General features: G+C 44.4%; 2 protein-coding genes and 1 long non-coding RNA gene across 7 annotated transcripts; 1 reads left to right on the forward strand and 2 right to left on the reverse strand.

Moving 5' to 3' along the window:
* Positions 1-61,397: 61,397 nt before the first annotated feature.
* Positions 61,398-71,340, reverse strand: LOC143773629 (acrosin-like). The gene is made up of 5 exons (XM_077261025.1): positions 71,187-71,340; positions 66,455-66,653; positions 63,936-64,201; positions 61,760-61,905; positions 61,398-61,658 (listed from the first exon to the last, which is right to left on the reverse strand). Exons 1-5 carry the CDS (start codon positions 71,269-71,271, stop codon positions 61,473-61,475), a joined length of 882 nt encoding a protein of 293 aa, XP_077117140.1. The 5' UTR covers positions 71,272-71,340; the 3' UTR covers positions 61,398-61,472.
* A 19,711-nt stretch (positions 71,341-91,051) lies between these two features.
* Positions 91,052-107,303, forward strand: LOC143775857 (uncharacterized). The gene is made up of 3 exons (XR_013215720.1): positions 91,052-91,087; positions 103,894-103,961; positions 107,125-107,303. It is a non-coding gene; the product is annotated as an uncharacterized LOC143775857 (long non-coding RNA).
* Positions 102,809-242,926, reverse strand: IL15RA (interleukin 15 receptor subunit alpha). 5 transcript variants are annotated; one of them, XM_077264479.1, is made up of 9 exons: positions 242,588-242,926; positions 204,006-204,091; positions 188,883-189,077; positions 187,741-187,800; positions 184,728-184,934; positions 173,852-174,028; positions 117,997-118,041; positions 117,843-117,915; positions 102,809-104,963 (listed from the first exon to the last, which is right to left on the reverse strand). In XM_077264479.1, exons 3-9 carry the CDS (start codon positions 189,040-189,042, stop codon positions 104,846-104,848), a joined length of 840 nt encoding a protein of 279 aa, XP_077120594.1. In that variant the 5' UTR covers positions 189,043-189,077; positions 204,006-204,091; positions 242,588-242,926; the 3' UTR covers positions 102,809-104,845. The 5 variants fall into 5 exon arrangements, with proteins under 5 accessions (XP_077120594.1, XP_077120592.1, XP_077120591.1 ...); XM_077264477.1 differs by lacking the exon at positions 204,006-204,091 and having other exon boundaries at positions 117,843-117,912; XM_077264476.1 differs by lacking the exon at positions 204,006-204,091 and having other exon boundaries at positions 104,250-104,963.
* Positions 242,927-257,622: the final 14,696 nt, after the last annotated feature.

Here is a 257,622-nt window from a genome sequence, read left to right on the forward strand (position 1 = left end):
TCCACGAGAGCTTCCAGCTACAGAGAGTCACATTGCAAATAGCTGGACAAAAATAGCATTAACTAGAAACAAAATTCAACTTAGCTGAACAGGATCTTGAGGCAGGAGAATGCAACAGAATGCTACTGATACATTGTTGGCCGGCATCGGACCAGCAGCCAAGCAGCCTTAAATAGGAAACTCCCCTAATGGGTGTCAACAGGTGATCAAGGATAGAAGAAGGCAAATAAGTGGCACTACCATAGAACACCACCGGGGGAGCCCACAAACAGAATTCACAACAGCCACCAAAAAGACCTGGCCACCAAGTCTCTAGTACCAAATATTCCAGGATGACCAGCCAACACAGAAGAATGGACCTCGGAGATGACTCTACTGGTCCAATCATCCGGGACAAACAGTCTTTCTGGTGGACAACGATCCGGTTTATCCACCTGAAACTCCTGCAATGCACGTCGCAAGTCTGGGGATACGGCGGACAATATTACCCCATCCCTAAGGATACCAGTAGGCCCAGAGTCTCCAGGAGAGTCAGGCACAAAACTCCTGGAAAGAGCATCTGCCTTCACATTCTTTGAACCTGGCAGGTATGAAACCACGAAATTAAAACGAGAAAAAAACGACCAATGAGCCTGTCTAGGATTCAAACGCCTGGCAGACTCAAGGTAAATAAGATTCTTGTGATCAGTCAAGACCACCACACGATGTTTAGCACCCTCAAGCCAATGACGCCACTCCTCAAATGCCCACTTCATGGCCAAAAGCTCCCGATTACCCACATCATAATTGCGCTCGGCGGGCGAGAATTTTCTAGAGAAGAATGCACATGGCTTCATCACCGAGCCATTAGAACTTCTCTGTGACAAAACTGCCCCCGCTCCAATCTCGGAAGCATCAACCTCAACCTGAAAAGGAAGTGAAACATCTGGTTGACACAACACAGGAGCAGAAGAAAACCGGCGCTTAAGTTCCTGAAAGGCCTCCACGGCCGCAGGAGACCAATCAGCAACATCAGCACCCTTTTTAGTCAAATCAGTCAAAGGTATAACAATACTGGAAAAATTAACAATGAACCGACGATAAAAATTAGCAAACCCCAAGAACTTCTGAAGGCTCTTAACAGATGTAGGTTGTGTCCAGTCACAAATAGCCTGAACCTTGACGGGATCCATCTCAATAGTAGAAGGAGAAAAAATGTACCCCAAAAAAGAAATCTTCTGGACTCCGAAGAGACACTTTGAGCCCTTCACAAACAGAGAATTGGCCCGCAGAACCTGAAACACCTTCCTGACCTGTAGAACATGAGACTCCCAGTCATCAGAAAACACCAAAATATCATCCAAATACACAATCATAAACTTATCCAGATATTCACGGAAAATATTGTGCATAAAGGACTGAAAGACTGACGGAGCATTGGAGAGTCCAAAAGGCATTACCAAATACTCAAAATGGCCCTCAGGCGTATTAAATGCGGTTTTCCACTCATCACCCTGTTTTATCCGCACCAGATTATACGCACCGCGAAGATCTATCTTAGTGAACCACCTAGCCCCCTTAATGCGAGCAAACAAATCAGTTAATAATGGCAATGGATACTGATATTTGACTGTAATCTTATTCAGAAGGCGATAATCTATACAAGGCCTCAGGGAACCATCTTTTTTTGCCACGAAAAAAAAAACCTGCTCCCAGAGGGGACGAAGATGGACGAATATGTCCCTTTTCCAAGGACTCCTTAATATAATTCCGCATAGCAGTATGCTCTGGCAGTGACAGATTAAATAAACGACCCTTAGGGAACTTACTGCCAGGAATCAATTCTATAGCACAGTCACACTCTCTATGAGGAGGGAGCGAATTGAGCTTAGGCTCCTCAAAAACATCCCTATAGTCAGACAAAAACGCAGGGATCTCAGAAGGAGTAGATGAAGCGATTGAAATCGGAGGTGCATCATCATGAACCCCCTGACATCCCCAGCTTAACACAGACATTGTTTTCCAGTCCAGGACAGGATTATGAGTTTGTAACCATGGCAGACCAAGCACTAGTACATCATGTAAATTATACAGTACAAGGAAGCGAATCACCTCCTGATGAACGGGAGTCATGCGCATGGTCACTTGTGTCCAGTACTGCGATTTATTCATAGCCAATGGTGTAGAGTCAATTCCCTTCAGAGGAATAGGAACTTCCAGAGGCTCCAGACTAAAACCGCAGCGTTTAGCAAATGACCAATCCATAAGACTCAGGGCAGCGCCCGAATCCACATAGGCATCGACGGAAATGGAAGACAGTGAAAAAATCAGAGTCACAGACAAAATGAACTTAGGCTGCAGAGTACCAATGGCAAAAGATTTATCAACCCTTTTTGTGCGTTTAGAGCATGCTGATATAACATGAGCTGAATCACCACAATAAAAACACAATCCATTTTTCCGCCTATAATTTTGCCGTTCACTTCTGGACTGAATTCTATCACATTGCATAGTCTCAGGTGCCTGTTCAGAAGACACCGCCAACTGGTGCACGGGTTTGCGCTCCCGTAAACGCCGATCAATCTGAATGGCCATAGCCATAGACTCATTCAGACCTGTAGGCGTAGGGAACCCCACCATAATATCCTTAATGGCCTCAGAAAGACCATTTCTGAAGTTTGCAGCCAGGGCGCACTCATTCCACTGAGTAAGCACCGACCATTTCCGAAATTTTTGACAATATATTTCCGCTTCATCATGCCCCTGAGAGAGGGCTAATAAAGCCTTTTCAGCCTGAATCTCCAGGTTAGGTTCCTCATAGAGCAATCCCAATGCCAGAAAAAACGCATCCACACTGAGCAATGCAGGATCCCCTGGTGCCAATGCAAATGCCCAATTCTGAGGGTCGCCCCGCAGGAAAGATATTACAATCTTGACCTGTTGAGCAGGGTCTCCAGAGGAGCGAGATTTTAAAGAAAGAAACAATTTACAATTGTTCCTGAAATTCAGGAAGGTAGATCTATCTCCAGAAAAGAACTCTGGAATAGGAATTCTAGGTTCAGACATGGGAGTGTGAACAACAAAATCCTGTATGTTTTGAACTTTTGCCGCGAGATTACTCAGGCTGGAAGCCAAACTCTGGACATCCATGTTAAACAGCTAAGATCAGAGCCATTCAAGGGTTAAGAGGAGGTAAGAAGCAGCTAGACAGCAATTAAGGGCTAGGCAGCAAAACTCTGAAGGGAAGAAAGAAAAAAAAAAAAATTTCCCTTAAACACTTCTTTTTCTCCTGCTTCAGCCCAAACAATTAACACTTTGTCGGCCGGCTATACTGTCATGAATCCCCAATGGCTGGGGATAGCACAGGACAAGCAAAGTACAAATAAATAACGGACAAGCTCTAGGGTGATGGAACCTGGGCTGACCGCTGCCCTACGCCTGACAAACGCAACTAGAGATAGCCAGGGAGCGTGCCTACGTTGGTTCTAGACGCCACGCACCAGCCTAAGAGCTAACTAGTACTGCAGAGAAAATAAAGACCTCACTTGCCTCCAGAGGAATGAACCCCAAAAGATATAGTTGCCCCCTCACATGTATTGACGGTGAAATGAGAGGAAGGCACACACATAGAGATGATATATATAGTTTTAGCAAATTGAGGCCCGCTGTAAACTAGAAAGCAGAACGATACAAAAGGGGACTGAGCGGTCAGCAAAAAACCCTAATCAAAAAAAAACATCCTGAGATTACAAGAACCCATGTGCCAACTCATGGCACATGGGGAGAACCTCAGTCCACTAGAGCTACCAGCTAGCATAGAGACATAATAAGCAAGCTGGACAAAAAACCAAACAACTGAAAATCAGCACTTAGCTTATCCTGAAAGATCTGGGAGCAGGTAGGCAGGAACCAAACAGAGCACATCTGAATACATTGATAGCCGGCAAGGGAATGACAGAAAGGCCAGGTAAAATAGGAAACACCCAGCCTCTGATGGACAGGTGGAAACCAAAGGCCGCAACCCACCAAAGTCACCCAGTACCAGCAGTAACCACCAGAGGGAGCCCACAAACAGAATCCACAACAGTTTCCCCTTTCTTTTGCAATTCGGGGTTTCATCGCCGTTTTTCTTCTGGTCAGGCGGAGTCTTCGGATTGTCCTGGAGTAGATGCTGTGGTGGATCGGTTGTATCGGATTTGGGAACAAGTGGTGGACAATTTGAATTTGTCCCAGGAGAGGACTCAGCGGTTTGCTAACCGCCAGCGTCGGGTTGGTCCTCGCCTTCGTGTTGGGGACTTGGTGTGGTTGTCTTCCCGTTTTGTCCCAATGAGGGTTTCTTCTCCTAAATTTAAGCCTCGGTTCATCGGTCCCTATAGGATTTTGGAGATTATTAACCCTGTTTCCTTTCGTTTGGACCTCCCGGCGTCTTTCGCTATCCATAATGTGTTCCATCGGTCGTTGTTGCGGAGATACGAGGTGCCGGTGGTTCCTTCTGCTGAGCCTCCTGCTTCTGTGCTGGTTGAGGGTGAATTGGAGTACGTTATAGAGAAGATCTTGGACTCCCGTATTTCCAGGCGGAGACTCCAGTATCTGGTTAAATGGAAGGGCTATGGTCAGGAAGATAATTCTTGGGTAACTGCCTCTGATGTTCATGCCTCGGATTTGGTTCGTGCCTTTCATAGGGCTCATCCAGGTCGCCCTGGCGGTTCTTGTGAGGGTTCGGTGCCCCCTCCTTAAGGGGGGGGTACTGTTGTGATCCGCTTTTTGGGCTCCCCTAGTGGTGGCTGGTGGTACTGGAGACTTGTGTGTTCTTTTCTGCCTCAGCTCACCTGCTTCCATCAGTTTTGGGAGTTCCCTATTTAGCCTTGCTCTCCAGTCACTTCCTTGCCGGTCATCATTGTAACCTGAGTCTTTCAGTTGCATGTTCCTGCTACCAGTCTGCTGATCAGCTAAGTGGCCTCTTGTCCTTTTTGTTTTGTATTTTTTGTCCAGTTTACAGTTTGTCATTTCCTGTTACTGGAAGCTCTTGTGGACTGAAATTGCCACTCCTGTGTCATGAGTTGACACAGGAGTCTTAAAGTATTTTCAGGATGGGTTTTTGAAAGGGTTTTTCAGCTGACCGTGAAGTCCTCTTTTGTATCCTTCCTCTATCTAGTAAGTGGACCTCGCTTTGCTAAATCTACCTTCATACTGTGTATGTCTTTTCCTCTGAACTCACCGTTAATATATGTGGGGGCTACTATCATCTTTGGGGAATTTCACTAGAGGTAAGCCAGGTCTGTTCCTTCCTCTTCCAGGCGTAGTTAGTTCTCCGGCTGGCGCATGGCATCTAGGCAGCTGTAGGAATGCTTCCTGGCTACTGTTAGTTGTGTGGTAGATTTAGGTCACGGTCAGCTTGAGTTTCCATCACCCGAGGGCTAGTCTGTTATTTTGTGTTTCTGATGTTCCCATGCCATTGGGGAATCATGACAAATAGCCCCACATGATGCTCAATGCTGTATAATGGCCACACATGATGCACCATACTGTATATTGGCCACACAGTGCTCCATACTGTATAATAGCTCCACATGATGCTCCATACTGTATAATGGCCACACATGATGCTTCATACTGTATAATGGCCACACATTATGCTACATACAGTATAATGGCCACATATGATGCTCCATACTGTATAATGGCCACACATTATGCTCCATACTGTATAATGGCCACACATGATGCTCCATACTGTATAATTGCCCCACATGATGCTCAATGCTGTATAATGGCCACACATGATGCTTCATACTGTATAATGGCCACACAGTGCTCCATACTGTATAATAGCTCCACATGATGCTCCATACTGTATAATGGCCACACATGATGCTTCATACTGTATAATGGCCACACATTATGCTACATACAGTATAATGGCCACATATGATGCTCCATACTGTATAATGGCCACACATGATGCTCCATACTGTATAATGGCCACACATGATGCTCCATACTGTATAATAGCCCCACATGATGCTCAATGCTGTATAATGGCCACACATGATGCTTCATACTGTATAATGGCCACACAGTGCTCCATACTGTATAATAGCTCCACATGATGCTCCATACTGTATAATGGTCACACATGATGCTTCATACTGTATAATGGCCACACATTATGCTACATACAGTATAATGGCCACATATGATGCTCCATACTGTATAATGGCCACACATGATGCTCCTTACTGTATAATGGCCACACGATGCTACATACTGTATAATGGCCACACATGATGCTACATACTGTATGATGGCCACATAGTGCTCCATACTGTAGAATGGCCTCACATGATGCTACATGCAGTATGATGGTCACATAGTGCTCCATACTGTATAATGGCTACACATGTGTTGTGAATTCCGCTCTTGGGCTCCCTCCGGTGGTTGTAAGTGGCATTTTTGTGAATTCTGTTCTTGGGCTCCCTCCTGTGGTTTTGAGTGGTATGGCTGCTTCTGGGATTTAGCATCAGCAGCTGTTTTCACTGATCGTCTTTCTGGCTCGGCTATATTAGTCTGGCCTCTTCTCTCATTCAATGCCAGTTATCAATTGTTCCAGCCTGGAGTCACGGCTCTTTGGATTTCCCTGACACTCTGACCAGTTCAGCAAAGCTAAGTCCTTGCTTGTCCTTTTGCAGTTCACTTGTTGTGGACTTTGTTGTTTAGCACTTTCTATGTTTTGCTCATTTGTCCAGCTTATCAGTATGAACCTATTCCGCTAAGCTGGAAGCTCTGGGCAGCAGATTTTTGCATTTCTCTGCGGTGGACTTTTTCTAGTTTTTATTACTGACCGCACAGTGTTCTGTCCTGTACTAATTCTATCTAGCTAGAAGTGGCCTCCTTTGCTAAACCTTGTTTCATACTACGTATGTCATTTCCTTCTCCTCTCACAGTCATTATTTGTGGGGGGCTGTCCTATCCTTTGGGGATTTTCTCTGAGGCAAGATAGCTTTCCTGTTTCTACCTTTAGGGGTAGCTAGTTCTCCGGCTGTGACGAGGTGTCCAGGGAGTGACAGGAACATCCCACGGCTACTGCTAGTGTCTGTGTTAAGATCAGGAACTGCGGTCTGTATAGTTACCACCTGCTCAGAGCTAGTCGCATGTCGCTCCTACATCACCAGACCATAACAGTACAACTGGCCAAAAATGAGCTGAATGCATCTCAAAAGAAGGAAAAGAAAAAGAGTTCTGAGCCATTTTTTTTCCTTAGTCTGTTTTGTCTTTTTCCTTCCTCTTAATCTCTGGGTGATTCAGGATTTGGATGCGGGCATGGATGTTCAGGGGTTGTTTTCTCGTGTGGATCAGCTTGCTGCAAGAGTACAGAGTATCCAAGATTATGTTGTTCAGACTCCGGCCTTAGAGCCTAGAATTCCTACTCCAGATTTGTTTTACGGGGATAGATCTAAGTTTTTGAACTTTAAAAATAACTGCAAATTGTTTTTTGCTCTGAAACCCCATTCGTCTGGTGACCCCATTCAGCAAGTTAAAATAGTTATTTCTCTGCTGCGTGGTGGCCCTCAGGACTGGGCATTCTCCCTTGAGTCAGGGGATCCGGCATTGCTTAATGTAGATGCATTTTTTCAATCGCTCGGATTATTGTATGACGAACCTAACTCTGTAGAGCATGCTGAGAAAACACTTTTGGCCCTGTGTCAGGGTCAGGAAGCGGCAGAATTATACTGCCAGAAATTTAGAAAATGATCTGTGCTCACTAAATGGAATGAGGATGCTCTGGCAGCAATTTTCAGAAAGGGTCTTTCTGAAGCCCTTAAAGATGTTATGGTGGGGTTCCCCACGCCTGTTGGTTTGAGCGAATCTATGTCTCTGGCCATTCAGATTGATCGGCGCCTGCGCGAACGCAAAGTGGTGCACCATATGGCAGCGTCCTCTGAGCAGAGACCTGAGCCTATGCAATGTGATAGGATTTTGACTAGAGCGGAACAGAGGGGATACAGACGTCAGAATGGGCTGTGTTTTTACTGTGGTGATTCTGCTCACGCTATTTCTGATTGCCCTAAGCGTATTAAGAGGGTCGCTAGATCTGTTACCATTAGTACTGTACAGCCTAAGTTTCTCCTGTCTGTGACCCTGATTTGCTCATTGTCATCTTTTTCTGTCATGGCATTTGTGGATTCAGGCGCTGCTCTGAATTTAATGGACTTAGAATTCGCCAGGCGCTGTGGCTTTTCTTTGCAGCCTTTGCAGAGTCCTATTCCCTTGAGGGGTATTGATGCTACACCGTTGGCCAAGAATAAACCTCAGTATTGGACAGCTGACTATGTGCATGGCTCCAGCACATCAGGAAGATTGCCGTTTTCTGGTGTTGCATAATTTACATCATGTTGTTGTACTGGGTTTTCCATGGTTACAGGTGCACAATCCTGTGCTGGATTGGAAATCGATGTCTGTGACTAGTTGGGGTTGTCAGGGGGTACATAGTGACGTTCCTTTGATGTCAATTTCCTCTTCCCCCTCTTCTGATGTTCCTGAATTTTTGTCAGATTTCCAGGATGTATTCGATGAGCCCAAGTCCAGTTCCCTTCCTCCACATAGGGACTGTGATTGTGCTATTGACTTGATTCCTGGCTGTAAGTTCCCTAAGGGCCGACTTTTCAATCTGTCTGTGCCAGAGCATGCCGCTATGCGGAGCTATGTCAAGGAGTCTTTAGAGAAGGGGCATATTCAGCCGTCTTCGTCACCATTGGGAGCGGGATTCTTTTTTGTTGCCAAGAAGGATGGCTCCTTGAGACCCTGTATTGATTATCGCCTTCTTAATAAAATCACGGTCAAATTCCAATACCCTTTACCTTTGCTCTCTGATTTGTTTGCTCGGATTAAGGGGGCTAGTTGGTTTACCAAGATTGACCTTCGAGGGGCATATAATCTTGTTCGTATTAAACAGGGTGACGAATGGAAAACTGCATTTAATACGCCCGAAGGCCATTTTGAATACCTGGTGATGCCTTTCGGGCTTTCTAATGCTCCTTCTGTATTTCAGTCCTTTATGCATGATATTTTCCGCAATTATCTTGATAAATTCTTGATTGTGTATTTGGATGATATTTTGATTTTTTCCAATGATTGGGAGTCTCATGTGAAGCAAGTCAGGATGGTATTCCAGATCCTTCGTGATAATGCTCTATTTGTGAAGGGGTCTAAGTGCCTATTTGGAGTTCAGAAGGTCTCTTTTTTGGGGTTTATTTTTTCTCCTTCATCTATAGAAATGGATCCTGTTAAGGTCCAAGCCATTCATGACTGGATTCAACCCACATCTGTGAAGAGCCTTCAGAAATTTTTGGGCTTTGCTAATTTTTATCGCCGTTTCATTGCCAACTTCTCTAGTGTGGTTAAACCCCTGACCGATTTGACAAAGAAAGGCGCTGATGTGACAAATTGGTCCTCTGCGGCTGTTGAGGCCTTTCAGGAGCTTAAACGCCAATTTACTTCTGCCCCTGTCTTGCGTCAGCCGGATGTTTCTCTTCCTTTTCAGGTTGAGGTTGACGCTTCTGAGATTGGGGCAGCGGCCGTTTTGTCACAGAGGAATTCTGATGGTTCCTTGATGAAGCCATGTGCCTTCTTTTCCCGAAAGTTTTCTTCTGCGGAACGCAATTATGATGTCGGCAAAGGGGAGTTGTTGGCTATGAAGTGGGCATTTGAGGAGTGGTGACATTGGCTTGAGGGAGCCAAGCACCGCATTGTGGTCTTGACCAATCATAAGAATCTGATTTACCTCGAGTCGGCCAAGCGGCTGAACCCTAGACAGGCTCGGTGGTCCCTGTTTTTCTCCCGTTTTGACTTTGTGTTCTCATATCTTCCGGGATCTAAGAATGTTAAGGCGGATGCTGTTATGATCCTTAGTGGCTGAGGATCACGAATAGACCAGCAAGTGAATAAACTAAGGACAAGCTCTAGGGAGATGGTAACTGGACTGATCGCAAATCTGAACCTATCCAACACAACTAGAGGTAGCCGGTGAACGTGCCTAAAAAATTCCTGGACGTCTCGAGCCAGCCTGAGGAACTAGCTACCCCTAAAGAGAAAGAAAGACCTCGCTTGCCTCCAGAGAAATAATCCCCAAAGATATAGAAGCCCCCAACAAATATTAACGGTGAAGTAAGAAGAAGGCACATACGTAGGGATGAAATCAGATTCAGCAAAAGAGGCCCGCTAATACTAGAAAGCAGAAAATAGAGCAGGGGTCTATGCGATCAATAAAAAACCCTTACAAAATATCCATCCTGAGATTTCAAGAACCCACGCACCAACTAATGGTGTGTGGGGAGAAACTCAGTCCACTAGAGCATCCAGCAAGCGAGGGAATCACATTTTAGCAAGCTGGACAAGAAAACATGATAAACACTGCTGATCAAAAAATGAGCAAACAAAACTTAGCTTGTCCTGGATGGACTGGGAGCAAGGTAGTCAGAAGGAATCTGAGTAGCACTGATTACATCGACAGCCGGCAACAAGTGAAAGTAAAACAGAGCTATATAGGAACCTCCCAGAGGATAACGAACCAGCTGATAGCCAGAGACCAGCAGGATAACAAACAAAGCCACCAGGGGGAGCCCAAAGCAAAAGTCACAACATACCACAAGTGACCACAAGAGGGAGCCCGAAAACAGAGTTCACAACAGTACCCCTTCCTTAAGGAGGGGTCACCGAACCCTCATGAAAACCCCCAGGGTGATCAGGATGAGCCACATGGAAGGCACGAACCAAATCGGCCGCATGAACATCAGAGGCGACAACCCAAGAATTATCCTCCTGACCATAGCCCTTCCACTTGACCAAATACTGGAGCCTCCGTCTAGAAACACGAGAATCCAAGATCTTCTCCACCACGTATTCCAATTCTCCCTCAACCAGCACCGGGGCAGGAGGCTCAACCGGAGGAACCACAGGTACCACATACCTCCGCAACAACGAGCGATGGAACACATTATGAATAGCAAATGATGCCGGGAGGTCCAGACGGAATGACACAGGGCCAAGGACTTCCAGAATCTTATAAGGACCGATAAACCGAGGCTTGAACTTAGGAGAGGAGACCTTCATAGGAACGAAGCGAGAAGACAACCACACCAAGTCCCCAACGCGAAGTCGGGGACCCACACAGCGACGGCGGTTGGCAAAGAGCTGAGCCTTCTCTTGTGACAACTTCAAATTGTCCACCACATGATTCCAAATCTGATGCAACCTATCCACCACAACATCCACTCCAGGACAGTCAGAAGGCTCCACCTGACCCGAGGAAAAACGAGGATGAAACCCCGAATTACAAAAAAAAGGAGAAACCAAAGTAGCAGAACTAGCCCGATTATTAAGGGCAAACTCGGCCAACGGTAAAAAAGTAACCCAGTCGTCCTGGTCAGCAGAAACAAAACATCTTAAATAAGTCTCCAAGGTCTGATTAGTTCGCTCGGTTTGGCCATTCGTCTGAGGATGGAAGGCCGACAAAAAAGACAATTCAATGCCCAACTTAGCACAAAAGGTCCGCCAAAATCTAGACACAAACTGGGATCCTCTGTCAGAAACAATGTTCTCAGGAATCCCGTGCAAACGAACCACATTTTGAAAAAACAGTGGAACCAACTCGGAGGAGGAAGGCAACTTAGGCAAGGGCACCAAATGGACCATCTTAGAAAAACGATCACACACCACCCAGATGACAGACATTCTCTGAGAGACAGGGAGATCTGAAATAAAATCCATGGAAATGTGCGTCCAAGGCCTCTTCGGGACAGGCAAAGGTAACAGCAAACCACTGGCACGAGAACAGCAAGGCTTCGCCCGAGCACAAATTCCACAAGACTGCACAAAGGAACGCACATCCCGCGACAAGGAAGGCCACCAAAAAGACCTGGCCACCAAGTCTCTGGTACCAAATATTCCAGGATGGCCCGCCAACACCGAAGAATGAACCTCGGAGATGACTCTGTTGGTCCATCATAGGAACCTTCATAGGAACATGACGAGAGGATAACCAGACCAAATCCCCCACACGAAGGCGAGGACCAACACACCGACGGCGGTTAGCAAAACGCTGAGCCTTTTCCTGAGACAACATCAAATTGTCTACCACATGAGTCCAAATCTGCTGTAACCTGTCCATCACGGAATCTACACCAGGACAATCAGAAGACTCAACCTGCCCTGAAGAAAAACGAGGATGGAAACCAAAATTACAAAAGAAAGGCGAAACCAAAGTAGCCGAACTGGCCCGATTATTAAGGGCAAACTCGGCCAACGGCAAGAAAGCCACCCAATCATCCTGATCAGCAGACACAAAGCATCTCAAATAGGTTTCCAAGGTTTGATTAGTTCGCTCAGTTTGGCCATTTGTCTGAGGATGGAACGCCGAAGAAAAAGACAAATTAATGCCCATCTTAGCACAAAAGGCCCGCCAAAACCTGGAAACAAACTGGGAACCTCTGTCAGACACAATATTCTCCAGAATGCCATGCAAACGAACCACATGCTGAAAAAACAATGGAACCAAATCAGAGGAGGAAGGCAATTTAGGCAAAGGCACCAAATGGACCATTTTAGAGAACCGGTCACAAACCACCCAGATAACAGACATCCTCTGGGACACAGGAAGGTCCGAAATAAAATCCATGGAAATATGCGTCCAAGGCCTCTCCGGGACAGGCAAAGGCAAAAGCAACCCACTAGGGCGCAAGGCTTAGCCCGGGCACAAGTCCCACAGGACTGCACAAAAGAACGCACATCCCGCGACAAGGAAGGCCACCAAAAGGACCTAGCAACCAAATCTCTGGTACCAAAAATCCCAGAATGACCGGCCAACACAGAACAATGGACCTCAGAAATTACCTTACTTGTCCATCTATCAGGAACAAACAGCTTCCCCACAGGACAGCGGTCAGGTTTATCAGCCTGAAATTCCTGAAGCGCCTGCCGCAAATCAGGGGAGATGGCAGACAGAATCACCCCTTCCCTAAGAATGCCAACCGGCTCAAGGACTCCAGGAGAATCAGGCAAAAAACTCCTAGAGAGGGCATCCTGTTGTGAACTGTTTTCGGGCTCCCTCTTGTGGTCACTTGTGGTATGGTGTGACTTTTGCTTTGGGCTCCCCCTGGTGGCTTTGTCTGTTATCCTGCTGGTCTCTGGCTATCAGCTGGTTCGTTATCCTCTGGGAGGTTCCTATATAGCTCTGTTTTACTTTCACTTGTTGCCGGCTGTCGATGTAATCAGTGCTACTCAGATTCCTTCTGACTACCTTGCTCCCAGTCCATCCAGGACAAGCTAAGTTTTGTTTGCTCATTTTTTGATCAGCAGTGTTTATCATGTTTTCTTGTCCAGCTTGCTAAAATGTGATTCCCTCGCTTGCTGGATGCTCTAGTGGACTGAGTTTCTCCCCACACACCATTAGTTGGTGCGTGGGTTCTTGAAATCTCAGGATGGATATTTTGTAAGGGTTTTTTATTGATCGCATAGACCCCTGCTCTATTTTCTGCTTTCTAGTATTAGCGGGCCTCTTTTGCTGAATCTGATTTCATCCCTACGTATGTGCCTTCTTCTTACTTCACCGTTAATATTTGTTGGGGGCTTCTATATCTTTGGGGATTATTTCTCTGGAGGCAAGCGAGGTCTTTCTTTCTCTTTAGGGGTAGCTAGTTCCTCAGGCTGGCTCGAGACGTCCAGGAATTTTTTAGGCACGTTCACCGGCTACCTCTAGTTGTGTTGGATAGGTTCAGATTTGCGATCAGTCCAGTTACCATCTCCCTAGAGCTTGTCCTTAGTTTATTCACTTGCTGGTCTATTCGTGATCCTCAGCCACTAAGGATCATAACAGTACAGCCGGCCCATAAAGTGTTAATTGCATGGCAGAAGCAGGAGAAAAGAAGCCTTGAGAAATTTTTTATTTTTTTTTTGCCGTGTGTCTAGCTGCTGTGGCTAGCTTCTCTCCTCCTCTTAATCTTGGTGTGGCTCTGAGTTCAGCTGCTGACATGGATGTCCAGAGCTTGGCTTCCAGTCTGGATCATCTTGCTGCTAGGGTTCAAAGTATTCAGGATTTTGTTGTTCACAGTCCTATGTCAGAGCCTAGAATACCTATTCCGGAGTTGTTTTCTGGAGATAGATCTAGTTTCCTGAATTTTAGGAACAATTGTAAGTTGTTTCTTTCTTTGAAACCTCGTTCCTCTGGTGATGCCGTTCAGCAAGTTAAGATTATCATTTCCATTTTGCGTGGTGACCCCCAAGATTGGGCCTTCGCATTGGCGCCAGGGGATCCTGCATTGCTTAGTGTAGATGCGTTTTTTCTAGCCCTTGGATTGCTCTATGAGGAACCTAATCTTGAGAACCAGGCTGAAAAAACGTTATTGGCCCTCTCGCAGGGGCAAGATGAAGCAGAGGTGTACTGCCAGAAATTTCGGAAATGGTCGGTGCTTACTCAGTGGAATGAGTGTGCCTTGGCTGCAAATTTCAGAGAAGGTCTTTCTGAAGCCATTAAGAATGTCATGGTGGGGTTCCCTACGCCTGCAGGTCTGAATGAGTCAATGACTCTGGCCATTCAGATAGATCGGCGTTTGCGGGAGCGCAAACCTGTGCACCATTTGGCGGTGTCTTCTGAACAGACACCTGAATCTATGCAATGTGACAGAATTCTAACCAGAAGTGAACGGCAAAATTATAGACGGCAAAATGGGTTGTGCTTTTACTGTGGTGACTCAGCTCATGTTATCTCAGCATGCTCTAAACGCAAAAAAAGGTTGATAAATCTGTCACCATTGGTACTTTACAGCCTAAGTTCATTTTGTCTGTTACCCTGATTTGTTCCCTGTCATCTTACCCGGTTAATGCTTTTGTAGATTCAGGTGCCGCTCTGAGTCTGATGGATTGGTCATTTGCCAGGCGCTGTGGTTTTGATTTGGAGCCTTTAAAATTCCCTATTCCACTAAGGGGAATTGATTCTACACCATTGGCTACGAATAGACCTCAGTACTGGACACAAGTGACCATGTGCATGACTCCTGTTCATCAGGAGGTGATTCGCTTTCTTGTACTGCATAATTTGCATGATGTCGTCGTGTTGGGTCTACCATGGTTGCAGACTCATAATCCAGTCCTGGATTGGAAAGCTATGTCGGTGTCAAGTTGGGGTTGTCAGGGAATTCATGGTGACGCTCCTGTGGTGTCAATTGCTTCGTCCACTCCTTCTGAAGTCCCTACGTTTTTGTCAGACTACCAGGATGTATTTGAGGAGCCCAAACTCAATTCTCTACCTCCTCATAGGGACTGTGATTGTGCTATAAATTTGATTCCTGGTAGTAAATTTCCTAAGGGACGACTTTTCAATTTATCTGTGCCGGAGCATGCTGCCATGCGGAGTTATATAAAGGAGTCTTTAGAGAGGGGACATATTCGCCCGTCCTCATCCCCTCTTGGTGCAGGATTCTTTTTTGTGGCTAAAAAGGATGGTTCCCTGAGACCCTGTATTGATTATCGCCTTTTGAATAAAATCACGGTCAAATTTCAGTATCCTTTGCCATTGTTAACTGATTTGTTTGCTCGCATTAGGGGGTCTAGTTGGTTCACCAAGATAGATCTTCGTGGTGCGTATAACCTTGTGCGTATAAAACAGGGTGATGAATGGAAAACTGCATTTAATACGCCTGAAGGCCATTTTGAGTACTTGGTGATGCCTTTTGGACTTTCTAATGCTCCTTCAGTCTTTCAGTCCTTTATGCATGACATCTTTCGTGAATATCTGGATAAGTTTATGATTGTGTATCTGGATGATATTCTGTTTTTTTCGGATGATTGGGAGTCTCATGTTAAGCAGGTCAGGATGGTCTTTCAGGTCCTACGTGACAATGCTTTATTTGTGAAGGGCTCAAAATGTCTTTTTGGAGTCCAGAAGATTTCTTTTTTGGGTTTCATTTTTTCTCCTTCTACTATTGAGATGGACCCAGTCAAGGTTCAGGCTATTCATGACAGGACGCAGCCTACATCTGTTAAGTCTTCAGAAGTTCTTGGGTTTTGCTAATTTTTACCGTCGCTTCATAGCTAATTTTTCTGGCGTTGTTAAGCCTTTGACGGATTTGACCAAGAAGGGTTCTGATGTGACTAATTGGTCTTCTGCGGCTGTGGAGGCCTTTCGGGAGCTGAAGCGTCGGTTTTCTTCGGCTCCGGTCTTATGTCAGCCAGATGTCTCACTTCCCTTCCAGGTGGAGGTTGATGCTTCCGAGATTGGAGCGGGGGCTGTTTTGTCGCAGAGAAGCCCCGATGGCTCTGTGATGAAGCCATGTGCTTTCTTTTCAAGAAAGTTTTCGCCTGCCGAGCGGAATTATGATGTCGGTAATCGGGAGCTGTTGGCTATGAAGTGGGCATTTGAGGAGTGGCGACATTGGCTCGAGGGAGCTAAACATCGTGTGGTGGTCTTGACTGACCACAAGAATTTGATTTATCTCGAGTCGGCCAAGCGGCTGAATCCCAGACAGGCTCGTTGGTCGTTGTTTTTCTCTCGTTTTGATTTCATGGTCTCGTACCTGCCGGGTTTGAAGAATGTGAAGGCTGATGCTCTTTCTAGGAGTTTTGTGCCTGACTCTCCTGGAGATTCAGAGCCGGCTGGTATCCTTAGAGAAGGGGTGATTTTGTCTGCCATCTCCCCAGATTTGCGACGTGTGCTGCAAGAGTTTCAGGCGGATAGACCTGACCGCTGTCCACCGGAGAGACTGTTTGTGGCATTTTTGTGAATTCTGTTCTTGGGCTCCCTCCTGTGGTTTTGAGTGGTATGGCTGCTTCTGGGATTTAGCATCAGCAGCTGTTTTCACTGATCGTCTTTCTGGCTCGGCTATATTAGTCTGGCCTGTTCTCTCATTCAATGCCAGTTGTCAATTGTTCCAGCCTGGAGTCACGGCTCTTTGGATTTCCCTGACACTATGACCAGTTCAGCAAAGCTAAGTCCTTGCTTGTCCTTTTGCAGTTCACTTGTTGTGGACTTTGTTGTTTAGCACTTTCTATGTTTTGCTCATTTGTCCAGCTTATCAGTATGAACCTATTCCGCTAAGCTGGAAGCTCTGGGCAGCAGAGTTTGCCCTCCACACCTTTAGTCAGGTGTGGAGATTTTTGCATTTCTCTGCGGTGGACTTTTTCTAGTTTTTATTACTGACCGCACAGTGTTCTGTCCTGTACTAATTCTATCTAGCTAGAAGTGGCCTCCTTTGCTAAATCTTGTTTCATACTACGTATGTAATTTCCTTCTCCTCTCACAGTCATTATTTGTGGGGGGCTGTCCTATCCTTTGGGGATTTTCTCTGAGGCAAGATAGCTTTCCTGTTTCTACCTTTAGGGGTAGCTAGTTCTCCGGCTGTGACGAGGTGTCCAGGGAGTGACAGGAACATTCCACGGCTACTGCTAGTGTCTGTGTTAAGATCAGGAACTGCGGTCTGTATAGTTACCACCTGCTCAGAGCTAGTCGCATGTCGCTCCTACATCACCAGACCATAACACACATGATGCTCCATACTGTATAATGGCCACACATTATGCTTCATACTGTATAATGGCCACACATGATGCTCCATATTGTATAATGGCCACACATGATGCTACATACTGTATGATGGCCACACATGATGCTCCATACTGTATAATGGCCACACATTATGCTCCATACTGTATGATGGCCCCACATAATACTATATACTGTATAATGGCCACACATGATACTGCATACAGTATAATGGCCGCACATAGTTACTCCTACACTTGCGGCTCCACTCCGTACACCTCATACACACACACGACTCTGCTCCGTACACCTCATACACACATGGCTCCACTCCGTACACCTCATACACACAGCTCCGCTTCGTACACCTCATACACACACATGGCTCTGCTCCGTACACCTCATACACACACGTGGCTTCACTCCGTACACCTCATACACACACACGGCTCCACTCCGTACACCTCATACGCACACTGCTCCGCTCCGTACACCTCATACCCACACACGGCTCTGCTCCATAGACCTCATACACACACAGCTCCGCTCCGTACACCTCATACACACACACAGCTCCGCTCTGTACACCTCATACACACACACGGCTCCGCTCTGTACACACACAGCTCCGCTCCATACACCTCATACGCACACGGCTCCGCTCCATACACCTCATACACACACTACTCCGCTACGTACACCTCATACACACACGGCTCCGCTCCATACACCTCATACACACACGGCTCCGCTCCGTACACCTCATACACACACAGCTCCGCTCCGTACACCTCATACACACACACGGCTCTGCCCCGTACACCTCATACACACACACGGCTCTGCTCTACACCTCATACACACACACGGCTCCGCTCCGTACACCTCATACACACAGCTCCGCTCCGTACACCTCATACACACACGGCTCCGCTCTGTACACCTCGTACACACACACACGGCTCTGCTACATCCACACTGTAAACAACTCCTGACCCCACATATAAGTCGTCTAACACCATGACAGCACAGCAGAGTCCTGCAATACACGGAGGCCCCTGATCATGTGACTCCTGACTCCTCCCCTCCTGTGACCTCATCACAGGTCCTGTGCGCACAGAGCAGTGGCAGCCATACATGTGATGTGTGGCATGTGTGGCTCTGCGGGTGGAGGGATGCAGCTCTGCAGTGCTGGATCACGGGGCACTCTCAAATCGGGACTCCCTAGCGGGATACGTGAGGGTTGGGAGGTGTGGTACTGGATCGCGGCTCTGAATCTCCCCAGTTCGGGGAAACCGGCTTCTTTTTTAACAAGCGGTTCCATCAAACTGGGGAGAATCGGCTGAATCCCACCCCTGAGAGCAAGCTTCAGTGACTCACTGTGACTGAGAGGCCCTCCCCCTCCCTCCTCTCTTCCTGGTCCAGCGTCTGGTACCCGTCACCTCACCGCAGACCGCAGCAGTGACAGCCGGCTGGACAGCAGCATAATATATGCTAGCAGGTGAGGAGGGGGGCCCGTTTAACTGTCATATCACATGTGTGCAGCAGAGCAGTTACAGAGGTTGAACAGGCGGTATGTCCACCCATGCTAGGGGCACAGGTAGTGAGTAATCCACCCATGGGGCCCGCATCCATGCTAAACATCACTAGGTCAAAGGACCAGGTCGCAGTGGGGAACCGGCCCCCAAGACCAGTGGAAAACTACAAGGCTCAGCTAGCCAGCCAGAGGCTGTGGTATCTGTATCAGCCACAGCCACACACATTAGCTGAAAAGGCAGCCACTTATGATTAAGGGGACCTGAAAGATGTCGCCCTACAAGATCCAGGGCTGCAAGCTTGGGACACTGTGTGTGAAGTCGCAGGGCAGGAGAGGTGGGAACCAGCACAGTGAGACAGCCAGGAAAAGAACATTAGAGAGGAGTCCTGGAAAAGTGTACCCCAAATCATCTGGGGGTTGGCTGTGAAGCGATGGCCGGGGGACCACCACGGTGCAGGAAGACTACTGTACACAAGATGAGGTGCAAACAACAAAGGGTAGATTTATTGGAAAGCAAGGAATGAAGCGGATGAGGAAGATGCAAACAGGGGTATACAATGGCAAAAGACAATTTACAAGAGTTATAAACGTTATCTTTCCTGTAAAATAGCACGGTGCTCCAACTATTACAGACTCAAAATATGTCTAACCAGCAAATGTAAACAATAAACAGGTGATGATGCTACTCTACGTATAACCTCCCTGGCCTTTACCAAGCAGGCCACACGGCTCCTGTGTACTGACTATTGAAGCCTACACTAGGCCCTAACAGGAGCACCCAACAGGAACAAACTCACAGTGATGTTGGAGAATCACATCCAGTCCCAGGGGGGCCCCCAGCAGTCTAATATGGTGGTGCGCACAGCTTTCTGTCAGCTCTGTGAAACGTGATCTTGTCCTTCTGTATCCTAGGGATGCTCCTGGAAACTGTAAATCCCTTTCTCTGTATCTTCGTGGCTTCACAAACTAGGACAGAACAGCCACCTTTGCTGTACCCGGAAAAGTCTTGCAAATTTCACCAGTACACTCCGTCCCAGGCTGTGGGACCTTTCTTGTAGCAAACAGCACAAAGTTCTCTCTGTAGCAGCTTCAGCTCACACACACAGTCCAGGCTCAACTCCTCCCCTTATCCTAGGGCCGTTCATCTTCACAGTCTATAGCAGGGGGAAGCAGAACATTCCATCACACCAGACAAGGGGGTGCTGTCTCTTAAAGTGGCAGCGTGTTACTGTCCATAACAGCACCACCCTCTTACATGCCTCCCTTCTTAATGATGGTTGTCCTCGGCCATCACAGCATCAAGGTCGAAGAGTAATGAAGGAACGTGCAATGCGGAGACAGCACCTATAGAGGAGGCAACAAAGTTGGAAAAACAGACAGAGCACACTGTTCTACATATTGCACTGGTGGAACCCCTGCATTAGACCTCAGGGATCTCTGAAGCTCTTGGCTGTCAGGCAAGGCTTGACTATCTTCCAGAGGAACACTTGTTGCAGGAGACATTGTGAGCTCTTGTCTGGTGTCGTCCTCGCATGGCGGTACTGGTACATCCATGGGAGTACCGTCTCTGTGCGGCTGAGGACCCCCTACTGTGTCAGGGACGGTCCACCACTCATCATCGATTTCACCATCAGGCATGACAGATTCAGGAAGTGGAGTAGCGCCTTCAGGCGACAATGGCATAAAACAGACCTCAGACAGGCAAGGCCGCAGCATATTTCTGTGAAGTACTCTAGGGGCGGATGCCCCAGTCTCAGTCTGTACCTTGTAGACAGGGCCGTTAGCATACACTCGCTCGATAACTTTGTACGGCTGTACTTCCCATCTCTCACTTAGTTTTCCCTTGGGGTGTTTCTCTCTGACTAATACTCAGTCTCCAGGTTGGAGTGGTAACTCTTGAGTCGGTTTACGGCCTGTATGCTCTTTTTCTTGCAGCTGCTGACCCGCCAACTGCCGTATCGTTTGTAGTCGTTGCCGATGCTCTTTCACCCATGAAGTGACCGTTCGCTCCATCAGCTCCTCTGGCTGTTCCAAATTCAGCTCAATGATCTCCCGTCCAGCTCTTCCAAACAGCAGTAGATAGGGGGTAGAACCCATGGTGGAGTGGACCCGATTGTTGTAGGTCCAGACCAACTCTGGCAGGTAGTCTGGCCAACACGCCTTCTTATCCTCCTCCAACGTTTTCAGCATTTGAAGTAAGGTTCTGTTGAAGCGTTCACATGCTCTGTTGCCTTGAGGATGGTAAGGGGTGGTACAGGACCGCTCCATGCCATACATACGATACAGTTCTTCCATCACCTTGCCTTGGAAACAAGCGCCTTGGACAGAGTGGATGCGCTGTAGGCACCCATACACCCGGATGAAGTCTTGACAGATGGCTCGTGCCGCCGACTCTGCAGTCTGATCTCTAGTCGGGGTAACTACTGCGAACTTGGAGAAATGATCAGTCATCACCAAACAGTACTATAGCCCCTGGGCCGAGTGTCCCACGAGGAGATAGTCGATCATCAAGACTTCTAGCGGTTCCTTAGTTTGTATGGTGTGGATGGGTGCTCACTGTTCGGTACTCTTAATGAGGTTGCATACTCGACATTGCCAGCAAACCTCTTCCACCACAGACTCCAACCGGGGGCAATACACATATCGCTGTAACCATTAGTAGGTCTTTGTGGGCCCGAAGTGAGCTCCAAATTCGTGGGCTTCTCTAGCTACTTCTTGAGCCATTCTTCCTGGGATGACCACCTGCCACCTTACTTCCATATCTTTTGGCTGTTGTCTCTTGCGATATAACACTGATTCTCGCACTTCCAGTTTTCCCACTGGTGTAAGATACTCTTCATTTCAGCGTCCAGATCATCTCTCTCTTGTTTGCCAGGCTTCTGCTTCTGAGTTACCCACCATTTCATCTGTCTCAGCCCTTCATCTTCATCCTGAACATGTCCCCATTCCTCATTGGTTCTCCCCAGGGACCGGGGTAGTGCGCAGGCCTCCCTTCTTGACTGGGCCGCAACCACTGGGGGCTTGAACTTACAAAAATCTGGGGTCTCCTCCTCTTCGAGTTGTTCATCGAGATCCCCCGCTGGAGTCTCCACAGTCACTCTTGACAGCCCATCAGCATTTGCGTTTTCGGTAGCAGAGTGATAACAGATGGTGAAGTCAAACTTGGCTAGGCGAGCCACCCATCATTGTTCTAAGGCCCCCAATTTAGCATTCTCAAGGTGAGCCAGGGGATTATTGTCTGTTCGAACTTGAACCTTGGTACCTGTCAGGAAGCCTGCAAACTTTTCTGTCATGGCCCACACCAGGGCCAGGAGCTCTAACCGGAAGGAGCTGTAATTGTGAGGGTTTCTTTCGCTGTCTCGCAGGGACCTGCTAGCATACCCGATGACTCTCTCATGTCCATCCTGTATCTGAGAAAGCACTGCACCGAGGCCATGAAGGCTACCATCTGTGTACAACAGGAATGGTTGATCGAAGTCTGCGTAGGCCAAAATATCGGGGCTGAGGTAAGGGCATTCTTTATAGCCTGGAAGACCTCGTCTTGTCCCTGTGCCCAGTGGATACGCTGGGTCTTTGGCACTCCAGCGGTCCCCCTCAACAACTCATTAAGAGGACCCGCCACCTTTGCAAAGTCTTTAACAAACTGGCGGTAGTACCCAGCGAGTCCCAGGAAGGCCTGGAGTTCTCTCACTGTTCGAGGGACTGGCCACTTCTGGATAGAAGCCACTTTTTTTGGCAAGGGTAGAACTCCATCTTGTGACACTATGTGGCCCAGGTACTCGATCTCGCTCTTGAAGAGGTGGCACTTCTTTGGCTCCACCTTCAGGTTATGAGCCCGCAGTCTTCCAAGTACCTGTCCAAGCCGGGCAAGGTGTTCTTCGAATGAGGCCCAAAACACAATGATGTCATCCAGATAGATCAGGGTATCCTCAAAATTTAAGTCTCCCAAACACTTTTCCATCAGCCGTTTAAATGTGCCTGGAGCATTGGAGAGCCCGAAGGGCATCCGGTTAAACTCGAACAGCCCCATAGGGAGGATGAAGGCGGTTTTCTCTGCCACGGCTACTTGCCAGTATCCGCTTGCTAGGTCCAGGGTGGAGAAGTACTTGGCTTTCCCCAACGCTGTCAAGGATTCCTCGATGCGGGGCAACGGATACGAGTCTCGAACAGTGCAGGCATTGAGTTTCCTGTAATCTACACAGAACCGGATGGTCCCATCCTTTTTCTTGACGAGCACCACCGGGGCTGCCCAAGGGCTCTGACTACTCTGCACCACTCCTGAATCCAGCATCTGCCTCAGTAGTGTTTTCACCTCTTGATACATCTTGGGCGGGATCTGCCGATATCGTTCTCGAATTGGACGAGCTTCCCCAGTCAGTATCTCATGCGTGATGGCTTCAGTACAGCCAAAATCTTCAGCGTGACGGGTGAATGCGGCCTGATTTTCCCACAGCGTAGTTTCTATTGCTTGCAAACGCTCAGGGCCCAGAGTCTTCACATCCACTTCCATTTGATCAAGGATGACCCGTCCACTCCACTCCGGGGATGGTGTCTCTTCGTCCCCTGCAGCAAGTGCTAGGGTCCACCCCACACCTTCTTTCGGTGATAAAGACATCTCCTTCTGACTCACCACTTCACTCTTATGTAGGTACACCATGGCCAGATCTGTCCTTCGTGGCAAGGTGACCTCCCCGGGGCCCACATTCAAAGCTCTTATAGGGACATGTCCTCGCTGGACCACAGCTATCGTACAAGCTATCATGACTTCTTGGTCCACTCCTCCGCCTACCACAGGCTGAACAACCACTTCCAACCCGTCAAGGTTGCGGTGAGTCCCCACTGGAAGGTATACTATAGTTTCTCGCTCGGGAGGTAGGATTACAGGTTCTTTGCCAGGGGCCCTGATGACCCCTACTGTCTGATAAGGTGGCACACTCTTCTGCGTCCCACAGACACGGATCAGTCGTTGAAGGGCTTCTTGAGTAGGCTTATGTGTAGTAGCCTTCTTCCAATATCCAGGTCCCCGTTTGGTAAACATAATCTGATCGAGTTCACGTAGGATATTCATTCCCAGTACTACAGGCACATCTTCCTTGATAGGCTCAGGGACTAGCAGGATCCCTTTTCTCCCAACTTCTTGCCCACAGATTCGAATATTCATCCACACAACCCCTGTGACCGGGATCGGTTGTTGGTTGGCAGTAAACAACCAGATCAATGTCTCTTTTTCTGGCTTGGCCAGGTCCTGGAAATGCTGCTTGAAATACGCTTCTGGCATCATTGTCACTTGTGACCCGGTATCTATCAGGCAATCCACTAGAACTCCTTCGAATTCAGCATGTAGAATTGGGCTCCCAGCAATCAAGTGTTTGTTATGTGTTATGATTTTCCCAATGGCAGGGAAATCAAAATAACAACGGACTAGCTCTCGGGTGATGGGAACTAAAGTGACCGTGACCTGAACCTGACACGACACTGGAAGTAGCCGGGGAGTGTTTCCTACGATGCCCTAGACACCACGCGCCAGCCGGAGATCTAACTACCCCTATCAGAGGAATATACAGGCCTGCCTTACCTCCAGAGATGAACCCCAAAAGGAGATAGCAGCCCCCCACAGATATTGACGGTGAGTCAAGAGGAAAAGACATACGTAGGATGAACAGCAGATTTAGCACAGTGAGGTCCGCTTACTAGATAGCAGAAGTACAGGAAAGAGTCACTTCACGGTCAACTTCAAAACACTACTCAAAAACACCATCCTGAAATTACTTTAAAACTCCAGTGACAACTCATGCCACTGGAGTGGCAATTCCAGTCCACGAGAGCTTCCAGCTACAGAGAGTCACATTGCAAATAGCTGGACAAAAATAGAATAAACTAGAAACAAAATTCAACTTAGCTGAACAGGATCTTGAGGCAGGAGAATGCAACAGAATGCTACTGATACATTGTTGGCCGGCATCAGACCAGCAGCCAAGCAGCCTTAAATAGGAAACTCCCCTAATGGGTGTCAACAGGTGATCAAGGATAGAAGAAGGCAAATAAGTGGCACTACCATAAAACACCACCGGGGGAGCCCACAAACAGAATTCACAACAGTACCCCCCCCTTAAGGAGGGGGCACCGAACCCTCACCAGAACCACCAGGGCGATCTGGATGAGCACTATGAAATGCACGAACCAAATCAGGAGCATGAACATCAGATGCTGTCACCCAAGAATTATCCTCCTGACCATAGCCTTTCCACTTAACCAGATACTGAAGTTTCCGTCTGGAAACACGGGAGTCCAAGATCTTTTCCACCACATACTCCAACTCACCCTCAACCAGCACAGGAGCAGGAGGATCAGCAGACGGAATAACCGGCACCTCATACCTCCGCAACAATGACCGATGAAAAACATTATGAATAGTAAAAGATGCTGGGAGGTCCAAACGAAAGGACACAGGATTGAGAACCTCCAGAATCCTATAAGGGCCGATAAACCGAGGCTTAAACTTAGGAGACGAGACCTTCATAGGAACAAATCGAGAAGACAACCAAACCAGGTCCCCAACACAAAGACGAGGACCGACACGCCGATGACGATTAGTGAACTGTTGAGTCTTCTCCTGGGACAACTTCAGATTGTCCACAACCTGTCCCCAAATCTGATGCATTCTATCAACCACAGCATCTACTCCAGGACAATCCGAAGACTCCAATTGACCGGACGAAAAGCGAGGGTGAAACCCTGAATTACAAAAAAATGGAGAACCCAAAGTGGCAGAACTGGCCCGATTGTTAAGGGCAAACTCTGCCAATGGCAAAAAATCAAGCCAATCGTCTTGATCAGCGGACACAAAACACCTCAAGTAAGTCTCCAAGGTCTGATTAGTACGCTCAGTCTGGCCATTAGTCTGAGGATGGAATGCAGACGAAAAAGACAAGTCGATGCCCATCCTGGCACAGAACGCCCGCCAAAATCTAGACACAAACTGAGTACCCCTGTCAGACACTATATTCTCAGGAATACCATGCAAACGCACAACATTCTGAAAAAATAGAGGGACCAGCTCAGAGGAGGAGGGCAATTTGGGCAAAGGTACCAAGTGAACCATCTTGGAAAAACGGTCACACACCACCCAGATGACGGACATCCTACGAGAAACAGGAAGGTCAGAAATAAAGTCCATAGAGATGTGCGTCCAAGGCCTCTTAGGAATAGGCAAGGGCAACAACAACCCGCTGGCCCGGGAACAGCAGGGCTTAGCCCGAGCACAAACATCACAAGACTGCACAAAAATACGTACATCTCGAGACAAGGAAGGCCACCAGAAGGACCTAGACACCAGATCCCTGGTGCCAAAAATTCCAGGATGACCTGCCAATGCGGAAGAGTGAACCTCCGAAATAACTCTACTGGTCCAGTCATCAGGGACAAACAATCTACCAGGCGGACAGCGATCAGGCCTATCCACCTGAAACTCCTGCAAAGAGCGCCGCAGGTCTGGGGAGACAGCTGACAATATCACCCCATCCTTCAGGATGCCAGTAGGTTCGGAATCACCAGGCGAGTCAGGCTCAAAACTCCTAGAGAGGGCATCCGCCCTCACATTCTTAGACCCAGGCAGATATGAAACCACAAAGTTAAATCGAGAGAAAAACAACGACCAGCGCGCCTGTCTAGGATTCAGACGCCTGGCTGACTCAAGATAAATTAGATTTTTGTGGTCAGTCAAGACCACCACCTGGTGTCTAGCACCCTCAAGCCAATGACGCCACTCCTCAAATGCCCACTTCATGGCCAAGAGCTCCCGATTTCCAACATCATAATTTCGCTCAGCGGGCGAAAACTTTCGAGAGAAAAACGCACATGGTCTCATCACTGAGCAGTCAGGACCTTTCTGCGACAAAACTGCACCTGCTCCGATCTCGGAAGCATCTACTTCAACCTGGAACGGGAGCGAAACATCAGGCTGGCGCAACACAGGAGCAGAAGAAAAGCGGCGCTTAAGCTCCCGAAAGGCCTCCACAGCCGCAGAGGACCAATTAGCAACATCAGCACCCTTCTTGGTCAAATCAGTCAAAGGTTTAGCAATGGCAGAAAAACCCGCTATGAATCGGCGATAGAAATTAGCAAATCCCAAGAATTTCTGAAGACTCTTTAGAGAAGTAGGTTGTACCCAATCACAAATAGCCTGAACCTTAACAGGGTCCATCTCCATAGATGAAGGGGAAAAAATATATCCCAAAAAGGAAATTCTCTGAACCCCAAAAATACACTTTGAGCCCTTCACAAATAGAGAATTAGCTCGTAAAACCTGAAAAACTCTCCTGACCTGTTGAACATGAGATTCCCAGTCCTCCGAAAAAATCAAAATATCATCCAAATACACAATCATAAATTTATCCAGATATTCACGGAAAATATCGTGCATAAAGGACTGAAAAACGGAAGGGGCATTCGCGAGACCGAAAGGCATTACCAAATACTCAAAATGGCCTTCAGGCGTATTAAATGCGGTCTTCCACTCATCCCCCTGCTTAATCCGCACCAAATTATACGCACCACGTAGATCGATCTTAGTGAACCACTTCGCCCCCTTTATGCGAGCAAAAAGATCAGTCAGTAAAGGTAACGGATACTGGTATTTAACTGTAATCTTATTCAGAAGTCGATAGTCGATACAAGGTGTCAATGAACCATCCTTTTTACCCACAAAGAAAAACCCTGCCCCCAGTGGAGACAAAGAGGGGCGAATATGACCCTTTTCCAAAGATTCTCTGATATACTCCCGCATAGCAGTATGTTCAGGTACAGACAAATTAAACAAGCGACCCTTAGGAAATTTACTACCGGGAATCAAATCAATAGCGCAGTCACACTCTCTGTGAGGAGGGAGAGAATCAGTTTTAGGCTCCTGAAAGACATCATAAAAATCTGACAGAAATGCTGGGATCTCAGAGGGAGTTGATGAAGAAATGGGAACCAAAGGTGCATCCCCATGAATCCCCTGACATCCCCAGCTCAGCACAGACATTGATCTCCAGTCCAAGACTGGATTATGAATTTGTAACCATGGTAATCCCAGTACTAATACGTCATGTAGATTATATAACACAAGGAAACGAATAATCTCCTGATGGTCTGGGGACAGATGCATAGTCACTTGTGTCCAATATTGTGGTTTATTGCTAGCCAAAGGTGTAGAATCAATACCCTTTAAGGGAATAGAAACCTCCAGAGGCTCTAAATCAAACCCACAACGCTTGGCAAAGGACCAATCCATGAGACTCAGAGCGGCGCCAGAATCCACATAAGCATCCACAGTAACAGATGATAAAGTACAAATCAATGTCACGGACAAAAGAAATTTAGACTGCAAGGTACCCATAGAAAAAGATTTATCAACCTTTTTATCAACCTTCTTTATGCGTTTAGAGCATGCTGATATAACATGAGCTGGATCTCCACAATAGAAGCACAACCCATTTTTGCGCCTGTAATTCTGTCGTTCGCCTCTAGACAATACACTATCGCATTGCATATGCTCTGGTGCCTTTTCAGAGGTCACCGCCAAATGATGCACAGGTTTTTGCTCAGAAGATACCGCCATATGGTGCACAGGTTTTTGCTCAGAAGATACCGCCATATGGTGCACAGGTTTTTGCTCAGAAGATACCGCCATATGGTGCACAGGTTTTTGCTCAAAAGATACCGCCATATGGTGCACAGATTTTTGCTCAGAAGATACCGCCATATGGTGCACAGATTTGCGCTCCCGTAAACGCCGATCAATCTGGATAGCCAATTTCATGGCATCATTCAGACCTGTAGGCACAGGGAACCCCACCATGACATCCTTCACGGCATCAGAGAGACCTTCTCTGAAATTAGCTGCTAGAGCGCACTCATTCCATTTAGTAAGCACCGACCATTTACGAAATTTTTGGCAGTATATCTCAGCTTCATCTTGCCCTTGAGAAAGAGCTATCAAGGCTTTCTCAGCCAAAATCTCTAAATTAGGTTCTTCATAAAGCAACCCCAAAGCCAGAAAAAACGCATCTACATTTAATAACGCAGGATCCCCTGGCGACAATGCAAATGCCCAACTTTGTGGGTCACCCCGCAATAGAGAAATAACAATTTTAACCTGTTGCGCAGGATCATCAGCAGAGTGAGATTTCAGAGACAAAAACAATTTACAATTCTCTCTGAAATTCAAAAAACGGGATCTGTCTCCGGTAAAAAATTCAGGCATAGGGATCTTAGGTTCAGACATTGGAGCACGTATAACAAAATCTTGCAAATTCTGGACCTTTGTAGCCAGGTTATTCAGACCTGCAACCAAACTCTGTGGATCCATGATTCAAACAGGTGTAACCAAAGCCATTCAGAGATTAAGAGGAGAGGAAAAAAAAAAGGCTGAAGACTGCAGTTTAAGCAAGGAGTACAAATAAGCACTAAGGTGCACTTTCCAAACACAGAAGGAAAAAAAACCTTTTCATATCCTTTCCTGCTTTAGTGCATAGTTTTAACACATGTGGCCGGCCAAACTGTTATGATTTTCCCAATGGCAGGGAAATCAAAATAACAACGGACTAGCTCTCGGGTGATGGGAACTAAAGTGACCGTGACCTGAACCTGACACGACACTGGAAGTAGCCGGGGAGTGTTTCCTACGATGCCCTAGACACCACGCGCCAGCCGGAGATCTAACTACCCCTATCAGAGGAATATACAGGCCTGCCTTACCTCCAGAGATGAACCCCAAAAGGAGATAGCAGCCCCCCACAGATATTGACGGTGAGTCAAGAGGAAAAGACATACGTAGGATGAACAGCAGATTTAGCACAGTGAGGTCCGCTTACTAGATAGCAGAAGTACAGGAAAGAGTCACTTCACGGTCAACTTCAAAACACTACTCAAAAACACCATCCTGAAATTACTTTAAAACTCCAGTGACAACTCATGCCACTGGAGTGGCAATTCCAGTCCACGAGAGCTTCCAGCTACAGAGAGTCACATTGCAAATAGCTGGACAAAAATAGAATAAACTAGAAACAAAATTCAACTTAGCTGAACAGGATCTTGAGGCAGGAGAATGCAACAGAATGCTACTGATACATTGTTGGCCGGCATCAGACCAGCAGCCAAGCAGCCTTAAATAGGAAACTCCCCTAATGGGTGTCAACAGGTGATCAAGGATAGAAGAAGGCAAATAAGTGGCACTACCATAAAACACCACCGGGGGAGCCCACAAACAGAATTCACAACAGTTATGATATGGAGCGGCCTCTCTTCTTGCCTCCCCCACAGAGTGCCGCACTACTGCGGGGGTTGGTAGTTTAACGTCGGCTTCCGCTGGCCTTGAGTATAGTTCCGACAGTCTCTGGCAAGGTGCCCCCGTACGCCACATTCCCAGCATTGGATGCCTCCTGCTCGCCGGGATGTACCTCGAGCCTGTCCTCGTGCCTCCGATGCCTGATGGGAGGGGGCTTGCTCCCACTGACCCCTTATCGGTCGGGCTGAAGAATAGTTGCATGAGTACGGTAGGTCAGACTGTTGTAGTTCCCCCACTCTTCGCTCCATCTGGGTCAGTTTCTCTTGCACGTTGACAAGGGACCGCTGCAAGTCCTGCACCACCTGGACCAGCACCTCCTGATGGTTTGGGTCCCCTCTGGTATTGGCGCCCTGGACACGCATCACCCCAGACGCATAGCTCTCTTCTTTACTTCGGGCCACTGTTTCCGCCAGGATTTGACGAAACGTAAGCGCCGGATCTGCCCGGACCCGTTCTGACAGTGCTTTCCTCAAGGATGTGCTGTGCAGTCCCAGAATTAATTGCTCCCGGAGTATCCGCTCTTTAGAGCCCATGCCGCCAAATCCATCTGCCTCCTTTCTCTGCACCTCTGCTAACACTTCTTGCAGTGCTGTTGGATACTGAGAAATTCCTTCTTCCGGCTGCAGCCTAGAGAAAAATTTGGCGCGAAGGTGTCCGGCGCTAGCAGTCTCGCCGTAGATCCCTTCCAGGAACTTCACTAGCTCCTTCAGGGTACTGCGGGTGAGTTCTGTTTGTAGGCAGACGTTTCTACGGGCTTCTCCCTCTAGGGCAGTTAACGCAATGTCTGCTTGAAGGTCTGGGCTGATGTTATAAATCTTCAGAGTGCCACCCAGTCGGACAGTGGCATATTCTTGCCATCAAACTTTGGTAGCACACTAAATATGGTGCCCATAGGGAGTGTCCTTGCAGGAATTCCACCAATGCCCACAGCATCTCCATTAACATTAGCATTCCCGCCATTGCTGTCTGCTGCCTCCATCTTGGTGACAGTACCCTGCTCGCAGCACCACTTGAAGCGATGGCCGGGGGACCACCACGGTGCAGGAAGACTACTGTACACACTATGAGGTGCAAACAACAAAGGGTAGATTTATTGGAAGGCAAGGAATGAAGTGGATGAGCAAGATGCAAACAGGGGTATACAATGGCAAAAGACAATTTACAAGAGTTATAAACGTTATCTTTCCTGTAAAATAGCACGGTGTTCAAACTATTACAAACTCAAAATATGTCTAACCAGCAAATGTAAACAATAAACAGGTGATGATGCTACTCTACGTATAACCTCCCTGGCCTTTACTAAGCAGGCCTCACGGCTGCCGTGTACTGACTACTGAAGCCTACACTAGGCCCTAACAGGTGCACCAAACATGAACAAACTAACGGTGATGTTGGAGAATCAGCTCCAGTCCCAGGGCGCCCCCAGCAGTCTAATATGGTGGTTTGCACGGCTTTCTGTCAGCTCTGTGAAACGTGGTCTTCTGCTTGCTTCTGGGTCCTAGGGATGCTCCTGGAAACTGTAAATCCCTTTCTCTGTATCTTCGTGGCTTTACAAACTAGCACAGAACAGCCACCTTTGCTGTACCCAGAAAAGTCTTGCAAATTTCACAAGTACACTCTGTCCCAGGTTGTGGGACCTTTCTTGTAGCAAACAGCACAAAGTTCTCTCTGTAGCAGCTTCAGCTCACACACACAGTTCATGCTCAACTCCTCCCCTTATTCTAGGGCAGTTCATCTTCACAGTCTATAGCAGGGGGAAGCAGAACATTCCATCACACCAAACAAGGGGGTGCTGTCTCTTAATGTGGCAGCGTGTTACTGTCCATAACAGCACCACCCTTTACAGCTGGACCACAGAACCCGAGGACACAGCGCACGGCTGGAGACAGTAATCTACAGAACTGTGAGTAAAGCATTGAAAACTGCACCCAGCTGTGTCCTCTGAATTATTCCTGCGCCACTTGCCCTGCACTACAACTACCACAACAACAATCATCACAATTGACACCATCACTGCCCTTGGGTCTAGCTCTACCCATGGAGAGCTGTACCAACTGCCCCAGTGGACCAGAACCGCAGCGACCATGGGTGGTGTCATGAACAATTCCCCTTTAAACTTTATTAGTTTCAATTTTCCTTTTATTGGATGCCTAGGGCCATGGACCGGGTCACCGCTGCCGTGACACATTCCCTTTAACAACTGTCAGACCCATCCCGAGTACCCCAAGGCCTTGGCGGGCGCTCCAGAAGCCCGCATAGAGTTTGCTAAAAACACATGAAGGACTCACAGAATATGAGAAATAAGATTCTCTAGTCTGATGAGATGAAGATAGACTTTTTTAGTAATAATTCTAAGCGGTATGTGTGGAGAAAACCAGGCACTGCTCATCATCTTCCCAACACAATCCCAACAGTGAAACATGGTGGTGGCAGCATCATGCTATGGGGGTGTTTTTCAGCTGCAGGGACAGGACAGCTCATTGTCATTGAAGGAAACTTGAATGCGGCCAAGTACAGAGATATCCTGAAAACCTCTTACAGAGTGCTCTGGATCTCAGACTTGGCCGAATGTTCACCTTCCAACAGACAATGACCCTAAGTACACAGCTAAAATAACAAAGGAGTGGCTTCAGAACTACTCTGTGATCATTCTTGACTGGCCCAGCCAGAGCCCTGACCTAAACCCAATTGAGCATCTCTGGCTCTGGAGAGATCTGAAAATGGCTGTCCGCCAATGTTCACCATCCAACCTGACGGAACTGGAGAGGATCTGCAAGGAAGAATGGCAGAGGATCCCCAAATCCAGGTTTGAAAAACTTGTTGCCTCATTCCCAAGAAGACTCACGGCTGTACTAGCTCAAAAATGTGTTTCTACTCAATACTGAGCAAAGGGTCTGAATGCTTATGGCCATGTGATATTTCAGTTTTTCTTTTTTAATAAATTTGCAAAAATTACTGCATTTGTTTTTTTTTTCTGTCAAGATGGGGTGCAGATTGTACATTAATGAGAAGAAAATGAACTTTTTTTGAATTTACCAAATGGCTGCAATGAAACAAAGAGTGAAAAATTTAAAGGGGTCTGAATACTTTCCGTACCCGCTGTAACTAAAATCCGATGGTCCACATGCAAAATTTTGACCTGTCCACCCCCCTTCCTCTCGCATGTTGGTCAGATGTACGGGCCCTTGTAGTGTTCAAAATTCTATAAGGACATACAAGTTGCACATCCTTCCCCATTATGTAGTAATGTCCCCCAAGTTGGGCTCTTTCCTTAGTGATCCCCAAAAGGAAGAAGCCATCGCGAAACGTGCGTCGGGCGCCATCTGCAGCCAGGTCATGTATACTTTCTTTTTTAGAACCTTGTCTCATTATTATTACTCAGTGGTTGAATAGCACTATGCACTTTAAATCCATGTACTGCATTGACTAAACCTTGGTAATAATATTATATACAATAGCATTCAGTAGCAATAAACACTGTAATAATCCTTAGCCTGCAGATCCATTTTGTGTTTACCCATTGATTAACTTAAAAAAAAAAGTATGTTATTTAATGTTTATAAAGATTTATGTATTTCGTTAATTTATTTGGCATTTGCTTCCTGTGTGATTGTAGGTTTAGATTCTATTGTGGAAGTGCCATGAATAGCTAGGCCTATTTTTGTGTTTATTTTGGATTAGTAATGGATGGGCCTCCCATCAGCCGACGCCAGTGACCAGGGGTAAACTTTTTATCTCCACTGTGGGCTCACAATGTCATTTCAAAAGAAGCAGTGTTTGCCATCTGTCATCTGTATGAAACATACTGTGTTCGGGGGGCCAAACTCGAACAGTAAGGCTATGTGTGCACGTTGCAGATTTCTTGTGGAATTTTCTGCTCGGTTTCTGCATCTCTTGGCAGAAAATGCAGTGGAAATTCCGCGCGGTTTTCGTGTGGTTTTTATGCGTTTTTTATGCAGTTTTTCATGCGGTTTTGTATACGTTTTTGCAAGCTAAATAAAGATATATTATAAAAAAAATTCTGATGTAATTTCCTTGTTCAACCTCTTCAGTCAGATACCCTCAATAATATTAAATAAAGACACACCCACACATACACACCAGTCTATGTAGGAGCATTAACATAATTAACCTACAGTACAGACTAAAAGTTTGGACACACCTTCTCATTTAAAGATTTTTCTGTATTTTCATGACTATGAAAATAGTACATTCACACTGAAGGCATCAAAACTATGAATTAACACATGTGGAATTATATACTTAACAAAAAAGGGTGAAAAAAATGAAATAATGTCTTATATTCTAGGTTCTTCAAAGTAGCCACCTTTTGCTTTGATGACTGCTTTGCACACTCTTGGCGTTCTCTTGATGAGCTTCAAGAGGTAGTCACTGGGAATGGTCTTCCAACAATCTTGAAGGAGTTCCCAGAGATGCTTAGCACTTGTTGGCCCTTTTGCCTTCACTCTGCGGTCCAGCTCACCCCAAACCATCTCGATTGGATTCAGGTCTGGTGAATGTGGAGGCCAGGTCATCTGACGTAGCACCTCATCACTCTCCTTCTTGGTCAAATAGCCCTTACACAGCCTGGAGGTGTGCTTGGGGTCATTGTTCTGTTGAAAAATAAATGATGGTCCAACTAAACGCAAACCTGATGGAATAGCATGCCGCTGCAAGATGCTGTGGTAGCCATGCTGGTTCAGTATGCCTTCAATTTTGAATAAATCCCCAATAGTGTCACCAGCAAAGCACCCCCACACCATCACACCTCCTCCTCCATGCTTCATGGTGGGAACCAGACATGTAGAGTCCATCCGTTCACCTTTTCTGTGTCGCACAAAGACATGATGGTTGGAACCAAAGATCTCAAATTTGGACTCATCAGACCAAAGCACAGATTTCCACTGGTCTAATGTCCATTCCTTGTGTTCTTTAGCCCAAAAAAGTATCTTCTGCTTGTTTCCTGTCCTTAGCAGTGGTTTCCTAGCAGCTATTTTTCCATGAAGGCCTGCTGCACAAAGTCTCCTCTTAACAGTTGTTGTAGAGATGTGTCTGCTGCTAGAACTCTGTGTGGCATTGACCTGGTCTCTAATATGAGCTGCTGTTATATTGCGATTTCTGAGGCTGGTGACTCGGATAAACTTATCCTCAGAAGCAGAGGTGACTCTTGGTCTTCCTTTCCTGGGGCGGTCCTCATGTGAGCCAGTTTCTTTGTAGCGCTTGATAGTTTTTGCCACTGCACTTGGATACACTTTCAAAGTTTTCCCAATTTTTCGACTGACCGACCTTTATTTCTTAATCCCTTAATCCCATATGACGTACTATCCCGTCAAGGTGACCTGGGACTTAATTCCCAGTGACGGGATAGTACGCCATAGCAATCGGCCGCGCTCACGGGGGGAGCGCGGCCGATCGCGGCCGGGTGTCAGCTGCCTATCGCAGCTGATATCCGGCACTATGTGCCAGGAGCGGTCACGGACCGCCCCCGGCACATTAAGCCCCGGCACACCGCGATCAAACATGATCGCGGTGTACCGGCGGTACAGGGAAGCATCGCGCAGGGAGGGGGCTCCCTGCGGGCTTTCCTGAGACGATTGGTACAAGGGAATGTACTCACCTTGTACCGAGCGTCTCCTCCCTGCAGGCCCCGGATCCAAAATGGCCGCGGGGCTGCATCCGGGTCCTGCAGGGAGTACTTCCGGGTGCCGTGCAGGCGCTGGTAAGCCTGCGGCGATGTGAGTGAGATCGCCGATCTGATAGAGTGCTATGCAAACTATCAGATCGGCGATCTGTGATGTCCCCCCCGGGACAAAGTAAAAAAGTTTAAAAAAAAAATCCCACATGTGTAAAAAAAAATTAAAAAAAATTTCCTAAATAAAGAAGAAAAAAAAATATTATTCCCATAAATACATTTCTTTATCTAAAAAAAACAAACAAACAATAAAAGTACACATATTTAGTATCGCCGCGTCCGTAACGACCCAACCTATAAAACTGTCCCACTAGTTAACCCCTTCAGTGAACACCGTAAGAAAAAAAAAAACGAGCCAAAAAACAACGCTTTATTATCATACCGCCAAACAAAAAGTGAAATAACACGCGATCAAAAAGACGGATATAAATAACCATGGTACCGCTGAAAACGTCATCTTGTCCCGCAAAAAACGAGCTGCCATATAGTATCATAACCAAAAAAATAAAAAAGTTATAGTCCTCAGAATAAAGCGATGCCAAAATAATTATTTCTTTCTATAAAATAGCTTTTATCGTATAAAAGCGCCAAAACATAAAAAAATGATATAAATGAGATATCGCTGTAATCGTACTGACCCGACGAATAAAACTGCTTTATCAATTTTACCAAACGTGGAACGGTATAAACGCCTCTCCCAAAAGAAATTCATGAATAGCTGGTTTTTGGTCATTCTGCCTCACAAAAATCGGAATAAAAAGTGATCAAAAACTGTAACATGTACGAAAATGTTACCAATAAATACATCAACTCGTCCCGCAAAAAACAAGACCTCACATGACTCTGTGGACCAAAATACGGAAAGATTATAGGTCTCAAAATGTGGAGACGCAAAAACTTTTTCGCTATAAAAAGCGTCTCATAGTGTGTGACGGCTGCCAATCATAAAAATCCGATATAAAAAAACGCTATAAAAGTAAATCAAACCCCCCTTCATCACCCCCTTAGTTAGGGAAAAATAATAAAATTAAAAAAATGTATTTATTTCCATTTTCCCATTAGGGCTAGCGCTAGTCAGGGGTGTGTCAGGGTTAGGGGTGTGGTTAGGGTTACCGTTGGGATTAGGGTTAGGGGTGTGTTTGGATTAGGGTTTCAGGTAGAATTGGGGTGTTTCCACTGTTCAGGCACATCAGGGGCTCTCCAAACGCGACATGGCGTCCGATCTCAATTCCAGACAATTCTGCGTTGAAAAAGTAAAACAGGGCTCCTTCCCTTCCGAGCTCTCCCGTGCACCCAAACAGGGGTTTACCCCAACATATGGGGCATCAGCGTACTCGGGACAAATTGGACAACAACTTTTGGGGTCCAAGTTCTCTTGTTATCTCTGGGAAAATAAAAATTTGGGGGGCTAAAAATCATTTTTGTGGGAAAAAAAGGATTTTTCACGGCACTGCGTTGTAAACTGTAGTGAAACACTTGGGGGTGTTCTCACAACACATCTAGATAAGTTCCTTGGGAGGTCTAGTTTCCAATATGGGGTCACTTATGGGGGGTTTATACTGTTTGGGTACATCAGGGGCTCTGCAAATGCAACATGACGCCTGCAGACCAATCCATATAAGTCTGCATTCCAAATGGCGCTCCTTCCCTTCCGAGCTCTGCCATGCGCCCAAACAGTGGTTCCCCCCCCACATATGGGGTATCAGCGTACTCAGGACAAATTGGACAACAACTTTTGTGGTCCAATTTATCCTGTTACCCTTGTGAAAATACAAAACTGGGGGCTAAAAATCATTTTTCTGAAAAAAAAAAGAATTTTTTTTTCACGGCTCTGCGTTATAAACTGTAGTGAAACACTTGGGGGTTCAAAGCTCTCAAAACACATCTAGATAAGTTCCTCTGGAGGTCTAGTTTCCAATATGGGGTCACTTGTGGGGGGGTTGTACTGTTTGGGTACATCAGGGGCTCTGCAAATGCAACGTGACGCCTGCAGACCAATCCATCTAAGTCTGCATTCCAAATGGCGCTCCTTCCCTTCCGAGCTCTGCCATGCGCCCAAACAGTGGTTCCCCCCCACATATGGGGTATCAGCGTACTCAGGACAAATTGGACAACAACTTTTGGAGGCCAATTTATCCTGTTACCCTTGTGAAAATACAAAACTGGGGGCTAAAAATCATTTTTCTGAAAAAAAAAAAAAGAATTTTTATTTTCACGGCTCTGCGTTATAAACTGTAGTGAAACACTTGGGGGTTCAAAGCTCTCAAAACACATCAAGATAAGTTCCTTAGGGGGTCTACTTTCCAAAATGGTGTCACTTGTGGGGGGTTTTAATGTTTAGGCACATCAGGGGCTCTCCAAACGCGACATGGTGTCCCATCTCAATTCCAGTCAATTTTGCATTGAAAAGTCAAATGGCGCTCCTTCCCTTCCGAGCTCTGCTATGCGCCCAAACAGTGGTTTACCCCCACATATGGGGTATCGTTGTACTCAGGACAAATTGCACAACAGCTTTTGTGGTCTAATTTCTTCTCTTACCCTTGGGAAAATAAAAAATTGGGGGCAAAAAGATAATTTTTGTGAAAAAATATGATTTTGTATTTTTACGGCTCTGCATTATAAACTTCTGTGAAGCACTTGTTGGGTCAAAGTGCTCACCACACATCTAGATAAGTTCCTTAAGGGGTCTACTTTCCAAAATGGTGTCACTTGTGGGTGGTTTCAATGTTTAGGCACATCAGGGGCTCTCCAAACGCAACATGGCGTCCCATCTCAATTCCAGTCAATTTTGCATTGAAAAGTCAAATGGCGCTCCTTCGCTTCCGAGCTCTGTCATGTGCCCAAAAAGTGGTTTACCCCCACATATGGGGTATCGGCGTACTCACGACAAATTGTACAACATCTTTTGGGGTCCATTTTCTCCTGTTACCCTTGGTAAAATAAAACAAATTGGAGCTGAAGTAAATTTTGTGTGAAAAAAAGTTAAATGTTCATTTTTATTTAAACATTCCAAAAATTCCCGTGAAACACCTGAAGGGTTAATAAACTTCTTGAATGTGATTTTGAGCACCTTGAGGGTTGCAGTTTTTAGAATGGTGTCACACTTGGGTATTTTCTATCATATAGACCCCTCAAAATGACTTCAAATGAGATGTGGTCCCTAAAAAAAAATGGTGTTGTAAAAATAAGAAATTGCTGGTCAACTTTTAACCCTTATAACTCCCTAACAAAAAAAAATTTTGGTTCCAAAATTGTGCTGATGTAAAGTAGACATGTGGGAAATGTTACTTATTAAGTATTTTGCGTGACGTATCTCTGTGATTTAAGGGCATACAAATTCAAAGTTGGAAAATTGTGAAATTTTTAAAATTTTTGCCAAATTTCCATTTTTTTCACAAATAAACACAAGTTATATCGAATAAATTTTACGACTAACATGAAGTACAATATCTCATGAGAAAACAGTGTCAGAATCGCTAAGATCCGTTAAAGCGTTCCAGAGTTATAACCTCATAAAAGGACAGTGGTCAGAATTGTAAAAATTGGCCCGGTCATTAACGTGCAAACCACCCTCGGGGCTTAAGGGGTTAAAGTAATGATGGCCACTCGTTTTTCTTTACTTAGCTGCTTGCCATAATACAAATTCTAACAGTCTATTCAGTAGGACTATCAGCTGTGTATCCACCATACTTCTGCACAACACAACTGATGGTCCCAACCCCATTTATAAGACAAGAAATCCCACTTATTAAACCTGACAGGGCACACCTGTGAAGTGAAATTCGTTCGCGGTAACTACCTCTTGAAGCTCATCAAGAGAATGCCAAGAGTGTGCAAAGCAGTCATCAAAGCAAAAGGTGGCTACTTTGAAGAACCTAGAATATAAGACATAATTTCAGTTGTTTCACACTTTTTTGTTAAGTATATAATTCCACATGTGTTAATTCATAGTTTTGATGCCTTCAGTGTGAATGAACAATTTTCATAGTCATGAAAATACAGAAAAATCTTTAAATGAGGTGTGTCCAAACTTTTGGTCTGTACTGTACATATGCTGTAACAAAACAGCAACGGTTATTAGGCTACATCCCCACGGTCACTAATCGGCAGCGCTTTGAACGCAGCACATGTCCACTCCGTCCAAAGTGCTATCGGCTTTTGAACGCAGGTGATTCCGCATGTGTTCATTGAACCATGCGGAATCACCCCGTCCAATACATTGGAAGGGTGATATTTATCTTACAGAGACTGAGCGTCTTCGCAAGAGAAATAGACATGCTGCAGTCGAGAAAGATGCGCCGCATGTCCGTCTCCACAGGGAAGCGCCAGTGCACGCATGGTGGACATTGGATTTCTTGAAATACCATCCACTATGCTGTAACATCTGGCTCCTGCGGGTGTATACAGCGTCCAACCCGCAGCTTTTACTGACTGTGGGAACATACTCTCAGAAATCTGTGTGAAATGCAATATCTGTTTATTTAAAAAAAAAAAATTAAAATTGCGTGGGCTCCTACGTAATTTTAATAACCAGCAGAGGGAAAGTCGACGGCTGAGGGCTGATGTTAATATTCTGGGAAGGAGCCAATAAAGGTTCCCAGGCTATTAATATCAGTTCACAGCTGTTTGCTTAGCCTTTACTGGCTAGTTTACACTGGAACCCCAGAAAAAAATTGAAATGGGGTCGCCCTATAAAATCGAACCAGCAAAGGCTAGGCAGATAGCAGCTGCAGGCTTATATTAATAGCCTGGGAAGGGGTCATGGATTTTGACACCCCCCAGGCTAAAAACATCAGCTCTCAGCTGCCGCAGAAATGGCGCATATAATAAATGCACCAATTCCCAGCACTTAGCCTCGCTCTTCCCACTTGCCCTGTAGCGGTGGCAAGTGGGGTAATATTTGTGGGGTTGATGTCACCTTTGTATTGTCAGGTGACATCAAGCCCACAGGCTAGTAATGGAGAGGCGTCTATAAGACACCTATCCATTACTAATCCTATAGTTATATGGTAAAAAAGACACAGCCAGAATAAAGTCCTTTATTTGAAATAATCACAGACTCCTTTATTGAATCTTAATTAACCATTCTTACTGGACGCCTAATCCCCGTCGCACTCGTCTCCTGCAACAAAAATAAAATAATAAACCAACATATAATACTGCCTGTCCGATGTAGTCCATTTAATACCGAGTGTCCCAAGGCGATCTCACGTGTAGAACAGTCACATCGGGACATGTGACCACTCTACCCGGCCTCCGACGATACACTGACAGGAGATAATAGCTCCCACAGTGTATCACTGAGCTGCCATGAGACTTCACCAGAGTTCATTAGTTCTGGTGCTCTCACGGCACTACCGCTGTGTGAGAAGTTTCTGATGCAACTGCAGCGCCCCAGAGTCCTGGTCGTTGCAGTACTGTGGCTCCGCCACTAAGGGGAGCTATGGTGCGTCTGATGGCACTGAAGGAGTTCATCTGATCAGGTATCACAGACACCAATACATTTCACAGTCGGGCCTCCGGGGGGAGCTAAGGGTTCTATTCACTAGGCCACTCCCCACCATAGTGGGTAAACTGGGGGTCAGGCAGGAAGTTAGATCAGAAAGCTGACTGGGTTGGAACCAGGCAACACCTTGTGGCAGAGGGTGTTGTGGGGGAAGATACAGTAGGGTCTCTGTCAGGGGTGGGATCCTGACAGAGGCTTGGCAACTTGAATGAACGTAACGGGACCGTGCCTGCTCAGCATAGCGGCGGTGCCCAAGGAAGGATCAGAAGCGAGATAGATTGTGCTGAGTGAGAAACGAGATCAAGCGATAGGAGAATACCAGTAGGGGTCGTGCTGTAAGACCGAAGCAACACCCTGCTGAGGCGCACTACCGGTGGCCGGAACGCCGAGAGGGTATTTCAACATCCAGCTTCAAGCAATACTCTAAACAGCGGCAGGGCAGTCAGTCTAAGGCGGGCTGTCTCACTTATATCACCTATGCAGTCTTGGGGGGCAACTTGTGGAGAGGGGCGACTCTAGGGTCCCGGAAGAGCTCCGAGCCTACCCGTCAAACGGGTGCCGTCCCAACCAGAACACCAGGGAGGGACGGAGGATTAGCAGAACATCATCTAATCAAGTTGTGAGGGAACTTAAGAAACAGACACAACAGTTGTGGGGACTTTCTGTAAGCACAGCAGGGAAGGACCGCAACACATAGCGCTAGAAGGAAGGCACAGATTTCCACCTGCTAAGAGAACTCTGGAGGTGCCATTGGACCGGCCGGACTTGCGTAGCCTGGTTATCCGGATTCCAGACTGAGGACCCAGAAATCTTCAGTAAAGAGGTAAAGAGACTGCAACCTGGTGTCCTCGTTATTTACTGCATCGCACCACTACAGCCTCACCACCACCTTCACCCGTCATATCTATCACTGTGCGCCCCTCGGCAGGGTCACGGACTGGGCCTAGCCACCGTGACAACCCCAGAGCAGAGACTCAGAGGCCCGGTACCGGGTACCCCTCGGCCCTGCGGCGGTGGGAGCGCTACAACTTGGCGTCACGAACAGGATTTACTTAAGCCTGAAGAATCAGGTCATGTGTGCCTTGGGACTGTGATTTGTTGTGCTTGGACTGTACTTTATTACAAAGATTGTGCTGTGCCATTTACCGCCAAAATCCGCCGCCATTATAGCGCTGAGGAGAGCGCAGGAGAAGAAGAGGGGCGTGGAGTGGGCGTAGGCAAGCTGGAGAGCGCGAACAACAATGGCCGCCCAGTCTAAATATTTCTGTGTCCTGAGGACGTGTCCGTCAACAGCTGAGGTCCGCCTCCTGATCCTGTTTGGAGGGTGGAGTCCATGTAGACGGGGCCGCCCACGAAAGAGACCGCGGGAAGAGGACACTGGAGAAGGAGAAAAGATGGCGACACCGGGAACACCGCGTGGGACTGACCCGATCCAGCCTGAGGCTGCGCCACTCGACACAGCCCCAGATGCGCCAACGTTGCGGGGACTGACCCTCATGGAGCCACCGATGGGCCGACCCCCCTTGCCACCGTCTGAGGAGTGTGTAGCTGCAGCCGAGGCCCGCCGGATAGCACGCCGCTTGGAGGCTGATGCCCGCGTGCTTGCTCGGCTGGGCCAGCCCACGGAGGTCCGTTTGTCTCCGGTGTCCCCTGCTCCTCCCAACCCGGCCGCGGCTGAAAGTGCGCTTCAGACGCAGGGCCTGAAGATCATGCCAGAGGCCGAACACCTGCGGCGTTTGGTGGCTGCATGGCGAGACCGACCACAACCGGCAACCCAGATTGATCTGACCAACGTCGCAGAGGTCCCATCGTCCCACTGGGGTGTAGTGGTCTCCTTCAACCCCCGACATGGAAGAGGGGTTATACAGGAGATCGGGGAGCCGCTACAAGTCCACGTGGACCGGGAGGAGGTAGAGCCCTGCGGAGGAGGATTCGCTCGCGACCTGGAGCCAGGTGATGCTGTAACCTACACCAGGTGGAGGAGGGCAACAGGCGAGGCTGGCTGGATGGCGCGGGGCGTCCAGCGGTGCGTCGCGCTCCAGGCCGCCGCTGAAACATCCGAAGATGAACCTCCTGTTGTAAAGGCAATGGAACCTGTCCCTGCGGAGCAGCGGGGAACCCGGATCCACCATGTACCTTGGGGGCGTGCCGGATCATCAGTGAAAAGAGCATCGCGGCGAGGGATCCTGTCATTGCTGGGACCAGAACCGCTTCCTGGATCGGCAGCACGACCCGTTGGTCTGGTGAGGCCCGGAAGGAAACCACCTTCTTCCCCGAAAAATGAGTGAGCATGAATGCTTTATATATGTAAATAGTTGCTGTTCTATTATTTTGCTGCTAAAACCCGTCCAGGGTTAACTTTTAAAGGGATTCCTTTTGTTGACCCGGGATCCCTATTGTTGTGTTTGTTTTTCTAAGTTTTTGCACAAGTTTCCAGAACTGCCGCAATCATGAACAGTGCATGATACAAACTTTTTGTAAATAGTTTGCACCTTATTAAAGGTGCTCTCTACTGGTTTTACTTCAAAAAGGACTCTTTGTGAAGATACCACACTGGAACCTTTGCTGAGTACGGACTGGTAGCTTGAGAAGATATGCTACCTCATAGAGACTTGGTTCCCTCTTAAAGGGAATGTTCATTTGTTGCACTTAAATGGTAACATTGCTTTAAAGGCTAAGAGATAGCAATAATGTTTGATGAAAGAAAGTGATGATAATGTTTATATGAGAAAGTTATATGTATCCAACTAGTTAATTGTAAAGAAATGCTGATGATGTTCCCTGAAAGAAAGTGAAAGCTAGAAGAAGGATGCAGTGGGCCCGTAGGGGTAGACGTGGTGTCCAGCATGCATGTTAGTGAGAAAGATAATGAGAAGGTTTAATGTTATGTAAAGAAAATGGTTGATAATGTTGATAGACAATGAGGATAGAAGGTAAACCCTGAGTCCTCATAGGAGTCATGTAGAGATGGCTCAGTGCTCTTAAACTGAAAGTAATGTTATGCTCTATACTGTGTATAGTAGTTGAAAAGGCAGTAGGCCCGGGCTGAACGGGGCGGTCCTGCATAGAAAGGAGAGGCAGTAGGTCTGGTGCCGTTAGGACAGGCGGTCCTGCAGATTTAAAGAAGGAGAATGAAAAAGTTAAATTGCCTTATAATGTGATTATAAGAAGGTCTTTAGTGGATTCAGAGTGTATGTCCTTAAAGGCAATGTTAAATTATTGTTCAACAATTTTGCACTTAGTAGAATACCCGGTTGGGTAAAAGGAAAGTTATTTGTAGCATGTTGCTATGACATTTAACCATGTTTGTAACGTTCAAGTGTCCTCACCTCCCATAAAGGGAAGCTCTGTTTAAGTATACTTATTGTTATTGCACTCAACAAAACTGTATGTCTTTTTGCTAACTTGTATTGTTGTTTTCTTCTCAGTCCCGGAGTACTGTGTTTAACCAGGGGGGAGTGCAGCGCCCCAGAGTCCTGGTCGTTGCAGTACTGTGGCTCCGCCACTAAGGGGAGCTATGGTGCGTCTGATGGCACTGAAGGAGTTCATCTGATCAGGTATCACAGACACCAATACATTTCACAGTCGGGCCTCCGGGGGGAGCTAAGGGTTCTATTCACTAGGCCACTCCCCACCATAGTGGGTAAACTGGGGGTCAGGCAGGAAGTTAGATCAGAAAGCTGACTGGGTTGGAACCAGGCAACACCTTGTGGCAGAGGGTGTTGTGGGGGAAGATACAGTAGGGTCTCTGTCAGGGGTGGGATCCTGACAGAGGCTTGGCAACTTGAACGAACGTAACGGGACCGTGCCTGCTCAGCATAGCGGCGGTGCCCAAGGAAGGATCAGAAGCGAGATAGATTGTGCTGAGTGAGAAGCGAGATCAAGCGATAGGAGAATACCAGTAGGGGTCGTGCTGTAAGACCGAAGCAACACCCTGCTGAGGCGCACTACCGGTGGCCGGAACGCCGAGAGGGTATTTCAACATCCAGCTTCAAGCAATACTCTAAACAGCGGCAGGGCAGTCAGTCTAAGGCGGGCTGTCTCACTTATATCACCTATGCAGTCTTGGGGGGCAACTTGTGGAGAGGGGCGACTCTAGGGTCCCGGAAGAGCTCCGAGCCTACCCGTCAAACGCGTGCCGTCCCAACCAGAACACCAGGGAGGGACGGAGGATTAGCAGAACATCATCTAATCGAGTTGTGAGGGAACTTAAGAAACAGACACAACAGTTGTGGGGACTTTCTGTAAGCACAGCAGGGAAGGACCGCAACACATAGCGCTAGAAGGAAGGCACAGATTTCCACCTGCTAAGAGAACTCTGGAGGTGCCATTGGACCGGCCGGACTTGCGTAGCCTGGTTATCCGGATTCCGGACTGAGGACCCAGAAATCTTCAGTAAAGAGGTAAAGAGACTGCAACCTGGTGTCCTCGTTATTTACTGCATCGCACCACTACAGCCTCACCACCACCTTCACCCGTCATATCTATCACTGTGCGCCCCTCGGCAGGGTCACGGACTGGGCCTAGCCACCGTGACAACCCCAGAGCAGAGACTCAGAGGCCCGGTACCGGGTACCCCTCGGCCCTGCGGCGGTGGGAGCGCTACAACTTGGCGTCACGAACAGGATTTACTTAAGCCTGAAGAATCAGGTCATGTGTGCCTTGGGACTGTGATTTGTTGTGCTTGGACTGTACTTTATTACAAAGATTGTGCTGTGCCATTTACCGCCAAAATCCGCCGCCATTATAGCGCTGAGGAGAGCGCAGGAGAAGAAGAGGGGCGTGGAGTGGGCGTAGGCAAGCTGGAGAGCGCGAACAACAATGGCCGCCCAGTCTAAATATTTCTGTGTCCTGAGGACGTGTCCGTCAACAGCTGAGGTCCGCCTCCTGATCCTGTTTGGAGGGTGGAGTCCATGTAGACGGGGCCGCCCACGAAAGAGACCGCGGGAAGAGGACACTGGAGAAGGAGAAAAGATGGCGACACCGGGAACACCGCGTGGGACTGACCCGATCCAGCCTGAGGCTGCGCCACTCGACACAGCCCCAGATGCGCCAACGTTGCGGGGACTGACCCTCATGGAGCCACCGATGGGCCGACCCCCCTTGCCACCGTCTGAGGAGTGTGTAGCTGCAGCCGAGGCCCGCCGGATAGCACGCCGCTTGGAGGCTGATGCCCGCGTGCTTGCTCGGCTGGGCCAGCCCACGGAGGTCCGTTTGTCTCCGGTGTCCCCTGTTCCTCCCAACCCGGCCGCGGCTGAAAGTGCGCTTCAGACGCAGGGCCTGAAGATCATGCCAGAGGCCGAACACCTGCGGCGTTTGGTGGCTGCATGGCGAGACCGACCACAACCGGCAACCCAGATTGATCTGACCAACGTCGCAGAGGTCCCATCGTCCCACTGGGGTGTAGTGGTCTCCTTCAACCCCCGACATGGAAGAGGGGTTATACAGGAGATCGGGGAGCCGCTACAAGTCCACGTGGACCGGGAGGAGGTAGAGCCCTGCGGAGGAGGATTCGCTCGCGACCTGGAGCCAGGTGATGCTGTAACCTACACCAGGTGGAGGAGGGCAACAGGCGAGGCTGGCTGGATGGCGCGGGGCGTCCAGCGGTGCGTCGCGCTCCAGGCCGCCGCTGAAACATCCGAAGATGAACCTCCTGTTGTAAAGGCAATGGAACCTGTCCCTGCGGAGCAGCGGGGAACCCGGATCCACCATGTACCTTGGGGGCGTGCCGGATCATCAGTGAAAAGAGCATCGCGGCGAGGGATCCTGTCATTGCTGGGACCAGAACCGCTTCCTGGATCGGCAGCACGACCCGTTGGTCTGGTGAGGCCCGGAAGGAAACCACCTTCTTCCCCGAAAAATGAGTGAGCATGAATGCTTTATATATGTAAATAGTTGCTGTTCTATTATTTTGCTGCTAAAACCCGTCCAGGGTTAACTTTTAAAGGGATTCCTTTTGTTGACCCGGGATCCCTATTGTTGTGTTTGTTTTTCTAAGTTTTTGCACAAGTTTCCAGAACTGCCGCAATCATGAACAGTGCATGATACAAACTTTTTGTAAATAGTTTGCACCTTATTAAAGGTGCTCTCTACTGGTTTTACTTCAAAAAGGACTCTTTGTGAAGATACCACACTGGAACCTTTGCTGAGTACGGACTGGTAGCTTGAGAAGATATGCTACCTCATAGAGACTTGGTTCCCTCTTAAAGGGAATGTTCATTTGTTGCACTTAAATGGTAACATTGCTTTAAAGGCTAAGAGATAGCAATAATGTTTGATGAAAGAAAGTGATGATAATGTTTATATGAGAAAGTTATATGTATCCAACTAGTTAATTGTAAAGAAATGCTGATGATGTTCCCTGAAAGAAAGTGAAAGCTAGAAGAAGGATGCAGTGGGCCCGTAGGGGTAGACGTGGTGTCCAGCATGCATGTTAGTGAGAAAGATAATGAGAAGGTTTAATGTTATGTAAAGAAAATGGTTGATAATGTTGATAGACAATGAGGATAGAAGGTAAACCCTGAGTCCTCATAGGAGTCATGTAGAGATGGCTCAGTGCTCTTAAACTGAAAGTAATGTTATGCTCTATACTGTGTATAGTAGTTGAAAAGGCAGTAGGCCCGGGCTGAACGGGGCGGTCCTGCATAGAAAGGAGAGGCAGTAGGTCTGGTGCCGTTAGGACAGGCGGTCCTGCAGATTTAAAGAAGGAGAATGAAAAAGTTAAATTGCCTTATAATGTGATTATAAGAAGGTCTTTAGTGGATTCAGAGTGTATGTCCTTAAAGGCAATGTTAAATTATTGTTCAACAATTTTGCACTTAGTAGAATACCCGGTTGGGTAAAAGGAAAGTTATTTGTAGCATGTTGCTATGACATTTAACCATGTTTGTAACGTTCAAGTGTCCTCACCTCCCATAAAGGGAAGCTCTGTTTAAGTATACTTATTGTTATTGCACTCAACAAAACTGTATGTCTTTTTGCTAACTTGTATTGTTGTTTTCTTCTCAGTCCCGGAGTACTGTGTTTAACCAGGGGGGAGTGCAGCGCCCCAGAGTCCTGGTCGTTGCAGTACTGTGGCTCCGCCACTAAGGGGAGCTATGGTGCGTCTGATGGCACTGAAGGAGTTCATCTGATCAGGTATCACAGACACCAATACATTTCACAGTCGGGCCTCCGGGGGGAGCTAAGGGTTCTATTCACTAGGCCACTCCCCACCATAGTGGGTAAACTGGGGGTCAGGCAGGAAGTTAGATCAGAAAGCTGACTGGGTTGGAACCAGGCAACACCTTGTGGCAGAGGGTGTTGTGGGGGAAGATACAGTAGGGTCTCTGTCAGGGGTGGGATCCTGACAGAGGCTTGGCAACTTGAACGAACGTAACGGGACCGTGCCTGCTCAGCATAGCGGCGGTGCCCAAGGAAGGATCAGAAGCGAGATAGATTGTGCTGAGTGAGAAGCGAGATCAAGCGATAGGAGAATACCAGTAGGGGTCGTGCTGTAAGACCGAAGCAACACCCTGCTGAGGCGCACTACCGGTGGCCGGAACGCCGAGAGGGTATTTCAACATCCAGCTTCAAGCAATACTCTAAACAGCGGCAGGGCAGTCAGTCTAAGGCGGGCTGTCTCACTTATATCACCTATGCAGTCTTGGGGGGCAACTTGTGGAGAGGGGCGACTCTAGGGTCCCGGAAGAGCTCCGAGCCTACCCGTCAAACGCGTGCCGTCCCAACCAGAACACCAGGGAGGGACGGAGGATTAGCAGAACATCATCTAATCGAGTTGTGAGGGAACTTAAGAAACAGACACAACAGTTGTGGGGACTTTCTGTAAGCACAGCAGGGAAGGACCGCAACACATAGCGCTAGAAGGAAGGCACAGATTTCCACCTGCTAAGAGAACTCTGGAGGTGCCATTGGACCGGCCGGACTTGCGTAGCCTGGTTATCCGGATTCCGGACTGAGGACCCAGAAATCTTCAGTAAAGAGGTAAAGAGACTGCAACCTGGTGTCCTCGTTATTTACTGCATCGCACCACTACAGCCTCACCACCACCTTCACCCGTCATATCTATCACTGTGCGCCCCTCGGCAGGGTCACGGACTGGGCCTAGCCACCGTGACAACCCCAGAGCAGAGACTCAGAGGCCCGGTACCGGGTACCCCTCGGCCCTGCGGCGGTGGGAGCGCTACAACTTGGCGTCACGAACAGGATTTACTTAAGCCTGAAGAATCAGGTCATGTGTGCCTTGGGACTGTGATTTGTTGTGCTTGGACTGTACTTTATTACAAAGATTGTGCTGTGCCATTTACCGCCAAAATCCGCCGCCATTATAGCGCTGAGGAGAGCGCAGGAGAAGAAGAGGGGCGTGGAGTGGGCGTAGGCAAGCTGGAGAGTGCGAACAACAATGGCCGCCCAGTCTAAATATTTCTGTGTCCTGAGGATGTGTCCGTCAACAGCTGAGGTCCGCCTCCTGATCCTGTTTGGAGGGTGGAGTCCATGTAGACGGGGCCGCCCACGAAAGAGACCGCGGGAAGAGGACACTGGAGAAGGAGAAAAGATGGCGACACCGGGAACACCGCGTGGGACTGACCCGATCCAGCCTGAGGCTGCGCCACTCGACACAGCCCCAGATGCGCCAACGTTGCGGGGACTGACCCTCATGGAGCCACCGATGGGCCGACCCCCCTTGCCACCGTCTGAGGAGTGTGTAGCTGCAGCCGAGGCCCGCCGGATAGCACGCCGCTTGGAGGCTGATGCCCGCATGCTTGCTCGGCTGGGCCAGCCCACGGAGGTCCGTTTGTCTCCGGTGTCCCCTGCTCCTCCCAACCCGGCCGCGGCTGAAAGTGCGCTTCAGACGCAGGGCCTGAAGATCATGCCAGAGGCCGAACACCTGCGGCGTTTGGTGGCTGCATGGCGAGACCGACCACAACCGGCAACCCAGATTGATCTGACCAACGTCGCAGAGGTCCCATCGTCCCACTGGGGTGTAGTGGTCTCCTTCAACCCCCGACATGGAAGAGGGGTTATACAGGAGATCGGGGAGCCGCTACAAGTCCACGTGGACCGGGAGGAGGTAGAGCCCTGCGGAGGAGGATTCGCTCGCGACCTGGAGCCAGGTGATGCTGTAACCTACACCAGGTGGAGGAGGGCAACAGGCGAGGCTGGCTGGATGGCGCGGGGCGTCCAGCGGTGCGTCGCGCTCCAGGCCGCCGCTGAAACATCCGAAGATGAACCTCCTGTTGTAAAGGCAATGGAACCTGTCCCTGCGGAGCAGCGGGGAACCCGGATCCACCATGTACCTTGGGGGCGTGCCGGATCATCAGTGAAAAGAGCATCGCGGCGAGGGATCCTGTCATTGCTGGGACCAGAACCGCTTCCTGGATCGGCAGCACGACCCGTTGGTCTGGTGAGGCCCGGAAGGAAACCACCTTCTTCCCCGAAAAATGAGTGAGCATGAATGCTTTATATATGTAAATAGTTGCTGTTCTATTATTTTGCTGCTAAAACCCGTCCAGGGTTAACTTTTAAAGGGATTCCTTTTGTTGACCCGGGATCCCTATTGTTGTGTTTGTTTTTCTAAGTTTTTGCACAAGTTTCCAGAACTGCCGCAATCATGAACAGTGCATGATACAAACTTTTTGTAAATAGTTTGCACCTTATTAAAGGTGCTCTCTACTGGTTTTACTTCAAAAAGGACTCTTTGTGAAGATACCACACTGGAACCTTTGCTGAGTACGGACTGGTAGCTTGAGAAGATATGCTACCTCATAGAGACTTGGTTCCCTCTTAAAGGGAATGTTCATTTGTTGCACTTAAATGGTAACATTGCTTTAAAGGCTAAGAGATAGCAATAATGTTTGATGAAAGAAAGTGATGATAATGTTTATATGAGAAAGTTATATGTATCCAACTAGTTAATTGTAAAGAAATGCTGATGATGTTCCCTGAAAGAAAGTGAAAGCTAGAAGAAGGATGCAGTGGGCCCGTAGGGGTAGACGTGGTGTCCAGCATGCATGTTAGTGAGAAAGATAATGAGAAGGTTTAATGTTATGTAAAGAAAATGGTTGATAATGTTGATAGACAATGAGGATAGAAGGTAAACCCTGAGTCCTCATAGGAGTCATGTAGAGATGGCTCAGTGCTCTTAAACTGAAAGTAATGTTATGCTCTATACTGTGTATAGTAGTTGAAAAGGCAGTAGGCCCGGGCTGAACGGGGCGGTCCTGCATAGAAAGGAGAGGCAGTAGGTCTGGTGCCGTTAGGACAGGCGGTCCTGCAGATTTAAAGAAGGAGAATGAAAAAGTTAAATTGCCTTATAATGTGATTATAAGAAGGTCTTTAGTGGATTCAGAGTGTATGTCCTTAAAGGCAATGTTAAATTATTGTTCAACAATTTTGCACTTAGTAGAATACCCAGTTGGGTAAAAGGAAAGTTATTTGTAGCATGTTGCTATGACATTTAACCATGTTTGTAACGTTCAAGTGTCCTCACCTCCCATAAAGGGAAGCTCTGTTTAAGTATACTTATTGTTATTGCACTCAACAAAACTGTATGTCTTTTTGCTAACTTGTATTGTTGTTTTCTTCTCAGTCCCGGAGTACTGTGTTTAACCAGGGGGGAGTGCAGCGCCCCAGAGTCCTGGTCGTTGCAGTACTGTGGCTCCGCCACTAAGGGGAGCTATGGTGCGTCTGATGGCACTGAAGGAGTTCATCTGATCAGGTATCACAGACACCAATACATTTCACAGTCGGGCCTCCGGGGGGAGCTAAGGGTTCTATTCACTAGGCCACTCCCCACCATAGTGGGTAAACTGGGGGTCAGGCAGGAAGTTAGATCAGAAAGCTGACTGGGTTGGAACCAGGCAACACCTTGTGGCAGAGGGTGTTGTGGGGGAAGATACAGTAGGGTCTCTGTCAGGGGTGGGATCCTGACAGAGGCTTGGCAACTTGAACGAACGTAACGGGACCGTGCCTGCTCAGCATAGCGGCGGTGCCCAAGGAAGGATCAGAAGCGAGATAGATTGTGCTGAGTGAGAAGCGAGATCAAGCGATAGGAGAATACCAGTAGGGGTCGTGCTGTAAGACCGAAGCAACACCCTGCTGAGGCGCACTACCGGTGGCCGGAACGCCGAGAGGGTATTTCAACATCCAGCTTCAAGCAATACTCTAAACAGCGGCAGGGCAGTCAGTCTAAGGCGGGCTGTCTCACTTATATCACCTATGCAGTCTTGGGGGGCAACTTGTGGAGAGGGGCGACTCTAGGGTCCCGGAAGAGCTCCGAGCCTACCCGTCAAACGCGTGCCGTCCCAACCAGAACACCAGGGAGGGACGGAGGATTAGCAGAACATCATCTAATCGAGTTGTGAGGGAACTTAAGAAACAGACACAACAGTTGTGGGGACTTTCTGTAAGCACAGCAGGGAAGGACCGCAACACATAGCGCTAGAAGGAAGGCACAGATTTCCACCTGCTAAGAGAACTCTGGAGGTGCCATTGGACCGGCCGGACTTGCGTAGCCTGGTTATCCGGATTCCGGACTGAGGACCCAGAAATCTTCAGTAAAGAGGTAAAGAGACTGCAACCTGGTGTCCTCGTTATTTACTGCATCGCACCACTACAGCCTCACCACCACCTTCACCCGTCATATCTATCACTGTGCGCCCCTCGGCAGGGTCACGGACTGGGCCTAGCCACCGTGACAACCCCAGAGCAGAGACTCAGAGGCCCGGTACCGGGTACCCCTCGGCCCTGCGGCGGTGGGAGCGCTACAACTTGGCGTCACGAACAGGATTTACTTAAGCCTGAAGAATCAGGTCATGTGTGCCTTGGGACTGTGATTTGTTGTGCTTGGACTGTACTTTATTACAAAGATTGTGCTGTGCCATTTACCGCCAAAATCCGCCGCCATTATAGCGCTGAGGAGAGCGCAGGAGAAGAAGAGGGGCGTGGAGTGGGCGTAGGCAAGCTGGAGAGCGCGAACAACAATGGCCGCCCAGTCTAAATATTTCTGTGTCCTGAGGACGTGTCCGTCAACAGCTGAGGTCCGCCTCCTGATCCTGTTTGGAGGGTGGAGTCCATGTAGACGGGGCCGCCCACGAAAGAGACCGCGGGAAGAGGACACTGGAGAAGGAGAAAAGATGGCGACACCGGGAACACCGCGTGGGACTGACCCGATCCAGCCTGAGGCTGCGCCACTCGACACAGCCCCAGATGCGCCAACGTTGCGGGGACTGACCCTCATGGAGCCACCGATGGGCCGACCCCCCTTGCCACCGTCTGAGGAGTGTGTAGCTGCAGCCGAGGCCCGCCGGATAGCACGCCGCTTGGAGGCTGATGCCCGCGTGCTTGCTCGGCTGGGCCAGCCCACGGAGGTCCGTTTGTCTCCGGTGTCCCCTGTTCCTCCCAACCCGGCCGCGGCTGAAAGTGCGCTTCAGACGCAGGGCCTGAAGATCATGCCAGAGGCCGAACACCTGCGGCGTTTGGTGGCTGCATGGCGAGACCGACCACAACCGGCAACCCAGATTGATCTGACCAACGTCGCAGAGGTCCCATCGTCCCACTGGGGTGTAGTGGTCTCCTTCAACCCCCGACATGGAAGAGGGGTTATACAGGAGATCGGGGAGCCGCTACAAGTCCACGTGGACCGGGAGGAGGTAGAGCCCTGCGGAGGAGGATTCGCTCGCGACCTGGAGCCAGGTGATGCTGTAACCTACACCAGGTGGAGGAGGGCAACAGGCGAGGCTGGCTGGATGGCGCGGGGCGTCCAGCGGTGCGTCGCGCTCCAGGCCGCCGCTGAAACATCCGAAGATGAACCTCCTGTTGTAAAGGCAATGGAACCTGTCCCTGCGGAGCAGCGGGGAACCCGGATCCACCATGTACCTTGGGGGCGTGCCGGATCATCAGTGAAAAGAGCATCGCGGCGAGGGATCCTGTCATTGCTGGGACCAGAACCGCTTCCTGGATCGGCAGCACGACCCGTTGGTCTGGTGAGGCCCGGAAGGAAACCACCTTCTTCCCCGAAAAATGAGTGAGCATGAATGCTTTATATATGTAAATAGTTGCTGTTCTATTATTTTGCTGCTAAAACCCGTCCAGGGTTAACTTTTAAAGGGATTCCTTTTGTTGACCCGGGATCCCTATTGTTGTGTTTGTTTTTCTAAGTTTTTGCACAAGTTTCCAGAACTGCCGCAATCATGAACAGTGCATGATACAAACTTTTTGTAAATAGTTTGCACCTTATTAAAGGTGCTCTCTACTGGTTTTACTTCAAAAAGGACTCTTTGTGAAGATACCACACTGGAACCTTTGCTGAGTACGGACTGGTAGCTTGAGAAGATATGCTACCTCATAGAGACTTGGTTCCCTCTTAAAGGGAATGTTCATTTGTTGCACTTAAATGGTAACATTGCTTTAAAGGCTAAGAGATAGCAATAATGTTTGATGAAAGAAAGTGATGATAATGTTTATATGAGAAAGTTATATGTATCCAACTAGTTAATTGTAAAGAAATGCTGATGATGTTCCCTGAAAGAAAGTGAAAGCTAGAAGAAGGATGCAGTGGGCCCGTAGGGGTAGACGTGGTGTCCAGCATGCATGTTAGTGAGAAAGATAATGAGAAGGTTTAATGTTATGTAAAGAAAATGGTTGATAATGTTGATAGACAATGAGGATAGAAGGTAAACCCTGAGTCCTCATAGGAGTCATGTAGAGATGGCTCAGTGCTCTTAAACTGAAAGTAATGTTATGCTCTATACTGTGTATAGTAGTTGAAAAGGCAGTAGGCCCGGGCTGAACGGGGCGGTCCTGCATAGAAAGGAGAGGCAGTAGGTCTGGTGCCGTTAGGACAGGCGGTCCTGCAGATTTAAAGAAGGAGAATGAAAAAGTTAAATTGCCTTATAATGTGATTATAAGAAGGTCTTTAGTGGATTCAGAGTGTATGTCCTTAAAGGCAATGTTAAATTATTGTTCAACAATTTTGCACTTAGTAGAATACCCGGTTGGGTAAAAGGAAAGTTATTTGTAGCATGTTGCTATGACATTTAACCATGTTTGTAACGTTCAAGTGTCCTCACCTCCCATAAAGGGAAGCTCTGTTTAAGTATACTTATTGTTATTGCACTCAACAAAACTGTATGTCTTTTTGCTAACTTGTATTGTTGTTTTCTTCTCAGTCCCGGAGTACTGTGTTTAACCAGGGGGGAGTGCAGCGCCCCAGAGTCCTGGTCGTTGCAGTACTGTGGCTCCGCCACTAAGGGGAGCTATGGTGCGTCTGATGGCACTGAAGGAGTTCATCTGATCAGGTATCACAGACACCAATACATTTCACAGTCGGGCCTCCGGGGGGAGCTAAGGGTTCTATTCACTAGGCCACTCCCCACCATAGTGGGTAAACTGGGGGTCAGGCAGGAAGTTAGATCAGAAAGCTGACTGGGTTGGAACCAGGCAACACCTTGTGGCAGAGGGTGTTGTGGGGGAAGATACAGTAGGGTCTCTGTCAGGGGTGGGATCCTGACAGAGGCTTGGCAACTTGAACGAACGTAACGGGACCGTGCCTGCTCAGCATAGCGGCGGTGCCCAAGGAAGGATCAGAAGCGAGATAGATTGTGCTGAGTGAGAAGCGAGATCAAGCGATAGGAGAATACCAGTAGGGGTCGTGCTGTAAGACCGAAGCAACACCCTGCTGAGGCGCACTACCGGTGGCCGGAACGCCGAGAGGGTATTTCAACATCCAGCTTCAAGCAATACTCTAAACAGCGGCAGGGCAGTCAGTCTAAGGCGGGCTGTCTCACTTATATCACCTATGCAGTCTTGGGGGGCAACTTGTGGAGAGGGGCGACTCTAGGGTCCCGGAAGAGCTCCGAGCCTACCCGTCAAACGCGTGCCGTCCCAACCAGAACACCAGGGAGGGACGGAGGATTAGCAGAACATCATCTAATCGAGTTGTGAGGGAACTTAAGAAACAGACACAACAGTTGTGGGGACTTTCTGTAAGCACAGCAGGGAAGGACCGCAACACATAGCGCTAGAAGGAAGGCACAGATTTCCACCTGCTAAGAGAACTCTGGAGGTGCCATTGGACCGGCCGGACTTGCGTAGCCTGGTTATCCGGATTCCGGACTGAGGACCCAGAAATCTTCAGTAAAGAGGTAAAGAGACTGCAACCTGGTGTCCTCGTTATTTACTGCATCGCACCACTACAGCCTCACCACCACCTTCACCCGTCATATCTATCACTGTGCGCCCCTCGGCAGGGTCACGGACTGGGCCTAGCCACCGTGACAACCCCAGAGCAGAGACTCAGAGGCCCGGTACCGGGTACCCCTCGGCCCTGCGGCGGTGGGAGCGCTACAACTTGGCGTCACGAACAGGATTTACTTAAGCCTGAAGAATCAGGTCATGTGTGCCTTGGGACTGTGATTTGTTGTGCTTGGACTGTACTTTATTACAAAGATTGTGCTGTGCCATTTACCGCCAAAATCCGCCGCCATTATAGCGCTGAGGAGAGCGCAGGAGAAGAAGAGGGGCGTGGAGTGGGCGTAGGCAAGCTGGAGAGTGCGAACAACAATGGCCGCCCAGTCTAAATATTTCTGTGTCCTGAGGATGTGTCCGTCAACAGCTGAGGTCCGCCTCCTGATCCTGTTTGGAGGGTGGAGTCCATGTAGACGGGGCCGCCCACGAAAGAGACCGCGGGAAGAGGACACTGGAGAAGGAGAAAAGATGGCGACACCGGGAACACCGCGTGGGACTGACCCGATCCAGCCTGAGGCTGCGCCACTCGACACAGCCCCAGATGCGCCAACGTTGCGGGGACTGACCCTCATGGAGCCACCGATGGGCCGACCCCCCTTGCCACCGTCTGAGGAGTGTGTAGCTGCAGCCGAGGCCCGCCGGATAGCACGCCGCTTGGAGGCTGATGCCCGCATGCTTGCTCGGCTGGGCCAGCCCACGGAGGTCCGTTTGTCTCCGGTGTCCCCTGCTCCTCCCAACCCGGCCGCGGCTGAAAGTGCGCTTCAGACGCAGGGCCTGAAGATCATGCCAGAGGCCGAACACCTGCGGCGTTTGGTGGCTGCATGGCGAGACCGACCACAACCGGCAACCCAGATTGATCTGACCAACGTCGCAGAGGTCCCATCGTCCCACTGGGGTGTAGTGGTCTCCTTCAACCCCCGACATGGAAGAGGGGTTATACAGGAGATCGGGGAGCCGCTACAAGTCCACGTGGACCGGGAGGAGGTAGAGCCCTGCGGAGGAGGATTCGCTCGCGACCTGGAGCCAGGTGATGCTGTAACCTACACCAGGTGGAGGAGGGCAACAGGCGAGGCTGGCTGGATGGCGCGGGGCGTCCAGCGGTGCGTCGCGCTCCAGGCCGCCGCTGAAACATCCGAAGATGAACCTCCTGTTGTAAAGGCAATGGAACCTGTCCCTGCGGAGCAGCGGGGAACCCGGATCCACCATGTACCTTGGGGGCGTGCCGGATCATCAGTGAAAAGAGCATCGCGGCGAGGGATCCTGTCATTGCTGGGACCAGAACCGCTTCCTGGATCGGCAGCACGACCCGTTGGTCTGGTGAGGCCCGGAAGGAAACCACCTTCTTCCCCGAAAAATGAGTGAGCATGAATGCTTTATATATGTAAATAGTTGCTGTTCTATTATTTTGCTGCTAAAACCCGTCCAGGGTTAACTTTTAAAGGGATTCCTTTTGTTGACCCGGGATCCCTATTGTTGTGTTTGTTTTTCTAAGTTTTTGCACAAGTTTCCAGAACTGCCGCAATCATGAACAGTGCATGATACAAACTTTTTGTAAATAGTTTGCACCTTATTAAAGGTGCTCTCTACTGGTTTTACTTCAAAAAGGACTCTTTGTGAAGATACCACACTGGAACCTTTGCTGAGTACGGACTGGTAGCTTGAGAAGATATGCTACCTCATAGAGACTTGGTTCCCTCTTAAAGGGAATGTTCATTTGTTGCACTTAAATGGTAACATTGCTTTAAAGGCTAAGAGATAGCAATAATGTTTGATGAAAGAAAGTGATGATAATGTTTATATGAGAAAGTTATATGTATCCAACTAGTTAATTGTAAAGAAATGCTGATGATGTTCCCTGAAAGAAAGTGAAAGCTAGAAGAAGGATGCAGTGGGCCCGTAGGGGTAGACGTGGTGTCCAGCATGCATGTTAGTGAGAAAGATAATGAGAAGGTTTAATGTTATGTAAAGAAAATGGTTGATAATGTTGATAGACAATGAGGATAGAAGGTAAACCCTGAGTCCTCATAGGAGTCATGTAGAGATGGCTCAGTGCTCTTAAACTGAAAGTAATGTTATGCTCTATACTGTGTATAGTAGTTGAAAAGGCAGTAGGCCCGGGCTGAACGGGGCGGTCCTGCATAGAAAGGAGAGGCAGTAGGTCTGGTGCCGTTAGGACAGGCGGTCCTGCAGATTTAAAGAAGGAGAATGAAAAAGTTAAATTGCCTTATAATGTGATTATAAGAAGGTCTTTAGTGGATTCAGAGTGTATGTCCTTAAAGGCAATGTTAAATTATTGTTCAACAATTTTGCACTTAGTAGAATACCCAGTTGGGTAAAAGGAAAGTTATTTGTAGCATGTTGCTATGACATTTAACCATGTTTGTAACGTTCAAGTGTCCTCACCTCCCATAAAGGGAAGCTCTGTTTAAGTATACTTATTGTTATTGCACTCAACAAAACTGTATGTCTTTTTGCTAACTTGTATTGTTGTTTTCTTCTCAGTCCCGGAGTACTGTGTTTAACCAGGGGGGAGTGCAGCGCCCCAGAGTCCTGGTCGTTGCAGTACTGTGGCTCCGCCACTAAGGGGAGCTATGGTGCGTCTGATGGCACTGAAGGAGTTCATCTGATCAGGTATCACAGACACCAATACATTTCACAGTCGGGCCTCCGGGGGGAGCTAAGGGTTCTATTCACTAGGCCACTCCCCACCATAGTGGGTAAACTGGGGGTCAGGCAGGAAGTTAGATCAGAAAGCTGACTGGGTTGGAACCAGGCAACACCTTGTGGCAGAGGGTGTTGTGGGGGAAGATACAGTAGGGTCTCTGTCAGGGGTGGGATCCTGACAGAGGCTTGGCAACTTGAACGAACGTAACGGGACCGTGCCTGCTCAGCATAGCGGCGGTGCCCAAGGAAGGATCAGAAGCGAGATAGATTGTGCTGAGTGAGAAGCGAGATCAAGCGATAGGAGAATACCAGTAGGGGTCGTGCTGTAAGACCGAAGCAACACCCTGCTGAGGCGCACTACCGGTGGCCGGAACGCCGAGAGGGTATTTCAACATCCAGCTTCAAGCAATACTCTAAACAGCGGCAGGGCAGTCAGTCTAAGGCGGGCTGTCTCACTTATATCACCTATGCAGTCTTGGGGGGCAACTTGTGGAGAGGGGCGACTCTAGGGTCCCGGAAGAGCTCCGAGCCTACCCGTCAAACGCGTGCCGTCCCAACCAGAACACCAGGGAGGGACGGAGGATTAGCAGAACATCATCTAATCGAGTTGTGAGGGAACTTAAGAAACAGACACAACAGTTGTGGGGACTTTCTGTAAGCACAGCAGGGAAGGACCGCAACACATAGCGCTAGAAGGAAGGCACAGATTTCCACCTGCTAAGAGAACTCTGGAGGTGCCATTGGACCGGCCGGACTTGCGTAGCCTGGTTATCCGGATTCCGGACTGAGGACCCAGAAATCTTCAGTAAAGAGGTAAAGAGACTGCAACCTGGTGTCCTCGTTATTTACTGCATCGCACCACTACAGCCTCACCACCACCTTCACCCGTCATATCTATCACTGTGCGCCCCTCGGCAGGGTCACGGACTGGGCCTAGCCACCATGACAACCCCAGAGCAGAGACTCAGAGGCCCGGTACCGGGTACCCCTCGGCCCTGCGGCGGTGGGGGCGCTACACAACGCTGCCGTAAGTGAGAGCACCGGAGCTGATCAGCTAATGAATTCTCACGGCGGCTCAGTGATGCGCTACATGAGTGATTACCTCCTGTCTGTGTATCACTGACGGCTGGGTGAGATCGACGTCGGACACATGGTATTAAATTGACTATGGCGGAAAGGTGAGTATATGTTGGTTTATTATTTTTGATTGCTTGTAGGAGACGCGGGCATCAGGGATTAGGTGTTCGATGATTATGTATATTGCATGTGTTTACGTCAATGTTTTGATTTTTTTTTTACAATTGAGCTCAGGCGCCGGATGATGAGACTATTCTATCATCATTGGCTCATGCTATCTCTGTTATATGTGACAGCAGACATAGCTGGATAGGAGTAGTAGTCCCATCGGCAACAAATCCACAAACCTTTTTCCACCTGTGTTTTTGCTGCAGATTGCACTGACTCAATGAAAGTCAATGGGTGAAAAACGCTGCAGATCCGTAAAAAGAATTCACATGCTGTGGAAAATAAAACACTGCAAATAAGGAGGGAAATGTTCCGCAGCATGTGCACACCAATTCAGGAATGCCATTGATTAACATTGCTTAAGTAATCCATTGCCTTTTTGGAGCATTTCCGCTTGGAAAAAAACGCTGTGGAAACGCAACAAATCCGCAACTTTTGCATATAGCCTAACATGGACTTCCTGGTGAAGTCTGTGTTCGGGGTCTGTGTCCAAATAGTAGGTGTTCAGTATGGACACCGAACTTTATTGTTCAGGTTCGCCCATCTCTATTTTCTAGACTCTTTCTGTCCTTCAAAGAGGCATGGTTTAGATGAAAGAGATGCAGCCTGACTTGCAACACCGTGCTCCAAGGAATGTTGGCAGCCACACTAAACAATACTAGAAAATGCTTATGCTGAAATGTAATTTATTTTTAAAGAAAACAAGTTTAAGGTGTTGTTGTTGGTAACTATGATTCCTGTTTTTTAGACTTGTCCCGAAGAGGGGATGGATTCAAGTTTTTCCAATATCCAGGTCAGAAAGTATTGGGTCGATGTATAGACCCCGGGGCTTCGTGCTTGTGCACAGCCTGATCCCCAGCTGGTTATTCCTACCACTGAAAATATCCTTGCATTGGGTTCCTTGCACATCAGTGGTCCTCCACTATCACCCTATAGGGATAGAAAAGAAACATATCAATGCACATATCTGAAGATTATTTATATATGGATCTTAAAAATATAAATTACTACATTTCATCACATGTGATTACCTGGCAACTGTCAATGCCTCCTTTTTCATAGCCTGCACATAGGTTGTAGACACCCACATCACCATTATACCATGAAGGGCTATTGCATTTCTTATTAGGAATCAACTGCACTTGAGCTTCTTGAAGAATATCTGATGGTTCAGTGGCTGCAAATCAAACAATATGATATGTATAACTCATGGTATAGGACACCATAAACTCAAGCCATATACAGTGCCTTGCGAAAGTATTCGGCTTCCTGGAACACCATAAACTCAAGCCATATACAGTGCCTTGCGAAAGTATTCGGCTCCCTGGAACTTTCAACCTGAGCATCCTGCATGGTTAGTACCTAGTAGCACCCCCTTTTGAAAGTATCACAGCTTGTATAGTATCACAGATTATATATATATATATATATATATATATATATATATATATATTCACACAAGATATGGGTAAAAATAATAGAGATAATACTGTTTTCTATTAAACTTACTACATTATATGCAATACCTTATCCAATGCTTTCTTTACATACTGTACATGTTATCACGGGTTTACCGTGGCAGAGGGGGGCCAGAAAACCATGGTGTCTGATTTTACGTACCCCTGCACTGATTAGAAGCACTTCACCATCATATTAAACAGTGCAGGTTTCTGCTAGCAGTGCAGGGGTAAATTTGTTCAGTTGAGAACCTCAGAAGCCTTCCTGCTTTGATGGTCTCAGCTGTTCAGTGTTTGCCACTCCCCTCTGCTATGTACACTCTCCTCTGGCAATCTGAGATTGCCAGTGCTAGTTTTATACTGCGCGATTCTGGAGTTGAGGAGTTGGTTGTTTGAGGAAGTGTTTGGTGTGTTATTCTAAAGACTGTTGCTTGGTGATTCATCTGTGTGTATATCCTCATCCTCTTCTATTTGGTTTTTGCTTCCTTTATTTTCTGGTGTTGCACTCCGTTGTTTGTGAGTGCATATTTGTATGATTGGCATTTTCATTTATCCCTGTATGTCTTCCCTTGTTAGTCTGCTAAATGTATTCTTATACACTGCTGCTCCACACTTCCCTGGGTGGGGAGGGGCTAGATACGAGCTGATTCAGGAGCTCAGCAAGGCACTTGACCCCGGCATCTTCACCATTAGAAGTAATCCAGGGAGCAGGGATAGCTATGGTGCCCCCAGTTTTAAGCATAGGAAGGAATCCATGGCCCCGGGATATCCGACAACAGTGTATTGACATATGTACTTGTTAACTAGCAATTAAGTGACTATTGTTCCCTGTACATCTCAGCTTAACAGACGTCACATCTAATACTCGGTCTGTCACCAGCATCTTTGTCTAGACACCTCTGGTTGTTACACTGGCATTAATGGGGGTCACCGGTACTTCACGCTGGGCCTCATGTCCCCAATATGTAAGTCACTCGATGCCTAGTGTGTTCGTCTCACTGGCTGCCTTCATTCTCTGAAGCACGGGCCTGACCTGCACCCTTTCCCATATATATGTGCCAGAAGTAACAGCCCACTTCACCCAAAGTTTCTCTTCAGCATGACAGACATTCCATCCCATCCAATGATCAGGATCCTTTCTTCAGAGCTTGACCTGTGGAGTCTGGATGCTGGGTCTTCACTGGCGAAGTCTGAACATTGGGTCTTGACTGACGAAGTCTGGACTTCAGTGCTTGACCAACAACTTGCTCTGGTACCGAGACACTCTCAGATATCTCTACTCTGGGGATGCTCACACGCTTGTTGCACAGCTCAAATGTCCTCTTCTTATCGCGTCCTGGTGCCAGCTTCTTACCCGCCTTTAATATTTAGTAACTGCACCACAGTTGTCACCTGACTCAGAGTCCATTTCAAGCTATTCCTTAAGGGAATACTCTCCCCATCCTACCACACAATATCATGGCTCCACACAGACCTCCATACAGTATGATGGTCCCCACAGCCCTCACATATATGCTGGCCTCCATACAACTCTCCACACAATATAATGGACCCCATACAACCCTCCACACTGTGTACTGACCTGCACACAGTATAATAGACTCCACACCTTTCCTACTATATCCATATACTTCCTAATACCCTCTTACTTAACATTTGTCTCTTGATTGATATTGTTGCTTCCATTTTTGCTAGTTATTGCATGCTCAAAAATAAACAATATGTATATATATATGTATATCAGACATACCTTCTTCTGCCACCACACCCCAGCCTGCAATGTAGCAATCAGTCTTGAATGAAACATCTGCTGTTTTCTGAGGAAGGCATGCTGGTTGAATGAATCTGTTATAACTGATTGGCCGATCCACAGACAGCAGGGCAATATCATTTTTTTCTGTTTCAAGGTCATAATTCTCATGTATAATCTTTTGGGAAATGCCTCGAATCTCAATTTCTGGGTCAAAAACTGACAGTTGATGGAGTCCAAAAACGAGCCTCCAAGAGTAGACATTGCTAAAACAATAGAAATGACGATATCAGAGGACATAAGCAATTATATATGCTAAACTAGCACTATGAGAAAAGTAAAATAAAGCTAGAGCTATACAGTGAATAGAGGCTATTGATCATTAAGAGCTACAGCTAATGAGAGGCTAGGGACACACGACCGTATTTTCTCTTACTTGAGAAAATTGGTCTGATTATGCTAATCACACTCTGATCATAGTCTGATTAGAGTGTCATCACTGTGATTCAATTTTCTTGGGTGAGAACAAGATTGAAAAAAAGGTATCCATCTTCTACATTATGTCAGTGCGTGAAAATAAGAATTCACTCTGATGACATCTGAAGACGAGATCTAAATATTGGATGCAAATTGTGTATATTGTGATTTTTTTCTCCTCGGACAGACTCTGTCCAAGATAAAAATTAGACATGTGCATGGCCCCATAGACTAACACTGGTCCTGGTCAAATACAATGTTTTGTCGGATTGCACTTGGACCAACAATATGGTCGCCTACATGAGCCCTTATGGTGGCCACACAGAATCCATCAGGGTTTGTTTGTGGCCATAACACCTTGAGAAGCGCAATGCAACCACATTCACTATTGTGTTTTAGTGACTTAACACTGATCTTATGTTACACAGCTACAAGTCGCCCTGTAGCCCCAGCCTAAAAGGTGTTTGTCCTTTTTGTGTATTGTAACCTGTATTTCATTTTCAAATTAATTATGGAAATGTCACTACTTTTCACTTCCTACATTAAGTTGTACAGGACATAGATAGAAATGTGTTGTATCTTTTCAGAAAATCTTTTAGTTTGTTATATATGAAAATTCGCGGTACTCACCATCTCCAGGTCCACTACTGAGATTCCGCTGCTGCTCCTGGTATCTCACATTGGCTGCAGCACTGGTGTCACGTGGCAGCACAGCAGGCAATCACTGTGCTCAGTGGTTCTGTAAGCATGATGCCAGCCCATAGTCAATATCAGATACCAGGAGCAGTGGTGGAGACTTAGTGCTGAACCTGGGAAAGGTGAGTAAACTGTGGTTTGCTTTTTTCTAAAAAAAAACAAAAAAAAAAACAACTGTGTTCAGAGACTAAGATTTCCTTAACTGGTACACTGTATTTTGTTGACATAAAAGAAATATAACATTATATATTTATAATAAGACCTTAAAGGGGTTAAGGTCTTATTATAAATATATAATGTTATATTTCTTTTATGTCAACAAAATACATAAATTTGATCATTATATCTGAATTGAGCAAATAGTCAATATGTCTGAGTTAAAGGGGTAGTCCGGTCTGTTGATTCTAGGTGACTACAGATTTCTGAATCCTTTCACCTCAAGCTGTCAGGATTCTCCGGTATTGCCAGCTAGAGCAGGCAGTCACATGACCGCGAGTAGGCGAATTATATTGATCCGGCCACATTTTGACTAGACGTGCTTGGCTTCAATCACTATAAAAGTACTGAGCAAGGCCGAGCAAGTCTAGTCGGAATGTGGATGCAATCATGCAAATTTCTTACTTGTGGTCTCATCAGCAATAGCAGAGTGTGCGGTGCTCACACTGTAGGGATTCAGAAGTCTCCAGTCACATAGAATGACTGCAGACTTTTATTGGAAAAACAGACAACCCCTTTAAGGATTTACTGTATGGTTCCAGTATCGTAACGAGATGGAGAACAGCCATAAATACTCAGTGTGTCGCCGTACAGTATCCATACTATGCATAAAGCCTAAACCAACCTTCAGCATTTAGGCCTCATTCAGACTCTCGAGACTATTATTTCATCAGTGTTTTGGATCCGAGTGTCATCAGTGTTTGGTCAGTATGTCAGTTTTTACCATTAGTGTTTCATCAGTGATTTTCACAGATGAAAAAAACATTAAAAAATTAAACCTTCTCCTTCTCTGACAATGATAATCACGGACAGCGCACGGAAGGCACACTGATGGCATTTGTTTGCTATCCGTGATTATCATGGACCCATAGTCTTGTAAAGGTAAATTTGATCCATGATTTGGATCAACAACGAGCATGTGTACGTGATTTTTTGTGGATCACTTGGTCTGCAAAAAAATTTGAATTTGTGAACAGCCCGACAGATTGCAATGGGTACATGTGTTCTGTGAAAAACATGGATAGAAGACGTACATGAAAAACAGACATCTGAATGAGGCCTAAACCCCAGGAATTCCCTGAGAATCTTACTACATTCTGTATTACAAAGAGCGTGAAGGGGTCTCTTACTCTTCATGGTACTTGAAGCAGTGAGCAGCTGTCACAACCCAGTGAGTGTTAAGGATTGAGCCTCCGCACATGTGTATAAAGGTGTCTTCATCTATCGGTTGCTGGATGCTGACTAACCATGGCCAGGACCCAGGTTGGGCATCTCTCCCACCAACAATGCGCGAGCCAATGTTAATGTCTGCTAGACGATTTCCACATGCTAGAAGGGAAGAAAATATTTGACTGGTTTTAGTCTTTGCAGTTATAATGGATAAACAATCTTGAATTTTATGGATGGAGACCACAGTGTCAAAAATGTCCAGGATTAAGTATGTTAAGTAATGATGTGTTCATGTCACTAATAATTATATCATGTTTTGGGACACGTGGCCTGGCAGGTAGGTGAGGAAGATTCTCAGCTCAACGCTCCTGCTTCAACCCCCACAAAAATCCTGTAATACCCCAGTAATATACCACACTTGGAAGACACAAAGTAAAAGCCTGTATTACCCTACACCTTTGCCGTGCAGTGAGCGGATTCACGGCCCTAAACATCATGACCCGCAGCAGGAAAACCGGAGAAAATAAGCAGCCGCCAAGAGAAAATCCTCCATCCAAAATGGCGTTGGCGTCCAAGACTCCTTTCAGAGAAGCTCGTGGGATTTGCTAGAATCCATAAGTCACTGGAACAGGCTACTATTCAGGGGAAGGGAAACCGGGAATTACCTGATCCGCAGAGGTGGGTAAGCACCGTGGATACCATCTATTTAGGCAAGATGGTGCTTTGTTTATATTATACAGATTGTTACTGAAGCTGCCAAATTACATGTTACTAGGATAATAGGTAGCCCTGTCCTCTTAGGCTCAGAGGAATGTCCAATGGATATAATCTAGTTAATCAAATGTTATCATACCAGAGTTAATCAAATGTTATCATACCAGATACTATCTGTTTTGTTTTGGCTTAAAATGTTCTTTTATGACTAACAGCCTGGCGGCTACAAACTCTTCTATACTGATAGGAATAAATATTGCATATTCTGCTCAAAAATTTGTATCTAACATAAAATGCATTATACTTTTTGAATGTCTATGGACAGTACAGTATACTATATGGATGAATATGGGGTGCATTATACTATATGGCTGACTAAGGGCTGTACATTATACTTTATGGATTACTGTAGGATGTGCATTATACTTTATGTATGGCTATGGGGGTGCATTATACTTTATGGATGACTATGGGTTGAGCATCATACTTTATGGATGACTATGGGTTGTGCATTATATTTTATGGATAACTATGAGATGCATTTTACTTTATGGATGACTATGGGCTGTGCATTATACTTTATGGATGACTATGGGCTGTGCATTATACTTTATGGATGACTATGGGCTGTGCATTATACTTTATGGATGACTATGGATTATGCATTATACTTTATGGATGACTATGGACTGTGCATTATACTTTATGGATGACTATGAGGTGCATTATACTTTCTGGATGATTATGAGATGTGGATTATACTTTATAGATGACTATGGGTTGCATTATACGTTATGAATGAATATGGGATGCATTATACTTTATGGATGACTATGGGTTGTGTTATACTTTTTGGATGACTATGAGGTGCATTATACTTTATGGCTGACTATGGGATGTGCATTTGGATGACTATGAGGTGCATTATACTTTATGGCTGACTATGGGATGTGCATTATACTTTATGGATGACCATGAGGTGCATTATACTTTATGGATGATTATGATATGTGCATTACACTTTATGGATGACTATGGGTTGCATTATACTTTATGGATGATTATGAGATGTGCATTACACTTTATAGATGACTATGGGTTGTATTATACTTTATGGATGACTATGGGCTGTGCATTATACTTTATGGATGACTATGGGCTGTGCATTATACTTTATGGATGACTAAGGGCTGTGCATTATACTTTATGGATAACTATGGGCTGTGCATTATACTTTATGGATGACTATGAGGTGCATTATACTTTTTGGATGATTATGAGATGTGCATTACACATTACAGATGTGCTCCTACGGGAGCCAAGTGGGAGTTCCACCTCTCCCCCAATACACCACTCAGACTGACTCTCATGTTCAGGTTTTTAACAACCCATGTGATGATCACATGACCTTGACCTCACACAGGTACTGTCAGGACTCTGCAAGTGGAGGTATGGTGGACCTCCTTCCACCTGCTCTATGAAGGTTCACTAAAACCAGTCCATAACATAACTTATCCCTCTCAGTACATAGTATGCTGGAGGAAAACTATTCTGGTTTTATAGCACTGAAACTAATATACCACAGTGACACATATCTCCCTTCATACACTGTGCCCGTAACCCTGTCACAGTTTATGTATAATATGTATATTGGGTAACGTTTCTCCTTGCGGAGAGTGACTTACTGGTTTTGGCATGCCAAGGTAAGGAGGCTTACTCACCATGCAATGCTCCTCTGCTAAATGTAATATGCAAAGTGCCTTAATCCTACAAGTTACTATTGACCCTTTAACAGGCTTTGAAATGTGACTTAAGATAATCAGAATTTTAATTTGCAGACACGGTGTTTAGGGGTATTGCTTCTCGACAGTACAAAGTATGAGAACTGATTTGGCTAGGTGAGAGGCTCTGGACTGAGGTCACATTTCAAGGCCTGATAAAGGGCCGAGAGTAATTTGTAGGATCACTGCTTCCAACTGGTGGCGCTATAGAGTCCAAATCCCCTTCTCTGAAGAGGTAATTTGCATGTATACATATACACACACTCGCTAGCAGACATATATGTATAGGCAAGGTAAATTATTCATTTACATGTGTATAAGCACAGCAAATGCATCATGTAATAAAGAGATTGAATTCTCATTTAGGGACAGTTAGTGGAGAAGAAATACATATCTTTCCTTTATGTTCCTCTTGCCTACACTCTTCAAAATGCTGAGATAATACAATAATCAAAATAAAACCCCAGGAATCTAGAAGTTAAGGTTCATATTTTATTACACTTAAGTCTTTCAATACTGGAGATAAAAATTGCTGCCTGTCGCTGATCTGGGAGGATTCAATTTGTGATTTACTTAACTGAAGTTAAGAAAGTTTAAGAATTACATGCGTAACCGTTCACGGTCGCAGAAGTCGCCACCGGGCTCTTGAGGGTGAGGGGCCTTCCAACGCCAGCACAAACTTCAACTGGATGTGCGTCCAAGGACACACATTGAGCTGAAGTATATTGCAGCTCAGAAACCTGTTGTGTCCCTGCATAGCAATGCACGAATGGGACTGGGGACATATGGCAGTGATGTCATGCACTTCCGCCACTTGCACGCTGAAATCATTTGCAGACTTCAGAAGAAGATGGTAGGTGAACATAGTTATTTTTTCTATGCATGAAAGAACAGCAGCAGAATGGTTGAAATATACCAGCATGGGGAACACACATACCAAAACAGGGGATCTATATACTAGTATGGGGCCCAGAATGGGGGATATGTATACCAGGATAGGACCCAGGATAAGGGACATATATACCTGGATGGGGGATATATGTACAAGGACGGTGCCCAGGCTAGGGAATATATATACCAGGATGGGGCCCAGGCTAAGGGAAATATATACCAGGATTGGGCTCAAGCTAGGAGACATATATACCAGTTTGCCAGGATACCAGGATGGGGTCAGTAAGGGAACATATATACTAGGATGGAGGATATATATATATATATATATACTGTATATATATCAGGATGGGGGCCCCCGGTCCAAATTTGGCACCAGGGCCCATCGGACTTTACTTATGCCACTGATAAGAATGTACGCCTGCAATGGTCATACTTGTATATTTTGTGAAAAGACTATACAAATTGAGCATCATCTCAACTTCAATTTTTACCAGGCATCATATATACACTATTATACAAAATACCCAAAACAATGATGAGGAAGTGACTATCACGAAACGCGCGTTGGGGCGTCGGGAGCACCTGCATCAGACCTTGTATTCATATGTAAGTTCCTTTATCTTTATTATGCCTACTCTGATGTGCGTATGAATGTTTCTTTGGCACCTTATATTAGATTAAATGTACAATCATGTTTGCATGCTTTTTAGCAGCAGTTTATATTCATGAAGCACCTTTTCACATTTAATATATATTGAATACATAATTATGTTTGCATGCTTTTTCAGTAGCAGCTTATATTTATGGAGCACCTTATTGCATTCAATGTATATTTAATTATACTTGCACCTGATATGCATTACAGGGTTTAGTACTTTAGAAAAAGGCACTTTACAGGATTATATTTTATGCACTATTTATTTGTACATTTTGTTTAGCTAATTTAAAGAATATTTTTCAGCATTCAATGTATTTTCATGTTGAGTAGGATTCTATATATGGGTTAATGATGAATTTAAGGACTCCCTAAAACTATTATTGAAATTGCGGCATCTGTTTTGGCTTTGGCATTTGTTTTATATGTTTTAGTCTACAAAGAATAAACATTAAAAAATTCTTTTATATCATATATACACTAGTTAGATAATTTTTGCATTTTACAGCTGAGTTAAATTATCTTATAGTGATGTTGCTCCAACACTTTTCTAGTATGCAATGAGATATATAAGATTGGAAATAAGGTGTTTCTATCAATTTGTCAGCATCTGAAATCCCGTCTAATTTTCTTTGGTTGCATACTTACTGTTAGGGACAGGAAAGCCAGTGGCATAATCCTTCAAATGCCATAGCAAAATAGAGATGGCATGTACAAACAACTGGAACTTCATTGTCACTTTGTGTCTTTCCAGATGCTAACGAGAATAACTGTAACTAGACCTGAGTTTAGAATGTTGGTGGTGGCAGCATAGTGACCTAACAATGCAATGTGTTTGTTCCATCCCCAGTTCTACAGTGTGACATCATGATGGAATTATTAGGCCCTTATTGAGGAAAAAGGACTGCCCCTTATAGTGCCTTCATAACAGTATTGTAAGGAATATGTTGTATGCTTTGTTTTTGCAATATTCTTGTTTAGATTTTTTTTTTTTTTAAAGTAGGCTCTAACATAGTAATTTTTTTCATAGACATCTCTATAGAAAGATAAACTCCTAATGTCGGTTTCACACATTTGACTTTCATGGTCTCAGTATGGGCTGCAATTTTGGACTGGCCCCCGGTCTTCTGACCCAAACTCGAAATCCTTATGCATACCAATGAGGCTGTTGAATTGGGGTCATCAAACCAATGGCCGACTTACACATCACAGTCCATAATAGGCTGGTTTCACACTTATAGCAAAATAAAGTTGCGCTCTGTAACGCTTTAACATGCAAACATGAAATATATGAAATTTGAATTGCATTACTACGCTAGAAAATAGGAAAAATTGAGAATACTTGGAGTATAAATTGTCCAATTCATGTGTACCCGGCAGCGTCGATAAAGCTGCCCGGTACACACACATACTGATGAGGGTCTATTCTTGATGCAACAAAAAGGTCCCATCTCCTATTTACTATTCAGACGTTGCAATTCATGTGCAAATCACTCTACACTGAAATTTATGGGTATCACAGCAACCTGTCACTGCTCGCTGGTTTGCTATTAGGTTAGGGTCACACTATCAGTATTTGGTCAGTATTTCACATCAGTATTTGTAAGCCAAAACCAGGGGAAGGTAAAAAAATACGGAAGTGGTGATGTGTTTCTATTATACTTTTCCTCTGATTGTTGCTCTTCTGGTTTTAGCTAGAAATAATGATGTAAAATACTGACCAAATATTGAGTGTGTGACTGTTTCCCAAGGCTATGTGCAGGCTGTGCATTTTTGGTGCGTTTTGTTGGCGTTTTTTACGCTCTGGAATGGGCCAAAAATGCTGTGGAATCCTTATGTCAGCTAATTCAATGAGAATCCTGAAGTCTTGTGCACACAATTAGTCATTTTCCTTGAGTATTTGCAGTGCGTTTTTTTCTGTAGCATGCCAATTTTTTGTGCGGAATATTAGCTTTTTTCACCCGCAGGTATCTAGGTTTCTAGCTCGGAGGAGGCATTTAATTCAGTAGGCAAGCAAAATATAATTGCCATGACCCCAGGGACTTTATTCTAACAGGGTCTGATAAGATATAAATGCCTCTGGAGACAAGGGGGCCATACCTAAGATGGTATCTAGCTCGGAGGAGGCATTTAATTCAGTAGGCAAGCAAAATATAATTGCCATGACCCCAGGGACTTTATTCTAACAGGGTCTGATAAGATATAAATGCCTCTGGAGACAAGGGGGCCATACCTAAGATGGTATCTAGCTCGGAGGAGGCATTTAATTCAGTAGGCAAGCAAAATATAATTGCCATGACCCCAGGGACTTTATTCTAACAGGGTCTGATAAGATATAAATGCCTCTGGAGACAAGGGGGCCATACCTAAGATGGTTACCCCTCCACAGGGAGCCGTACCCGATAAGGTTAACTGTCCACACCAGAGGACCATGCCTGAGATGGTTACCACTCCACAGCAGGGGGCCATACCCGAGATAGTTACCCCTCCACACCAGGGGCATACCTGATATGGTTACCCCTCCACACCAGTGGGCCATACCCAAGATGGTTACCTCTCCACAGCAGGGGGTCATGCCCAAAATAGTTACCTCTCCACACCAGAGGGCCATACCTGAGATGGTTACCTCTCCACACCAGAGGGCCATACCCGAGATGGTTACCCCTCCACACCAGGGGGCCATACCTGAGATGGTTACCCCTCCACACCAGGGTGCCATATATGAGATGGCTACCCCTCACAGCAGGGGTCGTACTGTTATGGACACCCCTCGAAAAAAGTGGTCCATACCTGAGATGGTTACCCCTAGACACCAAATTATAAGTAACTTTAAAGCACACTAAAAAGGAAATCAAATAACTGTTTTTTTTTGTGTATGTATTATATAGATACATAAAATGATCAGTCAGTGTATTCACATGGCAGCTTATTGTGAAGTTTAATTGAAAAAGTAGGTATCTTTCACTAATCAACACTAATTTTGAGAACTCTTTTACCCCCACAACCATTCCCCCCCCCCAAAAAAAAAACAGTTCCTGAAATATATAAAATGTGGAATAAGTGAGGATGAAACACCATGTACTCACCTATGCTTGCTGGGTGGAGGACTACAAGTGCCATATACTCTAAGTGAGGGCTGCTGAGCAGACAGAGAGCTGCCTTTAAGTACAGGGCTGCAGGTAAGTGCATAATTAAGCACAATATCATAGTTTAACTCAAGAGCACAGTTTAGTGTTTTTTTCTGCTTTTATTTGTACTGTTTTTCCCCATTTATTATGTGCTCCATGGGCAATGATACCCTGTGTGTGTCTTGTGAGATGTATGCATGCCTTGAACAGCCGTTTGAGGGTGAATATGTCTGCACTTGATGTCAGCGAGTTACATGTTTGGAAGCCCAGGTAAGGCTACTTTCACACATCAGTTTTTTGCCACAATCAGGCGAATTTTTAAAAAATCGGATCCGGCACAAAATGTGAAAAACTGATGCCCCGGACCCGTTTTTTTTTTGCTGGATCCGTGTTTTATTTACCCGGAGTTTGGACTTCCAGTTTCGGGGAGGAGAGAAGGAGAGAGAATGGAAAATGCAGCTACGGGGCATGCTCGGTGTAAAAATACCAGAATCGGTATCCGGATTCACTCATTTCACCTTACGTTTAATCCATTTATCGCCAGAACTGTCGCTGTGCGTTTTTTCGCCGGACAGAAAAAACATTCCTCTGTACGTTTTCTCCGTCGGCCGGAAAAATAATTTTTGAAGGATCCGGCAAAAAGCAGATGAAACCTGTGGCCATCTGTCGCAATCCGGTGCTAATACAACTCTATGAGAAAAACCGTATCCGGCGAAAAAAACCCGGATCCGTTGTTTTCAAAATTCGCCGGGTTGTGCCTGACAGCAAAAACCTGATGTGTGAAAGTAGCCTCACAGATCTAAATGTGAAGCTGACAACACTCAGGAGTATTGTAAACCTGGAGAGGAGTTTAGAGCTCACTGAGCTTGCACTTGCTGGGGCCAGTGATATGGATGAGGGTGGAGGTGGGGAAGGTCAGTACCCAGAAGTATGAGTGACAGTTGCAAGAAGGGGTAAGGGGAAAAGCGCCAGAGAGCTCAGTCCTGATCTGGCACAGCGTAGTACATATACAGTGCCTTGTGGCCCCCTGGAACTTTTCAACCTTTTCCCACATATCATGCTTCAAACATAAAGATACCAAATGTAAATTTTTGGTGAAGAATCAACAATTGGAACACAATTGTGAACGAAATGTATTGGTTATTTTTAATTTTTGTTGAAATTCAAAAACTAAAAAGTGGGGCGTGCAATATTATTAGTCCCCTTTAACTTAATACTTTGTTGCGCCACCTTTTGCTACGATTACAGCTGCAAGTCGCTTGGGGTATGTCTCTATCAGTTTTGTACATCGAGAGACTGAAATTCTTACCTATTCTTCCTTGGCAAACAGCTGGAGCTCAGTGAGGTTTGATGGAGATCGTTTGTGAACAGCAGTTTTCAGCTCTTTCCACAGATTCTCGATTGGATTGAGGTCTGGACTTTGACTTGGCCATTCTAACACCTGATACGTTTATTTGTGAACCATTCCATTGTAGATTTTGCCTTATGTTTGGCATCACTGTCTTGTTGGAAGACAAATCTCCGTCCCAGTCTCAGGTCTTTTGCAGACTCCAACAGGTTTTCTTCAAGAATGGTCTTGTATTTGGCTCCATCCATCTTCCCATCAATTTTAACCCTTCCCTGTCCCTGCTGAAGAAAAGCAGACCCAAACCATGATGCTGCCACCACTGTTGTGAACTCTGTGTTCAGGCTCCCTCTTGTGGTCACTGGTGGTATGGTGTGACTTTTGCTTTGGGCTCCCCCTGGTGGCTTTGTCTGTTATCCTGCTGGTCTCTGGCTATCAGCTGGTTCGTTATCCTCTGGGAGGTTCCTATATAGCTCTGTTTTACTTCCACTTGTTGCCGGCTGTCGATGTAATCAGTGCTACTCAGATTCCTTCTGACTACCTTGCTCCCAGTCCATCCAGGATAAGCTAAGTTTTGTTTGCTCATTTTTTGATCAGCAGTGTTTATCATGTTTTCTGTTCCAGCTTGCTAAAATGTAATTCCCTCGCTTGCTGGTTGCTCTAGTGGGCTGAGTTTCTCCCCACACACCGTTAGTTGGTGTGTGGGTTCTTGAGATCTCAGGATGGATATTTTGTAAGGGTTTTTTATTGATCGCATAGACCCCTGCTCTATTTTCTGCTTTCTAGTACTAGTGGGCCTCTTTTGCTGAATCTGATTTCATCCCTATGTATGTGCCTTCTTCTTACTTCACCGTTAATATTTGTTGGGGGCTTCTATATCTTTGGGGATTATTTCTCTGGAGGCAAGTGAGGTCTTTCTTTCTCTTTAGGGGTAGCTAGTTCCTCAGGCTGGCTCAAGACGTCTAGGAATTTTTTAGGCACGTTCACCGGCTACCTCTAGTTGTTTTGGATAGGTTCAGATTTGCGATCAGTCCAGTTACCATCTCCCTAGAGCTCGTCCTTAGTTTAATCACTTGCTGATCTATTTGTGATCCTCAGCCACTAGGGATCATAACAGTACAGCCGGCCTGCAAAGTGTTAATTGCATGGCAGAAGCAGGAGAAAAGAAGCCTTGAGATATTTTTTTTTTTTTCTTGTTGTTGCCGTGTGTCTAGCTGCTGTGCTAGCTTCTCTCCTCCTCTTAATCTTGGTGTGGCTCTAAGTTCAGCTGCTGACATGGATGTCCAGAGCTTGGCTTCCAGTCTGGATCATCTTGCTGCTAGAGTTCAAAGTATTCAGGATTTTGTTGTTCACAGTCCTATGTCTGAGCCTAGGATACCTATTCCGGAGTTGTTTTCTGGAGATAGATCTAGGTTCCTGAATTTTAAGAACAATTGTAAGTTGTTTCTTTCTTTGAAACCTCCATCCTCTGGTGATGCCGTTCAGCAAGTTAGGATTATTATTTCCTTTTTGCGTGGTGACCCTCAAGACTGGGCCTTCGCATTGGCGCCAGGGGATCCTGCATTGCTCAGTGTGGATGCGTTTTTTCTGGCCCTTGGATTGCTCTATGAGGAACCTAATCTTGAGAACCAGGCTGAAAAAGCGTTATTGGCCCTCTCGCAGGGGCAAGATGAAGCAGAGGTGTACTGCCAGAAATTTCGGAAATGGTTGGTGCTTACTCAGTGGAATGAGTGTGCCCTGGCTGCAAATTTCAGAGAAGGTCTTTCTGAAGCCATTAAGAATGTCATGGTGGGGTTCCCTACGCCTGCAGGTCTGAATGAGTCAATGACTCTGGCCATTCAGATTGATCGGCGGTTGCGGGAGCGCAAACCTGTGCACCATTTGGCGGTGTCTTCTGAACAGACACCTGAATCTATGCAATGTGACAGAATTCTGACCAGAAGTGAACAGCAAAATTATAGACGGCAAAATGGGTTGTGCTTTTACTGTGGTGACTCAGCTCATGTTATCTCAGCATGCTCTAAGCGCAAAAAAAAGGTTGATAAATCTGTCACCATTGGTACTTTACAGCCTAAGTTCATTTTGTCTGTTACCCTGATTTGTTCCCTGTCATCTTACCCGGTTAATGCCTTTGTAGATTCAGGTGCTGCCCTGAGTCTGATGGATTGGTCATTTGCCAGGCGCTGTGGTTTTGATTTGGAGCCTTTAAAATTCCCTATTCCACTAAGGGGAATTGACTCTACGCCATTGGCTACGAATAGACCTCAGTACTGGACACAAGTGACCATGTGCATGACTCCTGTTCATCAGGAGGTGATTCGCTTTCTTGTATTGCATAATTTGCATGATGTTGTCGTGTTGGGTCTACCATGGTTGCAGACTCATAATCCAGTCCTGGATTGGAAAGCTATGTCTGTGTCAAGTTGGGGTTGTCAGGGAATTCATGGTGACGCTCCTGTGGTGTCAATTGCTTCGTCCACTCCTTCTGAAGTCCCTACGTTTTTGTCAGACTACCAGGATGTATTTGAGGAGCCCAAACTCAATTCTCTACCTCCTCATAGGGACTGTGATTGTGCTATAAATTTGATTCCTAGTAGTAAGTTTCCTAAGGGACGACTTTTCAATTTATCTGTGCCGGAGCATGCTGCCATGCGAAGTTATATAAGGGAGTCTTTGGAGAAGGGACATATTCGCCCGTCCTCTTCCCCTCTTGGTGCGGGATTCTTTTTTGTGGCTAAGAAGGATGGTTCCCTGAGACCTTGTATTGATTATCGCCTTTTTAATAAAATCACGGTCAAATTTCAGTATCCTTTGCCATTGTTAACTGATTTGTTTGCTCGCATTAGGGGGGCTAGTTGGTTCACCAAGATAGATCTTCGTGGTGCGTATAACCTTGTGCGTATAAAACAGGGTGATGAATGGAAAACTGCATTTAATACGCCTGAAGGCCATTTTGAGTACCTGGTGATGCCTTTTGGACTTTCTAATGCTCCTTCAGTCTTTCAGTCCTTTATGCACGACATCTTCCGTGAATATCTGGATAAGTTTTTGATTGTGTATCTGGATGATATTCTGTTTTTTTCGGATGATTGGGAGTCTCATGTTAAGCAGGTCAGGATGGTCTTTCAGGTCCTGCGTGACAATGCTTTATTTGTGAAGGGCTCAAAATGTCTTTTTGGAGTCCAGAAGATTTCTTTTTTGGGTTTCATTTTTTCTCCTTCTACTATTGAGATGGACCCAGTCAAGGTTCAGGCTATTCATGACTGGACGCAGCCTACATCGGTTAAGAGTCTTCAGAAGTTCTTGGGTTTTGCTAATTTTTACCGTCGCTTCATAGCTAATTTTTTTGGTGTTGTTAAGCCTTTGACGGATTTGACCAAGAAAGGTTCTGATGTGACTAATTGGTCCTCTGCGGCTGTGGAGGCCTTTCGGGAGCTGAAGCGCCGGTTTTCTTCGGCTCCGGTCTTGTGTCAGCCAGATGTCTCACTTCCCTTCCAGGTGGAGGTTGATGCTTCCGAGATTGGAGCGGGGGATGTTTTGTTGCAGAGAAGCTCCGATGACTCTGTGATGAAGCCATGTGCTTTCTTTTCAAGAAAGTTTTCGCCTGCCGAGCGGAATTATGATGTCGGTAATCGGGAGTTGTTGGCTATGAAGTGGGCATTTGAGGAGTGGCGACATTGGCTCGAGGGAGCTAAGCATCGTGTGGTGGTCTTGACTGATCACAAGAATTTGATTTATCTCGAGTCGGCCAAGCGGCTGAATCCCAGACAGGCTCGTTGGTCGTTGTTTTTCTCTCGTTTTGATTTCGTGGTTTCGTACCTGCCTGGTTCGAAGAATGTGAAGGCTGATGCTCTTTCTAGGAGTTTTGTGCCTGACTCTCCGGGAGATTCAGAGCCGGCTGGTATTCTTAGAGAAGGGGTGATTTTGTCTGCCATCTCCCCAGATTTGCGACGTGTGCTGCAAGAGTTTCAGGCGGATAGACCTGATCGCTGTCCACCGGAGAGACTGTTTGTCCCGGATAGATGGACCAACAGAGTCATCTCCGAGGTTCATTCTTCGGTGTTGGCGGGCCATCCTGGAATATTTGGTACCAGAGACTTGGTGGCCAGGTCTTTTTGGTGGCCTTCCTTGTCGCGGGATGTGCGTTCCTTTGTGCAGTCTTGTGGAATTTGTGCTCGGGCTAAGCCTTGCTGTTCTCGAGCCAGTGGTTTGCTGTTACCTTTGCCTGTCCCGAAGAGGCCTTGGACGCACATTTCCATGGATTTTATTTCAGATCTCCCTGTCTCTCAGAGAATGTCTGTCATCTGGGTGGTGTGTGATCGTTTTTCTAAGATGGTCCATTTGGTGCCCTTGCCTAAGTTGCCTTCCTCCTCCGAGTTGGTTCCACTGTTTTTTTAAAATGTGGTTCGTTTGCACGGGATTCCTGAGAACATTGTTTCTGACAGAGGATCCCAGTTTGTGTCTAGATTTTGGCGGACCTTTTGTGCTAAATTGGGCATTGATTTGTCTTTTTCGTCGGCCTTCCATCCTCAGACGAATGGCCAAACCGAGCGAACTAATCAGACCTTGGAGACTTATTTAAGATGTTTTGTTTCTGCTGATCAGGACGACTGGGTTACTTTTTTGCCGTTGGCCGAGTTTGCCCTTAATAATCGGGCTAGTTCTGCTACTTTGGTTTCTCCTTTCTTTTGTAATTCGGGGTTTCATCCTCGTTTTTCCTCGGGTCAGGTGGAGCCTTCTGACTGTCCTGGAGTGGATGTTGTGGTTGATAGGTTGTATCAGATTTGGAATCATGTGGTGGACAATTTGAAGCTGTCTCAAGAGAAGGCTCAGCTCTTTGCCAACCGCCGTCGCTGTGTGGGTCCCCGACTTCGCGTTGGGGACTTGGTGTGGTTGTCTTCTTGCTTCGTTCCTATGAAGGTCTCCTCTCCTAAGTTCAAGCCTCGGTTTATCGGTCCTTATAAGATTCTGGAAGTCCTTGGCCCTGTGTCATTTCGTCTGGACCTCCCAGCATCATTTGCTATTCATAATGTGTTCCATCGCTTGTTGTTGCGGAGGTATGTGGTGCCTGTTGTTCCTCCGGTTGAGCCTCCTGCCCCGGTGCTGGTTGAGGGAGAATTGGAATACGTGGTGGAGAAGATCTTGGATACTCGTATTTCTAGACGGAGGCTCCAGTATTTGGTTAAATGGAAGGGCTATGGTCAGGAGGATAATTCTTGGGTTGTCGCCTCTGATGTTCATGCAGCCGATTTGGTTCGTGCCTTCCATGTGGCTCATCCTGATCGCCCTGGTGGTTTTCATGAGGGTTCGGTGACCCCTGCTCAAGGGGGGGGTACTGTTGTGAACTCTGTGTTCAGGCTCCCTCTTGTGGTCACTGGTGGTATGGTGTGACTTTTGCTTTGGGCTCCCCCTGGTGGCTTTGTCTGTTATCCTGCTGGTCTCTGGCTATCAGCTGGTTCGTTATCCTCTGGGAGGTTCCTATATAGCTCTGTTTTACTTCCACTTGTTGCCGGCTGTCGATGTAATCAGTGCTACTCAGATTCCTTCTGACTACCTTGCTCCCAGTCCATCCAGGATAAGCTAAGTTTTGTTTGCTCATTTTTTGATCAGCAGTGTTTATCATGTTTTCTGTTCCAGCTTGCTAAAATGTAATTCCCTCGCTTGCTGGTTGCTCTAGTGGGCTGAGTTTCTCCCCACACACCGTTAGTTGGTGTGTGGGTTCTTGAAATCTCAGGATGGATATTTTGTAAGGGTTTTTTATTGATCGCATAGACCCCTGCTCTATTTTCTGCTTTCTAGTACTAGTGGGCCTCTTTTGCTGAATCTGATTTCATCCCTATGTATGTGCCTTCTTCTTACTTCACCGTTAATATTTGTTGGGGGCTTCTATATCTTTGGGGATTATTTCTCTGGAGGCAAGCGAGGTCTTTCTTTCTCTTTAGGGGTAGCTAGTTCCTCAGGCTGGCTCGAGACGTCTAGGAATTTTTTAGGCACGTTCACCGGCTACCTCTAGTTGTTTTGGATAGGTTCAGATTTGCGATCAGTCCAGTTACCATCTCCCTAGAGCTCGTCCTTAGTTTAATCACTTGCTGATCTATTTGTGATCCTCAGCCACTAGGGATCATAACACACCACCATGTTTGACAGTGGGGATGGTGTGTTCAGGGTGATGAGTTGTGTTGCCTTTACGCCAAACATACTGTTTGGCATTGTTGCCAAAAAGTTCAATTTTGGTTTCATCTGACCAGAGCACCTTCTTCCACATGTTTGGTGTGTCTCCCAGGTGGCTTGTTGCAAACTTTAAACTACACTTTTTATGGATATCTTTGAGAAATGGCTTTCTTCTTGCCACTCTTCCATAAAGGCCAGATTTGTGCAGTGTACGACTGATTGTTGTCCTATGGACAGACTGTCCCACCTCAGCTGTAGATCTCTGCAGTTCTTCCAGAGGGATCATGGGCTTCTTGGCTGCATCTCTGATCAGTCTTCTCCTTGTTTGAGATAAAAGTTTAGAGGGACGGCCGGGTCTTGGTAGTTTTGCAGTGGTATGATACTCCTTCCATTTCAATATGATCCCTTGCACAGTGCTCCTTGGGATGTTTAAAGTTTTGGAAATCATTTTGTATCCAAATGCGGCTTTAAACATCTCCACAACCGTATCACGGACATGCCTGTTGTGTTCCTTGGTCTTCATGATGCTATCTGTGCTTCAAACAGAACCCTGAGATTATCACAGAGCAGGTGCATTTATACGGAGCCTTGATTACACACAGGTGGATTATATTTATCATCAATAGGCATTTAGGAAAACATTGGATCATTCAGAGATCCACAATGAACTTCTGGAGTGAGTTTGCTACACTGAAAGTAAAGGGGACAAATAATATTGCACGCCCCACTTTTCAGTTTTTGAATTTCCACAAAATTTAAAATAACCAATAAATTTCATTCAGCTTCACAATTGTGTTCCACTTGTTGTGGATTCTTCACTAAAAATTTACATTTGGTATCTTTATGTTTGAAGCATGATATGTGGGAAAAGGTTGAAAAGTTCCAGGGGGCCGAATACTTTTGCAAGGCACTGTAACTGTTTGTCTGGTATTGGGAATGCAAGCCCAGTACTGGGATCACTAGAGCAGGATGTTGCTCCTAGCAACCAGGAAAACGATTGCTGTAGGAATAAGGGAGATATAAGGGAGATAGGAATGCAGCAAAGCCAGACAGATGATGGTGATTGGGGACTCTCTAATTAAGAGGACAGACAGGGTCATCTTCTGACAAGACCATGACGGCCAAACAGTGTGTTGTCTGCCAGGTGCTCAGGTTCGGCATATTGCAAATAGCATAGACAGATTGCTGGGAAGGGCTGGGAAAAAAAACAGCGGTCATAGTACACATCGGTACCAATGATAAGGTTAGAGGGAGGTGGAAGGTCCTTAAAAATGATTATAAGGAACTAGAAGAAAAGCTGAAGGACAGGACCTCCAAGGTGGTGTTTTCACAAACACTGTCTATGCCACTAGCATCACTAGAAAGTCAGCGGATCTTTGGGAGATAAATAAGTGGCTTAGAAATTAGTGCAGAAAGGAACAGTTTGGGTTCATGGAGAACTAGGCCGACTTCTCTGTCAACTACAGGTTCAATGGTAGGGATGGGTTGCACCTCAATGGGGAGGGTGCAGCTGTGCTTGGGGAAAAAATGGTCAGACGGATGGAGGAGCTTTTAAACTAGGATCTGATGAGAAGGAGGGTAGATGTGCTAAAAAGGGGATAGATAGAGTAGATAGAAAATGAGACAATAAAGGTTAATGAGGATATATGGGGAGCTGGGACCTGCAAGGAACATAGGAAGGTGAGAAGGAGTAATACATGTGTTAATAGTATTAAATTTCTACTTGCAAATGCAAGAAGTCTTGCAAACGAAATTAATGAAATGGATGCTCTTATGTCAGCCATCAGAATATGATGTAGTCAGCATTACGGAAACCTGGCTGGATGAAAGCCATGACTGGATGACAAACATAGAGGGTTATACTATATTTTGAAAGGACAGGAAAGACAGACAATGTGGAGGGGTGTGTATTTTTATTAAATCTATCTTAAGACCAGTCCTCAATGACAACATTGGGGGAAGCTGCGACAATGTAGAGTCAGTATTATTATTATTATACATTTTTATAGCGCCATTTATTCCATGGCGCTTTACATGTGAAAAGGGGGCAAATATAAAAAAAATACATTAAACATGAGCCAAAAAAAAGGCACTAACCGGTACAGAAGGAGGGAGGACCCTGCCCGTGAGGGCTCACAGTCTGCAGGGGATGGGTGAGGATACACTAGGAGAGGGTAGAGCTAGTTGTGCGGTGGTTCAGAAGGTTGAGGTTCACTGCAGGCTGAAGGCTTGTTGGAAGAGGTGAGTCTTCAGCTTCTTTTTGAAGGTTTCTATGGTAGGCGAGAGTCTGATGTGTTGTGGTAGAGAGTTCCAGAGTATGGGGGAAGCACGGGAGAAGTCTTGGATGCGGTTGTGGGAAGAAGAGATGAGAGGGGAGTAGAGAATGAGATCTTGAGAGGATCAGAGGTTGCGTGTAGGTAAGTAACGGGAGGCCTTGTCACAGATGTATGGAGGAGATAGGTTGTGGATGGCTTTGTATGTCATAGTAAGGGTTTTGAACTGGAGTCTCTGGGCGATAGGAAGCCAGTGAAGGGGTTGGCATAGGGGAGAGGCTGGGGATTAGCGGGGAGACAGGTAGATTAGTCCGGCAGCAGAGTGTAGGATGGATTGGAGTAGTGCCAAAGTGCTAGAGGGGAGGCCAGAGAGTAGGAGGTTGCAGTAGTCAAGGAGGTAGATGATAAGGGCATGCACTAGTGTTTTTGTTGTGTCCTGGTCAAGGAATGCGTGGTTCCGGGAAAATGAGTATGGGTAAATGTACATGGGCATGGCAATAATGGAAAGATGCTAATTGGAGTTTGCTACAAGCCTCCTAATATAAAGGGGTTGGGTCAAAAAATTATGGCATTAAAATCAAAACACACCAAATACGAAATACAAGAAATAATAATAAAATGCCAAACAAAAATGGAAATAAATAGGGTTCAGTACAATATAACAAAATCAGAAAAAGAAAAAATGTACACAAGAACCAATCATAATAAAAAAAAACAAAATTTATTGACAAAAAGAGACAAACTTATAAAAAAGTGGGAAACCAAAAATGTGGCAACAGGAACCCACCACATATTTTTAAGAGGTTGTACATAGAAATGAATGAACTAACACACTTGACAGGATAATACATAAAAAAAAATGCCAACAAATCCTAGTGGAAACAAAAATTCTCCTAAAGAAGCTTGGAGGACTACAACAAAAATCAAGATGTACAGAAATTACCTCTGGAGAGTGCCGTTACCAGCCCCTATGTACGTTTTTAGATATTGCCTTCTTATGTGTCCATGCTCTGTCCTCCCACTATTATACAGTGATGGCAGACGCTGTATATGTCCATGCTTTGTCCTCCCACTATAATACCATAATAGGAGACACTGTATGTGTCCATGCTCTGTCCTCCCACTATTACATAGTAATGGCAGACACTGTATATGTCCATGCTCTGTCCTCCCACTGTTATACAGTAATGGCAGATGCTGTATGTGTCCATGCTCTGTCCTCCCACTATTACGCAGTGATGACATACACTGTATGTGCCCATGCTCTGTCCTCCCACTATTACACAGTAATGGCAGACAATGTATGTGCTATCTGCTCACAGCTCTTGATCACTATATAATACACTCACCAGCGTCCAAAACTCATGAAGAAGCTGTATAATGCAGCATTAATGTGTGATATATCAGCCATGTTTGCAGTGAGGTCACAAAGGAGCTGCCTATGCAGTATGTGAGGTAAGTGTCATGAGGTTACCATGACAGAGAGGAGCCAGAAGACCGCAGAGTCTGATTACTCCTAATCCTGCACTGAATAGAAACATGGCTGGGAGGATAGTAGTTGGTGGTTATAAGAGTAGTCGATTGGTGGACTTATCTGTGACTGTTGCTTGGTTTAGTAAGTGTGATAAATCCCTTTCTTCTCCTACTTTGGTTTTATCCCATCCTCCACTCCCCAATGCATTCCTATATGTGAGTGTATGCTTGTATACTTGATATGTTCCGTTTCCCGTTTGTGTTACTTTGTTCATCTGGTTGGTGTACTATGGTGCATTCTTACTCCCCTCTTCCCTGGGTGGGGAAGAGTACAGACAGAGGGCAGATTCAGGAGATAAGGCAAGGCATGTGGCCCCAGCATCTCCACCCTAAGAAGTTACCCAGGGAACAGGGCTAGTTAGGGTGCCCTCTAGTGTTAAGATCAGAGAAGGAGCCCCTGGTCCTGGGTCACCTGACTACAGAGCTGTGACAGTAAGCTGTAGCAGACACATGAATTTCTGAAGTAATATTGATCACATATATGACATTGGAGCTGATACTACACTAGTACATGATGTCTGAGGTGAATGTGGTCATATAATCTAATGTGAGGCGATAACCCAAGTATTATAGTCCCTGACACTGCAGACATGTTTCCTCCAGTTCATCCGGTGAGAGATCACACCAGGCACAGACATATTGTGCTCCTAACTCTTAAATCACCAGCACTCTAAAGGTACCATCACACATAACGATTTCGTTAACGATATCTTTGCTTTTTGTGACGTAGCAACGATATCGTTAACGAAATTGTTATGCGTGACAGCGACCAACGATCAGGCCCCTGCTGGGAGATCGTTGGTCGCTGCGAATGATCAGGACCTTTTTCTGGTCGCTGATCACCAGCTGTCATCGCTGCATCGGCGTGTGTGACGCTGATCCAGCGATGTCTTCACTGGTAACCAGGGTAAATATCGGGTTACTAAGCGCAGGGCCGCGCTTAGTAACCCGATGTTTACCTTGGTTACTATTGTAAATGTAAAAAAAAAAACACTACATACTTACATTCTGGTGTCTGTCACATCCCTCGCCGTCAGCTTCCCGCACTGACTGTGAGCGCCGGCCGCAAAGCACAGCGGTGACGTCACCGCTGTGCTGTGCTTTACGGCCGGCGCTGACACAGTCAGTGCGGGAAGCTGACGGCGAGGGACGTGACAGACACCGGAATATAAGTATGTAGTGGGTTTTTTTTTTACATTTACAATGGTAACCAGGGTAAACATCGGGTTACTAAGCGCGGCCCTGCGCTTAGTAACCCGATGTTTACCCTGGTTACCCGAGGACTTCGGCATCGTTGGTCGCTGGAGAGCTGTCTGTGTGACAGCTCTCCAGCGACCACACAACGACTTACCAAAGATCACGGCCAGGTCGTATCGCTGGTCGTGATCGTTGGTAAATCGTTAAGTGTAACGGTACCTTTATTTAAAGTATACACTGCTAAACAAACAAAGCTGCAGGAGTTAAAGGTCCACCCCTCCCAAAGTCATGTCCCCCTCCGCTTGTTTGACAATGCATGGGGATTGTGACTTCTCCTGATTTCTTAAATTGCTCTCTTCTGTAAATACTGTAGCCGTGATAGATTTTTAGATCAGAAACTGAATAACTACTGGGTAGTGTACAGATTTAAAGCAAAAAGATGCATTTACCTTGTGTTTAGAAGTGAGCCTTGTATTCCTTAGGGCATGGATCCCTCTTCTAGGATCAATAGATTAAGGACTGTGAGAGACTGCCACTGGAGCAGTGGGAGGAGGTTCTAGCACCATATCTAACCGCGGATCCACAGAAGGCGCACTTTGATCTGGCCCTGCAAGACACCAAATAGTATAGTAAACTTAAATCTGAGATCTTGGCTCAGCTGAATGTAACCCTGGCAGTAAGGGCACAACATAGTAACATAGTAACATAGTTAGTAAGGCCGAAAAAAGACATTTGTCCATCCAGTTCAGCCTATATTCCATCATAATAAATCCCCAGATCTACGTCCTTCTACAGAACCTAATAATTGTATGATACAATATTGTTCTGCTCCAGGAAGACATCCAGGCCTCTCTTGAACCCCTCGACTGAGTTCGCCATCACCACCTCCTCAGGCAAGCAATTCCAGATTCTCACTGCCCTAACAGTAAAGAATCCTCTTCTATGTTGGTGGAAAAACCTTCTCTCCTCCAGACGCAAAGAATGCCCCCTTGTGCCCGTCACCTTCCTTGGTATAAACAGATCCCCGGAGAGATATTTGTATTGTCCCCTTATATACTTATACATGGTTATTAGATCGCCCCTCAGTCGTCTTTTTTCTAGACTAAATAATCCTAATTTCGCTAATCTATCTGGGTATTGTAGTTCTCCCATCCCCTTTATTAATTTTGTTGCCCTCCTTTGTACTCTCTCTAGTTCCATTATATCCTTCCTGAGCACCGGTGCCCAAAACTGGACACAGTACTCCATGTGCGGTCTAACTAGGGATTTGTACAGAGGCAGTATAATGCTCTCATCATGTGTATCCACACCTCTTTTAATGCACCCCATGATCCTGTTTGCCTTGGCAGCTGCTGCCTGGCACTGGCTGCTCCAGGTAAGTTTATCATTAACTAGGATCCCCAAGTCCTTCTCCCTGTCAGATTTACCCAGTGGTTTCCCGTTCAGTGTGTAATGGTGATATTGATTCCTTCTTCCCATGTGTATAACCTTACATTTATCATTGTTAAACCTCATCTGCCACCTTTCAGCCCAAGTTTCCAACTTATCCAGATCCATCTGTAGCAGAATACTATCTTCTCTTGTATTAACTGCGTTACATAGTTTTGTATCATCTGCAAATATCAATATTTTACTGTTTAAACCTTCTACCAGATCATTAATGAATATGTTGAAGAGAACAGGTCCCAATACCGACCCCTGCGGTACCCCACTGGTCACAGCGACCCAGTTAGAGACTATACCATTTATAACCACCCTCTGCTTTCTATCACTAAGCCAGTTACTAACCCATTTACACACATTTTCCCCCAGACCAAGCATTCTCATTTTGTGTACCAACCTCTTGTGCGGCACGGTATCAAACGCTTTGGAAAAATCGAGATATACCACGTCCAATGACTCACCGTGGTCCAGCCTATAGCTTACCTCTTCATAAAAACTGATTAGATTGGTTTGACAGGAGCGATTTCTCATAAACCCATGCTGATATGGAGTTAAACAGTTATTCTCATTGAGATAATCCAGAATAACATCCTTCAGAAACCCTTCAAATATTTTACCAACAGTAGAGGTTAGACTTACTGGCCTATAATTTCCAGGTTCACTTTTAGAGCCCTTTTTGAATATTGGCACCACATTTGCTATGCGCCAGTCCTGCGGAACAGACCCCGTTATACAACGAGTGTATATCTTGACTTTCACAGGTTTAAACCACCCCAGTCACAAATGTTTGACCTTCTGCACCTGGTACAGAAGTGGCTGCAGTCAAAGACATGTTCCCCAGCCCAGATGGTTGAGAGATTGGTTATGGATTGGCTTATCCACTCTCTGCCAAAGCTGATTCAGTCTTGGGTTGCAAAGGGAGATCCCCAAAATGCAGATGACCTGGTGGGCCTAGTGGAGAGGTACCGGATGGTCAAAAGTTTCCTGGGTGGTCAAGCAGGGGTAAGATTACCTTCCTAGGTTTTCCAAAGGAGGGATGGCTCCCAAAAAAAAGAGGCTAAATCCACACTGGGGCGTCCAAAGTCCCAAAAGGCATCTGAGCCGCAGCAGAGTAATCAGTTCCATGCCGTTATATGTGAAAGGTGTCATGCCTCTGGCTATATAGCCACCCGATGCCCCATGAATTCTGAGCCAACAGACTGCAGCATAGGCCGGTGTTGCTCCTTTTCTGCCTGCAGCGCAGTTCCTCAACCTGGCGAGGGCCCTCAGGCATGCTCCGTGTCTCTAAACAGGGTGTGAGTGACTGGACTGATGGACTCTGCAAGTTTGGTGACTCTGATAAGAGCCACACTTCCTCACAGCTGATCCCTGGGAAGGTTGTGGGCATCCGGTGTATCCATGGGGACACTAAGAACTATCCTGCGGCCTGGGTGGTCAGAAGCACGGACTTTGGCACCGTGTCTCAGAAAGTGGGTCGTCAAGGACTTGTTGCACCCCATAATCATCTGATGAGACTTTGCATTGTTCTGGGACATGTGGGGGGAAAGCAGGGAAGCCTAGTTGTTCAGATGACAGCCAGGTCACCCCTATAGGAACTTTGTCACAGGTCGAGATTCTCTTTTGAGTGATGATTAGCGATGAGGATAAGGCAGCGTCCTCTGATGACAATATCCCTGAGCTGGAGGTGTCCTAGGGAAACTTTAGAACTAGTATAATGCACCCCATTGCACTTTATATCGTATAATGCACCCCCATTGCACTTCATATACTATAATGCACTCGCATTGCCCTTCATATAGTATAATGTGCCCCCATTGCACATCATAAAGTATAATGCGCAACCATTGTCTTCCATATAGTGTAATGTGCCCCATTGCCCTCCATATATTACAATGCGCCCCCATTACACTTCATGTAGTACAATGCACCCCATTGCACCTCATATAGTATAATGCGCCCCATTGCCCTCCATAATAGTATAATGCACCCCATTGCACCTCATATAGTATAATGTGCCTCCATACAGTATAATGTGCCCCATTGCACTTCATATAGTATAATGAGCCCCATTGCCCTCCATATAGTATAATGCATTCCATCGCCCTCCACGTAGTATAGTGCGCCTCCATTGCCCTCCATATTGTATAATGTGCTCCCATTGCACTTAATATAGTAAACAGTAGTGTAGCTACCGGAGGACAGAGGGTGCGGTGGCCCCGGGCCCGATGCTCTGAGGGGGCCCACACGGAGCTATGCTACTGTAACTATCGGCGCGCGCAGTTACCTTCTGTGGCAGAGCAGGGAGAATCAATCTCCCTGCTCTGCTGCTATGGGGCCCCTGAGCAGGTGGGGGGGTCCGGTGCCAGCAGTGGGCCTCCCGCCTGTCATCGCAGGGTCAGCTGTACCAGCATTTAGCCGATACAGCTGACCACAATGATGAGGGAAGGAGCACTATGCTGTGCTCCTTCCCCCATCATCCCCCTGTCAGCGTCTGATGTCGGCGATGCCGACAGTGGGCGCGATGAGTCACTGCCCGGCGCCTGCTGTCAGAAGACGAGCAGGAGCTCAGAGCAGCACAGGAACCAGGAAGAAGAGAGGTTTTTTTTTTTAAGGGGTGCCGCCTTGTACTACAGAATCTGCCTATGGGGGGGTCTGCCTATAAGGGGGTCTGCGAATTTCGGTGCGAAACGCGCGTCGGGTGTTGGTGGGTTCCGCAGGAGTACTCCATTGGTAACTATATTATTATTACTATGTATTAAGCTTTACTATTATTACTTTATCTTATTGCATATTTTGCACATGGTCACTTGCACATTGATTATCTCTCTGTATGTTAAATATGTTTGGATTGAGTGTTACATGATGTTACCAATGTAGGGGTACATACCTGGGTTGCCCACCTGTTCCTGTACTTTGGTGTATTCCCACTGTTTTATATGTATGTTTTATTCTTTGTGAGTGTTTAATAAAGTTACCTTGGTTTTATTGACCTTGTGTGAAGGCGTTTTTTTGGTGGCATTATTATATTCCTTCATGGTCTTTTTCTGGTGGATATATTTTTGGTGTGGTATAAGGAGTAGTAATAGGGGCACATATGGCAGCAGCGGCTCAGTATTGGGGTATCAGGTGTAGTAATAGGGACACATATGGCAGCACCGGGTCAGTATTAGGGTATCAGTGGCAGTAATAAGGTCACATACGGCAGCAGCAGCTCAGTATTGGGGTATTAGGTGCAGTAATAGGGACACATACGGCAGCAGCGGCTCAGTATTGGGATATCAGCAGGATGAGTTTGTGCAGGTTGGGGATAGATGGTGATGGGGCTGGAATATGAGAAGTGAAATATGTCTTTGTTGTAACCTCTGCAGCCAAGTCATTGCTGGAAGAAGTCGTCATGTCGGTCTGGGCCAGATGGAAAAGACGGGAAAAGTGACGACTCCATCATAAAGAATGTCAGCGGTAAGACATCTGTAACTGTGCTGTGATCTCATATATGTTCTGAAGGGCTGGTATCTACCACTGACCATATGGTGGTAATATCCATGTTGGTCGTTATATAGAGATTATCTTCAGTAACATCGCTGTCATCTGCTGAGGTCCTCCTCCACTATTATGGCGCATCACCGAGTTGTAATCAAGGTTACCTGGTTAGGGGCCCACTCAGAAGCTTTGCCCCCTGAACCAAAACCCTAGATACGCCTCTGATAGTAAAATATGCCCCCTTACACTTTATATAGTATAATGCGCCCCATTGCACTCAATATAGTATAGTGTGCCCGTTGCCCTCCATATAGTATAATGCACCCCCATTGTCCTCTATATAGTATAATGTGCTTCCATTGCACTTCATATAATATATTATGCACCCCTTGCACTTTATATAGTATAATGTGACCCGATTCCACTTCATATAGTATAATACACCCTCATTGCCTACATATAGTATAATGCACCCACATTGCCCTCCACATAGTATAATGTGCCCCATTGCACTTCATATAGTATAATGCACCCCATTGCATTTCATATAGTATATTGTTCCCCCATTGCACTTCATATAGTATACACACAATGTACTCATTGATTAAAAAAGAAAAATACTCACTTCCCCTCAGTCCCATGCTGCTCCAGTCTCCTCTGAAGAGCCGGACATCTCTGCACAATGGACGCCATGTAGAGACATCATTGCCCCTGCTGTGCTATGTCAGATCCCAGATGCCAAGGGAGAATGATGTAGGAGGGAGTGGACGGCTTCCCTCCTACATTATTACTATGAATGCTTTCAACTGGCATTCACAATGCTGCTACAGTTGGCAGTTCAATGCTGGGGTTCTGGCACCAAGCCCCCCACCCCGACTCATGGACCCCATAGTGGCAGCATGGTCTGTCACCATTGGCAGTACACCACTGCTTGGCTCTTCAGAATAGTGTTTACTTGTGTTATCTTTATCCAATATTTAAATTAGTTTAGTGATCTGAAACATTTAGGGTATGTGCGTGCACACGTCCGGATTTCTTGCAGAAATTTCCTGAAGAAAACCGGAAATTTTCTGCAAGAAATCCGCATTTTTTTTTTGCGTTTTTTTCGCGCTTTTTTTAGCATTCTGCAAGCGTAATTAGCTTGCAGAATGCTAAAGTTTTCCAAGCGATCTGTAGCATCGCTTGGAAAACTGACTGACAGGTTGGTCACACTTGTCAAACATAGCGTTTGACAAGTGTGACCATCTTTTTACTATAGATGCTGCCTATGCAGCATCTATAGTAAAAGATAGAATGTTTAAAAATAATAAAAAAAATAAAAAAAATGGTTATACTCACCTGCAGGCGTCCGTTCCTATAGATGCCGGTGTGGTTCAGGACCTTCCATGACGTCGCGGTCACGTGAGCGGTCACATGACCGGTCTCGACCAATCACAAGACCGTGACGTCATCGTAGGTCCTTCACCGCACACCAGCTATAGAAACCGAAGCGGCAGCATGCAGCGGAGAGGCGGGAAGACATCGAAGGTGAGTATAGGACTATTTTTTATTTTAATTCTTTTTTTTTTACCAATTATATGGTGCCCAGTCCGTGGAGGAGAGTCTCCTCTCCTCCACCCTGGGTACCAACCGCACATAATCTGCTTACTTCCCGCATGGTGTGCACAGCCCCGTGCGGGAAGTAAGCAGATCAATGCACTTCCAGGTGTGCGGAATCCCCTGCAATTCCGCATTTTAATGAACATGTTGCTTTTTTTTCCGCGATGCGATTTTTTTGCGGAAAAAAAGGCTACATTTGCACAAAAAATGCGGAATACACTGAAAATAATGGGAGGCATATGTTAGTGTTTTTTTCGCATTTTTATCACGTTTTTATAGCGAAAAAAACGCGAAAAATACTGAACGTGTGCACATGGCCTTAGTGTGACAAACATGCCAAAGAATAGGAAATTAGGAAGTGGGAGAACTCTTTTTCACACAACTGTATATTCTAGGATGGGCCCAGGTTGGGAGCCATATACACTCACCGGCCACTTTATTAGGTACACCTGTCCAACTTCTTGTTAACACTTAATTTCTAATCAGCCAATCACATGGCGGCAACTCAGTGCATTTAGGCATGTAGACATGGTCAAGACAATCTCCTGCAGTTCAAACCGAGCATCAGTATGGGGAAGAAAGGTGATTTGAGCGCCTTTGAACGTGGCATGGTTGTTGGTGCCAGAAGGGCTGGTCTGAGTATTTCAGAAACTGCTGATCTACTGGGATTTTCACGCACAACCATCTCTAGGGTTTACAGAGAATGGTCCGAAAAAGAAAAAAAATCCAGTGAGCGGCAGTTCTGTGGGCGGAAATGCCTTGTTGATGCCAGAGGTCAGAGGATAATGGGCAGACTGGTTCGAGCTGATAGAAAGGCAACAGTGACTCAAATCGCCACCCGTTACAACCAAGGTAGGCCTAAGAGCATCTCTGAACGCACAGTGCGTCGAACTTTGAGGCAGATGGGCTACAGCAGCAGAAGACCACACCGGGTACCACTCCTTTCAGCTAAGAACAGGAAACTGAGGCTACAATTTGTACAAGCTCATCGAAATTGGACAGTAGAAGATTGGAAAAACGTTGCTTGGTCTGATGAGTCTCGATTTCTGCTGCGACATTCGGATGGTAGGGTCAGAATTTGGCGTAAACAACATGAAAGCATGGATCCATCCTGCCTTGTATGGAGCATCTTTGGGATGTGCAGCCGACAAATCTGCGGCAACTGTGTGATGCCATCATGTCAATATGGACCAAAATCTCTGAGGAATGCTTCCAGCACCTTGTTGAATCTATGCCACGAAGAATTGAGGCAGTTCTGAAGGCAAAAGGGGGTCCAACCCGTTACTAGCATGGTGTACCTAATAAAGTGGCCGGTGAGTGTATATAAGGAAAGAGCCCAAGTTGGGGGACATTACTACATAATGGGGAAGGATGTGCAAGTTGTATGTCCTTATAGGATTTTGAACACTGCAAGGGCCTGTACATCTGACCAACATGCGAGGGGAAGGGGGGGTGGACAGGTCAAAATCTTGCATGTGGACCATAGGATTTTAATTACAGCGGCTATGGAAAGTATTCAGACCCCTTTAAGTTTTTCACTCTGTTTCATTGCAGCCATTTGGTAAATTCAAAAAAGTTCACTTTTTTCTCCTTAATGTACACTCTGCACCCCATCTTGACTGAAAAAAACAGAAATGTAGAAATTTTTGCAAATTTATTAAAAAAGAAAAACTGAAATATCACATGGTCATAAGTATTCAGACCCTTTTCTCAGACACTTATATTTAAGTCACATGCTGTCCATTTCCTTGTGATCCTCCTTGAAATTGTTCTACTCCTTCATTGGGGCCAGCTGTGTCTAATTAAACTGATAGGACTTGATTTACAAAGGCACTCACCTGTCTATATAAGACCTCACAGATCACAGTGCATGTCAGACCAAATGAGAATCATGAGGTCAAAGGAACTGGCCAAGGAGCTCAGAGACATAACTATGGCAAGGCACAGATCTGGCCAAGGTTACAAAAGAATTTCTGCAGTACTCAAGGTTCCCAAGAGCACAGTGGCCTCCATAATCCTTAAATGGAAGAAGTTTGGGACCACCAGATGTCTTCCTAAATCTGGCCGTCCAGCCAAACTGAGCAATAGTGGGAGAAGAGCCTTGGTGAGAGAGGTAAAGAAGAACCCCAAGATCACTGTGGCTGAGCTCCAGAGATGCAGTAGGGAGATGGGAGAAAGATCCACAAAGTCAACTATCACTGCAGCCCTCCACCAGTCAGGCCTTTATGGCAGAGTACACGACAGAAGCCTCTTCTCAGTGCAAGACATATGAAAGCCAGCATAGAGTTTGCTAAAAAAACACAGTCTGTGAGCCCTTAATATGAGAAATAAGATTCTTTGGTCTGATGAGACGAAGATAGACCTTTTTGAAGATAATTCTAAGCGGTATGTGTGGAGAAAACCAGGCACTGCTCATCATCTTTCCAATACAATCCCAACAGTGAAACATGGTGGTGGCAACATCATGCTATGGGGGTGTTTTTTAGCTGCAGGGACAGGATGACTGGTTGTCATTGAAGGAAACATGAATGCTGCCAAGTACAGAGATATCCTGGGTGAAAACCTCTTCCAGAGTGCTCTGGACTTCAGACTTGGCCGAAGATTCACCTTCCAGCAAGACAATAACCCTAAGCACACAGCTAAAATAACAAAGGAGTGGCTTCAGAACAACTCTGTGAACATTCTTGACTGGCCCAGCCAGAGCCCAGACCTAAACCCAATTGAGCATCTCTGGAGAGACCTGAAAATGGCTGTCCACCAACATTCACCATCCAACCTGACGGAACAGCAGAGGATCAGCAAGGAAGATGGGCAGAGGATCCCCAAATCCAGGTGTGAAAAACTTGTTGCATCATTCCCAAGAAGACTCATGGCTGTACTAGCTCAAAAATGTGCTTCTACTCAATACTGAGCAAAGGGTCTGAATGCTTATGACCATGTGATATTTGTTTTTCTTTTTTAATACATTTGCAAAAATGTCTACATTTCTGTTTTTTTTCAGTCAAGATGGGGTGCAGAGTGTACATTAATGAGAAAAAAATGAACTTTTTTTGTAATTTACCAAATGGCTGCAATGAAACAGTAAAAAATTTAAAGGGGTCCTGTCACGCTGCAGCAATGCAGGTATGTGCAGACTCCACGAGGGAGAGTGGGTGAGAGAAAAAGAGGTTAACACTTGCCGCACCGCAGCCCAGTGCGCACTGCACTGCGCCACCAGGTCGAGACAGAGTGGTCAAAACGAGCCAAGTCAGTAACGGTCGGGAAGCGTATAGTTTAAAGGGGAAAACAGAACTCGTGGTCAAAAATACAAGTCGAGGGTCAGAACCAGCCAGGAGCAAAGGTACCAGAGATGTGAGACAGAGAACGGAGTCAGAGTAAGCCAAAAGGTCAAAAAGCCAGACAGACGTGTGGTAACAAACACGGAAAACAGGAGACGAAGTCAGAGTTTTAGCCGAGTCACACACCAGAGTCACACTAGGTCAGGTACGGGAGACAGGTAAGGGAGGTCAGAGGCAAAAAGGAACACTGGGGTTTCACAGGTTAGCAGTCCCAGCAAGCCCAAAACTATCACTGACACAAGCTGCCAGCAAGAGCACTGTTGTGAATTCTGTTCTCGAACTCCCTCCGGTGGTTATGAATGGTACTTCGGCGAGTTCTGTCCATGGACTCCCTCTGGTGGCTGTGAGTGGAGCTGCTGGTTCTGAGGTTCCTTCCTCAGCTGACCTCGTTTAGTCCTAGGCTGGCTGCTCTATTTAACTCCACTTAGATCGTTACTTGATGCCAGCTGTCAATGTCCTAGTACTGGTTCAGTTCTCTCTTGGATCTTTCAGATGACCTGTCTACTCCAGCAAAAGCTAAGTCCCTGCTACCTTATTTGTTTACCATTGTTTTCTTGTCCAGCTTGCTATCATGATTCTGCCTTGCTAGCTGGAAGCTCTGGGATGCAGAGTGGCACCTCCACGCCGTGAGTCGGTGTGGGGTCTCTTTTGCACACTCTGCGTGGTTTTTTTATAGTTTTTTATGCTGACCGCAAAGATACCTTTTCTATCCTCAAGTCTGTTTAGTTAAGTCTGGCCTCCTTTGCTGAAACCTATTTCATTCCTGTGTTTGTGACTTCCATCTTAACTCACAGTCAATATGTGTGGGGGGCTGCCTTTCTCTTTGGGGGAATTTCTCTGAGGCAAGTTAGGCCTTATTTTCTATCTTTAGGGGTAGTTAGCTCTTAGGCTGTGAAGAGGCGTCTAGGCAGAGTCAGGTACGCTCCACGGCTATTTCTAGTTGTTGTGATAGGATTAGGGGTTGCGGTCAGCAGAGCTCACACTTCCCAGAGCTTGTCCTGTATTACTAGTTTGCTCATCAGGTCATTCCTAGTGCTCCTAACCACCAGGTCATCATAACAGAGCACCAAGAAATAGCCACTCCCAAATCAAAGAGAGGCAGAATAGTTAACCCCACCATGGCCAGGCCGGAGTAGGAGAAACAAAGCAAACTCCGACCCGTATCATTACAGGTCCGAATACTTTCCGTACCCACTGTACCATATTATACATAAAATGTCTACTTCACAATAAACCATAGGTAAAATAAGCCACACTAACAACTAAAGAAATATTTTATTTATTTTATCTTTAGAAAAAAAATATAAATATGCATATAAAATGTTAAACTGTTCTCTGAGTTAACGGAATTAGTATGTAAAAGCTAAAAGTGCAATGTTTCCTGTGTCTGTTTTGTATATCAAAATATAATTTACATATGTCAACAAAGAGATAACAAAAGCAACTAAAAACAAAGATAAAATGAGGAGTTTGGATGAGATTGAGCAAATACTGTTGTTAATAAAGTGCATGCTTAGATACAACTTAGAACTGGTTCACTCCACGCTCAAGCATCATTTGTAGCTTGTTTGACAAGTGACACTAAATATGTATGCCGCAGAAATATCCAACTGTATGCCTGTAACAAAACTGTACATTTGTCACTGCCTAATTTAAAGCGAACCTGTCACCAGGTTTGGCCCATATAAGATACGGCCACCGCCTTTCAGGGCTTATCTACAGCATTCTATAATGATGTAGATAAGCCTCCGATCCGACCTGAAAGAGAAATAAGTTATATTATACTCACCTGGGGGGGGCATTCCAGCCCGATGGGTGTCGCAGTCTTGGTCCGGCTCCTCCCATCTTATGATCGCCACCCTCCTGCTTGCTTCATGGCTCCCCGGCATCGCGCTCCTGCGCAGGTGTACTTTATCTGCCCTGTTGAGGGCAGAGCAAAGTCCTGCAGTGCGCAGTTGCTGGGCCCCTCTGACCTTTCCCAGCGCCTGCGCACTGCAGTACTTTCCTCTGCCTTCAACAGGACAGACAAAGTACGCCTGCGCAGGAGCGCGATGCTGGGGAGCCATGAAGCAAGCAGGAGGGTGGCGATCATAAGAAGATGGGAGGAGCCGGACCAGGACCTGCAACACCCATCGGACCAGGACCTGCGACACCCATCGGACCGGACCGCCTTTTTTTCCCTATGGGCATAAGCATATTTGACAGTTTCAGTTACCGTTGTATGTGTTGCCTAAATGCACTGTGAACCTTACCCAACTGAAGTCTAGCTATTATAACTTTGACTTTATTTTTTTAATAAATAATACAATAAACATAAAATGTACAATAACTTTTCAATGTAGAGGGTTAGGTTAAGATTGATGTAAAGTTATGAAAATCATATACGTTATGGCCCATATTTGCAATCCATTTTCTTACTGCTCCAGTGCATTAAGGGTAAGATCAAGCAATGAGTATCCTAAATTTTGCTCTTTTGCCAATAGCTGCAGCCTCATAATTTTATGAATGCAGCCACTATGCAAATCAATGTGTCTCCATCATACACCCTAAAACCAAACTGTAGTGTCGAAATCTTTTGTTACACTATTCGCCTTTCCAATTTTTTTGCTAAAGATAGATGTCCAGAGAGTGGCCCATGATTACTGGAAGTACACAAGAGATGATTTGTTGTCTGTTAACTTGTAGACACATTGGTGGCCTTCGTATGTGCTACAGATTTAAAATGTATCCTTTCGTCAAGCCTGTTTACAAAGGTTACCTTATTTTTTGTATTAAACATGCTTTGGAACAACATGAAAAATTATTTCTTATCTCAGATCATCAGTGTGTAATTGCAATATTGCAGCTGAACCTCCTTCACTTTAAGGCTGCGTGTCCACGATCAGGATGGCCGGCGGTATCGCCGGAGCGGCGAAGCCGCTCGGCGCTAAGCCCCGCCCCCTTCTGGGACGCGATGATGCCGGATGTGTTAACTGTACACATCCGGGATCATCGCACCCCTCCCATAGGGCCCTGTGTTATGCCTTGCGGGGACGCAGCGTCCCCGCAAGGTGTACGGACATGCTGCGATCTGAAAAGACGCGCAGCATGTCCGGAGTCGCAGGCCCGCCGCGTGCGGGTTTCCACGCATAGTGGACACGGGATTTCAAAAAATCCCGTCCACTATGCTGGAACATCTGGACACCTAATGGTGTACAGCAGCGTTACTATGGATAGGCCTGCATAGGTGCTATAGACAAAATGATAGGAGATTGATTAACCATGTTTACAAGGTTTTAAATATACATTTTTTTGTTCAGAGGCTTTAGAGCAATCAAAAAAAGAATTGCTTGCACCTAGCGCAGCTCAACACTGTGTGATTGCAGTTCTGCAGCTGAACCTCCTTCACTTTGCTGCATTACTGCACCATTAGGCTATGTTTCCACAGTCAGTAAACGCTGCAGGTTTGACGCTGCGTACATCCGCAGCATCAAACCCGCAACGTCCAGATGTTACAGCATAGTGGATGGGATTTCATGAAATCCCATCTTCACTATGCGTTCAGAGACGCAGGCGGCAGACCTGCGTACACGCACATGCGGCGCGTCTTTAAAGACCGCAGCATGTCTAGTTACGATGCGGATATATAAGAATAGACGCGTGCACAGCCGTTGGAGAGGTGCCAGAGTAGGTTCCAATACCATGAATAATAGCAAAAAACTCGGCATTCAGACTTAACTTAATCAGATAACTTAATCAGATAACTTAATCAGATAACTTAATCAGATAAAGTGATTTAATGGTGTCCACGGTAAGAAACAGAAGAAACGTTTTGGGTCCTATAGCCGTACCTTCATCAGTCACAATATTTGATGGTGAACGGAAGCTAGTGGACCCGAAAGATTGTGGGTTTTCATTAAGGTTATTTATATAGGTGGACACAGCCAGTGTCTCAGGGGGATGGGCTGGCGGTATTGCCTTCTGTGGAATGGAGTCTGCGTGTCCTGGTCAGTGGAGGACACGGTCGCACGGACTTGCGGTGGATACAACTTTTTAGTACAACTTTTTAACTCTATTAAATTTGTATTTGAAGTGGATGCATGTCATAAAATAGTTTTGCAACATCCTTTTCTCTTAATTAAATCCTTGTCAAAAATATTGGTTAAAGCTTTTAAACCTATTGCTGTGGTTTTGGCTTTTTAACCCCTTCATTACCGGAGGTGTTTTCGTTTTTTCGTTTTCGTTTTTCACTCCCCTTCTTCCCAGAGCCATAACTTTTTTATTTTTCTGTCAAAATGGTCATGTAAGAGTGTGTTTTTCTCAGGACAAGTTGTACTTTTGAATGATACCATTGGTTTTACTATGTCATGTACTGTAAAACAGGAAAACCATTACAAGTGCGGTGAAATTGCAAAAAAAGTGCAATTCCACAGTTGTTTTTTGGGTTGTTATTTTTTACCACGTTAACTAAACGCTAGAACTGACCTGCCATTATGATTCTCCAGGTCATTACGAATTCATAGACACCAAACATGTCTAGGTTCTCTTTTATCTAGCTGGTGAACAAAAAATCCAAACGTTGGTAAAAAAAAATGGCGCCATTTTTAGAGACATGTAGCTTCTCCATTTGATTGATATGGGGCTGGGTGAGGAATTATTTTTTGTGCGCTGAGCTGATGTTTTTATTGATACCATTTTGGCTTAGATACGATCTTTTGATCGCCCGTTTTTAATATTTGTAAAAACTTTTTTTAAACTTTTTGCATGCTTCAATAGTCTCCATGGGAGACTAGAAGCTGCAGTTGTCCGATTGCCTCTGCTACGCACAGGCGATGATCAGATTGCCTGTGTGTAGTGGAAATGCTCACTTGGTATGAGTGCTGACCACCGGAAGTGTAAGTTAAATGCCGCTGTCAGAGATTGACAGCGACATTTAACAGGTTAACAGCCACGGGAGGATCGCGATTCCACCCGCGGTTGTTAGAGGCACATGTCATCTGTTCAAAACAGCTGACATGTGCCGGGAAAGATGTGGGCTCTGGCTATGAGGCATTCCAATGTGGACGTACTATTACACTCAACATCTAAAAGGGGTTAAAGCCAGAACTGTCACAATACAAACCACACACATTTGTAAATAAATTTCAGACCTGATGAGGGTAGTGTTCTTCCTATGAAAATCCATGTCAGAATAGCTGTATAATCCTGATATTAAAATGGGCATTTCAGTCCAACTTGGTGATAGAGCTCATGAGTCCAAGTGTCTCCGTAAAACCAGCCTCATCAATCGCTGCAGCTTGTACTGAGCAGTGAGAACGCTACACCATGAGAGACACTAAGGAACAGTCAATCAGTCTAGGTGGTCTGAGATTAAGTTTATAATATAAAAAAGGATTATACAGCCAGTTTAACATGGATTATTAAAGTAAACACAACTGCCTCATCAGGTTTCAAAGATCTACTGTAAATCCAGATGACAGATCTGTTTTAAGAGCAACTCAATGTTTTCTTACAGTTTTACTATTATCTGCAGAGTTCGGGTCATATCTTTTATCTATTTACTCAAGACTTCTCACATGCTGTCCTGTTCAAAATCAGTAAAGTAAGCACAGACCTGCCATCACATGTACAGTTTGACCACAGTTTTCCCTAATGGCTCAGAAAGATTTCTCAGTATGTATCATAGAGTCAAACAGATTCAGAGATGGGTTAGAGGGGTTATGTAGTACTTTTATATTTTTTTCTTATGGGGCTAAGAACTTACAAACAAATAGTTACTGATCTCTGCCGTCTCCAAGACTAGCCACTGCCAGCGATTCTGCTGATTCACTTGACGTCAACAGAGCAGTTCTTCCTCTTCCAGTCTGCTATGTCATCGGGGCGTCACTGCTGTCGTCCTGCTGATTGGCTGCCGGCTCCCTGCAGTTAAGCAGCCGGGAGAACGCTGTCAATCAGCATAACATTGGAAGTGATGCCACTTTAACAAAGCAGAGAAGAAGCTACTCTGTCAACATGACAGAGGATAATTCTGCTGCGCTGCTGGTCAAGAAGATATCTACAATACCATACTATTAGTGATGAGCGTACATGCTTGTGCTCTAACTAAATGTCTTCAGTGTGCTCAAAAAATATGTTTGAGTCCCCGTGGCTGCATGTCTTGCAGCAACACATGTAGGGATTGCCTGTTTGTTAGTCAATCCCTGCTGGTGTTGTGGCTGTCAAACAGCCGCAAGACATGCAAGTGCAGGGACCTGAACATATTATTCGAGTACGCCGGAGTCACTCGTTTAGCACCCGAGCATTCTCAGATAACGCCTCATCTGACCACGTTTGCTCATCACTACATACTGTATACATTTATTGCCTGGGAGATTCTCTGTTGCACACTTTTTGTCACTTTTCAGACTTGACCTCAATGGAAGGCTCAAAATTGCCAGCAGGAGCAGTCCATGCAAGTAGACATTGGTGTCGGGCAGAACAGGCAGTTAGTTAGCAACCACCTGACTGTAATTTCATAGCCCCAAAAGAAAAAAAAATGCAAAAGTCCCAGATAACCACTTTAAAGCCAAAGCCTTGTTGCCAAAGTGCAATTTTCATTGCTTTTTTCCAGTCCCATAGTGGGTTGGTTTCAGAAAATGTGTAGAAGGCTAGAATTTATTGTGCAGTTTTTGTTGGACTTCAGGCCAGTGGCAATTTTATTAAAATGCTTTATGCTAAAGGTTTGGCTTATATCAGATTTTTTACATTGCCTTCTCAACAGAAAACACCAGAATAAAATAATAAAATAGCAAAACTGCCACTTAAAACACAATGAAAAATAGTTAGTCAGTAAAAAGGAAACACTTTACATTTTCAATTCAGAGTTTAGCCAATACTCATTATTTGTTAAAAATTTGATCTGTCAAGTTGGATTTTTTACACTATTTGCAAATAGCTGAATAAGACTTATTGAAATGTTTTTTGGTTTTTTTTAATTGGTTATCTTGCAGTTTTCATACTGGTCTAAGACTTCCTGCTCTTTATAGAAGACTTTTCAGCAGTCTCATTATTCTCACAGACAGGTTTACAATGAAAGGTAACACCTCTACATACAGTAGATGATCTACTGTTCCTAAAAGGTGATATTCACAGCTTTCTCTGCCTGGTTTTCAATCACAACAACCTTTGCCCTGATGAGAGCATTCTCATTAAATACTTCAATACAATTCAGTTGGGTCTAAGTCACTTTATTGCACCTAATGTCGATATACCCAACAGGAAGTAGGAGTTTAATAAAAAGGTTGAGTGTGAAAAGTGCAAATAATTGTTTTACCTTTTTAAGATTTTTATCTGGACTAGGGTTTACAGGGCGTAATATGCACGCTGTTAGGATTTTGCTCTGCACTGCCTTTCAAACAATTATCACATGACTGTTCATATGCGATTTTCATATCTTAATTAAGCAATAGGTCAATTTTGGATTACACATTCCCTTTAATAAAGAAATAGTCAGCATTGTATTGTTTCAACCAATAATTATCTGTTCATGAGGGTATTTTAAAAAAAATCTTTTTACTTTTTTTTCTGTTGTGCGGTTTTGCTACCATTAATTTTATCACTGCAGTGCAAATGAAGTAGAAAAAAGGTGCAATCGTTGTAAGAAATATCCTACTTTTTGAATATATAGATCCTATACACAAGTATTTGACTCCATGGTTACAGACTACAAACAAATACTATAGTCTGTCCCATCTTGATAACCTACATAAAGAAGATGTGCAGATGGAATGGAGTACAGTAGTATCACACTATACACATAGGGTTTGCAATCTGAAATCATGGAGACTACATGATCAAGAATAGTTACTTTATTCATTTTAATTTTTTTAGGAATTTAAAGAATGCTTGCAAAAGTGTCCATACACTGTCAAGCCATGCAGCATATGCTCTACTTAGAGGTAAGAATAACTGAAATGTCTTTAGCCACCAGTGTAATTATCAACAAATGCCTTCAGAATAAATAAGCTAGAGATTTTTGGGGGCCTTAGTGGGTCAATGGGACGGAACTTAAAAATGTTGTGATTAGTGATGAGCGAGTATACTCGTTGCTTGGGTTTTAACGAGCATGCTCGGGTGGTCTCCGAGTATTTATGACTGCTCGGAGATTTAGTTTTTGTTGACGCAGCTGCATGATTTGCGGATGCTAGATAGCTTGAATACATGTGGGGATTCCCTAGCAACCAGGCAACCCGCACATGTACTCAGGCTGGCTAGCAGCCTTAAATCATGCAGCTATGTCGACAAAAACTAAATCTCAGAGGACGCCAAAGTACTCGGAGACCACCGAAGCATGCTTGGGAAAACCCGAGCAAAGAGTATACTCGCTCATCACAATATATGGCATCAACCATTATGGGTCGACATTTTGGGCTAGTTTTGGTGTTACAAAAAGATTGATGTATTGTAAACATTTCAGTCTCTGGTGTGTCTCTTCATTTCTCCTATGTTATTGTTTCCTATGTGCAGCCACTGTACTTCATTAGAATGGCACTTGTCACTCATGACTTCATGCAGAGCTGCAGTTTGGTTTAATTAACACTTGTGGTTCTGTAGCTGGTTTATATTTTCCAAGATGTCCAGAAACGTATCTGGCTAGTCTTATGGCAGATAGTTGGCTCTCTTCTATATTAGCTTCAGCCATCCATAGTCATGAATATGAATATTACATATGAAATCTTTCTTGGTTGTCTTCACCACAACATTATGTTTCTGGGTGGTATGAGGAATAAATATACCCACAAGTTTCCCTCTAAATGTTCTGTGTGCTTCGCAACATAGTGCATTACAAAAATGTTTCCTCCTCACTGTCTCTATTGCATGTATGTGAAGCAGGAAAGTGATCCTCAGAGTTGGGATTCCGCAGCGGTATCTGGGACTCCACGGTGCGAGAGGTTTCTGAGCTGCAACGAGAAACACCATGAGTGTTATCTTAACTATTGGCAACAATCGGACAGTGTTTCCTTAGCACACACTAACGCCAGGTTCATGAGAGTCTGAAAAATCTCCTGATTTTAATTCAGATAAAAACAGCCAAGTTTCAGCAATTTTGTCATCCATATTCCATCTGTATGCCATGCGTGTATATTCTGTGTCCATTTTTTTTCATACATATGGCACTGTTTTTATACACCAGTAATAATAATAACAGCTTCCTATGTTAATAATTGTAATGTATCCATAAAAATAAGATGCTGTACGGATGACCCTATGAGATTTTATTGTTTTATGCACTCATACACTTTAATGGGCCAATCTCATCTGAAATAAGGAAGAGACTAATGCTCGCTGTGAATTTTTCACTTGGACACCATTGTCATCACTGTCATCTGAACAGCAGTATGGAATTACATTGTTCCTTGTGCTATTTTTACAGACAACAGATGTACATACAGTGAGGGAAATAAATATCTGATCCCTTGCTGATTTTGTAAGTTTTCCCACTGACACTGACATGAACAGTCTATAATTTTAAGGGTAGGTTAATTTTAACATTGAGAGATAGAATATCAAAAATAAAATCCAGAAAATCACATTGTATAAATTATATAAATTTATTTGCATTTTGCAGTGAGAAATAAGTATTTGATTCCTCTAGCAAACCAGACTTAATAATTGGTGGCAAAACCCTTGTTGGCGAGCACAGCAGCCAGATGTTTTTTGTAGTTGATGCCCACGATCCGAATCTAGCAATGCTTTGGACACAGTGCATGTTTGCTGCCTCCAAAGCGTTGCCGGCTATTGAATGCAGGTGAGTCTGCATGTGTTCACTAAACCATGTGGATTCACCACGTTCAATATATTCTATTAATGTAATTTCTCTATCGAAGACTAGCGTCTCTGCAAGAGAAATTGACATGCTGCGATCTGGAGAGACACGTCGCATGTCATTGTCCGCGGGTGATCCACGGGTGTAAGTCGATGCATAGTGAATATGGGATTTCTTGAAATCCCATCCACTATGCTGTAACATCTGGACGTTGCAGGTTAGATGCTGCACAAGTACGCAGTGTCCAACCCGCAGCAACTCCAGATCGTGGGCACGCACCCTTATCGGCTTACCAGAAAATGTGTGTTTGCTTGCTTTCACAGAGGCTCTTTCATCAGGCAGGTTTACAAATGAATGACTGAGACAAAAGCACAACATATAAAGGGGATCTGTCACCTTTTTGAGTTAATAATATGGGCATAGAGGTTGTATACAACTGAAATTAGTCACACCTCTATGTCTCCTCAATGCCTTGTTCAGTGAAAATCATCAACCTGTATGTCCATATTAATAACTTAAAAAAGCTCAAAAGGGTGACAGATTCTGTTTAAGAGATGTTGCAACATGACATTTTTGCATGGGCTGGATGGCGTGATGCCTCCTAAAGATAAACCATTGTAATACAATCTCAGTAATGATTTATGACAAAAAATACATTACATGGCTCAAATAATTTATACAGAGAGATATAATAACAATTAATACATTTCTACTTTATAAACATATGGAGGAAGGCCACTGCCAACAATTTTATAGTCGATGGGGAATGAAAACAATACAAATAAGCCATGTTTTGGAGCAGGCTGAAGATAATATCTGCAAGATACTGTAAGTATTTCTAAATGCACTGGGCAGCACATACCCTAACATTTCAATGATTCCAGTAACATTAAAGGAACATATTTGCAGTTATGTAACTGATTAACGAACATTTTATGCACCAACCGTGGACGGCCAGACCCTGCTATATGGAGTGCTGCCATTAAGCTGGTTGTTTGACTGGCTTTTATGTGGTTGAAAAGTCTAAAACATAGCTAACAATGGGTTGCTAGACCAGTGTTTCACAACTCCAGTCTTCAAGTACCTCTAATAAGTCACATTTCTATAGTAATACACAGGTGATGTAAATATTGTCAACGTCTCAGAAATTGCCAAAGGTCTCCTTTCTGGATATCCTCAAATCATGATGGGTTGGGGGGGTACTTAAGCACTGGAGATGAGAAACACTACTCAAGAGTCTTAACAATCTCCTGACATTCCCTATTCTACTTGCATATTTCATATATTACATCCAGACGTTTCTACACCATTGTATCTTGTGGACACATCACAGACACAGCCATGCTCACCGGATTACAGAAAGAAAGCAGAAGGACCTGAAGGAACGCAAAGCAAATGGATGTGGACAACCGATACACGTGAAATAATTTGTGCCTAAAAGACTGAGTTGTTCTAAGATTACAACTGGCCATATATGACTGTGAGTTTATGTTAGCAAAGATTTATGATGGCTGACATTTAACATAGTTAGCAATAGTAAAAGAGCAAATCAGTCAGACACATTTGGTAAAATGTGAATAGTTTAGCATACTCTTTTAAAGTGTTTTCCCCAAGAACAAAGTTTTAAATTAAGTTAATTTTAAAGTACATTTTAATCGGATGTGTTTAAAAGAATGTTCCTATGATGAGAATTTTATAAATGTGCCCCTGCTGTGTACTTTGTAATGGCTGTGTCTGACCGTGCAGGAACATGGTCTGATAATACCACAGCTCCTGGACAGGGGAGGAAACAAAAGAGTATACAGACATTACAGCACAGGATAACAGATGATTCTTTTTGTGAGATAAAACATTTCCCTGCCTCATTTAATAAATATTTTACCTATAAAAAAAGAAATAATTTCTGATCCCATTCTGTAATGTCTGTATACTCTATTTTGAGTCATAGTAACATAGTTAGCAAGGCCGAGAAAAGACATTTGTCCATCCAGTTCAGCCTATATCCCATCAGAATAAATCCCCAGATCTACGTCCTTCTAAATAACCTAATAACTGTAAGATACAATATTGTTGTCACCAGGAAGACATCCAGGCCTCTCTTGAAACCCAGGACTGAGTTCGCCATCACCACCTCCTCAGGCAAGGAATTCCAGATTCTAACTGCCTTAACCGTAAAGAATCCTTTTCTATGTTGGTGGGAAAACCTTTTCTCCTCCAGACGCAGAGAATGCCCCCTTGTGACTGTCACCTTCCTTGGTATAAACAGATCCTCGGAGAGATATTTGTATTGTCCCCTTATATACTTATACATGGTCATTAGATCACCCCTCAGTCGTCTTTTATCTAGACTAAATAATCCTAATTTTGCTAATCTCTCTGGGTATTGCAATTCCCCATCCCCTTTATTAATTTTGTTGCCCTCCTTTGTACTCACACCAGTGATCAAAACCGTACACAGTACTCCATTTGCGGTCTAACCAGAGATTTGTACAAAGGCAGTATAATGTTCTTCTGTGTATCCAGACCTCTTTTAATGCACCCCATGATCCTTTTTGCCTTGGCAGACGCTGCGTGGCACTGGCTGCTGCAGGTAAGTTTATCATTAACTAGGATCCCCAAGTCCTTCTCCATGTCAGATTTACCCAGTGGTTTCCCATTCAGTGTGTAATGGTGATATTGATTCCTTCTTCCTCCCCTGCCCCGTAGATGTTGTATGATCAGACCATGTTCCTGCACGGTTAGATACAGCCATTACACAGTACATAGCAGGGGCACATGTATAAGATTAGATCAACACAGGAACATTCTTTTAAACACATCCAATTGTGGAAATTATTATTATTCCAACATCTATTGACTAAAATGAACTTTTTTTCATTTGACAACTCCGTTAAACACCTCCGCCACTGTTCTGCATTCATAGCTTGTGAAATTTGAAATAGAATAAGAACTTGTCAGTCTGTACAGAATTAAATTTTGACAAGCCTCCGGGAAGCGATAAATTCTGTTTTTTGCTTCCCCTTTCCTTTGATTGGAGAAATGGTTTTGTTTCTTGTTTGGCTATCCCTATGAATCATATAGCTCTAACCTTTTAAATATCGTGTAACATCCATATTCATAGATATTTCCTTACCGTTCTGCAAAAGTAACATAGTATCATAGTTATTAAGGTTGAAGGAAGACTTTAAGTCCATCTAGTTCAACCCATAGCCTAACCTAACATGCCCTAACATGCTGATCCAGAGGAAGGCAAAAAAACCATGTGGCAAAGAGTAAGCTCCACATTGGGGAAAAAAATTCCTTCCCGACTCCACATACGGCAATCAGACTAGTTCCCTGGATCAACGCCCTATCACGGAATCTAGTGTATATAACCTGTAACATTAAACTTTTCAAGAAAGGCATCCAGTCCCCTCTTAAATTTTAGTAGGGAATCACTCATTACAACATCATACGGCAGAGAGTTCCATAGTCTCACTGCTCTTACAGTAAAGAATCCACGTCTGTTATTATGCTTAAACCTTCTTTCCTCCAGACGTAGAGGATGCCCCCTTGTCCCTGTCTCAGGCCTACGAGTAAAATGATCATTAGAAAGGTCTTTGTACTGTCCCCTCATATATTTATACATTAACATAAGATCACCCCTTAGCCTTCGTTTTCCAAACTAAATAACCTCAAGTGTAATAATCTATCTTGGTATTACAGACGCCCCAGTCCTCTAATAACCTTGGTCGCTCTTCTCTGCACCCGCTCTAGTTCAGCTATGTCTTTCTTTCACACCAGAGACCAGAACTGTACACAGTATTCTAAGTGTGGTCGCACTAATGACTTGTATAGAGGTACAATTATGTTCTCCTCATGAGCATCTATGCCTCTTTTAATGAATCCCATTATTTTATTTGCCTTTGTAGCAGCTGCCTGACACTGGCCACTAAATGTGAGTTTGTCATCCACCCATACTCCCAGGTCTTTTTCCTTGATGGTTTTGCCCAGTGTTTTACAGTTAAGCACATAATTATACATGTTATTTGCTCTACCCAAGTGCATGACCTTACATTTATCCCCATTAAAGCTCATTTGCCATTTATCAGCCCAAGCTTCTAGTTTTCATAAATCATCCTGTAATATAAAATTGTCCTCCCCTGTATTGATTACCCTGCAGAGTTTAGTGTTATCTGCAAATATTGAAATTCTACTCTGTATGCCCCCTACAAGGTCATTAATAAATATGTTAAAAAGAAGAGGGCCCAATACTGACCCCTGTGGTACCCCACTGCTAACCGCGACCCAGTCCGAGTGTGCTCCATTAATAACCACCCTTTGTTTCCTATCCCTGAGCCAGTTATTAACCCACTTACACATATTTTCCCCCATCCCCATTGTTCTTATTTTATGTATCAACCTTTTGTGTGGCACCGTATCAAAAGCTTTTGAAAAGTCCATATAAACTACATCCACTGAGCTCCCTTGGTCCAGTCTGGAACTTACCTCTTCATAGAAACTGATCAGATTAGTCTGACAGGAACGGTCCCTAGTAAACCCATGTTGATATTGGGTCATGAGGTTATTCCCTGATTTATTATCTTATTTAGAAAATTTGAGCTTATTAGCGAAGTTCCGCAGCAAATTTTGTTGATGCCAAAGTGGCAAAATAGTTTGGCACACCTTTGCTAAAATTATATTTTCTTATGAAAGTCACAGCTGCTGATAATACATCTCTCACCAAGAATGTGGTGAAGTATATCACTGAAGATGAGTCCTGCCTTATAGGCACCTTACATTTTGAATCCATTTAGTTTTTTATTTTTGAAAACCGGTATGTGCTGTGTGGTCTTGGGAATGGCTTGGTTACATAAACATAACCCCGCTAGTGACTAGTACCAGGGTGATATTGTACTCTGGAGCCCTGAGTATCAGAACAGATGTATGTCGTAATCTATGAGTTTGTGAAAAAGCTCCATTGATTTGGTACTCCCATCCCTCGAAGGGATGTCATATGTAATGTTTCTGGTCCAGAACATCAGAAAGATTATATGGCAGACAGTCTGCTAAAAGGGATCATTAGACTTTCCACATAATCCATTAGGGCTGGTTACTATTTTGTAGGTAAAAAAGATGGTGTTCTGAGACGATTAATTTACTAACAGGAACTTAACAAACTGTAAAGAATCTGTATCCTCTGCCATTATTATGTATATCCCTCCTCACATGTAAAGCACCATGGAATAAATGGCGCTATAATAATTAATTCATCCCTGATCTCTAAATCTTTATCAACCACATTCGGATCCTTCAGATGGAACCTGAAAACCCACCTCTTCAGGAAAGCTTACAGCCTGCACTGACACCGCTGCCTCCTCACCACCACTGGAGCTACCGCTCACCAACACAGGAGCTGCTGCTACCCTCAACCTATTGTCTCCTTCCCCACCATCCTATAGAATGCAAGCCCCCAAGGGCAGGATCCTCGCCCCTCTGTATCAGTCTGTCATTGTTAGTTTGTTACTGTAAGTAATATCTGTAATTTGTATGTAACCCATTCTCATGTACAGCACCATGGAATCAATGGTGCTATATAAATAAATAATAATAATAAAACCAGTTTTTGGGAGCCAATTTTTTTTACCAAGCTTTATCTCAGGAGGTCATATAATGTGATCTAACAGGCAACGGGACAAGTCAAAGACATTGTTTAATACACCTCAGGAACACTATGAGAGTATTATCTCCTAAAACCTTTTGGCTTTCTAATGCTCCTGCTGTTTTACTAAATGTTAATAAAGGGAACCTGTCATCAGGTTTGGCCAATATGAGTTACGGCCACCGCCTTTCAAGGCTGATATACAGCATCCTATAATGCTGTAGATAAGTCCCCAATCCGACCTGTAAGAGAAGAAAAATAACTTTTATTATACTCACCTGCGGGCAGTCCGGTTCGAGGGGTGTCACTCTTCTTTGTCCAATGCCTCCCATCTTCCTGCGATGCCGTTTTCCTGCTTACTTCATGTGGATGACTCTTCCCTGCATCATCCACACAGGCTCCCTGGAATCGCGCTCCTGCACCGGCGTACTTATCTACCCTGCAGAGGCAGAGCAAAGTACTGCAAGTGCGCAGGCACCGGGAAAGGTCAGAGAGGCCCACTGCTTGTGCACTGCAGGACTTTGCTCTGTGCCCAACAGACAGATAAGTACACCTGCACAGGAGCACGATGCCGAGCAGACTGTGTGGATGATGCAAGGATGTGTCATCCACATGAAGCAAGAAGGAGGACAGCGATCATAAGAAGATGGGAGGTGCTGGATCCGGACCTGTGACACCCATCGGACCGGATCGCCCCCAGGTGAGTATAATAAAAGTTATTTTTTTTCTCTTACAAGTCGGATCGGGAAATTATCTACAGCATTATAGAATGTTGTAGATAAGCCCTGAAAGGCAGTGGCCGTAACTCCTATCGGCCAAACCTAGTGACAGGCTCCCTTTAATGATATATTCAGAGATATAAGCGGTCAACATGTGGTATCTATACAGATGACATCTTTGTGTATTTACTTGACTATAAGTCATAAATCCAGCATATAGTGGCATAACTAGAATCTGATGAGCTCCTGTGCAAGATTTGGAGCGGGGCACCCCCATATACTGTATGTATGTATATATATATATATATATATATATATATATATATATATATATATATATATATATTATATATATATATATATATACACTCACCGGCCACTTTATTAGGTACACCATGCTAGTAACGGGTTGGACCCCCTTTTGCCTTCAGAACTGCCTCAATTCTTCGTGGCATAGATTCAACAAGGTGCTGGAAGCATTCCTCAGAGATTTTGGTCCATATTGACATGATGGCATCACACAGTTGCCGCAGATTTGTCGGCTGCACATCCCAAAGATGCTCCATACAAGGCAGGATGGATCCATGCTTTCATGTTGTTTACCCCAAATTCTGACCCTACCATCCGAATGTCGCAGCAGAAATCGAGACTCATCAGACCAAGCAACGTTTTTCCAATCTTCTACTGTCCAATTTCGATGAGCTTGTACAAATTGTAGCCTCAGTTTCCTGTTCTTAGCTGAAAGGAGTGGTACCCGGTGTGGTCTTCTGCTGCTGTAGCCCATCTGCCTCAAAGTTCGACGCACTGTGCGTTCAGAGATGCTCTTAGGCCTACCTTGGTTGTAACGGGTGGCGATTTGAGTCACTGTTGCCTTTCTATCAGCTCGAACCAGTCTGCCCATTCTCCTCTGACCTCTGGCATCAACAAGGCATTTCCGCCCACAGAACTGCCGCTCACTGGATTTTTTTTCTTTTTCGGACCATTCTCTGTAAACCCTAGAGATGGTTGTGCGTGAAAATCCCAGTAGATCAGCAGTTTCTGAAATACTCAGACCAGCCCTTCTGGCACCAACAACCATGCCACGTTCAAAGGCACTCAAATCACCTTTCTTCCCCATACTGATGCTCGGTTTGAACTGCAGGAGATTGTCTTGACCATGTCTACATGCCTAAATGCACTGAGTTGCCGCCATGTGATTGGCTGATTAGAAATTAAGTGTTAACAAGAAGTTGGACAGGTGTACCTAATAAAGTGGCCGGTGAGTGTATATATATATATATATATATATATATATATATATACATACACAGCTCTGGCAAAAATTAATAGACCGCTACAAAATTTTCAGTTTGTCTGATTTTTCTCTTTATAGGTATATTTTTGAGTAAAATGTAAATTGTTCTTTTATTCTATAAACTACTGACAACATGTCTTCGAAGTTCCAAGCAATAAATTTTGTCTTTATTTTCCGAAAATGAGAAATGGTCAAAATAACAAAAAAATGCTTTGCTTGCAGACCTCAAATAATGCTAAGAAAACAAGATCATAATCATTTAGAAACAACAATACTAATGTTTTAACTCAGGAAGAGTTCAGAAATTAATATTTTCTGGAATAACCCTGATTTTTAATCACAGCTTTCATGTGTCTTGACATACTTTCCACCAGTCTTTCACACTGCTTTTGGGTGACCTTATGTCACTCCTGGTATAAAAATTAAAGCAGTTCTTTGTTTGATGGCTTGTGGCTATCCATATTCCTCTTGATTACATTCCAGAGGTTTTTAATGAGGTTCAGGTCTGGAGATTGGGCTAGCCATGACAGGGACTTGATGTGGTGGTCCTTCATCCACACCTTGATTGACCTAGCTGTGTGGCATACCACATTGTCCTGCTGGAAAACCAGTCCTCAGAGTTGGGGAACATTGATTGAACAGAAGGAATCCACTGTTTTTCCAGGATAACCTTGTATGCGGCTTGATTCATACGTCCTTCGCAAAGATTAACCTGCCCAATTCCAGCCTTGCTGGAGCATCCCCAGATCATCACCGATCCTCCACCAAATTTCACAGTGGGTGCAAGACACTGTGACTTTTACGCCTCTCCAGGTCTCCGTCTAACCATTAGACTACCAGTTGTTGGCAAAGCTGAAAATTAGACTCATCAGGGAAGATTACCTTACTCCAGTCCTCTATGGTCCAATCCTTATGGTCTTTGGCAAACTTCAGCCTGGCTCTCCTTTGCTTCTCATTGATGAAAGGCTTTTTTCTAGCTTTACATAACTTGAGTCCTGCCTCTAGGAGTCTGTTACGAACTGTTCTTGTCCCCAATATCTGCTGCTTGACCTTGTTGTAATGGACTGCCGTCTTAGAAATTTTAAGGATGGAGGCATCATGACGCTCACTGTGTCCCTCTGCTAGTAAAGCCAGAATTGAGCCCTTCTTTTTTTTATAAAACTGTGCAGTGGTCTCTTAATTTTTGCCAGAGCTGTATGTACAGAATAAAATATACCATTATACTCACCAAAGGCGTACATTGAAGGCATGGGGCACCATAGCAGAAGTATAATGTACTGCACATAGTCCCATAGTATAATGCATCGGATGGCCCTCTATATAATATACTAGATGGTGGCCCGATTCTAACGCATCGGGTATTCTAGAATATGCATGTCCACATAGTATATTGCCCAGCCACGAAGTATATTGCCCAGCCACGTAGTATATTGCCCAGTCACGTAGTATATTGCCCAGCCACGTAGTATATTGCCCAGCCACGTAGTATATTGCCCAGCCACGTAGTATATTGCCCAGCCACGTAGTATATTGCCCAGCCACGTAGTATATTGCCCAGCCATGTAGTATATTGCCCAGTCACATAGTATATTGCCCAGCCACGTAGTATATTGCCCAGCCATGTAGTATATTGCCCAGTCACATAGTATATTGCCCAGCCACGTAGTATATTGCCCAGTTACGTAGTATATTGCCCAGTCATGTAGTATATTGCCCAGCCACGTAGTATATTGCCAGTCACGTAGTATATTGCCCAGCCATGTAGTATATTGCCCAGCCACATAGTATATTGCCCAGTCACGTAGTATATTGCCCAGCCACGTAGTATATTGCCCAGCCACGTAGTATATTGCCCAGTCACGTAGTATATTGCCCAGCCACGTAGTATATTGCCCAGCTACGTAGTATATTGCCCAGCCACGTATTATATTGCACAGCGACGGAGTACACAGCACAGAGCCACGTAGTATACAGACTTAAAATAAAAAATAAACATATACTCACCTTCCGAAGGCCCCTTGAAGTCCTGGCCCTGTGTGCGGTGCACACGGCAGCTTCCGTTCCCAGAGTTGGTATGAGCGCAGGACCTGTGATGACGTCGCGGTCACATGACCGTGACATCATGGCAGGTCCTTGTCGCATACCATCCTTAGCACCGGAACCTGCCACTTGCATGGAGCGGTCACCGGAGCGTCGCGAGGAGCGGGAAAGGCGGCGGAAGGTGAGTATATAATTATTTTTTTTTTTTTTAATTATTTTTAACATTAGATCTTTTTACTATTGATGTTGCATAGGCAGCATCAATAGTAAAAATTTGGTCACACAGGGTTAATAGTAGCGTTAATGGAGTGCGTTACACCGCGGCATAACGCGGTCCATTAGCGCTGCCATTAACCCTGTGTGAGCGCTGACTGGAGGGGATAATGGACGCTGACTGTGGGGAGGAAGGAGCAGCCATTTTGGCGCCAGACTGTGCCCGTCGCTGATTGGTCGTGGCTGTTTTGCCACGACCAATCAGCGAGTTGGATTTCCGTGACAGACACAGGCCGCGACCAATGAATATCCGAGACAGACAGACGGAAGTACCTCTTAGACAATTATATAGTAGATTGCATAGCCCATAGTTGTCCATGTAGTATAATGTACCCCATAGTCATCCATAAAGTATAATACACCCCACAGTCATCCATAAAGTATAATGCACCCCACAGTCATCTATAAAGTATAATGCACAGCCCATAGTCACCCATAAAGTATAATCCACCCCATAGTCATCCATAAAGTATAATGCACCCCATAGTCATCCATAAAGTATAATGCACCCCCATAGTCATCCATATGGTATAATACACCCCCATAGTCATATATAAAGTATAATGCACTACACTTCATAGTCATCCATAAAGTATAATGGCACACCATATTCATCCATATGGAATAATGCACCCCATAGTCATCCATAAAGTATAATGCACTGCACCCCATATTCATCCATAAAGTATGATGCACCCCATAGTCATCCATAGAGTATAATGAATCTCATAGTCATCCATTAAGTATAATGTACCGCATAGTCATCCATAAAGTATAATACACAGCCCTTAGTCATCCATAAAGTATAATGCACCCCATAGTCATCCATAAAGTATCATGCACCCCAATAGTTATCCATAAAGTATAATACACCCCCATAGCCATACATAAAATATAATGCACCCTTAGTCATCTATGAAGTATAATACACACCAAAGTCACCCATAAAGTATAATGCACTGCACCCCATAGCCATCCATAAGGTATAATGCACATCTATAATCATCCATAAAGTATAATGCACAGCCCATAGTCATCCATACACACACAGTGGGTGAAATAAGTATTTGATCCCTTGCTGATATTGTAAGTTTGCCCACTGACAAAGACATGAACAGTCTATAATTTTAAGGGTAAGTTAATTTTAACATTGAGAGACAGAATATAAAAAATAAAATCCAGAAAATCACATTGTATAAATTATATACTTTTTTTGGCAACTTGGAAAAATCAGCAAGGGATCGAAAACTTATTTCCCCCACTGTAGTATAATGCACACCATAATCATCCATAAAGTATCCACAAATCCCTGCTTAAATCATATCACTGCGTAGTTCAACCTATAGAGAATCCTTCTCCTTTGTTGGTTAAAGGCTGTTTGGTGTATTCCTAAACATTGTTGCCCCATTAGCGCCATGCTGTGAGCCTTAAGACCAAAATTTATGGATGCACCTGTCACCCCCAAAATGGAAGGTGAGCTAAGTCCATCGGCATCATGGGATTATCTACAGCATTCTGGAATGCTGTAGATAAGCCCCCGATGTATCCTGAAAGATGAGAAAAAGAGGTTATATTTTACTCACCCCGGGGCGGTCCCGGTTCTGTTCTGGTCCGATGCAGTGCGCAGGCTCCGGGCCTCTCTGACCTTTCCAGGCGCCTGCGCACTGCAGTACTTTGCTCTGCCCTCAACAGAGCAGACAAAGTACGCCTGTGCCGGAGCCGCAGCGTGAAGACAAGAAGAGGACGTCATCGTTAGAAGATGGGAGGCCCCAGACTGGACCGCGACACCCATCGGACCAGAACAGAACCGGGACCGCCCCTGGGTGAGTATAATCTAACCTCTTTTTCTTATCTTTCAGGATACATCGGGGGCTTATCTACAGCATTACATAACGCTGTAGATAAGCCCCTGATGCTGGTGGGCTTAGCTCATTTTCGATTTTGGGGGTGACATGTTCCCTTTAAAATAAAAATGTACTGATTTTGTTATGTATGACACTATTTGCATGCCTCTATGTACGGATTAAATCAATAAAATTGACCTACCGTCTCTTTTTGCAGTGCACGATAAGGATGACTATTCCAACCAGGAGTATTATGAACACAAAGGAACCTACTGCTAACAGAACAGAAATACATATTATAGACTTGTTCACGACATATCCTGTGAATAACTAAGTATATAGAAAGTTTCTCATACCCGTTGCTATTGTTTCAGTTTTCTGCCAAGTACTTTTTTGGTTATCTGCAATATAATAAATATAAAATTAACGTAAAGTATTATTATATAAGAAACTATCCAAATTTATAGAGAAACACATTAATTAAATCTACATTAAAGGGAAGGTGGCACCAGTGTTCTTGTTGTTTTTGTGTGAAATTAAGCATAAAATAGTACTTAAAATGTACTAATGCAATGTTTGCAACCATTTCTATATGAAAAATATTATATAGTATATTTTCTTACAAATATATATAATTACCACTAGGGGGAGCATTTTCCATTTTAGACCTCAAGCAGCTATAGTAAGACTTACCAGCTTTACTGTTAGCTGGAAAATTGGGGCAGTAACTGCTGACATCATCATTTCCCTCCCCTTTTGGGTGGTCTAGTATCCCTGGGGCAGAATGAAGAGTAGCATCACAAGGCAGTGCCATTTTGTAGGTGACTGCCCTGTGATCTGTTATCACCTGCAGTTACTGCATTGAACCCAAAGCTTGTTTACAGAGGAGCAGAAGACAGTGGACTCAGCAGCATCGTGGACCGGAGGAAGACATCTGGTGTGTATGGAGCAGCATTATCTGAGCAGGAACTTATCTTACTGAGGGATGAGTCAGAGCTCCTGCTCCGATAATGCTGATCGTACACTCCTTGATGTATTTGCAGTCTCTGATGCTCTGCCTGCGTTTTTCTCCTGCATTTTACTCCTGTCAATGTAGGATCTGTTCTGCTGAAAGCAGTATTGCTTCTGTCAGAAGATCTTAATTACAGGAGACAAATCGAGCACAGTCGACAGCCGAGGGCTCCATCCATGAAAATGGCAGCAGATCGCTCCCACTACTATGAATTGAGTAGCCTACAGAGGCATGCCCAGTTCACAGCAGTGACAGCTCCATTATAATAGATAGGGTCGGCATCCGTCTATTATCTCCTATGACCATGGGCTGCCGTATTATGACACTGAAAGTGTTGTGCTGCTACTGTGAAAGCAAGATGTCAGCCCCAGTGCCTTCTTTAAACTTCTATAACACACAAAATATGTTTTAAATGCAATCAAAACTTGGTTATAACAGCATGTTATGCTACATTACATTGATTTATTAATGATCTACAAACGCGGTACCTTCCCTTTAACTCCTTAGTGACTAGGACAAATTTTAACCTGAATGACCAGGCCAAATTTTTTAAATCTGTCTAGTGTCACTTTATATGGTAATAACCTTGGAACCCTTCCAGGTATCCCATTGGTTCTGAGATTGTTTCTTTATGACACATTGTACTTTATGTTCGTTGGAAATTTAGGTAGATATGTTTTGCGATGTGAAAATATTGTTAATTTGAGTGAAAATTTTGAAAAATTCGTAATTTTCAAACTTTCAATGTTTATATCCTTAAACCAGTTAGTCATACTGTTCAGAATAATTAATACCGTAAGATTACCCATATGTCTACTTTACATCTGTATCATTTTTCAAACGTCATTTAATTTTGTTAGAAGGGTTCATACACCCCACCCCTCAAATATTTTAAAACTGCTGTCAGGAACTTTTTTTAAAACCTTTAGGTGCTACTCAGAAATTAATAGAAAATCAAATGAAAAAAAAAAATAATTGCAATTTTTATTCTAAAAGGTTGCTTTAGTCACATTGTTTCACTTTTGAAAGGAATAGCACAAGAAAACGGACCACACAGTTTGTTACCTAGTTTCTTCGTGCGTGCTGATACCCACATGTGGTCAAAAACTTATGTTTGGACAAATTGCAGGGCTCAGAAGGAAAGGAGCACCATTTGAATTGTGGAACACAAATTTGGCTGACATAGATTGCGGGCACCATGTCTCATTTGTATGGCCCTAAAGGAGCCCAAATAGCAGAAAACCCCCAAGGTTTGTTACTCACTTTCTTCTGAGCGTGGCAAAACCCCACTTGTAGTCAAAAAGTTCTGTTTGGACACACGGCAGAGCTCAGTAGGGAAAAAGCGACATTTGGTATTTGGAAAGTAAATTTGTCTGAAATAGATTGCAGACACCATGTCTCATTTACAGAGCCCCTGAGGTACCAAAACAGCAGAAACCCCACAAGTGACTCCATTCTGAAAACTAGACTTATCAAGGAATTCATCTAGGGCTGTGCTGAGATTGTTGAACCTGTAGGTGCTTCACAGAACTTTTTAAAATGTGGATGTGAAAAAGAAAATTACGTTTCTTCTTCTAAAATGTTGTATTATCCATTGTGAAAATTCTGAATTTTCACAATGAATAATAAGAAAAAACAGATCCCATAATTTGTTCCGCAATTTCTTCAGAACATGAGAATTTCAAATGTGTGGTCAAAAACTGCTGTTTGGGCACATGGCAGGGCTTGGAAAGGAAGGAGTGCTATTTGATTTTTAGAGCAAAAATGTTGTCCGCAATAGATTGTGAATGCCATGTCATATTTGCAGAGCACCCAACATGCTAAACAGCAGAAATGACCCCATTTTGGAAAATAGACACCTCTAGGAATCCATCTAGATGTGTGGTGAGCACTTTGAAACAACACAGAGGCTTCACAGAATTTTATAACATAGAGCCGTGAAAATAGAAAATCAAATTTTTCGCACAAAAATGTTTTTACCCCAATTGTTTTTTTTTTTAATTTAAAAGGGTAACAGTAGAAAATTGACCCCAAAATTTAAATTTTATAGCATTTAGATATGAAAATAAAAAATATTTTTTTCCACTAAAATATTATTTAAGCACCAATCTTCTAATTTCCACAAGAGGTAATATGAGAAAATGGACCCCATAATTTGTTATTCAATTTTTGCTGTATGTGACAGTACCCCATATGTGGTTATAAACTACTGTTTGAGCACATGGCAGGGATCAGATGGGAAGGAGTGCTGCTTGGATTTTAGAACGTACATTCGTTTGAATAGATTGTGGGCTCCATTAGCCAATTAGTGGCGCCAGAACAGCAGAAACCCCCAAAAGTGACCCCATATTGGAAACATCACTGCTTAAAGGGCCACTGTCACCCCCTCCAGCCGTTATAAACTAAAAGAGCCACCTTGTGCAGCAGTAATGCTGCAGTCTAACAAGGTGGCTCTTTTAGTTTTTGCTTCTGTTATTCCCTCAATAAAGCGTTTTATAATTTTCCCCAAATACCTGTCTTTGTACCTGGAGGCGGGTCTGAAGCCTCCTCTGTGAAGCGCCCAACTGCCGTCACTCATCTCTTCTGGGGCGATGGTCGCCGCCCCCTGCGCGCTGTTCTTCTTAAATCCGGCGCCTGCGCTGTGCGTGCCTGCCTGGGGCAGTCGCAGAGTTCATTGGCCGTCATAGCTCAGATGCCGGGTGCCTGACTGCGCCTGTGCGGGCAGTGCGGCCACCCTGTTACTGAATCCCCGCCCCGCACTGTGTTATGCATTATGCACAGTGCGGGGCTGGGATTCCTGGGCATGCGCACTGCGCTTGTCAGACGCTCCCCCAGGTTCCCCGCCTTCCAGCGTCGGTCTGTGCAGGAATCTGCCCAGGAATCCTCGCCCCGCACTGTGCATAATGCATAACACAGTGCGGGGCGGGGATTCAGTAACAGGGTGGCCGCACTGCCCGCACAGGCGCAGTCAGGCACCCGGCATCTGAGCTATGACGGCCAATGAACACTGCGCCTGCCCCAGGCAGGCACGCACAGCGCAGGCGCCGGATTTAAGAAGAACAGTGCGCAGGGGGCGGCGACCATCGCCCCAGAAGAGATGAGTGACGGCAGTTGGGCGCTTCACAGAAGAGGCTTCAGACCCGCCTCCAGGTACAAAGACAGATATTTAGGGGAAATTATAAAACGCTTTATTGAGGGAATAACAGAAGCAAAAACTAAAAGAGCCACCTTGTTAGAATGCAGCATTACTGCTGCACAAGGTGGCTCTTTTAGTTTATAACGGCTGGAGGGGGTGACAGTGGCCCTTTAAGGAATTCATCTAGGGGGTTTTGTATAATGCAATGCATTATACAAGCAATCAGAGTGATAAAAGTTAAAGTACCATACAGGGACTAAGAAAAAATGTAAACAAAAATTGTAAAATATATATTTAAAAAAAATACAGAAAAAAGAAAAACTATTATACTCATAATCATGTTTCTTTATGTAAAATAAAAAAATAAACCAAAAAAGTCCACATATTTTGTATCGCTGCATCTGGAACGATCTGATCTATAAAACTGTCACACTAACTAACCCCTTCAATGAATACCATAAAAATATAAAAAACGAGGCAAAAAACTATGCTTTTTCATCATACCACCAAACAAAAAGTGGTATAAAATGAGATTAAAAAGATTAATGTAAATAAAAATGGTATAGCTGAAAATTTAATTTTGTCCCGCAAAAAACTATCTATGCTCTACAGCTCCATCAGAGGAAAAATAAAAAGCTATAGCTCTCAGAATACAGTGATACAAAAACAATTATTTCAATAAAATAGTTTTGTCTAAAAGCAGCAAAACATAAAAAAGATATAAATGTGGAATCGCTGTAATTGTTCTGACCTGAAGAATAAAGCAGCTTTATCAATTTTACCACATGAGGAACAGCATTAAAAAAAAGAACAATTCCTGAATTGCAGTTTTTTGCTAATTGTGCCTCCCAAAAATCAGAATAGAAATTGAACAAAAAATGTTATGTGCTCGAAAATGTTTCCAATAAAAATGTCAACTCCTCCCACAAAATCAAGGCTTCACATGACTGATGGTAGAAATAGAGAAAATTTATAGCTCTCAAAATATGGCAATGTAAAAACTTCTTTTTGCAAAAAAAACATCTTTTAGTGTGTGTCAGCAGCCAAACATAAAAAACTGATATAAATTTGGTATCACTGTAATCACACTGACCCAAAGTAAACTAATCACTTATACCGCACAAGGAATGGCATAAAATAAATAAAACCAATTATTCACCTGCTGTTGATTTATTCATTCTGCCTCCCAAATATGGCAGTAAGACTCGGCTCACATTTATCCTGTGCTCTTCACTGAGCTCTAATACCGGAGTATCCATGTAAATCTCTGACATACATGTGATAGAATCTGTTTTGTTTTTGACCTTCCGCCATCTTGTTGTGGTTTTCTGGTTGCTGGTATTTTTCCCCTGGTGCTGGGTTGTCTTAGGTCAGGTGATTGTATCACCCTTTATTACCCAGCACCTGCCTCCCAGTCCTTGCTGGACAACAGTGTTAATCCGCTAGAGTTCTGGCTAAGTGCTTTGATAGCTTTCTGTGTTTTGATATTGTGCAGTTCTGGGACCCCCGGTTCTGCTATCCTTAGTTTCTGTTGGTTTCTGCAGCCTTCTCTGTATTTTCTATTAGGAGGTGACCTGTTTTTATACCCAGTCCTTAGATCTTTTAGGGATCTCCTTCCCCCTATCTATAGGTTTTCGCTTGAGATTAACCTAGAATCATCGGTGGGTCTATTCGCAAGGAATGGGTCGCCCACTCCATCGTAGGGTATCAGCCTAGTCTCAGTGCAGGGTCAGTTTTCCCCCTTCTATCCTAGTTCTTTGTTGCAGTTCCGTAACAGTTTGTCCAGCCACACATATGAAAAAAAAATCCTTTCCTGTATTCCTTCAATATGTTCAGCGTCCAAGGACTTGCTCAACGCTTGCAAGGGTTAACTTTGGAAGTAGCCGACCGCAACAGGACATGAGTAATTGCTCTGGAGCATGCTCTGAAGAACCTAAGATAGGATTACCTGAATTTTTTTCTGGTAAACGGCAAGAATTTTTAATGTTTAAAAATGCATGTTTACTATATTTCCAGCTTAGACCCAGATCCTCAGGGAGTGAATTACAGCGTGTGGGGATTATTATGTCTTTATTGCGAAGTGGACCCCAAATCTGGGCATTTTCATTACATCCTGATGATCCTTGTTTGACATCAGTAGAACCATTTTTTTCTGCTATGGGGTTGTTATATGATGATCCTGATCGGGTCACATCAGCTGAGGCAGAGCTCAGATGGCTTAAACAGGGTTCTGTTAATGCTGAGAGTTATTGCACCCAGTTCAGATGATGGTCCTCAGAGGTCAGGTGGAATGACCAGCGCTCAAGAGTCAGTTTTTATCAGGTTTGAGTGAAAGAGTTAAAGATTTGCTCATTGCATATCCTGCACCTGATACTTTGGAAACTGCAATACAGTTAGCTATCCGTGTTGATAGAAGATTGAGAGGCAGAGAGAATGAAGAGAAGGCTATTATAATGCTGGACCCAGTCTCTCAGGATAGCCCCGTTGACAGCGGAGAACCGATGCAACTTGTGGCGATGTCCTCTCGTTCCTAGGAGAGGGAGAAGAGGTTTTCTGAAGGGCCATGCTTGTATTGTGGTAAGGCTGACCATTTTATTAAGCAATGTGAGGTTCACATAAGGAAAGAAATAAAAAGGTCAGTAGGAGTAACACTCCGGTTCGTATTGCGTTCTTACGGTCCGCAGGAGGTTTTTTTTTGGTAATACCACATATCATGGTCATTCCATTGATTTGCAGATAATGGTGGATTGTGGTTCTGCACTTAATTTGATTGATCAACAATTGCTAGACAAATATAAGTTTGATTCTGAACCATTGTCATCTCCCATTCCTGTTGTGGCTATTGATAACACTCCTCTGGAACATGGGTGTATTTCTCGAAAGGTTACCAGGTTCCCACTTATTGTGAATATGGAACATCAGGAGTGTATAGACTTGTTTCTCCTTGCTAAATTACCTTGCCTGGTAATTACCTTACCTTGTCCTGGGTTTACCCTGGTTAAAAATGCACAATCCTTTGCTGGACTGGTCGTCTAGTACTATAAGGTCCTGGGGTCAGGGGTGTTATGGTAATTGTTGTAATGTTCACATTGCTGCTGTTGTGAAGAAGGAGCTACCTGAAGCCATTCAGGATTTCTGGAGGGTACAGTATTTTCGGAGGTTGAGTTGCAAGCTTTACCACCCCATAGAGATTACGACTGCATTATTGAGTTCGTCCCAGGTGCCACACTTCCTAAGAGTCATTTATTTAATCTGACGATTCCCGAGAGGGTGGCCTTAAAGGAATACCTACAGACTAGTTTAGCTGCAGGTCATATAAGACCCTCTAAGTCCCATGTGGCTGTAGGATTCTTTTTTGTCAAAAAGAAGGATGGGGGCCTTAGGCCGTGTCTGGATTTTAGGGAGATTAATAAGATCACTGTGCGCAATCCTTACCCGTTGCCGCTAATTCCGGATTTGTTTAACCAACTAACCGGAGCAAAATGGTTCTCTAAGATTGACCTTCGTTGGGCATATAATTTGCTGCGGGTGAAGGAGGGCGATGAATTGAAAACAGCCTTTAATACCCCGGAAGGTCATTTTGTGTGTCTAGTGATGCCTTTTGGACTTACCGATGCGCCTGCGTTTTTTCAAAATTTCAATAATGACATTCTGAGGTCATTGATCGGTAGGAGTGTTATTGCTTATTTGGATGATATTTTGATCTATTCACCTGACCTGGAGTCGCATTGGCAGAAAGTCCGCGAAGTTCTACAGATTTTGAGCGAAAATTCACTCTTTGCTAAATTGGAGAAGTGCGAGTTTGCTGTACAGAAAATTAGTTTTTGGGGGTACCTTGTCTCCAGTGATGGGTTTGAGATGGACCCGGGTGAAGGTTCAGGCAGTGCTGGAGTGACCTAGGCCTGAATGTTTGAAGTCGGTTCAGAGATTTTTAGTTTTTGCTAATTATTACAGAAAATTCATAAAGAATTTTTCTGTGATCGCTAAACCTATAACTGATCTCACCAAGAAGGGTTCTAATACTGTCCAATGGTTCTCTGAGGCTGTTAAAGCTTTTGAGAATCTCAAGGAGAAGTTTAGCTCTGCTCCTGATTTGATCCGGACAGATGAGACGAAGCCATTTCTGGTTGAGGTTGATGCCTCTTCAATAGGGGTGGTGGTAGTGCTGTCCCAGGAGGGAGAGGATGGGGTGCATCCCTGTGCTTTCTTTTCTAAAAAATTTTCGGAGACTGAGCTCAACTATGATGTTGGGAACAGAGAGTTGCTGGCTATTAAACTCGCGTTTGAGCATTGGCGACATTTTTTGGAGGGGGCTAGACATCCAATACAGGTTTTTACTGATAATAAGAATCTGATATATTTGGATGCTGCTAAACGTTTGATATGCCCGTCAAGCTAGGTGGGCACTGTTTTTTTGCCCGGTTTCATTTCTCCATAACATATATCCCTGGGACAAAGAATGTTAAAGCGGATGCTTTGTCTCGTAGTTTCTCTCCAGCAGTTAATGCTGAGAAGGAGGAATGTATTTTGCAGAAAGGGGTGGTGGTGGCAGCATTGGGTTCTGAGTTGGAGAGTAGCATCCTAGAGGCCCAGAATGCTGCACCAACTAACACTCCGTATGGTAAATTATTTGTGCCTAGAACCTTGCGGAGAGCTTTGTTTGCTGAATGTCATGAGTCTCGGTTGGCTGGTCATCCAGGGATTTCAGAAACTAGAAAGTCGATCGGTCGAAGTTTCTGGTGGCCAACGTGGCAAAGAGAACTCATCAAGTGGGTGCGTCAGTGTACTGTGTGCGCTAGGTCGAAGGCCTCACATGCCCCGGCTGCAGGGTTGGTGTGCCCTTTGGAAGTTCCTAGTTCGCCATGGTCACATCTTGCTATGGATTTTATCACTAATCTGATGGTCTCTGTTTTTTTTTTGTCATCTGGGTTGTTGTGGAACGGTTTAGTAAGATGTGTCATCTGATCCCGTTCAATAAATTACTCTGCGCCAAGACTCTAGCTAAGGCATTTGTGAAAGAGATTGTCAGGCTCCATGGGGTTCCCACGGACATTGTTTCTGATAGAGGACCACAGTTTGTGGCTCCCTTTTGGCGTGCTTTTTGTGACAGATTAAAGGTTCATTTTCGTCAGGTTATCATCCGGAGTCCAATGGACAGACCGAAAGGAAGAACCAGGACGTCGAGCAGTTTTTGAGATGTTTTGTAGCAGACAATCAGGAGATGTGGTCGGAATATCTATCACTAGCTGAGTTTGCTCTTAATAATCATACGTCTTCCACGGCTGGGTGTTCTCTTTTTTTTGCTGTACAGGGAGGCATCCATCTTTCGGTCCATTTTCAAAGGTTGGGGCAGCGGTGCCTGAGGAGAAGAGTTTTTCTGGAAATTTGGACAGGGTTTGGACCAATGTACGCCATAATCTGAAAAAGGGAAATAGGAGGTCAAAGAAATATTTTCACAAGAAAAGAAGGGAGGCGTTGTTTGCAGTTGGGGACATGGTCTGGTTGTCCTCTAGGAATCTGCGTTTGAAGATCCCTTCTAAAAAACTGGGGCCTAAGTTTGTAGGATGCTTCAAAGTGGTTCAGGTTGTCAGCTTGGCAGCGGTGAGATTAGACATCCCCTCATCCTGGAGAATGAATTGCATTTTTCATGTATCGTTACTGAAGAAAGTTAACACACCAAATAAGGAGGGGATGCCGACTGTTCCTCCAGTTGATGAGGATGGCGAGTTTGAGATTTCACGCATTTTAGATTCCAGGTGGCACAGAGGAAGGTTGCAGTATCTCGTGTCCTGAAAGGGTTTTGGTCCCGAGGATAATTCCTGGGTGAAAGCTGAGGAGGTCACGGCCTCAAGGCTGACTAAGGCTTTTCACAGGAGATTTCTGAATAAGGCTTGGCAAAGAGGATCCGGAGGATCCTCGTAAAAGGGGAGGTACTGTTAGAATCTGTTTTGTTTTTGACCTTCGCCATCTTGTTGTGGTTTTCTGGCTGCTGGTATTTTTCTCCTGGTGCTGGGTTGTCTTAGGTCAGGTGATTGTATCACCCTTTATTACCCAGCACCTGCCTCCCAGTCCTTGCTGGACAACAGTGTTAATCCGCTAGAGTTCTGGCTAAGTGCTTTGATAGCTTTCTGTGTTTTGATATTGTGCAGTTCTGGGACCCCCGGTTCTGCTATCCTTAGTTTCTGTTGGTTTCTGCAGCCTTCTCTGTATTTTCTATTAGGAGGTGACCTGTTTTTATACCCAGTCCTTAGATCTTTTAGGTACCTCCTTCCCCCTATCTATAGGTCTTCGCTTGAGATTAACCTAGGTGGGTCTATTCGCAAGGAATGGGTCACCCACTCAGTGCAGGGTCAGTTTTCCCCCTTCTATTCTAGATCTGTGTTGCAGTTCTGTAACAACATGACAACATGATTCCAACAAAAAACCATACAGAAGATTCTCTACAATAAGGCAGATAAAGACACTGTGTCCATCTTTTCAAGCGTGCACAAAAGCACGGTCAGCCACAGTTTTTTTGCACTTCTGAAAAGAAGATCACATCTGATCAGAGGTCAGCCAGAGTCCAGAATTACCCTGCTGCCTCATTATAGTGAATGGAACCGTCAGGGGTTTCTTCTGAATCACGTCATTTGGAAATCTAAATGCCCCATTGTGCCAAAACCACATTTAGAGTCCACATGTTTGGCATTTCTGTAGTGATGACAGTTCTCTTAAAGGAGTTGTCCATGACTTGGACAACTTGTTCTCATACCCCACACTTGGCCCCTATAAAATAAAAAAGCTTATACGCACTGGTGCCATTTCCGCGGTGTCGGCACACTCTCTCCCCGGGGCTCATGTAATGCTGTTGTGAAACGTGACCCCAGTGCCCAATCACCACTAGCATCACTGCCCTCGCCTATTGAATTGAACATGAAAAGGAAGTGAGAGCAGCTGCAGCCCAGACTTTCTTTTCATGTGTGATTTGTCCAAATGCAGGGACTGTGTCACCGGTGCTGATTGGGTACCGGGGTCACATGTAACAACAACCGTATGAGAACCCCGATACCACTTGTGCTGACACCGGTTGAACAGCACCGGCAAGGGAGTTGATCATAGGTTTTTATTTTATCGGTGCTAAACATTTAGATCAAGAAGGAGTTGTCCAAGTAGTGCACAGCCCCTTAAAATTAAGAGTGCATGTCTCCAGAAGCACAAGCTGAGCATAATGTACTGGGCGAGAAAACCAATGAATTGCAAAAAAAGGCCTAAAAAATATTCTTTAATGACAATAATTAAAATTAGGACTAGGAACCACACATAACAAACAACCAATGGCAGGGAACACATCCCACTGGCGGGGGCGTCATATCGTATCCCAGGGTGCCAACCTCTGCTGCAAGGAAGGGAATTTAGTAGGGTGAGGCACGTCTATCTTCCCTAGCCCTTTTCCTTTTTAGTGATTACGGTATCTGTATTTAACAACTATCTGATCCTATTTTTGGGTTCCCTGCCATCGGTTGTTTGTTATGTGTGGTTCCTAGTCCTAATTTTAATTATTGTCAGTAAAGAATATTTTGTAGGTCTTTTTTTGCAATTCATTGGTTTTCTCTCTTGATACTAGAACTAGGCCATCCTTTTTGTTTTTTTCATAATGTACTGGGCACTACAACGTACGGGCACTACAACATACGGGCACCTCAATGGCAGATTTGCAATTTTCACTCTACAACATCCACTGCTCCTTGTTTTTGGAAAACAGCTATGGAGTCAAGTTGTCACTACACCTATAGAAAAATTCCCAAATGGATGTAATTTCCAAAATGGGGTCACTTGAGGGAGGACTTAGGGTCTCTATATATGAAGTCCGCAAACTATTCTAGGAAAATCTGTGTTCCAGGAGTCAAGTAGCGCTCCTTCCCTTCTTGCCGTGTCACTTAGCAGCATTTTACAGCCACATATGGGCTATTTCCACATTCAGCAGAAATTGTGTGTCAAATTTTGGTGCCATTTTTTACCCACATTCCCATGTGAAAATGTAAGATCTGAGGCTAAAACAAACATCGCCTCCATGTATCAGAGCTGACCAGGTTATGGCAGCTTCTAGTCTCCTATGGAGACTATTGAAGCATGCCAAAAGTAAAAAAAATGTTTTTAAAAATATAAAAAAATAAAATCACAAAAATTCAAATCACCCCCCTTTCGCCCCATTCAAAATAAAACAATAAAAATAAAATCAAACATACACATATTTGGTATCGTCGCGTTCAGAATCGCCCAATCTATCAATAAAAAAAGGATTAACCTGATCGCTAAACGACGTAGCAAGAAAAAAAGTAAAAACGCCAGAATTAAGTTTTTTTGGCTGCTGCGATATTGCATTAAAATGCAATAACGGGTGATCAAAAGATCGTATCTGCACCAAAATAATTTCATTAAAAACGCCAGCTCGGCACGCAAAAAATAAGCCCTCACTCAACTGGACATCATGAAAAATGGAGATGCTACGGGTATCGTAAAATGGAGCAATTTTTTTTTTATAAAGTTTGGAATTTTTTTTCACCACTTAGATAAAAAAAAACCTAGACATGTCTGGTGTCAGTGAACTTGGAATGACCTGGAGAAACATAATCGCATGTCAATTTTAGCATTTAGTGAACCTAGTAAAAAAGCCAAACAAAATCAGTGTGGGATTGCACTTTTTTTTGCAATTTCACGGCACTTGCAATTTTTTTCCCATTTTCTAGTACAGGACATTGTAAAAACAATTGTGTCATTTAAAAGTACAACTCATGCCGCAAAAAACAAGCCTTCACATGGCCATACTGATGGAAAAATAAAAAAAGATATGGCTCTGGGAAGAAGGGGAAGAAAAACGAAAATGCAAAACCGAAAAAAGCTTTGGGGGTTAAGGGGTTAACCATGTGAAAATTAAAATAAAAATTGTAGTAAAAAGAACATTTTGGTGGGAAAAAATTAGATTTTTTTTATTTTCATGGTTCAATGTTATAAACTTCTGTGAAGTACCTGGGGTTTCAAGGTGCTCACCTCACATCTAGATAAATTCCTTGAGGGGTCTCGTTTCCAAAATGGGGTCACTTGTGAGGGGTTTCCACTCGTTAGGCACATCAGGGGCTCTCCAAACTCAACATAGGGTGCGCTATTGATTCCAGCAAATTTTACATTTAAAAATTCAAATCGCGCTTCTTTCATTCTGAACCCTACCGTGCACCCACACAGTAGTTTTCTTCCACAAATTGGGTATATGCGCACTCAGGAGAAAGTGCACAGCAAATTGTATTGTGCTTTTTCTCATGTTACCCTTGTAAATATAAAAAAAATTGGGGCTAAATTAACATTTTTGTGTGAAAAATGTAATTTTTTTAAATTTTCACATCTCAACTTTATAAACTTCTGTGAAGCACCTGGGATTCAAGGTGCTCACCACCACACATCTGGATATGTTTCCTGAGGGGTCTACTTTCCAAAATGGTGTCACTTGTGAGGGGGGTTCCACTCTTTAGGTAAATTAGGGGTCCTCCAAAAGCGAAATGGCATCAGCTAACTATTCCAGAAAACTTTGCATTCAAAAAGTCAAATTCCATTCCAAGGCATCCTATGCGCCCAAACAGTGGTTTTACCCCACATATGGGGTATCTGTATGTTCAGGAGAAATTGTACATCAAATTATAGGAACAATTTTTTCCTGCTACCTTTGTAAAAATAAAAAATAATGTGTCTAAAGTAAAATTTTTGAGAAAAAAAGTTAAATGTTCATTTTTTCCTTCCACATTCCAAAAATTCCTGTGAAGCACCTGAAAGGTTAAACTTCTTGAATGGGTTTTCTTATTTCCTGTCATATAGGCCCCTCAAAGTCACTTCGAATGTAATGTAGTACCTACAGGGCTGGCATTAGCGGCAGGCAGTCCAGGCAGCTGCCTAGGGCCCCTGTTCCCCCAGGGGCCCACAGTCAGTCACCTATGGGGGAGGTCTGTATTACATTCTATGGGGGGCTGTATTACATTCTATGGGGGTTGTATTAGATTCTATGGGGAGTGCTGTATTACATTCTATGGGGTGCTGTTTTAGATTCTATGAGGTGCTGTATTGTATTCTATGGGGGGACTGTATTACCTACAAGGTCATTTATTAATGACCTTGTAGGGGGCATTCAGAGTAGAATTTCAATATTTGCAGATGACACTAAACTCTGCAGGGTAATCAATACAGGGGAGGACAATTTTATATTACAGGCTGATTTATGTAAACTAGAAGCTTGGGCTGATAAATGGCAAATGAGCTTTAATGGGGATAAATGTAAGGTCATGCACTTGGGTAGAAGTAATAAGATGTATAACTATGTGCTTAATTCTAAAACTCTGGGCAAAACCATCAATGAAAAAGACCTGGGTGTATGGGTGGATGACAGACTCATATTCAGTGGCCAGTGTCAGGCAGCTGCTACAAAGGCAAATAAAATAATGGGATGCATTAAAAGAGGCATAGATGGTCATGAGGAGAACATAATTTTACCTCTATACAAGTCACTAGTGCGACCACACTTAGAATACTGTGCACAGTTCTGGTCTCCGGTGTATAAGAAAGACATAGCTGAACTGGAGCGGGTGCAGAGAAGAGCAACCAAGGTTATTAGAGGACTGGGGGGTCTGCAATACCAAGATAGGTTATTACACTTGGGGCTATTTAGTTTGGAAAAACGAAGACTAAGGGGTGATCTTATGTTAATGTATAAATATATGAGGGGACAGTACAAAGACCTTTCTGCTGATCTTTTTAATCATAGACCGCTGACAGGGACAAGGGGGCATCCTCTACGTCTGGAGGAAAAAAGGTTTAAGCATAATAACAGACGCGGATTCTTTACTGTAAGAGCAGTGAGACTATGGAACTCTCTGCCGTATGATGTTGTAATGAGTGACTCATTGCTTCAATTTAAGAGGGGACTGGATACCTTTCTGGAAAAGTATAATATTACAGGGTATATATATTAGATTCCTTGATAAGGCGTTGATCAAGGGAACTAGTCTGATTGCCGTATGTGGGGTCGGGAAGGAATTTTTTTCCCCATGATGGAGCTTACTCTTACCACATGGGGTTTTTTTGCCTTCCCCTGGATCAACATGTTAGGGCATGCTAGGCTATGGGTTGAACTAGATGGACTTAAAGTCTTCCTTCAACCTTAATAACTATGTAACTATGTAACTATGTAAATATTAGAATCTATGGGTGAGGGCTGTATTAGTTTCTATGGGGGAGGGCTGTATTATATTCTATGGGGGCTGTATTAGATTCTATGGGGGAGGGCTGTATTATATTCTAAGGGGTCTGTATTAGATTCTATGGGGGATAGCTGTATTAGATTATAGGGGGCTGTATATCATTCTATGGGGAGGGCTGTATTAGATTCTATGGGGAGGGCTGTATTAGATTCTATGGTGAAGGGCTGTATTAGATTCTATGGGGGAGGGCTGTATTAGATTCTATGGGGAATGGCTGTATTACATTCTATGGGGGGCTGTATTACATTCTATGGGGGCTGTATTACATTCTATGGGGAGGGCTGTATTAGATTCTATGGGGAGGGCTGTATTAGATTCTATGGGGAAGGGCTGTATTAGATTTTATGGGGGAGGGCTGTATTACATTCTATGGGGGGGGCTGTATTACATTATATGTGGGAGGGCTGTATTACATTCTATGGGGGCTGTATTACATTCTATGGGGAGGGCTGTATTAGATTCTATGGGGAGGGCTGTATTAGATTATATGGGGAATGGCTGTATTACATTCTATGGGGGGCTGTATTATATTCTATGGGGGCTGTATTACATTCTATGGGGAGGGCTGTATTAGATTCTATGGGGAGGGCTGTATTAGATTCTATGGGGAAGGGCTGTATTAGATTTTATGGGGAGGGCTGTATTACATTCTATGGGGGGCTGTATTACATTATATGTGGGAGGGCTGTATTACATTCTATGGGGTGCTGTATTAGATTCTATGGGGGAGGGCTGTATTATATTCTGTGGGGGGCTACATTATATTCTATATATTAAATGTATTCTATGTATTGAATTTATTATATTCTATGAGGGGTGATTGCAGCAAACTTTGTGGGGCTACATTGTATTTTATGGGGGCTGCATTATATTCAGTGGGGGCTAGATTATATTGTATGGGCACTTCATTATACTCTATGATGGAGCTACATTATATTCTATGAGAGGCTGCATTATATTCTATGGGGGGCTGCATTATATTCTGTGGGGGGCTGCATTATACTATATGAGAGCGCTGCATTATATTCTATGGGGGGTTACATTATATTGTATTGCAGGGCTGCATTATACTCGGGGCTACATTATATTCTGTGGGGTGGCTGCATTATACTTTGTAGGGTGGCAGCATTATACTATATGTGGGCTGCATTATACTGTATTGAGGACTATGGGGAATACATTATACAATAAGAAGAACTATGGGGTGCATTATACTATGGGAAGTGAATTGTACTACATAGATGACTATGGCGGTGCATTATACTATAATGGAGCACTATGAGGAGTGTATTATACTGTTTGGAGGACTGAAGAGTGTATTTTAATATATGGAGGACTTTGAGGAGTGTTTTATACTATATGAAGCACTATGAGGAGTGTATTATACTATATGGAGGACTAAGCAGTGTATTTTAATATATGGAGGACTATGAGGAGTGTATTATACTATATGGAGGAGTGAGGAGTGTATTTTAATATATGGAGGACTATAGAGAGTGTGGTATACTATATGGAGGACTATGGGGAGTGTACTATATTATATGGAGGATTATGGGGAGTGTATTATACTATATGAGGGACTGAAGAGTATTTTAATATATGGAGGCCTATAGGAGTGTATTATACTATATGGAGGACTATGGGGAGTGTATTATACTATATGGAGGACTATGGGGAGTGTATTACACTATATGGAGGACAATGGGTAGTGTATAATACTATATGGAGGACTGAGGAGTGCATTATACTATATGGAGTATATTTAGTAGCATTCTAGGGGGGCATGCGTGTGGGTCAGGCACGCGTCTTCCGGCAGCAAAGTATCACGGCAGCTAGAGTATCATGAAGTGCAGTTATTTCAACGGCCGGGAATTAACATCCATCTCCTCTCTTCACACAGGTACAATATCTGCTTGCTGTCATCTACTGCTTATCATCCTTTAACATTCCCTTTAACGGTACAATACAGTGCCTTGCGAATGTATTCGGCTCCCTGGAACTTTTCAACCTTTTCCCACATATCATGCTTCAAACATAAAGATACCAAATGTAAATTTTTGGTGAAGAATCAACAACAAGTGGAACACAATTGTGAAGTTGAAGGAAATTTATTGGTTATTTTAAATTTTTGTGGAAAATCAGAAACTGAAAAGTGGGGCGTGCAATATTATTCAGCCCCTTTACTTTCAGTGCAGCAAACTCACTCCAGAAGTTAATTGTGAATCTCTCAATGATCCAATGTTGTCCTAAATGCCTAATGATGATAAATATAATCCACCTGTCTGTAATCAAGCCTCCGTATAAATGCACCTGCTCTGTGATAGTCTCAGGGTTCTGTTTGAAGCACAGAGAGCATCATGAAGACCAAGGAACACAAGAGGCAGGTCCGTGATACTGTTGTGCAGAAGTTTAAATCTGGATTTGGATACAAAATGATTTCCAAAACTTTAAACATTCCAAGGAGCACTGTGCAAAAGATCATATTGAAATGGAAGGTGTATCATACCACTGCAAATCTACCAAGACCTGGCGGTCCCTCTAAACTTTCATCTCAAACAAGGAGAAGACTGATCAGAGATGCAGCCAAGAGGCCCATGATCACTCTGGATGAACTGCAGAGATCTACAGCTGAGGTGGGACAGTCTATCCATAGGACAACAATCAGTTGTACACTGCACAAATCTGGCCTTTATGGAAGAGTGACAAGAAGAAAGCCATTGCTCAAAGATATCCATAAAAAGTGTTGTTTAAAGTTTGCAACAAGCCACCTGGGAGACACACCAAACATGAGAAAGAAGGTGCTCTGGTCAGATGAAACCAAAATCTAACTTTTTGGCAACAATGCCAAATGATATGTTTGGCGTAAAGGCAACAGAGCTCATTACCCTGAACACACCATCCCCACTGTCAAACGTGGTGGTGGCAGGATCATGGTTTGGGTCTGCTTTTCTTCAGCAGGGACAGGGAAGATGGTTAAAATTGATGGGAAGATGGATGGAGCCAAATACAGGACCATTCTTGAAAAAAACCTGTTGGAGTCTGCAAAAGACCTGAGACTGGGACGGAGATTTGTCTTCCAACAAGACAATGATCCCAAACATAAAGCAAAATCTACAATGGAATGGTTCACAAATAAGCGTATCCAGGGGTTAGAATGGCCAAGTCAAAGTCCAGAACTCAATCCAATCGAGAATCTGTGGAAAGAGCTGAAAACTGCTGTTCACAAACGATCTCCAGCAAACTTCACTGAGCTCGAGCTGTTTGCCAAGGAAAAATGGGCAAGAATTTCAGTTTCTCGATGTACAAAACTGACAGAAACATACCCCAAGCGACTTGCAGCTGTAATCACAGCAAACAGTGGCGCAACAAAGTATTAAGTTAACCCCTTCATGACCTTGGGATTTTCCATTTTTCCTTGTTCGTTTTTTGCTCCCCTTCTTCCCAGAGCCATAACTTTTTTATTTTTCCGTCAATATGGCCATGTGATAGCTTATTTTTTGCGAAGCAAGTTGTACTTTTGAACGACATTATTGGTTTTAGCATGTCGTGTACCAGAAAACGGGAAAAAAATTCCAAGTGCAGTGAAATTGCAAAAAAAGTGCATTATCACACTTGTTTTTTGATTGGCTTTTTTACTAGGTTAGCGAAATACTAAAACTGATCATGTGACGGGGTCGGCGATGCGCTCATTACCGGCCGGGCGGCCGGATGCGCCGGTTAAATGCCCCTGTCAGCGTTTGACAGCGGCATTTAACTAGTTAATAGTGGTGGGTGAATCGTGATTTCACCCGCCGCAATTGCGGGCATATGTCAGCTGTTCAAAACAGCTGACATGTCCCGGCTTTGATGCGGGCTCACCGGCGGAGCCCTGCTTCAAAGCGGGGGATCTGACCTCGGACGTACTATCCCGTCCGAAGTCAGAAAGAAGTTAAAGGGGCTGAATAATATTCCACGCCCCACTTTTCAGTTTTTGATTTTCCACAAAAATGTAAAATAACCAATAAATTTCGTTCAACTTCACAATTGTGTTCTACTTCTGAAGGTGTGTTACTGAAACGTGCGTCGGGGTGGGCGCACGGACCCTGGAAGTCTCACATCCTACCAAGAGGTAATTGGCACTTTTTACACTCCATCATCAATTTTGGGATAGTGCATCCATGTTACGTATATTATACTTTATTTTATCCCCTATATGGGGAATGTATGGTTCTCTGCTGATCTTTTGATTGGTATATGGGTGTTTGATTTCCCACCTCCGTGCGCCCTTGGTATTTATACACGACTGTGCGGTGTCTCTGTACGCCATGCGGCGCTATGCCCCTACCTGTTTGCTATTATTCTATTAATAAAGATTATTTATATATTGTTATTTGTGAATTCTGGGTCGTCTCCGGGTCTTCTGACCCACTCCTCTTCTTTAATGTGTATTAGCGACTAGTTCGTTTATTCAGTCCGTACCTCTATCAGCTTAGTTACATTTAGTTTCATCTTTTGAGTTTTCCTTTGGGACTCTGTACTATGCTGACCTTTGTCTTGTTTTTGTTTAATAAATCCATTTGTTGCATTGTACTCACTGCTGTGTATCCTTGCTGGGGCCACAGGAGATGTTATCTGGTGCAAGGTGTTACAGCATATGGATGTAGCAAGGCCCAGTGCCTTTGAACATGTAACCTCCCCCGGTCTGTTGGCCAATTGCTAATTTATCGCAAATCAGGTCCCACAATCCCTTTCACCTAATCCTCTACTTAGTCCTAGAAATTTTGTAGCATTCTAGGAGGTACGTGTGCGGGTCAGGCACACGTCTCCTGGGAGCAAAAGTATCGTGAGGTGCAGTTATTTTAATGGTAGTTAGTCACAGCAGGAGTCAGGACCCCACTCTATGTATCTGTCTCTTTTGGGTATGTCTGCTGAGTAAGCACTTCTTATTACTTGGATCTAGCTTTTCTATTAACCCATCTTACTCCTTCATGTTTACATATGCCCTTACAGTGTTTGCTCCACTAATCCTCTCTCTCCTTCGCTACCCACAAACCTCAGCACCCATTAACCAAAAAAATCATCTCCCCTTCCCTCTTACCTACTCACCTGTCCTCCTCTGCTGACCTGCTCCTCAACCTCAAGTCTGTCCTAATAAAACATAAAACAAGCTGCCCACTGTTCTTCTCCCACCTGCTCTCCATTTCTCTGCTTCTCACTGTTGGTGACATATCTCCCAACCCTGGACCCCCACAGCTTATGACTCCCATTACTACCCCCTCCTACCGCTCCCTATCTAATATGAACTACCGCATTCTTTCCAACATAAAACCTGTGCCCCTGATGCCCCCTCCCCTGCTCCTTCTCTCTGGAACACTCTGGAATGCCCGTTCAATCTGCATAAGCTTCATGTGATTCACAACCTCTTTCTCTTTCACAATATTGCCTTCGTTGGCCTCACAGAAACATGGCTAGCACCCTCTGACCACTTCACCCACACCCCTCGCCCCGGCAACCCACATGGTGGAGGAGTGGGTCTTCTCCTTTCTTCTAACTGCACCTTTAACCCAATAACACCTCTACCCTCCCTTATCCTCCCCTCTTTTGAAGTCCACTCTGTCCGCATCTACTCTCCCTCCAACCTCCAAGTAGCCCTCATATACTGACCTCCGGGCCTGGCCACTGCCTTTATTGACCAATTGTCCCCCTGGCTTCTTCACTTTCTCTCTGCTGACATTCCCACCATCATCATGGATGACTTCAACATCCCCACTGATACCCTTCAGTCAACATCCTTCAAACTTCTGTCCCTTACTTCATCTTTTGGACATACTCAGTGGTCTTCCGCAGCCACCCACACAGACGGACATACAATAGACCTGATCTTCACCCATATCTGCTCTCTATCTAACTTCACCACCTCTCCTCTCCTCTAGCTGACCACCAACTGCTCATTTTCTCATCCCTGTCCTTCTCACCGGTCACCTATGTCCACCAACATGCGCTCCCCCGCAGAAACCTCGGACACCTAGACACCCACACACTCTCTGACGCTATCCTACCACTGGCATCCATTTCCTCACTCAATGACACAGACAGTACCACTGCTTTCTGCAATGCCACTCTCGCATCAGCTATTGACACGGTTGCCCCTCTCATTCATGGCAGAGTGTGACAACTCTGGCACAATAACATCACTAAAAAGCTCCGGCAAGTGTCCAGGGTTGCAGAGCGGCATTGGAAAACACATTCGCAAGACGACTTTACTGCATTCAAACAAGCAACACTCGCTTTTAAATCTGCCCTCACCTCTGCTAAACAGGCCTACTTCACAACCCTGGTATTTTCCCTATCCTACAACCCTAATCAGTTATTCAAAACCTTTAACTCCCTCCCCACTGCCCCCTCCAATCTCCCTCATCTCTGCTGAGGACTTTGCCACACACTTTAAAAATAAGATCGACCAAACAAGGCAAGTCTTCATTGTTCAACCACCACAACCCCTTTGTATACCAGATCAATGCCAAAACCCCATACCCTCCCTATCCAACATCACTGAAGGGAGCTTAATTGTCTCCTCTCCAAATCGCACCTCACCACCTGTGCGCTCGACCCCATCCCATCCCACCTCCTCTCCAATCTCACCGCCACTCTTATTCCATCCCTAACCCACCTCTTCAACCTATCACTAACTTCTGGCACCTTCCCTTCTGCTTTCAAACATGCCACAATCACGCCTATCCTTAAAAAGCCAACCCTCGATCCAACTGCTATGTCCAGCTATCGCCCAATGTCGCCGCTCTCATTCGCTCCCAAACTCCTGAGCACGTCCACACTGAACTTTCCTCCCACCTCTCATCTAACTTGCTCTTTTACAATCTACAATCTCGTTTCTGCCCCCATCACTCAACTGAGACAGCCCTGACCAAAATTACTAATGACCTACTTAAAGCCAAAGCTAAAGGACAATACTCTGTACTTCTCCTTCTAGACCTGTCCTCTGCTTTCAACACAGTTGACCACTGCCTTCTACTACAGATCCTCTCCTCCTTTGGCATCAAAGACCTCACCCTATCCTGGATCTCCTCATACCTTTCCAACCGCACAATTCAGCCTCTCCCACTCCCACACTTCCTCCTCATCCCACCCTCTGTTGGAGTACCCAAAGGCTCTGTTCTAAGACCCCTACTCTTCTCAATCTATACACCTGGCCTCGGACAGCTCATAAAGTCCCATGGATTCCAGTGCCACCTTTATGCTGATGATACTCAGATCTACCTTTCTGGCCCAGACGTCACCTCTCTGCTGTCCAGAATCCCGGAGTGTCTATCAGCCATATCCTCCTTCTTCTCCTCTCGCTTCCTCAAACTCAATGTGGACAAATCTGAACTCATTATCTTTCCTCCATCTCATAGATCTTCCTTACCTGACCTATCTATCGCAATAAATGACATCACACTTCCCCCATAGTGGAAGTCCGCTGCCTCGGAGTAACCCTTGACTCTGCCCTGTACTTCAAACCGCACATCCAAGCTCTTTTAACCTCCTGTCACCTCCAGCTCAAAAATATCTCCGGAATCCATCCTTTCCTCAACCATCAATCTACCAAAATGCTTGTGCATAACCTCATCATCTCCCGCCTTGACTACTGCAACATCCTTTTCTGTGGCCTCCCTGCTAACATCCTTGCACCTCTCCAGTCAATCCTTAACTCTGCTGCCTGACTAATTCATCTCCTCGCTACTCCTCCACTTCCCCCCTCTGCAAATCTCTTCACTGGCTCTCATTCCCTCAGCGTATCCAGTTCAAATTACTAGTACTAACTTACAAAGCCATCTGTAACTTGTCTCCTTCATATATCTCTGAACTAATCTCCCGATATCTTCCCTCACGTAATTTCCGATCCCCCAAGCCCTCCTTCTCTCCTCCACACTTATTCGTTCCTCACCCAACCGCCTCCAAGACTTCTCCCAAGTATCCCCCATCCTCTCGAATTCTTTGTCCCAACACGTCCGACTATCAACCACATTCGGATCCTTCAGAAGGAACATGAAAACCCATCTCTTCAGGAAAGCCTACAGCCTGCACTGACCCCGCTGCCGCCTCACCAACACCGGAGCTCCTGCAACCCTAGACCTACAACCCTAGACCTACTATCTCCTTCCCCACCATCCTGTAGAATGTAAGCCCACAAGGGCAGGGTCCTCGCCAGTCTGTAATTGTTAGTTTGCTTACTGTAAGTGATATCTGTAATTTGTATGTAATTCCTTCTCATGTACAGCACCATGGAATCAATGGTGCTATACAAATAATAATAATAATAATATGGAGGACTATGGGGAGTGTATTATACTATATGGAGGACAGAGGAGTGTATTTTAATATATAATTTAATATATGGAGGACTATAAGGAGTGTATTTTACTATATGAAGGACTATGGGGAGTGTATTATACTATATGGAGGACTATGGGATGTGGATTATACTATATGGAGGACTATGGGGAGTGTATTATACTATATGAAGGCCTATGGGATGTGTATTATACTATATGGAGGACTATGGGGAGTGTATTATACTATATGGAGGACTATGGGGCACATTATATTATGTGGAGGACTATTGTTATGGACTGGTGATTTAGGAGCGACATGCGACTAGCTCTGAGCAGGTGGTAACTATACTGACCGTAGTTCCTGATCTTAACACAACACTAGAAGTAGCCGTGGGATGTTCCGGTCTCTCCCTAGACACCTCTTCACAGCCGAAGAACTAGCTACCCCTAAAGGTAGAAACAGGAAAGCTATCTTGCCTCAGAGAAAATCCCCAAAGGATAGGACAGCCCCCCACAAATAATGACTGTGAGTGGAGAGGGAAATGACATACGTAGAATGAAACAAGATGTAGCAAAGGAGGCCACTTCTAGCTAGATAGATAGTACAGGACAGAACACTGTGCGGTCAGTAATAAAAACTAGAAAAAGTCCACCGCAGAGAATGCAAAAATCTCCACACCTGACTAAAGGTGTGGAGGGCAAAATCTGCTGACCAGAGCTTCCAGCTTAGCTGAATAGATCCATACTGATAAGCTGGACAAATGAGAAAAACATAGAATGTGCTGAACAATAAAGTCCACAACAAGTGGACTGCAAAAGGACAAGCAAGGACTTATCTTTGCTGAACAGGTCAGAGTGTCAGGGAAATCCAAAAGAGCCGTGACTCCAAGCAGGAACAATTGACAACTGGCATTGATTGAGGGATAAGGCCAGACTAAAATAGCCGAGCCAGAAAGACGATCAGTGGAAGCAGCTGCTGATGCTAAATCCAAGAAGCAGCCATACCACTCAAAACCACCGGAGGGAGCCCAAGAGCAGAACTCACAAAAGTGCCTCTTACAGCCACCGGAGGGAGCCCAAGAGCGGAATTCACAACAGTACCCCCCCCCTTGAGGAGGGGTCACCGAACCCTCACCAGAGCCCCCAGGCCGATCAGGACGAGCCAAGTGAAAAGCACGAACCAAATCGGCGGCATGGACATCGGAGGCAACAACCCAAGAATTATCCTCCTGGCCATAACCCTTCCACTTGACAAGATACTGAAGCCTCTGCCTCGAAAAACGAGAATCCAAAATTTTCTCAACCACATATTCCAACTCCCCCTCAACCAACACCGGGGCAGGAGGATCAACAGAGGGAACAACGGGTACCACATATCTCCGCAACAAAGATCTATGGAAAACATTGTGGATGGCAAAAGAGGCTGGAAGGGCCAAACGAAAAGACACTGGATTGATAATCTCAGAAATCTTATAAGGACCAATAAACCGAGGCTTGAACTTAGGGGAAGAAACCTTCATAGGAACATGACGAGAAGATAACCAGACTAAATCCCCCACCCGAAGCCGAGGACCAACACACCGACGGCGGTTAGCAAAACGTTGAGCCTTTTCCTGAGACAACGTCAAATTGTCTACCACATGAGTCCAAATCTGCTGTAACCTGTCCATCACAGAATCCACACCAGGACAATCAGAAGGCTCAACCTGCCCTGAAGAAAAAACGAGGATGGAAACCAAAATTACAAAAGAAAGGCGAAACCAAAGTAGCCGAACTGGCCCGATTATTAAGGGCAAACTCGGCCAACGGCAAGAAAGCCAACCAATCATCCTGATCAGCAGACACAAAGCATCTCAAATAGGTTTCCAAGGTTTGATTAGTTCGCTCAGTTTGGCCATTTGTCTGAGGATGGAACGCCGAAGAAAAAGACAAATTAATGCCCATCCTAGCACAGAAGGCCCGCCAAAACCTAGAGACAAACTGGGAACCTCTGTCAGACACAATATTCTCCGGAATGCCATGCAAACGAACCACATGCTGAAAAAACAATGGAACCAAATCAGAGGAGGAAGGCAATTTAGGCAAAGGTACCAAATGGACCATTTTAGAGAACCGGTCACAAACCACCCAGATAACAGACATCTTCTGGGACACAGGAAGATCCGAAATAAAATCCATGGAAACATGCGTCCAGGGCCTCTCAGGGACCGGCAAAGGCAAAAGCAACCCACTAGCGCGGGAACAGCAAGGCTTAGCCCGGGCACAAGTCCCACAGGACTGCACAAAAGAACGCACATCCCGCGACAAGGAAGGCCACCAAAAGGACCTAGCAACCAAATCTCTGGTACCAAAAATCCCAGGATGACCGGCCAACACCGAACAATGGACCTCAGAAATTACCTTACTTGTCCATCTATCAGGAACAAACAGCTTCCCCATAGGACAGCGGTCAGGTTTATCAGCCTGAAATTCCTGAAGCACACGCTGTAAATCAGGGGAGATGGCAGAAAGAATCACCCCTGTTGTGAATTCCGTTCTCGGACTCCCTCCTGTGGTCATGAATGGTACTTTGGTTAGTTCTGCTCTTGGACTCCCTCTGGTGGCTTCGAGCGGAACTGCTGGTCACTGAGGTTGGCTTTATCAGCTGCTCTCGTTTATTGCTATGCTTACTTCCCTATTTAACTCCACTCAGATTGTTACTTGATGCCAGCTGTCAATGTATCAGTATTGGTTCAGATCTCTCTTGGACTTCTCTGAGGACCTGTCTACTCCAGCAGAAGCTAAGTCCCTGCTAGTTCATTTGTTGTTACTGCTGCCTGAATATATTTCTTAGTACTGCTAAATTCTAGTCCAGCTTGCTATCATGATATTTCCTTGCTAGCTGGAAGCTCTGGGGTGCAGTGTTGCACCTCCACACCGTGAGTCGGTGTGGGGGTCTTTTTGCATACTCTGCGTGGTTTTTGTAGTTTTTTTATGCTGACCGCATAGTATTCTTTTCTATCCTCTGACTATTTAGTGAAGTCTGGCCTCCTTTGCTAAAACCTGTTTCATTCCTGCGTTTGTGACTTTCCTCTTAACTCACAGTCAATATATGTGGGGGGCTGCCTTTACCTTTGGGGAATTTCTCTGAGGCAAGGTTAGGCTTCTATTTCTATCTTTAGGGGTAGTTAGCTCTTAGGCTGTGAAGAGGTGTCTAGGGAGAGTTAGGTACGCTCCACAGCTATTTCTAGTGTGTGCGATAGGAGTAGAGTTTGCGGTCAGCAGAGTTCCCACTTTCCCAGAGCTAGTTCCGATTTTGAGTTTACTCATCAGGTCATTCCGGGTGCTCCTAACCACCAGGTCCATAACAGTACAGCTGGCCCATAAAGTGTTAATGCATCTCAAAAGAGGGATAAGAGAAGTTCTGAACCAATTTTTTTTCTTTGCAGTGTGTTTTGTCTCTCTTTTCCCCTTAACCTCTGGGTGGTTCAGGATGCAGGTGTAGATATGGATATTCAAGGTCTGTCCTCTTGTGTGGATCATCTCACTGCAAGGGTACAAAGCATTCAAGATTATGTAGTTCGGAATCAGATGTTAGAGCCTAGAATTCCAATTCCTGATTTGTTTTCTGGGGATAGATCTAAGTTTCTGAATTTCAAAAATAATTGTAAACTGTTTCTTGCTTTGAAACCCCGCTCCTCTGGTGACCCCATTCAGCAAGTAAAAATTATTATTTCTTTGTTGCGTGGCGACCCTCAAGACTGGGCATTCTCCCTTGTGCCAGGAGATCATGCATTGCTTAATGTAGATGCGTTTTTTCTGGCGCTTGGATTGCTTTATGACTAACCGAATTCAGTGGATCAGGCAGAGAAAATTTTGCTAGCTTTGTGTCAGGGTCAGGATGAAGCGGAGATATATTGTCAGAAGTTTAGAAAATGGTCTGTGCTTACTCAATGGAATGAGTGTACCCTGGCAGCAATTTTTAGAAAGGGTCTTTCTGAAGCCCTTAAGGATGTTATGGTGGGATTCCCCACGCCTGCTGGTCTGAATGAATCAATGTCCTTGGCCATCCAAATTGATCGGCGTTTGCGCGAGCGCAAAATTGTGCACAATTTGGCGGTGTCCTCTGAGCAGAGGCCTGAGCTTATGCAATGTGATAGAACTTTGACCAGAACTGAACGGCAAGAACACAGACGTCAGAATAGGTTGTGTTTTTACTGTGGTGACCCCACTCATGCTATCTCTGATTGTCCTAAGCGCACTAAGCGGTTCGCTAGGTCTGTCACCATTGGTACTGTACAGCCTAAATTTCTTTTGTCTGTTACTCTGATTTGCTCTTTGTCATCCTACTCGGTTATGGCATTTGTGGATTCAGGCGCTGCCCTGAATTTGATGGACTTGGAGTCTGCCAGGCGCTGTGGTTTTTTCTTGGAGCCTTTGCAGTATCCTATTCCATTAAGGGGAATTGATGCCACGCCGTTGGCCAAGAATAAACCTCAGTACTGGACTCAGTTCACCATGTGCATGGCTCCTGCACATCGGGAAGATGTTCGCTTTTTGGTGTTGCATAATTTGCATGATGTGGTCGTGTTGGGTTTGCCATGGCTACAGGTTCATAATCCAGTATTGGATTGGAAATCAATGTCTGTGTCTAGTTGGGGTTGTCAAGGGGTACATGGCGATGTTCCATTGGTGTCAATTTCTGCTTCCACTCCTTCTGAAGTCCCTGAGTTTCTGTCGGATTACCAGGATGTATTTGATGAGCCCAAATCCAGTGTCCTACCCCCTCATAGGGATTGTGATTGTGCTATAAATTTGATTTTTGGTAGTAAGTTTCCTAAGGGCCGACTTTTCAATTTATCCGTGCCAGAGCACGCCGCTATGCGGACTTATATAAAGGAGTCCTTGGAGAAAGGGCATATTCGCCCGTCTTCATCACCATTGGGAGCAGGGTTCTTTTTTGTGGCCAAGAAGGATGGTTCTCTGAGACCCTGTATAGATTACCGCCTTCTCAATAAAATCACGGTCAAATTTCAGTACCCTTTGCCTCTGCTGTCTGATTTGTTTGCTCGGATTAAGGGGGCTAGTTGGTTCACCAAGATAGATCTTCGAGGGGCGTATAACCTTGTGCGTATTAAACAGGGCGATGAATGGAAAACAGCATTTAATACGCCCGAGGGCCATTTTGAGTACCTGGTAATGCCATTCGGGCTTTCAAATGCTCCATCTGTGTTTCAGTCCTTTATGCATGACATCTTCCGAAAGTATCTGGATAGATTCATGATTGTATATTTGGATGATATTTTGGTCTTTTCGGATGATTGGGAGTCTCATGTGAAGCAGGTCAGAATGGTATTCCAGGTCCTTCATGCTAATTCATTGTTTGTGAAGGGGTCTAAATGTCTCTTCGGAGTTCAGAAGGTTTCCTTTTTGGGCTTCATTTTTTCCCCTTCTACTATTGAGATGGATCCTGTTAAAGTTCAGGCCATTTATGATTGGACTCAACCTACATCTGTGAAGAGCCTCCAGAAATTCCTGGGCTTTGCTATTTTTTACCGTCGCTTCATCGCTAATTTTTCTAGAGTGGTTAAACCTTTGGCTGATTTGACAAAGAAAGGTGCTGATGTGGTGAATTGGTCCTCTGCGGCCATTGAGGCTTTTCAGGAGCTGAAACGTCGTTTTTCTTCGGCCCCTGTGTTGCGTCAGCCAGATGTTTCGCTCCCTTTTCAGGTCGAGGTTGATGCTTCTGAGATTGGAGCAGGGGCTGTTTTGTCTCAAAGAAGTTCTGATGGCTCTGTGATGAAGCCATGTGCCTTCTTTTCTAGGAAGTTTTCGCCTGCTGAGCGTAATTATGATGTTGGCAATCGGGAGCTGCTGGCTATGAAGTGGGCATTCGAGGAGTGGCGACATTGGCTTGAGGGAGCCAAGCACCGCGTGGTGGTCTTGACGGATCACAAAAATCTGACTTATCTCGAGTCTGCCAAGCGGTTGAATCCTAGACAAGCTCGATGGTCGCTGTTTTTCTCCCATTTCGATTTTGTGGTCTCATACCTTCCAGGTTCTAAGAATGTGAAGGCGGATGCCCTTTCTAGGAGTTTTGTGCCTGATTCTCCGGGAGTCCCTGAGCCGTCTGGTATTCTCAAAGAGGGGGTAATTCTGTCTGCCATCTCCCCTGATTTGCGGCGGGTGCTGCAGGAGTTTCAGGCTGATAGACCTGACCGTTGTCCAGCAGAGAAACTGTTTGTCCCTGATAGATGGACTAGCAGAGTTATTTCTGAGGTTCATTGCTCGGTGTTGGCTGGTCATCCTGGGATTTTTGGTACCAGAGATTTGGTGGCTAGGTCCTTTTGGTGGCCTTCCTTGTCACGGGATGTGTGTTCTTTTGTGCAGTCCTGTGGGACTTGTGCTTGGGCTAAGCCCTGCTGTTCTCGTGCCAGTGGGTTGCTTTTGCCCTTGCCGGTCCCGAAAAGGCCTTGGACGCATGTTTCAATGGATTTTATTTCAGATCTTCCTATCTCTCAAAGGATGTCTGTCATCTGGGTGGTTTGTGATCGCTTTTCTAAGATGGTCCATTTGGTACCCTTGCCTAAATTACCTTCTTCCTCTGATTTGGTGCCATTATTTTTTCAACATGTGGTTCGTTTGCATGGCATTCCGGAGAACATTGTGTCGGACAGAGGTTCCCAGTTTGTCTCTAGGTTTTGGCGGTCCTTTTGTGCTAAGATGGGCATTGATTTGTCTTTTTCTTCGGCTTTCCATCCTCAAACAAATGGCCAAACCGAACGAACCAACCAGACTTTGGAAACCTATCTGAGATGCTTTGTTTCTGCTGATCAGGATGATTGGGTGACCTTCTTGCCATTGGCTGAGTTCGCCCTTAATAATCGGGCTAGTTCGGCTACTTTGGTTTCGCCTTTTTTTTGCAATTCTGGTTTTCATCCTCGTTTTTCTTCGGGGCAGGTTGAGCCTTCTGACTGTCCTGGTGTGGATTCTGTGGTGGACAGGTTGCAGCAAATTTGGACTCACGTAGTGGACAATCTGACGTTGTCCCAGGAGAAGGCTCAACGTTTCGCTAACCGCCGTCGTTGTGTTGGTCCCCGACTTCGTGTTGGGGATTTGGTTTGGTTGTCTTCTCGTTATGTTCCTATGAAGGTTTCTTCTCCTAAGTTTAAGCCTCGTTTTATTGGTCCTTATAAGATTTCTGAAATTCTCAACCCTGTGTCATTTCGTTTGGTCATTCCAGCTTCTTTTGCCATCCATAATGTGTTCCATAGGTCGTTGTTGCGGAGGTACGTGGCGCCTATGGTTCCCTCCGTTGATCCTCCTGCTCCGGTGTTGGTTGAGGGGGAGTTGGAGTATGTGGTGGAAAAAATTTTGGATTCTCGTATTTCGAGACGGAAGCTTCAGTATCTGGTGAAGTGGAAGGGCTATGGTCAGGAGGATAATTCCTGGGTTGTTGCCTCTGATGTCCATGCTGCCGATTTAGTTCGTGCCTTTCATTTGGCTCGTCCTGATCGGCCTGGGGGCCCTGGTGAGGGCTCGGTGACCCCTCCTCAAGGGGGGGGTACTGTTGTGAATTCCGTTCTCGGACTCCCTCCTGTGGTCATGAATGGTACTTTGGTTAGTTCTGCTCTTGGACTCCCTCTGGTGGCTTCGAGCGGAACTGCTGGTCACTGAGGTTGGCTTTATCAGCTGCTCTCGTTTATTGCTATGCTTACTTCCCTATTTAACTCCACTCAGATTGTTACTTGATGCCAGCTGTCAATGTATCAGTATTGGTTCAGATCTCTCTTGGACTTCTCTGAGGACCTGTCTACTCCAGCAGAAGCTAAGTCCCTGCTAGTTCATTTGTTGTTACTGCTGCCTGAATATATTTCTTAGTACTTCTAAAGTCTAGTCCAGCTTGCTATCATGATATTTCCTTGCTAGCTGGAAGCTCTGGGGTGCAGTGTTGCACCTCCACACCGTGAGTCGGTGTGGGGGTCTTTTTGCATACTCTGCGTGGTTTTTGTAGTTTTTTTATGCTGACCGCATAGTATTCTTTTCTATCCTCTGACTATTTAGTGAAGTCTGGCCTCCTTTGCTAAAACCTGTTTCATTCCTGCGTTTGTGACTTTCCTCTTAACTCACAGTCAATATATGTGGGGGGCTGCCTTTACCTTTGGGGAATTTCTCTGAGGCAAGGTTAGGCTTCTATTTCTATCTTTAGGGGTAGTTAGCTCTTAGGCTGTGAAGAGGCGTCTAGGGAGAGTTAGGTATGCTCCACGGCTATTTCTAGTGTGTGCGATAGGAGTAGAGTTTGCGGTCAGCAGAGTTCCCACTTTCCCAGAGCTAGTTCCGATTTTGAGTTTACTCATCAGGTCATTCCGGGTGCTCCTAACCACCAGGTCCATAACACACCCCTTCCCTAAGAATGCCAACCGGCTCAAGAACTCCAGGAGAATCAGGCAAAAAACTCCTAGAGAGGGCATCCGCCTTAACATTCTTAGATCCCGGAAGATATGAGACCACAAAATCGAAACGGGAGAAAAACAGGGACCATCGAGCCTATCTAGGGTTCAGCCGCTTGGCCGACTCGAGGTAAATCAGATTCTTATGATCGGTCAAGACCACTATGCGGTGTGTTGTGAATTTGGATTCTGGGCTCCCCCGGTGGCTACTGGTGGAATTGAGCTGGTGTCTTCATCTTCTCTGTTCACCTGTTCCCATCAAGATGTGGGAGTCGCTATATAACCTTGCTGCTCTGTTAGTTTCTTGCCGGTCAACAATGTTATCAGAAGCCTCTCTGTGCTTGTTCCTGCTCCTAGACAACTACTAGATAAGTTGGACTCTTGTCCATGTTTGTTTTTGCATTTTTGTTCCAGTTCACAGCTGTAGTTTCGTTACTGTGTCTGGAAAGCTCTTGTGAATAGGAATTGCCACTCTGGTGTTATGAGTTAATGCCAGAGGTTTAAAGTAATTCCTGGATGGTGTTTTGATAGGGTTTTCAGCTGACTATGAGAGTGTCCTTTCTGTCTTCTGCTATGTAGTAAGTGGACCTCAAATTTGCTAAACCTATTTTCATACTACGTTTGTTATTTCATCTTAATTCACCGCCAATACATGTGGGGGGCCTCTGTCTCCTTTTGGGGTATTTCTCTAGAGGTGAGCTAGGACTGATATTTTCCTCTGCTAGCATTATTTAGTCCTCCGGCTGGTGCTGGGCATCTAGAATCAACGTAGGCATGCTACCCGGCCACTGCTAGTTGTGCGTTAGGTTTAGTTCATGGTCAGCTCAGTTCCCATCTTCCAAGAGCTAGTTCCTATATATGCCTATGCTATGTTCTCTTGCCATTGAGATCATGACAGTTTGACCGGCCCACTAAAGGGTTAAAATCCTTGGCTGAGAAAGGAGAGAAATAAGTAGTCTGCTGAAATTTTTTTTTTTTTTTTTCCTCTCCTTCTAATCTTTGAATGGCTCTGTGTCCACCTGTTTGTAATGGATCTTCAGAGTGTAACTGCAGGTTTGAATAATCTCGCCACGAAGGTACAAAATTTGCAAGATTTTGTTTGTCATGCACCTGTATCTGAGCCGAGAATTCCTTTGCCGGAATTTTTCTCGGGGAATAGATCTGGGTTTCAGAATTTTCGAAATAATTGCAAATTATTTTTGTCCCTGAAATCTCGCTCTGCCGGAGACCCTGCACAGCAGGTCAGGATTGTGATTTCCTTGCTCCGGGGCGACCCTCAAGACTGGGCTTTTTCATTGACACCAGGGGATCCTGCGTTGCTCAATGTGGATGCGTTTTTTCTGGCCTTGGGGTTGCTTTATGACGAACCTCATTTGGAGCTTCAGGCAGAAAAAACTTTGATGTCCCTATCTCAGGGGCAAGATGAAGCGGAAATTTACTGCCAAAGATTCCGTAAATGGTCTGTGCTTACTCAGTGGAATGAGTGCGCCCTGGCGGCGACTTTCAGAGAGGGTCTCTCTGATGCCATTAAGGATGTTATGGTGGGGTTCCCTGTGCCTGCGAGTCTGAATGAGTCCATGACAATGGCTATTCAGATCGATAGGCGTTTGCGGGAGCGCAAACCAGTGCACCATCTGGCGGTGTCCACTGAGAAGTCGCCAGAGAGTATGCAGTGTGATAGAATTCTGTCCCGAAGCGAGCGGCAGAATTTTAGACGGAAAAATGGGTTGTGTTTCTATTGTGGTGATTCTACTCATGTTATATCAGCATGCTCTAAGCGCACTAAAAAGCTTGATAAATCTGTTTCCATTTGCACCTTACCGTCTAAGTTTATTCTATCTGTGACCCTGATTTGCTCTTTGTCATCTATTACCACGGACGCCTATGTCGACTCTGGCGCCGCTTTGAGTCTTATGGATTGGTCCTTTGCCAAACGCTGTGGGTATGATTTAGAGCCTTTGGAGACTCCTATTCCTCTGAAGGGGATTGACTCCACCCCATTGGCTAATAATAAACCACAGTATTGGACACAAGTAACTATGCGTATTAATCCGGATCACCAGGAGATTATTCGCTTTCTGGTGCTGTATAATCTACATGATGATTTGGTGCTAGGATTGCCTTGGCTGCAATCTCACAACCCAGTCCTCGACTGGAGAGCTATGTCTGTGTTGAGCTGGGGATGTAAAGGAACTCATGGGGACTTACCTGTGGTTTCCATTTCATCATCTATTCCCTCTGAAATTCCTGAGTTCCTGTCTGACTATCGTGACGTCTTTGAAGAATCCAAGCTTGGTTCGTTACCTCCGCACCGAGAGTGCGATTGTGCCATAGATTTAATTCCGGGTAGTAAATACCCAAAGGGTCGTTTATTTAATCTGTCTGTGCCTGAACATGCTGCTATGCGAGAATATATAAAGGAGTCCTTGGAAAAGGGACATATTCGTCCATCGTCATCTCCCTTAGGAGCCGGTTTTTTCTTTGTGTCAAAAAAAGACGGCTCTTTGAGACCATGTATTGATTATCGGCTTTTGAATAAAATCACTGTTAAATATCAATACCCATTGCCGTTGCTGACTGATTTGTTTGCTCGCATAAAGGGGGCCAAGTGGTTCTCTAAGATTGACCTTCGTGGGGCGTATAATTTGGTGCGAATTAGGCAGGGGGATGAGTGGAAAACCGCATTTAATACGCCCGAGGGCCACTTTGAGTATTTAGTGATGCCTTTTGGTCTTTCAAATGCTCCGTCAGTTTTCCAGTCCTTTATGCATGATATTTTTCGCGATTATTTGGATAAATTTATGATTGTGTATCTGGATGATATTCTGATTTTTTCGGATGACTGGGACTCTCATGTCCAGCAAGTCAGGAGGGTTTTTCAGGTTTTGCGGTCTAATTCTTTGTGTGTGAAGGGTTCTAAGTGTGTTTTTGGGGTACAGAGGATTTCCTTTTTGGGATATATTTTTTCCCCCTCTTCCATTGAAATGGATCCTGTCAAGGTTCAAGCTATTTGTGATTGGACGCAGCCCTCTTCTCTTAAGAGTCTTCAGAAATTTTTGGGCTTTGCTAACTTTTATCGTCGATTTATTGCTGGTTTTTCGGATATTGCTAAGCCATTGACCGATTTGACTAAGAAGGGTGCTGATGTTGCTGATTGGTCCCCTGATGCTGTGGAGGCCTTTCGGGAGCTTAAGCGCCGTTTTTCCTCTGCCCCTGTGTTGCGTCAGCCTGATGTTGCTCTACCTTTTCAGGTTGAGGTCGACGCTTCTGAGATCGGAGCTGGGGCAGTGTTGTCACAGAAAAGTTCTGACTGCTCCGTGATGAGGCCTTGTGCCTTCTTTTCCCGTAAATTTTCGCCCGCTGAGCGGAATTATGATGTTGGGAATCGGGAGCTTTTGGCCATGAAGTGGGCTTTTGAGGAGTGGCGCCATTGGCTTGAGGGGGCCAGACATCAGGTGGTGGTATTGACTGACCACAAAAATTTGATTTATCTTGAGACCGCCAGGCGCCTGAATCCTAGACAGGCGCGCTGGTCATTATTTTTCTCTCGGTTTAATTTTGTGGTGTCATACCTACCGGGTTCTAAGAATGTTAAGGCGGATGCCCTTTCTAGGAGTTTTGAGCCTGACTCGCCTGGTAACTCTGAGCCCACAGGTATCCTTAAGGACGGAGTGGTATTGTCAGCCGTTTCTCCAGACCTGCGGCGGGCCTTGCAGGAGTTTCAGGCGGATAGACCTGATCGTTGCCCACCTGATAAACTGTTTGTTCCTGATGATTGGACCAGTAGAGTCATCTCTGAGGTTCATTCTTCTGCGTTGGCAGGTCATCCTGGCATTTTTGGTACCAGGGATTTGGTGGCAAGGTCCTTCTGGTGGCCTTCCCTGTCACGAGATGTGCGAGGCTTTGTGCAGTCTTGTGACGTTTGTGCTCGGGCCAAGCCTTGTTGTTCTCGGGCTAGTGGATTATTGTTGCCCTTGCCTATTCCTAAGAGACCTTGGACGCACATCTCGATGGATTTTATTTCAGATCTGCCTGTTTCTCAGAAGATGTCTGTCATCTGGGTGGTGTGTGACCGTTTCTCTAAGATGGTCCATTTGGTTCCTCTGCCCAAGTTGCCTTCTTCTTCCGAGTTGGTTCCTCTGTTTTTTCAAAATGTTGTTCGTTTGCATGGTATTCCTGAGAATATCGTTTCTGACAGAGGGACCCAATTCGTGTCTAGATTTTGGCGGGCATTCTGTGCTAGGATGGGCATAGATTTATCTTTTTCGTCCGCTTTCCATCCTCAGACGAATGGCCAGACCGAGCGGATTAATCAGACCCTGGAGACATATCTGAGGTGTTTTGTGTCTGCTGACCAGGATGATTGGGTTGCTTTTTTGCCATTGGCGGAGTTCGCTCTCAATAATCGGGCCAGCTCTGCCACTTTGGTGTCCCCGTTTTTCTGTAATTCGGGGTTTCATCCTCGATTTTCCTCTGGTCAGGTGGAATCTTCGGATTGTCCTGGAGTGGATGCTGTGGTGGAGAGATTGCATCAGATCTGGGGGCAGGTGGTGGACAATTTGAGGTTGTCCCAGGAGAAGACTCAGCTTTTTGCCAACCGCCACCGTCGTGTTGGTCCTCGGCTTTGTGTTGGGGATTTGGTGTGGTTGTCTTCTCGTTTTGTCCCTATGAGGGTCTCTTCTCCTAAGTTTAAGCCTCGGTTCATCGGCCCGTATAAGATATTGGAGATTCTTAACCCTGTTTCCTTCCGTTTGGACCTCCCTGCATCCTTTTCTATTCATAACGTTTTTCATCGGTCATTATTGCGCAGGTATGAGGTACCGGTTGTGCCTTCCGTTGAGCCTCCTGCTCCGGTGTTGGTTGAGGGTGAGTTGGAGTACGTTGTGGAGAAAATCTTGGACTCTCGTGTTTCCAGACGGAGACTCCAGTATCTGGTCAAGTGGAAGGGATACGGCCAGGAGGATAATTCTTGGGTGAATGCATCTGATGTTCATGCCTCTGATCTGGTTCGTGCCTTTCATAGGGCCCATCCTGATTGCCCTGGTGGTTCTGGTGAGGGTTCGGTGCCCCCTCCTTGAGGGGGGGGTACTGTTGTGAATTTGGATTCTGGGCTCCCCCGGTGGCTACTGGTGGAATTGAGCTGGTGTCTTCATCTTCTCTGTTCACCTGTTCCCATCAAGATGTGGGAGTCGCTATATAACCTTGCTGCTCTGTTAGTTTCTTGCCGGTCAACAATGTTATCAGAATCCTCTCTGTGCTTGTTCCTGCTCCTAGACAACTACTAGATAAGTTGGACTCTTGTCCATGTTTGTTTTTGCATTTTTGTTCCAGTTCACAGCTGTAGTTTCGTTACTGTGTCTGGAAAGCTCTTGTGAATAGGAATTGCCACTCTGGTGTTATGAGTTAATGCCAGAGTTTTAAAGTAATTCCTGGATGGTGTTTTGATAGGGTTTTCAGCTGACCATGAGAGTGTCCTTTCTGTCTTCTGCTATGTAGTAAGTGGACCTCAAATTTGCTAAACCTATTTTCATACTACGTTTGTTATTTCATCTTAATTCACCGCCAATACATGTGGGGGGCCTCTGTCTCCTTTTGGGGTATTTCTCTAGAGGTGAGCTAGGACTGATATTTTCCTCTGCTAGCATTATTTAGTCCTCCGGCTGGTGCTGGGCATCTAGAATCAACGTAGGCATGCTACCCGGCCACTGCTAGTTGTGCGTTAGGTTTAGTTCATGGTCAGCTCAGTTCCCATCTTCCAAGAGCTAGTTCCTATATATGCCTATGCTATGTTCTCTTGCCATTGAGATCATGACAGCGGTGCTTGGCTCCCTCAAGCCAATGTCGCCACTCCTCAAATGCCCACTTCATAGCCAACAACTCCCGATTGCCGACATCATAATTGCGTTCCGCAGGCGAAAACGTTCGGGAAAAGAAGGCACACGGTTTCATCAAGGAACCATCAGAATTCCTCTGTGACAAAACGGCCCCTGCCCCAATCTCAGAAGCGTCAACCTCAACCTGAAAAGGAAGAGAAACATCCGGCTGACGCAACACAGGTGCAGAAGTAAATCGGAGTTTAAGCTCCTGAAAGGCCTCAACAGCCGCAGAGGACCAATTCGTCACATCAGCGCCTTTCTTCGTCAAATCGGTCAAGGGCTTAACCACAGTAGAAAAGTTGGCAATGAAACGGCGATAAAAATTAGCAAAGCCCAAAAATTTCTGAAGGCTCTTCACAGATGTGGGTTTAATCCAGTCATGAATGGCTTGAACCTTAACAGGATCCATTTCTATAGACGAAGGAGAAAAAATAAACCCCAAAAAAGAGACCTTCTGAACTCCAAATAGGCACTTAGACCCCTTCACAAATAAGGCATTATCACGAAGGATCTGGAATACCATCCTGACCTACTTCACATGAGACTCCCAATCATCGGAAAAAATCAAAATATCATCCAAATACACAATCAAGAATTTATCAAGATAATTGCGGAAAATATCATGCATGAAGGACTGAAATACAGAAGGAGCATTAGAAAGCCCAAAAGGCATCACAAGGTATTCAAAATTGCCTTCGGGCGTATTAAATGCAGTTTTCCATTCGTCACCCTGTTTAATACGAACAAGATTATATGCCCTTCGAAGGTCAATCTTGGTAAACCAACTAGCCCCCTTAATCCGAGCAAACAAATCAGAAAGCAAAGGTAAAGGGTATTGGAATTTGACCATGATCTTATTAAGAAGGCGATAATCAATACAGGGTCTCAAGGAGCCATCCTTCTTGGCAACAAAAAAGAATCCCGCTCCCAATGGTGACGAAGACGGCCGAATATGCCCCTTCTCCAAAGACTCCTTAACATAGCTCCGCATGGCGTCATGCTCTGGCACAGACAGATTGAAAAGTCGGCACTTAGGGAACTTACAGCCAGGAATCAAGTCAATAGCACAATCACAGTCCCTATGTGGAGGAAGGGAACTTGTTATGATCCCTAGTGGCTGAGGATCACAAATAGATCAGCAAGTGATTAAACTAAGGACGAGCTCTAGGGAGATGGTAACTGGACTGATCGCAAATCTGAACCTATCCAACACAACTAGAGGTAGCCGGTGAACGTGCCTAAAAAATTCCTAGACGTCTCGAGCCAGCCTGAGGAACTAGCTACCCCTAAAGAGAAAGAAAGACCTCGCTTGCCTCCAGAGAAATAATCCCCAAAGATATAGAAGCCCCCAACAAATATTAACGGTGAAGTAAGAAGAAGGCACATACATAGGGATGAAATCAGATTCAGCAAAAGAGGCCCACTAGTACTAGAAAGCAAAAAATAGAGCAGGGGTCTATGCTGTTGTGTATCCGCTTTTTGGGCTCCCCTGGTGGTTGCTGGTGGTACTGGTGACTTGTTTGCACTTTGCTGCTTCTGTTCACCTGCTTCCATCAGCGTTTGGGAGTTTCCTATTTAGCCTTGCTCTCCAGTCATTTCCTTGCCGGTCATCATTGTAACCAGAGCCTTCGGTTGCATGTTCCTGCTACTAGTCTGCTGATCAGCTAAGTGGACTTTGTCCTTTTGTTTTGTATCTTTAGTCCAGTTTGCAGTTTTGTAATTCTCTGTAGCTGGAAGCTCTTGCGGGCTGAAATTGCCACTCCTGTGTCATGAGTTGACACAGGAGTCTTAAAGTAATTTCAGGATGGTTTTTTGAAAGGGTTTTCAGTTGACCGTGAAGTCCTCTTTTGTATCCTTCTGCTATCTAGTAAGTGGACCTCTCTTTGCTAAATCTACTTTCATACTGTGTATGTCTTTTCCTCTTATTTCACCGTTATTACATGTGGGGGGCTGCTATCATCTTTTGGGGTATTTCCCTAGAGGTAAGCCAGGTCTGTTTCTTCCTCTACCAGGCTTAGTTAGTCCTCCGGCTGGCGCGTGGCATTTAGGAAGCCGTAGGTATGCTCCCTGGCTACTATTAGTTGTGTGGTAGATTTAGCTCACGGTCAACTCGAGTTTCCATCACCCGAGAGCTCGTTCGTTATTTATATGTTTCTTACGTTCCCTTGCCATTGGGAACCATGACAGTATGACCGGCCATGTGTTAAACTTATTGGCAGAAGAAAGGAGAGAAAAAGGAAGTCTGTAAATTTTTCTTTTTTTTTTCTTTTTCCCTATGCTTGCTCCATAGTTGGATCAGTTGTATTTCAGCTCTAATTACTCCCTTTGCCTTTCTCTCCTTATAATCCTTGAATGGCTCTGAGCTCACCTGTTTAAAGATGGATCCTCAGAGTTTGGCTGCAGGTTTAAATAATCTTGCTACGAAGGTTCAAAATTTACAAGATTTTGTTATGCATACTCCTATTTCTGAACCTAAAATCCCTACACCAGAGGTGTTTTCCGGAGATAGATCTCGGTTTCTGAATTTCAAATATAATTGTAAATTATTCCTTTCTCTCAGACCTCACTCCTCAGGAGATCCTGTCCAGCAGGTTAAGATTGTAATTTCTTTGCTGCGAGGTGACCCTCAAAATTGGGCATTTTCATTGGCACCAGGGGATCCTGCGTTGCTCAATGTGGATGCGTTTTTCCTGGGTTTAGGGTTGCTTTATGAGGAACCTAATTTGGAGATTCAAGCTGAAAAAGCTTTGATAGCCCTATCTCAAGGGCAAGATGAAGCTGAGATATACTGCCAAAAATTTCGTAAATGGTCTGTGCTTACTCAGTGGAATGAGTGCGCCTTAGCGGCAAATTTCAGAGAGGGCCTTTCTGATGCCGTTAAAGATGTTATGGTTGGGTTCCCTGTGCCTACAGGTCTGAATGAGTCCATGACAATGGCAATTCAGATTGATCGGCGTTTGCGGGAGCGCAAACCCGTGCACCATTTGGCGGTATCTTCTGAAGAGACGCCAGAGAAAATGCAATGTGACAGAATTATGTCCAGAAGCGAGCGGCAGAATTATAGGCGTAAAAATGGGTTATGCTTCTATTGTGGTGATTCTGCTCATGTTATATCGGCATGCTCTAAACGTACTAGGAAGGTTGACAAGTCTATTTCAATTGGCACTTTACAGTCCAAATTTAGAAGGAATCTGAGTAGCACTGATTACATCGACAGCCGGCAACAAGTGGAAGTAAAACAGAGCTATATAGGAACCTCCTAGAGGATAACGAACCAGCTGATAGCCAGAGACTAGCAGGATAACAGACAAAGCCACCAGGGGGAGCCCAAAGCAAAAGTCACACCATACCACCAGTGACCACAAGAGGGAGCCTGAACACAGAGTTCACAACAGGAACTGGACTTGGGCTCATCAAATACATCCTGGAAATCTGACAAAAATTCAGGAACATCAGAAGAGGGGGAAGAGGAAATTGACATCAAAGGAACGTCACTATGTACCCCTTGACAACCCCAACTAGTCACAGACATAGATTTCCAATCCAGCACTGGATTGTGTACTTGTAACCATGGAAAACCCAGTACAACAACATCATGTAAATTATGCAACACAGGAAAACGGCAATCTTCCTGATGTGCTGGATCCATGCACATAGTCAGCTGAGTCCAATACTGAGGTTTATTCTTGGCCAACGGTGTAGCATCAATACCCCTCAAAGGAATAGGGCTCTGCAAAGGCTGCAAAGAAAAACCACAGCGCCTGGTGAATTCTAAGTCCATTAAGTTCAGGGCAGCGCCTGAATCCACAAATGCCATGACAGAAAAGGATGACAATGAGCAAATCAGGGTCACAGACAGGAGAAATTTAGGCTGTACGGTACTGATGGTAACAGATCTAGCGACCCTCTTAATATGCTTAAGGCAATCAGAAATAGCATGAGCAGAATCACCACAGTAAAAACACAGCCCATTCTGACGTCTGTATCCCCGCTGTTCTGCTCTAGTCAAAATCCTATCACATTGCTTAGGCTCAGGACTCTGTTCAGAGGACGCTGCCATATGGTGCACCACTTTGCGCTCGCGCAGGCGCCGATCAATCTGAATGGCTAGAGACATAGATTCGCTCAAACCAACAGGCGTGGGGAACCCCACCATAACATCCTTAAGGGCTTCAGAAAGACCCTTTCTGAAAATTGCTGCCAGAGCGTCCTCATTCCATTTAGTAAGCACAGACCATTTTCTAAATTTCTGGCAGTATAATTCTGCCGTTTCCTGACCCTGACACAGGGCCAACAAGGTTTTTTCCGCATGATCCACAGAGTTAGGTTCGTCATACAATAATCCGAGCGATTGAAAAAATGCATCTACATTAAGCAATGCCGGATCCCCTGACTCAAGGGAGAATGCCCAGTCCTGAGGGTCACCACGCAGCAGAGAAATAACTATTTTAACTTGCTGAATGGGATCTCCAGAGGAACGGGGTTTCAGAGCAAAAAACTATTTGCAGTTATTTTTAGTTTCAATGAATTTTATTGAAAGTTTTGAATACAACAGAATATAAACAAGTCTTAATGAAAATGAACAGGAAGTGTCTATGAAAAACAAGATATTTGCAGAATGTTAATTGTAATTCTGGCTTAGGTAGACAGAACTAATAAAGACGGACAGACCTGACGAACAAGGGGGATGACACACAGGGAAAGGGTACATAGGTATATCCAACAAATTGAGAATGACTCCAGTTAAGTACGTAAAAATGTACGAGGAGAAGAACGGCGCCCAGTGGGTCCGGCGAGTGAACAACCATAAATGTGCAGAGTCTAACCTAAAACTATTCTGAGCAAGGTCTATAGATACAAAAAGGTAAAGGAATAAGATAAAATATAATCAAACAAACATTATGGAGAAAGCGTGAGTGCTTGAGTTAAAGAAGCATCAGAGTCGAGACCAAGCCAAGGTTCCCATACCCGGAAAAAGGTACTCCATTCATCGTTCCTGGTTGCTTGGATACGTTCATATAGTAGGATAGAGTTAATTCTATCTTTGACTAGTGAGATGGAGAGTGAATTAGTTCTCCATCTAGCAGCAATATGAATTTTAGTCGCCATGCAGATAATAGTCACTAGTTTATGTAGGTTTTTAGAGAAACCGGGAAATCTTGCTCCCAGTAAAAATACTGTAGGATCAAAGGAGACCGCTCCTCCGTATATTCTGTCAACTATTGACTTGATCTCGCTCCACAAAGCCACAGCGACCGGACAGCTCCACCAAGTGTGTAGCAAGTCGCCTGGAGAATTACAGCCTCTAAAACAAGTGTTAGGTACATGCGGGTGGATGGCATGGAGTTTCACTGGCACATAATAGGCTCTATGAAGAAGTTTAATCGATGTTTCAGCTAAGGAGGTCTGATAGCAACCCTTTGTTAATGTATCGCAACACCCATGCCACACCTCTAGGGGCAAGATCAGACCCAAATCCTCTTCCCACTGTGACATAAATTTTAATTTTATATCCCTACCAGTGGTAGTAAAAGCAGAGTACACTAAAGAGATCATTCCCCTTCCCATAGGATCGAGAAGACATTTCTGCTCAAAACTCGAAGCAATAAAAGGAGACCCATGTGGTAGGGACTGCCCGGCAAAATGAAGAATTTGATTTATACGGAAAGCTTCCCTAAATGGAGGTTCAAATTTTTGGGTGAATTCTTGTCTACTGAGTAAGATATTTAAGGGGGAGCAGAGTTGTTTGAATGTAGTGATGCCCTTCAATATCCACCATGAAAAGAGAGCAGGCTCCAAGCCCGGTAGGAACATGGGATTATAAAATAAAGAGGTAAGTGGAGATGATTTAGATTGTAAACCAAATTTAAATCTCTCTTTTCTCCAAAGAATCAGGGAGTGCGCAGAAAAGGGGGCAGTTTCGGAAATAATTTGCGGGATTTTACCAGTGGACCACAGGAGACCAGGGAGAGAGAAAGGACGCAAAAGAAAGGATTCTAAGTAAACCCATCTAGGGCTTCTCGTGCCGGCGTTAACATTAGCTAGTTGAGCTATCTGGGCCGCCCTAAAATATAATATTAAATTGGGAAGTGAGAGTCCTCCCAACTTTCTATGTAAAAACATGATGCCTTGTTTGATCCTTGGTCTCTTACCCCTCCAGATAAACTTTGAAATGAGTTTTTGAATGTCTCGCAGGGCACTCAATGGTACTGCGACTGGGAGGGAACGAAATAGATATAGGAATCGTGGAAGCGATATCATCTTAATGGCATGCAAGCGGCCCAGCCATGACAGGTTCAGAGTGGACCACCGAGCTAAGTCAGCCTGAAACTTGCTAATTAAAGGGGGGTAATTCCATTTGTACAGGGACGACTTATGAGGCGTTAGGTTGATTCCGAGGTAGGTTAAAAAGTGATCTTTCTTACTAAAGCCGAATTGAGCTATAAGATTATCTTGATCTGCTTTGGGGGTATTGACAAATAAAGCCTCGGATTTTTCAACATTAATTTTAAGGCCTGACACTTTTTCAAAAGTGTGAAGGAGGGAGAATAGATTAGGGAGGGTCGAATATGGGTTAATTAAAGACAGGAGGAGGTCATCAGCAAAGAGGCTGACCTTGTATTGGTCCCCGAGATTAGTGGGCCCCAGTATATTTGGGTTGTTCCTAATAGATTCTGCCAGGGGCTCCATAGCTAAAGCAAATAGAGCTGGTGAAAGGGGGCACCCCTGGCGTGTACCGCGTTGGATTATTATAGGGGAAGGGTTGGTGGTCGGGAGTTTAAGATACGCAGTCGGATGGTTGTAAATTAGCTGAAGACAGGAAATTAGTTTTTGGGGGAAGCCAAATTTGTTTAAGACTGAGAAGAGGTATGGCCAGGAAAGGGAATCAAAAGCTTTTTCTATATCTAGGGCAATCATCATGAGTGATTTGCGAGAACGGTTTGCAGAGTGGATAATGTTAAGGTTTCTCCTAATATTATCTGGTCCCTGTCTCAGGGGGATGAAACCTACTTGGTCTCGATGTATCAATGAGGGAAGAAACCTATTAAGTCTATCAGTAATAATTGATGTAAAAATTTTGAGATCAATATTTAACAAGGATATAGGTCTGTAATTTTTAACAAGCAGGTGATCTTTTTTTTGTTTAGGGATAACTGTCACATGGGCTAAATAAAATTCGGGAGGCATCTGAGAGCCATTTAAAAGGGCATTACAAAAGGCTGCAATATGGGGTGAGAGTAGAGCTTTAAATTTTTTATAATACATGGAAGTTAGTCCATCAGGACCGGGGGCCTTCCCCGACTTCAACTTTTTAATGACAGAATCAATTTCTTCTGGTAGAATTTCAGACTGTAATTGTTGGGCCAGTTGCGTCGATAAGACAGGGAGGGATAAGTTCTGTAGGAAGGATTGTAGGAGATGTGGAGGAGGATCCCTAGGAGAGGAGTAGAGCTTCTGATAATACTCATAAAATGTTTTATAGATAGTCTCAGGATGGGCCGAAATATGTCCAGATTCTACTTTGATGGAGGATATAGAATTTATAAGTTCTTTTGAACGTAATTGACGGGCCAGCAGTTTAGTGGGTTTGTTAGCTTGTTTGTAAAAGGTGGCTCGAGTCCACGCTAAAGCTTTTTCTGTTCTAGTGGTTAGGATCGCGTCTAATTGAAATTTAACATCATGTATTTGTTTAATTAAATAGCGGGACGTAGACATCTGGTTTGCTTGTTCGAGTTTAAATAGTTTTGTTTCCAATCGACTTTGAAGTTCAGATCTGCACCTCTTCCTAGTAGACGCTATTTTAATTAATGAACCAGTGATGAATTTCTTATGGGCAAGCCATATATTGCCCGGGGAGGAGTCTGCATTCAAATTGGATTGGAAAAAGAGTTTTAATTCATCCATAACCTGGGTAGATGTCGCCGGGTCAACTAATAGGGATTCATTTAACCTCCATTTATAGAGTTTGGAAGAGATAATGTTAAATTGAAAAACAGATAGGATCGCGTCGTGGTCGGACCACGAGGATGGGACATGGCGTGAGAATAAAACGGTGGGGAGGGATGCAGCCGCAGTCACCTGAAGATCAATTCGCGAATAAGATCCATGAGCTGGAGAGAAATATGTGTATCCTCTAGTTGAACCATTGAGTTCCCTCCATATGTCTACCAACCGACTCCCAGCCAGCATGCGAAGAACCTTTTTCCTGTCGGACTTAGAGATATCTGATCTTTTTAAAGAGTAAGGGTACCGTCACACATTGAAATTTTCATCGCTGCGACGGCACGATTCGTGACGTCGCAGCGTCGTATAATCATCGCTCCAGCGTCGTAGACTGCGGTCACACGTTGCAATCACGGCGCTGGAGCGATGCCGAAGTCCCCGGGTAACCAGGGTAAACATCGGGTAACTAAGCGCAGGGCCGCGCTTAGTAACCCGATGTTTACCCTGGTTACCAGCGTAAACGTAAAAAAACAAACAGTACATACTCACCCGTCGGTGTCCTTCAGGTCCCTTGCCGTCTGCTTCCTGCTCTGAGTGCAGCCGTACAGTGAGAGCAGAGCGCAGCACCGCTGTGATCTGCTCTCACTTTCCGGCCGGCACTCAGAGCAGGAAGCAGACGGCAAGGGACCTGAAGGACACCGACGGGTGAGTATGTACTGTTTGTTTTTTTACGTTTACGCTTGTAACCAGGGTAAACATCGGGTTACTAAGCGCGGCCCTGCGCTTAGTTACCCGATGTTTACCCTGGTTACAAGCGAAGACATCGCTGGATCGCTGTCACACACAACGATCCAGCGATGTCAGCGGGTGATCAAGCGACAAAAGAAAGTTCCAAACGATCTGCTACGACGTACGATTCTCAGCAGGGTGTCTGATCGCAGTAGCGTGTCAGACACAGCGATATCGTAACGATATCGCTAGAACGTCACGAATCGTAACGTCGTAGCGATGGAAATTTCAATGTGTGACGGTACCCTTACTGTCTAGAGACGGGTTTAAAGTGAAATTAAAGTCTCCGCACCATATCAAATGGTGGTAGGAGATGGAGGAGAGTTTAGACAGGATTATTTTGAACGCCGCAAACTGAGAGCCGGCCGGCAGATAACTATTTATAATGCAGAGATTGTGGCCCTGTAGCGTCCCTTGCAATATTAGAAATCTACCTTCAGGATCTGAAAAATAGCTAGTTAGTTGAAATGGAAAGCTGTTCTTAAGAAATATGGCTACTCCCCTAGTCTTACGGTCCCACGAGGCTAAAAAAAAACGGGAATAATGGGGATCAAAATATTTAGGAGAGGAAGTGTTAGAGAAGTGGGTTTCTTGTAAGCAAAGGATATCGGGTTTATGCTTATGGTAATCTAGGAAGGCTTTTTTCCTTTTTATTGGCGAATTGAGACCTCTGACATTATGAGAGAAAACTCTACACATAGGAAGTCAGAACAATTGTTGCCCAAATCCCAGACACAGTGAGCGCGCCCCTCGACCAACCCAAATGGTAACTCAAATCAATATTAATGAATGACCAACTTTGTATACCTGTAGGAGGAAACAGTAGGAAGGGAACAAAAGGAAGGGGAACACAGACACATAACATGTAAACAAATACAGAAACTTGGAACCAATGTCCAAAAGATATGGTGATCTGGAGATTCATATTACCGTAAAATCCAGTAATCACCAAGGGTGGGTGACATGTGGGAAACCCAGACATCAAACCCCTGTAATAGTAGGCCCTGGCGGGAGGGGGGGGGGTAAGAAAAGGGAGAAAAGAAAAAAAAAAAAAAAAAAAAAAAAGGGGGGAGGGAAATAATGAGGGATCGGGCCAGCAATATAAGACTCCGTAATCGGGGAGCTATTGGAATGGAGACTATTCAGAACCGTAGAGAAACGTAATACAGTTGCTACTGTTATATTAAACGCGCAAGAGATAGAGCATATTCAGCAGAGTATCATGGCGAAGTCGGGTCAGCACACCTGTAGAACAGTCATGTAACACGTGTAGACTGGCTCCTGGTTGTGGGAGCTGATGACCACTCTCTGACAGGTCGTGATTTCCTTTGCGGCAAAGGTTGAGTAGAATCTGAGAATGGGATACCGGAAAGTTCTAATGCCTTTTTTCCCTCGTCCAGTGAGCGACAGGTGTGTAGCTTATTCTCATGGGTGAAGGATAGTGAAAATGGATATCCCCAGCGGTATTTAACTTGCGCCGTTTGTAGTGCAGTGGTAACAGGTTTAAGAGCTCTCCTTCTGGAAAGCGTGGCTGGAGCAACATCAGCATATAAGCGTACTGAGGCGGGGAGGGTGGGTAGTGATGAAAGAGGGCGTGCAGCATTTAAGATTAGATCCCGAGATTCCTCATAGTGCATTTTAAGGACCACGTCTCTTGGAATATCAGAGGAGCGCTGCCTACCAAGTGACCTGTGGATCCTTGTGATATGTAAAAGCAGAGGGTCCATATCTGGCAAAAGCGCGGCAAATAATGCAGCCGCTGTCTCTTTAAGCGCAGTAATGGATTCGGGCAGCCCACGTATGCGAATGTTGCCCCTGCGAGATCTGTTCTCTAGGTCTTCATTTCTCAGTTCTAGTTCATTAATACGATCCGCATGGTACCTGAGAGTTTCTTGATCTTCCTCCAGAGCGTCTGCAGTGGCGTCCATCTTCTCCTCCAAATTTGAGGTGCGCTGGGCAATATCTTGTAGCTGGCTAGCAATGGACTGCATAGCAGACTTAAGTTCAGTTCTAAATGTGTCCTGGAGGGTTTTAGTTAAAGTCGCAGTGGATATGGGAGATTCTCCTGCCTTGCGGGATTCATCAGTCCCTGTGTCGGTGCTGCCTGCTTGTGAGGAAGCGGGAGTTGGCAGGGAAGAGGACGAAGCGGCCATCTTTCCCGCGCCACCGCCCGCCAGGAGCTCCGTTATAGTGCGGCTTGTCGTTTGAGTAGCGTTACCTTTCCTAGGCATTGCACGCTACCGACCTCCGTGGAGCAGAAGGAACTCAGCGGTGGTAAGATTTCCCCGATCACGGCACTCTAGGAGGGTGTAAATAGATGTCGGGTCGCGGAGCTCAGCAGAGCATGTCCGTCTCTGTCAGAGTCCGCGCATGCGCCCCTCAGTTATTTTTAAAGTTCAAAAACTTGGATCTATCCCCATAAAACAAATCTGGAGTAGGAATTCTACGCTCTAAAGCCGGAGTCTGAACAACATAATCTTGGATACTCTGTACTCTTGCAGCAAGCTGATCCACACGAGAAAACAAACCCTGAACATCCATGCCCACGCCCAAATCCTGAACCACCCAGAGATTAAGAGGAAGGAAAAAGACAAAACAGACTAAAGAAAAAAAAAAATGGCTCAGAACTCTTTTTCTTTTCCTTCTTTTGAGATACATTCAACTCATTTTTGGCCAGTTGTACTGTTATGGACTGGTGATTTAGGAGCGACATGCGACTAGCTCTGAGCAGGTGGTAACTATACTGACCGCAGTTCCTGATCTTAACACAACACTAGAAGTAGCCGTGGGATGTTCCTGTCTCTCCCTAGACACCTCTTCACAGCCGGAGAACTAGCTACCCCTAAAGGTAGAAACAGGAAAGCTATCTTGCCTCAGAGAAAATCCCCAAAGGATAGGACAGCCCCCACAAATAATGACTGTGAGTGGAGAGGGAAATTACATACGTAGAATGAAACAAGATGTAGCAAAGGAGGCCACTTCTAGCTAGATAGATAGTACAGGACAGAACACTGTGCGGTCAGTAATAAAAACTAGAAAAAGTCCACCGCAGAGAATGCAAAAATCTCCACACCTGACTAAAGGTGTGGAGGGCAAAATCTGCTGACCAGAGCTTCCAGCTTAGCTGAATAGATCCATACTGATAAGCTGGACAAATGAGAAAAACATAGAATGTGCTGAACAATAAAGTCCACAACAAGTGGACTGCAAAAGGACAAGCAAGGACTTATCTTTGCTGAACAGGTCAGAGTGTCAGGGAAATCCAAAAGAGCCGTGACTCCAAGCAGGAACAATTGACAACTGGCATTGATTGAGGGATAAGGCCAGACTAAAATAGCCGAGCCAGAAAGACGATCAGTGGAAGCAGCTGCTGATGCTAAATCCAAGAAGCAGCCATACCACTCAAAACCACCGGAGGGAGCCCAAGAGCAGAACTCACAAAAGTGCCACTTACAGCCACCGGAGGGAGCCCAAGAGCGGAATTCACAACAGACTATGGGGTATGCATTTTACAATATGGAGGACTGTGGTGCACATTATACTATGTGGAGTACTATGGGGTGTATTATACTAAACAAGCAAAATGCTGCATATTCATCGAACGATTGGATTGTTTATGTGGGAACAGAAATCATTGTTCTGAGCAGCACATCGCCAGTGTAAACTGTAGATGCTGATAACATGCTACTGTAACAAAAAATGATTGCTTAAAAAATTGAGCTGATGTAAAGTAGTCATGTGGGAAGTTATGTATTTATTACATTTGATAATTGAGCAATTACCATGAAGCAATTATATAGATCCTAAACACCAAGTAAAAGGACATTGCTTAATCGTAGGAAAAAATTGAACTTATCCTCCCCATAACTCACTTCTCTCTATGTTTCCCTGATCAGACAGATAGTTGGAAAGGATAATTTATAGGGGAAGTGAGGGTGAGCCGCCATTGAGCAGGGGCACCACATTGCGTACAAGATAGGGTGCCAAAGTAGGGACAATTGATTAGGAATACCGGAGGGCAAGTTATGATAGTACAATCCCCATTGGTAATCCCAGAAGTGCTGCTTTTTGTTTGATAATCATACTTTTTTGGGATGATATCTGCTTTTTGGTCATTCAAATGGTATTAAGGAGATAGGCATCATAGCATTGTAATTATCTTGGACATTGGTTCTACTCCGGAGTTTGGTACTATCACCTACACTCACCGGCCACTTTATTAGGTACACCATGCTAGTAACGGGTTGGACCCCCTTTTGCCTTCAGAACTGCCTCAATTCTTCGTGGCATAGATTCAACAAGGTGCTGGAAGCATTCCTCAGAGATTTTGGTCCATATTGACATGATGGCATCACACAGTTGCCGCAGATTTGTCGGCTGCACATCCCAAAGATGCTCCATACAAGGCAGGATGGATCCATGCTTTCATGTTGTTTACGCCAAATTCTGACCCTACCATCCGAATGTCGCAGCAGAAATCGAGACTCATCAGACCAAGCAACGTTTTTCCAATCTTCTACTGTCCAATTTCGATGAGCTTGTACAAATTGTAGCCTCAGTTTCCTGTTCTTAGCTGAAAGGAGTGGTACCCGGTGTGGTCTTCTGCTGCTGTAACCCATCTGCCTCAAAGTTCGACGCACTGTGCGTTCAGAGATGCTCTTAGGCCTACCTTGGTTGTAACGGGTGGCGATTTGAGTCACTGTTGCCTTTCTATCAGCTCGAACCAGTCTGCCCATTCTCCTCTGACCTCTGGCATCAACAAGGCATTTCCGCCCACAGAACTGCCGCTCACTGGATTTTTTTTCTTTTTCGGACCATTCTCTGTAAACCCTAGAGATGGTTGTGCGTGAAAATCCCAGTAGATCAGCAGTTTCTGAAATACTCAGACCAGCCCTTCTGGCACCAACAACCATGCCACGTTCAAAGGCACTCAAATCACCTTTCTTCCCCATACTGATGCTCGGTTTGAACTGCAGGAGATTGTCTTGACCATGTCTACATGCCTAAATGCACTGAGTTGCCGCCATGTGATTGGCTGATTAGAAATTAAGTGTTAACAAGAAGTTGGACAGGTGTACCTAATAAAGTGGCCGGTGAGTGTACATTTGCATTCAAGGTAGGGTACCAACCTCCAAGGTAAGTTAGGGGTGTACTAGGGATTATTAGGGTTACCGAGGCTCTATCGTGGTTCCCCTAGCATACCATTATATTGATTCTGACCTTTTCAGCCTGGTAAGGCGTTACTATTGTTTTTTTTGCTGTGTCTGTTTTAATTGGTAAAATAAAAGGTACATTTTAAAGGTATTAGTTTGAAATTTTTCATATTAATAAGTGCATACTGAACACATCAACAATAGCTATACTTCGGTTTTCCAAAACCTTTTTTTCCCCCTGGTTTCAATTCTTCTTTGTTTGACATCATGTTGTCCGAGCAGTTCTTTCTTTTCTGATCTGCTCTATCGACAGGGCATCAAATTAATTTACAGCCATCTCAACCTAGAACAACAGGAAGCCTTCTGTCATTCAACGTGTTGGCAGTGATGCCTAGTAGCATCACAGAAAGCAGGAGAATCACTGACAGGAGCGGTTGATGGCCGCTCTGAGCTGGCAGAGATCGGCACAGGTTAGTTGACACAAAGGTAGTTAGCAACTACCTGCTGATAAGTACTCAGTCCCATAGGATATTTTTTGTTAAAAAGTTCCAACTAACCCCTTTAAGGCCAGCGTCACACTAGCATATAATACAGATGAGTGCTATGTGAGAAAACATCACATAGCACTCTGACAAATGTTAATCTATGAGGAAGCTCACATCACCATTTTTTTCTCAGGTGTTTTCTATGTGCGAGAGAAATCGCAGCATGCTGCGATTTTATGCGTATATCGGCTAAGTCTCGCCAATGCAAGAGAAAAAAATGCACAGCACTCGCAGCAAGTGAGTGCTGTCTGTTTTTTACGCACCGGTGTCCTTTGAAAAGCCAGTAATTCATGTACGGTGTACAGTAAAATCACACTGACAGGTTAGAATAGAAAAGATAGAATAGAAATATACACATAGAATATATATGTACATACATGTCAGTGACACACACATATATATATGTATATATATTTATAATGCACAGGAAGATAGATGGAAGAAAAGCCGGTAATTCATCTGTCAGCTTCTGTAAAATCACTGCAGCAGCCGACAGGATTGAAGAGATGGATTACATACATTAAATACATATAGAATAGGTAGATATATAAATGTCACTGACAAATACAATTAGTACAGTGTGTGCAAATTACTGGACATGTATTTAATTAATAAAAAATTATTTTACGGAAAAAAAGGCCGTGGGCTCCCTTGCAATTTTGGCAACCAGCAAAGGGAAAGCCAGCGACTGGGGGCAGATGTTTATAGCCTGGAAAGGGGGTAATACCCATGGAGCATCCCAGGCTGTTAATATCAACTCACAGCTGCATACTTAGCCTTTACTGGCTATTAAAATAGAGAATCCCCCCACAAAAATGACATGGGGTCCCCCTAGAATTAATAACCAGCAAAGGCTATGCAGACTGCTTCTGCCTGATAATAATAGCCTAGGAAGGGGCCATTGATATTGACCCCCCGACGGCTAAAAACATCAGCACTCAGCCGCCCCAGAAAAGGCGCATCTGTGAGGGTATGTGCACACGTCAGGATTTCTTCAGGAATTTTAGCATTTTTTTGCGGATTTCCCCGATAAAAACGCTATAATTCTGCACAAAAAACGCTTACATTATGCATCCTATCATTTAGAATGCATTCTGCAATTTTTGTGCAGATGTTGCGTTTTTTTCCGCAAAAAAAACGCAATCCGCAAAAAGAATGAACTTGTTCATTCTTTTTGCAGATTTTTTGCGGATTTCCCATGATTTTGGAGTGTCAGGAGAAAAATGCAAAAAATCCGCAAATTTTCCGCAAAAAAAAAAAAACGCGCCAAAAACGCAGAAAAAAAAGTGCAAAAAACGCATGCGGATTTCTGGCAGAAATTTCCGGATTTTTGTCAGGAAAATTTCTGCAAGAAATCCTGACGTGTGCACATACTCTAAGATGCTCCAATTCTGGCACTTAGCCTCACTCTACCCACTTGCCCTGTAGCGGTGGCAAGTGGGGTAATAGTTGTGGGGATTGATGTCACCTCTGTGACATCAAGCCCCGAGGTTAGTAATAGAGAGGCATCAATAAGACGTGCCCATTACTAACCCCATAGTCAAATTGTTAAGAAAACATAGACACCCAGTAAAAAATCCTTTAATTGAAATAAAGACACAGACTCCTTTAATGTTCTAAATTAAACCATACTTACTGCCACACCTAATTCCCCGATGCCCTCGTTCTCCTGTAATAAAAGTAAAATAATAAACCAACAATATGCCCATACCTGTCCATTGTTGGGTCCCACGTTGTGTCTATTGTAACCTGTCACTCTGTGATTATACTGTACGCGGCAGATCATTTGCCAGCTTTTAATGTATCTATCTGTCTAATATACACTGCTCAAAAAAATAATGGGAACACTAAAATCCCACATTCTAGATATCACTGAATGAAATATTCCAGTTCTAAATCTTTATTCATTAGATAGTGGAATGTGTTGAGAACAATAAAGCCTAAAAATGATCAATGTAAATCACAGCTAATATCCCATGTAGATCTGGAGTTGGAATGATGCTCAAAATCAAAGTGGAAAATGAAGTTACAGGCTGATCCAACTTCAGTGGAAATGCCTCAAGACAAGGAAATGATGCTCAGTAGTGTGTGTGGCCTCCACGTGCCTGTATGATCTCCCTACAATGCCTGGGCATGGTCCTGATGAGGCGGCGGAAGGTCTCCTGAGGGATCTCCTTCCAGACCTGGACTAAAGCATCCGCCAACTCCTAGACAGTCTGTGGTGCAATGTGAGGTTGGTGAATGGTGCGAGACATGATGTCTCAGATGTGTTCAATTGGATTCAGGTCTGGGTAACGGGTGTGACAGTCCATAGCTCCAATGCCTTCATCTTGCATGAACTGCTGACACACTCCAGCCACATGAGGTCTGGCATTGTCCTGCATTAGGAGGAAGCCAGGGCCAACCGCTCCAGCATATGTTCTCACAAGGGGTCTGAGGATCTCATCTCAGTACCTAATGGCAGTCAGGCTACCTTTGGCGAGCACATGGAGGGCTGTGTAGCCCTCCAAAGAAATGCCACCCCACAGCATTACTGACCCACTGCCAAACTCGTCATGCTGAAGGATGTTGCAGGCAGCAGATCGCTCTTCATGGCGACTCCAGACTCTGTCACGTCTATCACATGTGCTCAGTGTGAACCTGCTTTCATTTATGAAGAGCACAGGGTGCCAGTAGTGAATTTGCCAATCCTGGTGTTCTGTGGCAAATGCCAAGCATCCTGCACGGTGTTGGACTGTGAGCACAACCCCCATCTGTGGTCGTCAGGCACTCAGATCATCCTCATTGAGTCGGTTTCTAACCATTTGTGCAGACACATGCACATTTGTGGCCTGCTAGAGGTCATTTTGCAGGGCTCTGGCAGTGCTACTCCTGTTCTTCCTTGCACAAAGGCTGAGGTAGCGGTCCTGCTGCTGGGTTGTTGCCCTCCTACAGCCCCCTCCACGTCTCCTGGTGTACTGGCCTGTCTCCTAGTAGTGCCTCCAGCCTCTGGACACTACGCTGACAAACACAGCAAACCTTCTTGCCACAACTCACATTGATGTGCCATCCTGGATGAGCTGCACTATCTGAGCCACTTGTGTGGGTTGTAGAGTCCGTATCATGCTACCACAAATGTGAAGGCACAACCAACATTGAAAAGTGACCAAAACATCAGCCAAAAAGCATTGGTACTGAGATGTGGTCTGTGGTCCCCACCTGCAGAACCACTCCTTTATTGAGTGTGTCTTGATAATTGCCAATAATTTCCACCTGTTGCTTCCTAAGTGGACAGTTTGATTTCATAGAAGTTTGATTTACTTGGGTTTATATTCTGTTGTTTAAGTATTCCCTTTATTTTTTTGAGCAGTGTGTGTGTGTATATATATATATATATATATATATATATATATATATATATATGTGTGTGTGTGTGTCTGTGTGTGCGTGTGTGTGTTTTGAAGAATATTTAATTTTAAAACGATGTGTAAATGACAGAGAGCCGCTATATGTAAAAGCTCATGTTAAAATCGCATTGCATACGGATGTCATACGGATACTTAGATGCGAGGAAATCGCATCATCGCATTGCAAACGGATTACACACAGATGACCATATGGAGAACACCCGTGCGACTCTCGGCCGAGAGAATCAGACCGATTTTTAATACATTAAGTGTGACGCCGGCCTAACACTGCAAGGAAAAAAGATTGAAAAACATTTTTTAAGTTATTGCTTTAAAATTTATCAACTCACCTATAAGGTTTGTAGTTTGCACAGGAATTATGAAAGGGGTCGCAGTGCTTTCTTTCACCTTTGCTGTAACACCAGTATTTTCTGTTATAATCGCTTCTGTACTTGATGAAACAGTGGTTTGCTCTGTTACTGCCTTCACAGTCTCCTTGGGTAATAATGTTTGTGTAAACTGTTTTCCTGAAAAAATATTTATATTTCTAAAGACTTACGGTATTTATACGGTATTTATGTTCACATGTGTCACTGTATAAGTGTGGAGCCCAAGTAATACAGGTAGATTAATTAAGATCTTGCCGAAAATACACAGTAAATGTATCATCTTTAACTTTACCTTTTTCGAGATCATTTCATCTACAACTTGCTTAACTGTATCAGATAAAGACTAAATTTTTATTTTTAATTTATCCTCCAGGCATTGCAAATGTTTGGATTTTTTTATAATCTACTTCATTGCCTTATTTTGCCTCCTTCACTTCTAAACAACATGCTGCAGTGCGGTTTCAAAGCCCAGCTCATGCTCTTTTATAAGCTCCTTTCAATTGCTGCTTAGCAAGAATAAAGAACACAATATTCAAGCAGTATATAGAAGGACATTTCCCTCTCTAAAACTCTGCTCCAAACTGTTGTACTCACAGAGGAATTCCTATAAACTGAAAATAGTGTGCAAATATTGCTGGGTAGCAAACAGTTGGAAGGAATTTGTAAAAGAGCATAAACTGGTTGTTAAAACAACACTGCAACATTATGCTTGAGAGAAAAAAGCAACACAAGTTAATGAAGTGCAATACAAAAAAATCATAACTTTCTAATCCCTGGAGGATTATTTAAAACAGTTGAGTAATTCTTCAAAACCCTTAAAATATATATAAAAAATACATTTGTGGTATCACTGCATTCATAAAAGTCAAATCCTTCAAAATGTAAAAAGAATAACCAAATCAGTAAACACTGTTTACACCAGAATATATAAAAATGCCCCCAATATTTTTTTTTGGTACACTGCAATGCCATATAAAAGTAAAATAAAAAGCAATCAAAGAGTCATATCTTTGCCCATTTGGTATCAACAAAAATATCTGTTCAACCTGTAAAAAAAAGGCTTCACACAGCTGTTTTGACCAAAAAATGAAAAAGTTACGTGGCTCAGAAATTGTGACACAATTTACTGAAAAACGTTCTAATTTTTTTTTCATCACTAAAATAATAATAAAAAAATGGGGAAGTTTGAAATCTCCACAACCTTACTGACCTGGAGAGTCGTGATGTCAGATCATTTTTATCACACAATGAACACTGTAAAAGCAAAACCCACAAAACTATATCAGAATTGCATTTTTTTTCGCAATTTCACCACACTTGGAATTTTTTACAGTACATTTTATAGTAAAATGATTTTCGTCATTCAAAAGTACAACTTGTCCCATGAAAAGCAAGTCTCCATATGTCTATGTGGACTCAAAAAATAAAAAAGTTATGGTTCTTCGAAGGATAGGAAAAAAATAAAATTGACAGGAAGGGATTAAGGAGGATTGTAGAGACGCAAGGGTCAGTGGGTGCTCTTGTCCACTGGCATGGCTATCTTCAGAAAGACCGCAATGACCAGGGCTCATTCAACTGAATGTCCACTCTACCCCGTTGGCAGACAACACAGGGTGAGGGTAAAACAGTGTGGCAATACTTTATTGAATCACCAACATACAATAACATATAAATAGTCCCAACAAATACACAAGATTGTGCAAATTACAAAGTCTCAGCGTTCCGCTGGCTGGCCAAGATAAGAGCAGCTGAGACTTCGGGGCTTCCAGAGACGACTACCCCCACCAGTGGCACCTTGATTTTGGCAGGCGTTCACAGAGAGGAGGTAATGACAAGCTTGGGAAGCTGACAGTCCACTGAGGTACCTGGCCAGGTGATCTGATTGTCCCAACCTGACTTCTTTGAACTTTTTCACAGGGCCAGGTGACTGAATGGTCCCAACCTGGCTCCTCTGAATGACTCCATAGGGCCAGGTGACTGAATGGTCCTAACTTGGCTTCTTCGAATGTCTCCATTGGTTCAGTGATAGTCGATGGAGCAGATCTGTATTCCTTCAGCTAGAGCCATGGTTTCTTAAGCTGACATCATGTAGAATGTCAAATCTGTATTCCTCTTGATGGAATCATGGTACCTTGACTATTGTTTGGTAGTGTCTATCTGGAAACAGAGGCAGATCCCACTTTTATAGTTTGCAGCTCTTAGGCTGGTTTCACATTTGCGGTTGTGTTCGCAGTGTTTCTTCGGCAAATATCCGCATGCGTTGTGTATTCCTATCTTTAACATTAGGGACGCATGCGTCTGCGAGCGTTCGCGTTTTGCCGCGTTTGACGACGCATGCGTCGTTTTGTCGTCTGCGGTTTGGCGCGGAAATGCAACATGTAGTAATTTTTAGAGGCGGCAATTTGCCGCCTGGAAACGTATGCAGTCGATTGCGTAAGGATTGCGACAAAAAAACGCATTGCTGTCTATATGAACGCATGCGTTTACAAGCATATACGTTTGCTTGCGTTTGTGAACGCATGCGTTGCACCAGAGAAAAACATGTCTAGACACTAATTAGCCACCCCCCACATACAAGGTGATAAAGGGAGGGAGTGGACAGTAGAAGGTCACTACGCAGCAGAAAGAGAAGCTTTCCAGACACAGCAGAGGAGAGACAGGAAGGAATCTACAATCAGAACAATGTGAGTATATCCTAGCCAATGCCTTTATTTTCTATTTTCTGCCTCTACATGTCCTAATTTCTTCCATTTCTTTTTTTCTGCATGCGTCAGAATGTCTTCTTCTTCTTCTGATGAGGATCAAACGCCTGGGCCTGCACAAGCGGAAAATGTCAGCGAAGTGAGTACTCACCTCCTCAGATTGGTAAGTATTCACTGTCACATCTACACATATGACAAATTATTTTTCCTTTTTTCAGAGCTCTTCTTCTACTGCGGCAGAGACTGGGCAGGAGCAGCGGGGTCACGGTCGGGTGGCACGGCGGCAGTGTGTAAGTATACCTGGCTGACTGTTTATTGTATCCTCACTTTACAATTCTTGAATCTTCATTTCTGTACTTTTCTCTTTCTTTCCCTGTTGCTTCTGCACTAATTTTAACTTTTAATATTCATGCCATTTCTCTGCTTCTGTTTTCTTTCTTCCTTATGTTAATGTCTCCAACATTAATGTTCTGGGGTTTTTTTTAGGTTCCAGAACGGGATGAGGACCTCATAGAGAATGAGCACCTCATCTCCCTGGTCCATGAGCGAGTCCCGTTGTGGGACACCCGGGATCCACTGCACTCCAACAACGTGACGATCTGGCGGCTTTGGAATGAGGTGGCTACAGCGTTGTGTGATGGCTGGGACAACGCCCCGACTCGGGTCTGAAATGCATTTGATAAGTATTGCAATGCAGTGTGATGCAGCCAAGACCTTGGCCATGCTCACACAACTGTGTATGATGAGAGAAAGTCATTACATTTTCTCAGCACACACAGTTGTGTGACCACGGTCAAAAGACCATTGTCCTAACTATTATGTTTTGTTTTGTCAACGGTGTCTAAAGTCAAAACACGTTGGCGATCGATGAAGGACCACTTCAACAAGGACCTGCGTCAAGAGTGCCGGCTTCCTAGTGGTTCTGGAGCAAGGATCCGTAAATACAAATACCACCGCATCCTTGCATTTTTGAGACGGGTCCTTGCCCAGAGAACGTAAGTACCGTATTTTTCGGACTACAAGATGCACTTTTTCCCCCCCAAAAAAGGGGGGAAAATGGGGGGTGCGTCTAATAGTCGCAATGCAGGCTTACCGTGGCGGCAGAGGTGCGGTGGCGGAGGTGCGGCGGCAGACGTGCGGGGATGAGGAGGCGCAGTGAGCGGGGTCCCTTTCCCCGGTGAGGTGATGCAGCAGCCCGGTAAGCAGCAGAGCTGGGTGAATCCTGTTGGTGTCGGCCATCTTCCGGAGGCCGCGCGTGCGCAGGTGGAGCGCTCTGCTTCCCGGGGCTTCAGGAAAATGGCCGTGGGATGCCGCGCGTGCGCAGATGGGGATCGCGGCGGCCGTTTTCCTGAAGTTCTTGGCTTCAGGAAAATGGCCGCCGCGATCTCCATCTGCGCACGCGCGGCCTCCCGCGGCCATTTTCCTGAAGCCCCGGGAAGCAGAGCGCTTCATCTGCGCACCCGCGGCCTCGGGAAGATGGCCGCTACCACCGCTAACAACAGTATTCACCCGGCTCTGCTGCTTACCGGGCTGCTGCATCACCTCACCGGGGAAAGGGACCCCTCTGACGCCATACCTCTCACTGCGCCTCCTCATCCCAGCACCTCCTCATCCCAGCACCTCCTCATCCCAGCACCTCTGCCGGTAACCACTGCTGCAACCCTCCCATGAACACCAGGCTGTGGCGTCGCCCACCTAAGCAGGAAGGGACCCTGCTTAGGTGCACGCCGTACCGCATCACCCCACCTCTGCCGACACCATGCCTCCTGTGACCCTGCTCTGCCACCGCCAGCCCTCAGGTAAGATACTGTAAATTCGGACAATAAGACGGACCCCCATCTTATAAAAAAATCATTTTTCTGCAATTTTCACCCTAAATTTGGGGTGCGCCTTATGGTCCGGTGCGTCTTATAGTCCGAAAAATACGGTATATTTTTGGTGAAAAAAAAGATGTTTTTTAATGCATTTGGCTGCCGTCACACTAGCATTTTTGGGTCCATATTTTGCATCAGTTTTTGGAACCCAAAACCAGGAGTGGTTGATAAATGCAGAAGTGGAGCATATGTTTTTATTATACTTTTCCTCATATACTTCCATTCCTGGTTTTGGCTTACCAATAGTGAGGCAAAATACTGAGCAAATACAGACAGTGTGACGGCAGCCTACACAACAGATCTATAGTCATCAAGTCAGGTGTCAGAAATAATGAATTCATGATGCACAAATAAATGGCTCATGAATTCATTATTTCTGACACATGTCCTGGTGAGTGTAGATATGCCTTGTATCACCTCCTTCCTCCCTTCATATTTTACATCAGTATTTGGAATCCAAACCCAGGAGTGGTTGATAAATGCAGAAGGGGTGCATATGTTTTTATTATACTTTTGCTCGTACTGTTGTACTCCTGATTGTGGCTTGCAAAGTCTGAGGTAAAACTCTGTCCAAATACTGCTAATGTGACCTCAGCCTTAATCTCTGTTTTTATTCCACAGGACTTTGCATTTTGTAAATGTTTGTTCTTACATTTTTTTCATTCTTTTTTCACAGCACATGGAGCACCACTGTTGGCCCAGGTTCTGGAGCGGTCCTTCATCAGTCAGCCACGGACCCGTCCCAGCCATCCTCCAGCGCTGCAGCAAGTGGGCCTGACACACTAACTGGAGACCAGGAAGCTGGTCCATCAGGTGATCCCCTTCCCCAGTCCTCTGCCTCTGCCCATTTTTTTTTGGCTCCTCCCGGCAGCGGCAGAGGGCCGCGGGAAGGTCACTCATGCCCGAGTTTTTGCACTTGAGCTCGGTCTTCCACGAGGGACTCAAGGCGATGGGTGACCGACTGGATACTGCCATTAGTCATATGAGTACACGTATCCAGGAGGTTACCACAGCCCTTGCCCAAGTGAAAGTTGACCTCCAGAGGCCAGCACATCATTTTTTTAATCAAATTGAACAGGGCATGTCAGAACACCTTACTCCCGATCTCCAGATTAGTGTTATGCAGGCCTGCAATGCTGCTTACGTGCAGGCTATGCAGCAGAGTCTGTATTTTCAGCAGACAGTGAGGGCATTTCCACCTGTGCCCACACTGTCACGCTTTACCTCTATGCTGACATCTGCTGCATACCACTGCACGGCCACCTCCATTCCAAGCACTGCCGGACACTATTATAGCACCACCACCATGCCGAGTGCAGTAGGACAGCCCACCGCCACCATCATGACAACTGCTGCTCCTGCTTGGACCTCGTCCACTGCCACCACCATGCGGCAGCTGCAAGACCCTGGCCTGTCGTTCCCCGCCACCATAGGAATGCCGATGCCGGACCCAGGCCTGTACCCGCCACCACCACAAGAATGCCTCTGCCGGACCCTGACCTGGCGTTCCCCGCCACCACAAGAATGCCGCTGCCGGACCCTGCCCTGGCATTCCCCGCCACCACCACAAGAATGCCGCTGCCGGACCCTGCTCTGGCGTTCCCCGCCACCACCACAAGAATGCCGCTGCCGGACCCTGCCCTGGCATTCCCCACCACCACCACAAGAATGCCACTACAACAGCACACGGACCGTGACAGGTCGGCCACCACGGCCAGTCCAATACCAATTAGCCCAACGAGGCTCCCTGGACCGCAGCGCCGATCCAAAAAAGGGAAAGGCAATAAAAAACAAAAGACAATAGCTATCCCTCCCCCCTCACCTCCCAATGTGTCTGTAATGTCTGGTATGTCTCATCCTTCCAGTGTGTCTCTGCCCTCTCATGTGTCTAGCCCAATCCCCGAATTTCCAGACCCCAGTAATTTTATTGCACCTTCTCCAGCCACCCCTGCATCGTCGATAGTTAGCCAGCCCTCACTGCTCCACCCCCCCCAATTTTCGTCAATCAACCCCAAGCAGGCGCAGATAATTTTTTATTTTAGTTTATTTTGTTAAAATAAATAATCATGTTTTTTGCCCTCAATAAGGTTTGGTTAATTGTGAATTTCGCCGCCGGCAACACACACCGTGCGCCAAATCCAAAAATGCGCCGAACACATTTTTTTGGGCCACCTCCTAGCTCCAGTAGTTAGTTAGTACAACACTGAAGCTTTGTGTGTGTTTGGTATAGAGATATGAGTTTGCCCCAAAAAATAACACTTGTATTTTCTCTCTGTGACTTTTTGTCGCAGACTGAAGAACAAAATGGTGGCAATACACAGCTGAACTATACTCAACTGGTCGTGTCTTCACAAAATCGTTAGTTATGACACCTGACCTGCTGAGTTGATAAATGCCTTGTATTACCTCCATTTTATCTTCTTTGTACATTAAATCTATTTCACACAAACTGAAGGGACGATGGAGGTGATACAAGGCATATCTATACTCAACAGGACATGTGTCAGAAATAATAAATTCATGAGCTATTTATTTGTGCATCATGAATTCATTATTTCTGACACCTGACTTGATGACTATTGATCTGTTGTGTAGGCTTCCGTCACACTGACAGTATTTGCTCAGTATTTTACCTCACTATTGGTAAGCCAAAACCTGGAGTGGATCAATGTGAGGAAAAGTCAAATAAAAATATAAGCACCACCTCTGCATTTAACAACCACTCCTGGTTTTGGCTTACAAATACTGATGTTTAGTAATGAACAAATACTGAGAATGTGACGGCACCAAACAGCCATCGTCTCTACAGTCTGCGTCAAATAACTACTGGTGAACCGAGTCAGGACGCAATGACGTCAACAGCCTAAGCCCAAAAACCCAAAGTGGTTTGTAAAGCAAATACATGGGAGACATGGTGGAGATAATAAAACACAATTATTTTATTACAACAAACATTATCAACATTTTGAAAATAACTGTTACAGACCCGAAGCCAACAGGACATTTTACACCATATTGTCCTGCCATGCCACATGTCCAAGGTCTGAATCAAAAAAGGCAGCAAATTGGTCCCGCATGTGGCCAACTTCAACAGTTGACCGCGGGTGATGCCGTTAATCAGGCAAGGGTTTGCAACTTGTTCATCAAGTTCAATGGTGGGTTGCTCCTTAGCCAGAATGTAATTGTGGAGTACCACACATGCTTTTACCACCTCATCCACTGTCTCCATTTTTAGATTTATGGATGTTGCAAGAATGCGCCATTTTGACACCATAATCCCAAAGGCACACTCTACTGTTCTGCGGGCCCTGGTTAGTCTGTAGTTATAGATCCGTTTTGTGCGGTTCAAGTCCCTACTTGAATAGGGCTTCAGTAGATTTTCACTCATCTGAAATGCCTCATCCCCAACCATTACAAATGGCATCGGTGGGCCTTGAGTGTTGGGGAGAGGTCGTGGCTGTGGAAAATTAAAATTTTTGCCATAAACACGTCGGCCCATATCCGAGCTTTTAAAAGTTTGTGAATCGTTGCCACGGCCAAAAGTACCAATGTCCACGGCAATTAAGTGACAGTCCGCATCGGCTATTGCCATGAGAACTACTGAAAAATATTTTTTGTAGTTGAAGAACTGTGATCCCGTTCTGGCCGGTTTGATAATCCGAATGTGCTTCCCATCCACCGCACCCAAACAGTTGGGGAAATCACACACAGTCCAGAATTTATCAGCTATTGCCATCCACATGTCCTCGTTGGGTATGGGTATAAATTCTTCACGGAGAACATTCCACAAAGCCCGGCAGGTGTCAAAAACTATTCCGGACAGGGTGGAAATTCCAAGGCGGTACTGGAAGTGTAGGGATGACAAGCTCTCTCCAGTTGCAAGAAATCTGTAATAAAGAAAAAATAATTTACAAAAATGCAAAGAATACAAGTTAGACCAACAATAATTATGACTGGCATTTGTTTAGAATTATTACATACCTTAAGGTAACCAGGAGATGTTCCTCTGGTGGAATCGCTGTACGGAGCTGGGTGTCCTGTCTCCGGATGGCTCCTTGGACACGAGCAAGCAAATCCCGGAAAGAGTCTTGCGACATCTTGGTATATTCGGGAATTTGTCCGTGTTGTCATTGAGCTCGACATACAGTGTGTGATATGCACCACAGCTCTCCCGCAGTTCTATAATGGGGTGTTGCCAAAAACGCCTACGCAGGGTCCTTCTCCGTCTTTCACGGTTTCGGTGTTGCTCCCAAGCAAACGCACACGCAAGAAAAAGCTTGATGCTCAGATCCAGGTTGAAGTAAAAGCTATCCATGTGAAGATCCATCATGACACAGGATACAGGAGCAAAATCCGAAGATTTCAGCAGTCCTAGGGTCTATATATACATATCCCATAATACACACCCTCTGTAGTCCCATTGGCGGTGTCTGGTTATCTAGATTTTTCTCCTGTAAAATTTTTCACCATGCACACCAAAAATGCAAACGCCTGAAAAACGCATAAAAAAGCATGTAAACGCAGCGTTTTAAAGCCGCATGCGTTTACGCATGCACTTAAAAAACCGCTGCGTTTGTACACGCTTTTATGCGTTTTTCTGGTACTTGCGTTTGCGGATTAAACGCTGCAGATTAAAACGCAAATGTGAAAGTAGCCTTATTCAGTCATTTCCCCACAGGAATGGGGGAATGTGGCAGGAGGTCAACTCTCTTTTGAGAATTCAATCAATCTGCATAGTTTGTCCTTCATTGTTTGCATGTCCTGGTACAATGGGTAATCAACATATTAGCAAACATTGAATGTTCAATTACCTTGCATCCCTGTCTCCCAAGGACAGTAGAACAATAAGCTGCAAGGACTGATTCAATAGGTAAACAGCAGCCATTCAACAATTAGCAAACATTAATTCAATCTACAACAAGAGTCAACGTTCAGACTCATATGAACAATAGTTCATGTTCCTGGGCCTACTGAAATAATACGTCTGGCATAATTAAGATTAAATACTGTGTCGTCAAAAGGATCTTTAACGAGTTTTCCACATCATGGGATAGTGGTAGTGGAGCTGAATAAAACATAATTTTTATTTCTCATCTCTATTGCGTAAACATTAGCAAGTAAATTTACATTCTAATTGATGCTAAGTCTAAATGGCTATTAGCAGAGATTCTTCTCTTGGACTATGTACTTTTTCCCGACATGGCGCTGACTAATCATAAGCAGGGGGTCTCATACGGGGTAACAAAATAGCATACCCCTGTGGAGCTTAGAATAAGGCTTCTCTGATTGAGACATGTAACAGCACACAGCCTTGCTGTCCTGGTGATCTCTGCACCTACTTTGTAGAGTAAAGCTGAGTTGAGGGTAATTGCAAACACCTCCAGCTTTCATTTCAGAGCAGTTACTGTGGGAGAAAGGGTAGTACAACAGAGCCTCATGTCATTACAAACATGTCAAGCAGGGGAGAAAGTAAGCACCCTCAAAGAAGGATCTCTGATAACACCCACTTGGCCTTAGCCAAGAATCTAAACTTTACTAGCTAATGTCTCTGCAATGGAGATGAGAAATTAAAAATATGTTTTATTCAGCTATGCAGCCACTATTTCATGATGTGTCCAGTTTAATATGCTAAAACTGGTGATAGGTCATTTTTAAAGCTTGAAAATTAAGCTATTGAGAATGTACAAATGCACAGTTTGCTACAAAAGAGAGTTCTGATAACTGTACTGTAAAAAAATCATACACTTGTGTGTCCAACACATAAGCAGGACAAGTTACAGGTTTCAGTTGCTAAGACTAAAAAATAAAGCATAATACACAATAACAGAGGTCTTGGTAATGACCACGAGAGACTCATACAACGTATAATAGCAAATTCATTATCTTTTTATTATTCAAAGAATTATCTTTACTTGTTGTGTTAATTGTATATGACTTTTATTTCTTTATTTTACTCACTTATATAGCTTCATTAATTCCACAGCGCTTAACAGACATCATCACTGTCCCCATTGGGGCTCACAATCTAAATTCCCTATCAGTATGTCTTTGAAGTTTGGAAGAAAGCTGGAATATCAGGAGTAAACCCACACAAACATGAGGAGAACATACAAACTCCTCGCAGATGTTATTCTTGGTGGGATTTGAACCCAGGACTCCAGCGCTGCAATGCTAACCACTGAGCAACATGTATACAGTATAAATGTATTTATATACATTAGATGTATTCAGAAACTTGTAGGTGGAATTTTATTAACTAACCTGGAGATTGTGTTCTTCCTGGAGTAGTGTGATGCCTCTCAGTGGATAGCCTGATCATGGGAGTACGTGCAGGAATTTGTGATGTTTGTGTAACTTTTCCTTGTGTAGAATGCGGTGTCTCGGGGATCTTAACTGTTGGAGTGGATGGCATTCTTGTAAATCTTTTCATTGTGGATGATGAAGTGGAAACATGACTTGAACTTGATACTAGAGAAAAAGTTTCACAGAAATTAAAGTCTTTGCAAACAACTGATCAATTGGTTCCTGTTCAGTATTAAACAACAAGGCCTCATAAATCTCAAATAGAAGACACTTTCTGTAATTTGCTATTGAGTTTTATGAAATGTGATTTTGCAGAAATAGTATATGGACGGGGGACACTCGGTACCGGGCTCCTCTGTCTCAGCTCTGGGGTTGTCACGGTGGCTAGACCCGGTCCGTGACCCTGCTAAGGGGCGTCCAATGAAAGTTGTAAGTGGTGGTGCGTGGTGCAGGTCGCGATGAATAACGAGGACACAGGGTTGCAGTCTCTTTACCTCTTTACTGAAGGCTTCGAGGTCCTCAATCCAGAGTACGGTTAACAGGGCTGTAAGAGACCGGCTGGTCCGATGGCACCTCCAGAGTTCCCTTTGCAGGTGGAAATCTGTGCCTACCTTCTAGCGCGTGTGTGTTGTAGTACTTCCCTGCTGAGCACCACGGGATAGTCCTCACAACTGTTGTGTCTGTTTCTGATGTTATTTCCCACAACTTATGTCTGTTCTGATGTTCTTCTCCGTCCCCCAGATGATATGGATAGGACGCACCCGTATGATGGGAAGGCCTGGAGTTCTTCCGGGACCCTAGCGTCGCCCCTCTCCTACAGTTGCCCCCTATGTCTTCTTAGGTGATTTTGGTGAGACAGCCAACCTAAAATCAACTGTCCTGCCTCTGTTTGAAGTATTGCTTGGAGCCTAATACTTCCTCGGCGTTCTGGCCACCGGCTACGCGCCTCAATAGGATGTTGCCTCGATCTTACAGCACGACTCCTATTGGTGTTATCTCCTTTTTGCTTTGATCTCGTTTCTCACTCCCCACAATAAACCTCGCTTCTTGTCCTTTCTTGAGATACCGCCGCGATGTAATGCAGGTGCGGTTCCCCTGAATCTTCCCCTGCAACACCCTCTGCCACAGGATGTTGCTTGGTTCCAACCCAGTCAGCTTTCTCTCTAACTTTCTATCTAACCCTCAGTTTTACCAGATTGTGAGGAGTGGCCTAATACATAGCACCCTTAGCTCCCCCTGGAGGCCAGACTATGAAGTGTATTGGTGTCTGTGATACCTGGTCAGGTGAACTCCTTCAGTGCCATCAGACGTACCATCACCCCCCTTAGCGGTAGAGCGATGTTACTGCAACAACCAGGTCTCTGGGGCGCTGCATATATAATGTAAAATAACAGGGAAGCCTAAAGACCTGGGGGCAGTGAATTCAGATTTAAAGGGGATGTCAGGAAATAACTTGATGATGTGTGCTGGGCCGTCCTTTAGGACCCACCCCAGCTGGCAGAATTAGAACTTTTATCCACTTTAGAATATATCACTACTCCATTTTGTTTACTATGGAACTGCTGACCAATGTGCAAGGCTTTTGTTAGCAGCACCATAAAGAATAAATGGAGTGGAATTAGGCATATAACTTGGCGCTCCATTTTGTAATGGGAATAATGATGTACAATAACAAATTATATTGTGGCACCGTGTTAGTCAGAAAAATCGATGTGAATACTTTTCAGCCCAATGATGACAAAAGTATTCTTGGAGTAATACCTTTATTGGCTAACCAGAAAATAATATGTTTGCAAGCTTTCAGAGCACAAAGGCTCCTTCTTCAGGCAAGATTAAAATTTTGTAATCTCTAATTGCATTCCCAATAAAACAAAAAATTCTGGAGTGTTTTCTCTCTTTGTTTGTGTGTTGTGCATTTCCTTTGTTATTCCTCCTTAAAATGTATGAGTAAATTAAGACCTGGCTGCAACCATTCTCTTATAAGAGTAAGGCTAAGTTATGCAACTTTTATTTTCCACGTGAGTACTGATAAAACTGTCAGCATATGGACCAGTGTTGTTCAATAGGGCTGTTACATGATCGTTTTTTTTTTACGAACCAAATATCGGAGTGAAAAAAAAAAAATAGCATGCACTAATCTATTCCATATTTCAGATAAGACTTGCCTATTAAAGTCTGTGAGTTGCAGGAAAGCAGGAGGTAAGGTCCTTGATGATAGGTATGTATCACTGAGGCGGCTGGCCTCGGTAAAGCAAAGTTTGTATCTGTAGCCCTAGGTTACTGAGAGGGTTTATAATCGACTGAATTTTGGGTCCGGGATCTAAGAGCAATCAAAAGAGCCTGGGTGGGAAAAGACACTCCCATACTCCAGTCTTACAGGCACAATAACAGACAGCAGGGTTAGCTTGGCAGAGTGCGTTGTGTTGGCGCTGGAGAAAGACTGTTAATGGTGGACAGTCTATGCTAGAGACTGAGAAGTGCCTGTAATATGAAGTTGGTGAGACCATTTTGATTTTCTTTGTCTTACCCAGAGAAAGGACTGTTTTGCTGTGTAATTGTGCTGAAGAAAGGCAGTTTTCAGTTTGCAGTTGTAAAATTTATGAATGAGGGTAAACTTTATTCTGTTTTGATGTAATCACCTTGTGCGTATCCAAGTGGGTACCAGAGAACGGAAACCCCTACACAGTCCACAAAGAAATTGGATTCCATACAGATCAACTGTTTAGCATCTGATTTTACGGCTACACTGTCTTTAATTTCACTGTTTTTAGTCTTGTAAATTTTAATAACTGCTAATATATAAAAATGGATGTATATGGATGACAATACAGATGAAACATCATCTGTTTTCTTTCTGGAAATAAATGTGAACTTTTTTTTATATACGCTTGTGTGAACTTAGCCTGACTGTGTACAGATGTTTTTAGATTTTTCTGGCATATCTATCTTTACTAATAATGGCAGTTTTTACCTGAAGTTGTGAATGAAGATATTGTGTTGCTTGGAGTAGTAATAGGAACTAAAGGATCCCCTAAATAAGACACAAAGAAAGGAAAACAGTTAAGATAGAATCAAGGCAATGTGAACATTTCAGGTTTGCTTTCACAAATCACTTAATTGCAACAGGGATGAACAGATCTACAGATCTAAAGGTCGGAATCTGCCATCACTAAGGCCGCGTTCACATTAGCATTTTGCTGGTCTGCATATGGCTGCCTACTTCTTCCCTTAAGCTCCGCCTACTTCCGCATGCGTCCTGCGTTGTCCTGCATGCCTATCTTTAACTTTGGGTATGCAAGGACATGCGTTGTATGCGGATGCGTCTGCATGCGTCATTTTGACGTGCTTGTCAACCGCAGGCACGTGTGGTCGGCGGGCACGTCAAAATGACACATGCGGATGCATCCGCATACAACGCATGTCCCTGTGTACCCAATGTTAAAGATAGGTATGCAGGACACATGCAGATCTGAAGGGAAGAAGTACGCAGCCCTACGCAGAGCACCCAAACGCAAGTGTGAACTTAGCTTAAGGCTCTGTTCACATACATGTCTGTTTAAAATGTAATTCATGTGCAAAAGTCGTCTTATGTATCAGGTATGCAAGGAAGCAAAGGGGCCCCATTGATGATTCTGAGGTACTGTACATCTGTGTTCCATTTTTTAGACTGGAAGAGAAAGTTGTACTCAGGGGTGGACACAGAGACAGGACCCATGTGCAAGAATAGTATATGGACCCTTTGCAGTAGCATAGTTCTGTCTATAAGAGTCACTGTGTGCTGATTTGGCGATGGGAGTGGGCTTCCTTACCTTTTGGGTCCCTGTGTGGCTGCACAGGCTGCACCAATGATATGTCCACCCCTGGTTCAAATGTTCAGGACTTTTTTTATTTCCGTTCCAAAAAAGCCAGACAAAGCCCTAACAATCAATGGGGCCCCTCCACTTCCTTGCGTAACTGATACCCTAGATCACTTTTGCACATAAACATGGACATGTGAAAAGAGCCTAGCTATAAATAAGCATGGTACAAAAACTTGCAATGGTACTTATATATGTAATATTACAAAAACTCTCTGGGAAGAGACTATTTGGCTCAATTTTAATCAGTACTTACTAATGCAGGAGATATTTCCATATTTCCAGGCTGCTTTATTAGTTTTATCATCAATAAGGCAAATGGCAAGATTTGATGTACCAGCTTGACGTTTGTAACCATCTTCACATATATACCGCAAGTGACTGTACACCTTATAGCTTCCTGAATATTGGTTCATCTTGGTGTTCTTCACTGTCTTTGGGTCTCTGCACACTAATGAGTAATACAAATGATATATGTTTAGATGTACACAAAGACAACTCAATAGTCTCTGTTCAGACACGCAGTATTTTCTACTGGTTCGACTTGGAAATATTAGCACATTACCATACTTTTGGTCTGAGTACCATGTGAATAAAAAGTAGACCTCACATAGATAGCAAACGGATATTCACTTGAATATACACAGATGAACTGTCTGTGTAAAAAAAATAAAACAGCTCGCGCTAGTCTCATCTGCTTTTTGGATGAGACTCGTCTATAGATTTCAATATGTGCGTAAAAAAAAAAAAACTGATGTCATATGTGTGCCATCCATATAGCATCCATTTTTAACTGATCCAATGCAATTATTCACATTGGAATTTTAAATGGACTTTTAACGTTGTTTAATTATTACTGTAAATAAACAAAGTCACAGAAATGCCATGTGGATATAAAAAAAGGACATAAGGATACTGTACGGACAGCAAACAATTATTTTGCAAGCTGGATTTAAGTGTCACACAAGAACACACTGGCGCTTCACTGGACTCCTATTACAAAAGCCGCTGGCACCTTGGCAGCAAACGTGTGCAGCCCTGCCAACGTAAATAGTATTCACAAAAAAGCAATTAAGATGCCGTGCTAGGTAATAGATGGAAACTGGTACTGAAAGATAAGTATTTAAATACTGCCGTGTGATGTGGCTGATGTGCCAGAAGTAGCACTAGCACGTGCCTGGAGTGGTTGCTCCTGTTACTATTGTGCTGTCCGTGCCGCTAAGGAAAAAGATGGCACTTGCAGTCTAAAATGAGGGAGCGTCCTCCCGTAGGGATGAATCCCCCGCACACTAGTAGCTGTAGTGATCAGCGGTCAGCCTCGGCCGATGGCGCCGCCGTGTAGTAGCGTAACGAGCGGGGGGGGGGGGGTTTAGCGGTGACATCACCTGCCCGTGTTGATGAACACTCACAGGGGCCAACCCAACGCGTTTCAAAGCACCCGTAACCTTGAGAAAGAGGGACGGGTCCCTCGAAATGCGTCGGGATTGGCCCCTGTGAGTGTGGAAGGAAAAAATGAACATTTAACTTTTTTCACAAACATTTTACTTCATAACCAATTTTTTTATTTTTACAAGTGTAAAAAGAGACAATGAACCACAAAAGTTGTTGTGCAATTTCTCCTGAATACGCCGATACCCCATATGTAGGGTAAACCACTTTTTGGGCGCACGGCAGAGCTCGGAAGGGATCAGTGCCGTTTGACCTTTTCAATGCAGAATTGGCTGGAATTGCGATCACATCAGAGGACAGAGAAATTAAATAGAAAATCTGACTTTTTTTTTTTTTGGTCGCTGTTATACAGTTAATGACGGCGATCGCAACACCAGGGTCAGTAAAAACTGACCCGAATCATGTTCTCTGGGGTTTCGACTACCCGCGGCAGCTGAGACCCTGAAGAAATTCCGACTCTGGGGGGGCGCTATAAACTTTTTCCGCAGCGCTGTTAATTTACGGTGCTGTGGTTTAAGTACCCTTAACTGCCACCGTTAAAAGGCGTATTGGTGGTCTTTAAGGGGTTAAGATGTAATTGTTAGGGTATTTTTTTTTTCAAATAAACTCATGGATGGTGATGTGTCTCAGGGCTCTTTGGGTCACTGAAAGCAATCTCAATCACCTGTGATAATTAGTTTGCTGGGTGAGTCCTATTAAAGGAAAACTACATAAGAAGGATGTTCCATATTATTAAGTAGGCCACATGCTTCAAGTAATATGTGAAATAAATAGGATCTATCTGTTGCCGAAAAGTGTCTAATGCCTTGGACAAGGTATGAAAACATTAGATATTTCACAAAACTTAAGCATGATCATCATACAGACCTGAAGTTGTGCATAAATCTACTATTCGGTCACCCTACACAGTGCTCTCAAGCAGAAATGGTTGAAATGGGTCCAGACATACATGAAGAATAAGTTTAAAACTGTCTTGTTTACTGATAAGTGCTGTGCAACCCTGGATGGTCCAGATGGATGGAGTAGTGGATGGTTGGTGGATGGCCACCATGTCCCAACAAGGCTGCGACATCAGCAAGGAGGTGGTGGAATCATATATTGGTCTGGAATCATAGAGAGCTGGTAGGTCCCTTTACGGTCCCTGAAGGTGTGAAAACGACCCCTGCAAGGAATATAGAGTTTCTGACTGACCACTTAATTCCATGGCACAAAAAAAGAACTGTGCCATCAATAGTGAAATCATCCTCATGAATAATGCAACATCTCATGCAGCAAAGAATAGCTCTGAGTCATTGGATAATATGAGCATAAAAGGAGAGAAACTCATGGTGTGGCCAACATCCTTCCCTGACCTCAACCCTATTGAGAACCTTTGGAGTATCCTCAAGGAAAACAATTTGTGAGGGTGGGAGGCAGTTCACACCCAAAAAGCAGCTCTGGGAATCTATTCTGACATCCTGTAAAGAAATTCAAGTAGAAACTATCTGAAAACTCAAAAGTTCCATGGATGTAAGAATGGTGAAGGTGATATCAAAGAAAGGGTACTATGTTACCATGTAATTTGGCCTGTTAGGATGTTTATGATTGAAAAAGCTCTTGGTTTAAGTAAATGTGACATCTTAATGCTGCAAATTCAACAAATGACCATTTTCAGTTCTTTACAACTGATAAATTGTTTGAAAATTGTGCCGTGCATAATAATTTGGAATGGTGCATTTTCTGTTTGTTTTTTTAGTTTTTAAATCATTGGAGGGTATGTCCAATAAAATTTGATTTCTACTCTAACGGTTGATTATTTAATCATTATACTGCCTCATTTTCATCGACCATTTAGGAAAATCAGCGAAAACTAGCATTTGTATAAAACTTTGGAACGCATTGTATACATGACAATATGGATGAAAAAATCATTTTTTTTTTTTATTAAAATCGGATGATTTTTCATATGTCTGTGAAAGAAACTACATTCAAGATTGTTATCCTTTACATAGAATTGCTGGAAAATGTCCATCTATATGGATGTGTTCACATTTTCATCAATGGATATTAGACACACAATCCACGTACCTGTACTCCGATTCTTGGGTCATGAAGTGACTATTGGTGCAGCTCATGTGAAGATCCTGCTTACCAGTAACTATTTATTCAGCGAATATGTGCCACTAGGGTTAGTTTTCATGAATATTTCCTCTGGCCTCTCATAATCCTATCCTGGATATTTGCAACAGCTTTGGTTGTCTGAACACGTCCATGTGTTGAACTACTTTTATACCAAAGCTTGCATACTTCTTTTTGTTGGTACAGAAAAGTCCAAAAAATGACCAGCAGAATAGTTTTGTGTGCCTTTGAATGGGACTGTGCATCATTTATTATTAGTGATGAGCGAATATACTCGTTGCTCGAGATTTCTCAGGCTGATACTTTCTTTTTATCACTCATTTATTTTATTATGTCTTACATGTTTTTCTAATTCTTGTATGTCATGCGGTGTCTTACGTAATAAAATTTATGTAGATTTAATTTATTATGTTATCCTTTATTGTCACAAGTACCGTAGTCTTTTTTGAATTATCTATAGTTATGTACCTATTTGGATTGTGCTGAATTGCACTCATTATTTATTGTATTTTGTGGGGCTAGACTCTTCCTATCATAGGTTTAAGCAATTTCAAGCTTGTAGGCCTCAATTCAAATTCTCCAACAGGGCCCCAACTATCCTGGGTTTTTAATGTTTGAGCTATTCATATGCACTAAAGAAACATTTTGGCCTCTCCTAGGCTCCAGGGCCCGGGTCCACCTGCAACTCTTGCTTCTACTAATAGCGCGCCCTAGTGTGCCTACATACTGTAGGTCAACACTATCCCAGTTTTTTATTGAATAATATATGGCACGCTGTATACACTCACGCTCAACACTACTGCTCATGGCTAAGGATACTACCTGATTAGCAGGGAAGGATATGTTGGGCATTTTTTACACTTCTCTAGCTTTGCTGAATGACATCCCAAAGGCAATGGACTATAAAGGACAAACAAGGAAAATAGGATTCTGTTTTTCATGGCCCAACCTGTAACATGCTCATTTGGGACAAAATGTCTGGAAACATGCCATCAGTTTTCGAATTGTCCCTACAGGAATAACACTGCCTTCTAGTTTCAGTTTTTATTCTATTGTTTGAATTAGCGTCCCATAAAAGTTAACAACTGATAAAAAAAAACATTACCCAATTGTTTATATCCAGAATGACATGCCACAAAACAATGTTGGTATGAAGTGTCATTTAGATTAACGTTTATTAGTTTATTACTATGTTCTTGAAAAAGTGTCAGTTGAGAATCTGAAATGTCCATGGGTGAATAAAACTCTACATTTTTTCACTTGAACCCCTTGAGTAATGTCTCTATTTTTGTTCTTTTATACTGCTCTGAGAGTAATTGCACCACTGATGAAGACTGTGCTGCTATTTTTTGTATTACTATATTTTTATTACTTATGTAGTTTCATGCAGTGTCAAAAATTCTCAACTGATATTCTGCAATCATCTCCTTGGCATTCAATATTAAAATAGAAAACTTGACCGAAAAATAAAAAACAACAGTTAGGGCCAGGATACCCATATAGAGACCATGAAATATAACTGTCTGAAACCAGCCTCAGATTAATAAGGAAATGGACTTGCCAAAGAGCCCTTATAACATTGTTGTCACCCACAAATCTCTTCAAAGTGCGGCACCCCCTACATCTCCTCCCTCATTTCTGTTTATCGGCCTACCATCTCATTACGATCCACAAGTGACTTTTGACTAACCTCTGCAGTAATCCGTACATCCCACTCCCGGCTCTAAGACTTCTCCCGAGGTGCGCCAATCCTCTGGAATGCTCTAACCCAATAAATTCGAATTAACCACAACTCATACAGTTTTAGGCGCTCCCTATAAACACATCTGTTTAGGGCAACCTATCACGTTCCCTAATCAAAGTCCTTTTATATAGAGTATAGTTCGTTCACTGTTTATCTGAAAATAACCCTCCATCAAACTCCATCGCTCCCAAAAGTACCACAAATATTGGTTGGTGACTAATGCATGTAGCCTTTATCTATCCCTCATTCCCTCCAGATGGTTGGACCATCATTGTAAATAAGCCCTGTACTTTGTGTCTCCCCCCACCTCATTGTAGATTGTAAGCTCTCACTAGCAGAGTCATCTTATTTTGCTTTAATTGTTTCATTATCTTTAAAGGGAACCTGTCACCAGGTTTGGCCGATAAGAGATACGGCTATCACCTTTCAGGGCTGATATACAGCATCCTATAATGCTATATATCTGCCCCAAAAGAAGAAAAATAACTTTTACTATACTTACCTGTGGGGCGGTCTGGTCCTGTGGGTGTCGCTCTTCTTGGTCCTGCGCCTCCCTTCTTCTTGCGATGCCGCCCTCCTGCTTGCTTCGTGTGGATGATGCATCTCCTCAACACCACGATCCTGTGCAAGCGTACTTCTCTGTCCTGTTGAGGGCAGAGCAAAGTACTGTAGTGCGCAGGTGGCGGGAAAGGTCAACGAGCCCCAGCGCATGCACACTGAAGTACTTTGCCCTTGACAGGGCAGAGAAGTAAGCTTGCACAGGAGCGCTGTGCAGAGGAGACTATGTGGATGACGAAGGGACGCATCATCCACATGAAGCAAGCAGGAGAACGGGGATCGTAAGAAGATGTGTGGCACTGGAACAAGACCAGCAACACCCATTGGACCAGACCGCCCCCCAGGTGAGTATAATAAAAGTTATTTTTCTTCTCTTACAGGTTGGGTTTGGGCAGATATACAGCATTATAGAATGCTGTATATCAGCCCCGATAGGTGATGGTCGTATCTCTTATCGGCCAAACCTGGTGACAGGTTCCCTTAAACGTTGTTACTGTACTTATGACTTGTATATGAACTGTTGAATTGTAAAGCACTGTGGAATATGTTGACGCTATATAAAAAAAATTATTATTATTATTATCTTTCCCTTGAGCAGCATCTAATCACAGATCAAATTTAAATGGAAATGCAATCTTATTTGTGTTATAACACTGTACTAATGTATGCTTATATGTACAGAATATAAAATACTAAAATAAAGCTCAATGACATAGGCTGAGTTTACATCACATTTTAGCCATTTACCAGTGGCTCCGTCGGGCTTCCATCTAAAGGGGATCAGGTGTATCCACCTATGTGGCCACTAACTTTAAAGAAGCACTCCTCCAATCAAAATTTGGATTCTCTTAACATATTGCAATCAGCATATTATATAGCACTGTGTACTTACAATTGCTCATTTTGCCTTTCTACCCAGTTAATTCCTCTCTTTTCCATTAGGTCTATGACATCACGTGATTAACAGCTGACTAGCTGAAACCTTCTTAGCTCTATGTAGAAATAGGAGGTACATTTTCCCTGTATGACTCATCAGTCACTGCAAAAGTCCCTGGCAGGGAGGAGGGGGAGCAGCTGGGTCAGGAGTTGAAGAAAAGGATGATTTCTGCAAGGAAAAGAGACTTCCTGTTTCTACCCAGAGCTGGGAAAAGACAAAAATGAACTTGGTAGAAAGGCAAAATGAGAAATTGTAAGTATATAGTGCTATATAATATGATGATTGCAATATATTAAGAGGATGAAAACTTTGATGGCAGTGTTTCTTTAACCTCTTAACGACCGTCGATACGCCTTTTAACGGCTGTAGTTAAGGTTACATAAACTACAGCGCCGTTAATTATCGTTGCTGTGGAAAAAGTGTATAGCGCCCCCCAGAGTCAGATTTTCTCTCGGGTCTCGGTTGCCGGGGGTAGCCGAGACCCCAGAGAACATGATTTGGGTCAGTTTTTACCGACCCCCAGGTTGCGATCGCCGGTAATTAACCGTTTACTGGCGGCCGCAAAAAAACGCAATTTTCCATTTAATTTCTCTGTCCTCCAATGTGATCGCACATCAGAGGACAGAAAATAGGGGGATCAGGGACCCTGTTATACTTAACGGTGTCCTTGGGTCCTCCTTCGTCCCCTCTTGGCGCCGGCTTCTTCCTCCGGTGAGAAAATGGTGGGCGCATGCGCAGATTCTTCCTCTTGTTTTATTTTGGTCATTGTGAGATCCTATCACAGTGATCAAAATAGAAAAAATTATAAATAACCCCCCTTTATCACCCCCTTAGTTAAGAAAAAACAATAAAATAAAAAAATGTTTCCATTTTCCAATTAGGGTTATGGTTAGGGTTACGGTTTAGGTACATCAGGAGCTCTGCAAATGCAACATGACACCCGCAGACCATTCCATCAAAATCTGCATTTTAAAACGTCACTACTTCCCTTCCGAGCCCCGATGTGTGCCCAAACAGTGGTCCCCCCCATATATGGGGTATCAGCGTACTCAGGACAAACTGGTCAACAATTTTTGTTGTCCAATTTCTCCTTTTACCTTTGAGAAAATAAAAAATTGCGGGCTAAAAAATAATTTTTGAGGAAAAAAAGGATTTTTTATTTTCACGGTTCTACGTTATAAATTTCTGTGAAGCACTTGGGCGTTCAAAGTGCTCACCACTAGGGTTGAGCGAAACGGGTCGGCAATTTTCAGAAGTCGCCTACTTTTGGCAAAGTCGGGTTTCATGAAACCCGACCCGACCCCTGTGTGGGGTCGGCCATGAAGTCGGCGATCTTCTGAATCTGGAATCGGAATTCCGATACCGATTCCCGATATGTTTAAGATATCGGGAATTGGTATCGGAATTCAGATTTAAGTGTAAAATAAAGAATTAAAATAAAAAATATCGCTATACTTACCCTCTGACGGGCCCTGGTACTAACCGGGAACCTTCCTTCCTTAGAATCAGCCTTCCAGGACCTTGCGGTGACGTCGCGGCTTGTGATTGGTCGCGCGGCCGCCCATGTGACCGCTCGCGCGACCAATCACAAGCCGCGACGTCACCGTGACGTCACCGAAGGTCCTGGAAGGGCTGATTCTTAGGAAGGAAGGCTGCCGGAACGAAGCCGAGGGTGAGTATATTCCTATTAGGTATATACTCACCCTCGGACACGCCCTGCTTCTTTCCGGCAGCCTTCCTTCCTAAGAATCAGCCCTTCCAGGACCTTCGGTGACGTCACGGCTTGTGATTGGTCGCGCGAGCGGTCACATGGGCGGCCGCGCGACCAATCACAAGCCGCGACGTCACCGCGACGTCACCGCAAGGTCCTGGAAGGCTGATTCTAAGGAAGGAAGGTTCCCGGTTAGTACCAGGGCCCGTCAGAGGGTAAGTATAGCGATATTTTTTATTTTAATTCTTTATTTTACACTTAAATATGGATCCCAGGGCCTGAAGGAGAGTTTCCGCTCCTTCAGACCCTGGGAACCATTGGAAACCCAATGCACTGCATTGGGTTTCGAGTTTCAGCCGACCCCGACCCCGACTTTTTTATAGGATCGGCCGATTTCACTCGACCCGACTTTTGAAAAAGTCGGGTTTCGTGAAACCCGACCCGATCCTATAAAAGTAAAGGTCGCTCAACCCTACTCACCACACATCTAGATAAGTTCCTTAATGGGTCTAGTTTCCAAAATGGTGTCACTTGTGGGGGGGGTTCCACTGTTGTTTACCCCCCATATATGGGGTATCGGCGTAGTCAAGACAAATTACACAACAACTTTCGTGATATAATTTCTCCTGTTACCCTTGTGAAAATAAAAATTTGGGGGCGAAAAGATCATTTTTGTAGAAAAAAGGTGATTTTTTAATTTCACGGCTCTACGTTATAAACTTCTGTGAAGCACCTGGGGGTTTAAAGTGCTCACCACACATCTAGACAAGTTCCTTAAAGGGTCTAGTTTCCAAAATGGTGTCACTTGTGGGGGGTTTCTACTGTTTAGGCACATCAGGGGCTCTCCAAACGCGACATGGCGTCCGATCTCAATTCCAGCCAATTCTGCATTGAAAAAGTAAAACGGAACTCCTTCTCTTCCAAGCTCTGCCGTGTGCCCAAACAGCGGTTTACCCCCACATATGGGGTATCAACGTACTCAGGAGAAATTGCACAACACCTTTTGTGGTCTAATTTCTCCTGTTACCCTTGTGAAAATAAGAATTTTTGGGAGAAAAGATCATTTTGGTGCAAATAAATGCGATTTTTTATTTTCACGGCTCTACGTTATAAACTTCTGTGAAGCACTTGGGGGTTCAAAGTGCTCACCACAATCTAGATAAGTTCCTTAAGGGGTCTAGTTTCCAAAATGGTGTCACTTGTGGGGGGTTTCTACTGTTTAGGCACATCAGGGGCTCTCCAAACGCGACATGGCGTCCGATCTCAATTCTAGCCAAATCTGCATTGAAAAAGTCAAACGGAACTCCTTCTCTTCCAAGCTCTGCCATGCGCCAAAACAGTGGTTTACCCCCACATACGAGGTATCGGCGTATTCAGGAGAAATTTCACAACAAAATTTGTTGTTCATTTTCTCTTTTTACACTTGTGAAAATAAAAAAAAATTGGTTCTGAAGTAAAATGTTTGCAAAAAAAGTTAAATGTTTATTTTTTCCTTCCACACTGTTTCAGTTCCTGTGAAGCACGTAAAGGGTTAATAAACTTCTTGAATGTGGTTTTGAGCACCTTGAGGGGTGTAGTTTTGAGAATGGTGTCAAGTTTGGGTATTTTCTGTCATGTACACCCCTCAAAGTGACTTTAAATGTGAGATGGTCCCTAGAAAAAAATGGTTTTGTAAATTTTGTTGTAAAAATGAGAAATCGCTGGTCAACTTTTAACCCTTATAATTTCCTAAGAAAAAAAATTTTTGTTTCCAAAATTGTGCTGATGTAAAGTAGACATGTGGGAAATGTTATTTATTAACTATTTTGTGTGACATATCTCACTGATTTAAGGGCATAAAAATTCAAAGTTTGAAAACTGCTAACTTTTAAATTTTTTTGCCATATTTCCGTTTTTTTCATAAATAGCCACAAGTAATATCGAAGAAATGTTACCACTAACATGAAGTACAATATGTCACGAAAAAAATTCTCAGCATCATCGGGATCCGTTGAAGCGTTCCAGAGTTATAACCTCATAAAGTGACAGTGGTCAGAATTGTAAAAATTGGCTCCGTCATTAAGTACCAAATTGGCTCTGTCACTAAGGGGTTAATGAAGGCAACTGAGTCACCTCTGTCTAATCTCATTTTGGGCAGTGTCTGCCCTTTGAGGCAGTCACAAAAAAGTAGTAGTAAAGATAGCAAAAAGCATTCATAAACACAGACCTTAGCAATCAGCTTTAGTTCTTAAAAATTTCAAACAACTTAACAAAATTTGCAAAATGGTATGAAGATGGATAAACTATAAACTTCGAGGTGGGACTGCGGATGCAAATATATCCACCCAAATTGTTTAAATATATAAGAAAAGGCCACAGAGTAGCATGTAGGACACCTAAAGAATGACAATGCTGAGTTGGTCACTGGTGACGTGAACTTAGCAAGGTTAAGGTACCGTTACAGTACCGTGACGTCACCGCTGTGCTCTGCTTTACGGCCGGCGCTGACACAGTCAGTGCAGGAAGCTCTGAGCAGCAGCGCGTAACCCTGTGGACGCCGGGGGACGTGACAGACATCAGAAGGTGAGTATGTAGTGTTTTTTTTTTTTACTTTTACAATGATAACCAGGGTAAATATCGGGTTACTAAGCGCGGCCCTGCACTTAGTAACCCGATATTTACCCTGGTTACAAGTGAACACATCGCTGGATCGGCGTCACACACGCCGATCCAGCGATGACAGCGGGTGATCAGCGACGAAATAAAGTTCTGGACTTCTAGCTCCGACCAGCGATATCACAGCGGGATCCAGATCGCTGCTGCGTGTCAAACACAACGAGATCACTATCCAGGACTCTGCAACGTCACGGATCGTCGTCGTTCTCGCTGCAAAGTCGCTTAGTGTGAAGGTACCTTTACTCTATAAAAAGGAAGGCAAGTAACGTTAACTAAAGTTCTGCAGCTACATGCAGTGCACCCAAGAGTCCTCAAAGTGTTTAGTTTGATTATTAATGTAAATGTTTTGATTATATTTGTATATTCTCTAATTTGTCATAATGGCAAGAAACTAGGGCAAAGCTAATGTTGATCAGAGCTGAGCATTCATGCTTATGGGAGAGTAGGGATAGCTGTTGGATAAATAGACATTTGACCAACAGGTATCTAAGGTGCATTGGCATAGTTCCAGTCTTTCTAGTTATCTGGTGAATGTGATTTATAGCACACTGACAAATGAGACTCAACGTGCAAAAAAATGTAAATTCATGTACACGGATTTTGAATAATCTGCATTTGTTTTATATTCTACTTGGAGAAAAACTATGAGAGTAGGGTTAAAAAAAAAACAGTGTGCAATGTAATCCTTGGCCCCATCCAAACATTTGATTCCCGTATGCATTCTTTTTTTTTTCACAGATAGAAAACATTTATTTTAGTCTGAGCCTTTTCATATGTCTGTTATTTTTCTTTTCCATGGAGATTTACAAAATAAGCTGCACACAGATGTAAACTGTGTTTATCTCTTAATGCTCGGAGATGCTTGGGAAGCCTTCATCAGTTTTGTGTCACATACAAGAAGAGAATACATGATGATAGTAAAAACAGACACAGACCAAGACTGGGTGAAAATTGCATCCAGCACACTAAAGAACACGAGTCCATTTTTTCTTCACATACCATCTGTATTTTATAAATCAATAATTATAACATTCTACAAGGTCAAATACAGTTTCTCAGATGTCATATGAATGGTTTCTGTACTAGCTACAACTTGTGGACTAGTTATCTCGTGCAATATAGTCCTCCTGCTGACTGGCAGCTTTCTGCCTATGCACAGTGTACACAGAAAGATGGCAATCAGTGGTGTGAGCGGGGATATACAAAGGTCAGTGTTCAGAGAATTGGTAGGTCTGCAACAGAGATTTTATCAAAATGTCAGTATGCAGACCAGTAAGTGATACAAGATTGGAATCAGGGTCCCGGCCCCTACAGCGTGCTGCTCACGGATTACATAGCAAAACAAAATCTGACAAATTTCCTTTAAGAAACACTGCATGTGTGAGGCCAGGGTCACACTTGCGAGTGCAATGCGAGAAACTCGCACGACTCTCTCATATCAATACCCGGCACTCGGGACCATAGTGTGCGGCTACATAGAAATACATGCAGCAGCATACTCCGGTCCTGAGTGCCGGCGGTAGTGTCGGGTATTGATATGAGACTCGCAAGTGTGACCCCGGCCTAAGACAGGGATATGGCTTTACTGCCTTACAAGAAATTAGTAAAATGCAGTTCAGTTATAGGTCTTGGTTCATACAAAGGATGACTTGGAATAGGTTAAAAAAAAAGAGCAACAAAATTAGTAATGGACAAGAGCAATCTCTTTTTTTTTTGGTAAGAGTAAGATAAATGTATTTATTATTTGCTTTATATGTCATGCTTCATGAAAAGAACATTCAACAAAGGGCACTCCCTTCTGGAGAAAAAACAATTCTCTCCCGTCCTCCCTCTTTCTTAAGAAGTTTTCAGTTACAGTTTATGAACTGTGTCAAAGTTCATGGAGAAATTTGTCACGAAAGCTAATATGATCTGAATATAAAAAAATGTTAGTGATGTTTTTCATTGAGACTACAAAATGTGTAAATGAATTAAGTAAAATAACAAGTAAAGTAATAGTTCTGTGGGATATGCTGTCCACGTAGACGAATGTCATCATTATCCCTATACAGGTTGTACAGATGGTTGGGAGAACATTGCTCCCAGTGCACATCATTGTATGAGAAGAACATAATGTGTTGGCAGGCAAAATGGGTTTTATGAAGGCAAAGCTCAAAGAATTATGCTTAAAATGCACTACATAGGGAGATAAAAGATTCCTCGGGCTTTAACTTATCAGATACAAAATTGTACGGGGAATCAAAACGCACGGGGTAAAAAGGACACACATATACAGTGCCTACAAGTAGTATTCAACCCCCTGCAGATTTAGCAGGTTTAATAAGATGCAAATAAGTTAGAGCCTTCAAACTTCAAACAAGAGCAGGATTTATTAACAGATGCATAAATCTTACAAACCAAAAAGTTTTGTTGCTCAGTTAAATTTTTATAAATTTTAAACATAAAAGTGTGGGTCAATTATTATTCAACCCCTAGGTTTAATATTTTGTGGAATAACCTTTGTTTGCAATTACAGCTAATAATCGTCTTTTATAAGACCTGATCAGGCCGGCACAGGTCTCTGGAGTTATCTTGGCCCACTCCTCCATGCAGATCTTCTCCAAGTTATCTAGGTTCTTTGGGTGTCTCATGTGGACTTTAATCTTGAGCTCCTTCCACAAGTTTTCAATTGGGTTAAGGTCAGGAGACTGACTAGGCCACTGCAACACCTTGATTTTTTGCCTCTTGAACCAGGCCTTGGTTTTCTTGGCTGTGTGCTTTGGGTCGTTGTCTTGTTGGAAGATGAAATGACGACCCATCTTAAGATCCTTGATGGAGGAGCGGAGGTTCTTGGCCAAAATCTCCAGGTAGGCCGTGCTATCCATCTTCCCATGGATGCGGACCAGATGGCCAGGCCCCTTGGCTGAGAAACAGCCCCACAGCATGATGCTGCCACCACCATGCTTGACTGTAGGGATGGTATTCTTGGGGTCGTATGCAGTGCCATCCAGTCTCCAAATGTCACGTGTGTGGTTGGCACCAAAGATCTCGATCTTGGTCTCATCAGACCAGAGAACCTTGAACCAGTCAGTCTCAGAGTCCTCCAAGTGATCATGAGCAAACTGTAGACGAGCCTTGACATGACGCTTTGAAAGTAAAGGTACCTTACGGGCTCGTCTGGAATGGAGACCATTGCGGTGGAGTACGTTACTTATGGTATTGACTGAAACCAATGTCCCCACTGCCATGAGATCTTCCCGGAGCTCCTTCCTTGTTGTCCTTGGGTTAGCCTTGACTCTTCGGACAAGCCTGGCCTCGGCACGGGAGGAAACTTTCAAAGGCTGTCCAGGCCGTGGAAGGCTAACAGTAGTTCCATAAGCCTTCCACTTCCGGATGATGCTCCCAACAGTGGAGACAGGTAGGCCCAACTCCTTGGAAAGGGTTTTGTACCCCTTGCCAGCCTTGTGACCCTCCACGATCTTGTCTCTGATGGCCTTGGAATGCTCCTTTGTCTTTCCCATGTTGACCATGTATGAGTGCTGTTCACAAGTTTGGGGAGGGTCTTAAATAGTCAGAAAAGGCTGGAAAAAGAGATAATTAATCCAAACATGTGAAGCTCATTGTTCTTTGTGCCTGAACTACTTCTTAATACTTTAGGGGAACCAAACAGAATTCTGGTGGGTTGAGGGGTTGAATAATAAATGACCCTCTGAAAAGACTTTTCACAATTTAAAAAAAAACAAAACAAAGAAATAACATTCTTTTTTGCTGCAGTGCATTTCACACTTCCAGGCTGATCTACAGTCCAAATGTCACAATGCCAAGTTAATTCCAAATGTGTAAACCTGCTAAATCTGCAGGGGGTTGAATACTACTTGTAGGCACTGTAACTGAACGAAAATACTGCTGTGATCACTAATAAACAACAAAAATTGGTAAAGGGACATAATTTTCATCTATAGAAACACTTTCCTGTATTTTAGAGAGATGTTTATGAGCAAATTATGGGATTAAAGCTAAGAGAAAATTATGACTGTACTGTTCCTCTTGTAGCTGATGCAGATGTATAGTAACGGAATGGCAGATTTCTATTTACACATTTACTCAGAAAGGACTTAATACCTATGTGTAAAATATTGGACACTTTCTGACTATGACGCATTAGGTTTGCTGTTTTGTACATAGTATTAGAGAGTTAATGTTGGGAAAGGTATAATTATCTACTTACCACTATTTTCTTAAAGCTCTATGCTGGCAGTGCATGGCATTTGGAAAATACTGTAGCTCGCCTTCTTGACTGTACAGCAGTTTCACCTGGTAAAGTATAAAGACAACTCTCAGCAAGTTGCTCAGAATACATTTACAAGCCTGAAATATACATATAAATACAACACGCCAAGAATTCAAACAGTCATGACAGCTCCATGCACTGCTCAGATAGGACTTGAAGAAAAACGAGCCACCAACTACCACCAACAATATATAGACACACTTTCAACTTCAAATTAGGCTCTATAGCAGGGGTCTCAAACATGGTGCCCCTGAGACTGCTTTATGTGGCCCACAGGCAGGGCCAGAGTTAGGGGCTGGCAGACCAAGCCGATATGGGGTCTGGCGTCGAGCTACCTCCCCCCACTCGCATTCAACTTATTGGCATGATAGACACCGATACAGTTGAAAACAGTGATGGAGGAGAGAGCATAAGATGACACTCACTCTCCCATCATTCCTCCTCTGCTTCTGACTCAGTGCGCGCATGATGGCCTCACTTCATTGTGCACCATGCTGTGCCAGTAGAGCTGATGAGATGAGCTGCAGAAGCCCGAGAAGTGAGGGAACAAGGAGAGGTAAGTAGTGTGTGTATGTGTGTGTTTGTGTGTAGTGGGTGTTGTGAATTCTGCTCTTGGGCTCCCTCCGGTGGTTGTAAGTGGTAGCGCTGCTGTCTCTGAATCGTAGCATTTATCAGGTGTGTTCACTTTTTGCAATTTTGACTTGAACTGTTGTGGTCTGGTGGCCTAAGAGCAGCATGAGACGTACTCTGGAGAAGGTGGTACCTGTACTGACCGCAGACCCTGAACTTAACACCGCAACTAGAAGTAGCCGTGGAATGTACCTAGCGCTCCCTAGACATCTCGACACAGCCGGAGGACTAATTACCCCTAAAGATAGAAAAGGGAAAACTATCTTGCCTCAGAGAAAATCCTCAAAGGTTAGACAGCCCCCCACAAATATTGACTGTGAGAGGAGAGGGAAAAAACATACACAGACTGAAATGAGAATTTAGCAAAGGAGGCCACTTCTAGCTAAATAGAAAGGATAGGACAGAGTACTATGCAGTCAGTATTAAAACACTAGAAAATATCCACCCCAGAAAATACAAAATCTCCACAGCTAACTAAAGATATGGAGGGTATATCTGCATCTCCAGAGATACCAGCTTGGCTAAACAAATCCTTATACAGACCAAGCTGGACAAGACAAAAACATGAAAAAGAACTGAACAATAAGGCCACAGCATGTGGACAGCAAAAATCACGGCCAGAACTTATCTTTGTTGAAATGAACTGCAAAGCAGAAGAGACCAGGCAGGGATGTGAATCCTCCAGGAACAATGGACAACTGGCACTGACTAAAGGGTGAAGCAAGACTAAATAGCCCAGTCAAAATTGCAAAAAGTGAACACACCTGATAAATGCTGCGATTCAGAGACAGCAGCGCTACCACTTACAACCACCGGAGGGAGCCCAAGAGCAGAATTCACAACAAGTGGGGTCTGCATTATACTGTGTGGGGGGGCTGCATTATACTGTGTGAGTGGGAGGCTGCATTATACTGTGTGTGTGGGGGTGCATTATACTGTGTGTTTGTGTGTGAGGGATTGATTTATACTCTGTGAGGGGGCTGCGTTATATTTTATGAGGGGGCTGTGTTATACTCTATGAGGGGGCATTGCATTATACTCTATGAGGAGGGGCATTGCATTATACTCTATCAGGGGCCCTACATTATACTCTATGAGGGGGCGTTGCACTATACTCTATGAGGGGGCGCTGCATTATACTCTATAAGGGGGCACTGCATTATACTCTGAGGGGGTGTTGCATTATACTCTATGAGGGGTCATTGCATTAGGGGACTGCATTGTACTCTATGAGGGGGAATTGCATTGTACTCTGAGGGGGCCATGCATACCAGGATGGGGATGAGGGGGTCATGCATACCAGGATAGGGATGAGGGGGACATGCATACCAGGATAGGGATGAAGGGGCCATGCATATCTTGATTGGGGACATATATATACCAGGATGGGGGATATTAGTACAGAATTTACCACATTTTTTGCTTCAATTTTTTCTGTTTTCCTCCTATCAAACCTAGGGTCATAACTACAATATGAGGACCTGCATGGGGACTTGACAACAATATGGGGACTTGGCTATTGGAACATGACTACAATATGGGGACCTGGATGGAGACATATCTGCAATATAGGGACCTGGATGGGGACATAACTACAATATGGATACCTGGATATGGAGACATTACTACAATATAGGGACCTGGATATGGGGACATGACTACAATGTGAGAACCTGGATAGGGACATAACTACAATATGGGGACCTGGATGGAGACAGATCTACAATATGGGAACCTGGATGGGGACTTGACTACAATATGGAGACCTGGTTGGGAACATAACTACAATATGGGGACATAGCTATAATATGAGTGCACATTTGTTATCGCAACATCCATAACAACCCAAGCTCTAAAAAAAGTTAACAATACGTCAAAAATGTCCAAAAGGTATTTATTAAAAATTGGTATCACTAAAATTGTCACTTTATCCTTCAAAGAATGCGGACCCCAAGTTCAAATTGTTACTATATACGGCCCATATACCCAGCCGAGTTTGAGACCGCTGGTGTATACCAAGGCTTTGGAATCTTAAATCACTGCGGCGTCAACATAATCATGGTGTGTCTGGGCCTCTCTATGGGTTGTAGTCCATACCAAAAATTGGAAATTATAGTAAATTGTCTTAACATTTTCTTCTAAGAGCTTGTGCAGACGACTGTATTTTTAGGGGCAACAACACATCAGATCGCACTCAGACCAATGTTATTTTATGAGACCGTGCATATGTCCGATTTTTTTTCCTTGAACCTAACCTGTAGCATGCATGATTTGCATCCTTAAGTCAGACTGCACTCGGCCATGCAAGTCAATGGGTGGAAAACATCACACCACACTCGGATGAAATCCCAGTGTGGTACGATTTTCACAGACTGACAGAATGGAGAAGATGGAGAAATGTTTTGATCCTAGTGAATTAGCATGTTTTGATTTATTTTACTCATTTATATAGCGCCATAATATTCCACAGTCATTATCATCACTGTCCCCATTAGTGCTGCCAATCCTTATAAAGTTCCTTATCAGGATGTCTTTGGAATGAGGGAGGAAACTGGAGTACTTCCACACAAATGGAGTGGAGGAAAATGCAGAAACTCCTGGCAGATGTGTAAGGAGATGGACATAATGCCCATGTTCCCCCTTGAAGAACAAGTGTATTGTGTTATTGTCTTGTCAGACAATAAGGAGAGTTAGAGTTCATGACAACTAGCTTACTAACTCTCACTACATCATTGGTCATAACCATGGTTACCTAAGGTCCTGCAATAATGCCTGCAGAAAGAAATAAGAAAAACTATGCTACATTTCTAGTTGGAGGTATTTGCTATTATTATTATTAGCCACAATGGTTGTTAACCACCGAGTCACTGTGCTTGCATAATAAGGCAATTTAGCAAGGATAAGGCGACATGAGCAATGCTTACACATTGTCATTGATTGTGTTGTCCCATTGACTGCGTAATGCTTTTTTTTTCAATTTCAGTACTTTGTACAATAAAAACCTGCCATGGAAAAAATGTCATGCTTAAGTCGCCACATTCTAACAAATATAACTTTTTTTGTTTTTCAGTAGACATAATGATTCATGTTTTTTTTGTGGAAACCAATAAAGTTTTTATTGGCACCAATATCAATTTAATGACATAAGTTTACGTCATTCTAGGTTCAGAGGTGTTTCTTGTCAACACAAGCTGTGGTCTAAGTGGTGCTCGCTAGTCTCATGTGGACATTTAGTTTAACCCTTTACGTTATGGCCATTTTCCTTTTTTTTGGTTTTCAAAAGAGCCATAGCTTTTTTATTTTTCCTACAATATAGCCGTATTAGGGCTTGAATTTTTGCAGGATAAGTTGCACTTTTGAATGACACCATTCATTTTATTATGTGAAAACGGGAAAAAAATTCTAAGTGTGGGAAATTGCAAAAAAAATTTACATTTCACAAATTTGCGTTTTATTGCAATGTTGTGGCAACCCAAAAAAACGTAATTCTGGCGTTTTGATTTTTTTCTCATTACGCCGTTTACCCATCGGATTAATTCTTTTTATATTTTGATAAATCGGTCATTTCTGAACGCAGCGATATCAACTACCTTATATACTCGAGTATAAGCCGAGATTTTCAGCCCATTTTTTGGGGCTGAAAGTCCCCCTCTTGGCTTATACTCGAGTCATACCCGGGGGTCTGCAGGTGAGGGGGGGCGGGGGCTGTGTAATTATACTTAACCGCTCCCGGCGCGGTCCCTGGGCATCCCTGCTTCTTCCAGCGCTGCAGCTTCTTCCTGTACTGAGCGGTCACATGGTCCCGCTCATTACAGAAATGAATATGCGGCTCCACCTCCCATAGAGGTGGAGCCGCATATTCATTAATGTATGAGCGGTAACGGTGACCGCTCAATACAGGAAGAAGATGCAGCGCCGGGGAAGAAGCAGGGACACAGCGCCAGGAGCAGGTAAGTATACGGGGAGGGGGAGCGCAGCGCAGCGCGATATTTACCCCTCCTCGTTCCAGTGCGGCTCTGTCTTCATCGTCCTCTGGCAGTGACGCTGAGGTCAGAGGGCGCGGTGACGTAGTCAGTGCGCGCCCTCTGCTGAACGTCAGTGCCGAAGACGGAGCCGCACGAGGAGCAGGTAAAAGTGCCGGGGTCCTGAGCGACGGAGAGGTGAGTATGTGATTTTTTTTTTTATGGCAACAAAAGCAAATGGGGCAAGTGGCTGTGCGGAGCATCTTATGGGGCCATAACACTTGTGCAGCACTATATGGGGCAAATAGCTGTGCGGAGCATCTGTATGGGGCCATAACACTTGTGCAGCACTATAAGGGGCAAGTAGCTGTGCAGAGCATCTGTATGGGGCCATAACACTTGTGCAGCACTATAAGGGGCAAGTGGCTGTGCGGAGCATCTTATGGGGCCATAACACTTGTGCAGCACTATAAGGGGCAAGTGTCTGTGCGGAGCGTCTTATGGGGCCATAACACTTGTGCAGCACTATAAGGGGCAAGTGTCTGTACGGAGCGTCTTATGGGGCCATAACACTCGTGCAGCACTATATGGGGCAAGTGGCTGTGCAGAGCATCTGTATGGGGCCATAACACTTGTGCAGCACTATAAGGGGCAAGTGGCTGTGCGGAGCGTCTTATGGGGCCATAACACTTGTGCAGCACTATATGGGGCAAGTAGCTGTGCAGAGCATCTGTATGGGGCCATAACACTTGTGCAGAACTATAAGGGGCAAGTGGCTGCGCGGAGCATCTTATGGGGCCATAACACTTGTGCAGCACTATATGGGGCAAGTGGCTGTACGGAGCATCTGTATGGGGCCATAACACTTGTGCAGCACTATATGGGGCAAGTGGCTGTGCAGAGCATCTGTATGGGGCCATAACACTTGTGCAGCACTATAAGGGGCAAGTGTCTGTGCGGAGCGTCTTATGGGGCCATAACACTTGTGCAGCACTATATGGGGCAAGTGGCTGTATAGAGCATCTGTATGGGGCCATAACACTTGTGCAGCACTATATGGGGCAAGTAGCTGTGCAGAGCGTCTTATGGGGCCATAACACTTGTGCAGCACTATACGGGGCAAGTAGCTGTGCAGAGCATCTGTATGGGGCCATAACACTTGTGCAGCACTATAAGGGGCAAGTGGCTGTGCGGAGCATCTTATGGGGCCATAACACTTGTGCAGCACTATATGGGGCAAGTGGCTGTGCGGAGCGTCTTATGGGGCCATAACACTTGTGCAGCACTATAAGGGGCAAGTAGCTGTGCGGAGCATCTGTATGGGGCCATAACACTTGTGCAGCACTATATGGGGCAAGTGGCTGTGCGGAGCATCTGTATGGGGCCTGTTATGGACCTGGTGGTTAGGAGCACCCAGAAAGACCTGATGAGTAAACTAGAAATCAGGACAAGCTCTGGGGAGTGGGAACTCTGCTGACCGCAAACCCTACTCCTATCAGACACAATAGAAATAGCCGTGGAGCGTACCTAACTCTCCCTAGACGCCTCTTCACAGCCTAAGAGCTAGCTACCCCTAAAGATAGAAATAGAAGCCTAACCTTGCCTCAGAGAAATTTCCCAAAGGAAAAGGCAGCCCCCCACATATATTGACTGTGAGTCAAGAGGAAAGTCACAAACACAGGAATGAAACAGGCTTTAGCAAAGGAGGCCAGACTTCACTAAATAGTCAGAGGAAAGAAAAGGGAACTATGCGGTCAGCACAAAAAACTATAAAAACCACGCAGAGTATGCAAAAAGACCCCCACACCGACTCACGGTGTGGAGGTGCAACTCTGCACCCCCAGAGCTTCCAGCTAGCAAGGGAATATCATGATAGCGAGCTGGACTAGAATTTAGCAGTACAAGAAATATATTCAGGAAGCAGTAACAACAAATGAACTAGCAAGGACTTAGCTTCTGCTGGAGTAGACAGGTCCTCAGAGAACGCGGAAAGAAAAAAGATGACAAATGGTCACACACAATAAATAGAAATACTATAAACTTTATTAATAGCATACCACAATATTAAAACCAGGTGAAAGGAGGGAAGGTAGTAACAGCACAAAAACCTCTGTTATAGAGTTAACAGGAAGGGTGCCACCAGGAATAACAGTCCTACAGGCTTATACATTATCAGAGTAGAAAAAATAAGCAAAAATAGGAAACAAATAGTAAAAAACTAAATAAACAAAAATAATAATTTGATCCTACTGCAGTCAGGAATACCAAGCCAAATAACAACAATTCACATATAAGATAGGTAAATACAAGAACCGCTATAGTGCTAACCTAATTGAAGTCCCATAGCCTATCAAACAAACATAGTAGATATTATTGGAGCAAGGTACCCACCGCACAGAGGACTGTAGTACTGGAGGCACGCTTCCACCCCAACGCGCGTTTCGGCGATCACACCTTCATCAGGCACACTTGTGCAGCACTATATGGGGCAAGTGGCTGTATAGAGCATCTGTATGGGGCCATAACACTTGTGCAGCACTATATGGGGCAAGTAGCTGTGCAGAGCGTCTTATGGGGCCATAACACTTGTGCAGCACTATACGGGGCAAGTAGCTGTGCAGAGCATCTGTATGGGGCCATAACACTTGTGCAGCACTATAAGGGGCAAGTGGCTGTGCGGAGCATCTCTATGGGGCCATAACACTTGTGCAGCACTATATGGGGCAAGTGGCTGTGCGGAGCATCTGTATGGGGCCAAAACACTTGTGCAGCACTATATGGGGCAAGTGGCTGTGCGGAGCATCTGTATGGGGCCATAACGCTTGTGCAGCACTATAAGGGGCAAGTGGCTGTATGGAGCATCTGTATGGGGCCATAACACTTGTGCAGCACTATATAGGGCAAATATCTCTATGGAGCATCTTATGGGGCCCTTATTACCCTTTATGCAGGATTATATGGGGCATATTTTAATATGGAGCATCTAATGGGGCACATCAAACTTTATGGAGTATTATATGGGGCTCCTGATTCAATATGGATATTCAAAAACACTTAAACTACTGATGTCTCAATTAATTTTACTTTTATTGGTACCTATTTTTACCTTTGAAATTTACCGGTAGCTGCTGCATTTTTCACCCTAGGCTTATACTCGAGTCATTAAGTTTTCCCAGTTTTTTGTGGCAAAACTAGGGGGGTCGGCTTATACTCGGGTCGGCTTATACTCGAGTATATACGATATGTTTATTTTTTTAATTCTTTTATTTTGAATGGGCAAAAAGGGGGTGATTCGAGCTATTATACTTTTTTTAAACTTTTTTTAATACTTTTTACTTGCTTCAATAGTTGTGTTCATAGCAGATCAGCAATGACAAGCATGAGGGTTTCCTGCAGACCCCCGATTGTCATGTCAACCAATTGGCCCGCGATCAGGTGACTGGGACGCCAAATGGCAGGATTTGTGATGCGCTTCCGGCGCGATCACGTTAAATGCCGCTGTCAAAGATTGACAGCAGCATTTAACATGTTAACACCTGTGGGTGTATCGCGATTTCACCAGCGGCTGTTAGGGGCCATGACAGTTAATCAAAATCCGCTTTTATGTGCCAGAAAAGATGCAGCTCTGGAGCCTGCATCAGAAGGTGGCACACGTCCTATGACGTACCTATAAGTTATAGGTGGTTACAGGGTTAAGATGTTGTTTCACAGTATAGGGACGTAAATGGTCATACAAGTATAACAATTTCAATAACCCAAAATAACATAAAGAAATTCAGCCTTATTTTCTGAGAGTTTATCAGAGAAATCGCCACAATAATCACGCAATGTGCATTGACACTTCTGCTAACGTCATGCAACAGTATATGTACTCCAAAACTATTCTTGCAGACTTCTAATTAATAGTTCAGCTCAGGTTCACATACCGCATGTCACGTAAGGTCTAACTAGTGTAATTTGAGGGTTGTAGCTTCTCAGAACAAACCAGTTCTTTACACCAACAACATAGTGAGTGGATGACTCAACAGTGAGTCACTTAAGATATCATCAAAATTTTTGAATGTGACTGCTCCAAAGCACGTATTCTCAACACTCTGTGAGTCAATCATGCAGGGCTGAACTGTGAAGCGATGCCTGATCTGCTAGGCAGGAGTGAAGTGCTTACAAGCTTTTCACAGTAGAACTTGTAAGCGCAGCACTGAAGCTGGTCAGATTGCCACTGAGTGCCTCCGATGCTCCATAAGCAAAACTGCCTCTGCTTGCATCATCAGAGACCGCACAGTTTGTGCCATCAGCATTTTACAACGATGCTGGTACTAACTGTTAATCAAGGACTAGTGCATCCTCCATGGGAAGGCATGATGCTGGGAGGCAGGGAAGCCTTGTGTTCCTCCTGAGGAAGTAAACAAAACCACTTTAACTGCTTCCAGACCGTCCATAGGCTTTGTATGCTGCGGCAGTCCAGCTCCTATTCTGCAGTGACGTTTTAAAACGTTACCAAACGTCACCGCACAGTAGTGCAGCTACAGTACATACGATTATATAGCTGTGAAGCTGCGGGTAATGATCGTCCATGTCTTCTCTATTGCTGTATACACAGGGCTGAACAAGCACGGAGTAGGCAGTCATAGAGTGGTGACAGTGCTTCCTGTTCTACACACAGTGGTCATGTGATCGCTTGGTATATACTGTGAACAGGAGCTACTGGGTCATAAGCAGTGTCGGACTGGGATGACAAGGACCCACCAGTAATAATGACCTTGGGGGGCCCACTTTTCACCTGCATACAAATATTACACTACCCTTGTTCACAAATTTACCTATAGCTCTATATAATAATAAACTGGGCAGTTTGGTTAATGAATGATGAGATGCTGCTTTTTTCTGTACAGAGTAAATCATGTGAATTATGCCATGTACTACCCATATATTGGGGTTGGGGGCCCGTGTCTGCACAGGGGCCCACTGGGGGATTCCCCTGTTCCCCTATGGGCCAGTCCGAGCCTGGTCATAAGAGACCCAGAGAATTTGCGTTTCCCTTGTATCTGTAGCCTGTACAAGAGAATGAAGATGGTAAGATGAAAATAAGCATTTTCAAATATTACAATCCCCCCTATAGGTCTTTTATTACCTTATAGAGGCATACTGTAGGGGCACAATGTCTAAAATAAATGAGAATTAAATAAGTGAAAAATGTAATAAAAATGCCACAGCGAATACAAATTGCTGTCACTAGTCTTGCCCTACAAAAAAATGTGTCCGCTATATAAAAATACTTGTTAGAGAATGGGGAACAAATTTTGAAATGTGTTGTTATGGTCATAAAAAATGTGAAAAACTCACACTTGTTTCCCTTATTTTCTACTGATATTGCTCAATTTCAGCAAAAAATAAAGAAAATATGACACTGACATAAAAAGTCCTATGCACCATGATAAAAAAAAAATGATTTGAATATCTGAATGAGACAAATTTCAAAAGCTCTTAAAAATACATGAAGGGAAAAAAACTAATATGTGACTGATTAATAATGGAGGTAAGTTGATTTGGTTTTAAACTGGTTAATGTTATTTTCCCGCTGGGTGAATTTTGTGTCCGTATGCGGTAAATCTGGTGCATGTAACAATACCAGCATTTGTATGAGATTTTTTTAAATTTCATTCCCATTCTTAGGACACAATCCGTAATGTAAACTAACCAACGTCACAGATGTGAAATCCGTAGCATGTCAATTAAAGGTGACGATATGATCATAGATTTAATCTTTTGCAACCCTTAGGGTACCGTCACACAGTGCAATTTTGATCGCTACGACGGTACGATTCGTGACGTTCTAGCGATATCGTTACGATATCGCAGTGTCTGACACGCAGCAGCGATCAGGGATCCTGCTGAGAATCGTACGTCGTAGCAGATCGTTTGGAACTTTCTTTCGTCGCTTGATCACCCGCTGACATCGCTGGATCGTTGTGTGTGACAGCGATCCAGCGATGCGTTCGCTGGTAACCAGGGTAAACATCGGGTAACTAAGCGCCGGGCCGCGCTTAGTAACCCGATGTTTACCGTGGTTACCAGCGTAAAAGTAAAAAAAAACAAACCGTACATGCTCACCATCTGATGTCCGTCAGGTCCCTTGCCGTCCGCTTCCCGCTCTGACTGTCTGCCGGCCGGAAAGTGAGAGCAGATCACAGCGGTGACGTCACCGCTGCACTCTGCTCTCACTGTACGGCCGGATCTGTCAGAGCAGGAAGCGGACGGCAAGGGACCGGACGGACATCAGATGGTGAGCATGTACGGTTTTTTTTTTTTTACTTTTACGCTGGTAACCACGGTAAACATCGGGTTACTAAGCGCGGCCCTGCGCTTAGTTACCCGATGTTTACCCTGGTTACCCGGGGACTTCGGCATCGCTCCAGCGCCGTGATTGCAACGTGTGACCGCAGTCTACGATGCTGGAGCGATAATCATACGATCGCTGCGACGTCACGGATCGTGCCGTCGTAGCGATCAAAATTGCACTGTGTGACGGTACCCTTAAGCACATTTTTAGCTACAGGGGATGTCGCTGTGTTTTTTTCATCTGCTGTGGAAGAGTACTGTTAAGGACACTAAGGTTATAAGGGATTTGCACAAAATGTTAATCCAATAATTTACCGGTAGTTATTTTTCAGATGTTGCAAAAGATTAAACACTTCCTCCAAACTGCAGTTCTGTCAGACCTGTTATGCCGGAATATTCTGCACACTTCCATACCTCCCAACTTTTGAAGATGGAAAAGAGGGACAAAGTATGCGGCACGCAACACGCGGCGCGGCAAATTTTAGGCCACGCCTCTGACCACACCCGTTCATAATTAGTCACACCCATATCCACGTCCCAACCACACCCATTTAGCACTGCTGATCACACTGTTTCATATACAATAATTAAACAAAAAAATATGGCCACACAGTGCTCCATACCGTATAACGGCCACACAGTGCTCCATACTGTATAATGGCCACACATGATGCTCCATACTGTATAATGACCGCACATGATGCTCCATACTGTATAATGACCGCACATGATGCTCCATACTGTATAATGATCCCACATGATGCTCAATACTGTATAATGGCCACACAGTGCTCCATACTGTATAATGGCCGCACATGATGCTCCATACTGTATAATGGCCGCACTTGATGCTCCATACTGTATAATGACCGCACATGATGCTCCATACTGTATAATGACCGCACATGATGCTCCATACTGTATAATGACCGCATATGATGCTCCATACTGTATAATGACCGCACATGATGCTCCATACTGTATAATGATCCCACATGATGCTCAATACTGTATAATGACCCCCCCTCTCCTGTATGCATGGCTCATCTCCGTCCCATCCCATATACATGGCTCATATCCCCCCCTCCTGTATGCATAGCTCATATTCCCCCCCCTGTATGCATGGCTCATATTCCCCCCTGTAGGCATGGCTCATATTCCCCCCCCCCGTAGGCATGGCTCATATTCCCCCCCTGTATGCATGGCTCATATTCCCCCCCTGTATGCATGGCTCATATTCCCCCCCTGTATGCATGGCTCATATTCCCCCCCCTGTATGCATGGCTCATATTCCCCCCCTGTATGCATGGCTCATATTCCCACCCCCTGTATGCATGGCTCATATTCCCCCCCCTGTATGCATGGCTCATATTCCCCCCCTGTATGCATGGCTCATATTCCCCCCCTGTATGCATGGCTCATATTCCCCCCCCTGAATGCATGGCTCATATTCCCCCCTGAATGCATGGCTTATATTCCCCCCTGGATGCATGGCTCATATTCTCCCCTGAATGCATGGCTTATCGCTCCGCCCCTGCCCCCGCTCCCATCTTGCATGGTGCGCCGGCTTATGTCCTCCTTCATCCCCCCGTCCCCCCATCCCCTAGTCCCATACTCACCTGTGCCACACTGCACAGCTGCGCCAACATCCCTCTCGCTCTGTCCCAACTCCCGGCGCAGCACCTTCCTGCGTGAGCGGTCACGTGATACCGCTCATTAAGGTCATGAATATGCGCATATTCATGACCTTAATGAGTGGTACCACGTCACCGCTCATTCAGGACGAGCTGTGTACGCCGAGACCAGGCATCGTTGGAGCAAGGTGAATATCGTCTTCAAGGAGGGCGGGTGGGAGGGAGGCAGGTGGGCGGGCGGCCGGGGGGGGGGTTGGTCAGTCGGGAGGTGACCCAGGACTTGGCTTAACACAGGGGCGTGGCTTAACACAAGGGGGCGTGTCGGTTCGCTTTTCCTGCTGTCTGCGGGATCAGAGCGTCCCGTGCAGGACTGCGGGGCAAAGCATCAAATCCGGGACAGTCCTGCACAATGAAAGACGGTTGGGAGCTATGCACTTCCCCTATTATTCCTCACATCTATGATAGAAATCCTAACAAGAACCAGAAAAAAAACTATTTTGCAAAAAAAAAACATTATAACAAGAGATGAGCAATTTGATTTGTGCTTTCCTGGTCTGAGGTCCACATTGGTTACCAGACCAGGGCTGCACAAATAAATTGCTCCTCTCTATAAACCTCAAAAGTAGTGATTACAAACGTTAACATTCCCTTAGTATCCAATGTTCCAAAAATATTTCCAATTAAATATTGTTTCAAATATAAAACTGAGACAATATAGGAAGAATATGCAGATTCAGTATGAGGGCAGAGGTCAACCAGTTATGTTGAAGGACATGGCCTAAACAAAAAAGAAATCTAGCTAGAACCTGCTTAGAAAAGTGGCAGAAAACTTCCAAAATAAGCTAATACCTTGTCTATATATGTACAGTGCCTTGCAAAAGTATTCGGCCCCCTGGAACTTTTCAACCTTTTCCCACATATCATGCTTCAAACATAAAGATACCAAATGTAAATTTTTGGTGAAGAATCAACAACAAGTGGAACCCAATTGTGAAGTTGAATGAAATTTATTGGTTATTTTAAATTTTTGTGGAAATTTAAAAACTGAAAAGTGGGGCGTGCAATATTATTCGGCCTCTTTACTTTCAGTGCAGCAAACTCACTCCAGAGGTTCATTGTGGATCTCTGAATGATCCAATGTTGTCCTAAATGCCTAATGATGATAAATATAATCTACTTGTGTGTAATCAAGTCTCCGTATAAATGCACCTGCTCTGTGATAGTCTCAGGCTTCTGTTTGAAGCACAGAGAGCATCATGAAGACCAAGGAACACAACAGGCAGGTCCGTGATACTGTTATGGAGAAGTTTAAAGCCGGATTTGGATAAAAAATGATTTCCAAAACTTTAAACATCCCAAGGAGTACTGTGCAAGCGATCATATTGAAATGGAAGGAGTATCATACCACTGCAAATCTACCAAGACCCGGCCATCCCTCTAAACTTTCATCTCAAACAAGGAGAAGACTGATCAGAGATGCAGCCAAGAGGCCCATGATCACTCTGGAGGAATTGCAGAGATCTACATCTGAGGTGGGACAGTCTGTCCATAGGACAACAATCAGTAGTACACTGCACAAATCTGGCCTTTATGGAAGAGTGGCAAAAAGAAAGCCATTTATCAAAGATATCCATAAAAGTGTTGGTTAAAGTTTGCAACAAGCCACCTGGGAGACTGTTGTGGATTCTGTTTTTGGGCTCCCTCTGGTGGTTACAGCTGGTACTGGGTGACTTTGGTGGGTTGCGGTCTCTGGTTTCCACCTGTCCATCAGAGGCTGGGTGTTTCCTATTTAACCTGGCTTTCCTGTCATTCCCTTGCCGGCTATCAATGTATCAGTGTGTCTCTGTTACCTTTGCTACCTGCTCCTAGGCCTTCAAGACAAGTTAAGTCTGGATTTCCCTGTTTCATGTTTGCTTTCATGTTTTTAGTCCAGCTTGCAGATATGTAATTCTCTGCTGCTGGTTGCTCTAGTGGGCTGAAATTACCACTCATGTACCATGAGTTGGCACATGAGTTCAAGTAATTTCAGGATGGTATTTTGAAGGGTTTTAAGCTGACCGCGCAGTTCACCTTTTGTATCCTCTGCTATCTAGCTTAAGTGGGCCTCATTTTGCTGAATCTGTTTTCATAACTACGTTTGTGCCTTCCTCTCATTTCACCGTCATTATATGTGGGGGGCTGCTATTTCTGTGGGAATATTTCTCTGGAGGCAAGATAGGTCTGTGATTCTTCTGATAGGGGTAGCTAGATCTCCGGCTGGCGCGAGACGTCTAGAGTCCCCCCAGGAACGTTCCCCGGCTGCTGTTAGTTGAGTGTTGAGGTTCAGGATCGCGGTCAGCTCAGGTTCCATCACCCTAGAGCTCGTCCTGTTTTTGCCCGTGTTATGTGTTTAATTCCCTGCCATTGGGAACATGACAGTATAGCCGGCCCACAAAGTGTTAATTGTTTGGGCTGAAGCAGGAGAAAAAGAAGTGTTGAAGGGAATTTTTTTTTTTTTTTCCCTCAGAGTTTTGCTGCCTAGCCCTTAATTGCTGTCTAGCTGCTTCTTACCTCCTCTTAACCCTTGAATGGCTCTGACCTTAGCTGTTTAACATGGATGTCCAGAGTTTGGCTTCCAGCCTGAATAATCTTGCTGCAAAAGTTCAAAACATACAGGATTTTGTTGTTCACACTCCTATGTCTGAACCTAGAATTCCTATTCCAGAGTTTTTTTCTGGAGATAGATCTACCTTCCTGAATTTCAGGAACAATTGCAAATTGTTTCTTTCTTTGAAATCTCGCTCCTCTGGAGACCCTGCTCAGCAGGTCAAGATTGTAATATCTTTCCTGCGGGGCGACCCTCAGAATTGGGCATTTGCATTGGCACCAGGGGATCCTGCATTGCTCAGTGTGGATGCGTTTTTTCTGGCACTGGGATTGCTCTATGAGGAACCTAACCTGGAGATTCAGGCTGAAAAGGCTTTATTAGCCCTCTCTCAGGGGCATGATGAAGCGGAAGTATATTGTCAAAAATTTCGGAAATGGTCGGTGCTTACTCAGTGGAATGAGTGCGCCCTGGCTGCAAACTTCAGAGATGGTCTTTCTGAGGCCATTAAGGATATTATGGTGGGGTTCCCTGCGCCTACAGGTCTGAATGAGTCTATGGCTATGGCCATTCAGATTGATCGGCGTTTACGGGAGCGCAAACCTGTGCACCAGTTGGCGGTGTCTTCTGAACAGGCACCTAAGACTACGCAATGTGATAGAATTCAGTCCAGAAGTGAACGGCAAAATTATAGGCGGAAAAATGGATTGTGTTTTTATTGTGGTGATTCAGCTCATGTTATATCAGCATGCTCTAAACGCACAAAAAAGGTTGATAAATCTTTTGCCATTAGTACTCTGCAGTCTAAGTTCATTTTGTCTGTAACTCTGATTTGTTCACTGTCATCCATTTCCGTCGATGCCTATGTGGATTCGGGCGCTGCCCTGAGTCTTATGGATTGGTCATTTGCCAAACGCTGCGGTTTTAGTCTGGAGCCTCTGGAAGTTCCTATTCCTTTGAAGGGAATTGACTCTACACCATTGGCTATGAATAAACCGCAGTACTGGACACAAGTGACCATGCACATGACTCCCGTTCATCAGGAGGTGATTCGCTTCCTTGTACTGTATAATTTACATGATGTACTAGTGCTTGGTCTGCCATGGTTACAAACTCATAATCCAGTCCTGGATTGGAAAACAATGTCTGTGTTAAGCTGGGGATGTCAGGGGGTTCATGATGATGCACCTCTGATTTCAATCGCTTCATCTACTCCTTCTGAGGTCCCTGCGTTTTTGTCTGACTATCGGGATGTTTTTGAGGAGCCTAAGCTCAATTCGCTCCCTCCTCATAGGGATTGTGACTGTGCTATAGAATTAATTCCTGGCAGTAAGTTCCCTAAGGGTCGTTTATTTAATCTGTCAGTGCCAGAGCATACTGCTATGCGGAATTATATTAAGGAGTCCTTGGAAAAGGGACATATTCGTCCATCTTCGTCCCCTCTGGTAGCAGGTTTTTTTTTTGTGGCAAAAAAAGATGGTTCCCTGAGGCCTTGTATAGATTATCGCCTTCTGAATAAGATTACAGTCAAATATCAGTATCCATTGCCATTATTGACTGATTTGTTTGCTCGCATTAAGGGGGCTAGGTGGTTCACTAAGATAGATCTTCGCGGTGCGTATAATCTTGTGCGGATAAAGCAGGGTGATGAGTGGAAAACCGCATTTAATACGCCTGAGGGCCATTTTGAGTATTTGGTAATGCCTTTTGGACTTTCTAATGCTCCTTCAGTCTTTCAGTCCTTTATGCACAATATTTTCCGTGAATATCTGGATAAGTTTATGATTGTGTATTTGGATGATATTTTGGTGTTTTCTGATGACTGGGAGTCTCATGTTCTACAGGTCAGGAAGGTGTTTCAAGTCCTGCGGGCCAATTCTCTGTTTGTGAAGGGCTCAAAATGTCTCTTCGGAGTCCAGAAGATTTCTTTTTTGGGGTACATTTTTTCTCCTTCTACTATTGAGATGGATCCCGTCAAGGTTCAGGCGATTTGTGACTGGACACAACCTACATCTGTTAAGAGTCTTCAGAAGTTCTTGGGTTTTGCTAATTTTTATCGTCGGTTCATTACTAATTTTTCCAGTGTTGTTAAACCTTTGACTGATTTGACTAAAAAGGGTGCTGATGTTGCTAATTGGTCTCCTACGGCTGTGGAGGCCTTTCAGGAACTTAAGCGCCGGTTTTCTTCTGCTCCTGTGTTATGTCAACCAGATGTTTCACTTCCTTTTCAGGTTGAGGTTGATGCTTCCGAGATTGGAGCGGGGGCGGTTTTGTCACAGAGAAGTTCCGATGGCTCGGTGATGAAGCCATGTGCGTTCTTTTCTAGAAAATTCTCGCCCGCCGAGCGCAATTATGATGTGGGTAATCGGGAGCTTTTGGCCATGAAGTGGGCATTTGAGGAGTGGCGTCATTGGCTTGAGGGTGCTAGACATCGTGTGGTGGTCTTGACTGATCACAAAAATCTGATTTACCTTGAGTCTGCCAGGCGTCTGAATCCTAGACAGGCTCGTTGGTCGTTGTTTTTTTCTCGTTTCAATTTTGTGGTTTCATACCTGCCAGGTTCAAAGAATGTGAAGACAGATGCTCTTTCCAGGAGTTTTGTGCCTGACTCTCCTGGAGACTCTGGGCCTACTGGTATCCTTAGGGATGGGGTAATATTGTCCGCCGTATCCCCAGACTTGCGACGTGCATTGCAGGAGTTTCAGGCGGATAAACCTGATCGTTGTCCACCAGAAAGACTGTTTGTTCCGGATGATTGGACCAGTAGAGTCATCTCCGAGGTCCATTCTTCTGTGTTGGCTGGTCATCCTGGAATATTTGGTACTAGAGACTTGGTGGCCAGGTCTTTTTGGTGGCCTTCCTTGTCAAGGGATGTGCGCACCTTTGTGCAGTCTTGTGAAGTGTGTGCTCGGGCTAAGCCTTGCTGTTCTCGGGCCAGTGGGTTGTTGTTATCCTTGCCTATCCCGAAGAGGCCTTGGACGCACATTTCCATGGATTTTATTTCAGATCTCCCTGTCTCACAGAAAATGTCAGTTATCTGGGTTGTGTGTGACCGCTTTTCTAAGATGGTTCATTTGGTACCCTTGCCTAAGTTGCCTTCCTCCTCTGAGTTGGTCTCTTTATTTTTTCAGAACGTGGTTCGTTTGCATGGGATTCCGGAGAATATCGTTTCTGACAGGGGATCCCAGTTTGTGTCTAGATTTTGGCGGACGTTTTGTGCTAAGATGGGCATTGATTTGTCTTTCTCGTCTGCATTCCATCCTCAGACGAATGGCCAGACGGAGCGAACTAATCAGACCTTGGAAACTTATTTAAGGTGTTTTGTTTCTGCTGATCAAGATGACTGGGTTGCCTTTTTGCCACTGGCCGAATTTGCCCTTAATAATCGGGCTAGTTCTGCTACTTTGGTTTCTCCTTTCTTTTGTAATTCGGGGTTTCATCCTCGTTTTTCCTCTGGTCAGGTGGAGCCTTCGGATTGTCCTGGAGTGGACGTGGTGGTGGACAGGCTACATCAGATTTGGAATCAGGTGGTGGACAATTTGAAGTTGTCTCAGGAGAAGACTCAGCAGTTTGCTAATCGCCGTCGCCGCGTGGGTCCCCGACTTCTTGTTGGGGACTTGGTGTGGTTGTCTTCTCGTTTTGTCCCTATGAAGGTCTCTTCTCCTAAGTTCAAGCCTCGGTTCATCGGTCCTTATAAGATCTTGGAGATTCTTAACCCTGTATCTTTTCGTTTGGATCTCCCAGCATCGTTTGCTATTCATAATGTGTTCCATCGGTCGTTATTGCGGAGGTATGAGGTGCCCGTTGTTCCTTCGGTTGAGCCTCCTGCTCCGGTGCTGGTGGAGGGAGAATTGGAGTATGTTGTTGAGAAGATCTTGGATTCTCGTGTTTCCAGACGTAAACTCCAGTATTTGGTTAAGTGGAAGGGTTATGGTCAGGAGGATAATTCCTGGGTGGTCGCCTCTGATGTTCATGCGACTGATTTGGTCCGCGCCTTCCATAGAGCTCATCCTGATCGCCCTGGGGGTTCTCGTGAGGGTTCGGTGACCCCTCCTCAAGGGGGGGGTACTGTTGTGGATTCTGTTTTTGGGCTCCCTCTGGTGGTTACAGCTGGTACTGGGTGACTTTGGTGGGTTGCGGTCTCTGGTTTCCACCTGTCCATCAGAGGCTGGGTGTTTCCTATTTAACCTGGCTTTCCTGTCATTCCCTTGCCGGCTATCAATGTATCAGTGTGTCTCTGTTACCTTTGCTACCTGCTCCTAGGCCTTCAAGACAAGTTAAGTCTGGATTTCCCTGTTTCATGTTTGCTTTCATGTTTTTAGTCCAGCTTGCAGATATGTAATTCTCTGCTGCTGGTTGCTCTAGTGGGCTGAAATTACCACTCATGTACCATGAGTTGGCACATGAGTTCAAGTAATTTCAGGATGGTATTTTGAAGGGTTTTAAGCTGACCGCGCAGTTCACCTTTTGTATCCTCTGCTATCTAGCTTAAGTGGGCCTCATTTTGCTGAATCTGTTTTCATAACTACGTTTGTGCCTTCCTCTCATTTCACCGTCATTATATGTGGGGGGCTGCTATTTCTGTGGGAATATTTCTCTGGAGGCAAGATAGGTCTGTGATTCTTCTGATAGGGGTAGCTAGATCTCCGGCTGGCGCGAGACGTCTAGAGTCCCCCCAGGAACGTTCCCCGGCTGCTGTTAGTTGAGTGTTGAGGTTCAGGATCGCGGTCAGCTCAGGTTCCATCACCCTAGAGCTCGTCCTGTTTTTGCCCGTGTTATGTGTTTAATTCCCTGCCATTGGGAACATGACAGGAGACACACCAAACATGTGGAAGAAGGTGCTCTGGTCAGATGAAACCAAAATCAAACTTTTTGGCAACAATGCCAAATGATATCTTTGGCATAAAGGCAACACAACTCATCACCCTGAACACACCATCCCCACTGTCAAACATGGTGGTGGCAGCATCATGGTTTGGGCCTGATTTTCTTCAGCATGGACAAGGAAGATGGTTAAAATTGATGAGAAGATGGATGGAGCCAAATACAGGACCATTCTTGAAGAAAACCTGTTGGAGTCTGCAAAAGACCTGAGACTGGGACATAGATTTGTCTTCCAACAAGACAATGATCCCAAACATAAAGCAAAATCTAAAATGGAATGGTTCCCAAATAAACGTATCCAGGTGTTAGAATGACCAAGTCAAAGTTCAGACCTCAATCCAATCTGTGGAAAGAGCTGAAAACTGCTGTTCACAAACGATCTCCATCAAACCTCACTGAGCTCGAGCTGTTTGCCAAATGAATGGGCGAGAATTTCAGTCTCTTGATGTACAAAACTGATAGAGACATAGCCCAAGCATATTGCAGCTGAAATCGCAGCAAAAGGTGGCGCAACAAAGTATTAAGTTAAAGGGGCTGAATAATATTGCACGCCCCACTTCTCAGTTTTTGAATTTCCACAAAAATTTAAAATAACCAATACATTTCGTTCAACTTCACAATTGTGTTCCACTTGTTGTTGATTCTTCACCAAAAATTTACATTTTTATCTTTATGTTTGAAGCATGATATGTGGGAAAAGTTTGAAAAGTTTCAGGGGGCCGAATACTTTCGCAAGGCACTGTATTTATCTAAAAAAAAAGTGATAGAGATGCTTTATAATTTAGTGCCATTATATTTTAAGCTATTTATGGCAGAAAATCTTCCCAAATGAGAAATTTCACAAACCTAGAAGAAGTAGACTAGGTAAAGTCAAACAAATAAGGCTAAGTTCATGTTGCAATTGGGCCACATTCAGTCGGATCATTTTTTGGAAAGGTGCACAGCCCAGGCGTATTCAACTGTTGATATTCATAGAAAAAAAATGTATACAATGTGTCAGTATCATAACTTGAAGCTTATGGGCTGCAAAACTAAGTCTCCAACAGGGAGCAATCAAAGATCTTTATTAATAATGTACTTTTCATGTGGGCCAAAGGGACCTATTGAGCCTCCATAAGCACCAGGGCCCAGGTGCTATTGCAAACCCTGCACCTACTATAGTTACGCCTTTGCCATGTGTACTTTTTTGTATTGGAAAGTGTGACCAAGTATGCTTTTTGATAGAGCTCTGGATAAAAGAATACCAATATATAACCATTCTAATGCCGAAAAGACACATACCATCACATTTTTGTTAATTCCTAAGGATTTTTGAACTCCAAAGTTTGCTCTTTAAATAGGATCCATCACCAAGTCAAAAGTAGCCTGTTTTTTTATTTGATTTTTATTCTGACTGCTCCCGTCAGTATTTCACCATATGGTTCAAGAGATATGGCCCTTTATATTTTGTCCTAATTTTTATGGTCTTTACAAATTGGGAATTGCTCACAGGGTAATAATGCAGAACAGCTTAAAGACACTCCCCCAGGACTCATTCGACCCTTGCCCAATCAGTGAAAAATGTGAAAATTAACACTGAATAAAAAGGTGGATTAAAAAAAACAACTTGGGAACAGTGAAAATAAAATAGGATCAACAATTGGCCACTTTTGACCTGATAAATAATTGGCCCTCTGAGGGTATGTGCACACGCTGCGGATTTTGCTGCGGATCCGCAGCACATTTGACGCTGCGGATCCGCAGCAGTTTTCCCAAAGTTTACAGTACCATGTAAACCTATGGGGAAAAAAAACCGCTGTGCACATGCTGCGGAAAAATCCGAGCGGAAACGCAGCGGATTATTTTCCGCAGCATGTCAATTCTTTCTGCGGATTCCGCAGCGGTTTTCAACAAGCACCAATAGGAAAGTGCAGTTGAAAACCCGCAGAGGAATCCGCAGAAGAAACCGCGATGAAATCCGCAGTGAAAACCGCAGTGGTTTTGCACTGCGGATTTTCCAAATCCGCTGCGGAAAAATCGGCAGCAGAATCCGCAACGTGTGCACATACCCTTACTGCTTAGGGTACACAGCCTGCAGATTAGATCTGCAGTATGAATTCTCTTTGCATAGTGTAGATTCATGCTTTAAGGGAATGTGCACATGATCAGAATTCCACACCTCCGCCCACTTGCATTTTTGAATGCGGCAAAAATGCATGCGTTTTTGCAAAGTATAGATATATAGATGGATAGATAGATATGGGATAGATATTTGTGAGATTAATTAGTGCCTTGTATACTTGTATTAACCTAAAAAAAATCATTTTTAAAAAATCTTGTGTGGTCCCCCCATTATAACAAGAAATACTCCCTCATTCACCAATTTATTATAAAAAAATAATGTCCCCTCAGCTCTGACGTAATCCAATGCGTTCCCATGACGTCCAGTGATTCTGTACAACAACCTACAGAGCGTCGTTCTCAGAATGACACTTCATAGGTCACTCCCGGGCATGTCTCACGGGCGATGACCACAGTAACTCAGTAATGCCATCGCTCATGAGATATGACCGAGAGTGACCTATCAAGCGTTTTTTTCAGAATGATGCTCCATAGGTTGCTGTACCGAATCGCTAGACTTTGTGGGATCGCCATGGATTACTTCGGAGCTGCAGGGATATTTTTTAACAATTGCTGAATAAGGGAGTGTTTCTTATTTTTATTTCTTTAACTTTTTCTTTTTATGTCTTTCAAGTGTCCATTTTTGGACTACTTCGGATTCGGTGGACTACATCGGATCTTCATGTTTTTAGTTTTATTTTTGCATTTTAATTGGTGAACAAGGTGTGGGGGAGTGTTTTCTAAAATAAACTACCATATTTTTTCCTGTGTGTGTGTGTGTTTTTATTACTGGGTTAGTAATGGGGTGTCTGATAGACACCTCTCCATTACTAACCACTGGGCTGACACTACAAAGCTGACATCAACCCCATAAACTATTACCCCAATTTCCACTGCTCCAGGGCAATCGGGAAAAGCTGGGCAAAGTGCCCAAATGTACATATCTAATGGATGCATCAATTCTGTGGCAGCTGCAGGCTAGTATTTTTAGGCTGGGAAAGACCAAGTAACCATGGACCTTCCAAACCTGATAATATAAGCCCACAGCTGTCTCCTTTACCTAGGATGGTTATCAAAAATAGGGGGGACCCCATGTAATTTTTTATTTATGATATAGATGCATTTTTTCAGTGTGTTTGCACTGTGTAAACGCACTTTACAGTTCTTATTCTTTTTTTAACTACAGATTTACCACATCTATTGCAAGTCTATGGGGGAAGTTTGCACAGAAGGCTGAGCGTTCCCGCAAGAGAAGTTGAAATGCTGCTAGTGATGAGCGAATATACTCGGTACTCGAGATTTCCTGAGCACGCTCTGGTGTCCTCTGAGTATTTGTAAGTACTCGGAGATTTAGTTTTCAGTGCCGCAGCTGAGTGATTTACATCTGTTAGCCAGCATAAGTACATGTGGGGATTCCCTAGCAACCAGGCAACCCCCACATGTGCTTATGCTGGGAAGTAGCAGTAAATCATTCAGCTACGGCGCTGAAAACTAAATCTCTGAGCACTAAAAAATACTCGGAGGACACCCGAGTGTGCTCGGGAAATCTTGAGTACCGAGTATATTCGCTCATCACTACATGCTGCGGCTTGGAAACCTGCACCATGGGTGAATTTATGCTACGTAAAAACAGGGGAACAGCGGTCATGGAATTGCTATCACTTCCATCCACTGTTCTTGTGCTGCTGTACAACGGTGGATTTTGGAATCAGCAAAAGTACTCTGCTTTCAAAACGCTACTATTCCTGATCATGGGCATACAACCTAAGGGTTCACTAACGCTAGTGAGTAGCCAGCGTTTAACTCACATGAGTTTTATCATTGTATAACACTAGCTCCAATGTTATACTATGGAACAGTGCTGACCAAGGTTTTTTTTCTCATGCTGATTCGGCATGATAAAAAAAACTGCTGCATGCTGCGATTGACATCGTATATAGGACTGCACCTATACTCACCTATACAAGTCTATAGGAACGTGCAAAACATTGGACTGCACTCGGCTCCTGTGATCCAGTTATCGCATACGAGAAAATCAGATCACCGTTAAATGACTCTCGGGTCACGTTCACAGCAGAGTATGAGACGACGGTCGTTTGCATATAGCATCCGAGTCTCTCGCATGAGAGAGCCCTAATTTGTAGACTTTCCAAATGAATATGCATGTCATGGCATGAAGATTTGATCAGAAGAGAACATCATGTTATATGCACACTGTGATCAATCGTGTTTTACAGCAATCTTGAATATTTTATCACAATGATATTTCAACACATATTGATCTAACCTCTGTGCAGCAAAATTACATAGTTACATAGTTATTAAGGTTGAAGGAAGACTTTAAGTCCATCTAGTTCAACCCATAGCCTAACCTAACATGCCCTAACATGTTGATCCAGGGGAAGGCAAAAAAAACCATGTGGCAAATAGTATGCTCCACATTGGGGGAAAAAATTCCTTCCCGACTCCACATACGGCAATCAGACTAGTTCCCTGGATCAACACCCTAACAAGGAATCTAGTGTATATACCCTGTAACATTATACTTTTCAAGAAAGGCATACAGTCCCCTCTTAAATTTAAGTAACGAATCACTCATTATAACATCATACGGCAGAGAGTTCCATAGTCCCACTGCTCTTACAGTAAAGAATCCGCGTTTGTTATTATGCTTAAACCTTCTTTCCTCCAGACGTAGAGGATGCCACCTTGTCCCTGTCTCAGGTCTATGAATAAAAAGATCATCAGAAAGGTCTTTGTACTGTCCCCTCATATATTTATACATTAAAATAAGATCACCCCTTAGTCTTCGTTTTTCCAAACTAAATAGCCCCAAGTGTAATAACCTATCCTGGTATTGCAGACCCCCCAGTCCTCTAATAACCTTGGTCGCTCTTCTCTGCACCCACTCTAGTTCAGCTATGTCTTTCTTATACATCAGAGACCAGAACTGTGCACAGTATTCTAAGTGTGGTCGAACTAGTGACTTGTATAGAGGTAAAATTATGTTCTCCTCATGAGCATCTATGATGCTTTTAATGCATCCCATTATTTTATTTGCCTTTGTAGCAGCTGCCTGACACTGGCAACTGAATATGAGTTTGGCATCCACCCATACACCCAGGTCTTTTTCATTGACGGTTTTGCCCAGAGTTTTAGAATTAAGCACATAGTTGTACATCTTATTACTTCTACCCAAGTGCATGACCTTACATTTATCCCCATTAAAGCTCATTTGCCATTAATCAGCCCAAGCTTCTAGTTTACATAAATCATCTTGTAATATAAAATTGTCCTCCCCTGTATTGATTACCCTGCAGAGTTTAGTGTCATCTGCAAATATTGAAATTCTACTCTGAATGCCCCCTACAAGGTCATTAATAAATATGTTAAAAAGAAGAGGGCCCAATACTGACCCCTGTGGTACCCCACTGCTAACTGTGACACAGTCCGAGTGTGCTCCATTAATAACCACCCTTTGTTTCCTATCCCTGAGCCAGCTCTCAACCCACTTACACATATTTTCCCCTATCCCCATTATTCTCATTTTATGTATCAACCTTTTGTGTGGTACCGTATCAAAAGCTTTTGAAAAGTCCATATACACTACATCTACTGGGTTCCCTTGGTCCAGTCCGGAACTTGCCTCTTCATAGAAGCTGATCAAATTAGTCTGACATGAACGGTTCCTAGTAAACCCGTGCTGATACTGGGTCATTAGGTTATTCCTCTTCAGATACTCCAGTATAGCATCCCTTAGAATGCCCTCCAGGATTTTACCCACAGTAGAGGTTAAGCTTACTGGCCTATAATTACCGAGTTCAGTTTTTGTCCCCTTTTTGAATATTGGCACCACATTTGCTATACCCCTGTCCTGTGGTACAGACCCTGTTATTATGGACTCTTTAAAGATTTAAAATAATGGTCTATCAATGACTGTACTTAATTCCTGCAGTACTCAGGGGTGTATCCCATCCGGGCCCGGAGATTTGTCAATTTTAGTGATTTTTAGACGCCGCCGTACTTCCTGCTGGGTTAAGCAGGTGACACTTAATGGGGAATTTTTGTTATCACTGATCATATTGTCTGCCATGGGATTTTCTTTTGTAAATACTGATGAAAAAAAGTCATTTAGCATATTGGCTGTTTCCTCATCCTCATCCACCATTTCCCCCAGACTATTTTTAAGGGGGCCAACACTATCATTTTTTTGTTTCTTACTATTTACATAGTTAAAGAATATTTTGGGATTATTTTTACTCTCTCTGGCAATGAGTCTCTCTGTCTCAATTTTTGCTGCCTTGATTTGCTTTTTACAGAATTTATTTAATTTTTTGTATTTATTTAATGCCTCATCACTACCTACTTTCTTTAATTCTCTAAATGCTTTCTTTTTGTCCCTTATTGCGCCCCTTACAGCTTTATTTAGCCATATTGGTTTCCTCCTATTTCTAGTATGTTTATTCCCATACGGGATATACTGTGCACAGGTCCTATCCAGGATGCTAATAAACGTCACCCATTTTCTTTGTGTATTTTTATGTCTCAGGATATCGTCCCAGTTAATTGCACCAAGATCCTCTCTCATCCATTGGAAATTTGCCCTCCTGAAGTTTACTGTCCTTGTAACCCCTCTACTACACATCTTATTAAAGGATACATGAAAACTTATTATTTTGTGATCACTATTCCCCAAGTGACCCACAACCCTTATATTTGCTATGCGGTCTGGCCTGTTGGTTAATATTAGGTCTAGCAGTGCCCCCCTTCTTGTTGGGTCCTGAACCAATTGTAAAAGGTAATTGTCTCTCATAGTTGTCAAAAACCGATTACCTTTGCTGGAACTGCAGATTTCCATTCCCCAATCTATTTCAGGGTAGTTGAAGTCCCCCATAATAATGACTTCTCCTTGAGTCGCAGCTTCATCGATTTGCTTTACGAGGATATTCTCCATTGATTCCATTATTTTTGGAGATTTATAACAAACCCCTATCAGTAATTTATTATTTTTCCCCCTCCCCTTATCTTCACCCACAGGGACTCTACATTTTCATTAAATTCACCTATATTATCACGCCGGATGGGTTTTAAGGACGATTTTACATATAAACACCCCCCTCCCCCTCGCTTATCTGTACGGTCATTTCTGAAAAGGCTACAGCCCTGCAAGTTAACAGCCCTGTCATGGCTCTCATCCAGCCATGTTTCAGATATCCCCACCATGTCATAATTATGCTCCAACAACATTAATTCTAATTCGTCCATTTTGTTGGCATGGATTCTGGCATTAGTATACATGCACTTGATGTTCCTCTCTGTACCTCTATTCTTTCTTAAATTATTAACTGTTCTAACCCCACCCCCCATGCCACCGCCACCCCCAACTTCCTTATTTGTGCCCAGGTCTCGATCTGCACTATCTTCCCCTCCTATAAATTGAATACCCTCCCCCCAATCCCTAGTTTAAACACTCCTCCAACCTTCTAGCCATTTTCTCCCCCAGCACAGCTGCACCTTCCCCATTGAGATGCAGCCCGTCCCTAGCGTAGAGCCTGTAGCCAACTGAGAAGTCGGCCCAGTTCTGCAGGAACCCAAACCCCTCCTTCCTACACCAATTCTTGAGCCACTTATTAACCTCCCTAATCTCCCGTTGCCTCTCTGGCGTGGTACAGGCAGTATTTCGGAAAATACCACGTTGGAGGTCCTTGCTTTCAGCTTGCAGCCTAATTCCCTGAAATCATCTTTAAGGACCTTCCACCTACCTCTAACTTTGTCATTTGTGCCAATGTGCACCATAACCGCTGGGTCCTCACCAGCCCCTCCCAGTAATCTGTCCACCCAATCAGCGATGTGTCGGACTCGAGCTCCAGGTAGGCAGCACACCGTTCGATGATCCCTGTCTTTGTGACAGATTGCCCTATCTGTTCCCCTAATAATTGAGTCCCCCACTACCAGCACCTGTCTGGCCTGCCCTGCTCTCCTATTTCCCTCCTTACTGGAGCAGTCACTCCTCCGGCTTTCAGAGGACATGCCTGGCTGCAGCAGTGCTACCCCTGTACTGGCACCCACCTCATCTTCCAACTTAGCAAACTTATTGGAGTGTACCAGATAAGTACTAGCCTCCCTGGCACTCTTCCCTCTACCCCGCTTCCTAACTGTCACCCAGTGACAATTAGTGAAAATTCAGGTATTTTAGGGATTTTCTAAATTAAATCTGCTTGCTGGATTTAAAAATACTTGCCAATCCTAACATCCCCCTTCTCCAGCAATGTCTCTGGGCCTTTGTTGACAGGCCGCAGCACACATGAACGCTGCAGCCAATCAGTGGGCACTTTTGTCACCTGTCAACAAAAACCAGACACAGTAGTGAAGAGTAGTGATGAGCGAATATACTCGTTACTCGAGATTTCTCGAGCACGCTCGGGGGTCCTCCGAGTATTTTTTAGTGCTCGGAGATTTAGTTTTTCTTGCTGCAGCTGAATGATTTACATCTGTTAGCCAGCATAAGTACATGTGGGGATTCCCTAGCAACCAGGCAACCCCCACATGTACTTATGCTGGCTAACAGATGTAAATCAGTCAGCTGCGGCGAAGAAAACTAAATCTCCGAGCACTAAAAAATACTCGGAGGACCCCCAAGCGTGCTCGAGAAATCTCGAGTAACGAGTATATTCGCTCATCACTAGTGAAGAGGCTGCGCTAGAACTTGATAAGGTGAGTAGTGCCGAATATATTATTATTAATTCAAGCAACCAAGCACAGGTATTTAAATATTATCAATGGAAAACCCTTTTAAAACTATATCATGGATCTAATGCAGGTAGAGTGCGAGTGGCCAAAGTTGACCTTTATATATAGGCAAGTGGTGGCTACGAATAATATTTTATGCAGAAGATAGATGGATCTCTGTGTAAACTTGTCAAAATATCACCTTGTTAAAATAAAAATTACAAGACATCCTATATTTTACACACCAACTACTTTCATTTTCCTACAAGGTGGAATTGTTTTTTAAAGATGAAGAAGGAAATACAATTGGAAAATGAAAAAATACCAAATAAGTTTCACTTCACAGTTCCACAGAAGCCTATCATGTTTTTTTTTTTTCTCTTGTAGGTTTTATATGTTTTATGGCCAATGTGAACATGCGTTTATGTGCTACATGTGTACCAATTTAAGTTAAGCTCAATGTTTGTGTTTTTTTTTCTTTGTATTACTGCATTCTGTGCTAGCTGGGGTATGGCCACCCTTTTCTGAGCTGGAGATTGTATATAAGTCTTCCCCAGGCCGGTGTTCTACTGGTTGGGCCCAGTCCTGTTGTCTGCCCTTATTCACACTGAGGTCAACATTGACACATGGTAAGGTTTTAATATTAGACAGTGTAGGACTGTCCCGATCAGAGTTACCTTGACGTGGTGGGATGGCTTTTATGCTATTTTTTTTTTATCAAAAACAGTATTACTAAAAACTCTGTCTTATTTAGATGCACTTTTTGCTCTGTACTTATTTACAGCAGGGTTTATGCTCATTTTTTTCTCTTGTAGGTTGAATAATATTTAATGCAGAAAATAGATGGATCTCTGTGTAAACTTGTCAAAATATCACTTATTTAAAATAAAAATGACAAAACATCCTATATTTTACACACCAACTACTTTCATTTTCCTACAATGTGGAATTGTTTTTAAAGATGAAGAAGGAAATACTCTTGGTAAATGGAAAAATAGATGACAACCACCAAATAAGTTTCACTTCACAATTCCACAGAAGCCTATCTCATGTCTTAGTATAGAAAGTTAAAATGACCATACAATTTTATATAACAATCTCACATTAGCTAATGAATGCCCAGTAAGGCCTGATTCAGATATCAGTGATTTATCTCATACAAGATAAATGGTACGATTTTATCAGTGTTTTGGATCTGATTTTCATCAGTGTTTAATCAGTGCGTCAGTTTTTGCAATCAGTGTTTCATGAGTGACTATTCATACTGACTATTCTTTTTTTTGCAAAGCTTCTCCTATTCCTTACAATGTCAAACATGGACAGCACACGAAAAGCACCCGGATTATACACTGATGGCATCCATGTGTTGCCTGTGAATTTCACAGAGCCATGGGCTTGTATGGGTGATTTTGCCCTGACTTTGGATCAAAATCGGACATAACAATGTGGCGCCCCTAGGGGTATTTGCCACAAAAATAGTTATTGACACCAAATACAAATATTAAAATAGCAAGACTGCACTACCATCTCCGGCCAGAAGGGGGAGCTCCAGAGACTCCCCTTGATCTATTCTGGTCTGAGGACTGGCAGTTGGGTTGAGGAGCTGAAAGTGAGAGGTCGTATAACTGAACTCCTAACAGCCCTATGACGGATTATAGGCCCGTAATACCCATAGTAGGAAAAGAGAAATAGAGAAAAAGGACACTGTGAGAACCGGGTAGCAATAACCTCTACCCAGAATAGGCGCAGAGACGGATACCGGATCCGTGGCTATATTCGTTATATATAATACAGCAACCGGAAGAAAGTGAGGTGATAATCAGCTTCACCAGGGTAAGACGCAGCAACAGACACAGAGTTCAGCGGTATTCCCAAAGGGGGTAAGCCGACAAAAAAGGACTCGGGTTGTCCGTCGAACCAGAGCACAGAAGAGACAGATTGGGTCGGCAGCCAGTTCACATACAGCAGTAGGGCCATACAGAAACTGTGCATAATAAGAGGTCGAAATCCTAACAGGGTCAAAGTAATTCAGAGTTCTTATACAGACTCCGGTGACAGTATTGGTTGCAAATCCCTTTTTGTTGAAGTAAACTGGTTAAACATTTCAGCGCCTCAGTCTTTCATTTGGACAATAGCCATCGATCCAGGATCGGGGTCATCACAGCTGAGAGGACCTGCTGCTGATCAAGTAAGTGTCTGTTCCTTCATGATATCCCTTGCACTGTGCATCGCCTGAGGCCACAGCACCGGGTCAAGCCTCTAGTGACATCCCCCTCAAGAGACGGACCTCTTTGATCTGGTGCTGGGTACCTTGGTCTCCTGGGCGTCACAACTCCATGATTTTTTCAGTGGCACATGGTCTGAGAGAATTCAAGGACATGTGATTAAGCTAGATTGGGTAAATGTACTTGGCTTTTTACTTCTCAGTTACTGTGCTGCTGTTTTGCCGAATCTAAACCCTTCTTTCACCTAAGAAAGCCACCAACTTTTCAGACTACCCTACAGTTTGCAACGGTATTCTGAGACACTAGACTGTTGTCGGATGAACCGATGATGATGATGATGATGGGTGGGTTAGGGGGACAGAAGAGTGTCTCAGTCCACTGCTAGTCTGAAGAAACCCAGGAATTGGCAGACTGGCAGCACAACATGCGAAAAGGAGGGCAACATTTACTAAGCAGATTTTGTGTAAAAATGTGAGGAACTACAAATCATTTCCATACATGTACATGGGGTTGTTTCTGCAGCACAAACGTGGATTTCTAAAAGCCCTATTCCGATGACTAAGAAGGTCACAAAAATATTGGAAACAAATGTTAATTTGTGCCAGATACTTAATGCAGATTTTACAACATGAAATTTGTAGCAAATCCGTGGCAAAATCTGCTTGCAAGATGTATGTACATTTTGAAACATATATGTAGCAAAATCAGAAATTAAAAATGTTATATGCCTCTGTGCACTCCCACCACAAATAGCTCTTCTGTGTGCATGAGCACGCCGAATAAATTTCGTCTCCAATTTGAAGTATCTTGGAACATTAAATAGGAAATTAGCTAAAGCAAAGACTAAAATAAATAGTTGTAAATGAAGATGCTTTCATTTCAAATGCGAGAGGTTTAACTGCCTTCCCACATCCGTATAAAGCCGCAAAAAACAGTACCAGTGTCAACAGTGTTTTGGATCAGTGTGCAAGCAGTGCCATCAGAATGTCATCAGTGTTTTGGATCATGGGGCAGCAGCTCACCCACAGCCAGGTACGGACTGGGGCTGAAATTCAGTCCTGGCATTTGAAATCGCACAGGCCCATGTTGCTCCCGTCCCCATGAACTAGATGGGATATATTACTAATATTACCCTGGATGGAGGGAAGGAAGATTTTCTACAAGACCAATATTTCTAATGATACCGGAGACCTGCTGGGGTAAGTGACAGAGTCAGCAACTTTATGCTCTGTCAAAACTCTTTAACAGTAGGGGTATCTTGAGAACATGGATTCTGTTAACAACGTAGCAGACAAGATAGCTTATGACCAGACAGGCCTTGCCAGAATTGCCAGATGGCCAGTCCGGCCCTGCCCACAGCTACTGCCCTCTGTCACTTTACATATATGTCCCAGCTTCTCCTCTGATGTACAGTGCCTTACGAAAGTATTCGGCTCCCTGGAACTTTTCAACCTTCTCCCACATATCATGCTTCAAACATAAAGATAACAAATGTAAATTTTTGGTGAAGAATCAACAAGTGGAACACAATTGTGAAGTTGAGTGAAATTTATTGGTTATTTTAAATTTTTGTGGAAATTCAAAAACTGAGAAGTGGGGCGTGCAATATTATTCGGCCCCTTTACTTTCAGTGCAGCAAACTCACTCCAGAAGTTCATTGTGGATCTCTGAATGATCCAATGTTGTCTTAAATGCCTAATGATGATAAATATAATCCACCTGTGTGTAATCAAGTCGTCGGTATAAATAGCACAGAGAGCATCATGAAGACCAAGGAACACAACACGCAGGTCCGTGATACTGTTGTGGAAAAGTTTAAAGCCAGATTTGGATACAAAATGATTTCCAAAACTTTAAACATCCCAAGGAGCACTGTGCAAGCGATCATATTGAAATGGAAGAAGTATCATACCACTGCAAATCGATCAAGACTTGGCCGTCCCTTTAAACTTTCATCTCAAACAAGGAGAAGACTGATCAGAGATGCAGCCAAGAGGCCCATGATCACTCTGGATTAACTGCACAGATCTACAGCTGAGGTGGGACAGTCTGTCCATAGGACAACAATCAGTCGTACACTGCACAAATCTGGCCTTTATGGAAGAGTGGCAAGAAGAAAGACATTTCTCAAAGATATACATAAAAAGTGTTGTTTAAAGTTTGCAACAAGCCACCTGGAAGACACACCAAACATGTGGAAGAAGGTGCTCTGTCAGATGAAACCAAAATTGAATTTTTTGGCAACAATGCCAAACGATATGTTTGTCGTAAAGGCAACACAGCTTATCACCCTGAACACACCATCCCCACTGTCAAACATGGTGGTGGCAGCATCATGGTTTGGGCCTGCTTTTCTTCAGCAGGGACAGGGAAGATGGTTAAAATTGATGGGAAGATAGATGGAGCCAAATACAGGACTATTCTTGAAGAAAACCTGTTGGAGTCTGCAAAAGACCTGGGACTGGGACGTAGATTTGTCTTCCAACAAGACAATGATCCCAAACATAAAGAAAAATCTATAATGGAATGGTTCACAAATAAACATATCCAGGTGTTAGAATGCCCAAGTCAAAGTTTAGACCTCAATCCAATTGAGAATCTGTGGAAAGAGCTGAAAACTGCTGTTCACAAACGATCTCCATCAAACCTCACTGAGCTCGAACTGTTTGCCAAGGAAGAATGGGCAAGAATTTCAGTCTCTCAATGTACAAAACTGATAGAGACATACCCCAAGTGACTTGCAGCTGTAATCTCAGCAAAAGGTGGTGCAACAAAGTATTAATTTAAAGGGGCCAAATAATATTGCACGCCCCACTTTTCAGTTTTTCTGAATTTCCACAAAAATTTAAAATAAGCAATAATTTACGTTCAACTTCACAATTGTGTTCCACCTGTTGTTGATTCTTCACCAAAAATTTACATTTGTTATCTTCATGTTTGAAGCATGATATGTGGGAAAAGGTTGAAAACTTCCAGGGAACCAAATACTTTCGCAAGACACTGTATATGCCCCATCCTCTATTGAGATGTATATGCTCCAGCCTCTCCTGTGATGCATATAGCCCAGTCTTTCCTGTGATGTATATGCTTCAGCTTCTCCTGTGATGTATATGCCCCATCCTCTCTTTTGATGTATATGCGCCAGCCTCTCCAATGCATATGGCCAGTCTCTCCTGTGATGTATATGCCCCATCCTCGCTTGTGATGTATATGCGCCAGCCTCTCCTGTGATGCATATGGCCCAGTCTCTCCTGTGATGTATATGCCCCATCCTCGCTTGAGATGTGTATGCCCCATCCTCTCCTGTGATGTGTATGCCCCAACCTCTCCTATGATGTGTATGCCCCTACCTCTCCTATGATGTTTATTCCCCAGCCTATTTTGGATTTTGTCTCCAGAAACCTCTCTTGAGATGTGTATACCCCATTCCCAGCATCTCAAATGTGAGTATATGCTTTATTCCCAGCATTTCTTATGTGATGTAGACCACCCACTGCTTGAGTTCCTTAATGTTACATGAGTAGTGATGATTTCCCACTGTGAGGAGACATGCAGAGTAATCTACATCTGTATTCAAAACTTACTGCTGCAAGTTCTTTTAAAAATTAATCATAAAGAGTCCACTGCCCTCCAGACCTACGCAAATCTGGAAAAGCAGTTGTGAGTAGCAACATCATCAATACCCCCTAACATCAATCATTACACCAAAGAGAAGCAGTTTAAGCCATCACATTATGGGTCAGTTAATTGTTTCATCAAATATGCCAGGGTCATTTTCAAGTTGATAATTTTGTACGGCCCCCTTGTCTAGGTCCCTGGTTAAAGCTGCAGTGAAACGCGCGTTGGGCAAGGTGGAGAGAGTGGGTAAGCAGCATACAGCACTTCAGGCTCTTTTTCCTCTTCATTTTCAAGCACATGCCATTTTACAACTGTACAGTTACTACCTCAGTGGTTGTACAAGATGTTTTTCCATTGTGGACACTGACACTGAATTAATGTAGGCACTCTACAAGCACTTTATTTACAAAATACCCTCCTGAATTTCAGGTGTCAATGAGCACTTTGGACCTACTGCTTTCTAGTCTCTATTTTTCAATTATGGAATTTAATCTCACCATTAATTACTAGTTTTTTAGTTTTTGACAGACTATTCCTGATTGATTTAGTATTCATACTCGGCAAATCCACATATTCTATTGAGTCGTGTTTCATAGTATAGGTTTCTCATTCCCAATGGTCACACGATAATTAAAATCTAAAATCTAAATGCTACTCTACCAAAGGGAGCAGGTTGGCTCAACTCTGCTGGAAGAACAAGTACTATTCCTTTGGACAAAAGCTAGGCACAATCATGTGGCAGCTAGTGCATTATATTTCCCATAGAGTGTACAGTGGGTCAGGACACAAAGAACACCAAGTAGGAAGAAAATTGTACCATCTCAGTAAAGTATTTTTTACACATATAAATGCTCCTTAACACACAACTTTTTCAGCATATATGATGCTTTCCTAAAAAATAGCAGCATTTTAAGTGTTCCCAGTGGCATTTTTTATTTTGTTATATCTGATGAATACATTTTTCCTTTTGTTTTTCAAAGCCTAAAGAAAATATTGTAGGAAAAATGACCTAAAGCATGCTGAAGCCACCAAGACAAGTAAAAAAAAATACTCAAAAAAACCTCTTTGTATAGAGCACTGTTAAACTTTACTATAACCTTTAAGGGAACCTGTCATGTGAAAAATGCTATTAACCTGCAGGTATGAGGTTACTCTGCAGGATAATTGCCTTTTGACACTGTGTGACCACCGAATTGAAAGCCCAGCTGCCAGGAGGAAATTCATAGAGGGCTTTCTGTCATAGAGACACATCAGTTATCGCTCAGTACTGTGCAGTTAAGTCCATATACACTCACCGGCCACTTTATTAGGTACACCATGCTAGTAACGGGTTGGACCCCCTTTTGCCTTCAGAACTGCCTCAATTCTTCGTGGCATAGATTCAACAAGGTGCTGGAAGCATTCCTCAGAGATTTTGGTCCATATTGACATGATGGCATCACACAGTTGCCGCAGATTTGTCGGCTGCACATCCCAAAGATGCTCCATACAAGGCAGGATGGATCCATGCTTTCATGTTGTTTACACCAAATTCTGACCCTACCATCCGAATGTCGCAGCAGAAATCGAGACTCATCAGACCAAGCAACGTTTTTCCAATCTTCTACTGTCCAATTTCGATGAGCTTGTACAAATTGTAGCCTCAGTTTCCTGTTCTTAGCTGAAAGGAGTGGTACCCGGTGTGGTCTTCTGCTGCTGTAGCCCATCTGCCTCAAAGTTCGACGCACTGTGCGTTCAGAGATGCTCTTAGGCCTACCTTGGTTGTAACGGGTGGCGATTTGAGTCACTGTTGCCTTTCTATCAGCTCGAACCAGTCTGCCCATTCTCCTCTGACCTCTGGCATCAACAAGGCATTTCCGCCCACAGAACTGCCGCTCACTGGATTTTTTTTCTTTTTCGGACCATTCTCTGTAAACCCTAGAGATGGTTGTGCGTGAAAATCCCAGTAGATCAGCAGTTTCTGAAATACTCAGACCAGCCCTTCTGGCACCAACAACCATGCCACGTTCAAAGGCACTCAAATCACCTTTCTTCCCCATACTGATGCTCGGTTTGAACTGCAGGAGATTGTCTTGACCATGTCTACATGCCTAAATGCACTGAGTTGCCGCCATGTGATTGGCTGATTAGAAATTAAGTGTTAACAAGAAGTTGGACAGGTGTACCTAATAAAGTGGCCGGTGACTGTATATTTGGACAGAGACATTTTTCTAATTTTGGTTATAGACATTACCACAATGAATTTTAAACAAAACAATTCAGATGCAGTTGACTTCAGACAGTCATTACCAACAAAGGGTTTTCAACCAAGTACTAGAAATGAACATTTTATTTAAAATTATTTAATTTGTCCAATTACTTTTGGTCCTTTTAAAAACGGGTGGCACATGTTAAGGAGCTGAAACTCCTAAACCAATTTTAATGTGGATACCCTCAAATAAAAGCTGAAAGTCTGAACTTCAACTGCATCTGAATTGTTTTGTTTAAAATTCATTTTGGTAACGTCTATAACCAAAATGAGAAAAATGTTGTCTCTGTCCAAATATATATGGACTTAGCTGTATAAACTTGAGTATAAGCCGACTCGAGTATAAGCCGAGGCGCCTCATTTTACCACAAAAAAATGGGAAAACGTATTGACTCGAGTATAAACGTGGTATGCATTGTCCTTTCATCCCCATCCAGGTTTGCATGGCCTTCTCATCCCTATCCTTGTATGCATGGCACCCTCATCCCTATCCTGGTATGCATGGCCTCCTGATCCCCATCCTGGTATGCACAGCTCCCTCATCCCTATCCTGGTATGCATGCCCTCCTCATCCCAATCCTGTGCTTCGGGGCGGGCCTGTGGGCAGATCTCTCCTTGGTTTCTCTGGCTTAGATAAGACTCTGCCTACAGTCCTGCCCCAAAGCACGGGCATCTCATTAACTGAAAACTTCTAATACTGATTACACAAGAACCACAAGAAGGATTTCTTCTCCCCAGGTATCATTTTAATCAGCATAACAGCGCCAACCTGACACTGTCTGTAGTTTACTTATCAAAATCCAGCTGACAGGTTTGCTTTAAGTAACATAGTACAGATGCTTTCAGTCAAGCAAGAGGAAGCAGCGCTGGGTGGGAAATAGAGCTGGAGTGACAGAGGCTTCATATCTTCAGCCTCATTGTATATCAATTCCAACCTGAGAACGCCTGTAGTTTATAAATTCCTGATGACAGGTTTGCTTTAATTCAAAGGAATCATCTCTGAAGCAGAACAGAGCTGCAGTACCAGAGGCTTCAGATCTACAATATTTCATTTTTAAACATACAGCACTCTCATTGATTGATACTCTTTATACTTTTTTTGTGAGATGTAAAATTCAAAAAATATTTTACCAAGTTAAACAAGAACTGTTTACAATAGCTCCGAAAGCTTATTTTGCTTATAATTTAAAGTGTTGACTTCTCAGTAACAGATCAATGGACAATAAATATATTTCCAGGCTTATCTTCAAAAAGCTACATGCATATATAAATAGTTTTGGGTATAACATCTAGCGGACAGATTAAATGTAATATTATTGTTTGTGTATTAATTTTGGCTATGTTATTATTTGTATATTATTATTATATTATTATTTTTTAGCTTTAGCTTTAGGATACATGAAAACGCAATTCCACTAAATAGCAGTAATGAACCTAGTAATACCTAGTAAGACCAAAAAAAAAGCATGATAATGGAGCAGTACATAGACCATTAACCCTTTCTTCAGGCTAAAAAAAGCACAACAAATAAAGTTACATTCCATATTTAGAAACCGCACCTCTTACCTTCGTTACTTTCAGCTGTGAGGGACAACTGTTGGGCAATCAAGATCATCAGGAGTGAAGTTGTGAGTGTTGTGGTCAGGGCCACGGCCATCAGACACAGCAACACGCGTGAAGGGTAGCCTGAACCATCTACAGAGGGCAAACCGCGTGGGAATACACTTCTATACACATGTGTTTCTCTTTGCTAGTTGCAGCCAGACCTTCTCTCCAGAAGGCATGCTTTACTGTCTTGCAAGCCATGGAGTATTAGTTTTCTAAGCTTCCTGATGTGCGGTGGGAATTACTTTCACTTTCATTTAAGAGAAGCAGCTGGATACAGCATGGCTCTGTAGCCTGACACACACACACACACACACACACACACACACACACACACACACACACACACACACACACACACACACACACACACACACACACACACACACACACACACACACACACACACACACACACACACACACACTACGCCTTTTAACCCCTTAGTGACCAAGCCAATTTTTTTTAAATCTGACCAGTGTCCCTTTATGAATAACAAGGAGAATAAGGAGTTTTTACGTATAAAATTGTATATTTTATTATATATAGTATAAATAAGTATCTCAAAAATACAAATACAATGACAATTTATCAATATAGAATAAATAGATGATCAAACTAGGTGCGAGCACAAAGTGATCGCTAGGTGACCAGAACTGACTATTGTGCAGCAATTCAAAAACTGATATTAGACTCACAGATAAGCATGTGCTAAATAATTCTAAGTAGTCCTATATCAGGTAAGTATGACGATAAATATAATGTAACGGTGCTAACCGCGCTTATATTAAATTCACAGCGCCAAAAAATTCTAAATAGTCCTATGTCAGGTGAGTGTAGTAACAAATAGAATATAGTAGTACTGACCGCGTTTGTATTACAGCGCTAGTCTACCCATTCCTAAACATATTACCAAAAAGACACCAAGTAATGGAGCCGCACATAGGACAATAAGAAAAATATATTAGGATTATTTACCCATGGTGTTTAGGTAGTCAGTCCTGGAGGCGATCGCTCTCCCCGACGCGCGTTTCGCAAGACACAAGTCTCGCTTCCTCAAGGGGCGTGGTCTAACAGAGGTTTACGTCAGCTTTAAATACCATCTATTTCCGGTCACATGGTTATGGACCGGCAAATAGCATGGCGCCTCCGATCGTGAGTATAAGCGCCGTATTCAATCTGCACAGTCTGACAGCAAACACCATGTACCTGCCGGGAGCAGCGGCCGGCACCAAGACGCATGACACCCGACAGGCAACAGGAGGCCACCGACAGACGGTACAGACGAAGACAGCTGTGCTATCATAAAGATACGATCGGATAGGTTTGACATTTGTTTCCATATTGAAATACAAAAACATACTATACAAAATAGAAAAAACTAAAACGACGATATGATGAATGTATGGGCAGCCATACATGATTAAAGTGCATAGGTAAACTCATAAAAAGTGTACAATGAAAGAACCATAATTTGTCACATATAATACGATACAAATGTAATTATTATTACAAACAATGTGTTATTATAAAAGTGTAACCATAATAAATGAAATTGTATATCAATTTGTTAATAAAAATACAAAACAAATATATTATAAAGAATAATACGATGAGTGTGATCTTCAAGGTGAACACCGAATAAATAAATGTGATGAGTTGCCAGCCATACAAAAACATCAATCGCCATGAATCTAAAATTGAAGCAAAGAGAGGAAACAATGAATAAAAACACAATAAACATGGATTAAAAACCACCATAAGACCAACACACAAAAAAGGTGGTGATCCGGAGAGGGTGTTTAGAGGAGCACAATAACAAAGCAACTATAAAAATGATGAATACCCATTAGTCTCGTTCAATCCGTCCGGTACCATTGTACCTAGAGTGAAAATCCACCTGCATTCTTTTTTCGCTAATAAATTTTTTATATCACCGCCTCTAATGCCACATTGCACATGTTCGATGCCCCGAACTGTAAGATGACTAGGATTGCAGTTATGAAAAATGCGGAAATGTCGGGGCAATGTTTTTAGGAGAGAAATGTCAGTTTCCGATTTTGCGGCTGTAATGTTGCGGACATGTTCCCGAACCCGGGTGCCTAAACGCCTAGAGGTTAAACCCACGTAAATTTTTGGGCATGTGCACATAGCGTAGTAGATGACTTGTGTGGTATTGCATGTAATGCGATGTTTAATCTTAAATTCTTTACCATCCACAGCATGGAAGGTAGTAGATCTGATGATATTTTTGCATGCTATGCAATTGCCGCAAGTAAAGCATCCTTTCACTGGTCCGCTAGAGCCAAAATATGTGCCACTATGATCCATCTTTGGAACATAGTGGCTATTCATTAGTAGGTTGCCCAAGCTTTTGCTTCGTCTAGAAGTCATGAGTGGCGAATCAGTAAGGTTCCTAGCTAATACGGAATCAGTTTTTAGTACATGCCAATATTTTTGAATGCAGGTTCTCATTTGCTGCCAGTGTCCGTTGTATGTAGAAATAAAACGAATGTTATTATCCCTATCTTTATTTTTGACCTTGGGGCACAATAAATCATCTCTCGAGCAAATTTTTGCCCTGTTATAACCTGCCTTAATGCTCTTTTTGGAATAACCTCTCTCCAAAAATCTCTCTTGGAGATCCCTGGCTTGATATTGAAATTTGCATTCAGAGGAGCAGATCCGCCTCATTCTGAGGAATTGTCCAACTGGGATGGCCTTAATGGTACTATACGGATGACTGGAGCTAGCATGCAGCAATGAATTTGTCGAAGTCGGTTTTCTGTGTACATCCGTTTGTACATCCGTTTGAGGCGGATCTGCTCCTCTGAATGCAAATTTCAATATCAAGCCAGGGATCTCCAAGAGAGATTTTTGGAGAGAGGTTATTCCAAAAAGAGCATTAAGGCAGGTTATAACAGGGCAAAAATTTGCTCGAGAGATGATTTATTGTGCCCCAAGGTCAAAAATAAAGATAGGGATAATAACATTCGTTTTATTTCTACATACAACGGACACTGGCAGCAAATGAGAACCTGCATTCAAAAATATTGGCATGTACTAAAAACTGATTCCGTATTAGCTAGGAACCTTACTGATTCGCCACTCATGACTTCTAGACGAAGCAAAAGCTTGGGCGACCTACTAATGAATAGCCACTATGTTCCAAAGATGGATCATAGTGGCACATATTTTGGCTCTAGCGGACCAGTGAAAGGATGCTTTACTTGCGGCAATTGCATAGCATGCAAAAATATCATCAGATCTACTACCTTCCATGCTGTGGATGGTAAAGAATTTAAGATTAAACATCGCATTACATGCAATACCACACAAGTCATCTACTACGCTATGTGCACATGCCCAAAAATTTACGTGGGTTTAACCTCTAGGCGTTTAGGCACCCGGGTTCGGGAACATGTCCGCGACATTACAGCCGCAAAATCGGAAACTGACATTTCTCTCCTAAAAACATTGCCCTGACATTTCCGCATTTTTCATAACTGCAATCCTAGTCATCTTACAGTTCGGGGCATCGAACATGTGCAATGTGGCATTAGAGGCGGTGATATAAAAAATTTATTAGCGAAAAAAGAATGCAGGTGGATTTTCACTCTAGGTACAATGGTACCGGACGGATTGAACGAGACTAATGGGTATTCATCATTTTTATAGTTGCTTTGTTATTGTGCTCCTCTAAACACCCTCTCCGGATCACCACCTTTTTTGTGTGTTGGTCTTATGGTGGTTTTTAATCCATGTTTATTGTGTTTTTATTCATTGTTTCCTCTCTTTGCTTCAATTTTAGATTCATGGCGATTGATGTTTTTGTATGGCTGGCAACTCATCACATTTATTTATTCGGTGTTCACCTTGAAGATCACACTCATCGTATTATTCTTTATAATATATTTGTTTTGTATTTTTATTAACAAATTGATATACAATTTCATTTATTATGGTTACACTTTTATAATAACACATTGTTTGTAATAATAATTACATTTGTATCGTATTATATGTGACAAATTATGGTTCTTTCATTGTACACTTTTTATGAGTTTACCTATGCACTTTAATCATGTATGGCTGCCCATACATTCATCATATCGTCGTTTTAGTTTTTTCTATTTTGTATAGTATGTTTTTGTATTTCAATATGGAAACAAATGTCAAACCTATCCGATCGTATCTTTATGATAGCACAGCTGTCTTCGTCTGTACCGTCTGTCGGTGGCCTCCTGTTGCCTGTCGGGTGTCATGCGTCTTGGTGCCGGCCGCTGCTCCCGGCAGGTACATGGTGTTTGCTGTCAGACTGTGCAGATTGAATACGGCGCTTATACTCATGATCGGAGGCGCCATGCTATTTGCCGGTCCATAACCATGTGACCGGAAATAGATGGTATTTAAAGCTGACGTAAACCTCTGTTAGACCACGCCCCTTGAGGAAGCGAGACTTGTGTCTTGCGAAACGCGCGTCGGGGAGAGCGATCGCCTCCAGGACTGACTACCTAAACACCATGGGTAAATAATTCTAATATATTTTTCTTATTGTCCTATGTGCGGCTCCATTACTTGGTGTCTTTTTGGTAATATGTTTAGGAATGGGTAGACTAGCGCTGTAATACAAACGCGGTCAGTACTACTATATTCTATTTGTTACTACACTCACCTGACATAGGACTATTTAGAATTTTTTGGCGCTGTGAATTTAATATAAGCGCGGTTAGCACCGTTACATTATATTTATCGTCATACTTACCTGATATAGGACTACTTAGAATTATTTAGCACATGCTTATCTGTGAGTCTAATATCAGTTTTTGAATTGCTGCACAATAGTCAGTTCTGGTCACCTAGCGATCACTTTGTGCTCGCACCTAGTTTGATCATCTATTTATTCTATATTGATAAATTGTCATTGTATTTGTATTTTTGAGATACTTATTTATACTATATATAATAAAATATACAATTTTATACGTAAAAACTCCTTATTCTCCTTGTTATTCATGATTCATTTGAGTTTCGTATATCTAATAGCATTTTCAGTGCTGGTTCTTTTATATGCAGTGTCCCTTTATGTGGTAATAACTCTGGAACGCTTGAACAAATCCCAGTGATTTTGAGTTTGTTTTTTCGTGACACATCATACATCATGATAATGGTAAATGTAAGGTAGATATGTTTTGCGTTTATTTCTAAAAATATCAGAAATGTGACAATTAAAAAATTAAAAATAAATGCAATTTTCAAACTTTAACTGATTATCCCATTAATCCAGATAGTCATACCACACAAAAACAATCATAAAATACATTTCCCTCATGTCTGCTTTACATCAGCACCATCTGTAAAGTGTTGTTTTATTTTGCTAGAATTTTAGAAGGTTTAAAAATGTAACAGTAATTTTTCATTTTTTCATGGAAATTTACAAACCTTATTTTTTAGGGACCTGATTAGCTTCGAAGTGACTTAGGGAGTCCTATACATTGGAAAAACCCCAAAAGTGATACCATTTTAAAAACCGTATTCAAAATTGCTTTCAGGTAGTTCATTAACCCTTCAGATGATTTTCAGGAATTAATGCAAAGTAACATGACAGGAATGAAAAGTTTGTTTTTACCACCTAAATTTTGATAAGCTCTGAACAGGCCACTGTCGCCGGCAGACGCTAAGGCTGTTATTTTGCCATGAAGTGCCATGGCAAACATCAGGACCACGCAAACAAGGTCTCAGGGTGCCAGTGTGGTTAAAGAGGAAACCCCCACAGTCTGTTAACCATCTAGATGCCATAGTCACTATTGACAGACCAGAGGCGTAGCTTGGGTTTTGGTTCGGGGGGGGGGGGCGAAGCTTCTGAGTGGGCCCCTAACCAGGTAACCTTGATAACAACTCGGTGATGCCCCCTAATAGTGGAGGAGAACCTCAGCAGATGACCGCGCTGTTACTGAAGATAATCTCTATATAACGACCAACATGGATATTACCGCCATATGATCAGTGGTAGATACCAGTCCTACAGAATATAGATCACAGCACAGTTACAGATAATGTCTTACCGCTGACGTCCTTTCTGATGAAATCGTTCACTTTTCCCATCTTTTCCAACTGGCCCAGACCGACATGACAACCTCTTCCAGCCATGACTCGTCTGCAGAGAATACAACAAAGACACATTTCATTTCTCACATTCCAGCCCCATCACCGTCTATTCCCAACCTGCACAAACTCCTCATCCTGCTGATACCCCAATACTTAGTCGCTGCTGCCATATGTGTCCCTATTACTGCCCCTGATACCCCAATACTGAGCCGCTGCTGCCGTATGTGTCCCTATTACTGCACCTGATACCCCAATACTGAGCCGCTGCTGCTGTATGTGTCCCTATTACTACACCTGATACCCCAATACTGAGCCACTGCTGCCATATGTGTCCCTATTACTGCACCTGATACCCCAATACTGAGCCGCTGCTGCTGTATGTCCCTATTACTGCACCTGATACCTCAATACTGAGCCGCTGCTGCCGTATGTCTCCCTATTACTGCCCCTTATACCCCAACACTGAGCTGCTTCTGCAGTATGCGTCCCTATTACTGCACCTGATACCCCAATACTGAGCCGCTGCTGCCGTATGTGTCCCTATTACTGCCCCTGATACCCCAATACTGAGCCGCTGCTGCCGTATGTGTCCCTATTACTGCACCTGATACCCCAATACTGAGCCGCTGCTGCCGTATGTGTCCCTATTACTCCCCCTGATACCCCAATACTGAGCCGCTGCTGCCGTATGTGTCCCTATTACTGCCCCTGATACCCCAATACTGAGCCGCTGCTGCCGTATGTGTCCCTATTACTGCCCCTGATACCCCAATACTGAGCCGCTGCTGCCGTATGTGTCCCTATTACTGCACCTGATACCCCAATACTGAGCCGCTGTTGCCGTATGTGTCCCTAATACTGCCCCTGATACCCCAATACTGAGCCGCTGCTGCCGTATGTGTCCCTATTACTGCCCCTGATACCCCAATACTGAGCTGCTGCTGCCGTATGTATCCCTATTACTGCCCCTGATACCCCAATACTGAGCCGCTGCTGCCGTATGTGTCCCTATTACTGCACCTGATACCCCAATACTGAGCCGCTGCTGCCGTATGTGTCCCTATTACTCCCCCTGATACCCCAATACTGAGCCGCTGCTGCCGTATGTGTCCCTATTACTGCCCCTGATACCCCAATACTGAGCCGCTGCTGCTGTATGTGTCCCTATTACTGCCCCTGATACCCCAATACTGAGCCGCTGCTGCCGTATGTGTCCCTATTACTGCACCTGATACCCCAATACTGAGCCGCTGCTGCCGTATGTGTCCCTATTACTGCCCCTGATACCCCAATACTGAGCCGCTGCTGCCATATGTGTCCCTATTACTGCCCCTGATACCCCAATACTGAGCCGCTGCTGCCGTATGTGTTCCTATTACTGCCCCTGATACCCCAATACTATAATATAGTAATGCCGGGTGCAAGTGCCCTAGAAAACAGTGCCCATATTTTGCCCCCTAGAAAGTAATAATGTCCTGTGTGTGCCATTTTGATAGTCACAGTAACCTGAGTTCCCCTATAACAATAAGTGCCCACTTTACATTTAATAATGTCCAGAGTCTCCCCCCTGTGCAGCTCCCCTATACACAGCATGATGTTCTCTTATACACAGTATAATGCCCCCTAACTGTATAGTACCAGCCATACAATATACTGACCCCTTTGTAGCCTCCAATGATAACCTCCATATAGTATAATGTGTCAGATAGTCCTCAATATAATACAAGGCAGCACCCCCATAGGCAGACTCTGTAGTATAAGACAGCACCCCCCATAGGATAGGCAGATCCTGTAGTATAAGGCAGCACCCCACCCCATAGGCAGATCCTGTATATAAGGCAGCACCCCCCATAGGCAGATCCTGTATATAAGGCAGCCCCCCATAGGCAGATCCTGTATGTAAGGCAGCACCCCCCCATAGGCAGATCCTGTATATAAGGCAGCCCCCCATAGGCAGATCCTGTATGTAAGGCATCTCCTATATATAAAGCAGCACCTTTCCCCATAGGCAGATCCTGTATATAAGGCAGCCCCCCATAGGCAGATCCTCTATGTAAGGCAGCACACCCCCCATAGGCAGATCCTGTATGTGGATCGCCCCCGTAGGGCAGTGGGGTACACGGTACTGGGTCATTCGGTTCTCAAGGGGGATGTCACGGTGGCTGACCCGGTCCTTGGCCCTAGGGAGGTCCGTTGAAATAAGGGGGGAAAGGTCTTTAAAGGGATAGTGTTCGTGACGTCACCTGTGGTATTCGGTCAGGGTGACCGACGCTGCTTAGGGGTCTGCTGGGGTGATGTTATGGCAACTAGATGGTATACCTTCCCACAGGTGAAGTGTATCCCCAGGGCTTCCCAGAGTGTAGATGGTGGATGGTGTGAGGTGCAGTGAAGAACGAGGACACAAGGTTGCAGTCTCTTTACCTTTTTACTGAAGACTTCAGCATCCACAGTCCAGAGCACCAGATCACAGGGTAGGCTGAGTCCAGCCGGTCTGAAGGCAAATCCAGAGTCCCCTTATCCAGGTGGAAATCAGTAGCCTTCCTCTAGCGCCTGGGTGTTGTAGTACCTTACTGCTTAGCCTCTCATAAGGTCCTCACAACTGTTGTAGATGTTCTAGATGTTATGTCTCTTTCTCTGTCCCCCTGATGGTAAGGATAGGACAAACCCATGTAACTGGTGGCCTGAGGCTTTTTACAGGGACTTTAGCACCCCCCGGCCTCCACAAATTGCCACCGTGCCTCCTGGGTATAGGGCGGATCAGTAACGTGGAATTAGCTGTCCTGCCGGTCTCTGGAGCAAGGCATAAAGGACTGTTGCTCACTCGGTGTTCCGGCTACCGGGATCCTGCGCCTCAGAAGGAGGCAGCCTGTGCAGGGCAGAACTCCTTCTGGTTTCCTCTCCTTTTGCTATGACTTTCCTTCACGCTTTACAATACAGTTCTCTGTTCCTGTCTCTTTCTTAGGGGCTGCCGCACGTTGGGCAAGTGCAGCTCCGTGGCCTTCTGTCTAGGCCTCTGACAGGATCCCACCCCTGTCAGGGACCCACTAACTGAGCGGAGCTCAGCTAGCAGCTACCTGAGTCAAGCTCAGTCAGCTTCCTTCTGCCTCACTTTCTATCCAGACCACCAGTTTTACCTAATTGTGAAGAGTGCCCTAATAAATAGGAGCATAGCTCCCCCTGGTGGACTGGAGTATAAAGTGTGTTGTGTGTTGGTGTTACCTGTTAGTGAGATCTCCTTTATTGCCTTCAAACGTAACATCACCCCCCTAGAGGAGAATGACATTACTGCAACGACCAGGACCCTGGGGTGCTGCATATGTAAGGCAGCACACCCCCCCATAGGCAGATCCTGTATGTAAGGCAGCACACCCCCATATGCAGATCCTGTATGTAAGGCAGCCCCCCATAGGCAGATCCTGTATGTAAGGCAGCACACCTCCCATAGGCAGATCCTGTATATAAGGCAGCACCCCCCCATAGGCAGATCCTATATATAAGGCAGCACCCCCTCATAAGCTGATCCTGTATATAAGGCAGCCCCCATAGGCAGATCCTGTATATAAGGCAGCACACCCCATAGAAAAACACAATACTCACCTCTCTTCCTCCTTGTTCCAGCAGCGCTCCCTGCTCCCGCTCATCTCCTGACAGCGGGCGCCGGGCGGTGACGTCATCGCGCCCGCTGTCAGACGATGTGGGGGATGATGGGAGAAGGAGTACAGCACAGCGCTCTTCCCTCATCACCGTGGTCAGCTGTATCGGCTAGATCCCGATACAGCTGACCTTGCGATGACGGCAGGGGGCCCACTGCTGGCACCGGGCCCCCTGCCTGCTCAGGGGCCCAATAGCGGCAGAGCAGGGAGATCGATTCTCCCTGCTCTGCCGCAGAATGTAACTGTATCGGCGCACTGCGAGCGCCAATGGAGTCACAGTAGCGTAGCTCCGGGTGGGCCCCCTCAGAGCATGGGGCCCGGGGCACTGGCCCCCTCTGCCCCCCGGTAGTTACTGTGACAGACGCATTTAAGGGGTTAAACGACCATAGTCGGTGCCAACACTGATCGTGGCTGATGCAGCAAGTTGTTAGCTATAGTGTACATCTGACAGCCACACGATTGTCACCAGTCAGGGGATGTTACTCTCTTATATCGCAGGTCAGTAAAAAGACGTATTGGTGATTACTCTACTGGTATGATAACATTACATACTACAGGTGTCCCTAAAATCTGGACACAGTAATTCTCATTAACTTTAATTTTAATCAGTATAATTAACTAGAATGTAATTTTGCAAAGCTCATCAACCTTTGCATCACAAATGATGGAAATCACATTGAAGAAGTTATTTAATATAGCAGTTGAATAAAATGTTGCTAATTCATTTAATTTATTAAAAATTTGTATTTTTGCCTATCTGTCCAGACTTTAGGGACACCCTGTAGATTTGACATTACTCTTTAGCTATTTTTTTAAGCATAAAGCAATTTTATTAAAGGGAGCAGGTTTTTGCTGTCTGAAGCAGTGAATTCAGGGATGTGTTACTTGTCAAAGTGTATGCTGTTATTTACTAACTGTAAAGGATTTATCATTTGAGATTAACATTGCTGTGCTACATTAGTCGGATAACATCCCCTCCCCATGATAAACACCTCACTGTCTATGTACTTTGCACATGGAGAGCCTGGAGTGGGCGGGGTTAGCTTTCTCAGCTCTGCTTCATTCTAAATCTGAAAGCTTCTGCTAATACTTTATCTATCTTAAGTCTAATCTCCAAATCTCTCTAACGCAGGTTCAGTTAAATTATATTGCTGTGCAGGCCCGCATGGCAATAGTTAAAAGCTGCCAGCCAATAGGAGGCTGGCAGCTGATGGAAGCACGCACATCGCCGGTCTATGATATCATTGTCTTTCGTCAGCGAGTCCGTGCTTGAAATGCCTGGGATGGACGTTGCTGCTGGACCACGGCCAGGTAAGGAGAAAGTGTTTTTTTTAATCTGTATTGAAAGCAGCAAGCCGCAATATGTTTGGGCGGCAGGATGAAGACACATGGAAAATGTGTCTCCATCCTGCCCCATGTGTCTCATTCCTGCCTCATGATCCTGCACCATGTGACATGGTGCAGGATCATGGGGCAGAATGGAGACAGATTGAGGACAATGGAGACACATGGTGCAGGATGGAGACATGGGGCAGGAGAGAGGCAGATGGTGCAGGATCATGGGCAGGATGGAGACATGGGGCAGGATGGAGACAGATGGGGCAGGATGGAGATAGATGGGACAGGATGGAGACAGATGGGGCAGGAACATGGGGCAGGATGGGGACTAAAAGGGTAGGATGGAGACAGATGGGGCAGGATGGAGACTCATGGTACAGAATCATGGGGCAGGATGGATACAATAGCGACAGATCGGGCAGGATCATGGGACAGATGGGGCAGGATCATGGGACAGATGGGGCAGGATCATGGGACAGATGGTGCAGATGGGGCAGGAAGGAGACAGATGGGGCAGAATGGAGACAGATGGGGCAGGATGGGGAGATCATATGGGGCAGGATGGGACATCACATGGGGAGAATGGATACTCATGAGGGTAGTATGGGAAACCATATAGATGGAGCCAGAAATGAGACACAAGGGGGTCAGAATGGGGGGATGCTATTACCCTAGGGGGTAATTAAGGGATATTATTACTGCAGTCATGTATTTTACTTTTTGAGGATACAGTTTTCAATGGGGGGTCCTGTTACTGTGCAGAGTGACACTATGTCGCCTTTTTTCTTCATTTGGTGTAGTGTATACTTTATACAGAGGTCCTGTGTACAATGTCACCAGTGATCACTGTATTACCTGTATACTGAGAATATATACAGAGCTCCTGTGTACAATGTCACCAGTAATCACTGTATTACCTGTACACTGAGAATATATACAGACCTGCTGTGTATAATGTCACTGGAGATCACTGTATTACCTGTACACTGACACTATGTACAGAGCTCCTGTCTATAATGTCACTGATCACTGTATTATATGCACACTGACACTATATACAGAGCTCACGTGTACAATGTCACCAGTGATCACTGTATTACCTGTACACTGATACTGTATATAGAGCTCCTGTGTATAATGTCACTGATCACTATTACCTGTACACTGACAATATACACAGAGCTCCAGTGTATAATGTCACTGGTGATCACTGTATTACCTGCACACTGACACTATATACTGAGCTCCTGTGTATAATGTCACTGGTGATCATTGTATTTCCTTGCACACTGACACTATATACAGAGTTCCTGTGTATGTGGCGCACCAGGGTCCTGGTCATCACAGTAGCATTGCTCTCCTCATGGGGAGAGTGATGTTGCGTTTGGAGGCAAGAAGGGATAACTGTAACCAGGTAAACCCAAGCATGCAACACATTCACTCTCCAGGCCACCAGGGGGAGCTTTTGATCCTATTTACTAGGTGACTAGCCCCGAGCAGGCTGCCTCCTTCTCAGGCGCAGAAACCGGTAGCCGGAACACTGAGGTTGTAAGGACTCTTTACAACTTACATCAGAGACCGGCAGGACAGGACGACAGCAGGACTTCACGTTACCTGTCCGCCCTAATACCCAGGAGACACGGTGACACCTTTAGAGCCCGGGGCGTGCTAGAGTCCCTATAAACAGACTCAAATCACCAGTCATGCAGGTTATGTCCTATCCTATACGGGGGACAGAGAGAGAGAACATTTGTGAGGACCTTGTCTGAAGCCATAGGCAGTAAGGAACTACAACACCATGGCGCTAGAGGAATGCTTTGATTTCCACCTGGATAAGGGGACTCCTAACTTGCCTCCAAGCCGGCCGGACCCTGCCTGCCCTGTGATCTGGTGCCCTGGACTGTGGCTGCCTGAAGTCTTCAGTAAACAAGGTAAAGAGACTGCAAACCTGTGTCCTCATTCTTTACTGCTCCATTCACCATCTTCCATATACACACCGGGAGCCCTGGGTATATACTTCAACTGTGGGAAGTTATACCATCTAGCTGACATAACATCACCCCCAGAGGATCCTTTAAAGCAGTGTCGGTCTCCACTGACCGAATACCACAGGTGGCGTCACGAACATAAACTTTATTCCCTTTAAAGACCTTTCCCCTTTTACTTGGGCAGCCTGGGCCACGGACCAGGTCGCTACCGTGACATCCCCCTGTGAAACACCGGACCCGGTACCGAGTACCCCACAGCGATGGCGGGGCGACTCATCTATATCACAGATCATTGTATTTCCTGTACACAGACACTTCATACTAAGTACAGATCTCCTGTATATATTGGCACTTATGGTGATATTAGTATTGTGGTTTTTTTTATTAATGATCAGTATTGTAGTATTCGGTTAGTATGTGGTGGTAATATATGGTCCGGCCATGGTGTGGCTGTATTTGTTCCTTGTATGTGGTATTATACTGTAGGTCACTATGTGGTGGTAATAATTTGGTCATGGTTCGATGGTATTTCTTCCTTGTATGTGGTATTATTCGGTCGCTGTAGTGGTGATATGTTGTCTAGTGATGTTGTGATGGTATTTATTCCTTGTATGTGGTATTATTGGTCATTTAAACATTGAAAAATAAATAAAAATATACCTAAATTGTATTGGATATTTTAACAAATGATGAATAGGATAGAGTAGGGCTCGGCCAAAAGAGTCAACCTTGTGGTGGCGGATTAAAAAATGTTTTGGCCAAAACAAAAGCTGCTGGCTATGTATGTGATCTTGTTTTGGGATCTGTTAATGTGTGATTGGTGTGGACGTGGTGCAAAAATTGAGTTTTTCCAAGACAGGGCGGTGGGACTGTGGAGAGTTCAAGGGGTGGAGGTGGGTCTGGGGTAGAGCCTGGGAGGAGTCTTAAGGGGGCCCAAAAATTTTTGCCAGTATGGGGCCCCAAAATTCTTAGTTGCAGCCCTGCCAGAGTAACCCAGTGCCCAGTCATCTAGATGTAACTCCCCTGTCCAGGCTTGCTCTTCCAGGTGTCATTGGTGAAATGCACCCTGACAGACAGAGAATTTTTCAGGGAACGGGTCTGCAACTTGTTGCTGTAGCGCAGGCACATCTTTCTTAGAGAAGTAATGGTGACTTGATGACTGGGCAACTGGTACTCTGGGGACTGTGACGGCCATCAACTTTCGGAATCCGTCTGTATCCATAAGGTGGAAAGGCTACATTTCCGTGGCCAACAAATTAGAGTGGCCATGCAATAATCACAAAGATCACAGGCTATGTGTATTATAGAAACAAGCAATGTGATCTTTGTAGCTAACACCTCTCAGCTGGCCCCTATCGTCTAGACAAGGGGTGGGGAATCTTTTTTCTGCCAAGGGCCATTTGGATATTTATACCATCCTTCGGGGCTGTACAAACGCCTCCCACAAAGTACATAATGATAATGACTCTGGCACTGGTGTCAGAATTTAATCTTTCAGTGCATGCCCTTCAGTGTTCAGTAGTGAACACTGCATGTGTGTGCTAACAGAGGAAGAAGAAATTAATGAGCTGGTGGCAATCAAAATACAGCTCCCTGCCCAAGAGTGCAGTCCCTGAGAATCTGTCAACAGCAGAAGAGTATTTGGCACCACTGAGTTGCCTTTACCTGAAAGAGATGAAATAAGGTTAACCACACTAAATCATGAACGCCATATAGCCTCCAAAAACACCACTGTAGGTGCTCAATGGATATAGAAAAAAACATGCAAGAAATCCACAATAACCGAAGAAAATCTTGGATGGCACTCACCAATGTGTTTTTTTCTTGCTTTATTAGACACTGTGCGGCTCAGGCACGGGAGACATGTGCAATGTACGGACTACAGCTGTTTCGCGCCAAGGCAGGACCC

This window comes from Ranitomeya variabilis, chromosome 5, assembly GCF_051348905.1.
Source record: "Ranitomeya variabilis isolate aRanVar5 chromosome 5, aRanVar5.hap1, whole genome shotgun sequence".
NCBI classification, from domain to species: Eukaryota; Metazoa; Chordata; class Amphibia; order Anura; family Dendrobatidae; genus Ranitomeya; species Ranitomeya variabilis.

Coding starts and splice junctions, on each gene's coding strand:
- LOC143773629 (XM_077261025.1), bottom strand. CDS start 71,271: ATGAAGTTCCAGTTGTTTGTACATGCCATCTCTATTTTGCTATGGCAT. Junction 61,906..63,935: donor GGGTGTGGTGGCAGAAGAAG/GTATGTCTGATA, acceptor TTTGATTTGCAG/CCACTGAACCATCAGATATT. Junction 61,659..61,759: donor GAGGCATTGACAGTTGCCAG/GTAATCACATGT, acceptor CTATCCCTATAG/GGTGATAGTGGAGGACCACT.
- IL15RA (XM_077264476.1), bottom strand. CDS start 242,678: ATGGCCGTGGCCCTGACCACAACACTCACAACTTCACTCCTGATGATC. Junction 189,078..242,587: donor CACAGCTGAAAGTAACGAAG/GTAAGAGGTGCG, acceptor ATTACTCATTAG/TGTGCAGAGACCCAAAGACA. Junction 184,935..187,740: donor ATCTTCATTCACAACTTCAG/GTAAAAACTGCC, acceptor CTTTTTCTCTAG/TATCAAGTTCAAGTCATGTT.